This window comes from Mobula hypostoma, chromosome 12, assembly GCF_963921235.1.
Source record: "Mobula hypostoma chromosome 12, sMobHyp1.1, whole genome shotgun sequence".
Lineage (NCBI taxonomy): Eukaryota > Metazoa > Chordata > Chondrichthyes > Myliobatiformes > Myliobatidae > Mobula > Mobula hypostoma.
The window spans coordinates 46,059,366-46,268,620 of NC_086108.1; the positions used below are offsets into that span (position 1 = coordinate 46,059,366).

Genomic DNA, 209,255 nt, shown 5'->3' on the forward strand with positions numbered 1-209,255 from the left:
CAGGCAGCATCTATGGAAAAGAGTAAACAGTCGACGTTTCGGGCCGAGACCCTTCAGCGGGACCCTTCACAAGTGCTGATGAAGGATCTAAGCCTAAGACATTGACTGTTTACTCTTTTCCATTGAGGCTGCCTGGCCTGCTGATTTCCTTCAGCATTTTGTGTGTGTTACTATTTAAACAAAGAATGCTTACTGAAACAATATGTTTACAATATTTCTCAAATTTTACTGCAATATTAAACACACAACACTCCTCTCTTCTTAGCTATAAATCCCAGCTCAATCATCATCATGTGCCGTGCCCAGTTTGAGCTTTGACTGCCATGGCCCACACACTCCTGTTTCGGGTCAAGTGGATCAATTCATTGGTATTCATTTCCAGTTCTCTGGCTGCTGTCTCCATCATCATTTGTCTTTGTCTTCCTCTTGCTTTCTTCCCTTCAATCTTTCCCATAATTACCGTGCATTCTAACTCCTCTTTCCTAATCACATGTCCAATGAAGTTACATTTGCCTTTTCATGATCTCATGCATTATTTCTCTTTTTGTTTGCTCTGTTCATGACATCGTTATTAGATATTTGTTTCATCCATGATATTCTTTGCATCCTCCTCAAAAACCACATCTCTGCTGCTTCAATTCATTTCCTCATGTTACTAGATATTGTCCAACATTCTGAGCCATATAACATAACTGGATAAATGTAAAATTTCAGTACTCTGAGGCAAGTTGTCATGCCTAGTTTAGTATTGGTCAGTATACTCGTCATTCTCATAAAGGTGTCTTTTGCCATCCCTATTCTTCTTTTGATGTCCAAGTTGCACCTGCCATCTGATGTCACCCAGCTTCCTAAGTAGCAAATATTCTGGACTTGTTTTATGCCTTCCCTGATTATTCTCAGCATGCAGATAGGATTCTCCTTCTTTTTGGATATCACCATACATTCTGTCTTTTTGCAATTGATAGATAGACCCATTTTTGCATTTTCTTCAACAATTATATCAATTATGTTTCGTAGTTCTTCCTCCGTACTTGCAATTAACACAGTGTCATCTCCATATCTGAAATTATTGATGTTTTCACTGCCAACTTTGACTCCCAAGATGTCTCTTATTTCTTGTAATATTGTTTCACTGTACACATGAAATAAATCAGGGGGGAAAATATACCCTTGACTCACTTCTCCATCTATTTTTACAGCGGCACTTTGTTCCCAGTACAGATTTCTGATTAGGCGGAGGTCTATTGAATCTAAATCTTGAGCTTTCTGTAATATTTCATCTAACTTATTGTGTTTCACTTTATTAAATGCTTTTGTGTAGTGGATAAAACAAACAAACAAATCTTTTTGCACTTGAATAGCTCATCCTGATAGTATCCTTAACATCAATATTGTGTTTCTTGTACCTTTGTCTTTCACAAAACCATGTTGTTCTTAACCCATTTCAGCTTGTATCTTACTTTAAGCTCTTGGTGATATAACTCATTAAACTTATGGTCCTATGTAATTCACATTCTATTGCTCCAGGTTTCTTAGGAAGAGTGATAAATATTGAATTTTTTCATCTCTTCTGGTATTATTCCAGTCTCATAAAATTCATTGATTAAATCAGTGAGTTTTTCAATTCTATAATCTTCAAGGGTGATAATTTGTTCTATTACTAATTCATCAGGACCTGCTGCCTTTCCTTTCTTCATCTTATTTATTGCATTACGAACTTCAGATTTTAAAATACTTGGATTTTCAATGTTTTTCTTAATTTCTGGTTTTTCTCCTCGATCATCTTCAAACAATTCCTGTATATACTCAGTCCATCTGTTCATAATCTCATCGTTTTCCATGATAATGCTTTCAAACATCCACCTGAAGAACAGGGGAGCTTTTTACCGGTGATATTCTTGATTTGGTGATGTAACCTTTTTGGATCAGTAATAGGGATTCTTTCTATTTGCTTACATTCCTGATTTAACCATTCTTCTTTGGCTTTTTGACATAAGCTTTTAAATTTTTTATCTAAGGACTTATATCCTATAGGATTTGCTTTTTTCCATCTCCGTTCTTCCATTAGATTTTTGACTTCATCTGTCATTCATTTATTCTTTGTACTTTTTTCTTTTTTAGGAATCACTGACTTTGCTGATTCTACTAAAGCATCCTTTAGAGAGTTAAAATTCATTTCTACATGATTGCTATCATCTTCAACGGATTCTTTTTCTAGACTTTGAAATCTATTCCTTACTTCAATTATAAATTTTTGTCTTAAGTTTTCTTTAATTAATTGCAAGTAGTCAAGGGATTGTTCAGATTTTTACTTCTTTAGTTTTTTAAGTTTTACTTTTGCATGACATATTACTGGGTTATGGTCACTATTACAGTCAGCACCTGGATATGTTTTGCATTGAGTCACTGAGTTTCTAAATCTTTGGTTTATTGTAATAAACTCAATACAAAATTATATACTCTACACTATATAAGTAATATACACAATTTCACAGCATAGTAAATTTTAAATTGACCCATTCAGGCCTGAAGATTTAATTGTTATGAAGACTTTCTTACTCTTGTGGGATAATGTCTTTCCTGACAAGGGGGGTCACTCTGCTTGGCAGTGAGACTTGTGGCTGTGAAACAATCTCAGGTTCTGGGGCCTCCTCTGTGGTGGTTTTAGGAGTTGACTCCGGAACTGCAGTAAGTGATTCTGGCAAATCTGAATAACTTTCTTCTGGATGTGTGGATCATAATGTGTGAGTACAGTGCTGATGCCCCTATATCCTTTGCCTTTTGGAAAGCCACCTCGGACTGCTTTATCCATTGTCATTGCTTCCTGATCTGTAGTAATGAGTTTAAGGGGTGGAGCACAGTAGCCAGATTTCACAGGAACCTGTTACAATAACTGACAAATCCTAAAAAGGACTGGAACTACGACACATCTTTTGGTCTTGGGTCCTCTGCCACCCTCTTGAATTTCCTCAGCACCCGGTGCGTCAGTAGTGTGACCACAGTAAGTAGTGCTTGGTTTAAAGAATTCACACCTGTTGTGCATGCCCTGAGCCCATAAACTTCTAATCTTTTTAACAGTGTCTCCCGATTTCAGAGATGTTCCTCATCATCTTCACTGGTAACAATGATGTCGTCCAGGTGACACTGAATGCCTGGTCAGCCTTGCAACACCTGGTCTCTGGCTTTCTGCAAGTGCGCAGGGGCCAATAGAAGCCTATTATAGCAATGAAGCACTTCGTGAGTGTTTATGGTGAGAAACACGTCGGGCTCTTCTTCCATCTCTATCTGCAGGTAGGCTTTCACTAAGTTTACTTTGCTAAAGTATTTTCCTCCACAAAGGATTGTACAGATATTCACCGTCCTGGGCAGAGAGATAAATTTACTTTCAGTACTGGGTTGAAGGTGACTTTAAAATCACCACAGATCCTGACAGGCCCATTCTTCTTTGCTACTGGAACCACTGGCTCATGGGCTCTAATCAACCTTGAAAAGAATTCCTTCAGACTCCATGTGATCTAGCTCACTGGCTACGTCATCATGGATGATATAAGAAAGAGGGCCTTTGTAAAAATCTAGGTGTGGCATTTTCATTTAACACCATTTTACCCTTGATATGTTTGAGTTTTCCAATGCCATCCTTGAACATTGCTGAGGCATCATCCAGTACCTTTCTTAATTTGCCTTCAGTCGACTCTTTTGCAGGGGATGTGGTGGATGGATCTCCAATTGAGTTGCAGTTGTCTCAGACAATCATGACCCCAAAATGCTGCCTCTCCTGTTTTTACCACATTCAAGTCCAATGTGGCTTATTGGTTGTTGTATTTCAGTCTTACAAATGTCATTACCACAGATGTTATCTTTTTTCCAGTATAAATTCTTAGTTGGATATTTGTATGTTTCAATTCAGTATCTTTGAAATGCTATTCAAACTCATTTTGTGGAATGATTGAAACTGCCAAACCAGTGTCCAATTTCATTTAATTAATTTGTCGTTCACTTCTGGGGTAAGCCAAATTGCTTGTCTATTATTAGTTTGTACATTACAAGCTGAAGGCTACCCAATCCTGTGTTACTACCGTCATCATCAGATTTTCCATCAACAGACTGGAGATTAGTGCTCATTCTGAAACTGCAACTTGCCTTTTTATCTTTTTTCTCTTCCCAGTGCAGTCCATTTATTTTTGTCTGCCTGAGATGCCCTTTGTTTGTGTCCTACTGTATTGCATTTTCTGCAAGTTTAGAATTTAAATCTGCATTGATCTGGTGTACATGAGCCCCTACAACAATGGGTAACACAATTTGTTCAGCCAGGCCAGTTTCTGTTTAGATTCTGCAATTGAATTTAAGAAAGTGTAACTCAATTGCGCCCGTCTGCCGTTTCCATTGATACAGTTATTTCAACTGCTGTTATATATAAATTGTACTTCAGTGAGAAGTCGTTTTTGAATGTTTTCTTGTAATGTTCCTGCATTACTTTCACAATATCAGCAAAGCTCATTTTGGCTAGTTTGGTTGGAGCAGATAAATTTTGAAGCAAACTGTTTGCCTTTAAATCCAACACATGCAGCAAAGCTGGCACTTGTTTCACATTGGCTATTCCATTTGCTTTAAAATATTGCTCAATCTGTTCCATATAAAATATATCATTACCTGTTGAGTAATTAAAAACATCAATCTTTCCAATGTAGCCAGCCTTTTCCTGCATTTTTAGGATTATTATCACCCGATGTTCACTGTTTATACCATAGAAACCATAGAAAAACTACAGCACAGAAACAGGCCTTATGGCCCTTCTTGGCTGTGCCGAACTATTTTCTGCCTAGTCCCACTGGCCTGCACATGGACCATATCCCTCCATACACCTCCCATCCATGTATCTGTCCAATTTATTCTTAAATGTTAAAAAAGAACCCGCATTTACCACCTCATCTGGCAGCTCATTCCATACTCCCACCACTCTGTGTGAAGAAGCCCCCCCCTAATGTTCCCTTTAAACTTTTCCCCCCTCACCCTTAACCCATGTCCTCTGCTTTTTTTCTCCCCTTGCCTCAGTGGAAAAAGCCTGCTTGCATTCACTCTATCTATACCCATCATAATTTTATATACCTCTATCAAATCTCCCCTCATTCTTCTACGCTCCAGGGAATAAAGTCCTAACCTATTCAACCTTTCTCTGTAACTGAGTTTCTCAAGTCCTGGCAACGTCCTTGTAAACCTTCTCTGCACTCTTTCAACCTTATTTATATCCTTCCTGTAATTTGGTGACCAAAACTGAACACAATACTCCAGATTCGGCCTCACCAATGCCTTATACAACCTCATCATAACACTCCAGCTCTTATACTCAATACTTTGATTAATAAAGGCCAATGTACCAAAAGCTCTCTTTACGACCCTATCTACTTGTGACGCCACTTTTAGGGAATTTTGTATCTGTATTCCCAGATCCCTCTGTTCTACTGCACTCCTCAGTGCCTTACCATTAACCCTGTATGTTCTACCTTGGTTTGTCCTCCCAATGTGCAATACCTCACACTTGTCTGTATTAAACTCCATCTGCCATTTTTCAGCCCATTTTTCCAGCTGGTCCAAGTCCCTCTGCAGGCTCTGAAAACCTTCCTCACTGTCTACTACACCTCCAATCTTTGTATCATCAGCAAATTTGCTGATCTAATTTACCACATTATCATCCAGATGATTGATATAGATGACAAATAACAATGGACCCAGCACTGATCCCTGTGGCATACCACTAGTCACAGGCCTCCACTCGGAGAAGCAATTCTCTACTACCACTCTTTGGCTTCTTCCATTGAGCCAATGTCTAATCCAGTTTACCACCTCTCCATGTATACCTATTGACTGAATTTTCCTAACTAACCTCCCATGTGGGACCTTGTCAAAGGCCTTACTAAAGTCCATGTAGACAATATCCACTGCCTTCCCTTCATCCACTTTCCTGGTAACCTCCTCGAAAAACTCCAACAGATTGGTCAAACAGGACTTACCACGCACAAAGCCATGTTGACTCTCCCTAATAAGTCCCTGTCTATCCAAATGCTTGTAAATTCTGTCTCTTAGTACTCCCTCCAATAACTTACCTACTGCCGACGTTAAACTTACTGGCCTATAATTTCCCGGATTACTTTTCGATCCCTTTTTAAACAACGGAACAACATGAGCCACTCTCCAATCCTCTGGCACCTCACCCGTAGACAGCAACATTTTAAATATTTCAGCCAGGGCCCCCGCAATTTCAACACTAGTCTCCTATGAGTTTGTCTGTTTTCTGCATTTAAAAAAGAACCTGCCCGTGTCTGTCCCTTCAAAAGAAACATGTGCTGTGCTATTTTTTTTAACTCGGCTGTTTCTCGCTGCACTTTTTAAAAAAACTTAGGCTCATTTTAAACTTCTTCATTGCTACTGTTATGTTTCATAACTCCACAAAATAAAAACTAATCACAAGAAAAAATGGAAGCCCAGGAGAACAGGTCTTAGTTTCATTTTTACTTTAAGTTAGGCACACATGTAAGATGTGATGCCATTCACTTACTGTTACATAGAACTCACAATGAATTGTTTACTACTCCTTCTTCACTTACGACTGTGTACCTGCATTTAACACCAATATCATCGTCAAGTTTGCAGACGACACAAAAGTGATCGGGTTGATCTCCAACAGAGACGAATCAGTGTACAGAGTGGAGGTACAGAACTTAGTGAGCTGGTGCTCAGAAGACAACCTGTCTCTGAATACAGACAAGACTAAGGAGCTAATTATCAATTTTGAAAAGTCACGGGATGACGAGTACGCTCTAGTCTACATTAACGGAGACATAGTGGAGGGAGTGTCCAGTTTCAGGTTTCTGGGTATACATATCTCAGAAGACCTTACATGGTCCACTAACACCACAACGATAGTTAAAGCACAGCGACACTTGTTTTTCCTCAGGACGCTGAAGAAAATTGGTCCATCTGAACAGATGCTGGTGACCTTTTACCGCTGCACCATAGACAGCATCTTAACATACTGCATCACTCTACAGCAGCTGATAGGAAAGCACTTCAGCGGGTCGTCTCTAGCGCACAGAAGATCATCGGGACACAGCTCCCAGCCCTGGAGGACACCTACAGCTCTCGCTGCTTAAGGAAAGCTACAAGCATCTGTAAGGACAATACACACCCATGCAATCATCTGATTGAACTTCTTCCATCTGGCAGACGTTATAAGATTTTCTATGCCCGCACTTCCAGACTGAAAAATAGCTTTATCCCCCAGAACTATAATTGCTCTGAACCAATCGATCAAGTATCATCCATAAATTTGTTATATTGCTACTTTAATACTGGTTTTATGGCTGTCATGGATCTGAGTTGTGCTTTTGTACTGCTGGACATTGCTTGTACTGGCTGGTTACTTGATTTTATTTATTGTTTATTTATTTTATTTGTTGTTTTATAGCATTGAGTATGAGAGTTGCAAACTCATTTTCGCTGTATTGGTGCATGACAAATTGTACTATGCAATGACAATAAAGATATTTCAATTTCAATAAACAAAGAATGCTTACTTAAACTTACTTAAATAAGATTTTTATAATATTACTCAAATGTAATTGAAATATTAAATAGACAACAACTTCTCCTCCCCTGACCTTGTTATTCTGAATTCTCCCCTCTTCCTTTCCAATCCTGATGAAGGGTCTTGGCCGGAAATGTCAAATCTTTATTCCTTTCCATAATGCCACCTGAACTGCTGAGTTCCTCCAACATTTTGTGTGTGTGTTATCAAAAATTCTTGAAATTTTATTTAGACTCAAAATAAGGCTATTGCTCTCAGACGGGGAATGGTATCAACCGATTATCAAAATGCATGGAAATATTGTGGCTACATTAAGGGAGCAATGCAAATCTGCATTTAGATACTTTAAAGATTAAAGATCTAAGGATTAGCTTTATTCATCACATGTACATCGAAACATGCAATAAAATGCATCACTTGTGTCAAGTTAAATCAGCAAGGAATGTTCGGGGCAGCCTGCAAGTGTTGCCACGACACCTCTGCCGGCATAGCATGTTCACTACCCTTAACCGTACATGTTTGGAATGTGGGATGAAACTGGAGGAACCCACGCAGTCCTGGGGAAAATTTACAAACTCGTTACAGACAGTGGCGAGGATCGAACCCCGGTTGAATATACAGCTGGCTCTCTAAAGTGTTGTTCAAACCGCTACAGTACCATATCCAACTGAGTATTTTTATATTCCTGGACTGAATATTTTTAGTCACTCTCCCTTAATTATATTTCACGATTTCCAAGATCTGAGCTGTACCTTCATTGTTTCGGATTTGATTAAGTGGCGATATGAACTGCATTAAATAGAAAGCCAAAGATCATCAAGTAACAATTAGAAAATCTGTTTCTGTGATGTTATTTCAGGACAAATATTGGCCTGTTTACTGGGAATTAAAGCCTTGGTTCTCTTTGTTAGGCTTTGCCATTTCGAACTTCCATCAGGGATGGTTGATTGAAGAAATCGGCCCACCTGAACACAGGAAATCTGGATCAGACCTGACCCAAGGATTTGGATTAAGTTTTGATTCCTAAACAATTCGTAATCAACATGGATAATAGAGTCTACATGGCCCCCAATCAGGTGACCAAAGCACAGATTTGATGTTTCTTTAGCAAGATGGTACCGAAACAATGCTTTGAAATATTGAGAGAAAGAAAGAGAATGAGTCAATAAGGGGAAAACAAAAAGGGAAGGAGCAAAGCTGTCAGTGAGGCCTACATGTGGAGAATTAATGACCAACTTAAGGTCTCCTATGACTGAAAACAATCGCTTTTGATAGCTGAAAATATCATTTAATGATTTAATGAAGTTGTTTGATCAGTAATGTCATTCCCATCATTTGTAATATGTAACAGATTATGAAAAGTTAAAAATCAATATGATGGTTGCTACACCTAATTGCTGACTCAAGATCTAGCCATGCAAATTTAGGGTATTCTACAGAAGGTAATCAACAACTTCATTATTTCTTACTATCATTACAAACAGTGACGGTAATATATTTAAGACTCAGTGTTAGCTGGTGTTAAATAGTGCATCAGGACTCTGGGCATATTTTATAACACTACTGCAATATTAACAAGATTAATCTCAGGCAAAGCCAACAAAGCCCAAAATAGCATAACAGTGTAGTTACTGTCAAAACCAGCTTATTCTAGGTTAATGGCAGTAAGTTCACAACCACAGTCACTTTTCTTATCATAAACAAGAGAAAATCTGCAGATGCTGGAAATCCAAGCAACACACACAAAATGCAGGAGGAACTCAGCAGGCGAGGCAGCACCCATGGAGAAGAGTACAAGCAATGTTTTGGGCCGAGACCCTTCAGCAGGACTTCTCTCGGCCTGAAACGCCGACTGTACTCTTTTCCATAGATGCTGCCTGGCCTGCTGAGTTCCTCCAGCATTTTGTGTGTGTTGCTTTTCCTATCATGTTTTGTAATGGAAATGAATCTGAAGATATTGCAAGTATATCAATCTTAAAGCAAAAGATTTTTTTTGGTCCTACAGCGACAGCTGTACTCAATTACTTTTATCAGAATTGAGATGAATGGGATTTGCATCATCTGATATGCAAATTTTCTTTATAAGGTTCTCCACTATAATGGCACTGAAAGGTACAGCATTAACTTGTAACATACATGCACTCCAGAATTAATGTCCTTTCTCTGTGAAGCAGCGTTACAGAAATATTGCATAAAACAGCTTCAGGATTTAGTGTCTGTAAGAGTCAGTCAGGTACACTTTTTGACAGTATCTTTCTATAGCATTAACAACTTCTGAATATGTGATCTCTGAGGACAAGCTAAGGCGTGATTCTCAATACCAGGATAACTTGCATAATTCGAAGAGCTGAAAGACTTCTCCAGTGAGTGATTTGTAGCTGTGAGGAAGCAGTGTCTAGCTGTTAATAAGTGTCATTACTGTTTTTTATCCTGATTGTGAAGTAATTAAGGAAGTGGCAGTGAATGCAAATCAAAGAGTGGAAGAGATGTCTCTATTCCTGTGGATGCTCAACAGCTCAGTGATATCCTTCTGACCAGCTTGCAGAGCAATGTTCACAGCAGTGCTGCCGTTCTGTTGGGAAAATGAGAGAGACAAGCAGGGTATGAAACACTGAACATGTGGTAAGTAAATCATTTAGCATTTTGTCAAAGGTCAAAGTCCCTGCCAGCATTACGCTCCAGCACTGCTCTTAGAAATGTCACAACACAGAGAACAGGTTCATTTCCTCACCTACCACTCGCCCTACGTGTGAAGTTCATGCCTTCAAATCAAACTGTAGCAGCCAATTATTAAGTGATGCTGAAGCTTATTCCCCAAGGAAGAAAAAAATACAACTGAGGGACCAGTGCTTTTACTACATAGTTTAATTCATATTTAATATAATCCTTCCATTTTGATTCATAAAAATTAAGATCTTCTTTCTCAATGCCTTTATTTGCCTCTCTGGGCAGTTCATTTTTCAAAGAGAAAAGGGAATAATCCTGGTTTGGTCACAGGGTGTGACAAAACAGGTCTGCAGGCACCACAGCAAAGGATGAGGCAGATGGTACTAGGCTCCTCCTCAATCCTGGGAACGTTATCAGAGTCCCATTGTATGGCACTGACAGCCATCTCAGAATTAACAGAGATGCTTGCAATAATCCCTATAATTAGTTTAGACAGCTGGTAACAATCATAACAATCCTCCCCTGGAATAATCTTTCAGTGGCAATTAACATGTTACATTAGAACATTATAAATTATTGCACCTAATTTAGATTCATGAACAATAAAGTCACTTTAAAAAACTACTAATCATCTCTATTCAACAAAGATCTATTTAATGCATTCAAAAGTCTCTAGCAAGTATACCAAAAGGTGAACGATATGTGAAATGTGCTTATGGTGACTTTCTGTACTAATCAAGTTGAGAATGGCAACAGAATATGTTTCTGTTTCAGGCATTATCAAGTACTCTCAGGTCAATGTACCTAAGCACAGTAAAGCCTCTTTTAGTTTGCCTCAGTAACGTCATTCAACACAAACTTTCGACTCACAATTCATTTACCAGCATTTCCCAAGATCCCACACCAGATGTTCCTGTGGCCTTTTTGAAGCGACCAGATTGTGTCATGTTGTACATAATCAGGGGCTGCATGCCTCGACTATGACAGGTGTGGAAACAGGCAATGGGAAAAAATTGTTGAAGAGTGCTCTTCAGGGTCCACAGAATCTTAAGTATGCACTTTGAAGTGAAGTCACTTCTGTGACTTAGATAAGCTGGCTGAGGGGTGAGAGCATGATGGGGATGAGATAGAGAGGCAAAGACTGGAGCACCAGAAGTTCTGTGTTACCCTTGTGAGGCTAGTGGTAAAGCCTTTGGTTTCCTGAATGCAGAAGAGACTACAGCACGAGTATAGAATGCAGTTTGCCACATTGGAAGAAATACAAATAAGTTACTGATTCACCAGGGGCCCAGGACAGGAAAAGGGATGAAACAAAAAGGCAGGTAAACATCTCCAAAGCAGAGAAATGGGCATTGCTGATGACAGAAGAACAAGTCTGTTTGGAGTGAAGAAATGGGGAGGACGGCGCGTTGTGCCTGGTTGATGTTATCAGTAGCATTCTGCTGATAATGCTTGACTAATGCTTGTTTGAGATCGGGACATGCATCATATAGGTGCGATGTCCTAGCAATGAACTAGTTAATGGTGGAAGGCAGCACCCCAAGTCTTTACCTCAGGAGCAGACTGTCTTGTATTCGAGCACTGGGACATTTGGAGTGACAAGAGGACATTACCATCAAAGAACCACATTTAGTGAAAGTGTGTAATAATGTGCCTGAAGAACTCTAACCTATATGGAGTTGGTTGTAGGAAATAACTTTGTGGAGTACTGCAGGTGAGAATCTACAGACTTGTTGAGTTACGGTTGCATGATAGTGGAAACTGAAACTCTTGGAATAGTTTAAATATTGGAAACAGGGCAGACAGCTTTCATGGAACACACACACACAGAGCAGCATCTGCTGTATTTTAATTGTCCTGTATATCCATTATCAAAATGACAAAGAATAATTATTGTTATAGAATCACATCAGAAGAAAATAAGCCTTTCAGCCCGCCAAGTCCACGCATTTACACAATTTTCATTCTACTCTTCCCACATTTCCATCAATTCTCCCAATTCTACTACTCACCTACGGACTAGGGGTAAAGTTCAGTAGCAAATTAACCTATCAATCTGCACGTCTTTAGGATGTGGGAGGCAACCAGAGTACCCACTTCATATGAGGGTAGCCAAATTCCATGCAAACAGCACCAGAGGTCAGGATTGAGCCCAGGTGGCAGGATCTGCCAGGCAGAAGCACTTATTAGTTATACAGTGTTCCTTTAATGTAATCACCCCAAGTTGGAATAAAGTTTTGCAGAAAGTTCCAAAAACACACACTTTATTTGAGCTCCTTAAGGGTAAAATCTTTATATTCTATATATAATGTTCGAGTACACAAATCCACTTGCTCAAACATTACGTGCAAAATATAAAAAGTACAGGATCAGTGTGTTCTTGATGGTTGCTGCCATCTCAGTGGGCTAAAGGTCCTGTTTTGTGCTGTATGACTTTGGCACCACCACTAATAAAAGTGAAATGTTGTGAGTATAGAAACATAGAAAACCTACAGCACAATACAGGCCCTTCAGCCCACAAAGCTGTGCTGAACATGTCCCTACCTTAGCACGACCTAGGCTTTACCCATAGCCCTCTATTTTTCTAAGCTCCATGTACCCATCCAGGAGTCTCTTAAAAGACCCTATTGTTTCTGCCTCCACGGCCGCTGCTGTCAGCCCATCCCACGCACTCACCACTCTGCTTAAAAAACTTACCCCTGACATCTCCTCTGTACCTACTTCCAAGCACCTTAAAACTATGCCCTTTTGTGCTAGCCATTTCAGCCCTGGGGAAAAGCCTCTGACTATCCACACGATCAATGCCTCTCATCATCTTATACACCTCTATCAGGTCACCTCTCATCCTCCGTCGCTCCAAGGAGAAAAGGCCGAGTTCACTCAACCTATTCTCATAAGGCATTCTCCCCAATCCAGACAACATCCTTGTAAATCTCCTCTGCACCCTTTCTATGGTTTCCACGTCCTTCCTATAGTGAGGCGACCAGAATTGAGCACAGTACTCCAGGTGGGGTCTGACCAGGGTCCTATATAGCTGCAACGTTACCTCTCAGCTCTTAAACTCAATCACATGATTGATGGCCAATGCACCATATGCCTTCTTAACCACAGAGTCAACCTGCATAGCAGCTTTGAGTGTCCTATGGACTCAAACCCCAAGATCCCTCTGATCCTCCACACTGCCAAGTGTCTTACCATTAATGCTATATTCTGCCATCATATTTGACCTACCAAAATGAACCACCTCACACTTAGCTGGGTTGAACTTCATCTTCCACTTCTCAGCCCAGTTTTGCATCCTATCAATGTCCCCTTGTAACCTTTGACAGCCCTCCAAACTATCCACAACAACCCCCACCTTTGTGTCATCAACAAATTTACTAACCCATCCCTCCACTTCCTCATCCATGTAATTTATAAAAATCACAAAATGTAGGGGTCCCAGAACAGATCCCTGAGACACACCACTGGTCACCGGCCTCCATGCAGAATATGACCCGTCTACAACCACTCTTTGCCTTCTGTGGGCATGCCAGTTCTGGATCCACAAAGCAATGTCCCCTTGGATCCCATGCCTCCTTACTTTCTCAATAAACCTTGCATGGGGTACCTTGTCAAGTACCTTGCTGAAATTCATATACACTACATTTACTGCTCTACCTTCATCAATGTGTTAAGTCACATCCTCAACAAATTCAATCAGGCTCGTAAGGCATGACCTGCCTTTGACAAAAGCCATGCTGACTATTCCTAATCATACTATGCCTCTCCAAATATTCATAAATCTTGCCTCTCAGGATCTTCTCCATCAACTTACCAACCACTGAAGTAAGACTCACTGGTCTATAATTTCCTGGGCTATCTCTACTCCCTTTCTTGAATAAAGGAACAACATCCACAACCTTCCAATCCTCTGGAACCTCTTCCGTCCCCATTGATGATGCAAAGATCATTGCCAGAGGCTCAGGAATCTCCTCCCTCACTTCCCACAGTAGCCTGGGGTACATCCCGTCCAGTCCCGGTGACTTATCCAACTTAATGCTTTCCAAAAGCTCCAGCACATCCTTTTTCTTAATATCTACATTCTCAAAGCTTTTCAGTACACTGCAAGTCATCCCTACAATCATTAAACAACAGGAATTCTGCAGATGCTGGAAATTCAAGCAACATACATCAAAGTTGCTGGTGAACGCAGCAGGCCAGGCAGCATCTGTAGGAAGAGGTGCAGTCGACGTTTCAGGCCGAGACCCTTCGTCAGGAGTCCTGACGAAGGGTGTCGGCCTGAAACGTCAACTGCACCTCTTCCTATAGATGCTGCCTGGCCTGCTGCGTTCACCAGCAACTTTGATGTGTGTTCCTACAATCATTAAGATCCTTTTCCATAGTGAATACTGAAGCAAAGTATTTATTAAGTACCTCCGCTATTTCCTGCGGTTCCATACACACTTTTCCACTGTCACACTTGACTCTCATTCTCTCATGTCTTATCCTCTTGCTCTTCATATACTTGTAGAATGCCTTGGGGTTTTCCTTGATCCTGTCCGCCAAGGCCTTCTCATGGCCCCTTCTGAATTTCCTAATTTCATTCTTAAGCTCCTTCCTTCTAGCCTTATAATATTCTAGATTCAAATCATTACCTAGTTTTTTGAAACTTTTGTAAGCTCTTCTTTTCTTTTTGACTAGATTTACAACAGCCTTTGTGCACCATGGATCTTGTACCCTACCATCCTTTTCATGTCTCATTGGAATGTACCTACTCAGAACCCCACGCAAATATCCCCTGAACATTTGCCACCTTTCTTCGGTACGTTTCCCTAAGAATATCTGTTTCCAATTTATGCTTTTCCAAGTTCCTGCCTGATAGCCTCATAGTTCCCCTTACTCCAATTAAACGCTTCCCTAACTTGTCTGTTCCTATCCCTCTCCAATGCTGTAGTAAATGAGTTAGAATTGTGATCACTATCTCCAAAATGCTCTCCTACTGGGAGACCTGACACCTGACCAGGTACATTTCCCAATACCAGATCAAGTACAGCATCTCCTCTTGTAGGCTTATCTACATATTGTGTCAAGAAACCTTCCTGAACACACGTAACAAACTCCACCCCACCTAAAGCCCTCACTCCAGGGAGATGCCAATCAATATTTGGGAAATTAAAATCTCCCACCACAACAACCCTGTTATTATTACTCCTTTCCAGAATCTGTCTCCCTATTTGCTCCTCGATGTCCCTGTCACTATTGGGTGGTCTATAAAAACACCCAGTAGAGTTATTGACCCCTCCTTATTCCTAACTTCCACTCACAAAGACTCCGTAGACAACCCCTTTGTGACTTTCTCCTTTTCTGCAGCCGTGACACTATCCCTGATCAACAGTTCCAAGCCCCCACCTCTTTTGCCTCCCTCCCTTCCTAGTATGGAGTGGGTTTGCCCCAACATAACTTGATGAATGACGAGGAGAAACAACCAGAAAATAGAGTAGATAGGGATGAGCAATTGATGAAAATCTGGAAAAGAAGCAAAATGTGAGGTCCAAGATGATGTAAAATTATACTCACTTTATCCGTTAGTTCTGAGTTACATTCGGGCTGAGCCAAAAGGAGTTTAACAATCTCGATGTGTCCATGTTCGCTTGCACACATAAGGGCTGTAGACCCATCGGTGTCCTGGACATTCACATTGGCCCCATTGTTCAGCAGAGCTTTGACCATATCAGTCCTTCCGTAACTGACAGCCAGCATTAGTGCTGTCTGCCCTGTCTGGAAAAAGAAATCACATTCGGTTGTTATTACTTTTAAAAGGTTTATCTTGAGCACGAATTGGAATAGCTACACTACACTAGTGCTTAAGGCCAGATGACAAATATCCCTTGACAAATCTATTCAGTCTCACCTTGGGTCAACAATGTAAATCATGGAACCAAATCCACCTACCCAGGAATGAGAGTAACATAAATTGCTCAGCAATACAGTCTTTCATTAAAATGGCCAATTTAATACAATTCTCTGAATGCAAGGTTACTTTCTTATCAGTGCACCAGACCAGTTTATTTTAATCTCTATCATGATCAGAAGAATTCTGACACATCTTTGTCTCCTGGACAGTTTTTGTATGCAGAAGGAGTTGAGGATGCTGTGGTTTGCATGAGGAGGGAAGTGGCAGTCAGGGATTTATTAAATCTTTTGTCTTTTCCGGAGTTCTTTACTACTTGTTGGCCTGGATTTCTGCCAGATTTTTTCTAACTACCCCAACAAACTATGCAATAGAAGAGGGGAAGGAATGAAGCTAAACTAGTTAATATGCAAGATCTGAGTATGGGCAGGTTTGATAGACTAACTCATTTTTTCACAACTGTCACTTCTATATTCTTGTTTTTTTTATCTTACAGCTAAAGCTAGAGCTTTAAGATGAAGTTCTTCTCATCAGTAACTGTTACCAGTTCTACTGAGTTCCCAACTTGCCAGCAGCCCATGCTTACCATAGCAACAAACTTAGTTTTCTTAAGTCAAAGAATGACAGTGACAGAGTTGCTTCAGGACGTGAGGGAAACAACAGACCCTTGGTGGGTAGTCTGTAAACGTACGCTCAGTGTGAACCAACTAATCTGATTAACTGGTTTTAAGATTTGTGCAACTGAGGAGCAGCATTCAGAAGTTACAAGATAATTCAATACATGTTGTCAGCTGGATACTTTTAAGACTTTTTCCAAACTTTAAAGGTTGAAAGAAAATTCCTTCAGGCTTTTACAAGTCCTATTTGGATGTATGATAAAGATATGGGTGAGTCTGTGAAGGAATCCCACCTGATTCCTGTTCCTTCCCTGTGGGCTACTTATCACTCTACCGACACCTTTCTGCAGCTGAGATTTGGGATTCTGAAGTGTGAAACATCAGACACATGGCCCAAGATTTAGCATGAATCATGCACATTTAAAACCGAGAAGTCAAGGAAATGGGGACTACAAACCACAGGGACTGATTTCACACATGTTTGAGTCCCGGCATCCCCTTTGTAAGAAACAGAGATTTAGCGACATGCTGCAAGATAAAGTTACACCTTATCTCTTGGCAAAAGATTGTACAGAGGATGCCAGAAATAGTTAATTTTCCAGCCTTGAAACAGGATAATTATTCTTTATGAAAGAGGAATTGCCACAATTCTGGTAGCAAATTCACTGCCACCTGGGAAATATCCCTGAAGCCATAAGGTGTGATGCCTACATTACTGTGTAGGAGCTAGAAAATTATAAGACGTAACTTGTAAACTACATTACTATGTAGGAGCTAGAAAATTATAAGACATAACTTGTAAACTACACTACTGTGTAGGAGCTAGAAAGTTATAAGACATAACTTGTAAACTACTTGCACATAAACAGACGGTGCAGGAAATACTCAGCAGGTCAGGCAGCATCAGTGGAGCAAACAGCAGTGCTAAGGTTTCAAGTCAATGACCTTTCATCACGACTGAATATTGTACTTTACTTTGTTCTACTCTGTAAACTTCTGCAGATGTAGTGGTTGAAACAAAACCAAAAGAATCTCTAATAAAGTTTGTACGTCAGACTCATATGCTTAACCCTATTATAAATCAGCCTCCCGGGAGGGTAGGATTGCAGAATTCTGTAAAGTCACTACAGTTATTGAGCTTTTGGGCCAACTGGTCCATGCCAAACAAAATTCCCTTCAAAACTCATCCAATTTGTTCCTTAATCCTCTAAACATTTCCTATCCAGGTACAGTATCTGTCCAAGTATCTTTCAAATGTTATTTATGTATTTGCTTTAACCACTACCTTTAGCACCTTATTTGATATACTGACCACCATTTTGGTGAAAAAGTTGCACTTTTGGGTTCTTATTTAATTTCTCCCTTCTCCCTTTCAATCTTTAGTTCTTGATTCACAAACCATGAGGAAAAAGACCCTGTGTATGCCCCTCTTGATTTTATATACTGTATTTCTATAAGATCACCCCTCATTCTTCTATACTTCAAAAAAAGCAGTCCCAGCCTGCCCAACCTCTTTCCATATGTCAGTCCATCGAGTCCCAGCAACTTGCTCGTAAATCTCTACACTCTTTCCAGCGTAATGGCATCTTTCTTATAGCAAAATGCCTTAAACTGAACCTAATGCTCCAAGTATGGCCTCACCAACAGCTTGTACAACTTTAACATAACATCTAACTTCTAACTCAATGCCCTGACTGATGGAGACCAACATGCCAAAGGCCTTCTTCTCTACCTGTGACACTACTCTCAGGAAACCATATACCTGTTTTCTTAGATCTCTCTGTTTTACAACATTCCCCAAGGCATTACCTTCAACTGTGAATGTCCAACCCTGATTTTTCTTCTCAAAATGCATCACCTCACATGTATCCAAAGTTACACCCCAGAAAGGAGCACTTATTCCTAATCTGCCTCTCTTATACTCTTTGAAATAATGTATGAGTAGTATTTGGGTGCTCTGGGCCTGCACTTGCTGAAGTTTAGAAGGATGAGTGGGCATCAGCAATGGTCAATTAACCAGCTGTTTGGAATCAAATGACCTTGCCTGGTGCCTCAGGGCTGGATGTGTCTGCAGCTGCGACACCCCCCCACCCCGGCACTCCTCTCTGCCACCTGTCCCACACTCCTCCCACGCTGCTCCACATCCTTTGCTCCCACCAGAGTTACCCAAACTTGCTCCATGTTGATAAATAATGTACTGTGCAAAAATCTTAGGCATCCCAACTATATATATGTGCCTATGAGGTTTGCACTGTTCTGTATGAGTTGCCACTTTCTGGGAACAATGGACTCAAACACCAAAATCCCTCTGTTCAACAACATTCCTTAGTGCCTTTCCATTTACTGTATGTCTTACACCTTGACTTGTCAAAATGCATCACTTCACACTAGTCAGATTAATTCCATCTTCTATCATTCCACCTGATTTTCCGTCTAATTTAGGTCCATCCTTACTCTCCACAACACCATCTACCTTTGTGTCATCCATTGATTGAGTCTTTGATGATGAAAAAAAGAGGCTGAGAAGTGAAAAATTTATAGACTAGATCTTAGATGCGAAAGACTGGACATCTCAAGGAATGGCTGGAATAATGAGAATCAAGAGTGTGGAAGAGTGCAGTTACCTCAGCAGGTTGTAAAACTGGGTGGACAATTTTGAAAACGGTGTGGTTGTATGATGGATGAACCTGTTGTGAGTTTGGACATTGGCAGTTGGCACACTGGGTAACCTTCAGTTACTGTGTGTTGGGATAATCAAGTCTACTGGTAATGTAACCATTGAAAGGGGGTTCCAGGGAATGGGTGACCAGGATCGAGATGGATTACATTGCAGAGATGAACATAAGAGGGAGTGTGTCCTTGGAAGCTCACGTTATAAACAAAAATATATAAAGGTAAAGTTGGTCTGATTCATTCTCAGTGACCAGGGAATAAAGTTTGAGGATGGGACAAAACAATGCATTTGATCATCCCAGTATTTAATCGGAGCAACATTTCAGCTCTTCTAGTACTGGATACCGTAGAAACATAGAAAACCTATAGCACAATACAGGCCTTTTGGCCCACAAAGCTGTGCCGAATATGTCCTTACCTTAGAAATTACCTAGGGTTACCCATATACCCATGAAGTTGTCATGTAGTTTAGAAAGAGCAGAGGGATTAAATGAGGTGGGGTATTGAGGTGAAACTTGCATTGTGCTTTCAGATAATGTGGCTGAAGAGTTGGAAGTAGATCAGAAAAAGGAGAAATTAGCAACAGAATAAACTCTTCTTCGGCTTCCAACCGGGTCCATGTATCGATTTTAACTGATGTTTCGACGACAAACTCTATCATCAGGGACGATGCCCAGGCACGTCTAGCCCTGTGGTATTTATACACTCGTCGTCCATCTCTCCTGATTGATTAGTCCTCATCCAATTGGTTTCCACTGACCCACCTGCTTGGATGACTAGCCATTCAGGAGGGGTCGATGACGAGGGTATAAATACCACTGGACTAGACATGCCCAGGCATAATTCCTGATGATGATTGCAGGGTTTGCCATCGAAACAATCAATATCTATGTCTGACTGGAAGCCCGAGAAGAGTTTATTCGTCATATACACCAGGAAAGAACTATATCCTTTTTTAGAATCAGAAGTTGGTAGAATAATAAAGGCTGTGCTGGCTTTCACCAAAAGCATTTGATATACCAAAATTCAGAGCAATTTAGGATGATTCTTTGAAAGGAAACTAAATGAATTCCCTGGCACTGATATTAGAGAGCAGCATGAGAAATTTCTTCTGCTTAATCAGAAGATAGCTATTAATTAAAGCAGAATTCCAGCTCTTTGCACATTGTCTATATGGAACAGAAATTTAAGGTATTGTCCCAAAACTGGATCCATATTCTATAATTATGATTAACTGACAATATCAAAGGTTGTACATTATTAAATGTCTCTGCACTTTACATCTAAATACTGGAATGCATGTTTAACTCTCTACCATTTGTTAAATGTTATTTAGAAATCATAGTTCATTCTGGCAGTGTGGACATTGCTAACATTTATATTGATCAACCTTGGTTGGATTTGTTCAAGTGATAGGCCATCATACTGCAGTCCAAATTGTTAGGCAAATATAATGAAGACAACTGCGATATTTGACCAATAATGTTCAAAGTGTAATGATATACTGTAACTGTGCTACCCAGTGAACCTGGAGCTGATAACTTTCTGTACATCCAGCCAGTGGAGGTCACTCTTTTGGCTTGTGCTGTCAAACCCGAAAGCTTTGGTAACATACCGCAGGGTAGACTATAGATATTACATTTTGCAGCCTAAATAGTCCTCAGCATGGAGAGTAGATGTTTAGTCTATGGGAAAAATTGTGGTTAAAATAGCGCTGCAACATGAATTTTGCTCTAAGTAATGCCAACAGCCAAGAATATTATTCATCCTCTGAGACTCATGGGTGGTAAAGAGAGTTTGATCTCTCATCCTTCATGAACCCACAAGTCATTCTGCTCCACTTTTGTTTTTAAATTTTATTAATAGATCCACGTTCTGGCGTCTGGGGGCACAGGTCACTTTGTATGAACATCATTTCCTATATGCAAGCTGTGTTTTATATAATTTCTCGCATGGGTAAGTTGATTTGATTTGAAGCTTATGGTGGAAAGACATCCATCTCCATCCCCTCTTTATTTGCTCTTGAAGTAGCAAGATCGATGAGTTTGAAGTTTTTGGTAATATTGGCAAACATTTAATAAGTATATTTTGAAGGAAGTATGTTGATGATTTATTGCTACTAAGTCATTGTTGTGCCACAGTTTACTCTTGTTTACACGGCATAGTTATGGAGTGTTGCGTGTGTATATTACCTTGGTTAACACCAATAATCAACAGTATTAGTATATTCAACCACGTAGCAATTCTGTGTTGAATTTAATATGTATTTTACATAGCTTTCTGCAGCTTCACAAGTAAATTCTGATTAAAAATTCTGAAGAAAGCTTTCATCATGGGTGATTTTAGAGAAGGTGTTTCACTCGCTGCATGCACTGTGAGGGCAGTAGAATATACTTACTTAGTAGGCAGCTGTCAATCCCAGGGGATCATGGGTTTGCACCTCTGTTGGACTGTGTCCCCTCCGGGGCGCAAGCCTGGGCAGGAAGATCTGAAGAACCGGCTGTTGCCCATGCAGCGGGTTCCCCGTCTCCACGTCACTGATGTAGTCCAAGGGAAGGGTAAGCACCAGCGTTGTCGCAGAGATTGCCAGTGTGAAGTTGCCAACGACAACATACTACCTTAGGGACCCGGCTCCAGATTTCTTCCTCTGGGTTTACTTCCGAAGCCTTTCCCAAGGGTGGGTATGACCGAAAGGCAGTGAAGGTTTAAAATCAAAGTTACCTTTCTCCTAGGCAGGCAGGTATCCAAGGTTGACGAGCTCCACCTGCCTGAAGTACTTACTTATTCCTCTCAAATATATATCACATTTCTTCATGTTATCATATGCTACCCATGTATCTAACCAATATAATAATCTGTCAGCTTTTTCCTGATGACTTGTCTGGCCTTGAGAGGATAGCCTTAATAGAAGCCGACCATGAATCACAGGTGCAAAGTCAATTGTTCCTCCTAAGCATGCAACACTTGCCACACATCACATATAATGTTACTCATATATTCTGTGACAAAATACTAGTTTTCTTTTAAAAAAACATCGAGTCTGCTTTTGAATTAACATAATTTGCTTCACTGTCTGGATAAGAAACCCATTTCGTAGTGTTAAAGCTGGTTGTGTTTGTGACAAGGCTTCTGACAATTAATTTTGAATTTACCTCTTTTCAGGGTCTAGATAAATTGAAACATCATCGTGATCTATATTTCATGGTTCCTTAAGAATCCCCTAGATCAATAATCTTTTCCCTCTACTTCCCTTTCAATAAAACCTGCCCTATTTGATGTAAGTGCTTGGCTGAGGAGCCAGTAGCGAGAAGCTACCATCCGTGGAATTATGACTGAATGCCTCTAAGTCAGAATCCCACCTAAATGCAGTGATCCCTAGTACCAGGAATCACTGGCTGGCCTTTACAATCAATATCTGCATCTCCTTGATTCTTCCTAACCATTCTCCAGTATCTCCTCCAGTGGTCCGCACATTCTTGTAATGGCAAGTTGACCAGATTTTGCATAGATGATTCCAACTGTGTCTGCACTACTGGTGAATAAAATATAATTATCTTTCTTCAATCTGTGCCCTTTAATACATCTCATGAAATGATCTCATTCACTGAGGACTGTTGTAATTTTAAGTTAAAGTCTGTCCCAAGCCTTTGTGGCCCATCAGGCAGGTGCCTATGCCGGTTTCTGTGGCGTGAAGTGACTGAGAGTACGAGACTCCCCCCCCCCACCCCCGCCCCCGCCAGATAGGACGCCAGTCTATCGCGAGGTTAACCCCCAGCATTTTGCTGGTACCCCATTTTCAGCTGGGTGGACTGGAGCAGTGTGTGGTTAAGTGCGTTGCTCAAAGATACAACACACTGCCTTGGCCTAGACTTGAACCCACGACCTTCAGATCGTGAGCCCAACGCCCTAACCACTTGGCCACACGACTGTTGTAATGGCTGCAACATATTCTCCATCAAAACCCTTCATGCTAATTAAATGTGCCATCCTTTCAGTGAGAGGAAACACCTGGTGCTAATGAAGCGAGTGATGTATCGATTCATTTCGCCACAATCAATTACCTGACTGGCTTGAATATTGACATTTCCCAAATGAAGAAGCTGCATAACCACTGCCACCTCTTCATCCGTTTTAACAGTAGCCAGTGAAGTGAGCATGGTGGCAGTGTATCCTGCCTTGTTCTGATGGTCTACGTTGCAAACACCTGATCAACAACAAGAAATTTCAAGATAACATCAATATGTTCATCAGAAAGTAAAGCAAGCTCCTCTTCTCATCCTCTTAAAAGAGTGCAAACTCGCACAAAATCTGAGGGTTTATTCACAGTGACTGGGTGGCAAAATACACAATATGGTGCTGAATAAGGAGAATGCCTAGTGCCTTTCCTCAGTTTTACTGAACTAATTGGTCTCATTTGGGGCTTACTAGATGACTATTTGAACTACAGGTTTTGTATTGTTCTTGTGGACATCCTATTATTCTCATTTGCACTGCGTCTTTTATATAAAAGGTGAGAATGAGGTCCTTGATTGATTCAATTGTTGGACCAAAGTATTTAAATTACAGCGTTAGCAATATTAATGGGCTTTTAGGTCTCTGTGCCCATTGGCTTTTCAAGGTTGATCTTAACTCCACTTACCTACTCCCTTTTTTCCAAACCTATCAAGGATCTGTTGATCTCAGTTCTGAAGTTTTTCTCGGACCTCACCTCAACAGCATTTTGGGGGGAAAAGTGTCCCAAATTTCTCCTACTCTCTCGAGGGGAATTATTTTTTTTCCTGCAGATGAAACTGCTTCTATACTTCAGCCCTTCAAGATCAAACATCTCTTTGTACCTGTGTCCAGTAGGAGCTTCACGATGTGGAAGTTGGAGTGGGAGATACTGTAATGCAGAGCAGTGTTCAGATTGTCATCTGTTAAGTTCACAATAAAGTGAAGTAGATCTGGTGACATTTCTTGAAGTTCCTGGAGAAAGCATTGAACTCTGTCAGGAGCTGCAGATTTTTGACTGGAAATCTGGAACCATTCCCACTGAACTGTTCTCAAGTTCTGCCTCTGGGGAAATAGAACATTGAACAAAACATATTATAACAACAAAATGTTTTCAGTATTATCAAACACTGACCTTTGCAGATTCCTCCCCTTCTCTCCTGAAGGATTTGAAAATGTGGCTCTCTAGAAAGCAATATAAAGACCACATCTTTCAGTAAGGGGTGTTTTTGCCCTTGAAATGGAAGGTTTTATGTTCATGTCCTGCTAACATGAGGGAATGCTAATGCTGGTGATTGACTTTTTGAAGTAGCATTAAAGTGAGAGCCTGTGTGCTCTTCAGAACTTTCAAGAAATTCCATGACACAATTTGGAAAAAGGCAAGATCTTAGTCAACACTTTATCTGCCAATCAGAAGATTTACAGGCCATTTATATCACTGCTGATTGTGAGGTTTAGTTATGGCAAATAAACTGCCAAATTTACTTTCCTTATGACTCAAAACTACACCACGGACATTACAGATCAAATTCATATTTTGTATTCATTCTTAGGATGCAGCTAAAACATACAAGGTCATACTTCTTGAAAATCATGGCAGTTGCAAGATGGTGATCTAAGAAAACTTCAGAGCATTTTAATAGTCTGCATGTATTTAAGTGACTAGCAAATCAGTCACTTGCCTTCGATAGTCACACTTGCCTGTAACTTAGCAAAATCTTACAATGCAGAATTGGCTCCATACAGACTGGAGCGGGCCAGCGTAAGACAATGCCTTAATGATTAAAATTGACAAATTCTACCCTCAGCATTAGCTTGAGAGATCACACTCAGTTACCACCCCAAACTTACTAAACAACTCCGGAAAAGTAAAAATAATAGCATTTATAATTTATTATAAAATTTGTGAAAATACTTACAAAAAATAAGTTCATTTTAATTGCTTAGAAACAGTAAATGCTGGGGTTTGTGCTCCTTGACTGAATTGCATGCAAAGTACCATCGCAGGCCAGTTCTGAGTGTAACCATCAACTTCTTGTAAATTTGAAATTCAGTCAACACTCTGTGGTTCCAAAGAAGTTGGGGTGGGAAGGGGGAGCAATATCAGAGTTCTAAGCGGAATTTCTGGCTGTTCAATAGGAAATTACAGTTGCCATATTTGGTCAGAGTCACATGTTGTACACATGACTATCTTGTCCATTAAAACAGTTGAAATTCTGCAATAATCCAGCAACACTCATTTTTAAACTGTCATCCAAGTACCATCAAGACTTACTCTATTAGCTTTGCAAGCTACGGTGGGTTTTTTTGATGCCTCAGTATCTGGGCCAATACCACACTGCCAACTAAGAGTTCCACATATATTGTAGCTCCAGGATTTCCATCACACACAAAAAAATATGCTGAACCATTAAGGGGGTCATAAAGAAGGCCTTGGTCAGAAGGGTAGATTTTAGGAGGTGTCCCAAAAGAGAAGGGCAAGGTGGTTTTCAGGGGATGAAATGAATCAGCCAAGGTAATAGTAATACTCAGGTTTAAAGATGTCAAAGGCACTTAACAGTTAGCAATGTCACAGCTCAGCCTAATCCCGTTGTCCTTCAAAATTTACTATTTATATTCTGGATTACTGAGTGGCAAGCAGGAACTGTGAATCCTCTTTCTCCTCCTCATTAATCTCAACACATTAAGTCTGATTTTTATGACATTCCTGCTTGATTATAACTTAGAAACAATCACTTTACACACTTTTGCATTTGTCTTGAGAGAGCTGTCTGTGCCTCAAGTTTCTCCCAGTTGGTTCTTCTGGGGCTAGTGGCAATGGCAAAATAAGTTTGTTGGCCACCAACAGATGAATTCAGCAGATTTATCTCATTTGACAGGGTCTGAATGGATTTGTCACACATAATGTGCATGTCAGGGACTAATGTCATTCAGACCTCTTCAAAATCCAGTACAAAGGTAATAACAACCCAAAATAGGGGTTAAACCTTGAACCTTTGTGGGCCTTATTACCACAGTAGATAATTAACCACAGACTCATCATTTTCAACAGCAATGTTTAATCATTAGTTAAATATTTAATGCATTCTGCTTTGACTCGAGCAATTAAACATAAAGCAGGAAAAATATCGTACCACGCCTTTGTCTTCTGTGGTTCCCAACTCGCTGAGGTGATGCTGCAGGTTTTGACAAGCCAAGTATAAGCTTGGTTTTGATTCATGCCTGAAAGGAGCAAGACAAACTAAACTGCGTTAGTTATAGTGGAATGGGCACAGGATCTGATAACTTTACCCAATCAAACCAGTGTTATGGTCATATATTTGATGTACAGTATGTATACTTACAAGCCTATCTTATTACACATTGGTCAATGTGGGTTACACGTGGGCTAGAATTGGACAGTCTGTAATGGACTCACATACCATAAATTTCCAAAAAGGGATCAGGACCAGAATCATCTGGTTATGATATCAGCATTTTCAAAACATTTTCTGAACATGGGACACCCTCCATTTGAGAATCCTCAATATTTCTCTTTCCCAGGTAAAGGTATTGGGTGGGGCAAATGAAGGTATGTCACCATTCTGCATAAGAGGTTGGTGCAAGTGAGTCAGAAGGATGTTGTCTCTGAAATGTGTAATGTGTTCATGTGACAGTGCATCTGAGGATGCATTCACTCGCTGTGAAGTCATCAAATGTTGAGCAACATTGTATACAGCTCTTTAGGACCTTTCTCCTGACAATGATGTCCTCAACTAGCTCTTTCCAGGACCAGCTCTGGTGTGAAATGACGGGGGACTTTGTATTCAGTGAGTAAAAGGTTTCATTCTATCTCCAGTGCTCTGCTAGAACGTCAGCTTTTCTGTTCTTGTGCATGCCCTGTCATCTCTTGCAGCAAATGCAAGGACCTCTGGGAACGATTCCAAGGCCAACTCAATGAACAGCAGGCAATTTCATCCATATTAGAACTGTTAGGATCTCTTCTTGCAGACCCTTATTTTCTACAGCATGATTTGGACCGCACATTACTCTGTACCCTGTTTTGAAACCTTGTAAGCATATTCTTTAACCTTTCAGTTCTTCAGAAGTAGGCTGGGTGATAATCCTGCATTGCCTAATCCTGTTGTCCTTCAAAATACTGAAGTGCTGGTGGCTTGATGGGTTGTATCTGTAAGTTATAACCCAGCTTACCTTTTAAACAACCCTCTTCCCCCGCTGGGCCCAGACAGATCTCTCTGTTATCAGCAATGCTGTTGGCCTTTTCTGAATCCCTCATCATCATCCAGCCACTCATGGGGCCCCAATCCAAATGAGCAAAGAACATTTTTAAAAAGTTTGACAGGAAAAGAGCGAGAGAAATAGTGAAGTGAAAGAGAACCAATAGGAACAGAAAGAAATGAACCTGTCAGACAGAAAATGTGGGATAGCACAATACTGTGCAAAGATATATATATAGTACTGTAGTAAATTTATGTATTGCACTGTACTTTTGTCACAAAAAGAAAAACAAATTTCATGGCATATGTGAGTGATCTGATTCTGATATGGGTCTCTATTGCGGACTGGGAAGGGGACAGGGAGAGTGGAATCATGGTTAGGAAAATGGGAAGGGAGAGGGGAAGGAGCAGGACACTAGTGAGACATTTCGTAATGGTCAAAAACCAATTTGTCTGAAATCAAATGACCTTGCCTGGTGTCTCAGGGCTGGTTGTTTCTGCACCTGCGCTATCCCCCCACCCCTGGCACTTCTTCTCTGTCACCTGTTCCTCACCCCTCCTGCGGTGCTCCACCCCCGTCGGTCCCAACATCTTTTGCTCCTGCCAGATTTCCAAATTTGCTCTCTGCTCTGCATTGACAAATGCAGTACCGTGCAGAAGTCTTAGGCACTCTAGCCATAAATATGTGCCTCAGAGGACTGCATATAAGGAGAGGAAATGTCTATCAAGCCCCTCGACTATGTTAGCATTCCATAAGCGCATGACTGATCTGTATCCATTCCACCTCTCTTCATGGCTGTGGCAAATGGAAGAATTAGTTGATCTTAATCTAAGATGTCAGTTATACCAACTCTGCAGCTTTTGGGGAAAGGAATTTATGTCTGATGCACACTCTTTCCCATTTTTCAGGTTCCCCATAACTCATCACTGGCCACTTTCTGGGCAGGACTTAATCACTGGTTCAGTGTTATCCTTTTCTCATGGTTAAAACCGATCTAATCGACCATTTTAACTTGCTCATGGCATGGCTGCCAATGGTGAGCTTGCACTTAGGACCAAGTGGTTGTTCCAGGAACAGTCATGTTTGTACAACAACCTACGGCAGATACCATTTATACCCTGCCCAGATTGCTTCGATTTAGAAATGTACTGCAAATTATCCATGTTTCCAAGTGGGGAAGGAAAGAATCCAGTGAAACAGGTGGAGGAACAAAATTTGCAGGTTGTTTGCATGATCTGAACAATTTATGTGCAGATTGTTCTATTACTCAATCTGTAATGCTTCAATAATGTAATATCGGCATGTTATAGGAGTTAACATGCAGGATCAGAACCAGACTGATTCTATTATTGGTCTTTATTCAGCTTCTCCACATCCATCCAGGAAATTGCCTTTCATTCTGATTTTCTCCTGTCGAGAATGCACACCCGCTCACCATTAATTGTGTAACTTGTGCCCCACCCTCTGATCATTTGAATTAATGCTTGGAAACTGAGATTGATTAGCATTTCACACATACATCAGGTAGAACTGAAGTGTGGTAACTCTCTGGGGTTCTGGTTCTATGTCATCCATTTGATCGTAGTGCTTGATAGTTTTGAATCAAATTTCATCATCATAAATGTCAGAACAATTACTGTACCTTTTAGTGCAATGCTGCGTAATAGTGACTGCAGCATGTCTTGCTGATGGCTGGACCTCGTCACATCTCGTTCCCTCTGCATCTTTTGATAATTCTGCTTTCTTGTCAGTATCGTGGATTTGATTTCCTTTCTTGATACCTTCCTTTTCCAAGTCACTGTCTGACCCTCCTTCTGATGAGTTGGAATCTTCGCTTGATGTGGTTTCATAACTTGAAAGCAAAAATCCTTGTTCAAGAATTTTTGCATATCACAGGTCTTGAATGACCAGAAAACATTATTTAACATTATTAAATGCTCACCCGCCATTTACCCCAATAAACTGAAGATATTTTTTGGCTGAAGAACCACTTGATTTGATATTTCCACTGTTCTTTTTCATAATAGATTTAAGAGATGCAGATGGAATCGCAGCTATAGATAAGAAAAAAACATTGCTTGGTTATGGCTGTAGTTGTTTCACAACCAAATTAATAATTTTACTTGGCTGTAAAGGGATCAGACCTGTATCACTGATGCACATTTCCAGCTGGAGGTCAGCCCTGAAGTCCAAAGATTCGGAGGATGATGACACTGGCTCTGCATGATGCACGGTTTTGATTTCTGAAATACAATACAACTACTTCAAGAGAAATTCAAGGATCAAAAACCTTTGATGAGCACTGGTCACATTCATGAACTGCAGTCTGACTTGTAAAAACATATGTTAGGATGTGAAGAGGTTTTTTTTTATATCTCCGCCTCTTCACCTCTCTCCTTCTTCACTTCCCCACTCCTCAGATCTCTCTCATGGTTAATTCAGCCAACTAAATGTGCTGGATTAAAATACTATAATTTTTAATCAACACATATCCCGAGGGAAAAAAAAGAGCAATCTTTAGAGGCACCAAGTTCAATACCCCATTTCTGCTGAATTATTTACCCTATTTAGGGTGGCAGTTAAGGTATTTAACTTTAGTTTTTAACACTCAGCGCATGTAGAAACTTGTCACTTGTATAAGACGTTGCTAATACCTCATTTGGAGCACTGTGTGCATTTCTGGTCACCATGCTATAGGAAAGATAGGCAAGGATGATGCCAGGACTAGGTGGTTTGAGTTATAAGGAGAATCTAGATAGGTTGCGGCTGCTTTCCCTGGAGAGAAGGAGAACAATGGGTGACCTAAAACAGGTTTATAAAACCACGAGGGGCATGGATAAGGTGGATAGCAGAATAGCTGAGTCTAAAACTAGAGAGCGTAGCTATAAGGTGAGATGGGAAAGATCTCAAGCAATGAGGGGCAATTTTTTTCCACAAAGAGGGTGGTGAGTAGATGGAATGAGCTAGCTGTAAAAATGGTAATGGAAGGTAAAATTATAACATTTAAAAGACATTTGGACAGGTTCCTGGGTAGGAAAGGTTCAGATGGATAGGGACCAAATAGTACGAACTGAGCTAGATTCCTAGGCTGGCAAAGATGAGCTAAGTTGAAGCGTCTGTATCCATGCTATATCACTCCAACACTTGAGTTTTCCATTTCCAAATGCTACATTGAGAATGAGGAAAAGACTTAGTTATGATGTCCATTTTTCTTTAAAGAACACATCCATATTTCTTTCTTTTCAGGTGATTAATTTTCCAGTTTTATGTTTGTCCTTCTCAAAACAAAGCTTCCCAGCTCAGCAGAAAGGCCCCTGACCTAAAATGTTGACTCAGTTTCATTCTCCACAGATACTAACCCAGAAAGTCTTTCCAGTATTTTCTGTTTTCAGTTGAGATGTTTCAAAGATAGGATTAGAACTACAAGGCACTTATAACCATATAACCATTACAGCACGGAAACAGGCCATCTCGGCCCTTCTAGTCCGTGCTGAACTCTTACTCTCATCTAGTCCCACCGACCTGCACTCAACCCATAACCCTCCATTTCTTTCCTGTCCATATATCTATCCAATTTAACTTTAAATGACAACATTGAACCTGCCTCAACCACTTCTGCTGGAAGCTCACTCCACACAGCTACCACTCTCTGAGTGAAGAAGTTCCCCCTCAGGTTACCCCTAAACTTTTGCTCTCTCAACTCATGTCCTCTTGTTTGAATCTCCCCCACTCTCAATGGAAAAAGCCTATCCACGTCAACTCTATCTATCCCCCCTCATAATTTTAAATACCTCTATCAAGTCCCCCCTCAACCTTCTACATTCCAAAGAATAAAGACCCAACTTGTTCAACCTTTCTCTGTAACTTAGGAGATGAAACCCAGGTAACATTCTAGTAAATCTCCTTTGTACCCTCTCAATTTTATTGACATCTTTCCTATAATTCGGTGAACAGAACTGTACACAATACTCCAAACTGGCCTCACCAATGCCTTATACAATTTCAATATTACATCCCAACTCCTATACTCAATGCTCTGATTTATAAAGGCCAGCATACCAAAAGCTTTCTTCACCACCCTATCCACATGAGATTCCACCTTCAGGGAACTATGCACCATTATTCCTAGATCCCTCTGTTCTACTGCATTCTTCAATGCCCTACCATTTACCATGTATGTCCTATTTTGATTAGTCCTACCAAAATGTAGCACCTCACATTTATCAGCATTAAACTCCATCTGCCATCTTTCAGCCCACTCTTCTAACTGGCCTAAATCTGTCTGCAAGCTTTGAAAACCGACTTCATTATCCACAACTCCACCTATCTTAGTATAGTCAGTGGCCGCTTTATTAATTACCTTCCATACCTAATAAAGTAGGCACTGAGTGCACTTCTGTGGTCTTCTGCTGCTGTAGCCCAACCACTTCAAGGTCCGACATGTTGTGCATTCAGAGATGCTCTTCTGCGCAGCACCGTTGAAATGCATGGTTATGTGGATTACTGTTGCTTTCCTATCAGCTTGAACCAGTCAGGCTATTCTCCTCCAACTTCTCTTATTAATAAGGCATTTTCACCCACAGAATTGCCATTCACTGGATTTTTTTTTTGCATTGTTCTCTGTAAGCTCTAGAGATTGCTGTGTGTGGAAATCCCAGGGGATCAGTCGATTCTAAGATACCCAAACCACCCCGCTTGGCTCCAACAATCATTCCACGGTCAAAGTCAGTTAGATCACATTTCTTCCTAATTCTGTTGTTTGGCCTGGATGACAACTGAACCTCTTGACAATGTCTGCATGCTTTAAGGCATTTTCAAATATCAGGATGTCTACTTTAATGACAGTCAAAAACACATGTTTTCTCTCACATAGCCTACATATAAACACATATAAATTGACAAGATTGATTTCATGCTGGATAGTCAAATGATAAGAGTTCTCAATCTCAGCAAGTATTGAAAAATTTTGGCTGTTTCCATCGAAAGATAATTATGATTCATTTGTGAGAGGTGTGTAGAATTATGAGAAGACAACAGACAGAGTTCTTGCATTAATGGATATACACTGATACACAGTTATCTCCAAGATATTTAGAGCAGAGAGCAGGAGAAATAAGATATACAATGAGATATGGATTAAGTCAGTTGGAATTTTTGAATGCAGCAGAACATGTATAAATACTTTAATATCTTCGAAACTTTTCCTTCATCCACGTCTCTGAGGGAAAATGAGTACTGGGTACAAATACTTATGATGTGATGTTAAATCAGCGGGCTGTTTCTACCCAGCGCCTCTGCTCACAAGAAATAAATCCATAGACTGGTTCTGTTCCAGCGTTATGATTTCTACATCATTTCATTTAATCTAGCCTGAATTTAAGTCATGTTTTCACAGGTAGAAAGTCATTATGCTAATCCATCTGTGCCCCAGCTGGTAGCAGGTCTGCACTCCTTCACTTTTTCCAGATTCTTTGCCATAACAAATCATTTTGACAGTTTAATTGTCAGCAAGGATACCAGATTGTCAAACTTAAAATAACTAAAGCATGATAAATAGATGCCTTGCTGAAACACAATTCATCTATTTTTCTCCCTGGCTCTGCAAAAATGCAATTTTTGTTAATATTTTCCAAAGTTCAAATTAAATTTTTGTATCAAAGTACATATACGTCACCATATACCATCACGAGATTCATTTTCTTCTGGGCATACACACAGGATAGCAAGTTGCTACAATATACGTAATATCTTTGGTGGCAAAAAGAGCAAAAAAGACTGCAGTTGTTGGAAAAGTTTTAACTGCAACAACAAGTGCTGCAGACACTCATCGGGTCAGGCAGCATCAATGTAGAGAAAAACAGGATCAGCGTTTCAGATTGATAACATCTCATCAGAACGAGGTGATCCTCAGTGACAATCTCTTCTGTTAGATAACATCCTCTCAATACTTCCTTTCCTCATTTGTGTCTGAGATGCATTGTGCCTTGACGTTCTTATGATATTACAAATTAAACAATATACCACAGCAATCTGACATTGCAATTGGATGTCACTAAGTGGAGTAATGACATGAAAACTGGAAGCCTATTTAATACTGAAGAAGGATTTGAGCTGTGAATGAACTGAACTTGGACAATCTTCTCTGTATAAGGTCAGCTCTAGGTGGAGTAAGAATGTGAGGAGAGGTTTCCTTGAATTGTGGAGGATCAGCCGGAACATAGATGATTCACAGCCCAGTGCTAAACAGGTAAAGCCTCCCAACCACTGAGCACATCTACATGAAACACTGTCGCAGAAAAGCAGCATCCACTTTCAAAGATTCTCACCACCCAGGCCATGCTCCTTTCTTGCTGCTGCCATCAGGCAGAAGGTACAAGTACCTCAGGATCTGCACCACCAGGTTCAAGAACAGTTGCTACCCCTCAATCACCAGGCTCTTGAACAAAAGAAGATAATTACATTCATCGATTGAAATGTTACCACAACCAATGATCTCACTTTAAGGATTCTTTATCTTGTTATTTCATGCTCTTGTTATTTATTGCTATCTATTTATAATTCCAGTTCAACAGTTTGTTGTCTTCTGTGCTCTTGCTCTTTCATATCGATCCTGTTTACAGTTACTGTTCTATAGATTTGTTGAGTATGCCTGCTGTAGAAAGAATCTCTGGGTTGTATGTGGTGACATCTATGTATTCTAATAATAAATTTTACTTTGAACTTTGTTATTCTTTGAATATTCCACAATTACATCACTGTCCAAAAATATATTGATTTTAGCCTTGACTATCCAATCTCAGTTGTGCATATGATTAATGAACATGATAATACCAGGAGTCGGAAAAACGGCACCTATCCAGAAATTCAACTTCGGTCACCAGCGTTGACACATTATAATGCAGTAGGAGTCAATAGAACTGAATTTCAAAGGGAGAGAAGAATACATGACGTTTCCATGTTGGAGAAGGGCATAAAGTGCTTTGCAGAGATGGGGTGAATTATAATGACTTTTTAAGAAAAGAAAACCTGCAGGAATTTCTTCTTTGAAATGTTTAATTTACAGTTGTTAAACTGAGAGATGTTAGTGCTGTGGAACGGAATCTATTCCACTGTGAACAAATATTAGCTATATGTAAGTCCTATCAGAACTATAGATAACAAAGTTTGATCTACATTGATGAACAATGGTTCCCTTTGTTCATAGCACAGAGATAAGATAATTTCTTCCCATTATTCTATCCTTGGGATTGCAGCATTTTTACTGGACCAACAGTCTGGACCATTGAGCTGGAGATGAGAGCTTGATCCTTGCCAGAGCATTGGTGGGGAGGGACGAATTTAAAAAAAGTTTTAATAATGAGAACCATGAAACTATAAAACAGATCTCACTTTGTTCAAAATAGAAAGAAACAACCACCATACGAGAAACTGAGATGACACGGGGAGGTAATCACCCCTATGTTACAGGAGGCAGGTAAATGGGTGACTGTCAAGAGAGGGAAATGAAATGGGGGCAGGTAGTACAGAGTACCCCTGTGCTGTTTTCCCCAATATTAAATATACCATTTTGGATACTGTTGAGAGGGACAACATACCAAGGGGTAGCTGTGGCGAATGGGTCACTGGCACTTTGACTAGTGCTGTGGCTCAGAAGGGAAGGGGTGGAAGAAGGGGACTGCATTAGTGATAGGGGTTCCATAGTTAGAGGAGTAGGCATGAGGTTCTGTGCATGCGATTGAGGTCACCTAGATGGTATGTTACCTTCCAGGTGCCAGGATTAAGGAAATCTCAGATCGGATCCGCGACATTCTAAAGAGGGAGGATGAGTAGCCAGGAGTCTAGGTACATACTGGCACCGAAGACATAGGTAGGAAAATTGAGGTGGTTCTGGAGAGAGAATTTCAGGGAGCTAGGTACTGTATAAAGCTGAAAAGCAGGACCTCCAGGGTAGCAATCAAGGTGGGCCAGTGAAGGTAGGAATGGAATGACTTGGCAGATGAATGCATGGGTGAGAAACTGGTGCAGGGGGCAGGGTTTCAGATTTCTGGATCACTTCTGGCGAAGGCATGACCCATGCAAAAGGGGCAGGTTACACCTGAACCTGAGAAGAATCAATATCCATGTGGTTAGGTTTATTAGAGCTGTTGCGGAGGGTTGAAGCTAATTTGGCAGGGGGATAGGATCTGGAGTGATAGGACTGTTGGATTACAAGCAGAGGCAGTGTGCCATGAGATTGTCTGGAAGGACAGGCAGCAGATGATGGGACAAAATTTCAGTCAGTAGGAAACTGCAGTGTAAAGGGGAGACAAAATTTAAAAACACTGACTGATACAGGACTGAAGGTGTTTATTTGAATGCATGCAGTATATGGAATAAGGCAGATGATCTTGCAGCACAGTTAGACATTGACAGGCACGATGTTGTTGGCATCACTGAGTTGTGGCTGAAAGAAGATCATAATTGGGAGCTTAACATCCAAGGGCACACATTGTATCGAAAGGACAGGCAGGTAGATAGAGGGGGTGGGGTGGCTGTGTCAGTAAAACATGAAATCAAATCCTCAGAAAGAGGTATCATATGAAAATGTAGAATCCCAGTAGGTAGAGTTGAGAAATGGTAAGGGTGAAAAGACCCTGATGGGAGTTAAGCAACACACACAAAATGCTGGAGGAACTCAGCAGGCCAGGCAGCAGAAATGGAAAAGAGTACAGACTGCTGAGTTCCTCCAGCATCATATGTGTGTTGCTTGGATTTCTAGCATCTGCAGATTTTCTCTAGTTTCTGATGGGAGTTAAACACAGACGTCTGAACAGTAGCCAGGGTGTGGGCTACAAATTACAATGGGAGATAGAAAAGGGATGTCAAAAGGGCAATGGTATGATATCATAGGAGATTTCACTATGCAGGTACATTGGGAAAAAGGAAACTGGAGCTGTATGTGGATCCTAAGAGAGAAACAATTTGTAGAATGCCTATGAATTGACATTTTAGAGCAGCTTGTGGTTGAGCCCACTAGGGCAAAGGCTATTCTGTAATGGGTGTTGTACATGAAATGGATTTCATTAGGCACATAGAACATAGAAATCTACAGCACATAACAGACCCTTTGGCCCACAATGTTGTGCCGACCATGTAACCTACTCTAGAAACTGCCTAGAATTTCCCTACCACATTGTCCTCAATTTTTCTAAGCTCCATGTACCTATCTAAGAATATCTTAAAAGACCCTATTGTATCCGTCTCTGCCACCGTCACTGGCAGTGGATTCCATGTACTCACCACTCTCTGTGAAAAACTTACCCCTGACATCTCCCTTGTACCTACTTCCAAGCACCTTAAAACTATGTTCCCTCATGTTAGCCACTTCAGCTCTGGGAAAAAGTCTCTGGCTATCCACACGACCAATGCCTCTCATCATCTTGTACACTCTATCAGGTCACCTCTCATCTTCTGTCGCTCCAAGGAAAAAAGGCCAAGTTCACTCAACCCATTCTCATAAGTCAGGTGCTCCAATCTAGGCAACATCTTATAAATCTCCTCTGCACGCTTTCCACAGTATCTACATCCTTCCTGCAGTGAGGTGACCAGAACTGAACACAGTACTCCAAGTGGAATCTAACTATGGTCGTATATAGCTGTAACATTACCTCAGGGCTCTTGAACTCAATGCCGCAGTTGATGATGGCCAACACACCATATGCCTTCTTAACAACACTGTCAACCTGAGCAGCAGCTTTGAGTGTTCTGTGGACACGAACCCCAAGATCTCACTGATCCTCCACACTGCCAAGAGTCTTACATTAATATTATATTCTGTCTTCAAATTTTACCTACTGAAATTAACGACGTCACACTTAAGACAGATTAGGTGAATGGGCAAGAAAGTGGCAAATGAAATACAATGTTGGAAAATGCATAGTTATGGACTTTGGTAGTAGAAATAAATGTGCAGACTATTTTCTAAACGGGAAGAAAATCCAAAAATCTTTATTGTTTATAAGTATCTATCCACCCTAATAAAGAGCTTGCCATAGAGTTATAGAGAAAAACAGCTCAACAGAGGAAAAACAGCTGGAGTTTCTGGGAGTAATTCAGAAGGCACAGGGTAGGTACATTTCCAAGAAGAAGTAGTATTCTAAAGTCAGGCTGATGCAACCGTGGCTGACAAGGGAAGTCAAAACCAACATAAAAGCAAAAGAGAGGGCAGAAAAATAGAGCAAAAGTTAATTGGAAGTTAGAGGATTGGGAAACTTTTAAAATGCAACAGAAGGCAACTAAAAAGGTCATGGGGTGGAGGGAAAATTAAAAATGAAGGTAAGCTAGCCAAAATTATCAAAGAGGTTCCACAAAGATTTTTCAGATACATAAAGAGTAAAAGAGAGGTGAGAGTAGATATTAGACTGCTGGAGAGGTAGAAATGAGGGATAATGAAATGGCAGATGAACTGAATAAGTATTTTACATCAGTCCGTACTATGGAAGACACTAGCAGTATGCTGGAAGTTCAAGAGTGTTGGGGGCAGAAATGAGTGCAGTTGTTATCAGTGGGGATGAGGTGCTTGGGAAGCCTGAACAGTCTGACTAAGTCACCTGGAGCAGATGGACTACACCCAAATTTCTGAAAGAAATAGCTGAAGAGACTGTAGAGGCATTAGTAATGATTTTTCATGAGTTAACAGCTTCTTGAAAATTTCCAGTCCTCCAGAACAATGCTAGTGTCACTTCACTCTTCAAGAAGGGAGGGAGGAAACTATAGGTCAGTTAGCCTGACCTCAGTGGTTGGGAAGATGCTGGAGTCGATTGTTAAGGATGTGGTTTTGGGTACCTAGAGACACATGTAAAATAAGCCACATCAGCATAGTTTCCTTAAGGGAAAATATTGCCTGACAAATCTGTTGGAATTCTTTGAATAAATAACAAGCAGAATAGACAAAAAAAATTGATGGATGTTGTGTACTTGGATTTTCAGAAGACCGTTGACAATGTGCCATGTATGAAGCTGCTTAACATTGCAGGAGCCCATGGTATTACAGGAGAGATACTAGCATGGATAGAGCATTGGCTGATTGGCAGTAGTCAGAGAGTGGGAATAAAGGGAGCCTTCTCTGATTGGCAGCTGGTGAGTAGTGGTATTCCACAGGAGTTGGTGTTGGGACCACTTCTTTTTACATTGTACAGTTCGTCAATAATTTAGATGTTGGAATTGATGGTATTATGGCCAAGTTTGCTGATGATAGGAAGGTAGGTGGAGGAGCAGGTAACTTTGATGAAGCAGGGACTTAGACAGACTAGGAGAGTGGATATGGAATACAGTGCCAGGAAGTGTATGGTCATGCAATTTGATAGTGGGAATAAAGGCCTAGACTATTTTCTAAGCGTGGAGAAAATTGAAAAAAAAATGAGGCACAGAGGGACTTGAGAATCATTGTGCAGAATTTCCTAATGATAATTTGCAGTTTGAGTCAGTGGTGAGGAAGGCAAATGCAATGTTAGCATTTATTTTGAGAGGACTAGAATACAAAAATAAGGGTTTAGTGTTGAGGCTTTATAAAGCACTGGTGAGGCCTCACTTGGAGTATTGTGAGCAGTTTTGGGCCCCTTATTTAAGAAAGGTTGCGCTGACACCTTTTTGGATCAGTAATAGGGATTCTTTCTATTTGATCACATTCCTGGTTTAACCATTCTTCTTTGGCTTTTTGACATAAGCTTTTAACTTTTTTATCTAAGGACTTATATTCGACAGGATTTGCTTTCTTCCGTCTCCTTTCTTCCATTAGATTTTTGATTTAATCTGTCATCCATTTATTCTTCAAGAATATCACTGGTAAAAAGCTCCTCTGTTCTTCAGGTGGATGTTTGAAAGCAAAAGACGGTACCATTATCATGGAAAAAGATGAGATTATGAACAGATGGACTGAGTATATACAGGAATTGTTTGAAGATGATAGAGGCGAAAAACCAGAAATTAAGAAAAACATTGAAGGTCCAAGTATTTTAAAACCTGAAGTTCGTAATGCAATAAATAAGATGAAGGAAAGGCAAGGCAGCAGTTCCTGATGAATTAGTAATAGAACAAATTATCACCCTTGAAGATTATGGAATTGAAAAACTTTATTGATTTAATCAATGACATTTATGAGACTGGAATTATACCAGAAGAGATGAAAAAAATCAGTATTTATCACTCTTCCTAAGAAACCTGGAGCAATAAAATGTGAATTACATAGGACCATAAGTTTATTAAGTCATATCACCAAGATACTTCTAAGAATTTTGATGACAAGAGCTAAAAGTAAGATACAAGCTGAAATAGGTAAAGAACAATGTGGTTTTGTGAAAGACAAAGGTACAAGAAACACAATATTAATGTTAAGGATACTATCAGAACGAGCTATTCAAAAGTGAAAAGGTTTGTTTTGTTTGTTTTATTGACTACACAAAAGCATTTGATAAAGTGAAGCACAATAAGTTATTTGAAATACTACAGAAAACTCTAGATCTAGATTCGGAAGACCTCCGCCTAATCAGAAATCTGTACTGGGAACAAACTGCCACTGTAAGAATAGATGGAGAAGTGAGTCAGTTTACGAAAATCAAGAGAGGTGTTAGACAAGGGTGTGTTTTCTCCCCTGATTTATTTAATGTGCACAGTGAAACAATATTACAAAAAATAAGAGATATCTTAGGAATCAAAATTGGCGGTGAAAAATATCAATAATTTCAGATATGCAGATGAGACTGTGTAAATTGCAAATACGAAGGAAGAACTACAAAACTTAATTGATATAGTTGTTGAAAAAAGTGCAAAAATAAGTCTATCTATCAAGTGCAAAAAGACAGAATGTATGGTGATATCCATAAAGAAGGAGAATCCTATTTGCAGGCTGAGAATAAACGGGGAAGACATAAAACAAGTACAGAACTTTTGCTACTTGGGAAGCTGGGTGACATCAGATGGCAGATGCTACATGGACATCAAAAGAAGAATAGGGATGGCAAAAGACACCTTTACGAGAATGAAGAGTATACTGACCAACACTAAACTAGGCATGACAACCCGCCTCAGAGTACTGAAACGTTACGTTTATCCAGTTATGTTATATGGCTCAGAATGTTGGACAATATCTACTAACATGAGGAAATGAATAGAAACAGCAGAGATGTGGTTTTTGAGGAGGATGCAAAGAATATCATGGATGAAACAAATATCTAACGAGGATGTCATGAACAGAGCAAACACAAAAAGAGAAATAATGTATGAGATCATGAAAAGGCAATGTAACTTCATTGGACTTGTGATTAGGAAAGAGGAGTTAGAATGCACGGTAATTACGGGAAAGATTGAAGGGAAGAAAGCAAGAGGAAGACAAAGACAAATGATGATGGAGACAGCAGCCAGAGAACTGGAAATGAATACCAATGAATTGATCCACTTGACCCGAAACAGGAGTATGTGGGCCATGGCAGTCAAAGCTCAAACTGGGCACAGCACCTGATGATGATGATGATGTGCTGACACTGGAGAAGGTTCACGAGAATGAGAAAGGTTTATTGTATGAGGAGCGATTGATGGCACTGGGCCTGTACTCGCTGAAATTTAGAGGAATGAGGGTGCGGGATCTCACTGAAACGTATTGACTATTGAAGTGCCTAGTTAGTGTAGATGTGGAGAAGATGTGTCCTATTGTGGGGGAATCTAGGACCAGTGGGCACAAATTCAAAATAGAGGGACGTCCATTTAGAACAGAAATGAGAAAGAATTTATTGTGTAAGAGAGTGGTGAATCTGTGGAATACTTTGCCACAGGTAGCTATGGAGGCCAGGTTACTGGGTGTATTTAAGGTGGAAGTTGATAGGTTCTTGATTAGACAGGGCAAGAAAGGTTACGGGGAGAAGGTAGGAGAATGGGGTTGAGAGGGCAATGGATCAGCCATAATGAAATAGTGGAGCAATGTGATGGGCTGAATGGCCTAACTCTTCTCCTATAATCTTATGTCTTATTCTCCAAAATGGCTGACATATGACTCAAAACCTGTCATTTTGGTGACTCCAGGGATAAATAGGGAGGGATAATGAATTTTGTTGTTCTCATTCTGTGTGTTATGCTTACTTTGTTCCCATGACTACATGGCTAGGCATAGCTCAAATACCATCTACAAATTTGCTGATGATACGACCATTGTTGGTAGAATCTCAGCAGGTGACGAGAGGGCGTACTGGAAAAAGATATGCCAACTAGTGGAGTGGTGTCGCAGCAACAACCTGGCACTCAACATTGGCAAGACGAAAGTGGTGATTGTGGACTTCAGCAACGGTAAGTTGAAGGAACACATACCAATCCTCATAGAGGGATCAGAAGTGGAGAGAGTGAGCAATTTCAAGTTCCTGGGTGTCAAGATCTCGGAGGACCTAACTTAGGCCCAACATATCGATGCAGTTATAAAGAAAGCAAGACAGTGGCTATACTTCATTCGGACTTTGAAGAGATTTGGTATGTCAACAAATACACTCAAAAACTTCTATAGATGTACCATGGAGAGTATTCTGACAGGCTGCATTACTGTCTGGTATTGGGGGGTGGGGGGGGGGTGCTACTGCACAGGACCGAAAGAAGCTGCAGAGGTTTGTAAATTTAGTCGGCTCCATCTTGGGACTAGCCTTCAAAGTACCCAGGACATCTTCAAGGAGCGGTGTCTCAGAAAGACAGTGTCCATTATTAAGAACCTCCAGCACCGAGGGTATGCCCTTTTCTCACTGTTACCACCAGGTAGGAGATACAGAAGCCTGAAGGCACACACTCAACGATTCAGGAACAGCTTCTTCCCCTCTGCCATCCGATTTCTAAATGGCCATTGAATCCTTGGACACTACCTCACTTTTAAAAGATATATTATTTCTGTTTTTGCATGATTTTTAATCTATTCAATGTACATATATTGCAATTGATTTACTTATTATTTTTTTCTATATTATGTATTGCATTGAACTTCTGCTGCTTAGTTAACAAATTTCACGACTCATGCTAGTGATAATAAATTCTGATTCTGATTCCATGAATGACCAGATTTCTCTTGTGCTGGCAATTTATAGTTTGATTAACTTCACAACCTGCATGTATGTAATATCGGGGGAAACTGGAGCACTCAGGACTACAGAGAGAAGGTGCAAATTCTGCACAAACTGTATTGGAAGTCAGAACTAAGCCAAGACTGTTGAGAGAATACCTCTAATAGCACTACCCCTATGTTCCCCACAGTCTTACTGGCAGTTTAATGATTACCTTTCTTCCTGCAAAGTTGTCTCTGATTTTGCTGTCTCCAGAAAATCTTGTTCGGAATCTGGAAATGCACTACACAAGGCGTCCATATTGTGCTCTTTAAATAAATATACACTTCTTGATTTGTGCCAGGAGGGTGATGATATTCTTGGACTTTTTCCAAAATGTTTTACATAACAGGCTTGTATTAAAGACTACAGCACATGGATTCAGGGGTAGATTAGCTTTGCTGATAATAAATCACCTAAGAGACATTGAAAAGCAGGGAACAGTCATGAAGAGTGGCTACTCAGATTGGAGAAAGAGGAGATGCCATGTTTCACAAGAAAATAGTACTGAATAGTATTACGCACTTATAATTTTATGCTAATAATTTAGGCAAACAATGGTGCCACATCATCTAACTGCAAGGAGTAGCTAACACTGAGAAAGCAAGTAATATTGGGTAATTTAAACTGAGCAACTACACAGCAAATGAATTTAATTTTAATAAATATGGCATGATACTATTGGAAGGAAAAAAAACGTTCATCTACACTTCTGAAGTAAACTGAATGTTTATAAGTGCAGAGTATTCCAGGGAAACAGAATTATGAAAAGCAGCAGCATAGGATGGCAGAACGAATGAAAACAAAACATCTCTATTTATTCTACGGATATACACGAGAAATCAGAAAAATATATTTGCATGGAATCCAAGTCAAGTTTAATGTCAAGTGCGGTGAGGTACAAAACAAGGATAAACATGCTTGCAGCAGCATCATGGGAATATACTGTGCAGTAGATTCAGACAACACACAGATCATAAATTATACTGCACGTTACACTGATTTGGTCTCAATGTTTTCATAAAGGGTATAAAAACATTGGAAGATATTCAAAGCGCAAGATGATTTATGAGAGCAATTGTGTAAAAGATAATACAGTCTGTGATATTTTCCTTTAGGATAGGGAAGATCGAGAGGCTATGAACAGACTGAATATGGCAGATGTAGAGTGAACGTGACTTCAGGTAACATACACAAAATGCTGGAGGAACTCGTCATGTCAGGCAGCATCCATGGAAATGAACAGGAAACAAAACAAATGGCCATAAATACAATGTTAGTAACAAATTAGCAAGATAGGGAGAGATTTCTTTTCTTAAAGTGAGAGCAATAATGAAGTTGCTATCAAACAACAGTTGTTGAGGCGAAAAGCTGGATGTTTTCTAAAGGAAACCAGATAAGCAACTGAGAAGAAATTAAAGGATATCCAAGAAAGGCTGAGCTGTGTACAACAACAAAAAATACCTAGACGAATGGCCCTTACTATAATAAAACGGGTATATGCATTGTTACATGCCAATGACATTTCACCAGATGCAGTTCTGATTAACGGACATCAGCCTAAAATATTAATTGTTTCTATCATCTCCCTTCAGATTCTGCTGGACTTTGCAACAATTATAACAACAATTATAGTATTTGCAACAATTTCTGTTGATTTTTATATTTCAGATACCTAGCAACTGCAGAATTTGCCATACCATGTCTATTTCTGTTGTATAATTAGAGAACAGCAAAATTAGCCAGACAATAGACATCGATCACATGCAAAATTTCTCTTCCAAACTGTTGTTTACAAACTTGAGTGAATGATAAGTGTACAAAATGTAAAGCATGCAAAATTGACAAGTTTCCACCCCAACCAAGGAACAGAGCGCCAGAAAAACCATCTAATAATCTGTTCTTTCAGGTATAATACAGTCTGGTAGCGTGGGAGGAGGGGGGAGGATATTGGCACAGAAGCGGAAGGGTGGTATGGTAGCTGAGGGATTAGCCTAACGCTTTATAGTGAGAGTGAAAGGGTTTAATTCCTACTGATTTCTGTAAGGAGTTGGTATGTTCTCACCTGATGATGATGATGATGATTTCTGTAAGGAGTTGGTATGTTCTTACCAGAACCACGAGTTTCCCCTGGCTGCCCTGATTACCCCCGACATTCCAAGGATGCACGGGCGAGTAAATTGTGGGCATTCTATGTTGCTGCTGGAACATGGCAACACTTGCAGGCTACCCTCAGCACATCCACAGTCTGTGTTGGTTGTCGATGCAAACAACACATTTCACTCTTTGTTTCAATTTAGATGTGTCAAATAAGGCTAATCTTTATCTCATGCTTCTTCAAACCTGGTATTACACATGAGCCTTTTAATTTTTGAATAATCTCCACTGTTTTTACAGGTTGGCTGAAATTTTGCTGAAATTATTTCAGTTTCATTTTAATTGCCTTACCTTAATTTTAGTCGTCTTATTTTAGGTTAACCAACTTATTTTATTTTAACTGGGTTACAGTTTATTGTTACTTATGCAGTATTTTCCATCACTTTATGTCGACCTGCTTGTTGGGATGCTTATTTAGTAGGCTTAGGTTAAACAACTGCGATGGGACTTACTGGGAGTGGTGAAATCCAGAGCGAATGCTTTATGATGACTCACCAGGCAGAGTATTAGAGATCCCTCCTGGGATCAAGCAATCTGGCAACATACAGCAACAAAGTTCACTCATTAGGAATGGTCAATTGGCAATCATGAACAGGCTCCCATGGAACTAGACCTCATTAAGGAAAGAAGGGCACTGAAAGAGACAACTAGAGCATTTACTTGAACAGTTGATTTGGATGAAAATCTATTATTAGTTATGTAAATCTGTCAGACTGATCTTACCTGGTTCACACTCCTTTTTAGCAGAGTTCCTTTCTGATTGATCAAGCATGGGAAGTGATGGAGTCGATGGCTGAAGAGAATTTATCAGCTGAATGCTGAGGGACCCTATACTCGAACAAAGTTTTTTGAAGTTCTGTGCCAATTCAGGGTAGTTTTGCTCCAAAAAAGACTGCTGTTTGCATAAAAGACCCTCGATTGTTTTAATACTTTGGGCTAATTCAGGCTTTGTTGAAATCATCTGGGATTCAGGCTGAGGGAAGTCATGGAAAGTATCTTGGGATTCATATTTTTCACATCCACTGCCTTGGCATTTGACAGCAACTGGACGTTCTATGTCATTATCCTTCGTGGCATTGCTCCCAGCAGCAGAACCGCTCTGAATGTTCTTCAGACCGTCAGAATCACTCTCAGTGTTGTCGTCACACACGGCACTGCAGTCTTTGTTCACCTTGCTGCTGCTGACATGACACATGCAGCGCAGTGATAAGTCATGGTCAGTCTCAACAGCCTTGCTGCATACGTGGACCGCAGCATCTGTCGCTTTCTCACTTGTTTCAACAACTGCCATAACATCTGCATTACTGACGGCGATGTGATCTGTACAGACCCCTACACTGCGTGTCTCTATTAGATTTGTGTGTGCTGCACTTGCACTGCACTCTTCGCGATGTATTGACCTGGTGACTGGTTGGAGGCCTGGCTCGATATCATGCTTGCACATTTGTTTTGATTCACTTGGTTCAAGGAGTCCAAATTTGAGTTCAGTGATACCTCGATTGCTTTGATTTGTAGGCTGGGTAACTGCACCGGGTACCTCAGTTTGGTCTTGTGTACATTTCCTTTCAAAATGTACAGCTGGATCTTCCAGATTATTTGAGGAGACAATATTTCTATTATCCTTGGGGACTACAGTTTCCTCTGCCAACTTGGGTTCTTGAGTTCCACCTTTAAGCTGATTTTCCTGTACGGTTCCTGGTTCTTTAATGGAAAACTTCTCTGTGCTTGAGTGTGGTACAAATACCAGCCCCATCTCCCCACTGGTAACTTGAATACCCACATCCCTCGTTCTGTGTTCATTGTCTTCTACAGCGCAGGAGTTCTGAAAGGCTTCCTTACGGGTACTGAAATCAACGTTTTCATTTCCACTTACAGTAACGTTTGAAACAAGTTTAATTTGATCATCAAGGTTGGTCACTTTTTCACTTTGGAATTTTTCATCTGAGCTGAGGAACTCAGAGGCTATACTTTTGATCGGGAGTGATGTCCGACCTCCTACTGTTTCTGATCCACCTGGTGTGACCGAAGAACTGCTTTGGTTTCCTGCTGTGACGTAGTTGGTTTTGTCTCCGTTATTATCAAATTTCATCTCTGGGACAGAAGTCTGCGTTGCATTCTGATGAATTTTCAACTGAATACAGAGCTGTTCTTTTTCTTCCTGTAACACACGTACTTGCTGCTTGAGTTCAGTAATGGTCTTTACTTGCTCCTGCATCTCACTGTTTCTACCCTGAACAAGCTTTACTTGCTGCTGTAGCTGACCGACCTCAGTCGACGGCACGTTTAACTGTGGTGCAACTTCAGTGATGGTGTAGTTCTCCCGGATAATTGCATTGCCCAGCGTACTGAAGCCACAATTTTGTGATGGGTCTAATTTTTGCTGGGACGTGGAAAGTCTTTGATGTTGTTCTTCAGAACTCCGCTCCTTGAAATCAACTGGTGCACTGGATGTCCTTAGAAGGGGAGGTTTTATCCAGCTGTGGGGAGTCAGTCCATTCTCCACAAAACTTTCCCTGGCATTAGATAAAGTCTTTCCTGATCTGTAATCATACAGTTTAGGTTGTGATAGTGATGATTCATAGTTACACAGAGAACTTTTAAATAGCTCCTGGATGCTGGCCCCTTTACATCTGTTGTTAGGTGCCTGGGAAGAAGTGATCTTGCATTTGTCCCCATACCTTCCACAAGAATGAGAATCAGCTGAGGAGAATTGAGTATTGGTGATACTGAAATTTCTAGGCAATGTGCTATATTTTGGTTGCTTGGTTTTCTTCTGGATGTAAACCTTCTTGATGGTATTTCCTTTTTCTATGTCATCAACATATTTCAGGAAGTCCAGGTCCAGGTGGAATCCATAAGGGGTTTCCACTGAATATGGGGATTGCTTTGTATTGTCCTTACTGGCACACATCTCAGACAACTTGATGTTGGCTTTAAAAAAAAATAGATTTTAAGAAAACATCTAAATACCAAAAATTTTAAACTTCATATTACGAGCGTGCAAATCCAACTAATTCATTCCATAATGTCAAGTGACAACCTTGAGATAAGCTACCAAAGCAGAATTATGCTCAATTATGCCCTGTCCTCTACAACAGCTGTTTTTCACTAATATTAGTGAAGACAAATGAATTGATAGACCAAGACCATAATGCATAGGAGCAGAATTGGGCCATTTGGCCCATCAAGTCTTCTCTGCCATTCCATCATGGCTGATTTATTACCTCTCTCAACCCCATTCTTCTGCTTCCTACACGTAACCTTTGACACCCTGACTAATCAAGAACCTATCAACCTCCTGTCCTGAAGTCCACAATCATTTCCCTGGTCTTATTGAATTGGGTGAGAGGTTGTTGTTATTACACCACTCAGCCCAGTTTTCAATCTCCCTCCTGTACGCTGATTCATCACCCCATTTGATACAGCCCACACAGTGGTGTCATCAACAAAACTGTATATAGTGTTGGAGCTGTACTTAGCCACACAGTCATAGCAAGTAGAGCAGGGGGCTAAGTACACATCCCTGCGATACCCCTGTGCTGATGGAGATTGTAGAGGAACACACATAAAAGTTGCTGGTGAACGCAGCAGGCCAGGCAGCATCTCTAGGAAGAGGTGCAGTTGACGTTTCAGGCCGAGACCCTTCGTCAGGACTAACTGAAGGAAGAGTGAGTAAGGGATTTGAAAGTTGGAGGGGGAGGGGGAGATCCAAAATGATAGGAGAAGACAGGAGGGGGAGGGATGGAGCCAAGAGCTGGACAGGTGATAGGCAAAAGGGATATGAGAGGATCATGGGACAGGAGGTCCGGGAAGAAAGACGGGGGGGGGGGAACCCAGAGGATGGGCAAGGGGTATATTCAGAGGGACAGAGGGAGAAAAAGGAGAGTGAGAGAAAGAATGTGTGCATAAAAATAAGTAACAGATGGGGTACAAGGGGGAGGTGGGGCATTAGCGGAAGTTAGAGAAGTCGATGTTCATGCCATCAGGTTGGAGGCTACCCAGACGGAATATAAGGTGTTGTTCGTCCAACCTGAGTGTGGCTTCATCTTTACAGTAGAGGAGGCCGTGGATAGACATGTCAGAATGGGAATGGCATGTGGAATTAAAAGGTGTGGCCACTGGGAGATCCTGCTTTCTCTGGCGGACAGAGCATAGGTGTTCAGCAAAGCGGTCTCCCAGTCTGTGTCGGGTCTCGCCAATATATAAAAGGCCACATTGGGAGCACCGGACGCAGTATATCACCCCAGCTGACTCACAGGTGAAGTGTTGCCTCACCTGGAAGGACTGTTTGGGGCCCTGAATGGTGGTAAGGGAGGAAGTGTAAGGGCATGTGTAGCACTTGTTCCGCTTACACGGATAAGTGCCAGGAGGAAGATCAGTGGGGAGGGATGGGGGGGACGAATGGACAAGGGAGTTGCGTAGGGAGCGATCCCTGCGGAATGCAGAGAGGAGGGGGAGGGAAAGATGTGCTTAGTGGTGGGATCCCGTTGGAGGTGGCAGAAGTTACGGAGAATAATATGTTGGACCCGGAGGCTGGTGGGGTGGTAGGTGATTTCCTCACCTACCACCCCACCAGCTTCCGGGTCCAACATATTATTCCTCACCTACCACCCCACCAGCCTCCAGGTCCAACATATTATTCCTCACCTACCACTCCGCCAGCCTCCGGGTCCAACATATTATACCTCACCTAATCCCTTACTCACTCTTCTTTCAGTTTGTCCTGATGAAGGGTCTCGGCCTGAAACGTTGACTGCACCTCTTCCTAGAGATGTTACCTGGCCTGCTGCGTTCACCAGCAACTTTTATGTGTGTTGCTTGAATTTCCAGTATCTGCAGAATTCCTGTTGTTTGCGTTTTGAGATTGTAGAGGAGATGTTTTTGCCAACCGGAACTGACTGGAATCTACAAGTGAGGAAAGCCGGGATCCAATTGCACAAGGGGGTAGCTTCTTCCCCTCTGCTATGAATATCTCCTCAGTCCTGTCTTTTTGCATTACTATTGAATATTTTTAATAAATACTACTTATTGTAATTTAAATTTTATAATACTATATATTACAATGAACTGCTGCTGCAAAACAATGAATTTGACAATGTACGTTGGTGATATTAAACCTGATTCTGAAGAGATGCTTCACTGCTGCTCCCATTCTCTGGCATCCAAATCCCCTCTGGACTCTCAGTGGTAGAGGCAGATACATTGGACGTGGGTGCCAGGGCCGTCCTCTCCCAGCGAGGACCAGGTGGGATGACTCACCCTTGTGCCTTCTTACAGTCATAGAAAACTACAGCACAGAAACACGCCCTTTGGCCCATCGAGTCAATGCTGAACCATTTAAACTGCGTGGTCCCACTGACTTGCAACCGGACCATAACCCTCACTACCACTCCCATCCACGTACCTATCTAAACGTCTCTTAACTGTTGAAATTAAAATCCCATCCACGACTTGCACTGGTTGCTTGTTCTACACTCTCACCACTCTCTGAGTGAAGTTTCCCCTCATATTCCCCTTAAACATCTCATCTTTCACCTTTAACCCATGACTTCTAGTTGTAGTCTCACCCAGCCTCAGTAGAAACAGACTGCCTGCATTTACCCTATCTTTTCCCCTCATAATTTTGTATACCTCTATCAAATCTCACCCAGCCTTCTGTGTTCTGGGGAATTAAGTCCTAAACTGTTCAATCTTCCCTATTAACTAAGGTTCTCCAATCTCTATACTCTTTCAGTATTAATTATATCTTTCCTGTAGGTCGGTAGCCAAAACTGCACACAATACTCTAAATTAGGCCTCACTAATGTCTTATACAACTTCAACACAACATCCCAACTCATGTACTCAATACTTTGATCTATGAAAGCCAATGTGCCAAAGCTTCCTTTATGACCCTATCTACTTGTGACACCACTTTCAATGAATTTTGGACCTGTTTTCCCAGATCCCTTTGTTCTGCCGTACTCTTCAATGCCCTACAGCTCACTGTGTAGAATCTACCCTGGTTAGTCCTCCCAAAGTGCAAGACCTCATTCTTGTCTGCATTAAATTCTATCTGTCATTTTTCAGCCAACTTTTCCATCTGGTCCAGATCGTGCTGTAAGGTTTGAAAGTATTCCTCACTGTCCACTACACTGACAATCTTGGTATCATATGCAGATTTGCTGATCCAGTTAACCATGTTATCATCTGGATCATTGATATAGATGACAAGCAACAACAGACACAGCACCGATCCCTGTGGTACTCCACTAGTCACAGGCCTCCAGTCAGTGAGGCAACCATCGATTACCATTCTCATCCAATTTACTACCTCATCTTGAATGCCAAGTGACTGAACCTTATTGTGCAACCTCCCATGTGGGACCTTACAAATGCCTTCATGAAGTCCATGTAGATAACATCCACAGACTTGCCTTTATCAATATTCCTGGTAACCTCCCAAAACACTCTAAGGTTGGTTAAATATGACCTTCCATGCACAAAGCCTGCTGACTATCCCTAATTGAATTCTGTCTATCTAACTACTCATATCTGGTCCTTTAGAATACCTTCCAGAAACGTTCCCACTACAGGTGTCAGGCTCAATGACCTATAATTTCCTGGTTTATTCTTAGAGCCTTTCTTAAACAATAAAACAACATTAGCTATCCTCCAATCCTCTGGTACCTCACCTGTTGCTAAGGATGATTTAAATATCTCTGCTAGGGCCACTGAAATTTCTGCACTGGCCTCCCACAGGGTCTGAGGGAACACCTTGTCAGGCTCTGGGGATTTATCCACCCAGATTTTCCTCAAGACAGCAAACCCCTCCTCCTCTGTAACCTGTGTAGGGTCCATGACCTTACTGCTGCTTTGCTTCACTTCCATTGACACTGACCGTCTCCCAAGTAAACACAGATGCAAAATTTTAAAAAAATCCATTTAAAATCTCCCCCATCTATTTTGGGTCTGGTACTCTAGTTCCCATATCGTTCAGCTCCAGGGGCAGCATGGTAGCATAGTGGTTAGCACAACATTTTATAATACGTTGCTACCACTGCCAGTCTGGAGTTTGTATGTTGTCCCCATGACCACGTGGGCTTTCCTCTGGGTGCACCAGTTTCCTCCCACAGGCCAAAGATGTACCAGTTGGTAGGTTGATTGGTCATTGCAAATTTTCCCATGACTAAGCTAGGGGTAAATCAGGGGTTACTGGGCAACATGGTTAGAAGGGAAGAAGGGCCTGTACAACACTGTATCTCAATTTTTAAAAATGCCTCCATGCAGAATGAGCAAACCTTACCACTAGGATATTTGTCCCCTCCAGTTTAGGAGCAAACTTTCTCTTCTGCACAGATTCCACCTTCCCTGGGAGAAAGTACAAGGATCCAAAAATTTGAGGCCTTCCCTCCTGCACCAACTCCTTGGCCATGTGTTAAACTGCATGATCTTCATATTTCTGGCCTCACTAGCACGTGACAATCCTGAGTCCTGTCCTTCAACTTAGCACCAAACTCCCTGAATATTTTGCAGAACCTCACTCCTCTTTTTATCTATGTCATTGGTATCTATATGGACCATCACCTCCGGCTGCTCGCCCTCACCCTTAAGAATGCTGCGGACTTAATCCAAGATGTCACGGTCGCTGGCACCCAGGAGACAACATACCATTTGGGAATCTTGTTCTTGTCCATAGAACCTCCTTTAGTTCCCCTAACTAATGAATCCCCTATCACGACAGTTCACCTCTTCTCCCTCCATCCCTCCTGAGCCGCAGAGACAGACTCAGTGCCAGAGACTGAATGCTGTGACTTTTCTCCGCGAAGTCACCCCCCAACAGTATCCAAAGTGATATAGCTGTTGTGAGGGGGATAGCCACAGGGGTGCTCTGCACTAGCTGTTTAACCCCTTTTACCCTTCTGTTCGTCACCCAGTTTTCTGTGTCTTGTACCTTGGGTGTAACTACCTCTTCATATGTTCTACCTATCACCCCTCAACCTCCCGAGTGACCCAGAGGTCATCCAGTTCCAGCTCCAGCTCCTTAACATGGAGTGTTAGAAGCTGCAGCTGGATGCACTTCTTGCAGGTAAAGCTGTCAGGGACACCGAAAGTCTCCCTGCCATCTCACAACCTGCAAGAGGAGCATTCAGCTATTCTGCCTGGCTTCCCTACTGCTCTATCTGTGCAATTATAAAGAAGGAAACAATAAATAAACTGAAAAGATCTACCACAGCTTTGCGCCTTTTCTCACTCAAGCCTCCAAGAGCTAAAGCCTCAAATCCCCATTCTAACACTGTCCACTCCAACAAAGACCACTCCACTTACCTCTGCCTTAGTTTTATTTGCCCTTGCTAATGAATCACGCATGTTCAACTCTACACAATGCCATTATCAAGTAAGAGACAGGAAGTTACTCACCATTAAATGGAGACATTGTCGGATGCGAAACACCAAGCCCTTTCTGGTCTGTACTGACCACCAGAACCTCGTATTCATACAAAAGATCAGCCAACTCAACCCACATCAGGCTCGTGGGCCCGCTTCTTCCAGCAATTTAATTTCACCATCTCCTAATGACCCAGTTCCAAGAAAACACTAAGGTGGATGCCCTGTCATGACGGTTTGAGCTGAAATTGAGATCAACCCATCATTCCATCCCTGCAAATCCTCGCCTCAATTGTCTAGGATCTTGAGAACCAGATCTTCCAGGCCCTACTGCACGAGGCTACTGCAGCCAACACACCTGACAACTGCAGGTATGTGCCAATGGCAATGGGACCACTCCTCACCCATCTGGCCATCCAGGCACAAGGTGGTCTCTGGATTTTCTGCATTGCCAGTTCTGATGGCCCACCATGTTCGCAGATGAATGTCAGTTTGTCACTGCCTACCCTCAATGTGCACAGCCCATCTCCTCCAACAAGGAATCCTCTGGTCTCCCGCGACCCCTGTCAGCCCCTCATCACCTGTGGTCACACATTGCCTTGGATTTCTTCTTGGGTTTGCCACCCTCCACTGGGGCCATGGTGATCATGATGGTGATGGACCAGTTCTCCAAGGCAACCCACTTCTTTGCTCTCCCCAAGCTTCCATCAGCCGCTGATTCACCTGACCTGGTTCTGCATCATGCAGTTCGCCTCCACGGCTCACAATTTTCCAAGGACAGGTGGGCAGCCTTCTGCTCCCTCCTCTTCAGCTCAGTGAGCTTGTCCTCTGGCCATCATCCACAGACCAATGGACAGTTAGAGCCAATCAGCGAGTAGAAAAGCTTCTGCAATGCCTCACCTCCTCAAGTCTTTCCATGTGGAAGAAGCATATGCTCTGGTCCGAACTGTCCCACAATCTACACGCCTCCTCCATCATGGGTATGGCACTCTTTGAAGTACTTCATGGCTACCAACCCCAGTTGCTACCCCCACCCCCTGGAGGAGCCAATGGTGGAGGATCTGTCCACCAAGCTCTGCTTCACTGCTGCCAGAATGCTTGGATGACGATAAGGAAGACTATCCTAGCTGTGAACCGCGCCTATAGCCACTGGTGCTCAGCCAGACTACTCCAACCGAGGGCTGTCCACCCAAGATCTGTCCCTGTGCACTGACTCCTGGAAGCTCTCACCCTGATTCATTGGGGCCTTTAAGACTGCTCATCACATCAACCCAGACACTTACTGTCTCCAGCTGCCACAGTCCTTCAGGATCACACCTATCTTCCACGTGTCCTGCCCCAAGCCTGTTGTCCATGGACCACTCAACCCATATAGGCCTGAACCTCTGGAACCAAAGATGGCGGATGGTGGTCTGGTGTACTTGATACACCAGTTGATGGATTCACACTATCATGGGCAGGGTGTGCAGTCCCTGGTCAGCTGGGAGGGATGGAGCCAAGAGGAGAGATTATGGGTTGCTGGGGCCAGCTGTTTGGGGTGGAGGGCTTCCTGTCAGGCCTTCACATGCAGGCTCCTCCTGGTCTCCACCCAGACAACAGGAACCACCTGCCACTCATTTCCAACTCACTACCTGCAGCCTATTTAAACCCTACTCTCAGCCACAATCCTTGTTCGCTCAGCCTCAACCAGTTGCACCTAGCCTCCAGTTAGCTTGCTGCCTTGCCATGTTAAATATCTGATTTCTCTTGCTTTGTGGCCCATTGTAGCATGTTATTTTGCAGTTTATTAAAGTTATCGCCTACTGATAAAATAATCTCTGTTCTGCACGTGGATCAAGCCTTCTCTATGCTTCATGACACCAGCTTCAGGAAGGGAGTGATGGAATGGAAAGGAAATCAGCGGAAAGATTAAACTGACGGTCACCTTCCATTCCCATCCCTCTGTATGGTTTGTGAGATTTGTGCATTTATTTACCCTGACACCAGTGACACCACTGAAATTAATTTGCATCAAATATTGAAAAATAAATGTTCTGACTTACCTGGATGATCTGGGGATTGTAAAACTTCTGACATTCTGTCTTAGCAGAACGTGGCTTGATTAATTCAGTGAAACTGACTGAGCTGCAAGCAAAAGTAGGCAAACAAAATTAACCTCTTAAATTTTAAAGTATTGGTCTATTTAACTTAGGAAGCCATTGCTTGATATTTTGTACTTCACCAATAACACATCAATGATTCATTGCAAAGTAGTTTTTCACATGTAGTATTCCAGCTGCCTCTTACTCTTTCCCAGTTCAAAAGAAGGATCTTTGACCTAAAATATTAATTCTGCTTCACTTTCCACGGATGCTGACTGACCTGGTGAGTATTTCCAGCACGGCTAATTTTATTTCAGATCTCCAACATTTGCAGTTTGTTGATCTTCACTGTTTGGTATCAGTCTCGGCACAGGAACTAAAGGCGGCCTATATATTATCCATTAATCTTTGTATTAGTGTATCATTTAACATAAGGAAATAGAAACTTGACAGTTATCACTACATGTTTTATTGAAGCAATCCTAAAGACATAAGAGTATCGAATCTCTGAAAGTTTTAATGACTATAATTTGATTCACAGCTCCAAATTCAACAAAATTTGGGTATAACAGAAAAGGATTATGTTATGACAGGGTTACCCAAGCTAAGAGGCAAGGAGAAAGAAATATTATCAAAAGCACTGTCATATAATTATTGTAATAACAATTTAAACGTTCTATGTTGTCCGACCTCTGGGAAGCAAACTCCTAATACTAACAGGCCAGCAAAGGAAAATCAAAATGTCTTCTATGATAGAAATCCAAAACACAAATAAGATGTCTTTTGGGGGGGAAAAATCACTCTACATTTCAGTCTCTAATCTCATGTGAAGGCTGCAGAGGCAAATTTAGCTATTGCAGCCTCTTTTCCATTGACCAAGAACTGATAGATGAAGAGCTGATGCAATTGGAAGAGGAAAGGATAACAATCGAAACTAAATGCAGTAGCGAATGGACCGAACGTAAAGCAACTACATGAGATTTTTGCTGCAATGATTCCAGAAAAGTACGACTTTAATTTTGAAAGGGTATGTAGGTTTAGGGCATATTTGCAGGATGGTTTGAGTGCTTACAAAGAACTGTATGATAGAAAAATGCGCGAGGCTAAGCAGTCAAGCATACTGTCGTTTTTCAAGCCTTCCATGTCAGCCACAGCAGACGACGAACCTCGACCTTTGACATCGAGGCAGGCAGACATAGAAGAAGATGACCTGCCTGCCCTGATGGAAACAGATGATGATGAGATGACACCACAGTGACCCACCACCCAAACCTCCGACGACTCAGCCTAACACACCATCATCAGTGTGCTCGCTGTCTTCCCGATTCCAGTAAGTGATACTACACTGTACATACATTATTTCTACATTATATAGGCTGTGTATTTTTATGTGTTATTTGGTATGATTTGGCAACTCCATAGCTTGAAGGTTACTGGAGAGAGTGTTTCTGCCAAGAGCATTTGCGCCAAGTGTTTCTGCCAAGAGTGCTTGCGTGAGATTTTCGTTACGATGGACAGTGCAATGATTGCAGAGAAGTATTTCTACTTTATATAGGCTGTGTATTTATCATATCATTCCTACTTTTACTATATGTTACTGTTATTTTAAGTTTTAAGTTTTATGTGTTATTTGGCATGATTTGGTAGGTTATTTTTTAGGTCTGCAAACGCTCTCAAATTTTTCCCATATAAATAAATGGCAATTGCTTCTTCACTTTATGACATTCTGGCTTACGAACCGTTTCATTGGAATGCTCTACCTACGGATGGTGGGGAAAACCTGGTTTTGGGGAGGAACTCAGCACGCCATCTAGTGGTGGGGGTGGTGGGGGGGGTGTGGAATGGAATTGTTGAAATCTTTCCTGTGATTTGCTTATGTCTACTGAATAGGTTGAGAAAGCAGTGAGTTTTCTCAAGGAGCTCAAGAAACATTCTCTCTCATTGGATAAGGTCAGTAGAAAATAAGGCTTTGGTAAAAAAAAATTGCTAATAATCAGCTTTAATATTAATCAAATGTGGTCACAGGGAGAAAGGAAGGAACATGTGAGCAAGCTGAAAAAAAGTTTCATTTACTAAAGTTGAACCTTGTTGTCTCTACAACCGTGAATCCTGAGCATTCATCCCTACTTACTCCTTCTTAGCTCGTTCTCTCTGTTCAGCTCATGACTGCTTTCTGTCCTCTACAAGATTTGACAAGATTTACTAAAATGCTACAAAAATAAATTAATGCAATTTATCTGCTGTGACTTTTATGCAACCTTAGAAACCTTGGTTAAGTATATAGCTGTTGCACATTTCCATCAACAGATAAATAAACTGTCTCTGCAGTTTTAGCAAATGGTTTGGAGTCCAGATTTTCAACCATACTGGAAAAAGCTGATCACGGACCATCAGAAATGTGGGCACTTTAAAACTGCTTGTGGTACATTAACCACGATGGAACTTACAAGTCTTACTGTGCATTTGGTGAGTTGGTTGCAGTGACAACTAAATTCAGCTTAATTAAAGGACCAACAGTGTACAACAGAATATACTTCTGGCCCTGTTTATCCATGAATAATTCTGTGCAATTTCTGCTTGTGATTATATTAATCAACACTCAAAGATTAAAAATAAGTGGCAATATTTAAACACAAGGTGGAGTCTTGGTTTCTGATTCAGCTAACAGCATTCACTATGAAGCAGGGTAACTCGAAGCCCACGTGAGCTATAATGATCAGCAGTGATTGTGGGCAGGACATACTGCAGGAAGAACTGGTGGAATATAGGAGCTCAGCTGAAAGAAAACTAAAATAGATTTAGTCTAAAGACGGAGAAGACCAGTGTTAAGAGGTGGAATTTGGGTACTTCTGGTTCTAGAATACTGGGATTGAAAGCTCGGTCTGAAGCTGAATATGCAATGATCTGAACAGCCTTATGCAGTGAGATATGGCAGTAACTGTCAGTTTCAGAATGAAGTTTGTGGCAGGGTTCATAAAAGTTGAGGCAACGGTCAATTCAGTGTTCAGTTGCAAAGTGACAGCTTATCTAAAATTGCACACCAGACATGTATTTTTTCCAGCAGAGCAGCAACAAAGGGTGGAGGTGTTATCAGCCTTTGGTGATCCCATGTCGGAAGATGACATTACCAAGAAATCAGATGGGGAGGAATGAGTCAAGGATAAACGCTGAGAGGTTTCAATGCACAGGTAAAAGCTTTGACTAAGACTTCAGTCATTGCAATTTTCCAAAATACCATAAATACATGTTTGACCTTTGCAACATTTGGTATTTCCAGTCAGCTATTTTCAGCCTCAGATCAGACCACACAGCATGGACACAGGCCGTTAAACACACTGGGACTTCCTTCTTCAGTTGCATTTCTAAGAAAGGAGTGAATAGCATATAGCACAAAACCAGAGAAGATTATGCATGGCTATATAATACAACTGTTCCCATTGTTCTGACAGAATAAGATTGTTTAGTCAGACCAGTTCCTATTATTACCACCATCTTAGTATTAAAACAATTCAGCACATGTTCCAAACCAAAACCATAGAACCAAATGTGGGATCACTTGCCTAAAGAGATAGGAAAATGAGACGATTTGCATTCACTAACCTCTTGGAAGTATCTGTTCAGAAGGAAAACTGTGCAGTCTCTTTCTTAATCCAAGAATTAAGAATCCAAGGACTACAGACCCAACTGTTTTGCCTCTCTTGATAGAGCAACCCCTGCTCCCAATCGCAGAATTAAACCAAGCAGAAATGATTTAGAACATAGAACTTTACAGCTGAAGAACAGGCCACTCGGCCTACCATGTCTGTGCTGACCATGATGCCAATACAAGCTCATCACATCTGGCCTGCACGTGATTTCTATCCCCCCATACTCTGCGTGTCCATGTGCCTATATAAATGCCCTAAAGTGCCACGATAGAGTCTGCTTTCTTGGCAGTACATTCCATGCACCTACTATGTGTGGAAAAGAAACTTACCCTACACATCTCCTTCAAACTTTTCCCCTCTTAACTTAAAGCTATGTCCTCTGGTGTTTGACGTTTCTAATCTGGTAGAAGAAAAGGCTTCTACTTATGTCTCTCAATTTTATAAACCTCTGCCAGGTGTCCTTTTGGCATCTGAAGCTCCACAGAGAACAGTTCAATTTGCCCAATCTCTCCTCAGAGCTATTATTCTCTAACCTTGGCAGCATCTTGTAAATGTCTTCTACATTCACTCCAAAGCCTTCACATGCTACCTGCAATTGGAACTAAGAACTGCACACAATTCTCCAATGCAGCCTAACCAAAGACTTATGCACAAGAGAGTCTGCAGTTGCTGGAAGTCTTGAGCAACACACTCCCCACTTTCTATAGGGATCTCTCTATACACGATTCTCTTGTCCGCTCATCCCTCCCCATTGATCTCCCTCCTGGCACATCCCGGCAAGAGGGGCAAGTGCCGCACCTGCTCCCTTACCGCCTTTCAGGGCCCCAAACAGTCCTTCCAGGTGAGGTGATCTGGGAGTCTGTTGGGGTGACCTACTGTGTCCAGTGCTCCCAGTGAGGCCTGCTCTACATCAGCGAGACCATTTTGTCAAGGACCTTCACTCCATCCACCACAATAGGTGGATCTCCTGCTTCAACTTCTCATTCCAACGTGTCCGTCCATGGCCTCCTCTACTGCCACTCAGGTTAGAAGAGCAACACCTCATATTACATCTGGGTAGCCTTCCACCTGATGGCATAAACATAAATTTCTTTAATCCAGTAATTTCTTTCTCCTTCCACCTCTCTTTTTTCATTCTCCATTCTGGTTATCCTCTCACCACTTCTCTTCTCCTCAGCTGTCCATCACCTTCCCCTGGTGTGCCTCCTCCTTTTCTCTCTTCAATGGTCCACTGTCCTCCCCTATCACATTCCTCTTCAACCCTTCTCCTTTTCCACCTATCACCTCCCAGCTTACTTCATAAAACTCTCCCCTTCGCCTATCATCCATCAACGTGCACTCCCTACCCCCCCTCCAGTCCTCTTATTCTGACTTCTGCCCCTTCCTGTCCAGCCACAAATGGGGTCTTGGCCTGAAACATCGACTGTTCATCCCTCCTCCGTAGTTACTGCCCAACTTGCTGAGTTCCTCCAGCATTCTGTGTGTGTTGTCAAAGATTTCTGCAGCTGCAGCATCACTTCCTGACTCTTACTCTGGGTGCCTTAATCAACAAAAGGCAAGCATGCCATATGCTTTCTTTACTATGTTGTCTACTTACAGTACGTTGCCACTTGCAAGGAGATATGGACTTGAATTTCAAGATTCCACTGTACGTCAATATTTCTAAGGGCCCTGCCATTTATTTGAATTATTTTATTTAAATGCAGTTAAGCCAATTTCAGTTTAATTGTGGTCCATTAACACTGATATTATAGATTCATTATTGAGAATTACGTTCATTCTAATGACATGTTTCTCTTGTAACTCAGTCTTGCTGTAGAGTATAAGTGTCATTATTTGGTTATATGAATGCTGTGGGTAAGACACTGTAGTTAGTAAGAACATTTCTCACTGTTACTACAAATTGTAGAACATTATGGTTAAAAATTAGATCACATAGCTCAATTTTTGGGTACCAAAAGTAAACTTCGTTCCCAAAAGTATGCAAAGAACTTTTACAAAAAGGAAACAGAGCAGGCAGATCATAATATCAATCACTGCAACACTGCATCTAATACCAGTTCTGTCATTTTAGAGCTCAGTGCTGACTAACAATGTATTTTAATCTCCTACAGTGAACATGCGGAATATTGATTTAGTTTGGTTACGGGCCAATTCCTTCTGGTAGTTACTATGAATCTGTAACAGATGTTTAAAGACTTCTTGTTGACTTGTCATCAGCACCAGCTGATTGATTTATGAGAAGGTGTATTCATGCACAGTTGGCCCTCCTTATCCGCGAGTTCCGCATGCGCGAATTCAACCAACTGCGAATCGAGAAAACCCGGAAGTGCTCTTCCAGCACTTGTTGTTCGAACATGTACAGACATTTTTTTCTTGTCATTATTCCCTAAACAATTCAGTATAACAACTATTTTACATAGCATTTACATTGTATTAGGTATTACAAGTAATCTAGAGATGATTTAAAGTATACGGGAGGATGTGCGTAGTTTATCGTGGATCGGGATGAAAAAAAACCAGTAAGTTCTCTTACTAAGTCAGATGGAACAGGTCCATCTGGTATTATTTAGCGTCAGTTAGTCGAACATTTGTCTTAGTATATAGTATATATTTTACCTTTCTATGCATATAAAACACTTAAGAAACATATGTTTCAGCGCCGGGCTCGGGAACAGAAATTCCCGAGTTCGATCCAGTGACAGACCGCTCCCGAGCGCACTCTCCATCCTTGCCAGGTTGATGTGAAGGATCAAAAATCCAAAACCCCAAAACCCAATAATTAAACCACTGGGTTGCTTAGTAATAATTGTAGCTTTCATCAGAGCAGGGCCTTTCTCACTTTATCCTTTAAAATTGTTCTGATTGTTGACCGACTGTAGCCTAACGCTTTTCCAATGACCGATGGCATTTCACCTCTTTCCGATCGCTTTATTATTTCCACTTTATTTTCAATTGTGATCATGATTATTTTTGTGAACAGAAACACTGTGGATTCAGAGCTCCACTGCCAGGTCCTAATGTCCACTGCACTGAGACAGGTTAAATAAGGTCTGGGGTTCCACTGGGTCCTAAGGTCCACTGTATTGAGACAGGTTGAATAACGGACTTGAGCATCTGCGTTTTTTGGTATCCTCGAGGGGTCCCGGAACCAATCCCTCACAGATGAGGAGGGCTGATAGTACACTTCCTTTTAGGAATGGCATTCCTGGGAAAATGAACAGGACTGCGGGCAGAGGGGAGACAAGAAGCAAGACCTACACAAAGCTCTCAGGGAGTTTTCTTATCTGATCCTCAGCAGGAAACAATAAGTGGGATGTCTATGTAGCGAAAGGGCATGTTTGCCAGAATTTGCCACTTGTAGCCGTCACAGCAATCCAGACCAAAATAGAGGGATGACTTTCCAGAGGCTGTCAAGATGAACACGTGTCTGCCCTTGGCTCCTTTTGAGTTGGAATTGAGAGACATCTGCAGCATCACACTGATAGGTTACTGCTTAAAGCAAACCACCATAGTTCCTACTGGAAACACTCGGCAGGTTATCTATGTAAAAGACAGAGTTAATGTTTCAAGTTGAAGTCCTTTCATCAGGAGAGACTAAATATTTCTCCCTGAACAAGTGTTGCCTGACCCAATCACTTCCTGCATTTTTAGGTCTCAGCCTGAAACGTCATCCATCCAGTTGCCTCTGTAGATGCTGCCTGACCTGCTGTGTTCTACTAGCATGTTACGTGTGTTGCTTCAGACTTCCAGCCTCTGGGTTTCCTTTCTTCATTTCAGACTTCCAATAACTGCAGTATTTTTCATTTCCTTCCATCCTGAGACAGGATGGTGGTGTGGTGTTGAAATATGGGAATTTATGGAACAATTCTGGAGATTGGTGTTAAAGATACTTTCTTACTTTCTCCTTTAAAGATACTTTCCACATGGAGCCAAATGGTGTGGCACCACAGATGGAGAAAGACAAGCTACATGAAAGCTTGAGTCGGTGTTCTGGTACAAACAGCCCTTGGCTCAATATGTTACGATTAGACACTTTTAACAGACTATCATCACTTAGACTATATAGGCAGATGAATTCACACGCTCTTGTGGTTGGGAAGGAAAATTAAATAAAAATAGAAAATGTTGGAAACACTCAGGGGGCTGGACAGCATCTGTGGAAAGAGAAATAGTTAAAACATCCTGAAGCTTCATCAGAGCAGCAAGTTAGGAATGTTGTTGCTCGCTTCTACTGTCTGCATGCTGTGGTTTTTCCCATTCCTCTGTGCATAAGGTGTTGGTCTTTTTAATTGTTTGTTTAATTTGGTTCTTTCAGATTTCTTACTGTGTGACTGCTTGTAAACAAACTTATCTCAAGGTTGTGTAATATATACATTTTTTTGATAATAAATATATTTTGAACTTTGAATTGGTCAAACATTGCTTGCTGTCCACAGACTGCAGGTCAGTAACATGATAATCTATTAAGTATGGTCACCCAACTCTGCAAAATGTTCAATAAATTGACTCCAATATTAGTGTTTCATCAGGTTTTAAGCACTACTTAAAAGGAGCAAAGTATCAATTTTGGAATCTTCTTTGAGTTCAATTCCTGCTTCTCTCTGTAAGGAACTTTTACGTTCTCCCTGTGGCCGTGTGGGTTTCCTCCTTGTGCTCCAGTTTCCTCCCACATTCCAGAGATGTATGGTTAGGGTTAGCTAGTTGTGAGTGTGCTATGTCAGTGCCAGAAGCAAGGTGACACTTGCACATCTTGGACAGTGCTGGTCATTGACATAAACAACAAATTTCACTGTATGTTTCGATGTTTATGGGACAAATAAAGCTAAGATTAATCTTATAAATTTGCCATCTTGAGATAAACTGCTTTGTCATAGCTTCCCTTTGTTCTGTATATGGGTTCTTCATACCTCTTTTATATGAATTGATTCCTGAACAATTCGTACCTAGTCTCTGATTTATCTTAACCCTTCTCCATTCAATGTTTTGACTCATACTTCAGAGCTTTGCTCTGAAAACCCAAACCACCTCCCCACCCAAGTTCTTCACCCCGTGCTGAAGAACGGTCACTGACTCGAAATGGTAACTGGTGTCTCTTTCCACAGGTGCTGCTTGACTTGCTGAGTTCCTTCAGTAATTCCATTTCTGTGTCGGATTCCTGCAACTGCGATTTTATTTGTTTTCCCAACTCATGCTACCCCACCACCGCAGCTGGTAAAACTGGCAAGTCTGTCCACATTCACAATCAACACTATTTAAATATGACATCAAGTTTGGGTTATTGAACACATAGATCAATGTGAAAAGGTTAATGTTGTCGTCAACACCACCTCTAGTTGCAATGTTTTTACCTTTACTATTGCAATCTGTGAAAAGACCATCAGCAAATTGACCCATATTTCTGGCAATTTCAAAGTAGCCTTGAAGTAAAAAATCCAGGAGTTCTTTATTACATATTGTGACTTTATTAATCATCATGTGCCCTGTTGTATAACTGGTCGATCATGGTCTTGGCCATGATTGTTCTTGGCAAATCTTACTACAGCAGTGGTTCACCATTGCCTTCTTCTGGGCAGTGTTTTTACAAGACAGGTGACCACAGTCATTATCAATACACTACAGAGACTGACTGCCTGGCGTCAGTAGCTGCATAACCAGGACGCGGTATGCACTAGCTGCTCATACGACCATCTACCACCTGTTTCCATGGCTTCATGTCACCCTGATGGGCGGGGTGGGGTGCTACACCTTGCCCAAGGGTAACCTGTAGGCTAGCGGAGGAAAGGAATGCCATATACCTTCTTTGGTAAAGACATATCTCCACCCAACACCCTTTCATTATATATGTAACTTCATTACATTCAGTGAGTGTTTTTAATAGTTTACTCAGTTATATTTACTGCTTTGCCTTTCTTCTGCTAATCCTAAAAAATAGTACATGGATTGAAATTTTTGAGAACACAAAACTAGGAGTATAAGTATCTCTACCATCTAATAAATTCATGTCATTTGACTGAAAATTCCTCTGTAAAAAATATGAGGTGCTCTCAGTATTTCATCTCCCCAAGTTACCAGTGAATAATTAAGAGTATTTATTTCCTAGTGCATTTCTAGATAAGTGAAAAATTTCACAATGTTTCAGCCTTGTGCTTTCAGCTTATTACCATCAGTAAAAGTCCACAGCACCAGAAAAATCTACAAACCTCACAGCACTTGAAAGTTTATTCTAAAGGTATTCCTCTCATGGCTCTGGAATCAAGAGACTTTTTTCTTCATCGTAACTAAATCAGAATCCTTCACTTATAGATAAACCTATTCCTTCACTATGTTCTCCTATTTATCTACTAGTCAACCTATTACTGAGCCTGACATTATTTCCAATCCTTAAACAGAGCCAACCAGTATATCAGAACAAACAGCTATTTTCCAGCCTTATTCCCACATTTCCTGATTCCATAGTATTTGTTAATCTATTCTGAACAAACACAGTAACTGAGCATCCATAGCCTTCTCGGTAGAGACGTCCAAAGATTCACCACTCTTTGTGTGAGGAGATTTCTCATCTCTGTCCTAAATGGTTTCTCTCCTTTTTGGAGACTCCAACCCTTTGTTTAGCCAAGAGAAAACGTCGTCCTTCCTGTATTCGACCTGTTGAGCCCTGTCACAGTTTTCAGTAAGATCTCTCATTTTACTAAACTTCAAAGAAGACTTTGTTCACTCAGTCGCTCCTCATTTCAAAAACTAAACATCCATTCGACTGATTTATTAATTATGTATTTGGGAATACTTTGAAAGCTCGCATTCATGCAATGAGAAAAAAACCCTAAAAACAAAGAGATTATATTCAATCACTCTTTCAAAGCTAATTAGTCTATGCACTGACCAGGAGAGCAGATGGAGCTGTAGAATCAGCTCCTGTGAATCCTCTCTCGCCCTCCAACCATGTCAGCAGTGCTGAAGAAACTGGGGAGAATGGAATCAGTGTGGATCTGTGATACATAGCTTACCACATAGTGACCCATGCTGAAGGGTGCATGGGTCATGTGAAGCTGTGGTGCCCTTTATTATCACTAGACTTGCAATGTGACTCATAGCCACTGGGTCAGTTGATGCCTCTGCAGAGAAGTCTCCCTTTATAGAGTCAACCTCTGGATAGCAGTGAAAAAACTTTTATTGGAGGAGATACAATGAGGGTAAATGATCAACTGAAATTAACTACGGTTTGTTTAACAGTTCAACAACCTTCTTTCCATCCTTGATCTCACCTTTCAGATAAAGTCTCTCAGCCTGTTTTCACAGATAACTTATCAACTCTGCTTGCACTAGACATCAGTGCTGTCATTCACTCTTCACAGGCAATGCCTGTTCTCCTTTCAATCCTACTTCCTACTGTGTCCAACCCTGAAACAATTTTCTTCTATTTCGTTGACGAAAGCACTTCCAAAATCTCACCACAGTCTGTGTGGACTGGTGATAACATATCCTACTCGTTAACAATCAACACTGGCGCACCTCAGAGGTGTGTGCTTAGCCCACTGCTATACTCTCTACATACACATGACTGTGTGGCTAGGTATAGCTCAAATGCCATCTATAAATTTGCTGATGATACAACCATTGTTGGTAGAATCTCAGGTGGTGACAAGAGGGCGTACAGGAGTGAGATATGCCAACTAGCGGAATGGCATATCCCACAGCAACAACCTGGCACTCAACATCAGTAAGACGAAAGAGCTGATTGTGGACTTCAGGAAGCGTAAGATGAAGGAACACATACCAATCCTCATAGAAGGATCATAAGTGGAGAGAGTGAGCAGTTTCAAGTTCCTGGGTGTCAAGATCTCTGAGGATCTAACCTGGTCCCAACATATCGATGTAGTTATAAAGAAGGCAATACAGTGGCTGTACTTCATTAGGCGTTTGAAGAGATTTGGCATGTCAACAAATACACTCAAAAACTTCTATAGTTGTACTGGGAACAGCTTCTTCCCCTCTGCTATCCGATTCCTAAATAGACATTGAAGCTTTGGACATGACCTCACTTTTTTTAATATACAGTGTTTCTGTTTTTGCATGCTTTTTTAATCTATTCAATATATGTAATTGATTTACTTGCTTATTTATTGTTTTGTTTTATTTATTTATGTATTTATTTTTCTCTCCGCTTGATTATGTATTGCATTGAACTGCCGCTGCTAAGTTAACAAATTTCATGTCACATGCCTGTGATAATGAACCTGATTCTGATTTGGTTACCACTTAGTCCAACTTTCCCCATAGCTGCTCATCTGTGCCGTCTCACACATCCTGATCATCCTTTTGGAATAGATTCCATCTGCATTCCTACACATCAGGAGTGATGACTTGAAATCAAACTGTGGTTCTTCATGGGGGATGAGTTCTGGCTCCCAGAGCTCATCGTTTAGCCGTCTGTTGATACCCCCAGGAAGGTGCTTGGAAGATGAACACCTTCAGGGTGTGGCTCTGCAGCCCGCTGGACAAACTGATTCCATGCCAGTGTCGCCGAATGAGACATCACAAAAGCAAATGTGGCTGTCGGAGGTCTCTGCACTTGGGCAATTGCACTCCCTCACTCTTTCCCTCAATGGTGGGGAAGAGTTTGTGCCATTTCTTGAGTCAGAGAAACTCAGAATAAAAGCAACACGGTAGGCTGTAATATCGTCAGCGTGAGCCCTTTGTTATTGATCCCCTCTCTTGCTGTGGAAGGGGGCAACATCTTTCTGGTGAGAGCGAGAGAGCGAGAGAGTGAGAGAGCGACAAAAAAGGGGGGGGGGGGAAAGAGAGGATGAAATAAAGATAAGCTAGCCAATAATATCAAAGAGAACACCAAGAAAGGATTTTTCAGATATATAAAGGGTAAAAGAGAGCCAGGAGTGGATATTGGATTGCTGGAAAATGATGCTGGAGATGTAGTCATTGGGGACAATAAAACAGCGTATGAACCAAAGTATTTTGAATCAGTCTTCACTGTGGAAGGCACTCGTAGTATGCTAGAAATTCAAGAGTGTCAGATGGCAGAATTGAGTGTAGTTGCTACTACTAAAGTGATGGTGCTTTGGAAACTGAAAGGACTGAAGGCAGAGAAGTCACCTGGACCAGATGGACTACACTTCAGGTTCTGAAAGAGGTAGCTGAAGAGATTATGGAGGCATTAATAGTGATCTTTCAAGAACCACGAGATACTGGAAAATTGCTAATGTCACTCCACTCTAAGAAAGGAAGGAAGCAGAAGGAAGGAAATTATAGGCCAGTCAGCCTGACTTCAGTGGTTGGGAAAATGTTCGAGTCCATTATTAAGGATGAGGTTTCAAGGTATTTGGAGGTGCATGATAAAGTAGGCCAAAGTCAACATGGCTTCCTTAAGGGGAAATCTTGCCTGACAAATCTGTTGGAATTCTTTAAGGAAATACCAGTCAGGATAGACAAAGGAGAGTCAATGGATATTGTTTATTTGGATTTTCAGAAGGCCTTTAACAAGGTGCTGCATATGAGGCTGCTTGACAAGATAAGAGTCCACAGTATTATTGGAAAGGTACCAGCATGGATAGAAGATTGGCTGACTGTCACTCAAAACAAATGGGGCCTATGGTTGGCTGCTGGTGACTAGTGGTGTTCCACAGGAGTCAGCATTGGGACCACTTCTTTTCACATTATGTATCAATGTGAAATGATACATTGATACATGTATTAATGGTTGATGGAATTAATGGCTTAGTGGCCAAGTTTGCAGATGATACAAAGATAAGTGGTGGGGGGGGGGCCAGGTAGTGTTGCAGCAGCAGAGAGGCTGCAGAAGGACTTAGATAGACTGAGCAGATGAGTGAAGAAGTGACAGATGGGATATGGCGTATGGTCATGCACTTTGGTAGAAGGAATAAAGGCGAAGACTGTTTTCTAAATGGCGAGAAAGTTCAAAAATCAGAGGTAAAAGGGGCTTGGGAGTCATAGAAACATAGAAAACCTACAGCACAATACAGGCCCTTTGGCCTATGAAGTTGTGCCGAACATGTCCTTACCTGAGAAATTACCTAGGGTTGCCCATAGCCCTCTATTTTTCTGAGCTTCATATACCTGTCCGGGAGTCTCTTAAAAGATCCTATCGTATCCGCCTTCACCACTGTCGCCAGCAGCCCACTCCACGCACTTACCAGTCTCTGTGTAAAAAACTCATCCCTGATATCTCCTAGTATTCTTGTGCAGGATTTCCTAAAGTTTAATTTGCAGGTTGAGATGGTGGTAAGGAAGGTTAATGCAATGTTAGCATTCATTTCGAGAGGACTAGAATATCTGGAGGCCCTCTGTTGGTCAGGGTTCACCATGGATGCCGTGTTCCAGCTGCAGAATGATGTGGAGAGCAGGCTGTTACCTATGTAGCAGCTTTCCCCTCTCCACGCAGCTGATGAATCCAAAGGAATGGCAGAGACTGATATGGTTTGATACCAGCAGCGTCGCCATTCAGTGTTGAACAACGTAGGGCTGCGTTAGGGACTCCAGCTCTGGATTTTTCCCTCAGGATCTACTCCCAAACCCTTCTCCATGAGTGGATATAGCCACAAGGCAGCGGAGCTTTGATTTCAGAGTTTTCCTTCTCCTAGGTGAGCTGCCAACGACAGCTGACATCTGCTCGAAGCGACTGGCTTTAAGGTGCCAGTAACCCACTCTTGCCCCTTCTCCTGTCAGTAGAAACAGCTCTGGCAGGCTTAGCAGGCCAGGAGCTGAACTTGGTTTTCAGAAGCTATTTGAGACTCACACCATGGGAGCATTTACTAGAATATAAGAGCAAGATACAATGCTGAAGCTAATAAGGCATTGGTCAGACCACACTTGGAGTCAGCTCTTAGGGCTTGTGCGGGAAGCTGGAGAGCATTGGGCTCTGGGTTTTTTAGAGCTCCTGAATTGGTTACTTGTTGTTTAATGACAGTTTTAATTGTTTAGAATTCCTTATGTGTTTTCTTAAGTGACTCACTCTTTGTAATGCAGTCTCCTGGTGCTTTCTGTTTAAACTCGTTAAGTTTATTTTGATAGGCTCCGGGATTCCATATTACTTGTATTATTTAAGTGGATACCCAAATAGTGCTAATCATGGGGTTCTAGTTTTGAGAATGTTATGTCTTGTGGAGTCGCTCAATCAAGTCACTGATGTTCTGTTGGAATTATGAGTTGCCGTCTCTACAATAAAATCTGTCTTTCCTCCACACTTCGGTTCCAACGTTGCCAGCGCACATCATGACATTAGGAACAGTTTGAGCCTCCAATCTGAGAAAAGATGTGTTGTCATTGGAGAGGGTCCAGATGTGGTCCACAAGAATGATTCTGTGAAAGAAAGGGTTAAAGTATGAGGAGCTTTTGATGGCTCTGGGCCTATACTCACTGGAGTTTAGAAGGATCGGGGGTGGTCTCATTGAAATCTATTGAATATTGAAAGGCCTAGACAGAGTGGACATGGAGAGCATGTTTCCTATAGTGGGTAAGTCTAAGACTAGAGGGCACAGACTCCAAATAGAAGGACATCCATTTAAAACAGAGATGAGAAGGAATTTCTTGAGCCAGAGGGTGTCGAATAGGTGGAATTCATTGCCAAAGATGGCTGTGGAGGTCAAGTGACTGGGTATATTTAAAGCCGAGGTTGGTAGGTTTGTCGGGGCATCAAAGGTTGTGGGGAGGAGGCAGAAGAATGGGGTTGAAGGGAATAATAGATCAGCCATGATGGAATAGCAAAGTAGATTTGATGGGCCCAGTGGCCTAATTCTGCTCCTATGTCTTATGGTCCTGGCCCATCTCCGTTATGTACCCAATAGCTGAACACACCAATTCCCTTCCTGACCCCCACATTAGCTGACGTTGCTGCTGTTTCACTCATCTCAGGTGCTTCTGATTTCCTTCAGATTTGCCACCATCTCCCTCTTTTTCAAAAAAACCAACACCCTTGACCATGCTTGATTGGTCATCTGCCCTAATACTGCATGATGTGGACAATGTCAGTAAACAAAAATATCCTAAGGAAAGTTAAAGTATAAGTTGCATTCCTTCCACCTGATCCACAGATGTAAACGGGGACTCATTGAACAACGGTGATTTTTTTGTACTGCAGATGGAAACAAACAGCTGCCTTGCAAAGTGACAGATGATTAAACAAAGAACAGTATGAACTACTTAACCTACTCTACAATCAATCTAACCTTTCCCTCCTACATAACCCAAAACACTCCTCTCTTTCGTCCATGGGTCTATCCAAGAATCTCTTAAATATCAGGCGCTACGACAACACAGGCAGTGCACCCCAGGCATCCACCACTCTGAGTAAAAGAAGAGCCTCACCAATATCTCCCCTAACTTTTGGCCACTCAGCTGAGATGACCTCTGGTATCAGCCACTACCACCCTGGGAAAATGGGACTGGCTGTATCTGTCTGTGCCTCTTATAAATACTGGCCATGTAATGGAAGGAGAAAGATGGAGTGCAAGGTGATTGTCAGTCACCACTTCATGCGATGACTGATGGGGTATTCTGTCACGAAGAACGTGCGGTTACCACTTTGGTTGCAAAACCAGCGTATGACTTAAACTGTGTGAGATGACTAACTCTGCAAAATCTGAGTGAACTTAACTAAGCAGAGAAAGATAGCTGGAGTAGTGAGCAATTAGGAAGGCAAATAAATTGTCATAAAGGGAATGGAGCCTGTAGCTTTGTTACCACTGAACACAAGTCTTGAGAAAGCATTGATAGCATTTAGTGTACAGTTTTGATTTTCTGATTTTGCAAGCAGCCACCACTTGCCTTGGAAGGTGTTTCTGCAAAAGTTCGTTAAATAGATTCTTGGGAAAAGATTCTTGGATATCCTTTTGAAGAACTAGAGTAGAATGAATAATTTCAGTGGTTTAAAAGAATGAGAGGTGATCACACTAAATCATGAGAAACCAAAAGGATGTGACAGAGTGGATGGCATACCCCCTGGTGGCAGATGTCTAGAAGAAATGGAGGATCATGAATCTTTGGAATTCTTCACTTCCATGGAAGATTATGATTTAACTATAAAATTATATTACAACTATAGCTATATATGAACTAATATATTATATTCTAACTATAAAAGGACCTGCAGTGCTATGACGCAAGTGCTGGAAGGTGAGATTAGATTAAGTGGCTGCTGTTTTGACCAGGATGAATGTGATAGATGAAGTAATCCTTTCAGCGTTGTACCTTTCCATTAGATTCCACAACGTTTAATTCAGTTCTGTTATAACCTTATTGAATGGTGGAGTAAAATCTCAATTTTTATGTCTGTTTGATATTAATTCTGCATTTAAATTGTGTGTCAAATGGTTGCTTTGATGCATCTAGTGTGGTTGTAGAAGAATTGAGTACTGGATTCAGTTCGCCATTGGTAACATCAAATAGTGGGAAAGGTTTCAGAGATCAGATGGTCAACCCTGCTCTATTTTATTGTGTTTTATTGTCTCACCATCACTGGTGAAGAGCAGGTCCACCTTCATGTTGAGGTCAGAAAGTAGGCACTTGTAGCCAAATTCGCAATCAGATTGTTGCATGTAAATGAAAAATCATCCAAATTTCTACCACATCCCTGAATTAAATATGTAATCAAAGCAAGTGCGTGCCAAGTTAAATACAAGGGCATCCTGCAGATACCAGGCCACTCTCTGAGGGCAGATAACACTAATTTGCAGTGGGGAAGAGATATTGTTTTTCAGCTCTGGTATAACCCATTGAAAAGTTTGCCTTCTCTTCATAAACTGTTTTAAATGTAGCCCAGGTTTATAAGATAAAAGTTGACTTTGGAACAAATTTGAATGGACTAAATGCAGTTACTAGTTGGAGTGGACCTAATGCACAAAACTCCACCTAATTCGGTAAACTTACTAAGACCACAGGAATGCTATGTGGGAAATTAAACCTTGTTCCAGAAGGGTGTTTCTCTAAAAATACTTTTAAAATACTGTTAAGGCATGAAGAATCCACAATTCAATCTGAGTGAGATGATTTTATTTTTAACACATGACAAAAAAAATCTTGTAGCCATGCTTACAAACAACAAATTATTATTTGTAAGATTTAGCAAATTAGTAATAGCTGAAACTTTGCCCCTAACTGAAGGGCTCATTAACCAGGAGTGGATTACACAGTTTTCCAATAATTGGTTTAATATGTTACTGCAACATATTCCTAAGCTTTAAATGTGCAGTTCTGGTAATCAGAATCAGATCTTTCTTGGAATTAAATTACATGGAATTTGTTGTCTTGCAGCTGCAATTCAGTGAAAAGACAAGAATTACACTGAATTGCAAGATGAATAGTGAAAAGGAAAAGAAATAGTGAGGTAGTGTTCATGGACCATTCAGAAATCTAATGACAGAGGGCAAGAAACTGTTTCTAAGTCGTTGAATGTGGGCCTTCAGGCATATGTACCTCCTTCACAATGAGAAGAGGGAAGGACCCAGAAAGCCAGCACCCTTAATGATGGATACCAACTTCCTGAGGCACTGCCTTGTGAAATGTTCTTGAAGGCAAGGACGGTTGTGCCCATGATGGAGTTGCAAGAGCTTAAAACACTCTGGAGCTTCTTGCGATCCTGGGCATTGGTGCCTCCATATCAGGCTTTGAGATTGTCACTGTTACACCACGCAACCAGCCAAAATACCTCATTCTCATAAGCCTCCCTGTCACTTTCTGAGATTTCACCAATAACCGTGGTGAACTTATAGATAGTGTTTGAGCTGTGCTGACTAACATAGTCATGAGAAAAGAAGATTGAGCCATGGGCTAAGCACACATTCTTGAGCTGTGTCACGATGTTATTATTGAATCTCACTAACAATGGTCTCCCAATAAGGAGTTGAACATCCAGTTCAGAGAGACGTACAGAGGCCCAGGTTTTGAAGCTTGCTGATTAATACTGAGGGGGATGATAGTGTTGAATGCTGACTGTAATTGATAAATAGCAGCCTTACATATGTTTTACTATTGTCTAGATGCTCCAAAGCAGCCTGGAGAGCCAGTAAGATTTCATGTGAAACTGCATCAATAATAACAGTGCCCGAGAAGAGATGGATGAGTTTCCTCAACGACATTGCAAGGTAGCACTCACATCAACTGTGATGAACAGCTTTGACAGGTTGTTCATGACTATAATTAACTGCTGTCTGAGCAAGGCCTAGGACCCGTTGCAATTTGCCTACTGTCACAATAGTCTACAGCCGACACAATCTCACTAGCTCTCTACACCGCTCTGGAGAACCTAGAACACAGATATACATGTCAGGCTGCTGTTTATTGATTACTGCATGGCATTCAACAATATCATCCCCTCAGAACTAATCAACAAGCTTCAAAACCTGAGCCTCTCTACCTCCCTCTGCAACTTGATCCTTTAACTGGAAGAGCACAGTCAGCACAGATCAATAATAGCGTCTCCTCCTCACTGACAATCAACACAGGCATGCCTCCAGGATGCATAATTAGCCCACTGCTCTACTCTCTTTATACTCTTGACTGCATGGCTTAGATACAACTCAAATACCATCCATCAATTTGCTGATGACCCCACTGCAACTGGTAGAATCCCAGATGGTGACGAGGAGGCTTAAGGAAGGTGAGATAGATCAACTGGTTGAGAGGTGTTGCAACAACAACCGTGCACGTTAGCAAGACCAATGAACTGGTTCAGACTTCAAGAAGGGGAATTCAAGAAGACACCCTCCAGTCCCCATTGAGAGAGTCAGTGGCAGAAAGAGGGAGTGGCTTCAAGCTCCTGGGCATCGACATCTCAGAGGATCTATTCTATTGATGCAATCATGAAGGAGTCAGACCAGCATCTCTACTTCAGGTCTCTTGCAAATTTCTACCGATGAACAGTGGAAAGCATTCTGACTGATTGCTTCACAGCCTGGCATGGAGGCTTCTTTGTGCAGGATCACAAGAAGCTGCAGAGGCTGCCAGATCCACCCCAGGCACAATCCTTCTCACGACTGAGAACATCTTCAGGAGGTAGTGTCTCATAAAAGCCGCATCCATCATTAAGGATTCCCACCATCTGGGACACGCCCCCTTCTCATTACAACCATCCGGGAGACTGGGACACACCCCCTTCTCATTACAACCATCAGGGAGACTGGGACACACCCCCTTCTCATTACAACCATCAGGGAGACTGGGACACACCCCCTTCTCATTACAACCATCAGGGAGACTGGGACACACCCCCTTCTCATTACAACCATCGGGGACACTGGCATACGCCCCCTTCTCATTACAACCATCAGGGAGACAGACACACCCACTTCTCATTGCAACCATCTGGTAGACTGGGACATGCCCCCTTCTCATTACAACCATCAGGGAGACTGGGACACACCCCCTTCTCATTACAACCATCAGGGAGACTGGGACACACCCCCTTCTCATTACAACCATCGGGGAGACTGGGACACACCCCCTTCTCATTACAACCATCAGGGAGACAGACACACCCACTTCTCATTGCAACCATCTGGTAGACTGGGACATGCCCCCTTCTCATTACAACCATCAGGGAGACAGGCACACCCTCTTCTCATTATTACCGCCAGGGAGACTGGGACACACCCCCTTCTCATTACAACCATCGGGGACACTGGCATACGCCCCCTTCTCATTACAACCATCAGGGAGACAGGCACACCCTCTTCTCATTACAACCATCAGGGAGACTGGGACACACCCCCTTCTCATTACAACCATCGGGGACACTGGCATACGCCCCCTTCTCATTACAACCATCAGGGAGAAGGTATAGATGCCTGAAAACTCCACTCAAAGACTTAGGAACAGCTTGTTCCGCTCTGCTATCAAAATTCTGAACAGTCCACGAAAACTACCTCTTAATCCTCTTTTGCTTTATTTATTTATCTATTTATTTATTCATCTATCTATCTATTTATTTATCTATTTATTTATTTATTCATTTTTGCAAATTTTAATTTTCCTGCACACTACTGCCAATGCACAACAACAAATTTCACAACATGTCAGTGACGATAAACCTGATACTGATTTATTTTTGGTAATTAACTGCATATCTAACCAATACTTAAGTTCTAGTTTCTTTTTACCTACATTTTTCACTTTATGTCGTGGCTTCACTAATTAGATATCAGCCTAAACTGGCTCATTTAAAAGTTTGAATCTACAGATGCACACAAGAGAACATTTCACAGCCATTAATGGCTTTCTAACTAACTACTACAAACGGAAAGGGAAATTCTGCCAGTAGTACAAAAAGTTAAGCTCACTCATTTGAGTTTAAAACCCAGTCAGGGAAAGCCACTTGCAGTGTCAGATGGAAAATCCACATCACAATTCATTGGGCACTGGGTTTTCTTGGACTCCCCGCAAACCATGCCTGTGGCACAACACATAATACTCTGAGCTCTCCTCCCATCTTCCACTCTATGTGCTAGCCCAGCTACCTGCTGACTATACCTTTACTCACACCATGTTCTGCTCACACCTGAGCCTAAGCCTACTGGCCTACACAGACTCCGAGTTTAACAATACTCGGTTTAAAAGTACTGTTCTTGTATTTCAATCCTTCCATGACCTCTGCACTCATTTCCCTCCGTCTCAACCCTACAAGTCTTCAGTTCTCCTTTTCTGACACTAAATACACCCTGAATTTGAATCATTCTACCACTTTGTGCTGCTTTGATCCTATGCTCTGGTATCAGGGCCAAGACTCTGATGCCATCAAACAGCTTACTCACCACAGAGTAAGAATCACCACTTGTCTAAAGTGTAGAGGGCTCCAGATGACATAGATTTAATTCCAGAATAGTCCTTTTTGCTAAAGAGATTAAACAAAAAGGGAGAGACTGAAAACTTTATATTTAATCAAGATAATTTCGACTGTCGCACTTCATACACTGAAAGAAAACATGCTTTACCTACGACCCAGATTAATATTTTAAAAAATGCTGTGAAAATTCCTTCTTATTATTGACAGTTGGGTAACTAAGATCGAGTTAAAATTATGACTTCATACTCATGAACTGATCAATGTTTTGTTTTTTTTGTCATAAACAATCCAACAGATGAAATGGATAAGTGAAAAGTAACACAACAGTTTGAAAATGACTTTCAGCCTCCCGTCTGTGACTTACAAATGCATTGACATGTCCCACGCATGAGGAGATTTATTTTTACCACTAATTTACATCCAGTATATCATTCTGTGAGCTACTTCCATAACAATGTCTCCCTCAATGCAGACATATCATTCCAGTATCTCTGGCAGGGGAATGCACCAAAGAAGATATGGGTGGGGCTGGGCCTTCCTCCATTCCCAGCTAAATGTTTCCCCAGAGGCCTAATTGTAGGGGTTACATTGGGTGAAAATGCAGGAAGCCATTCTACTTCCATTATAAATTAATGCAGTTCCACACTTCGGGACACAGAATGGAGGACATAATCTCCAGAGAAACAAAAATATTTCAACTCACTGCCTTCATAGCCTGAGGGAGGCTGAGAAATATCCTCTGTAACATTATGATTTAAGCATCTTTTGTTATGAAAATGTTCAAAACAATTTCAATTCTCATTTACTTTAGGAAAGGAATTCATTATACAAGTGCAGCTGAGCATACATATCTCCCACATAGGCATATGAACTCGCATTTATTTTTTCCTGTGCCAGTCATCAAAACTAAACAGATTTGAATTTTTCATATTACATCAAAATCAAGTATCCACAAGTATTTAATCACCACCAGTCTTTGGTTTGCAACAGCCATCCAAAACAACTTAATATTCCTCAGGAAGATATATCCCACCCATCTGCACATTTCGTACACGACCAAGTGACAAGAGTCACATTCAATAAAATGCCTGCAGCAAGGACTCCACCTCTGATGAAAGACAATGTCATGTCACAAGCAGGGGAAGTAATGATTTCTTAAATGTTTCAGCTGGAAGCAATTCTTTAAAAATATGGTGTGTTTCCTTCTCTTCTGGCCCCTGTGTATCATTATCAACTGATCATATCTTCTGAAAGCCTCTGCAAAATTTCCATTATTATTAACCTCTAAACAAAAATTACAATTTGCACTGAAAAGTATGTGACCAGAGAGTCAGGTTTGCAATGGCAGTTACAGATGACCTGCAGCCTTCGACAGGTTGGGGAGGCATCTGTTGCAGACTGAAAACAGCAACGGGGATCAAATTGTGTGGATGAAGGCCATGGAGTAGCCTTAAGTTTGGGTGTGGCTGGAAGGATCATTGGAGTTGTGGTGAGATGAGTTAGAGAAAAGTGTGGAGAAGGGTGAAAGACAAGTAAAGACCAATGTTATAGGGGTCCCTATGTAACACTGCAGCACAAAATCCTCATTGTATCGGGAATGCCCAAAGAGGATTTCATCCAGAATAATGTGATCATTGCTCCAAAAACAGGACTGCATTGGGACTAACATCAGCCTGTACATCAGGAACCCCAGCAGGGTTGCAAGAGTGATTAATGCTTCCCGGAAATGTTTATTCACTTTATGGGATAATGCAAACCACCCCTTCATTATCAGGTTTCATTGTGGGGTGGGAACATCGGTATTTGATAGAAATGCTGAATATAAGTAGCAATACCAAACCTCGATTCATGCTTTAGCTTGACTAGTTATTGGTAGGAAAAGTAACATCCTGATCATTAAGAAGCTCCACAGTTTTTGTGTACAAGAATCTAGAGGCTTAGAGGAGATCTGAGGAAGATTTTTTTCCCACCCAGAGGATGGCTGGAAACTGGAACACACTGCCTGAAAGGATAGTGGAGCCAGAGACTCTCAGAACATACAAGTACTTAGGCACAAGACTTGAAATACGAAGGCATGGAAGGCCATAGGTGTGATTGCACATACGATGGCTGGCATTGTCATGATGGATTGCAAGACCTAGCTCTGTGCTCTATGATACTAATCAGTTCTGGAAGCAGCATGAGGCTGTGCTTGACCCCATATGTTGTGTATTTAATATTTCAGTAATATTTGAGGAATATTGTAAATATATTGTTTGATTAAGCATTCTCTGTTTAAATAATTCATTATGGTTTATGTGTATGTGAATGGTATATGTCATTATGCCCCCATGACACAAGTGTATCTCACTAAAAATAATGAAGCTTACATGTTCTCCTGATCTCCCCAAGCTTTTCATTCAGCAAGTTTAGTGTTTTGGAGATACAAAACACAACAGTGCCAATGAGAACGTTTTAAATCAACCCCAGATGACTACCTACCTGTTGAAGCTCAGCAAGAAGTTAGAGCTTTTAGAAAATGCAGGAAGACATTTGAACTTCCCCCCAAAGAAGCTCAGCATGCTTTCTTCACAAGAGAAAATGGTTGAGTTTAAAAAAGGCATAAATGAACAAATTCACAGGTTCATAAATGGTGAGTATCAAGTGATAGTAATCATAAATTCAAAAAAGGCAGGAATGGCTGGCGACATCGGAAAGACAGATGTGTTTGACTGCACAATGGATACAGAGCAAATTGAACAGTATTTTAAAGCAAACGGAATAGCCAATGAGAAGCGAATACCAGTTCTGCTGTGTGCAATAGTTGCAAAAGTTTACAGGAAGTTTGACTGTTCCCACCAAGCCAGCCAAAACAAGCTTTGCTGAAATCATGAAAGTAATGCAGGAATATTTAGAACCTAAGCCATTGTTGATTGCAGAATTTGGCAGGTTTCATAAGTGGAACCACAAGGGAGGGGAATTGATTTCAGCTTACATTGCTGGATTGAAGAAGATACTTGGGCATTGTCAGTTCAGCGATGGGCTTAATGATACACAGAGAGATCATTTAGTGTGTGGAATCTTTCAAGAAAGCATACAAAAAATGGCTCCTAACCGAAGCAAAACTGCTAGCTAAGAGCTGTTCAAATGGCTGTATCAATGGAAACAGCACCCAGAGACACAAATGAGTTGCAGTCAGGAATGAAAGTGAGCACGAACAAAACTGCAATGTCTAGACAGAAAGCAGCCTGACCAAGCAAATAGTGTTATCGTTGTGCAGGGGCTGACATACATCACAGCAATGCAGGTTTAAAAGCAAAACTTGTAGAAAATGCAATAAAGTAGGACACATACAAAGACAAAAAATAAATGGGCTGTGGGGTGGGGTGGGGGGGGAGGGAGAGGGAGTTTGCAATACCTTTTTGCTATTTTCTGTCAGTTTGACTTTTTAAATAGATTGAGTAAACACCCTTGCACAAAAGTGCCTAGCTTCTCAAAGTCCAACTTTATGTCCCCATCGTGAGAGGTAGAAATGGGCAAGGCCAGCCGACATGGCTCTGGTGAAGCTGTATAGACCAATCCTCTGTACAGTGGATGCAATGGATTGCAGAAGTGTGGATGAACTCCAACTGTACCATTGACTTCAGAGGATGATAGAGACTGGAGGTAATTGGTTGCCTATGCTCTAAGAGCCCAAGTAAGTAAGTTGACTCCAGCCGTCATTTCTTTGGTTGTAACCCACCTAATGTAATGCATGGTCGCCTCTTGTGTGCTATCAGGCTACCCTCACGGTGAAGGAGCAACGCCTTATATTCTGTATGGGTAGCCTCCATCCTGATGACATGAATATCCATTTCTCCTTCCGGTAAATAAAAACTTTCCCTTCTCCCCTCCTCTCATCTCCCCATCACCTCCCCTGATGCCTCTCCTCTTTCCCTTTCTTCTCTGGTCCTCTCTTTTCTCCAGTCAGATTCCTTCTTACCCAGCCCTTTACCTTTCCCACCCACGTGGCTTCACCTAGCACCTTCTAGCTCTTTTCTTTCCTCTCCCTCCATCTTTTTGTTCTGGAGTCTTTCCCCTTCCTTTCCAGTCCTGAAGAAGGGTCTCAGCCCGAAATTGATGCTCCTGACCTGCTGAATTCCTCCAGCATTTTGTGTTTGTTGCTCTGAATTTCCAGTGTCTGAATAATTTCTCGAGTTTATGATTTTTGTCACTGAGAGTTGGCAAGAAATAAGCAGTAAGACAATTCAGAACTATTTTGCTCACCAGGATTTCAAGCATTCAGGCTTGGAGATGCAAGAAATGGCCATGAGTGAAAATGAAACAATTTTACTACTTCAACAAGTTATGAAGGTATTGACAATCATCTTGAATGTAACGATGAAAGTGAAGATTTGGAGGATGCAATCATCTAAAGTATTGTATGAAGACAGCCCATTAGCTGCACTATATCCATTTCTCCTTCCGGTAAATAAAAACTTTCCCTTCTCCTCCCCTCCTCGCATCTGCCCATCACCTCCCCTGATGCCTCTCCTCCTTCCCTTTCTTCTCTGGTCCTCTCTCTTCTCCAGTCAGATTCCTTCTTCTCCAGCCCTTTACCTTTCCCACCCACGTGGCTTCACCTAGCATCTGCCGGACAATGCTGAGGATGTTCTACGAGTCTGTGGTGGCCAGTGCTATCATGTTTGCTGTTGTGTGCTGGGGCAGCAGGCTGAGGGTAGCAGACACCAACAGAATCAACAAACTCATTCGTAAGGCCAGTGATGTCATGGGGATGGAACCGGACTCTCACGGTGGTGTCTGAAAAGAGGATGCTGTCTAAGTTGCATGTCATCTTTGTCAATGTCTCCCATCCACTACATAATGTACTGGGTGGACACAGGAATACATTCAGCCAGAGACTCATTCCACCGAGATGCAGCACAGAGCATCATAGGAAGTCATTCCTGCCTGTGGCCATCAAACTTTACAACTCCTCCCTTGGAGGGTCAGACACCCTGAGCCAATAGGCTGGTCCTGGACTTATTTCATAATTTACTGGCATAATTTACATATTACTATTTAACTATTTATGGTTCTATTACTATTTAATATTTATGGTGCAACTGTAATGAAAACCAATTTCCCCCGGGATCAATAAAGTATGACTATGACTATGACTATGTGTCTGCACTGATTTTGTTCATTCACAGTCAAACAAAAGCACTCAGCAGATGAGTTCCTTCATTATTCACTATTAGGTATACAGCTTTATAGTACCGTAGAGGTATTGGTTGGGTGGCAGGGTGGAGATATGTCTCTACCAAAGGAGGTGTAAGGAATTCTTCCCCTTCACTAGCCTATAGGTCTTTTCTTTCTTTTTAAATCTTTTTATTGAATAAGTATACAGAAAGGTAAGCCATATAGGCACTAATACACTGTTAGAATATAATAAAATTACGGAAGATATTAATACAAAAAAAATACAAACAATGTAACTTAAACATAACATACCAAGGTAACATAATAGTATACTAATTTATATATATATATCAATAGAGAAAAGGAAAAAAAAAACCCCCAAAAAAAACCCACCGTGCAACTAACTAAAAGCAAAGCAAAGCAATGGGCTAACTTGAAACCAAACAGAGTTAAAAAAACTTAAAATCACGTCCTCAATCACGACCTCCATTAAAAACAGTAAAGAAAAACAAGAAGGGTATATATTACATTAAATGAAAATATTGAAGAAAAGATCTCCAGGTCTGTTCAAATTTAAATGAGGAGTCATAAAGATTGCTTCTAACTTTCTCCAAATTCAAGCATAATATCGTCTGAGAAAACCAAAAAAAGGTAGTTGGAGCATTAAGCTCTTTCCAATGTTGTAAGATACATCTATTCGCCATTAAAGTAAGAAATGCAATCATTCTATGGGCTGAAGGGGAGAGATTACTGGAAATTTTAGGTAGTCCAAAGATAGCAGTAATAGGGTGAGGAGAGATATCTATATTTAATACCTTGGAGATAATATTAAAAATGTCTCTCCAAAAAGTTTCCAGAGTAGGGCAAGACCAAAACATATGAGTTAAAGAGGCTATCTGCCCCGGACATCTATCACAAAAAGGATTAATATGAGAATAAAAGCGAGCTAATTTATCTTTGGACATATGTGCTCTATGAACAACTTTAAATTGAATTAGGGAATGTTTAGCACAGATAGAGGAAGTATTGACTAATTGTAAAATCTGCCCCCAGTCATCCACGGAAATGATAAACCCCAATTCCTGTTCCCAATCTACCCTAATCTTATCAAATGGAGCTTTCCTAAATTTCATAATAATATTATAAATCATAGCCGATGCACCTTTCTGACATGGATTAAGGTTAATTATCGAATCTAAAATGTATGTAGGAGGAAGCATTGGAAAGGAAGAAAGTATAGTACTTAGGAAATTTCTAACTTGTAGATATCTAAAAAAATGTATTCTTGATAAATTATATTTATTAGATAATTGTTCAAAAGACGTAAGGGAACCATCTAAAAATAAATCCAAAAACCGTGAAATACCCTTAGTCTTCCAAATTTGAAAAGCACGATCCATAAAAGAGGGAGGAAAAAATATGTTACCTAAAATAGGAATCGCTAACCCAAATTGATTAAGATCAAAAAATTTTCTGAATTGAAACCAAATACGTAAGGTATATTTAACTAACAACAACATACATCAAAGTTGCTGGTGAACGCAGCAGGCCAGGCAGCATCTATAGGAAGAAGCGCAGTCAACGTTTCAGGCCGAGACCCTTCGTCAGGACTAACTGAAGGAAGAGTGAGTAAGGTATATTTAACTATCGGGTTAGACACCTGTTTAAGGCGTTTCAAATCAAAAGGAAGAGAGGAACCTAAAATAGAGCCAAGTGTATAACCCTGAACAGATTGTAATTCCAATGCTACCCATTTAGGAATGGATAGTATATCCTGGTCAAGTAACCAAAATTTCATATGTCGAATATTAATTGCCCAATAATAAAATCTAAAGTTAGGTAATGCTAAGCCTCCATCTCTCTTTGCTTTCTGTAATTGTATTTTACCCAGTCTCGGGTTTTTATTTTGCCAAATAAATGAAGAAATTTTGGAGTCGACTTTATCAAAAAAAGATTTTGGAACAAAGATTGGTAATGCCTGAAATATATATAAAAATTTTGGCAAAAAAAACATCTTAACTGCATTAATACGACCAATCAAAGTTAAATATAAAGGAAACCATTTAGATGAAAGTTGAATAATATGGTCAATTAATGGTAAAAAGTTAATCTTAAATAAATCTTTGTATTTACAAGTAATTTTAATCCCAAGATATGAAAAATAATTATTAATCAATTTAAATGGAAAGTTATGATATAAGGGAAGTTGTTTATTAATCGGGAAAAGTTCACTCTTACTAAGATTTAATTTATAACCTGAAAAAAGACCAAATTGTGCTAATAGCTCTAAAACAGCCGGGATGGATTTTTGGGGATTAGAAATATATAAAAGTAAGTCATCAGCATAGAGTGATATTTTATGGGACTTTAAGCCCCGAATTATCCCAGTAATATTTGGAGATTCTCGAATGGCAATTGCAAGAGGTTCTAATGCAATATCAAATAATAAAGGACTAAGAGGACAACCTTGTCGAGTACCTCGAAAAAGAGGGAAAAAAGGTGAACTTAAAGAGTTAGTACGGACCGAGGCCACAGGAGAATGATATAACAGTTTAATCCAGGATATAAATTTCGAGCTAAAATTAAACATTTCAAGCACCTTAAATAAATAAGGCCATTCTACTCTATGTAGAGAGGATGAAGGGTTGGGCAGAGAAGTGATTGATGGAGTTCAATCCAGAAAAGCATGCAGTGATACACTTTATAAGATCAAACTTGAAGGCAGAGTGCAAGTCCAATGCCAGGATTCTTGGCATTGTGGGGGACCAGAGAAATTTTTGAGTCCAAGTCCATAGATCCCATAAAGTTGCAGCACAAGTTGATAAGTGGTTAAGAAGGTGCACAGTGTGCTGGCCTTCATTGGTCTGGGGATTGAGCTAGTGAGCCACAAGGTAATGTTGCAGATTTATAAAACTCTGGTTAGACCGCACTGGGAATATTGTGTTCAGTTCTGATCCCCATAAGAATGAGACGGAAGTTTTTGAGAGAGTGCAGGAGGAGGCTTACCAGGATGCTTCCTGAATTAGAGAACATGTCTTATGAAGACAGATTGAGCAAGCCAGGGCTTTTCACTTTGGAATGACAGAGGATGAGAGGCAACCTGATAGAGATGTGCAAGATTAGGAAAGGCACAAGTAGAGTGGATAACTAGCACCTTTTACCCAGGGCAGCAATGGCCAATAAAAGAGAACACCCATTTAAGATGACTGGAGGAAAGTTTAGGGGAGATGTGTGATTTTATTTTTACACAAAGTCATTTGTGTCTAGAACACTCTGCTGGGGGTGGTGGTCAAGGCTGATGCAATAGGGACATTTAAAAGGCTCTTAGGCACATGGAAGTAAGAAAAATTGGAGGGCTATGTACTATGTAAGAGGGAAGGGATAGCTTTGTAGGTTGGTACAACACTGAGGGCCAAAACTGTGCTCTACTGTTTTATGTTCTACATTCTTTTTTTCCATTTTAGGCCTTGTCATTTTTTATTGCCCTGTCCTCAAACTTACCAAAATTGATGTACTGATGAAAGGTTGTATTAAATATGGCCATGTGAAACAAAGCAGATTTCATACACTGTGCCAGGGATTTGGAAACTCAATTAGTTTTCACTACATAATCCCATTTCCTCCCCTCCCTGCTTTCTCCCCATTCTGCCAAGCAATTGTTAATTTTTCTATGCCTTTCGAAATGTTCTCTGTGGAACAGTTATGGCCTTTCTAAAAGCAATCAAGAGAAGCACTGGAATAAAACTGCAACAGTATGTAGTGATGATCTAATTAGCTGTATGCACGATTTCTTACTAGCGCATGGCACTGCTCAAGGAGTATTATCCTGTAGGAATACTGTTTTCTGCATGAGTATATTTAATCTGGATAAAAAGGTAATATGCATTGCTTTAATTCACTATAATTGACACTGCTAATAGATGGCAAAGTATTATCATCTCGGTTGAGTTAAATAGACCTAGAAATGTGTTTGCACAATTCCAAACATGGATTGCGCCATTTCAAATTATGTTAACTCAGTAATTCTACACAGACCTGACAGCGTCTTTGCACCTGGCTGGAAACTTACAATATTATTTTTCTGCAAGATTTTCGCTTTTCATGGAACGAAGCTCCCTCAGTGATGTTGCTATGTGCAAAATTCATTTGTAGTGAGACTTTCAACATCACATGCCTTGCAAACAAAATTTCTTATCTGAAGACATGCTTTCTAAACATTCAAAGGTCATTTTGTGCTGGAGATCTGTGACCTCAAATAACTTCAAAAGCAACCTCACATTCTGACTGCTTTGCCAGTCACTTTCAGTCTCAGGACCATTCCAGGCTGCTGCTGCTGATTTCTGCCATATTCCACCATTTGCTGCATTCTACTCCATTATGGAGCCATCAAAACTCCAAATTCAAGAATCTATACACTTTTCCTTCAGCGCAGAGGAACAGACAGAGCAGAGGTAGATATTTTCTAGCAAAGCAAGCTTCCTAAACTGCAACTGCACACAAACCGCACTCAAGTATTGTTTATTCCTTACGGAACTCTCCCTCCCCATCTAATGCAAGAAGAGCCTGGCTGTAGCCTAGAAGGGTCTCTCTGAGCCCCTTGCTCAAGCAATTTGCTGATTGTTGGCACTACTCTTAATCAGCTCGCTCTAGTCCAACTGAACTGGATGCACTGGAGCTTATGGAAAGCATCAAGTTGGATAAGTCACCGGGACCGGATGAGATAAACACCAGGCTGCTGTGGGGGGCGAGGAAGGAGATTCATGAACCTCTAGCAATGATCTTTGCACCATCGATGGGGACGGGAGAGGTTTTGGAGGATTGGAGTGTTGCAGATGTTGTTCCCTTATTCAAGTAAAGGAGTAGAGATAGCCCAGGAAATTATAGACCAGTGAGTCTTACTTCAGTGGTTGGTAGGTTGATGGAAAAGATCCTGAGAGGCAGGATTTATGAACATTTGGAGAGGCATAATATGATTAGAAATAGTCAGCATGGCTTTGTCAAAGGCAGGTCGTGCCTTACAAGCCTGACTGAATTTTTTGAGGATGTGACTAAACATACTGATGAAGGTAGAGCAGTAGATGTAGTGTATATGGATTTCAGTAAGGAATTTGAGAAGGTACCCCATGCAAGGTTTATTGAGAAAGTAGGAGGCATGGGATCCAAGGGGACCTTGCTTTGTGGATCCAGAACTGGCTTGCCCACAGGAGGCAAAGAGTGGTTGCAGACAGGTCATATTCTGCATGGAAGTTGGTGACCAGTGGTGTGCCTCAGGGGTATGTCTGGGACCCCTTCTCTTTGTGATTTTTATAAATTACCTGGATGAGGAAGTGGAGGGATGGGTGAGTAAATTTGCTGATGACACACAGGTTGGAGGTGTTGTGGATAGTGTGGAGGGCTGTCAGAGGTTACAGTGGGAAATCAATAGGATGCAAAACTGGGCTGAGAAGTGGCAGATGGATTTCAACCCAGATAAGTGTGAGGTGGTTCATTTTGGTAGGTCAAATACCATGGCAGAATATAGTATTAATGGAAAGACTCTTGGCAGTGTGGAGGATCAGAGGGATCTTGGGGTCTGAGTCCATAGGACACTCAAAGCTGCTGCGCAAGTTGACTGTGTGGTTTAGAAGGCATACGATGCATTGGCCTTTATCAAGCGTAGGATTGAAATTAAGAGCTGAGAAGTAATGTTACAGCTATACAGGACCCTGGTCAGACCGCACTTGGAGTATTATGCTCAGTTCTGGTCACCTCACTACAGGAAAGATGTAGAAACTATAGAAAAGGTGCAGAGGAGATTTACAAGGATGTTGACTGGATTGGGGAGCATGTCTTATGAGAATAGGTTGAGTGAACTTAGCCTTTTCTCCTTGGAGCAATGGAGGATGAGAGGTGATCTGATAGAGGTGTATAAGATGATGAGAGGCATTGATCGTGTGAATAGTCAAAGGTTTTTTCCCAGGGCTGAAATGGCTAACACGAGAGGGCACAGTTTTAAGGTGTTTGGAAGTAAGTACTGTACAGAGGAAATGTCAGTTGTTTGTTTGTTTTTATGCAGAGAGTGGCAAGTACGTGGAATGGGCTGCAGGCAACGGTGGTGGAGGCAGATACGATAGTCTTTTCTAAGAGTCTCCTGGATAGGTACCTGGAGCTCAGAAAAATAGAGGACTATAGGTAACCCTAGGTAATTTCTAAAGTAAGTACATGTTTGGCACAGCATCGTGGGCCTAAGGGCCTGTATTATGTTGTAAGTTTTCTATGTTTCCATGAACTTTGGGGACACTTTACACCCTGTATCATTATGGTATCTATTCAGGAGGTAGAGACACCAATTATAGCTGGAAGTGTGCTTTCCCTTGAGTTACAGCATCTCCCTACCAGAGCAGCTCCTGAGATCAACCACACTTAGAATCTAAATGATTGCAACCATGAGAACTTGTAGGAGATCAGTGGAATGGTACACGCAGAAAATAACAACATGGATGTTGAAGCCATGTGTCTATTTATTGTCTGTATTGTGCATCCTCACTCTGGGTTAAGGTAATTTGTCAAGTGGGTTTGGGTGGCAGTAGAAATAAATGAATATAGTCACCTGTTCACCCGCATGGGTAGGGGTGAGTAGGAAGCACATACTTTTTATTGACCCCTCGTCTTTCTTCGAATTTGATCCAGTTATGCTTGTCTCGGTTGTTTTTGTTTTACATGAATTACCGAAGGGTCGAATGATTTTATTGCTGGTTTGTAATAAAGGATTAAACATACTTTTTTTGACTTGGTATTCAGTGAGTTGGAAGCGCATCGTACAGTGGGATACTTCCTCACTCAGCCTCTCAGCGATTTTTAGTTTGTTTTCAGGTAATCGCTAGAATGGCATTACACCACCGCCACAACAGCCACATTTCCATGCATGGACAGTCTCTGTCTTCGCGAGACAGCTGCTGCAATAGGCTGGCACTCAGCACTCCTTTAACGCCATTAACATAGAGCAAAGGAGTTTCAAGGCAATACAACTGAAATTGTATCCTTTTTAATTTTCTTGTGCAATTTGTGCTGAATCATAAAGAACATTTTTCTGACAATCTGGATGTTTAATTTATGATCCTATTAACCTCGATAACAACACCATTAACAGTTAGGAAAATATACACTTGAGAAATTCAATTTCTTAACAACATTTTATCTCCTCGTGTTTCCTCTTCATTGGTCATGGCACCACTCTAATGATCAATCCTTAGACAGTGAAACTCAGCAGGCTACCTGCCTGCTGAGCAAATCACAGCCAGACCCAATCAAACCTTCATCCAAATTCTCTCCTGGCAAATTACTCTCCCCTTAATTCAGCTGCATTGAAGGTTCTTGAGATTTGCATTCGAGGTCTTTCTTCTTGAAAAACAAAAGACGAAGTGCTAACTGCTAAAGAATATTTAGCTGTTCGTCAACTGAATGGCACTGATGTATCATGGGATACTACCCCCAGCTACAGACACAATCACAATTCAGTTAACCGTATCAGCTCACAGAAAAAGATCGAGCTCAAGCATTAGTTATGATAGGCTCTGCGGTACTTTCATGAAGGTATTTGAAGTTACACATGACAATTCAATTAATAGATGTAATGGTGTTTTTGTTAATGCTCACTGATATTTAAATTTTACATTGCACAGTAGAAATTTTAAGTACTAAAAATATTAATGCCTTATTTTTTCTCATGTATCATCTTGATGGGAGATGAAATAAGGACAGGAGATATGTGGTTTTTTTTATGGCCACTGCTGGGTGATAACTGGAAAACCCAAAGTCCTGTCACTGTGTCACCTCTAGGGATACACATTACTGCACAAAATATGGATCATTGTGATATTTTCTGTTACAAGTTTTTCAAAGCAGCTTCCAATGGAACACAGGCCCCACATTACAAACGTGATGTAGTATCTATTGGGCATAAATGATTAAACACATTCTGTGCATCCCCATATTCTATAGAATAAAAAAAAATCCCTCAAAAACATACAAGATAATAATCTGGAGATCCAAACTGACTACTCTTCATAATCTACCAGACAAATTCAACACAATTTTAAAATAAAATCACCTATTCAAAATTCACCCACCCTCTCGAATTATCATCATGTGGAATGACGATCTGTTGTGTTACTACAGTTTCTTCTTTATGACTACGTTTTAAACTCATTTGATACAAACTTGCTATGAATTGGAATTCAGAAATGAATTATGCTTATGAATCTAACTAACCTTTGCTCCCAACACTTGATAGTAAGCTGCAAATGCTGCACATGTATTTTTCACCGCAAAATACATCACTTGTTGCACACAGAGATAAATGAGTACCAGATGTACTGTCAGAAGTCAGCTACCTACATTCAGGTTAACCAGACTGATTTTCCTGCTTTACATTCCAACATCAACACTTTTCTATTGTACAGCTCTTTCCAGAATTGTGCCAATGCCCAGGACTTGTCTTTAGTATGCGAAATACAGATGCACAGACTCACAAAGTGCAGTTTTGAAGGTGCCAACCACCATTTACTGCCCTGTGCAAGTAAGTATACACAGGAAGCATCACCCATTTAAAACTTCAAGTTGCTAGGCAAAAAGAACTAATGACGAAAGTGAATCAATTATGCTATTGTGCACTTCAGAGTTTAAGGATGAATTACTTAAGTTATTTTAAGAATTCAAAATAAAGAAGCACACATTTCTGACCAATTCAAAGAACTCCCCTGGAGAGAATGTTACTTTGCCACATACAGCATTCTTTTTATAAATTGGAGCATGGGAATGTTATAGTTTACTGAAACTGTTTGTCAAAGATCTGGTCCCCAAATTTTACCGGAATTATTTATTATGCATATCCAAATTACATAAAATTACTCTGCAATGAAAGTAACTGCGTATCGAACCCTTCATTATTTTACTCAGATTCCTCTCCAACCTGAAGATCCTGGCTGAGATTTTTTTTCTCACAACATTGGGGAAAGTGGGACAGTGCAACCGAAAACAGGCTTAACCTGTAGCAAAGCAAAGCTGGATCCATTGTGGGCAGAAAATTCAACAACTGATTTTCCATTGGGTTTTTCCATTAACAATATAAACAAGATTCTAACACAAAACTCCTCTAAATGATGTCAATAATACTGTCGAGGCCGGTGGGTATCTTCAATGTGATTTTCAACTTTTCTGAACTCTGTTTATTTACTATAAATTGCAAGTTAATGGACCATAGATGTCACAAAGATCACAGGTGGGTACATGAAAATTGTTGGAGGTGGCATACAAGGGACTCTCACATAAGACCTACTGCATCCAAAGTTTCTAGGGACACAAGCCCTATAGCTAGATGCGCTTGAGGGCAATGCTACCCACCAGGATACTTCTTGTTGGCCTTACAATTGTACAGAACAGAATGAGTCCTCTGCCAGACATCAAGTACTAAACACTTCTCCCAGTACTTCAGTCTGTAGCCTTCTTTGCCATGACTTTTCAAGTGTTCATCTAAATACTTCTTAAATGTTGTGAGGGTACCAGCTTGCAGTCAAGAAATTTGTTCCACATTCCAATCAAAAAAAATCTTCCTCAAATCCACTCAGTTTTTTTTTTACCCTTTACCTTAAGCTGATTCCATATGGTTTAAGACACCTCTGCCAGGGGCAAACCTACTCATTACCTACCCTAAGCCCTTTATAATGTGTTTTTTTAAATAAATGCACCCTAGTGTGGTCCTGCTTTACAAAGGAAGCAAACCCAGCCTGTGCAACACACACAAAATGCTGGAGGAACTCAGCAAGCCAGGCAGCATCTGTGGAAAAAAGGTACAGTCGACATTTCGGGCGGAAACCTTTCCAGCCTATCCAGTTTTTCCTCACGGTCAGAATGTTCCACCCAGGCAACATCTTGGTTTTGCTCTCTGACAATATTGCTCGCTGTTTCATTTGGCAGATCACCCTACCTTCACACTCCAAGGAGAGGACCTTCACTCCGTAGGAGCAGGGGAGAGGAGACACCACAATTTGCCATTATTGCAATCTTCCCCAAAATGCACCTGTTCAGCAGACAATACTGATTCAGATTTTAACTCTTTTCAGAAACCTCCCCGTAACCTGGTGCACGATGATGTGGTACCCGAGCATGTCCCTATGGCCCCCTTAAAGAACATGTCTTGCTCTCATTCATGCAGTATATCTGAAATACCAGTAAAAAAATCACTGCTTAGGTGGTGTGTTCCTTTTAAGAGCTGGTTCAACAGCATCATCCAAGAACGTTTCCTCAGCGGGGTCACAGAGCAAGACTAAAATGGAGCCAGATGCAAGATTTGCCATGGGGCAACACGATAGCATGCACTGAGCCTGACACAATGCATCTTTGCATGGAGAAATCCAACAAAGCTGTCCTGAGTAGCTAGTATTAAAGGATTGCATTTCTGATGGGATATGTATAAACAGAGTCAACATTATCATAGCTGCACCTATCAAAGAGCAACATTGGAGAATATATATATATATATATATATATATATATATATAAAATAAATAACAGATTTCACTATAGGATCTGCTCCAGGATTACCTTATGATGTCAGCTGTCAGTGACGGCACACTTTGTCCGTTAAAAGAAAAACTTGAAATTATATACTGCTGTTCGTAACCTCATGGAATGTTTTACAAAGATTACAGTTTAACTATGATGAGAATGCAGCTGGTTCTCTGATTTTCACTTTGTTAACCTGGCATGGATTCTTTCCTTACCAATCTTTAATTGCCCCAATAAAATTTAAATATCTTTTCTTATGTGATTTCTAAGCCACTTCAGAAGGCATTGAGAATCAATCAACCATATAATTGATTGGAGCCACGTACAACTTAATCTAAGCTTGTGACCGATTCCCTCCCTTCACAGAAGTTGATTTTTTAAATGAGATCAGCACATTTTTTAATTGAATTTTCTTACCTTGCTGCAGTAACTTGCCAACGAGCTAGTAGGGACTTCAAGTTCATTTATTGAATATCATATACAAGCACTTTGCATTGTGTGGTTGCTAGTGTTCACTTTTCCAAATGGCATACTTTGAAGTCTTGGGAGCTTACCCCTTCTCTGATCTACTTTCATATTCTTCAGCTTCCTTTTTCCCTACCGCCCCAACCCCCATCCTTCCTAATACATACACCCCTTTCTCAGCTAAGCTATGAAAATAAAGTGTGCAAAAAAAAATCATCTGCCAAAGGTCTCATGGCAGAATCGTGCAATCAGTTTCCCACAGCTATCAGCCGCCCCCCCAATTGTTTAAACAATGGTTTATTCAAACATCTATGAATTTCCTATCTGATAATTAAAGTCTATTTAAGTATGAGCTTAGTGGAAAGTAGTTAAATTCAGCCCAGGAGCCACCATTCAGGCTCACACAAATCAGAAAAGTATCAAGTTTAGTTCTTTGCCTGCTCCACTTAACTGGTGTCCGTTGTTGAGACAGCAAGTGAGCTTTGCAATAATTTCAGGACATGGAGAAATAGATAAAATATTAGCTCAGAGTCATGTTCAGTTATCATCCAACATGGCTAGGCTGAATGGAAACTGAAGCAAAAAATATAGATTACCAAGTGATCTGGCAGTGTTTTGTGTATGAGAAAGTATTGATAAACAACATACTAGACCAAGATGACACGAAGCAAGCCAGAGGCCTGGGTGAAGAGATGGCAGATGAAACTTAAAGCAACGATGAAGAAAAAAACACATTTTGGTATGAAGAATAAGGCACAACATTACGTTCAAGATGATCAAGTTTCCAGGGTGAAGGATCTCAAATCCTTACAGAAAGTTTGAGAAAGAAAGATCATGGATTTCAAATAATTGAGAAAGAGACACGATGGGAAGTTTTGGTTCTGGAACGTTCACTTTTGAGGAAACTCAAAATCAGATTCAATTTTGGAAACAGCATCAAGATCATAGGGAAATAGCCAGTCTAAAGCAAGGTAAGAATCTACACTTGCCAAAAGAAAGCAGGTACTTGATAGACTGAACGACATCATTCCGTATTGAAATACTTATATCTTTAAGAACTGGACTGGAAAGTGCAAATGGACAGAGCTAACTCAGCTGCGATGCCAAAGAAGTTGCTTCTCAGATTTTGCACATGGAGAGTCAGCCAGCGGGCAGGGAATCAGGAGCTTATTGGTGTTTACGCTCCAATTATCTCTTCTGGACAGGAGGAAGCAAAAACATCTTCTCAAGCTCACACGGAGCCCGAAATTATAGGGCATAGATTATAGAGGGGAGAAAGATTCAAAGGGCAAGCCTTTCCAATGCAGAGGATGCTGGGTTCACGGAACAAGCTGCCAAAGAAAGCTGTACAGGCAGATGAAATCAGTGTTTAAAGTTCAAAATGACCGAAAGCAACCAAATGGGTGTAACCTCGGTCACCATGGACGAGTTAGGCCAAAGGGCTCATTTCCATGCTGTTATTATGTACAGAAAAATAAAAGTTACTCATTCAAAAAATGGCATTTTAGGTTCATCGCACGTATGGAGTCATTGGACTTTCTGCCCAGCTCATAGATATCGTAACTATCGCCAACAAATCTCATTCTGTGATACCTTGTCTTCAGCCTAGAAATTATACTCACAGTATCCTACTGTAGCAGTGCACAGAAAGATGTGAATTTATGATGCTAACTTCTGGTTAAATAACGCTTTATTTTTAGGCTCAAGAACAGCATTTTCAGATCAGTCTTATTTGAGATTCAGACAGCCCAGGGGAGGAGAGTACAGGTGCAACACAAGAAAGCAATCATCCACAGCTCCAAAGCCTAATGACACAATTCTACAAAATTAGAAAACACATGAGCCTAACTGTCAAGAAAAACAATGTACACGAGAAAGGCAGATTATTTTCCAAACAACAGTTACACAACTACCAATGCAGTACATTCTCAGGGAGAACCATGCAGTGTTAATGTCATTTGGTAAATGCAAGGAGTTATGTTGAATATTCAATGCCTTGTTAAATGCACCTGTTGTGGTGAAACTGTACAACAGAGAGAGAGAAAGTGAGAAAGTGAAAATATGGGAGCAGGAAGACAGTTAGGATCACCTTTAATATTTGATGTTATTAGATTAGATTAGATTAAATTCAATTAGATTCAACTTTATTGTCATTGTGCCGAGTACAGATACAAGCCAATGAAATGCATTTAGCATCTGACCAGAAATGCAAAGAATAGTGTTATTTACAAAATAACTGCGAATAAAAAAAGTTCTACAGCACACAAATATAAAAGTACTGAGACAGTACAATATGGATGCAATACTGCTTAGCGCTGTGATGTGAGGTTCAGCAGGGTCACAGCCTCAGGGAAGAAGCTCCTCCTGTGCCTGCTGGTGCGGGAGCGGAGGCTCCTGTAGCGCCTACTGGATGGGAGGAGAGTAAAAAGTCCATGGTTAGGGTGAGATGCATCCCTGATAATGCTTTTCGCCCTGCCCAGGCAGCATCTATAGTAGATGTTCTCAATAGTGGGCAATTGGGTGCCGATAATATTCAGTTATTATTCAGCAAGTCCTGTGAAAAAGTACATGTCGACACGGGCTGTTAGTGATGCCTAGATTCACCAACCCACCCTAAGGTATGTTAGCGCTCACATGTCACATATATAGCAAATATATTTGAATGTACTGTAACATGATGCAAGATCCCTAGTTTGGCAGCCGTTCATGGATTCTGCTAAAGTTACTATTCTTTAGATTTGTCAAGTATGCCCACAAGAAAATTAATCTCAGGATTGTACATGATGACGTCGGTGTAATTTGATAATAAAATTTACTTTGGACTTTGGATCAAGGTAAAGTAAACAATTTGCAATTGTGGACACATCATCTTCAGGAAGTGAAGTGAGCAGAGAAAATGTTAGAGAAAATATAGATACTTTTCTTCAAATAAATTCTGATGACCAATGGACTGATTATTTACTTTCAAGCTGTCCGGGCTGTCCATACATACGATCTCTTGTGTTGTGTTTGCTCGCCTATAACTACAGATAAGAATCAAAGCAGGAGATAGGACAAAATCAGAACTCAAAATAAGTAAAACATGCAATTACAAAAATCTCAAAACCAATCAGCACATATCAAAGCACAACTATTTAACTGGTTTACCCAAGAACATTTGAGATGCTGATAGGAACAATGACCAATCAGTGAAAGTCAGCTTAGATTGGTTGTCAGCTGACCAATAGGCATTGGATGTTTCGGCTTGCTGTAACACCTCCTTCTTGAAGATGACTACCTGTAGCAATTGAACCAGGGGTTGATTTGAATTGGAACAATGGGCTTACACTGGCGATTAGTACCTCTTGGTGGTTGCAGGCCATCACTTATCAGTGGTGGTTGTTTTGGATGGGGAAAATTGAACTCTTCCAGGAGGAGATGACGGTCTTGTTCTGTGTTTGAAAATCTGTCCGACAAATTTGTTGCGTCTTTGGGAGCACTAGGCCACAAGTGGTAGATGTGGTGATGCCTGCGATGTCTATCTATGATAACTTCGTAGGGCATTTGACAATCTGACCTGGTACCCAGGAATTTTGCCCATTGCAAAACTGTCTGGCCCACAATGCAGCTCCAGGCTTTAATGATTTCACCTCTCGCTGCCTTTGTGCACCTGGCCATCTGCTGTCTTGGATGTTGGATGTTGGATTGCATCCAGCCCTGTGCACAGTTCTCTTCCCAAAAGTGCTTCAGTTGTAGACTTCCCCTTGAGGCCTGGATGTGGTGTAATTCAGTTTGTCTGCAGAGATGTATTGAGAGTCTCGACTGATGCTGCTTCCCCTTTTGATTTCAGAAATGACTGTTTGAAGGTATCCACATACCCTCTCTGCTTGACCATTGGACTGTGGATGATACGGGTGAGCGGATGTGAATAATTCCACTGTTCTGGCAGAATGCAGCAGAGTGCTGTGAACGGAATTAAACGACATTGTCTTAAACAATAATTTCTGGCATCCCAAGGCAGCTGTTGAATGGTAGCCTCTGCCATTGTTGAATTCATTGATAATACTTCAGGCCAATTGGAATAGGTGTCAACCAGGACAAGGTCGACTGGGCCAGTGAAGTAAAAATGAACTCAATTCCAAGGTCTGGTAGCCTGCGGCTACGGTTGTAGATTGGCTCGACTTGGATTCTTTGGTGCTGAGTTCACTGCTTGCATACGGATGCGCCCAGCCAGTGCACAGTTTCTTGTCAGAGTTTTCATTTGTTGACCACAGAGGAATTATTTCAGTACTTTTGGTTGAGGTGTTCATAGAATCACTATTTTGTTTCCAAACATTAGGCAGGAGTCCACAGTTGACAGTAATGTATAACTTTGTTCAAAAGGTTCGACTTCTTCCTCAACCTTGACTAGTCATCCGTCAATGAGGTATCTGGACATACACCGAAGAGGATCTACAACGGTTTCTGCTCTGATCTTGTCAACTGTGACAAGGATGAGGTCCAGGCATTGGCATAATTTTGTCTGACCCATGCCTATCACAGTGATACTGTTGAAATAAGCAACAACATCATCAATGCCACTCACTGAGTCCATAAGCTGTTGGAAAAATGAAGCAGCCACTTTTACCCCAAGTATTTTGGAAATACTTTAAATATTTTGTCCCTTCTACCTGGAGATAGGTTTCAGCCAAACCCAACTTTGCAAAGTAGTGACCACCGTTCAATTTTGCAAGTCGATCTGCTGGTACCAGTAATGGGTGTGGCTGTGTCTCCAGAGAGACATTAAGTCCAGTTGGAAAGTCTGCACGCAACCTCACTACTGTTGACTTTCTTGACAATGACTATTGGAGCTGCCCATCGTGAACAGTTGACAGCTTTGCTGCAGGTGATCTAGCTCTTGCTCCACGACTGGTAAGCCTGCATACAGTGCTAGTCTTTTGGAACAGAAGATTGGCTTTAGGTGTGGATGGAGATGGAGTTCTGCTTGCACTCCGGTGCAGCAACCTAAACCTTCTTGACACACTGCTGCATAGCACTGGTGCAGATGTATCCACTTACTGATGGTGGTGTGGCATCGACTGACATGATTTGAAGGGTGAATGTCTTCATACGGATCTCATCCAGAGATGAAGCTTGTCCATCCGGTCAATACCGAGCCCATTCCGACCTGGCTGGTCCGTTAGGTAACACACACTATTGACTTGGTTACGGTTCAGCTTCACCATGCAGTGCAGTTTGCCAATCAGCTGGAGTGTTCACCCGATGCACTGTGGGTGGTGTGAGGAGTTGATCTGACTGGTGGGACCCAAGTGCCCGCCACATCCATTTGGAGATAATGGTAGTGTCTGACGCCATTTGGAGTTGTAGCTGGACCAAAAGATTGTTGATAAATCCATTGATGTATCATCTCCTGGGAGCAAAGACAACTTTGAATGTGACCATTAATTCCTTGTAGATTTTGATGGCTTTTGAAACTTCTTGTCCTTGTGTTTCACTAGCTGAGAAGAGAGTGAAGGATAGCAAAAGCCCTCGTGATCATGCATTGGCATTTCTTGTATTGGCAGTTCCTTGTGTGATGCCACATACCACAGTTCTAACAAGCTGTGCCTGGCTGATTGGAGATATGCTGAGTGATGACGGCTGGGCCACTGGAAACTGCATTGACATGGTTCTGTTTGGTCAGGTTGGAATCATGTTTCAGGTTGATCAAATGCTGACATCCTTCAGTGACAGCTTGTACATAAGAACATAAGAAATAGGAGCAGGAGTAGGCCGTCTGGCCCATTGAGCCTGCCCCGCCATTCAATAAGATCATGGCTGATCTGTCCGTAAACTCACCTCCATCTACCTGCCTTTTCCCCATAACCCTTAATTCCCTTACTATGTAAAAACCTATCTAGCTGTTTCTTAAATATATTTAGTGAAGAAGCCTTAACTGCTTCCCTGAGCAGAGAATTCCACAGATTCACCACTCTCTGGGAAAAACAGTTTCTCCTCATCTCCGTCCTAATCCTTCTCCCCTGAATCTTGAGGCAATGTCCTCTAGCTCTAGTCTCACCTACCAATGGAAACAACTTTCCTACTTCTATCTTATCTATCCCTTTCAAAATTTTGTATGTTTTTATAAGATGCCCTCTCATTCTTCAGAACTCCAGAGAGTAGGTGACTCAATCTCTCCTCATAGGTTAACCCCTTCATCCCTGGAGTCATATCCAGTCTGGCCAGGAGCCTGAAGTCTACAAATAAACATCAGACATTCGGACTGTGATTCAGTCATGTTACCCAGTTTGAACTTTTCATATTCGCGATTGATGACATGGTCATATGTGATGAAGCCATCGGTATTGTGTTTAACAAGTTTTAGGCAATGCTCGCAAACGTTGAAGAGAGATGACTGCTCTCCAAAATGCCTGTTAGCTGTTGGATAGTTTCGTCAAACGGTAGGCACGCGGTTTTTAAAGGCAGACTGAAGTTGAAATAATGCTCATGTTCAGCAGTACCCTACTTTTGCAGCAAACTGTGTTTCCAGGAGTCATGTTTACTGGCGAACTTGACCCAGAATATATCTTCATAATGCTTAAATGCTGCTTGCGGAGCTGCATTGAACTGAAAGTTGATCATGGACACAACAACTGACTCACATGAGTTCTGCTCAGTGTTTGCTACCGACGTCATTTGCACTCACTGATAACCTGCGGGTCACGAATTGAGCTTGCAGCAAGACTTCCACTGGAGGGCTTCCGGTAGAGCTCATGGAGTGAAGTCGTGTTCTTGACTCGCTCCATTACCTCTGAGCTTTATCCTATGATCAGCTACATTTAAGCTAACTTTTAAGGCACCGATTCTTACAATACCTTGCAGCGGATTGCTATTATATATTTGGATGTTTTTAAGGTCCGCTATGTCTAAGAATGGGAAAGATGGCAAACCTCTAGTTAGACTGAAAGCTACCGACCCCCTCCGATTGAACCAGCGGTAACTATGCAAGTTATATCGGATCTGATTCATGTGGAAATTTCAACTAAACTGCAGAAAATCATCGATGAAATTGATAAAATGAAAACATCTATCACGGAACATCAGACTGCTATATCTAATCTCCAAGTATCCACGCAACAGAATGAACTCAAGATGGGGAAAATTGAAGAAACAATTAGTACAATGAAGAAAAAACTTGACTTTCTTACCTTTAAAAATTCTGATTTAGAATGCAGAATGAGATGTCAAAATATAAGGATTCTTGGTCTTCGTGAAGCTGCCGAATCTGATGACTCTATAAAGTTTTTCTCTCAACTTTTAAAAGATTCATTTCCCACCTTATTTCCTGATCAACCACCACTATTGGATCAGGCTCACAGAGTCCCATTATATTTGCCTTAGTCAGATAAACCTCGGCAAGTTATTTTACGATTTCTTTATTTTCAAGACAAGGAGAAGCTGCTTCGCTTTGCTCGACCTAAAGGGTATATTGATTTCTCGGATCTCCGTTTTCGATTGGTGGAGGATTTTAGTAAACAGGTTCGTGATCAACGTGTCAGTTACAGATCTGTGATGTCGGAATTCTGCAAGATAGATTTAAAACCAGTGTTGCTTTATCCCGCACGTTTAAGGATTCGATTGTCTGATGGGTCTTCCCGTTTTTTCGACTCTCCGTTGGAAGCCCAGAGTTACCTGGATCAACATTTACCTTCAACATCCTAATCACACTATTAAATCATTTCTGTTTGATTGGAGGCTGTTAATCTGTTGGATTTAATTTCTTTCTTTTGCTCTATATGAGGGCAGAAATGTTTTTTTTTCCGGTTTAATTAATATGGCTGCCAAACTTTTTTTTAACTGCGCCATTCCTTTCTTCTTCCCTGGGGATTCTGGGTGGCCATTCCCACAGCATCATTTTACGCACATTCCTGGAGGCCTTAAACTTTGTAGTTTTTGTAGTTTTTTTTGGCTAGTCTATGCTGATATTTCATTTTCTTGTTTAATTATACGGTCTGTTGTAGGTTAACAGTTTTCTTTATATATACCTGTTTTTTCTTTGTATTATATCATTTTCATTTTAATCGGTGTACTTTTTTTAACTCTTCTACTGTTTTATAACTTTAGCTGATCTTTTTATATATACAATTTTTTTAATGAGCGTCTATCGGAAGTCATGGGGGTAGATCTAGTGCTCGCTTCTTTCTGGCTAGTCTATCTTAGATTTAGCTTTGGGGTTACAGGGCGGAGGGTTGGGGGGGCTTCACTTCTTAGTTTTTCTATCTTCTTGGGCTACTTATATTATTGAAGTATTTGTCGCGTCCTCTTTCTCGCTATCTCATGTTTATTCTGTTCCCTTTCCAGGTTCGTTGGTCGAACCTATTGTCAATCCTCCTTTATTTGAGGGTTGACTTTAGGGATTATGGAGTCTACTATTAATTTTGTCTCTTGGAATACTAACAGTCTTCATCATCCAATTAAAAGGAAAAAAATCTTTAAAGTATTCCGGAGACTTAAAGCAGATATTCTATTTTTACAAGAGACCCATGTGCGGAGGGGAGACAGATTACATTTTTTTAAGTTCTGGAAGGGTCAGCACTTCCATTCGAATTCCAACGCCAACATTCGGAGATTTTCTATTTTTGTAGATCCCTCAATCACTCTTGTGCAACACGATATTATCTCTGATCCGAATGATAGATTTCTATTGGTTAGTGGTTTACTCTTTAATAAAAAGGTAGTTTTGGTTAACGTCTATGCTCCAAACCTGGACTGTCCGGAATTTTATAAATCATTATTTAATTTGTTCCCGAATTTGAATGAGTTTTCACTAATCTGGGGCAGAGATCTTAATACTTGTTTATCCCATTATTGGACCGTTCGGCTCCTATATGGACTCTACCCAATAAATCAGCAACCTTGATTAATTCATTTCTCTCAGATTCCGGGTCGACGGACATTTGGCGATTTTTGCATCCCCAGGAAAAAGACTTCTCTTTTTTTCACATGTTCATCATTCCTATTCAAGAATTGATTATTTTTTATTGACTCTCATCTTATTTCTTCAGTGGTTAAATGACTCTATAGCCATTTCGGATCGTGCTCCACTTAAGCTTTCTATTAAAATATTGGCCAATACACAAAATAATAGACAATGGCGTTTTAATTCGCTATTACTTCAGGACTTGGATTTTGTTAACTTTATGAATGAACAGATTGATCTCTTTTTTACAATCAACTGTACAAAGGATATATCCATGAACACCCTTTGGGATACTTTTAAAGCTTATATTCGTGGCCAGATCATCTCGTACTCTACTGTTTTGAGAAGAAGATTGAAGGAGGAGGAGCTGGTTCTTGTGGACAAGATTAAGGAAATTGATAAGAAATATGCTACAGCTCCCTCTGAGAAGTTGTATAAACAAAGAACTGAACTTCAAATAGAACACAGTTTATTACTTCCGTCCTCTATTGCAAATCAGTTAATGAAAACAAGAAGCAAATTTTATATACATAGCGACAAAGTTGGTAAACTGTTGGCTAATCAGTTGAAGGCTAACTCTACTAAATTTCAAATTAATCAGATTTATAATCAAAAAGATCAACTGACATTTGATCAAGCTGAGATTAATCAATCCTTTTTTGACTTTTATTCCTCTTTATATCAATCAGGGTCTCCACGAGATTCTAAACATATGTGTGACTTTTTAGATAACCCAGATTTCCCCAAAATTTCACACGATATATGTTCTATGTTAGACACTTCCTTTACCACTGATGAGATTAAGAATGTTATTTTTTCTATGAACCCGGGGAAAGCTCCTGGTCCTGATGGGTTTACCATGGAATTTAAAAAATTTTTTGCATCCTCATTAATCCCTTGGCTATTCAGGGTTCTGGAGGCCTCATTAAAACTTAGTAAACTACCCGAATCCTTTTATAGCGCATCGATCTCTTTAATATTAAAGAAGGATAAAGACCCCGCTCAATGTGCATCTTATAGACCAATATCCTTGTTAAATGTTGACGCTAAAATTTTTTCTAAATTATTAGCAAACAGACTAGAAAAAGCACTTCCTTATATTATCTCGGAAGACCAAATGGGTTTTATTAAAAATCGTTATTCTTTTTATAATATTCGTACACTTTTAAACATTATTTATACCCCGTCACAAAATGATCCTGAATGCATCATTTCCCTAGACGCTGAAAAAGCCTTTGACAGGGTCGAATGGCCTTACTTATTTAAGGTGCTTGAAATGTTTAACTTCAGCCCGAAATTTATATCCTGGATCAGATTGTTATATCATTCTCCTATGGCCTCAGTTCGTACTAACTCTTTAAATTCACCCTTTTTTCCTCTTTTTCGAGCTACCAGACAAGGTTGTCCTCTTAGTCCTTTATTATTTGATATAGCATTAGAACCTCTTGCAATTGCTATTCAAGAATCTCCTAACATTATTGGTATAACTCGTGGTTTAAAGTCTCATAAAGTATCACTTTATGCTGATGACTTACTTTTATATATTTCTAATCCTCAAAAATCTATTCCTGCAGCTTTAGATTTATTAGCACAATTTAGTCTTTTTTCAGGTTATAAGTTAAATCTCAATAAGAATGAATTTTTCCCAGTTAATAAGCAAGTTCCCTTATATCAGAACCTGCCGTTTAAATTGGCTAATAATCATTTTTCATATCTTGGGATTAAAATTACCTGCAAAAACATAAGGATTTATTTAAGCCTAATTTCCTACCCTTAATTGACCACATTACACAACTTTCATTTAAATGGTCTCCATTTTATCTAACTTTGATTGGTCATATTAATGCTGTTAAGATGTTTATTCTGCCAAAATTTTTATATATATTTTAGGCATTACCGATTTTTGTTCCAAAATCCTTTTTTGACAAAGTTGACTCTAAAATTTCTTCATTTATTTGACAAAATAAAAACCCAAGACTGGGTAGAATACATCTACAGAAAGCTAAGAGAGATGGAGGTTTGGCATTACCTAATTTTAGATTCTATTATTGGGCAATTAATATTCGACACATGAAACTTTGGTTACTTGACCAAGATACACTATCCATTCCTAAATGGGTACTATTGGAATTACAATCTGCTCAAGGTTATGCACTTGACTCCATTTTAGGTTCTTCTCTTCCTTTCGATTTGAAACGCCATAAACAGGTTTGTAATCCGATAGTTAAACATACCTTACGCATTTGGTTTCAATTCCGAAAATTTTTCGATCTAAATCAATTTGGACTAGCGATTCCTATTTTAAGCAACATATGCTTTCCCCCCTCTTCTACGGACCGTGCCTTTTAAATTTTGAAGACCATTGGTATATCATGGTTTTTGGATTTATTTTCAGATGGCTCCCTTACGTCTTTTGAACAATTATCTAACAAATATAACTTATCAAGAATACATTTCTTTAGATATCTCCAAGTTAGAAATTTCCTAAGTACCATACTTTCTTCCTTTCCGGCGTTACCCCCTACATATATTTTAGATACCAGAATTAACCTTAACCCGTGTCAGAAAGGTGTAACGGCTATTATTTATAATACTATCATGAAATTTAGGACAGCTCCATTCGATAAGATTAGGTCCGAATGGGAAAAGGAATTGGGCTTCACTATTTTGGCGGATGACTGGGCGTATATTTTACAACTAGTCAATACTTCCTCTATCTGTTCCCAACATTCCCTAATTCAATTTAAAGTTGTTCATAGAGCACGTATGTCTAAAGATAAATTAGCTCGTTTTTATTCTCATATTAACCCTCTTTGTGATAGATGTCATGGGGAGATAGCTACCTTAACTCATATGTTTTGGTCCTGTCCTACTCTGGAAACTTTTTGGAAAGAAATTTTTAATATTATCTCAAAGGTATTGAATACAGATATTTCTCCCCATCCTATTACTGCTATCTTTGGATTACCTAAAACTTCCAGTAATCTTTCCCCTTCAGCCCGTAGAATGATTGCATTTCTTACTATAATGGCGAAAAGATGTATTTTACAACATTGGAAGGAGATTAATGCCCCAACTACCTTTTTTTGGTTTTCTCAAACGATACTATGTTTAAATTTGAACAGACCTGGAGATCTTTAATTCAACATTTTCATTTAATGTAACTTTTTTTTTCTCTTTGACCATATTTACATTCCCTTCTTGGTTTTTAACTGTTATTAATGGAGGTCGGGTTTAAGGACGTGATTGTTTAAGTTGTTTATGTCTACTTGGCACCTAGTTAGCCCATTGCTTTGTTTTGCTTTTTAGGTTAGTTGCACGGTGGGTTTTTAAAAATTTTTTTTGGGGGGTTTTTTCTTCTCTTTATTGATATATATGGAAAATTAGTATACTACTATATTACCTCATTATTTTATAACTAAACTGCACTGTTTGTACTTTTTTTATGTATTAATATCTCTTGTAAATTTATATCGCAACAGTGTATTAGTTTCTATATGTTTTACCTTTTGTGTACTAATTCAATAAAAAGATTTAAAAAGAAAGAAAGAAAGACTTCCGCTGAAATTAGCATGTTGGTATAATACAGCATCCTATAGCTAATTTCTTGTGTTCGCTCGCCTATAACTACTGATGACACCCGAAACCAGCAGATAGGATAAAGCTGAAATACAAAATAACCCTTTATTCAGAAACACCACACAACTACAAAAATTGCAAAACTAAGCAGTACATCCCAAAGCACGACAATTTAAATGGTTTACTCAAGAATATTCGAAGTGTTGATCGGAACAATGATCAAACAACCTGGGATTGGTTGTCATGATCAATAGGCATTGATTAGATTAGATTATGAGAACACTCAGTCCTCTTTTATTGTCATTTAGAAATGCATAAATGCATTAAGAAATGATACAATGTTTCTCCAGAGTGATATCACAGAAAACAAGACAGACCAAAGACTAACACTGGCAGAACCACATAATTATAACAGATAGTTACAGCAGTACAAAGCAATACCATACTTTGATGAAGAACAAACCATGGACATGGTAAAAATAGTCTCAAAGTCCCGAGTCGATTAACTCCCAAGTCCCTGATAGCAGGCGGCAAAAGGGAGAAACTCCCTGCCATGAACCTCCAGGCACCGTCAACTTGCCGATACCTTGGAAGCAGCCGACCACAGCCGACACTGAGTCCATCCGTCCGAAAATTCGAGCTTCCGACCAGCCTTTCCGATACAGCCTCCCAAACGCCATCCTCTGCCGAGCGCCTTCGACCTCTCCCCGGCCACTGAAACAAGCAAAGCCGAGGATTCGGGGCCTTCTGCTCCGGAGATTCCGGTTACCACACAGTAGCAGCGGCAGCGAAGCGGGTATTTCAGAAGTTTTCCAGATGTTCCTCCGTACTCTCACGTCCATCTCCATCAAATCAGAATTGTGCACGGTCCCCTACTTGACAGATAACAGATATTCATCACCGAAGTGGCCGCGCGCGCTGCCGTCGCACCGCCATCTTCTCCCCCCTCCCGGGGAGATGCCTTGCTGTAACATCTTTTTAATTTATAACATATAAAATATTTACGGCCTGTTCATTTATGGTGGTGGCCTTTTTTCCCAGCTGGGTTGCATCTTAACACAGATTACAGACCGGAATAAAGACTACCGTGCTTTGAGTGGTGAATAAAATCTGACTTAATCCTGTTTCTTTAAGGTCAAAGTTGAGTTGATTGAATTGTCGTAGATACAAAAACACCTATGCAAAAGAGCAATGAAGAACTTACTTGCAGCAGCATAACAGACACATTGTATCAGATACACAGCATTCAAAGAAAAACATAAACATATATCTTACACTATTTTTACAAGAAAGAACACAATTAGAACAAAAGAAAGTCCATTATAGTGCAAAGTGATCAGAGAGGTCACAGGGTTGCAGTACTGAGTTAATGGTTAGAGTTGTGTACATTGGTTCGAGGACTGAATGGTTGAAGGGAAGTTGCTATTCTTGAAACTTCTTCTTATCCAAGAGTTGTGATTTAAAGTTCAGAACATTCAGTTGTGACTGAGATGGTAGCATCCCCACCTCAAGCCTTAAGGCTTATGTCCTGCTCCAGAGGCTCGAGGAGATATAGACGGCAACTCCACTGCAAGACGGATAAAAAGTGATGATCAGATTGAAATAGGATAGTGCAGGGAACAGTGAATATCCAAAGATAGGTCAGGAGATGATGAATAATTATCTAAAATTACCAGTAGAAAAGAAGAAACAAGAACTGTGAATGGTTAAAACGTGAGATACAAAGGCTGGAATTGCTGAAAATCATGTTGAGTCCAGAAGAACAATATAGCTGAGATATTTATGTACAGTTTTGTTGGAGAAGTACAGAAGATTGTCTGGAATTAAAGTGACTGGAGACTACGGTTCCACTGGCAGGCAAAGGGAAATGAGGAGAAAACAGTCATGCTGTTCTGTATTTAGTTTCTGCACATGGAAGAAACCTACTGTGAGCCCTGAGTGCCTTACACCTGCGAAACATTGCCGAGTATAATGATAATTGCTAGAGATTATTCTTCAGTTATGAAATTATGAAGAGCAGATATTAATAAAAATAAGGACACAAGTGACTTCTGCCCTTTCTGCCTGGAGGGGGAGGAGCACAAGCTGATAGGTCATAAGACATAGAAGCAGAATTAGGCCATTTAGCCCATTGAGTCTGCTCCGCCATTCAATGGTGGCTGATCCTTTTTTCCCCTCTTCAGCCCACTCTCCGACCTACTCCCCACAAGCTTTGATGCCGTGTCCAATCAAGAACCTGTCAAGCTCTGCCTTAAATACACCCAATGACCTGGCCCCCACAGCTGCCTCTGGCAATAAATTCTACAAATTAACCACTACAGGCGAGTCCAAGTGAGGGGAAGGATAGGTGGGTGGGCATCTACGAAATAGTACAGACCCATTAATTGCAATCTCATTTCTGAAACCCGGATTTCTTTGAGAATCTAGTTTCTGGCTGTAGCCGAGGAAAGATGCATTGCACGACCTTTGATGTCATCGGCAGTACAAAAGATGCCCAACTAACGCCAGCCGTGTGAAAGTGAATTGTGCTAGGAGAAGGTATGTCAATGCCCAGATGGCTGCTACCCGATGCCAGGGGAAAAAAAATCACTCATACGATCTGACAGGCATAGCATGGGCTCCTATGAGAAAAAATGTGCAAAATATGGGGTGTTGTAGTAGTACAGCTCAAGACACTGTAATTAAGAGTTCAGTCCCAGCATCATCTGTAAGGAGTTTCTGTACATCGTCCTTGTGGAATCTGTGGGTTTTCTCTGGATCCTCGAGTTTCCTCCTACCCTCCAAGACATGGCAGGTAGGTTAATTGTTCATTGTAAATTGTCCTGTGATTAGGTTCAAAATACATTTATTATCAAAGTACGTGTAAACTTAGGGTTAAATTGGGGTTGTTGAAGGTTGCTGGATGGTGTGGCTCGAAGGGATGGAAGGGAGTTTTCTGCCCTGTACCTCTAAATAACAATAGGTTCAGTTTCTACTGAGCAATCATGATTTAACAGGGTTGTAATGGAACAGAACGGCTGTAACACAGACTGACCACCTGGCAGCTAGGCCGGTTCTGTGATGATGTTACACCATTTGTGACCCCTGCAGATTCTGAGTGGAAACCGGGAAACTTGGGGTCGACTACAGGCCAGTGCGAGGAGTTACAATTTTTAAGCACAGGACTTTGAAAATAAAGCAACCATTTCAGTGCTGAAAGTGAAGTGGCTAGGGATGAACATACTCTCAACATTCTGACACTCTGAATCAATTCTGCAAATGTGCACTAAAACACAGAATTGTCACATTTAAACCCATCAGCCAACTACCTGCTCATCCATCTTCTATATGCCCATGTCCTTTTGATATTGAAGCCATAAATGAGACAACCATTCTGCTTAATGAGCTATAACCACCACTGAAACTACAACTAATGAGAAACTAACTTTGAATCCAATTTAGATCCACGGTTGAATACCTGACTTCACATCAAACATTTCATAGCTAAATGTGCTTCTTATAATTAGCTCTGTGTACTTAGAAGCTTCAGGAGCACAAGCTGATCATTCTCCCTAGACCTGCACAGAAAAGCTTTGCTGGGAGCGTACCCAGGGTTGCCCTCATCATGATAACAAACTTCATGTATGATTGTATCAGATGGTGTGTAATTCCAAAGTATGTGGCCACCAAGTGTCACTATATGCTGGGGTTCTACCTGTTCGTGTTGTAGTGGAAAACAGGCCTGGCCCCTCTGAAGTGCACCACCCCAGTCAGCTGCATGTTGCCACACTATTCTGTGGAAGAGTACTTCCAAGTAAATGTCTTCGACCACAAGTCCATCAGGCAGTGGACAGTGCAGAACATACGGCAGGACAGGGTTACCATGGATTCTGTAGGTTAGTTCCCTGGTCAATACCATCTGGCAGATAACCTCATCGCCCGCTTTGACCAACAAGCACTGAGGTCTCACTTGGCTGGCAGTGAGAGATGTCCCTAACAGTCAAAGCTTTTCTCAACAGAGAATATATTACTCCCAAAGGACTTTGCCCTCGGGACAGCAGTGGTAGGGAGGAAACAGTCAAACAATTCTTTGTAGATAGTAGATCTTACGAGAAAATGTGGAGACGGATACAAGAGATTGTGTCCTAGTTCAGCTACATAACAGTCCAAATGTCTCAGTGTGTCCAATACACACCGAGACGGACATCAAGTGATGCTGGAGGGTCATCAACTCACTGAAGGACACCCTCTGCTGTACCCAGTCCTTGACGGTATTCCAACACAGTGAGCTATCTGTAAAGGAATACAACCAACTAGCGCATTCTCGACACCAGGAGTATGTGTCGACGTATGCATTGAAGCTTGGTGCAGCCAATGCAATGTCTCTGTGGGGAAGGACCACAGTTTAGGGTCCTTGCACTACCACACAGAGGGCAGAGTTGGGTGGTGAAACCCTCTCGAACAAAGAAAGGAAGAGCACCTCAGGGAGCCATGTGAGAGGCAATGGTGGTGCTCGTTATTTTATTTTTAAAAAGGGTTTACACTGAATGTTACAACCATATTTTTTCTTTTCCCAGTTTCTTTGTATGTATTTCAATCATGAATTTTTTTTGAAATAATAAGAGCTTTGCTGGCTGGCAGCAATCTGCAGCACCTCAGGAAGGTTACACCGTGAATCAAACACTCTTTGGCAAACTACAGGCGCTCCCACAAACAGAATGAGATTAGGAGACAGTGTAAGCTGTCTCAGTCAGAAAACTGGGAATGGACAAAGGAGGAAGAATGTGTGGAACAGTGTTTTAGAAGCTTCACTAAATTGAGGAAGTAGAATTCAGACAAGCAACAACCGATGTCGAATTAATAAAATACAGAAAGTAGAAAACATCTAATAGTGTTTGGGAGCTATTGTAGGTCTGAGAGTGTTTTTATTTTTGTCTTGTACAGAATTATAGCAGTGTCAACCACACAACAGTTTCTAATGTAACCCAGATGAAGATATTCCCATCTGTATATTTAAATACTCTAATCAAATAATTAATTTGCATTAGTTTTTACAGCTGAGGATATGCAAATCTACCTGATATCCCCTGGAAATTGGTAACAATTCAAAGAATAGAATTCAGGAGCTAATGTAAGCAAGGAAAGATAACACTTGACAACAATTTTTTTCAGAAGTGTTGCTTCCTCAGAATTGTTTTTGTTTATGATAGAGTGCTTGAAGCTGAACACAAGTATAATTTCAGCCTACTTGTATCATGTAAGAATTTAACTTTATTTGAATAAAATGCATTTAATTGCAAAACAGTGCTGATGCTTTGCAATAGTTCAACTAAGCTAAAAATGTTTTGTTGACGATTTTCATTTGTATTCAGTGTCTGAGGCAGCTCGCGAAGCGTCCAACAATAACCTGCCAGCCAGCATTGATGGATTCCAGTTGCCTTGAAACCGTTTTTCCATGACCACAATGTCCTGGTGAAACCTTTCATCATGCTCGTCACTGGCAACTTCAAGATCTGCAGGGAAGAAATCTAAATGGGAACGCAGAAGATGTATCTTTAGTGACATGGAAAAGAGTTTTGACCAGCGGCCAATCTGGACATCGGAGCTTTGAGAGGAGGGGACCACCGCCCAAGGATAAAAGGTAGCAGCGGATCAGGACAGCGAAAAAGATTTGATTAGCAAGAGTAAATTAAAGAAAGGCAGGGACAGGGGCAGCAGCCATCGTCATAGTGGCCAGAGTTGTTGTAGTCAAGACGGCGATCTTGAGGCTTTAGCTCTTTGAGGCCTCAGTGAAGAAAGCCTTCAGTCAGAGAGAGCAAAGCTCAAGTTTTTTTTCATTCTCTTTTTTATATCCGCTCAGCTAGGACATTCGAGATTCCTGACAGGGTGGTTGAATGCTCCTCTGGGAAGGCAGGGGGACCTCCAGTGTCCCTGGCGACTACAACTCTGAGAAGTGCATCCAGCTGCAGCTTCTAACAAACCGCATTACCGAGTTGGAGTTGGAGCTGGATAAACTCCGGATCATTCGGGAGACTGGGTGGGGGTGGGGGTGATAGATAGGACAAATAGAGAGAGGTAGTTACACCCAAGGTGCAGGACGCAGGAAACTGGGTGACAGTCAGGAAGGCGAGGGGTTAAATGCAGAGTATCCTTGTGGCCACCCCCCCCTCAACAACAGGTATATCACTTTGGATATGCTCGGGGAGGGGACTACCTAATAGTGGAAAGTCACAGTGGTCAAGTCTCTCGCACTGGGTCTGCCTCTGTGATGCAGAAGGGAAGGGGGAAGGAAAACCACACTGTGTTGATAAGGAATTCATTAGGGGAATGGACAGGAGGTTCTGTGAGTGACAACGGGATTCCCGGATGGTATGTTTCCTCCTGGGTGCCAGGGTCCGGGATGAGTCCGCGGCATTCTTAACTGGGAGGGTGAACAGCCAGAAGTCGTGGGCCATGTAGCTACCAATGACATGGGTAGGATGAGTGACAGGGTTCTACACAGGGAATTCAGAAAGTTAGGTGCTAAGTTAAAGGGCAGGACCTCCAGGGTTGTAATCTCAGGATTGCCACCCGTGCCACATGCTAGTAAGGCCAGAACGAGGAAGATTACAGAGTTTAATATGTGGCTAAACAGTTGGTGTATGAGGGAGGGCATAAGATTGTTGAATCATTGGGCTCTCTTCCAGAGAAGGTGGGATCTGCACAAAGGGACAGCTTACACCTAACTGGAGGGGGACTAATATTTTAGAGGGAAGGTTTCTTAATGCTGCATGGTGGAGTTGAAGGAGGATGGGAACCAGAGTGGCAGAACAGTTAGTGGAGAGGTTGTGGTGGCAGATGTTGGTAAGATCTCAGACAAAGTTAGGAATCAAAAACTTGAGAATGCACGACTGGTATCCCGCACTGCATATATTTCAATGCAAGTAGTATCGCAGGAAAGGCGGACGATAGTGCTGAAGATGAGCTAGCTGGTTTACAAACAGAGGCAATATGTAGTGAGGAGAGGCTGTTGATAGGGCAAAATTGCAGTCAATGGGATGAGTTGCAACGTAAGAGGCGGACAAAATTGAAGGTGGTGAATACAGGACTGAAGGTGTTGTATTTGAATGTGCGCAGTATACGGGAGAAGGTAGTTGATGCAGTTTCAGGTCGACAGGCGTGATGTTGTAGGCATTGCTGAATCATGGCTGAGAAAAGATTATAGCTGGAAGCTTAATATCCAAGGATAAACATTGTATCAAAAGAGCAGGCAAGAAGGCAGAGGGGACGGCATTGCTCTGTTGATAAAAAAACAAAATCAAATCATTAGAAAGAGGTGACATAGGGTCAGAAGGTATTGAATCATTGTGAATAGAGCTAAGGATCTGCAAGGGTCAAAAAAACCCTGGTGGGAGTTGTATACAGACCCCCAAACAGTATTAAGGATGTGGCCTACAAATTAGAGCGGGAGATAGAAAATTCAAGACAAGACGACAATGTTACAACGGTCATGGGGGACTTCCACATGCAGGTAGATTGGGAAAAGGAGGTTGGTGCTGAGTTTCAGGAGGGGGAATTTCTAGAGAGCCTATGACATGGCTTTGTAGAGCAGCTCGTGGTTGAGCTCACTATTCTGGACTGGGTGTTGTGCGATGAACAAGAATTGATTAGAGACCTCAAGGTAAAAGAACCCTAAAGGGGAAAGTGATCATAATATGATCAAATTCATCATGTATATTTGAGAAAGTGAAGCTAAAGTCAGATGTATCAGTATTGCAGTGGAGTAAAGGGAATTACAGAGGCAAGAGAGAGAAATTGGCTAGAGTTGATTGGAAAATGACTCGGGCAGGGATGACGGCAGAGCAGCAATGGATGGAATTTCTGGAAGCAATTCAGAAGGCACAGGATATATACATCCCAAAAAAAGAAATATTCTAAAAGAAAGATGGCACAAATGTGGCTAACAAGAGAAGTCAAAGCCAACATAAAAGCCAAAGAGAGGGCATATAATAGAGCAAAAAATAGTAGGAAGTTAGAGGATTGGGAAACTTTTAAAAACCAACAGAAGGCAACTAAAAAAATCATTAAGGTAAAGATGGAATATGAAAGTAAGCTAGCTAATAATATTAAAAACGATACCAAAAGTTTCTGCAGATACACAAAATGTAAAAGGGTGGCGAGATTGGGTATCGGATTGTTAGAAAATGATGCTAGAGAGGTAGCAATAGGGGACAACAAAATGATGGAGAAAGTGAATCAGCATTTTGCGCCAGTCTTCACTATGGAAGACACTAACAGTATGCTAGGTGTTAGGGGCCATGAAGTGTGTGAAGTTACCGTGACTAGAGAGAAGGTATTTGGGAAATTGAAAGGTCTGAAGGTAGATAAATCATCTGAACCAGTTGGTGTGTACCTTGGACTTCTGAAAGAGGTGGCTGAAGAGATTGTGGAGACATTACTAATGATCTTTCAAGAACCACTAATTCTGGAATGGTTCTGGAAGACTGGAAAATTACAAATGTCACTCCACTCTTCAAGAAGGGAGGGATGCAGAAGAAAGGAAACTATAGGCCGGTTAGTCTGACCTCAGTGGTTGAGAAGATGTTGGAGTCAATTATTAAGGATGAGGTCTTAGGATACTTAGAGGCACAAGTTAAATTAGGCCATAGTCAGCATGGTTTCCTCAAGGGAAAATCTTGCCTGACAAATCTGTTCTTTGAAGAAATATCAGGCAGGGTAGACAAAGGAGAGTGGTTTGATGTTGTATACTTGGATTTTCAGAAGGCCTTTGACAAGGTGACATACATGAGGCTGCTTAACAAGCTACAAGCCCACGATATTACAAGAAATATTCTAGCATGGATGAAGCAGTGGCTGATTGGCAGGAGGCAAAGAGTGGGAATAAACTGAGCCTTTTCTGGCTGGCTGCCAGTGACTAGTGATGTTCCACAGTGGTCTGTGTTGGGACCAATTCTTTTTATGCTACGTATATGTCAATGACTGGATGATGGAATTGATAGCTTTGTTGCAAAGTTTGCAGACAATATGAAGATAGGTGGAAGGGAAGATAGTTTTGAGGAAGGGAAAGGCTACTGAAGGAGTTAGACAGATCAGGAGAATGAGCAAAGAAATGGCAGATGGAATATAGTGTTAGGAAGTGTATGGTCATGCACTTTGATAAAAGAAATGAAAGGGTTGACTATTTTTTTAAATGGAGAGAAAAATTTGAAAAAAAAATGGATGCTCTCTCCTTCCTGTACTCCAATTCATCTTTATTTGAGATACTAATTGAGTGGAGTTGGAGGCCAGAGTGCACCCCTGGAGCATAGTTGTGGGGGAGGTATTGTTGCCATCCTTACTGATTGCAGTCTGTGGGTCAGGATGTTAAATATCTAGTTACAGAGGGAGGTATCAACTGCTAATCTCTGAGTTTAGTGATGAGGTTGCTTCGAATTATAGTAGTGCAGATGGCACTATAGTCAATAAAACAGCAACCTAACAGAGGGTAGGTTTCAACTGTTCAGATGCTCCTGCAATGAATGTAGAGCCAAGGAGATGGCATCTACTGTAGACCTGTTTCAGTGGTAGGTGAATTGCAGTGAGTCAAGGTTGTCTGGGAAGCTGGAGTCAATGTGTGCCATGACTAGCCTCAAGCATTTCATGATACTCGGTGTCAAAGCTACAGGGCAGTAATCATAAAGACATGTTACCTTGTATTTTCTTAGGTCGTAGGTTGAAATTGGATTCTGAAAGCATGTGGGAACCCTAGGCAGAAGCAGGGAGACATGAAAAATGTTTGCAAATACCCTTCCTAGCTGATTTGGACAGAATCTTCTGCTTGTATTACAAAATATTAATAGGATTAGTTTAATGGTTTTTAGGATAATGACAAGAGTTGATAGGAGACCCAAGGAGAAATTCTTGTGGGAAATGTCTAATCAAAGGGATATTGGATGTAGACTACAGAGAAGTTAGCAAACTTCTCTACATACGTAGTGTTAAAAGTGTGGAACAACCTTTATTGGATACATGTATTAACAGCTATAGAATTATGATGGGTAGATATGAACAATAATTGTATGCCAAAACTGGCTCAAAGACTGAATGATCTACTGATATTCCTGTGCTGTTTGTGCTGATATCACAGCAGAACGGCCAAGAGTTCTGCAACTTTACAAACATCTTCTGAATGGATTCAGTACCGGGAACCTTAAAACATATTGCCATGACTAATTAATAAATTTACTTTTTAAAAACCACACCAATAAAAACCTTGTAAAAGAACTGTTTTTTTTAAAATAAGATTCATCTTCTGAAGTGCTTCCTTGAAGGTGCCATCTTTCTGGTGCATTCCAGGTATGAAGACTACTGGACTGGAAGACATCAAACCTAGTCCCAGTCAGCATCCAAAAGGACCACTGATAAACAAAACCTGCCCACAGGCACCAGGGTCCACACGGTGAAGCTAACTGAAGATCGGTGCCTTGGCTTTGACCAGCAGGGATTGAAGAAAGGGGAACTGTGTACTCTTTTCAGCACACCTTTTAAGTTTCACATGTCTTACATCCTACAACACAGGCAGGTCGCTTGCTACAGAAGCACAGTAAATCCATGGAAAATCCGAGATTGGAAAAGGGCAGGACTGTGCTGGAGAAGATCTAAGACAGAGGAAGAGGAGCTCAGAGGAAGAATACCTCAGCCTCCTGAACTCAAAAGGAGGTACGAAAAGTTTGAAACGTAGCATTCCTGGCATTGAATTGACCTGGAGGGAAGCTCTTTGCCAATAGTTCAACAATAGGAATGTCGAACAAATATGAGCAGACAACTGCCTCAACGCCATTAGAACCCAATGTGCTGGACAGGAGCCTGCCAGCTTCAGGCATAGCTGTGTCAGCTGCTTATTAAAGCATGTAAAAGATCAAGGAGAATTTGACCTTCCATCTACTTAACTTCAATGTGGATCAGAGCTCATGGAATATGAAATAATATACAGTACAATCCACCATTATGTATTGACTGATTGTCCTCCTAACACAGGTTAAGAGCAAAGTAGAAAAGACACATGCATTTCAACTATTTGAAAATTGTCACTTAATTATATAGATGTATAATGGAATTTATAAATCAAAGCAGTAGAATAGTCACAAGCACAAGAGATTCTGCAAATGCTGAAATCTCGAGCAACACTCACAAAATGCTGGAGGAACTCAGCAGTTAAGGCAGCGTCTATGGAGGGAAATAAACAGACAACATTTCAGGCCAAGATCCTTCATCAGGACTGGAAAGGAAGCAGACTAACACTCCACATCCTCCTTTAGAGCAGTCCTTTTTGTAGTGTGATGGTAAAAATAAAAGTCAACCGGTTTTGCAAGCCCAGCAAAATGTAAGAGGTTTCATTCCCTTCTTACCTCCCTCTCCATTGCAGAACTGCTCAGCTCTGAACCATTTTTGGCAGTTTGCCAAAAGACACATTCGCATTCTCTTAAAAAATGTATTCTACTGTCAAACTATCTTTGCTGCAGTCAGGTGGAACGGAAGATAAAAAAAAGGAGAATCGAACAGGAATGTCATAATCTAAATCCTGCTGACTATTATTCCACAAGGCATTTTCTACTCTGCCCCTCTGGATTTCTGCTAACCAGTAGGGAATCTAAACCATCTGTCTCCAAAGTCAAAGATTAAGATATACCACAGAAGAAATGCCATGTCTTCAGCACACTTTCCTTTAACCGCAATGGATTCTTCTTTGAAGCTGCTTGTAATTCAAAACAAAACTCTCATTACATTGCTGTTTGCAATTGAACAGCTTCTTTTGAAGAAATTTAAAGGCACTTTGAAATGCAAGTTACTTATCGCAGTTAAATGGTACAATGTTTTCCACAAAGTTTCTCATCCTAAACAGCGCCACACCCAAAATCTAAATCCCTATTCCCTTTCTGATGCTCAAAGATATTTCCACTGGTGTTTGCATGTTCATTTGTGTGGGGTCATGCCAGCCCTTATCTTCAAAGTGTGACACTTTGCAGTAGGAAAAATCAAAGCCATTGTAAAACAAAATCTTTGAGTAGAAGTTTAATATTATTTAATGTATCATTCCCTTGATTTTGCATTGACCTGCTGAGAATCATTGAGTTTACTGAAGAACATTATGAAATGGGGGCCCTGGAGTTACCAGCTTCTATGTAATCATCAAGAGTACAATGTGGAGCATCCATACAGGAAGTCACAAAGGAAACCTGGTACCCACGACCTTGACTTGTTCATTTGGATTGAAAGTAGTTTCCCATGGACATAAGGAGTAGAATCAGAATCAGGTTTGTTATCACTGGCATATGTCATGAAATTTGTTTTTGCTACAGCAGCACACAGCAAGACATAAAAAATGACTATGTTAAAATAAGAATAAAATAAATGGTGCAAAAGATGAACAGCGGGTAGTGTTCATCGACCATTCATTAATCTGATGGCAGAGAGGAAGAAGCTGTTCCAAAGCATTGAGTGTGTGCCTTCAGGATCCTGCACATCCTTGATGATGGTAATAATGAGATGAAGGCGTGAAAACAGTAATACTTTACAGGGGTAGGTAGTGCTGAGGAAGCAATGTGATTGCAGCAGGACTTAGACAAATTGGAAGAATGAGCAAAAAAGTGGCAGATGGAATACACTGTTGGGAAATGTACGATAATTCATTTCGGTAAGAGAATGATAGTGCAGACTATTAGGTAAATGGGGAGAAGGTTCAAACATCAGAGGTGAAGAGGGACTTGAGAGTCCTCATGAAAAACTTCCAGAAGGTTAATTTACAGGTTGAGTCTGTGGTAAAGGCAGCAAATGCAATGTTTGCATTCATTTCAAGGAAAATAGCAAGGAGATAATGCTAAGCCTTTATAAGACACTAGTCAAGCCACATTTGGAGTATTATCAACAGTTCTGGGCCCCAGATCTCAGAAAGGATGTGTTGTCACTGGAGACCATCCAGAGGAGGCTCACAAGTATGATTCTGGGAATGAAGGGGATAACAAACAAGGTACGTTTAGCAGTTTTGGGCCTGCACTCATTGGAATTTAGAAGAATGCGGCGGGGGGGCAGGGTGGAATTCTCATTGAATCCTACCGGATATTGAAAGGACTAGCTAGGGTGGATGTGGAGAGGATGTTTCCTATAGTGGGGATATCCAGAACTAGAGGGCACAGCCTCAAAATTGAGGGGTGATCTTTTAGGTCAGAGGTAAGGAGGAATTTTTTTAGTCAGAGAGTAGTAAATCTGTGGTATGATCTGTCACAGGCTGTGGTGGAGGCCAGGTCCGTGGGTATATTTAAGGTGGAAGTTGATCGTTTTCTGATCGGTCAGGGCATCAAAGGATATGACGAGAGGTGTATGAGGTCGAGTGGGATCTGGGATCAGCCATAATGAAATGCTGGAGCAGATTCAATGGGCTGGATGGCTGGATGGCCTAATTCTGCTCCTATGTCTTATGGAAATGTAGTCAGTAATTTGCTTTTGTCTTTCTTTCCCTCCCATCTCTCCCAAAGCAGTCGATTGCTCAGGTACACTTTCACAGGTGCTTCCAGATGGGCATTCTTTACATCCTGACTGGTCTGTGAACATTGGTATGTCACTGTAGATGCTACCCATTCCGTGGCTTCAAAACTGAAAATCTCAGCAACAGTTGATGGAAAACGACCTTCCTTTATTTACTGAGTATGCCCACAAGAAAATGAATCTCAGGATTGTATATGCTGACAACTGCACTTTGATAATAAATTTACTTTGAACTCAACAACTTTTTAGCCTTTCTTATCTGATTGTTGGCCCACCCTCATTTACACACTTTAACAAGGCACAGATAAGATACTGAAACTGAAATTATTTTAATTATTCATGACTTCTTATGCTGTGAATTAATAAATCTTGTACTGTTAGCTTCTAATCATGTTGTATCAAGGGTTAAACTGGACTCCACTCTTGCCTTGACATTAATCTTCAAGCCAATAGATGGCTCAGTTTCTGGGCTGTGGTTCAACAAAAAGATGGGGAAATGTAAATCAGCCGAGCTCCAGGGAGATTACAGCTGTTCCTATCTGCATTTTACAAAGACTTCGTATTGTATTGTATGATGGCAATACTGTATTCAATTTAGCGTGATATGAGAAACGATTTCATCTTTATTACTTTGAAATGCAATCCCAAGATTTAAGAGGGATCTGGAGCTAAAAAGTGGATGTTTTGTTTTGCCGGTGGTAGGGATCCCTCTGGGAGGGACAACCCAGAGTTATCACATTGAAGTTGGAAAGAGGTCAACTGTTGCATAACACCCCTCTCGACAGCAGAAGCAGATGTGGAAGATTAAGGAAATTGTCTGAATAAAGTACAAAGCAATTTATCACTTCAATTTATCAGATTCTTTTTCTCTGAAGATCTTCCCTATTTTCAAATGTTGATCTCTGGTAATTGTTGAAAAGCAGAACGATATCCCTTTTTAATGTGCATGCATTCAAGACAGCAAGATACAGATGAAATTATTGGCTTTTATGTTTGCTTCAATGTATTAATTTCAGGAAAAAAAAACATGTAGATAAATGTAGCTGACAACACTGATCCTGTTTTCTATCATGTGTTCACTGCACAAAGCACTGGAGATCTGGAACTCCCACTCAAGTCATTGTAGAGGCTTGGTTAAAAGAATGTTCAAAACACAGACTGGTAGATCACTATTGTATAAATGCATGAAGGAATATGCATCAAAGTTGGGTAAAAAGAATTGAAGGACGTTAAGTATAGGCCCTTCAAACCATTAAATAACAACACAGCTGATCTCTTTGGTCTTAACTACATTTTCCTGTCAATTTCCACCATTCTGGATTCCAAAACCATATTACTTAGTTACAGTCACTCGGCATCTACGGTCCTCTGGGCTGTAGCATTTATGACATGCTGCTCTGTACTCTGAAGTTCTCATCTGTTTGACGCCCACTTTGAACTCCCCCTGAATCTGTGCACTGATCCTTCTCTCAAAAATTCCCTGGCCATGGATTCCTGAAATTCTGTGCAGTAACTCGCTGGAAGAACATGCTGATCCTCACCATTCGTTGGAATCATTCCTTGGTAAAATGGTGAAACGTTCAGATGCAGCAGCCTCTCTGGGTCCAACCAAAGGTGCTACTGTCTCTTTTTAAAGTCTATTTATTTTTTACAATCAAGGCACTTTTGAACATTAAGAACATCAGGAACTGCGGGTCTACCCCATCAGCGGGGTGCGTGTTAGCGGGGGAGCTGCACGGTGTGGACTGTGTTATTGCCTGCTACAGAAAGGCAACACGGTTGGTTTACGAAGGTGGTGTACCATCTAACAGCAAGTGATTGTCTTGGACTTTCTTCTTGTGATCTGAAGACCCCGTTGGGCATTGGTAATGCAGAATACTGCAAGTACTGTTCGCTGATTATTAGTGAGACTGACGGTGAGGAAGCTGCGTGGCCTTGGTTGGAGCACGGACCATGCCTCGTGCCTCAGTGTCACCTGTTGCAGTTGCCCAGAGGTGGTTTGAGCGGTGTCCATGCTGGATTGAGGTCTGGTTCCTCCCACCAGTGCTTCCCTCCAGAGTTCGCTCAGAGGAAGTCAAACTGGGTTGCGTTCATCTGCAGGCTGCTACGTGCTTGTTCTTGCTGACAACATCCATGAACCATCAATCTACATGATGGCACTCAGGGACTTGGGTTATATTATATATATTTTTGTGTGGCTGTACCTTTACTGCTATCTTATATGTGTGATATGTTCTTTGTGCTGTGTATGACTGTTGGTACTGTGTTTTGCACATTGGTTCCAAAGGAATCCTGTTTCATTTGGTTGTACTCAGACTGTATGGTTGAATGACAAGCTTGAACTTGAACCTGGCCATAGATACTGATCCCAGATATTTACTATGGAATCATTCTCTGATCTTTGAAACTGAATCCTGACTTTCTTTCTGGAGATGTTCCCTGAAGTTGTAAACCAATGGACGGCTGATACTTTATCTCTCAGTGTTGTGGCTTAAACCTGCTGATGTCGGTCCTCCAGTAGTTTGCACCAAGTTTGAGGATCAGCTTGGAGGACATTTTGCTGATCTGAGCCCATTTATAAAAAGTGATCCAAAACAAAGGTCCAGGATAGATCCAATCCCAGGTGCAGACTGGAGTCAAGCAAACAGCACCAACCCTCTTGTCAATCTACTATACTGCAATCCTGAACTTCAGCTCCCCCAAGCTTGCATGTGGAGCGAAGTCACTCGATAAGATGAACAGGAACTGTTCACCCTTTATCATCTGCACTCGAAAACCAAGATCACTCCATCCTCAGTCATTGAACTAGAATACGCAGGTGATGGTTGTGTATTTATACAGAGGGCAAACTTCAAGATGTTGTAAATTCCTCTACCAAAGCACCTGACAGGATGGGCCTTACAATAAGCACACGAGACACAATGCAAAACAGCATCCCTACAATCGAGCTCCATAACCAAACCCTGAAGAATGTGGATCACTTCCCACTTTTCAGGAAGTGCTGCTCAGTGACGGCAAACATCAATAACTAATAAGCTTCATCATTACTTCCTACTGACCAAGGAAAAGTATTTAAATAGCATGATCACAAACCTAACCTCAAGCTCATGGAGAAAGGAGAGCAGTGATCTCCCTCTTCCCAGGTACTCTGTGAAGATGGAAAGCCTACAGTAGAAAGTAGAAGTACCAATAATGCTACCATCACAAAATCAAAATCAATTGTCAGGATAGGTGAACCAACTTTAGCGCTCTTTCCCAGACCAGCATCCTGACATTTGAGGCCTTGGTCACATCTCACAGCTTTGGTGGATGTGCAGATTACTCACATGCCTATCAGCAGAGTCCCCCAAAGAAGTTTCATTTGTTGGAGCCTCACAGGACGAGGTCTCCAGGATGACAAAAACTACTTCAAATGTTCTCAAAGATTCTGTAAAATGAAAAAGTTACATCCGCACGAATTCACAAAAAATCCCAACATTCAAAATTGAGGTACATGCAGGAAGGTACAGAGCACCCTGCGTCACTACAATGGGAACATATTGACTAGAACATAGAATACTACAGCATGTCCGGGCCTTTCGGCCCATGATGTTATGCTGACCTTATAACCTATTCTAAGATCAATCTATCCTTCCCCCTCCCACATAGTCCTCCATTTTCTAACATCCATGTGCCTATTTAAATTTCCTTGATGTATCTGCCTCTACAAACAGCCCTTCGGCATGTTCCAAACACTCACCACTCCGTGTGAAAAACCTACCTCTGACATCACCCTATACTTTCCTCCAATCACCTTAAAATTATGCCTGCTCGTATTAGCCTTTACACCCTGGGGTTAAAAAAACCCTGGCTGTCTACTTGATCTATGCCTCTTACCATCTTGTACACCTCTACCAAGTCACTTCTGATCCTCTATCATTCCAAAGAGAAAGCCTAGTTCACTCAACCTTTCTTCATAAGACATGCTCTCAAATACAGGCAGCATCCTGGTGCGCATTTCATCTGTCGCATCTCTAAAGCTTCCACATCCTTCCTACAATGAGATGAACAAATCTGCACACCATACTCCAAGTGTGATGTAACCAGAGTTTAATAGAGCTGTAAAATTATCTTGATCTCAATCCCCTGACTAATGACAGCCAACACACCATACGCCTTCTTAACTACCCTATCAACTTGTGTAGCAACTTTGAGAAAGTTACTGGCATGGATCCTAATATTCCTCCATTCCTTCACACTCCTAAGAACCCTACATTAACCCTGTACTCTGTGTTCAAGTTATGATTTTCCAAAGTGTATCACTTCACACTTCTCCAACTTGAAATCCATCTGCCACTTCTCAGCTCAGCTCTGCATCCAGTCAGTGTCGTGTTGTAACTTGTGACAACCTTCTACACTATCCACAACACTACCAACCTTCATGTCACCTGCAAACTTACCAACCCATCCTTCCACTCATCCAAGTCAGTTATATATTAAATAAGAACACAGAAAGCAGGAGTCCCTGAACAGTTCCCTGCAGAACACCACCAGTCACCAAACTCCAGGCAGAATATGTTCCATCTACAACCACCCTCTGCCTTCTATGGGCAAGCCAATTCTAAATCCACACAGCCAAGTTTCCTTGGATCCTAAATCTCTGGACTTCTGACTGAAATCCATATACACCACATCCACCACCCTACCTTCATCAATTTGTTTTGTCACTTCCTCAAAGATTGCAATCAGGCTTGTGAGGCAGGACCTGCCCTTCACGAAGTCATGCTGAGCAAAGGGAACAAGCCATTCACCTGCCAGCCAGGCCAGCATTCAAACGCCTTGTGGCAGAGTCTGCAAACCAGTGTGGGACTCATCAGTCACCACAAATCTGGAGTGGAAGCAAACCACCTTAACCGAGGACTGTCTAAGATTTCCAGCATCTTGTTTTTTCATCCATCACATTAAATCACTTTAAAAGCAAGACTCTTGTCCTAATTTATGGGCAACATTATGTTGCTCTTTTGAAACAAAGTCCATCATCAGTTTGTAGAGTTCATACTTTAAACTAGAGAACAAGTACCAGATTCACATTGTCAGAATCCAAACTTAAAATCTTACCTTTGTTATGGTGAAGTTTGTACAAACAAATATTCACATGGACAGTGATACAGACACCATGCGAGATGTAGTGCGAGTCTTACAATGCTGGAATTTGTATTGAAGTGCAGTATTTAACTACATGTCAACACTAATTGTTGAAAGTAATTTACATTCAGCCAAACAACACAAAATATACCATTTGTATCTAATGCAGACTGACTTAATTGTCTGGTTACTCTCATTTCACTATGTACTAGTGGTGCATATTTAGGCTTGATCCAAAACAACCATGGAATTAGTTGCCTACTATTCAAAAAATATCCCCCATAGGTACATCTCTTTGCAGGGTTGCTTCATGTAACTGTGAACAAATTCTGCTTCAAGACAACTGGATTGGTCATTAATTCGACTTCAGAGTCACTGGCCTCTGCTTCAAACAGGCAAATTGTGAGAATTTGTTTAAACAACTTATTCATAAGTTGCAGTAACAATTACATGGGCTAATATTATTTACTAACTGTTACTGCAATGTTCAGTACCATATTTTACTCATGTATGAAATACTTAAAGAAATCTATCCTTTCTCAACGGTTGAAAAGCATTAAGTGCATCACCCAAGCTGCAGACATGTTTCAAGTTTCGACAATAAGCTTGACCAAAATCACTACTATTTAAATGTGATGAATAATTTAAAGACCCCCACACCCATACGAAGCAGCAAGTTGCCTTACCTTCAAAAGTTCCAGTATTTATTTCCTACACTAGAGAAGTCAGTTATGTGAAAACTCAAGTAAAATGTTCTTAATCTAAACAGTATAGTTTCAATTATTCTACTGATGCAATCAGGAGGTTGGATGCCTCTCCATAAGGGTCTGTTCATGTACGCCAAAGTCAACAGGATAAGTCTGGTTAGTTTGCAGCTATTTGTCCATGAAAAAAATGTCTTAAGAACACACCCCCAGTGAACACAGACACTGCTTGCCAGTTTTAGCATTCATCACAGATCATTTACTCCTTAACTATTACGATACCAGGCATTGTTCAATGATATTGATTAACAGCACACTCTTCCTTCAGCTCTTTACCAAAGAATCAAGTTAGATTTAACTTCTTGCAATGCACTTGCATTTAACTTACTAACTGTAAAATGAAACAGCATTCCTTGAGGGTTTGTCTACACATTATGAAAACCAAATGTGGGTTTAAGACCTAAAGGAACGAGTGCTGTTTCAAAGACAAGTTCAAGTATTCTTCGCTGTTCAAAACAAGTTCACCAAATCGAAGCCAAGTTTAGCTTTATTGTACAAAGTGGAAAGCTTTGAACTCAACTGGTTACATTGACCTTGACAGCGCTCCTAGGGTAAATAAAAGATAAAATTTAATAATGAGCATTAGCAAGTAATGATATTAAACATAAAGTGATTATCATAATCCAACAGTGCTTGGAATCATGCCAACTGTATTCTGACTAGTGATTAATTGTTTGATTTATGGACAGAGCAAGAAGATTTGTTTTGATTCAGTGCTTTTCACGTGCCTTTCAGCATGCCCTGTGGCTCTTTGTTTTCAATGGAGTGTCTCTAAAATTGTGTCAAAGTTATGATGTGACAAATGTGATGAGCTATTTGCAGATAGTAAGCTCCCATAAACAACATTTTATAGAATAGGACACCCAGTTGAGTTTCTACATGGGCACAATTCTTGTTCATAAGTCTTTCTATTTTCACAATATTGAACATGCTCTTTTGTCAACAATTTTCAGCTTAACTTCTGTTGCAGTTACTTCCCACACAACTTTCTTTTACTAGCTGTCACTTTGTCGTTGCACATTATGGCTGATTTTTCTGACTCTTATCAACCAAGGAACTTCAGTTCAAGGCATTTCGCAATAACACCTTTGAAAACTCTTATCTCAAACTTTATTTCCCATTCTTTCCAGAAAAATGCTAATTTGGCTGAGATACGATTCATATTACCTACTGCACTCTACAGCGAAGACAAGCTACCAATGCACACAGCAAAAATGAGACAAGGTAGTTTCCCTGCCCATGTGTTTCACATTCTCCCGTGGCTGTTTCTTTATTAATGCAACAGTAAGGGAAACATTCAAGTTTCAGAAGACATTTGTGGACAGAAACTTCTCAATACGGAAGAATGGTGTTGTCCTGGGATGAGGCATTGAAGGAAACTTCCAAGTAGTTCCAGACTCCAATCTGCTTTAGTTGGCATATCATTAATGAGGTGGCCTAATTGAATTGCTGCCTTATAGTGATCCCATGATATTAAATCAGTAATGATAATAGGAAGTGGTCAGAATCTCTGCTGTATTGAAGTAGTTGGTCACCATCTGGCATTTGGGTGGCAGGAATGTTGTCGGACAGTTACCAGCCCCTGCCTGGATGTAGTCTTGGTCCTACAGCATGCTCACTTTCTGAGCAGTTATCAGCTGAGCATTCTGCAATCATTAGTGATCATCCCCACTTTTGACCTTCTAATAGAATAAGAACAGGACTGAAATTAAGGAAAGCTTTTAAACATACGGCAGGACATAATTAACCGAGGCTCACTGAGGCAGAGTGATTAAGTAATTGTGATTGTTATAGGAGACTTGAAAGACAAGCTTGTATCCTGAAATTAACACGTATCTGAAGTCACTGGAACCCTTGCAAAACACAGAAGGAAAAGCAACGGTGAAAGCTGCAATAGTACTGTCAGCTTAATTGCATGATTATGTGAGCAGTCCTCTTTGTCTTAAAGATGTTCAGACAATGACAAGGAAAGCACCCAGTAACAATATATATTAAATTGATAATTATTCCTGTTGTTACTACCATGGAAATCAAACTGAAGTGAAGCTAAAGAAGGAACAGGAGGCGGTTCAGGCATTAAAGCCTACAGCCTGGCAATAAGGAATTTAAATTAACAATCAGGTTTGATGCTTCAATATTAGTGGAAAACATGTTTGACAAAATGGAAGATATTAACACCTCCCTCACAGTATGGTAAAAACCAAAAAAAACGTAGGAGTCGTTCAGAAGGTCGTTGAAGGGTTATTGGCCTGAAATACGACTCTGGTTTTCTCTCCATAAATGCTGAGCATTCCCAGGATTTTCTGATTTTACCAGATTTCGAGCAGCTGGAGGATTTTGTTTACTTTAATTTGCATGTAATTGCTGATTTGGTACAAGGCCATAACAAAGGGATCAATGAGGAGCCAAATAGCAGCACTATCTGAGAGGAAGCTCAACTCACTCAAGAAGCTTGAGCAAACCACCTACTTTGGGGAAGCAGCCTCGTAAGTGTTACCCTGACTATAACGGCGCCATTGTGTGTGTGAAATGCATATGGATTAGCACAATGTGATGCAGTTTTAACAAACTGGAACAAAACGTATTAAAGAGCAAGGAGTGTTGGCCGACCATGCCTACTTTCACCTGTTTTATTTTTCACATACAACTTCAGTTCATTCGGATGAGATTATATTCTCCTGTCTCAATGTGGGTTTCTGGTGCCAACAAGAAGCATGCATTTTGGAGGCACTTTGGTCAACAATTAAGCAGCTGTTTCCTGCATCTGGCCCCTTCAGAGGGCAGGCAACCAGGAGTGCATCCAGACCAGGCAACAGGCATATAACAGAGAAACTGAATATATCTATTCACCTAAGAAAAATCTATACAGTACCTATCATGACTTTAGAATGATTCAAAACACTTTACAGCTAATGAAGTTATTAATGTAAGAAACTTTGAAGCCACTTTGCAAACAGACCTTGATGAAGATCGAGTAATCTTGAGGCACTGTACTCACATATTCACAGAGCTTTCAGGTGTTCAGGCATTTACCCAAATAGTAAAATCTATCCTCATCAGAAGGAAGTTAGCTAGCACTGAACATGGGCATGTGTAAGATTAACCCACATCTGCTCAACGTTTTGCAGGCTACATGTTAATTTAGTGTTCCCCGCTGTTTTAAATGGAAGCTATGCGCAGCCAACCATAGCCACAGAGTTCATTGGTTGCAGGCAGATCAGCAGGGGCCAAAAATCACAGATGACTGGTGTTACTTAAAGGTAGCCTGCACTTCTTAAAGGCAAGGTGTTTTTATCCTCGATAAAAAGAGGCGAGATATTTTTTCCTAGACTTTTGAGATTTAGCTGACAATGCAGTTAGTCTTAGACACAGAAGAAAAGAAATTCTAGTCTTCCTGACTTGTGGACAGCAGACAGAGATAAAGTTGCATTCGAGGTTAGTGTTGGGGCCATCACCTAGACATAACATCTCCCATTTTTTTTCAGGAGATGGTGACACACTCTAGGAGGCAGCATGTAAGAACTGAAGAAGGATATTTGCAGGTTTAACCATGAGGCAGGTGAAAGTATTGCCCTCATGGAGAAGTGTGCTGCCGACAGGGAGGAGACATTGATATGGATTTCTACATTTCCTTCCCTTTTTCATCATGCTTCTCTCTCACCTTACAAGATACAGTTGGCCAGTTGGTCCAAGCGCATATTTCTCAACTTTATCCATCAACTCCAGTTTTGTCACTTTTGAACTGCAACTTTGTCAAAGGGGGAAGAAGAGGAAGTTGACAGCAGAGGCTTTAACCAATCATACACATCCATCACAGGTCAAGCTCTTCCACTACTGAGCACATTTACAAGAAGCGCTGTCAAGGGAAACCAGCATCCATCATCAAGGACCCCTGTCATCGAGGCCACGCTCTCTTCTCACTGCTGCCATCAGGAGTTAAGTACAGGAGCCTCAAGTCCCACACCACCAGGTTCAGGAACAGTTATTACCCCTCAACCATCAGGTTCTTGAAATAGAGGGGTTAACATCAATCACCTCAACAAATGGAGTTACTATTAAGGACTCTACAACTCATTTCATGACATTTATTGCTTATTTGGTTATTGTTTTCCTTGCCTTTTTATATTTGCACCATTTGTTATTGTTTTCTACATTGGTTGCTTGCTGTCACAGTCATGTGCAGTTGTTGATTGATTCTATTATGTTTTTCTTATTTACCGTGTATGCCTGCAAGAAGATGAATCTCAGGGTAGTATATGGTGACATATGTGTACGTTTACTTTTGAGCTCAGAGGTGGGTGATGCTATCCTTTAGAGGTTAGGATGTTGGGGAGGCCCACACCTGATGAGATACCAGGGAGAGGTACAGGGTCCAGCTCGTGGGGAGAACTTAGCTCCCAGGCAGGTGAGGTCTCAATAATTCTACAGCAGGAACAGCAGGTCAAAGAAAGCTGCAAAAGAGTATGCATTGCCTGGGATGGTGGTGGAGGCAAATATTAGAAGGGCAGTCAAGATGCTCGTATATAGGCACATGAATATGCAGGAAATGGAAAGCTGTAGACTTTGTGTAGGCAGAAGGACATTTCGTTACTAATTTAATTAGTTCTGCACATTGTAGACCAAAGGGCCTGTTCCTGTTCTATGTTCTGTTATTAATAGCACAAATTGTTCATGCTCCATGAACTGAGTTTCCAACAAACACTGACATTTACCATTAAGTGCATCTTTTAAAGTAGTCACCAAGATCTTTGATATTTTTATATAATTCAAGTCTAAAGCTACTGATATTTCAAACACCATTTCCCTATGACAGTTCAAAAATATTGTGAATATTGTGCAACTGGTAAATGTACAGGCTGGCTTAGATCAGGAATCCTCTATAACCATATAACCATTACAGCACGGAAACAGGCCATATCGGCCCTTCTAGTCCATGCTGAACTCTTACTCTCACATAGTCCCACTGACCTGCACTCAGCTCATAACCCTCCATTCCTTTCCTGTCCATATAGCTGTCCAATTTAACTTTAAATGACAACATCGAACCTGCCTCAACCTCTTCTGCTGGAAGCTCATTCCACACAGCTACCACTCTCTGAGTAAAGAAGTTCCCCCTCATGTTACCCCTAAACTTTTGCCCCTTAACTCTCAACTCATGCCCTCTTGTTTGAATCTCCCCCACTCTCAATGGAAAAAGCCTATCCACGTCAACTCTATCTATCCCCCTCATAATTTTAAACACCTCTATCAAGTCCCCCCTCAACCTTCTACACTCCAAAGAATAAAGACCCAACTTGTTCAACCTTTCTCTGTAACTCAGGTGATGAAACCCAGGTAACATTTTAGTAAATCTTCTCTGTACTCTGTCTATTTTGTTGACATCTTTCCTATAATTCGGTGAGCAAAACTGTACACAATACTCTAAATTTGGCCTCACCAATGCCTTGTACAATTTCAGCATTACATCCCAACTCCTATACTCAATTGTCTGATTTATAAAGGCCAGCATACTGAAAACTTTCTTCACCACCCTATCCACATGAGGTTCCACCTTCAGGGAACTATGCACCATTATTCCTAGATCCCTCTGTTCTACTGCATTCTTCAATGCCCTACCATTTACCATGTATGTCCTATTTTGATTAATCCTACCAAAATGTAGCACCTCACATTTATTAGCATTAAACTCCATCTGCCATCTTTCAGCCCACTCTTCTAACTCGCCTAAATCTCTCTGCAAGCTTTGAAACCTACTTCATTATCCACAATTCCACCTATCTTGGTATCATCTGCATACTTCCTCATCCAATTTACCACCCCATCATCCAGATCATTAATGTATATGACAAACAACATTGGACCCAGCACAGATCCCTGAGGCACACCACTAGTCGCCGGCCTCCAATCTGACAAAAAGTTATCCACCACCACTCTCTGGTTCTCCTATCCAGCTACTGCTGAATCCATTTTACTACTTCAATATTAATACCTAACGATTGAACCTTCTGAACCAACCTTCCATGTGGGACCTTATCAAAGGCCTTACTGAAGTCCACATAGACAACATCCACCACTTTACCCTCGTCAACTTTCCTAGTAACCTCTTCAAAACATTCAATAAGATCTGTCAAACATGACCTTCCACGCACAAATCCATGTTGACTGTTCCTAATCAGACCCTGTCTATCCAGATAATTATATATACCATCTCTAAGAATACTTTCCATTAATTTACCCACAACTGACGTCAAACTCACAGGCTGATAATTGCTAGGTTTACTCTTTGAACCCTTTTTAAACAATGGAACCACATGAGCAATACGCCAATCCTCCAGCACCATCCCTGTTTCTAATGACATTTGAAATATTTCTGTCAGAGCCCCTGTGCACCACTATGATTGGTGAGTTTAGCTATGTTTTTGTCTAAAATTTGCACACAGGATTTGGCTGGTGCTGACAAGACCAGTATGGTCAGGGGGCTCCACTCCTAAACTGCTGAGGCCCGAGTGGTGCAGGTACCCGTAGGACTGATGGATAGGGCGTCCTAGGAATTCGATGCAAAGACAAATAAAGAGCAATATATTTTAAGTCTATTCAATAAAGAGATCTTGATCAGTCAGTAGGAACAGTCACCTAGTTTCAGCATGTTCCTAAGAGTTTGTGATGTATAAAGAAGGACTCTTGAAGGTCCCCTGGGTGATGCTATGATGGGGCAGTGTGCTAGTGGAGAGGGAGTAAATCTTGCCTTATTTTCCACTTTTGATCATTATTGATGGCAGAACTAAAGAAAAGAATATATGAGGCCAAGAACTTTCATTGTAGAGTGAAAATACGCAACAGTAATCTGTAGTCCTTCCATAAATGTATCTTCAAATTAACTTAAATAATTTTGGTTGTGATCGTAAGACAAGAAATGACTTAGTGATGAATTTTTAAGGGCACTCACTAATGCTGTTAGTTCCAGGAACAGAGACAGAACACATTTCACAAATTTCAGATGCACTGAAAGGCATTTCTGATGAAGTCACCCTGACAAGGTGCTACAGATCAGGCTGTGCAGTGTACATCTCCTCACAGAACCACCAAAATGCATTTGACTGCTTTTGAACCAGTTTGGATCCAGAGATAGTCATCCGGCTTTGAAAAAAATATGCTACATTCTGAAAAAAACAGCAAGTTTTCTTTCGAACAACAAAGCTCATCTATAATTGATAGGCGGATTCATGAAAACTTGATCTGATGTGGCTAAACATAGAACGAAAGACTTCCTATCTGAATTTGATGACTCCATATGGGTTCCATTGACTGGCCTGGACTTTCCTTACGTTAGTAAGAACCTGCCCATCAGAATTAGAGTCAGGTTTATTGTCACTGGCATGTGTTGTGAAATTTGACCACCACTGACCTGCTTCCTCCTGGGGGTTTTGTGGGTGGATTAGAAGGAGCAGTATTATTGTCTGTGAGCTGTCAGCAAAGGAGAAACAAAAAAACACAGGCTCTTAAATATGAGACATATTGCAGAGAACAGAACATTTCTGAAGGACCTGCAAGAAGATTCCCAGATATAGGTATACAAAACTGAGGGGTATAGATAGGGGAAATGCAAGCAGGCTTTTTCCACTGACATTGGGTGAGACAAGAACCAGTTGAACGAGCGGCCAGCCAAAGTGCAATTTCAATGTCAGCTTTTACAAGACCAAGGGGAGATCTGAAAGAGGATTATAGGATTATGGGAGGCATAGATAGAGTAGACAGACAGTATCTTTTACCCCAGTGTTGAAATGTATACTACCTGAGTGCATGCATTTAAGGTGAGAGGGGCAAGTTTTTACTCAGAGAGTGGGGGGGTGGGTGCCTGAAATGTGTTGCCTGGGGTAGTGGCAGAGGCAGACATTTAGATAGGCATTTGAATATGAAGAAAATGGAAGGATATGGACATTGTGTAGGCAGAAGAGATTAGTTTAGTTGGCCATTTGATTATTAATGGTTCAGCACAGTATTGCGGGCCAAAGGGCCTGTTTCTGTGCTGAACTGTTCTATGTTTTAAATTTGGATAGGTACATGGATGGGAGGAGTTTGGAGACTATGGTCTGGGACTAGGTAGAATAATAGTTCAGCATGGACTAGATGGGCCAAAGGGCCTGTTTCTGTGCTGTAGTGTTCTATGACTCTATTTAGACATATTGCTGAAGGTTATATAGAAATAAAGACACAAGTTAAAATAAAACATAGTCTACAAATCATGTTTATATGGATGGTGTATTGCTTTGCTTTGTTACAGTAAAGTTTCATGGAAATGAGTTGTAACGCTGGGCATGCAGGTGGTGACAGAATGGGAATGTGAACAAGAACTAATATGAGAGGCAATGGGAAACTCAGGTCTCTCCATAGACTGATGCAGGATCAGCCCTTCATTCTCCATTTGGACACATTGAAGCCTACTGAACTAAATAACAAAGGCCACAATTTCTGATAATTCACTTTCCCTGTCAACAGGCCATTCCTGCTGCAAGTCATTCCGACCTGCTACTTGCAACACTTCACACTGCTTTGGCACCCCCGAACAGCTCCATTAACACTCATCCCACAGCATTCTTGCCTCAACCATCTGCAGATATTCATCCCTCCCCCTCAACCATCACCGATCACCTTCTTTACAACTTAAAATTCAGTTGTTTTTCTCTCCATCCCAGTTCTGATTGACCAGTCCTCTTTCCAAAGATGCTGTTTGACTTGCTGAGTGTTTCCAGCAGTTTCTAGTTTTGTTTCAGATTTCCAGCATCTGCAGTATTTTAGTTTTCATATCCTTACTTCCCCCATTTACTAGCTGCGGCACCAGGAAACCAAGATTCAGAGCAAGACGCAGATATCCAAAACTAGAGAATAAAACTAATTAAGCACCCCAAAGCAGCTTAATTGTGTCCACTATTATTTGTAGAATTTGGGTGCAGTGCTCTTTGTGTTCTTGCTGAAGATCTGCTCACACTGTGTTCCTAGTGACACATTACGCTCTTGTATTCAGACTAATTGAGAAATATTATTCTAGTGCTGGGAGTACAGCACGACCATTAGTGGATAATCCCAGAGTTATTGCAGGGCCAAGAAGTTTTGGTGTCACTCATTTTTCCAACTCATTGTTTTGGACTCCAGCAGGTAAAGTCAAAGCAACATATCCCCTTTGGTTGCTTGAATAATAGTCGAGGCACTTGTATGCTATGAAGAAAACTACATACAAATACAATAAATATTACTGACATAGCATGATATATCATTAATAAGTTACCACGAAAAGACAATGTTCGAAGTTCAAAGTGAATTTATTATCAGAGTACATACATGTTGCCACATATAACCCTGAGATTCTTTTCCTGCAGGCACCCTCAGCAAATCTATAAATTAGTAACTATAACTGGATCAATGGAAGCTCAAGTAGTGCCTAGAAGACTACAAATATAAATAGATATAAATAATTAACAAGAGCATGAAATAACAAGATAAAATGTCCTTCAAATGAGATCATTGGTGGTGGGAACACCTCAATAGATGAATGTAGTTATCCTCTTTGTTCAAGACCCTGAAAGCTGAGGGGTAGTAACTGTTCCTAAACCTGGTGTTGTGAGTCCTGAGGCTTGTGTACCTTCTACCTGATGGCAGCAGTGAGAAAAGAGCATGGCCTGGGTGGTGAGGGTCTTTGATGGTTGACGCTGCTTTTCTACAGCAACGTTTCATGTAGATGTACACAATGGTTGGGAGGGCTTTAGCTGTGATGAATCCACCTCCTTTTGTAGGATTTCGTGTTCAAAGGCATTGGTGTTCCCATAGCAGATGCAGCCAGTCAGTACACTCTCCACTGCATATCTATAGAAGTTAGTCAAAATTTTTCATGTCATGACAAATTTTCATAGACTCCTGAGGAAGTAGAGACACTGTCATGCTGTCTTTGCAATTACCTTTATATGATGGGTCCAGAACAGGCCCTCTGTGATAATAACACGCAGGAATTTAAAGTTACTGAGCCTCTCCACCTCTGATCCACCGATGTGGACTGTTTCATGGAAACTTCTGGTTTCCCTTTCCTGAAGTCTACAATCAGTTCTTTGGTTTTGCTGACCTTGAGTGAAAGGTGGTTGTTCTGACACCACTCAGCCAAATTTTCAGTCTCCCTCCTGTTTGCTGATTCATCACCACCTTTGATACAGCCCACAACAATCATGTCCTCAGCAAACTTGTACATGGTGTTAGAGCTGTACCTAGCCACACAGTCATAGGAGTAAAGTGAGTAGATCAGGGGGCTAAGCACACATCCCTGTGGTGCACCTGTGCTGATGAAGATTGTGGAGGAGACGTTTTTGTCAATCCAAACTGACCAGGGTCTGCAAGTCAGGAAATCAAAGATCCAATTGCACATGGAGGTATAACTGCTCTTGGAGTTTACTGGTTAGTTTTGAGGGGCTGATGGTATTGAATGCTGAGCTGTATTCGATAGAGAGCATCCAGATGTATGCATCTTTGCTGTCCAGATGTTCCAGATTTGTGTGAAGGGCAATGAGGTTTCATCTGATGTGGACCTGTTGCTCCGGTAGGCAAATTGGAGCAGATCCAAGTCACCATTCAGACAGGAGCTGATATGTTTCATCACCAGCCTCTCGAAACAACTCATCACTGTGGATGTAGGTGCCACTGGGCGATGGTCATTGAGACAGCTACCACACGCTTTTTGGGCACTCGTATGATTGAAGCCTACTCAATGCAGGTGTGTACCACACACTGCTAAAGTGAGAGGTAGAAGATCTCCACGAACACACCAGCCAGCTGGTCTGCACAGGTCTTCAATATTCGACCAGGTGCCCCATCCAGACCAGATGCTTCAATATTCGACCAGGTACCCCGTCCAGACCAGTACCCCCATGTCTCCTTCAGATACTGAGACCAAAGGATCATTGGGAGATGTGGGGGTGCTCAATGGTTCCTCCATGTTCTGGTGGTCAAAGTGAGCATAGAGGCATTGAGCTCATCTGGAAGTGAAGCTCTTGATTTAACTTTGTGGAGGTTATGGCATTCAAACCCTGCCACAGCTGTCAAGCATCCCTCGTTGATTCCAGTCTCATCTGGAATCTCCACTTCACCTGTGAGATGATTTTCTGAAGATCATACCTGCACCTCTTGTAGCATTATTGACCTCCTGTCTTGAATGCCTCTGATCTGGCTCACAGCAAGGTTCAGATTTCGTGGTTCACCCAGACCTTCTGACTGGGGAAGCTTCTGAACGATTTCATAGGGACACACTCATCTACAGCTGTTTTAATAAAGTCTGTCACGTCCCTGATGTAGCGTTTGAACACGGCCCTGTCCACTAACTCAAAGCAATCCTAGGATTGTTTTAGATGAAACATTATAATGTAATTGCCACTGGATTTGAAAGGATAAATTCACATAAATTTGTTGGAAAGAATGTTTACTCATATTTATGGAAAGTGAAGTGTTTGATAATTCAAGTAAAAAGAACTAGATGTTGTAATTAGTCTATATTTCAAAGCATGGAGTTTGCAGAATATACAAATCATATTTAAATTTTACAAGAAAAAAGATAGCTCAGAACTCCAAAGAATACAATAGTATTATTACAACGAAGACAAGAAGCCTAGAAGCAGAAGATATGTAATCTGGTACATATTTATATCTGCAAACTGCATAAATTAATTATAGTTTTAACATTAACATCATGTATAATTCAGTGATTTCATTTCATAATCAAATTTCTCATATCCCCCAGCAATAGACAATGATATGTTTAATAGCAAGTAAACAATTCTTGTAAATAGGTTAGCTTGGTTATAGTTCAATACTTTTACTGAGCTCTGGTATTTTAAATATGACTACTTGCATAAAATTAATAATTTTCATTGTTTTGTGCTTTATAAAATGGAAGACTTATTCCCAATTTCACCACTTTGCCAATGATCCACAATTACCCTTTATTTGTAAAATGAACCTCAACATTTCAAGACTTCTTGACAACAATTCAGCAATTGTGGGAGGCTATTCAGAAAATGGTTTCGTAGGATGTTGAAAAGTATGAAGCTTTTTGGCAGAAGACCCTCACGGCTTTCTTTTTAAACAAAATCAACAGAAGATGCCTTTGTTGACCTGAGTGACTGTTTGGTATTTAATATTCTAACTTGCTGAGAACTGCAATATTAACCCTGAAGATTGCGATCTTGTTGTCTACTCCAAGGATGGAGTAAATTAGGAATTGGTCTTTGCTTTGAGGTTGTCTGGTGTGTTGGAAAAATAGGAGTGGCCATGGAACGATACACTGCTATGGAAGACAGTGAGCAAGTGTGGACACAAGGGAAGAGTTGAAAAACAGGAAGAATTATCCCTGTTCATGAATATCCAAATAGCATATCATTCTAAAAAGTCCATGAACTCATCACTACCTCACTGCTCCTCATTTGCATAATTTGTTTTTTTGGAACTCATAGTAATTATTATGCCTTGCACTGTACAGCTGCCACAAAATAACATCTTTCAAGACAAATATCCATGATAATGATAAACCTGATTCTGATTTGCTCTTAACTTCTTTTGTGATGTTGCATGGCATTGTAGAATGAAAGGAAATATTTAAAAAGAAAGAGTTATACTTTATAAAAACTGGAAGAATATAATAGTCTCTGTGTTTCATTTAAAGCATTACTCCCACTCTAGTTCCCATCTGTCTGTAGGCCAGCAATGCAATGGAGAAAGCAGAGTGCTCCAATTCCCCAGGTGAAGTTAGAGCACTTTTTCCATTTGCCACCCACCATCATAAAATCATGACATTTTACGGTGGTTGAAGATAACAATCAACTTTTGATTAACATTTCACTAAAAATGAGCAGATTCCTGAACATGACAGTTTTTAAAGTTAAATTTCAAAAGTCAATAAGCTCTTAATAACAACTAGTACCACTTACTGCACAGACAACAGCTGATTAGCAGAACGAAAAACCAGAGACAGATCAAAAATGGCTCAGAAATAAAAGTAAGTGTCAGCAGGGACAGGAAATGGATAATGTGATTAAGCTATCCAGAAACTGCTAGAAAACATGAATACATAATCAGAGATTGAAAAAAACTGGAGAAGATTCTTACTTGAAGCTATTAAAAGTAGCAACTACTTGTTTGAGATTTAAATATAAAGATGACTTCATTTAAAACCTCATCAAATTCAAAACAATCTCGGAAATACTTTCTAAACCAGAACAAGAGCAAAGGTTCAGATATTTTGAAAGGATGGATGAGAGCAAATGTATTTTCTAACCCAGTGCAAGTTGTTTTAAGTCAGTTGCAAATTTGATGGAACATGGAAGTAAACAAAACAGTGGAGGGTGAGGATGGGAGATGGAGGGTGAGGAATCAGGGGAGTGAAGGATGACCACTGGGATCTGACTGTGTGGAGTTAAGCTGGCTAGGTCAAATGGAAACCCAGCAACAAATATATGTATATCAGGGATTCTACCCTTTATAAGACAGTGATGATTACTTGGAATTACCCAGGCATGAGAAAGGAGTTTGCCAGAATTGATTGGAAAAGAACACAGGCAGGGATGATGGCAGAGCAGCAATGACAATTTGGAATTAATGCAGAAGGCACAGGATATATAATTCCCAAAAAGGAAGAAGTATTCTAAAGGAAAGATGACACAACCGTGGCTAACAAGAGAAGTCAAAGCCAGCATAAAAGCCAAAGAGAGGGCATAAAGTAGAGCAAAAAATTAGTGGGAAGTTAAAGGATTGGAGGATTGGAAGCTTTTAAAAACTGACAGAAGGCAACTAAAAACATCATTAAGAAGGTAAAGAGGGAATAAGAAAGTAAGCGAGCCAATAATATTAAAGAGGATACTAGAAGTTTCTTCAGGTACATAAAGTGTAAAGGAGAGGTGAGGGTGGATATCGGAACCCTGGAAAATGATGCTGGAGAGGTAGTAATGGCGGGAAGGGTGGGGGGGGGGAACAAGGAAATGGCAGATAAACTGAATAAGTATTTTGCATCAGCTTTCACTGTGGAAAACACTAGAAGTTTGGTGGAAGTTCCATGTGTCAGTGATCATGAATGTGTAAAGTTATTATAACCAGGGAGAACGTTCTTGGGAAACTGAAAGCTCTGAAGGTAGATAAATCACCTGGACCAGATGGGGTATACCCCAGGGTTCTGAAGGAGGTGGCTGAAGAGATTATGGAGGCACTAGTAATGATTTTTCAAGAATCACCAAATTCTGGAATGGTTCTCGAAGACTGGAAAATTACAAATGTCACTCCACTCTTCAAGAAGGGAGAGAGGCAGAGGAAAGGAAACTATAGGCCAGTTAGTCTCACCTCAGTGGTTGTGAAGATGTTGGGGAGTTGTTTATTAAGGATGAGGTCTCAGGATACTTGGAGGCACAAGATAAAGTAGGCCATAGTCAGCATGGTTTCCGCAAGGGAAATTTTTGCCTGAAATTTTTGAAGAAATGCAAGCAGGGTAGACAAAGGAGAATTGGTTGATGCCGTGTACTTGGATTTTCAGAAGGCCTTTGACAAGGTGTCATGCATGAGGCTGCTTAACAAGCTGTGAGCCCATGATATTACAGGGAAGTTTCTAGCATGGAGAAAGCAGTAGCTGATTGGCAGGAAGCAAAGAGTGGGAACAATGGGAGCCTTATCTGGCTGGCTGCCAGTGACTAGTGTTGTTCTACAGGGGTCTGTGTTGGGACCAATTCTTTTCACATTGTATGTCAATGATTTGGATGATGGAAATCATGGCTTTACTGCAATGTTTGTAGACAATATGAAGAGAGGTGGAGGGGCAGGTGGTTTTGAGGTAGAAAGGCTGCAGAAAGACCAATTAGGAGAATGGACAAAGAAGTGGCAGATGGAATACAATGTCAGGAAGTGTATGGTCATGCATTTTGTTAGAAGAAATGAAAGGGTAAACTATTTTCTAAATGGAGAGAAAAAACAAAAAAACTGAGGTGCAAAGGGACTTGGCAATTCTTGTGCAGAATTCACCGAAGATTAATTTTGGTGAGGAAGGCCAATGCAATGTTAGCATTCACTTCATCATCATCAGGTGCCATGCCCAGTTTGAGCTTTGACGGCCATGGCCCACACACTCCTGTTTCGGGTCAAGTGGATCAATTCATTGGTATTCATTTCCAGTCCTCTGGCTGCTGTCTCCATCATCATTTGTCTTTGTCTTCGTCTTGCTTTCTTCCCTTCAATCTTTCCCATAATTACCATGTATTCTAACTCCTCTTTCCTAATCACATGTCCAATGAAGTTACTTTGCCTTTTCATGATCTCATGCATTATTTCTCTTTTTGTGTTTGCTTTGTTCATGACATCCTCATTAGATATTCGTTTCATCCATGATATTCTTTGCATACTCCTCAAAAACCATATCTCTGCTTCTACAGTTTGTTTCCTCGTATTACTAGATATTGTCCAACATTCTGAGCCATATAACATAACTGGATAAATGTAACGTTTCAGTTCTCTGAGTTGGGTTGTCATGCCTAGTTAAGTATTGGTCAGTATACTCTTCATTCTCGTAAAGGTGTCTTTTGCCATCCCTATTCTTCTTTTGATGTCCAAGTCGCACCTGCCATCTTATGTCACCCAGCTTCCTAAGTAGCAAAAGTTCTGTACTTGTTTTATGTCTTCCCCGTTTATTCTCAGCCTGCAGATAGGATTCTCCTTCTTTTTGGATATCACCATACATTCTGTCTTTTTGCAATTGATAGATAGACCCATTTTTGCACTTTCTTCAACAATTACATCAATTAAGTTTTGTAGTTCTTCCTCCATACTTGCAATTCAAGCATTCACTTCAAGAGGAATAAAATATAAAAGCAAGGATGTAAAGTTGAGTCTTTATAAAGCACTGGTGAGGCATCACTTTGAGTATTGTGAGTAGATTTGGGGCCCTTACCTTAGAAAGGATGTGCTGAAACTGGAGAGGGTTCAAAGGAGATTCATGAAAATGGTTCCAGGATTGAATGGCTTGTCATATGGAGAGTGTTTGATGGTTCTGGGCCTGTATTCACTGAAATTCAGGGAATGTGGGGTGACCTCATTGAAACCTATTGAATTGTGAAAGGCCTTGATGGAGTGGATGTGGAGAGGATGTTTCCTATGGTGGGAAGGTCTGGGACCAGAGGACACAGCCTGAGAATAGAGGTCTCTCCTTTTAGAATGGAGATGAGGAGGAATTTCTTTAGCCAGAGAGCAGTGAATCTGTGGAATTCGTTGCTACAGGCAGCTGTGGAGGCCAAGTCTTTATCTATATTTAAGGCAGAGGTTGATAGATTCTTGATTGGTCAAGGCATAAAGGGATATGGGGAGAAGACACGAGGCTGGGGCTGAGAAGAAAATGGGATCAGCCATGATGAAATGGCGGAGCAGACTCGATAGTCAAATGGCCTAATTCTGCTCCTATATGGTCGTATGGTCTTACTTTAGAAAGCAAACTTTTGCAGAGAAACAGCCTATCAACACAACTTCATTGTACGTACAACATTGCAGGGTAGTATATCTGAGTAAACATGAACAATGATCACAATCCAGTGCTCTTGGGTTGAGGTTTATTTCTATTATTTTCTGCATGCAAAAAGAAACATGTTTGTATTGAGTGAGGAAAGCTTTGTCCCATCTGATTGCTCCTGTAGACTACCAATATCTGAGAGACATCAGCCAGAAAGACTAAACATTTCAGGAAACAAAGAGAAGGAAGTCATGAACAAAAAAGATTCTGATCCTGGACTCAAAAGATAACACCCCCTTTCTGACATTTAAATACATTTGCAAAAATTCAAAGGTACAGCTGACATAATGTGACTCACCTCCAGATTCAACCATGTGGTAAACAAATCACCAACTAACTACCCTTCTTACCTACAGCTGTACTGCTAGGAAAACCCATGGGATGATTCTGAACTATGCTTAGCAATAACAGGAGGAAGTCATACCGAAGTAGCTTATGTGCTAAGACCCAGATCATACATATTAAATTTTTTAATAATTCAGAATTGTATATTCCTGAAATTTACCAGGAAGCATTAAATCTTTATTGCAGTACCAAGCTAAAAATGAGTAGCACACAGCCATTACTGTACAAAAATGTAGGATTTTAGTGAAAAACAGTAAATGAGGAATTTGACTGAGTTTGGTTTACCTGCCAAGCAGGAACATATCCATCTCTGGATGTTAATATTACAGACGTACAGTACTTGTCTGGTACTCTATTCAATTACTAAATCCAGTTACTGGGGCAACTCTACCCTGGGGATTCTGTGGTTTACACTTAACACAGCAACAGCTCTGAAATAACGAAGGGCAATTGGATTTCTGTCAGAACTTGTTTCTTCTGTAAAACTGAGATCCTGGCAGCAGATATAATGGGCATTATTTTATGAGGTTGGAACTCAGCTAACCAGGATGAATATATTTTCCAATATTGGACTAACTCACTGAGGTGTGGAACATTTTGATTGTATTTCAAGATATTGTGTCAATGTGCAAGTGAGAGGAAAGTATTTACAATAAGAAATTCCAACTCACAAAACCCACCAGAGAATCTAAAATTAAAACCATTGTGTTTAAGTATGGTATTGAGGGCACCAGTCTACCAATTTATTGCTTAATGTTGTTCATGGGAAATCTAATGTAGAAGCAGTTCCTTCACACATCGTTTCAAAAATATAACCTGAGCTCACAGTTGTCAGAAATCTGCTGCTGTACAAGAACATTCTCATCTTAAATACATCTTAACCAGTCACTAAGTTTGGCTGCATTCCTGCCTGAAGGCATGATTCTGGAATGACCCTGTGGGGAGTAACACTTCCATCTTCCTCTCAAAGGGAATGCATGACAGTGTTTCCTCAAGATGGAGTAAACAGTCCTTGCCTCTCTGCTAGACCACCATGGTGGTCAGAATCATTCTGATTTTTGATATGTAGCCAAAAGGTGGAGGTGGTCCTACCCAACGTTCAAACCAGCATCAGCAACAGCACCCCTAGACTCTGTGAGGGAGTGCAAACCCTGATGTTTGCCTTAACAACAAAGGAAGTTTCCAGTGATTTCTTTATCGAAAAGTTCTAAAAATGTTTCCCCAGAGAAAGGCTACAACCTACATCTTTAGGTGTTTGGGGATAGATTTATTGATTCACTCTGGCAGTTTCTGCTGCACCTTCACCTTGATCCTACCAATTTTCACAGGTTCATGGGACTAGTTCAGTAGCAGACACATCGCAACGCTGAGAAATGAATGTATTTCCAAATTGTTTATTGGGTTCAACATTATATGCAACAAAAATCACAAACTGCTTACACAGGGAAAGAGGCTATTTGGCCCATCAAGCCTCTACTAGTTTCACACAAGAGCAATACAGCATATCCCCTATAGCCTGGAAAGCACTTTTCTTCCAGATACTTATCATCTCCCTTCCAAATGATAAAACTGAATCTGCCTCCAGTCAAACCACAAAAGCACATTTCAGACCTAATCACTCACTTCATAAAAATGTTTCTTCCCATCTCAGTATTGGCTGTTTCATCCATCACCTTCATTCCAGGTCTACTGATTCTCGACAACTCCACCAACAGCAATAGTTTCTCTCCACCTACTCTGCTACACACTTTAACATCTCCATCAGATCCATGCATACATAACTTTGATGGTCCCTTCAGCTCTGTTTATGGAATGCACATTTATGTAAAATGGGAAAAGATATTTTTCAATGCCTGCAATGCACATAAAGTACATCTTGCAAATTCCCACAAGTAAAGTCTGCAGAAGACAAATGTCTCCCTAATCCTGAAGAGACTCAAAAAATCTACGCTGCAACATCAACCCAAAGCAAACTTTGCAACCTACGTTAGGTAATGATACAAATTACTTAAGACCATAAGACATAGGAGCAGAATTAGGCCATTCAGCCCATCAAGTCTGCTCCACCATTTCATCATGGATGATCCTGGATCCCATTCAACCCCATACAGCTGCCTTCTCGCCAAATCAGGAAACGATCAACTTCTGCCTTAAATATACCCACAGACTTGGCCTCTACCATAGTCTGTGGCAGAGCATTCCACAGGTTCACTACTGTTGACTAAAAAAAATCCTCCTTACATCTGTCCTAAAAGATCATCCTCGATTTTGAGGCTGTGCCCTCTAGTTCTGGATATCCCCACCATAGGAAACATCCTCTCCACATCCACCCTATCTAGTCCTTTCAACATTCGGTAGGTTTCAATGAGATTCCCCCACATGAGTATGGGTCCAAAGCTGCCAAACGCTCCTCATATGTTAACCCCTTCATTACCGGAATCATCCTCATGAACCTCCTCTGGACTCTCTCTAATGACAATACATCCTTTCTGAGATATGGGGCCCAAAACTGTTGACAATACTCAAAGTGCAGCCTGACTAGCATCTTTTAAAGCCTCAGCATTATCTCCTTGCTTTTATATTCCCCTTGAAATAAATGCAAACATTGCATTTGCCTTCTGTACCACAGACTTAACCTGTAAATTAACCTTCTGAGAGTCTTGTACAAAGTCCCTCTGCACCTCTGATGTTTGAAACTTCTCCCCATTTAGATAATGATCCACACTATTACCAAAATGCACGATAATACATTTCCCAACACTATATTCCATCTGCCACTTTCCATTTTGTCTAAGTCCTGTTGCAATCACGTTGCTTCCTCGGCACTACCTACCCCTCCACCTATCTTCATATCATCTGCAAACCTTGCCACAAAGCCATCAATTCCATCATCCAAGTTATTGACAATGTGAAAAGTAGCAGTCCCAATACTGACCCCTGAGGAACACCACGAGTCAACAGCAGCTAACCAGAAAAGGCTCCTTTTATTCCCACTCACTGCCTCCTGCCTGTCAGCCATTCCTTTATCCATGCCAGTATCTTTCCTGTAACGCCATAGGGTTTATATCTTGTTAAACAGGCTCCTGTGTGGCACCTTATCAAACGTCTGCTGAAAATCCAAGTAAGTGACATCCACTGCCTTCCTTTATCCACCCTGTTTGTTACTTCTTCGATTTGTCAGGCAAGACTTCCCTTTTCAGAAACCATGCTGACTTTAACTTAATTTATCATTAGTCTCCAAGTACCCTGAAAGCTCATCCTTAATAATAGACTCCAACACTTTCCCAACCACTGAGGTTAGGCTAACTGGCCTACAATGTATAAATTACTTCATTGTTTTTAATTTATTGAGATACAGTGCAGAATAGACCCTTCTGCCGCTTTGAGCCGTGTTGCCCAGCAATCCCCGATTTAACCTAATCGTGGGACAAATTACAGTGACCAATTAACCAATCAACTGCTACGTTCTTGGACTGTGGGAGAAAACTGAAGCACCCAGAGGAAACCCGTGCGGACACAGGGAGAACGTACAAACTCCTTACGGACAGTGGCAGGGATGACAACTCCATGTAGGTCAGACTAGATTATTGAATAATTATTGAGTAAATTAAGTATTTACATTCACAGTGCTCCCTTTGGAAGTTTTCATTTTTTACTGTTTTACAACATTGAATCATTGTGGATTTAATTTAGTTATTTTTGACACTGATCAACAGAAGAAGTCTCTTTAGTGTCAAAGTGAACTAAATTAACTACAAATATAAAACACAAAATAATTGATTGCATAAGTATTTACCCCTCTTTAATATGACACACCAAATTATCCTTGGTGCAACCAATTGGTTTCAGAAGTCATATATTTAATTAAATGGAGATCACTGGGTGTAGTCAGGGTGTTTCAACTGATTGCGGTAAAGATACACTTGTATCTGGAAGGACCACTGCTGGTGAGTCAGTATCCTGGCAAAAACTACACCATGAAGACAAAAGAACACACCAAGCAACTTTGCAAAAAGGTTCTTGAAAAGCACAAGTCAAGAGACGGATACAAGAAGATTTCCAAGTCACTGAATATCCACAAGAAATGGAAAGAATATTGGACAACTGTAAATCTAACTAGAGCAGGCCGTCCTCAAAAACTGAGTGACCGCAAGAAGGAGACCAGTGAGGGAGGCCACCAGGAGACTCATGACAACTCTGGAGGGGTTACAAGCTTCAGTGGCTGAGATGGGAGAGACTGTGCAAACAACTGTTGCCTGGCTGCTTCACCAGTCCCAGCTTTATGGGAGAGTGGCAAAGAGAAAGCCACTGTTGAAAAAAACTCACATGAAATCTCAGCTAGAGTTTGCCAGAGGGCAGGAACTTGCAGGCACAAATTGGGAACAGATGTTCTCAGGGAAATGTATGGCAGAAATGTGGCAAATGTTCAGGGGATATTTGTGTGGCATTCTGCATAGGTACGTTTCAATGAGACAGGGAAAGGATGATACGGTACAGGAACCGTGGTGTACAAAGGCTGTTGAAAATCTAGTCAAGAAGAAAAGAAAAGCTTACAAAAGGTTAAAAAAAACTAGGTAATGATAGAGATCTAAAAGATTATAAGGCTAGCAGGAAGGAGTTTAAGAATGAAATTAGGAGAGCCAGAAGGGGCCATGAGAAGGTCTTGGTGAGCAGGATTAAAGAAAACCCCAAGGCATTCTACAAGTATGTGATGAGCAAGAGGATAAAACGTGAAAGAATAGGACCAATCGTGACAGTGGAAAAGTGTGTATGGAACCAGAAGAGATAGCAGAGATACTTAATGAATACTTTGCTTCAGTATTCACTATGGAAAAGGATCTTGGCGACTGTGGGGATGACTTACAGCAGATTGAAAAGATTGATCATATAGACATTGAGAAAGAGGATGTGCTGGAGCTTTTGGAAAGCAGCAAGTTGGATAAGTCTCCGGGACCAGATCAGATGTACCCCAGGCTACTGTGGGAGGCGAGGGAAGAGATTGCTGAGCCTCTGGCAATGGTTTTTGCATCATCAATGGGGATGAAGAGTTCTAGAGGTTTGGAGGGTTGCTGATATTGTTCCCTTATTCAAGAAAGGGAGTAGAGATAGCCCAGGAAATTATAGACCAGTGAGTCTTACTTCAGTGGTTGGTAGGTTGATGGAAAAGATCCTGAGAAGCAGGATTTATGAACATTTGGAGAGGCATAATATGATTAGGAATAGTCAGCATGGCTTTATCAAAGGCAGGTCGTGCCTTATGAGCCTGGTTGAATTTTTTGAGGATGTGACTAAACACATTGATGAAGGTAGAGCAGTAAATGTAGTGCATATGGATTTCAGCCAGGCATTTGACAAGGTACCCCATGCAAGGCTTATTGACAAAGTAAGGAGACATGGGATCTAAGGGGACATTGTTTTGTGGATCCAGAATTGGCTTGCTTACAGAAGGCAAAGAGTGGTTGTAGACAGGTCATATTCTGCATGGAGGCTGGTGACCAGTGGTGTGCCTCAGGGATCTGTTCTGGGACCCCTTCACTTCGTGATTTTTATAAATGACCTGGATGAGGAAGTGGAGGGATGGGTTAGTAAATTTGCTGATGACACAAAGGTTGTGGGTGTTGTGGATAGTGTGGGGGGCTGTCAGAGGTTACAGTGGGACATCGATAGGATGCAAAACTGGGCTGAGAAGTGGCAGATGGAGTTCAACCCAGATAAGTGTGAAGTGGTTCATTTTGGTAGGTCAAATATGATGGCAGAATATAGTATTAATGGTAAGACTCTTGGCAGTGTGGAGGATCAGAGGGATCTTGGGGTCCAAGTCCATAGGACACTCAAAGCTGCTGCACAGGTTGACTCTGTGGTTAAGAAGGCATACAGTGCATTGGCCTTCATCAGCTGTGAAATTGAGTTTAAGAGCCAAGAGGTAATGTTGCAGCTATATAGGACCCTGGTCAGACCCCACTTGGAGTACTGTGCTCAATTCTGGTCACCTCACTACAGGAAGGATGTGGAAATTTTAGAAAGGGTGCAGAGGAGATTTACAAGGACGTTTCCTGGATTGGGGTGCATACTTTATGAGAATAGGTTGAGTGAAATCAGCCTTTTCTCCTTGGATTGGTGGAGGATGAGAGGTGACCTGACAGAGGTGTATAAGATGATGAGAGGCATTGATTGTGTGGAGGCTTTTTCCCAGGGCTAAAATGGCTAGCATGAGAAGGCACAGGTTTAAGGTGCTGGAGAGTAGGTACAGAGGAGATGTCAGGGGTAAGCTTCTTCCACAGAGAGTGGTGAGTGCGTAGAATGGGCTGCCGGCAACGGTGATGGAGGCAGATACGATGGGGTCTTTTAAAAGACTCATGGATAGGTACAAGGATCTTAGAAAAATAGAGGGCTATGGGTAACCTTAGTAAGTACATGTTCAGCACAGCATTGTGGGCCGAAAGGCCTGTATTATGCTGTAGATGTTCTATGATTCGATGTTTCTATGTTAGAGACTCTGAAGTCAGCTGGAAAAAGGTTCTATGGTCTGATGAAACCAGAATTGAGCTTTTTAGCCATCAGACCAAAAGCTATGTTTGGGCATAATCCAAACACTGCACATCATCAAAAACACACCATTCCTACCAGGCTCTGGTGATGCTTCACTGCAGCAAGCCTTGGAAGGTTTGTGAAGGTAGAGGGTAAAAAGAATGCAGCACAATACAGGAATTTCCTGGAGGAAAACCAGATGCAGTTTGCAAGAGAACTGCGACTTCAGAGAAGTTTTGTTTTCCAGCAAGACAATGACCCCAAGCATAAAGCCAAAGCTACACAGGAATGGCTTAAAAATGACAAAATTAATGCCCTGCAGTGGCCAAGCCAGTTTCTAGACCTCAATCCAATTGAGAATTTGTGGCTGGACTTGAAAAGGATTGTTTATTCACGATCCCCATGCAGTCTGACAGTGCTTGAGCAGTTTTGTAAAGAAGAATGAGGTAAAATTGCAGTGTCCAGGTGTGCAAAGCTGATAGAGACCTATCCACACAGACTCAAGGCTATAATTGCTGCTAAAGGTGCATCTACTAAACACTGATTTGAAAGGGGTGAATAATGATGCAGTCAATTATTTTGTGTTTATATTTGTAATGAATTTTTATCACTTTGTAAAGATGTTTTCACTTTGACACAAAAGAGTATTATTCTGTTGATCAGTATCAAAAAATAAATCCACTGTGATTCAGTGCTGTAAAACAATAAAACATGAAAACTTTTAAGGGGGGCGTTGAATACTTTTTAAAGGCACAGTATCTTTTTAATCCTCTCAGGTCCTTGCAGAAACATCAGCCAACAAAATAACAGCTGTTTTCTCGGTAGCTGAATGCACCTTTTATTCTGTAAAATAAACAAAACGAAGTCGTATGATCTGCAGTCATACTTGAGGATTGCTCCTTATGCCTTTTACAACTGGCATCACAGTTAAATAACTAATTTTCATTCTGATAATATTTTTGATCAGAAATATAATAACAGCACACCCCTTTTAATAATAAACTGCAGAAGACAGGGTTTTAGGATGGTGCTGCCTAATGCATGCAACAGCTCACTGGTAGTTCAAAAGATTAAGAAATTCAACTTAAAGCATGATTAACAACATCTTTTCTGAAGTAAATTGTGGTATACTATCACCGCAAACAATGAAGAAGCAAGAGGAGGTGAAGCTGATTCGAAGGATGGGCCGTGCGGGTGCACCGCAAAGCTGAAACGCAACACGTTCAAGACGAGGTCACAGTCAGAGTCGGCGTCGCTGTTGGAGTTGAAGTAAGTGATCTGGAGAGGAGTCAATGTGGAAAATTCTCAATGCCCGTCCACCTAACCTAGGTGCAAGGTTCTGTGGGCAAAAATGTGTTCTTAATGAGAGAGGTCAGAGGAGAGAGGCCAGATTGGTTCAAACTAACAGGAAGGCGAAAGTAACTCAAATAACCATACGTTCCAACAGATTCATGTAAAGGAACATCTTTGAAAGCACAATACATCGAACCTTGAGGTGGTTGGGCAACAGCAGTAGAAGACCATGAACATACACTCAGTGAATACTTTATTACAGTTAAGGAGATACTGTACTTACACACGACAATAACCTTGACATGAGTGCAATAGTGTCGCTGGTGCGGAGAGACTGTGTCTGAGTTAGCTTACAATAAAGACTATTCAATGTATCCCACTAAATGATGGGTGCAGCTTGGAGCCATGCAAGAGTTCCTAACTGCACCTTTGATTTGAAGGAAGTGATTGGAATGAAGGAGAAGATATTCAGCACAATAATTGGTTCAACCATGTGCAATTAAGCATTGGTGGTGAGGAATTGGTTGTCTCCCTGTTCAAGGAAGAAGAGGTGGTGGAGAGGAAAGGTGGCTCCAGACTAGGTTCATAGCACTGCATGGAGGAGCAGCAAGGGTTCAAGGATTATAGCCATTACAGACTCGATGGTGAAGGAAAAAGGCAGGTAGACAGAAGGCTATGACAGTAGGAAAGTACAGGATGAGTGTTGCCTAACAAACACAAATGCTGGAGGAACTCAACCTGTCATATAGCATCTATGGAGGGGAATAAACAGTTGATGATTCATGCCAACCTTCATCAAGATTGGAAAGGAAAGTGACAGAATTCAGAGAGGGGCAGAAGTCTGGCTTCTGACCCCTTCCTTTCCAGTACGTGTGTGTTACTCAACATTGCAAAATCTCTTGTGTTCATGCGTGTTGCCTCCCTGGTTCCAGGATCATTGATGTCACAGAATGGCTGCAGGTGAGCTGCCAAAGGTCAGAGCCCACATTGGTACAAATGACATGGGCAAACAGAGATGCAGTTCTGCAACATGAAGTTAGGGAGTTAGATTGGAGCTGAAAGAGCAGGGCTCCTAAAATTGCAATTGCTGGATTCTTCATGTGCCATGTGTCAGTGAGAATAGGAATATGGGGTGAGGTCAGATGAACATTTGGCTACAAGAACAATGTAGACAGAAGGGCTTTAGATTTCTCAATCATCAGAGCCCCTGCTTGGAAGTGTGGGACATCCACAAGTTGGACAGTTTGCATCTGAACTGAAATACCTCCAAACATCTTGCAAGGATGTTTTCCAGTGCTTTTGGGGGATGATTTAAACTAATCTGTCAGAGAAATGAGTAGATGTACATTAAGGGGAAGGGGTGATGGGGTGGGAGGTGCTGTCAAATATAGAAAAAAACAGTCAGTTTTATAGGCAGGGCCAGATAAGGATGTGATAAGGCACATGGAAGAAATATTAAATTAAATTGCATCAATTTTAAGGAGTCAATTTCAAAGGAGTCTGACCAATAATAAGAACATAAGAAATAGGAGCAGGAGTGGGCCATCTGGCCCATCGAGCCTGCCCCGCCATTCAATAAGATCATGGCTGATCTGTCTGTAAACTCAGCTCCATCTGCCTGCCTTTTCCCCATAACCCTTAATTCCCTCACCATGTAAAAACCTATCTAACTGTTTCTTAAATATATTTAGTGAGGAAGCCTCAACTGCTTCCCTGGGCAGAGAATACCACAGATTCACCACTGTCTGAGAAAAACAATTTCTCCTCATCTCTGTCCTAAATCTTCTCCCCTGAATCTTGAGGCAATGTCTCCTAGTTCTAGTCTCACCTACCAATGGAAACAACTTTCCTACTTCTATCTTATCTATCCCTTTCAAAATTTTGTATGTTTCGATAAGATTCCCTCTCATTCTTCTGAACTCCAGAGAGTATAGTCCCAGGCGACTCAATCTCTCCTCGTAGGTTAACCCCTTCATCCCTGGAATCAACCTGGTGAACCTCCTCCGCACTGCCTCCAAAGCCAGTATATCCTTCCGCAAGTATGGAGACCAGAACTGCACACGGTACTCCAGATGCGGTCTCACCAGTACCCTGTATAGTTGCAGCATGACCTCCCTGCTCTTGAATTCAATCCCTCTAGCAATGACGGCCAACATTCTGTTTGCCTTCTTAATAACCTGTTGTACCTGCAAGCCAACTTTTTGTGATTCATGAACAAGCACTCCCAAGTCCCTCTGCACAACAGAATGCTGCAATCTTTCACCATTTAAATAATAATCTGCTCTTCTATTATTCCTTCCAAAATGGATGATCTCGCATTTACCAACGTTGTATTCAGCACCCGCTCCTGGCTGTACTGTAGCCAATCAGACCACTTCATCTTCACCTGCCCAGAAAAAGCCAGCACTCACCAGTAGGACAAGGAGTACTGGTGAGCGTAACCCCTGTCCGGCCCTCCTCGATCCACTCACTCTCATACCTGCTTCTCTGGAGTGGGGCGTCCAACGGCGAGCCGTCTCCATCTTGGTCGATTCTGGTGTGGAGGGGTGTTTTATTGATTCCGGCTTGGTTACCCAGTGGGGATTACTCACGTCTGCTCTCCAGTCACCATTGGTAGCCAACGCCTTGAACGGTCAGAGACTGGCTAACATCACCCATGTCACAGCCCCGGTGAGTCTCAGTTTATCCAGCAACCATCATGAACAGCTAACCCTTTATGTTATTGACTCTCCTCAAGCTCCCATTGCCCAGGGCCAACCCTGGTTAGTCAGACACAATCCCCGCATTGACTGGCTCAGTCTCAAGATTGTAGGCTGGAGCCCATTCTGTCACTCCCACTACCTCCGCCATGCTCAGATCCTCTTGTCTCCAAGCCCAGATTCCCCCGAGAAATTTCCGGACCTTAGTGCCATCCCTCCTGAATACAAGGACCTCAAGGCTGTGTTCAGCAAGTCCCGGGCCACTTCCCTACCGCCTCATCGTCCATATGATTGCACCATTGACCTCTTGCCTGGCACACCTCCCCCAAGGGGCCGCCTGTATTCCCTGTCGGTACCTGAAGCAGAAGCCATGAGTAAGTACATTCAAGAATCTCTGGCTGCAGGCATCATCCGGCTGTCTTCCTCCCCTGCTGGTGCCAGTTTTTTCTTTGTTGAAAAGAAGGACGGCTCTTTGCATCCATGCATTGATTACCAGGGACTGAATGAAGTCACTGTTAAGAACCGTTACCCTCTTCCGCTCATGACCTTGGCATTTGAACTACTGCAAGGAGCCTCAGTTTTCACCAAGCTTGATCTCCGTAATGCCTACCACCTTGTCCTCATCCACAAAGGGGACGAGTGGAAGACAGCCTTCAACACCGCCTCAGGCCATTAAGAGATCACGCCATTCAGTCTCACCATTGTCCCCGCCGTCTTCCAAGCCCTGGTAAATGACGTTCTCAGGGACATGCTGAACCAATTTGTTTTTGTGTATCGCGACAACATTTTGATTTTTTTCCAAGTCCCTTGCTGAACATATAGGTCATGTACGCAGAGTTCTCCAGCGCCCTCTGGAGAACCAGCTCTTCATGAAGTCTGAGAAATGTGAGTTTCAACGCAATACTGTCTCCTTCCTGGGTTATGTAATTTCAGGCAGTTCCATTCAGATGGACCAACAGAAGGTCAAGGTGGTGGCTGAATGGCCCCAACCTTCGACTCGTCGGAAATTGCAACGCTTCTTGGGCTTCGCTAACTTCTATCGCTGCTTCATCAGAAATTACAGTTCACTGGCTGCGCCACTCACTGCTCTTACCTCATCTGCTGTCAGACTCTCCTGGTCCCCGATGCTGAAAAAGCATTCTCTGACCTGAAGGAACGTTTCACCTCTGCCCCCATCCTGATTTAACCCGACACCGACCGGCAGTTCATTGTGGAGGTGGATGCGTCTGACATTGGCAAAGGAGCTGTTCTCTGTGAGCGCTCAGCCAAGGATGAGAAGGTACACCCCTGCGCCTTCTTCTCTCACCACCTCACTCCCACGGACTGGAATTACGATGTCGGAAACTGGGAGCTGCTGGCTGTGAACCTAGATCTGGAGGAGTAGGGCATTGGCTGAGGGAGCCAAGGTGCTATTCTTAGTCTGGACTGATCACGTTTTTCTCAAGATTCTCTGTCCTTCCACTCTGATTCCAAGAATGGAAAACCTGATGCCCTCTCCCAAAGATTTCCCTCCTCTGGGACCCCTGAGGTACCCAATGTCATCCTCCCTGCTCACTGTCTCGTGGGTGCAGCGCAATGGGACATTGAATCCATTGTACAAGCTGCTCAACAGAGCGAGGCAGCCCCTAGTCAATGCCCCACTAACCGTGTTTATGTTCCCAGCTCTGTCCACTCACAGGTATTGCAGTGGGGGCATTCTTCCCAGTTATCCTGTCACCCTGGAACCAAGTGTACTCGGGCCTTCATCAGTTGGCGGTTCTGGTGGTCCTCCGTGGGAGATGACATCCACAACTTCGTCTCAGCCTGCTTGGACTGTGCTCAAGGCAAGAACTCTAACCAATCACCAGCTGGTCTGTTACAACCCCTTTCTATCCCCAAGAGACCCTGGAGCCACATTGCCCTGGATTTTGTCACCGGTCTTCCCCATCAGATGGTAACACCACCATTCTCACAGTAGTTGATTGTTTCTCCAAGTCTGTACACTTCATTCCTTTACCTAAACTCCCCTCAGCCAAAGAAACAGCCAAATTACTAGTACTGCATGTTTTTACTTTTGTCATTGCTAAAGTCATCAGCCCTGCTGCTGTCCGTCTCAAGCTCTCCTCCACTCTCCGCCACATTCATCCCACCTTTCATGTGTCCCCCATCAAGCCTTTCATGACCCACCCCCTGTGTCCTGTCCCAAACCCCGCCTCCCCCACAGGTCATCGATGGGTTAGAGGCCTTCATGGTGCGTCAACTGCTGGACGTTCTTGCCGGGGCCGTGGCCTCCAGTACCTTGTGGACTGGGAGGGCTACAGTCCTGAGGAGACGAGCTGGGTCCCCGCCCGTAACATTGCCAGCACCCAGCTCTACCTGCAGTGACGCCAGGAGGTGTCCGTGGTGGGGGTGGGGGTGGCTACTGTCAGTACCTCCAGTGGAACTTTTTGTGTGTTTTCCCCCTAACCGTCAGCCTGTGGTTTTGTACTGCCATGTGCTCTGTTTGTTTTCATGCCCCATGTGCTCCTGGCCCCGCTCCTGCTCTACTGTATTACTGAGTACTCCACCTCTCACCTGTTTCTCATGATTACCTGTTTTGCTGCCACCTCTGTCTCATTGTGCTCCACCTATCATCTGCCTCTCTGTTTATTGCTCAGTGTATTTTAGTCCTGTGTTTTCACCTGTTTGTTGCCATTAAACTGCACAAGATGGGGGTTAGTGGGAGAGTTTTTAATTGGGTTAAAGATTTTTTGTTTGGTAGAAAAATTCACGTTTGGATTGGATCAGAATTATCAAATCAGTACACAGTGGGAAATGGCACACCTCAAGGTAGTGTGATTAGCCCGTTACTTTTCATCATTATGATCAATGATGTCTTCACAAAGGTACCAGTGTTTGCGGATGATGGGGCCTTGTGGAAAAGAGGCAAGAACATGGAGCATATAATCAGGAAACTACAAGAAACAATTGATGAAGTGGTGGAGTGGGGTTATGATTGGGGATGTAGATTTTCAGTAGAAAAAACTCAAACTGTATATTTTACCAGGAAAAGAATTGAGGTAGGGAAGAAGTTAAGGATGTATGGGATTGAATTAGAAAGGGTTGGATCATTTAAATTTCTGGGAGTTATATTTGATTCACGATTAACATGGGCAGACCATATCAGGAAAGTTGAGAAATGTGGAAAAGTAATAAATGTGATGAAATGTTTGACTGGCAGGGAATGGGGAGCAAGTTGTTCAGTGTTGAAGAGAATGTACGTGGCTTTAGTGAGATCTGTATTGGATTATGGAAATATAGCATATGCATCAGCAGCTAGGTCTCTTATAAGGAAACTGGATGTGATTCAGTGTCAGGCTTCGAGAGTGTGCAGTGGGGCTCTTAAAATGTCACCAGTGTCAGCCCTACGGGTAGAAATGGGAATAATGCCTTTGGAACTAAGAATGATGTAATTGATGGCAAACTACTGGGCTAATTTGCAGGGGCACAATGATTCTCACCCTACTAAAGGAGTGTTGCAGGAGCGCTGGGAAAATGGGAGGTTTCAGAGGGATACCTTTAGTCGGGTAGGGAATGATATTGCTAAAGAATGTGGAGTGTTTGATCTATGGATAAGTCCTTCAGTAGTTTATCCGGTTGTAGCTCCATGGAAGCTTGTATGGCCTGACATAGACTGGCATTTGTTAGAGGCAAAAAGGAAAGGAAGATATAAAACTGATTTGGTCAGTGCATTTAACCGTCATGTGATGGAAAAGTATAGTGATTACACTCACATTTATACGGATGGTGAGAAGGAACCTGAAACAGGAGTGACAGGGTTTGGGGTGGTTATACCAGCAAAAGAAATTGGAATCAGCAGAAGAACATCTAATAAGTTAGGAGTGTTTACAGTGGAGATGCTGGCAGTGTTGGTTGCGTTGCAATGGGTGCAGAAAGCCAGCCAAGCCAAAGCATTGATATGTTCAGATTCATCCTCAGTTCTAGCAAGTTTAAGGTCTTTTCACATAAACAATCGGCAAAATGTACTTTATGAAGTCCTTCAGTTAGTTGCAAGAATTGCAAAGCAGGGAGGTCAGGTAAAATTTCTATGGGTTCCAGCACGTGTAGGGGTGAAGAGGAATGAGAGGGTGGGTGAGTTGGCAAAGAGGGTGTTAAAGAAAAAAAGCATAGAAATGCACATTAGTATCAGTAAAGCAGAGGTTAAGTGTGTAATCTGGGAAAAAAATCAACCAAATGTGGCAAGAAAGATGGGACAGGGAGGGGAAAGAGAGGCATTTATATCATATACAAAAGAGTGTTGCAGTTACTAGGGTAGGTAATGGAAACAGAAGAGAGGAAATTGTGTGGACTAGGTTAAGGCTGGGGCATTGTGCATTAAATAAAACATTGAAAATGATAGGGAAACACCAGACAGGATTGTGTGAGGAATGTCAGGAAGAGGAGTCAGTAGAACATGTAGTTCTGAGTTGCAGGAAGTATGGGATACAGAGAGAGATGATGAGAAATAAATTAAGGGAGTTGGGGATGCAGGAATTCACATTAAAAGGGTTGCTGGGCATGGGTGAGAGAACACAGGTTAGGGTATTTTTAGCTTTCTTAAGGGGTACAGGGGTTTTTTATAGGATATGATGGATAAACAGGAATAGGATACTAGGATAGCCAAAGATGGGAGGATAAAGTATAGGTTAGGGTGTGTGTGTGTGTGTGTGTGTGTGTGTGTGTGTGTGTGTGTGTGTGTGTGTGTGTGCGCGCGCGCGCGTGTGTAAAGGGATTTAGAATGTAAGTCTATTGCACATTCTGGAGCAGAAGGTGGCGGTAATGCACCATTAAGCTGGGTGCCAACCGCCGTAAAACAAGACACAGACAGACAGACTGTTTGTTGCCAGATTGTGCCAGTGAGTTTTCCTGAGCCTTTCCAGCATTTGTATCTGAACTCTGTCTGTCCAAATATTGACTCTGCCTATTTCCCGATTCTGATTCTTGAATTTCTCTGGAATTTTTGATCTCCGCCTGAACTTTGACGCCGACTTTGTTGCCCCTTTGGATTTGCTACTCAGTAAATATCACACTGTGCACAGTATTGCGATTGGGTCCCTGCTTCAGCGCCCTGACACAGAAACCCTACAGGTCCCATTTTAGCACATGATCTGGGACAAAACACTATAGCACTATTTTCAAAGCATTTTTATTCTGTGATCAACTGGGTACCACTACCGGATGCAGTATATGTGATCCTGTATTTTACTCTTTAATGAAAAGACCATTCAGGCTCAAATAAAAAAACAGTTTTAAAGGTATCATCTACTCTCTCTGGAATATTAATTACAAAGCCTGATCTGAGGATGTTAAATCCGATGATGGATGACAGTTGTCTGTTTAAACAAAATGTCTCACCTAGGAAATATTTACCTGGCACTGCATTTTGGTTTGACTCAGTTTCAATGAAATCTCATTCCTCAAGGAAAACGGTAGGTTTATCGTGAATCCCACAACATGAGTGGCTTTGCAGTTGAAACGTTTGTGCATCTGATTAAATAAAAGCTAAAGCTGCCCAGACATAATACTGGATGGAGGTGTAGTAAGCAACAAGCTGAAGATATGAGCAGCCTGCAGAATAGCAACATGGACAGATAGGGCCCAAACAATACCTTTACTGGAGAAGAGGCAATGTAAACAAAATGGAGCGATTATTTAAAAAGGCTACATGAATAAAAAGAGATCCGGAAAGTTGACAAGCCAAAGAGTTGAAGCAGCATTAACATGCAAAAAAGGAGCTAAATATGTAAATACAAATACAGGAATGCAGAAAGAGCAGAGGACTGAATTAACTAGTTACTCTACCAAGGAACTGATGCAGGCACAATGAGATGCTTTTCTATGCCATATAATTCTCTGTTATAATTTACATTCCATCAACAGTCTGAATTCAGTACAATCAATCCAACATTATTTTTAAACTGCTGGATGAAACTGGTGGAAGCAATTATCTGTTGCTGTTATCATTCTGCCAACAATATATATGGCTAATGAATGGGATCATTCAAAATGTGTTTATAGATTCAATCTTAAATCGCCTCAGAGCAATCACAGTACAGCTCTGGGAGGGATAGCCACAGGAAATGGTTATTTTGAGATAACAAGCACTGGAATTTACTTATTCCTGCTGTGGTAATGACCATGCCAGATATAATTCCTCGTGAGCAGACTATCCAATAATATTTTGGCATTCTGTCATCCATGCAATGCTTTTCTCCTGTTGGCAGGCCCGAATTGTTGGCTACCACAGCTCCTTTAAGCTGTGTGTATGTGTGTTAAATCTGTCACAGTATAGGGGTGAGTAGGGGCAATTATTTTCCAAGTGTAAGAATATTTGGCACCAAGAAGAAATAATTGAGGTCCACAGGCTTACATTTCAATCTCAGGCACCTCAGGCACAGATCCAATCAGGAAGAGGAGAGGGAGCAGCAGAAGGTGGCAGTGTTCAGAAACACTAACGAGTTTCAATGGGCCAGACGGAGATCTTCAGCAAAATGGACAATAGACGTCTCAAAGCAGCAGGCCACTTAAGAACATAAGAAAAAGCAGCACAGGAGGTCATTAGATCCTCTGAGCTGTTCAGTAAGTTTGTAGCTAATCTATCATTTCAGCATCATTTTTCTCCATTTCCCTACGACTTCTGATTCCCTTAATGCCCAAAAATCTTAGGATACAGTAGTGATGACTATGCAATAAGATTTTCAAATTAAAGATAGCGAGACAATCCAGGTCAGTAAAGATAGAGTGGAAAGTGCCTAGAACTTGATGCAGAATGGGATACAAGCAGTGAGGTTTGTAATGAACTGAGAAGGCTGAGAGCTAGTGAGGCATACAGAGTAATTGAATTATAATGTTCAATTTCATATTCTCTGAACCAGGAGGACAGACTGTTTCTGTAATGAATTATCTTTGAAAAGTGTCACACATAGCACTGGGTAAAACAAATCCCAAGAGCTCCAATTTGAAATACACTAATTGACAACTGGAATAATATTCCTGCAGCAAAATCAAAGATGGAATACATATAATATTTTGTTCTGCTTCAAACAACACTGTGAAATGAAGTAAGCTGGGAATTCCAATGTAAAGAAGCCTAAATACTAGAGATGCATAGAAAATAAATATCAAAAAAAGGCAGATCCTATCCTTAGGGTAGCTAAATTGGCCAAAGTCAGCCAGGAAAGCAATGAATGGGATTTCAGCTAACTTATAAATTAATGTTAGTGCCAGATGTTGAGAGAGTTACATTAATGAGGGATTACTTGTGTAAGCTACATTGGGATAAACAAAAACCCGGTGACCAATCAGCATTAGGAGTGAGACTGAAAATCTGGCTGAGTGGTGCCACATCAACAATCTCTCACAGCAAGACCAAGGAGATGATTACTGACTTCAGGAGGAGGAAACCAGAGGTCCATGAGACAGTCCTCATTAGGGAGTCAGAAGTGGAGAGAGTCAACAATACTTCGGTGCTATCATTTCAGAGGACCTGTCCTAGACCCAGCACATATGTGCGATTACGAAGAAAGCACGGCAGCACCTCTACTTCCATAGAAGTATGGGAAGATTTGGTATGGCATCTAAATCTTGGAGAAACTTCTATAGATGTGTCGTAGAGAGTATATTGACTGGCTGCATCACAGCAATGCTCTTGAACAGAAAATCCCACCAAGAGAAGTGGATACGGCCCATTCTATCATGCATAAAGCTATGTTCACCATTGAGCACATCTGTATAGAACTCGGTCACAAGAAAGCAGCATCCATCATTGAATTGAATTGACTGTGATTCTTACATCCTTCACGTACATGAGGAGTAAAAATCTTTACGTTACGTCTCCGTCTAAATGTGCAATGTGCAATCATAGTAATTTATAATAAATAGAACAGTCAATGTAACATAGAAATACACTCAGATCAGCGTGAATTAATCAGGCTGATGGCCTGGTGGAAGAAGCTGTCCCGGCCCTGGCTTTTATGCTGTGGTACCATTTTCCAGATGGTAGCAGCTGGAATAGATTGTGGTTGTGGTGACTCGGGTTTCCAATGATCCTTCAGGCCCCCACCACCCAGGGCATACGGTCATCTTGCTAATGTCATCAAGAAGGTGGTACAAGAGCCTCAGGACTCACACCACCAAGTTCAGGAACAGTTATTACGCTTCAACCATCAGGCTCATGAATCCGAGGTGATAACTTCACTGAATTTCACTTGCCCCATTATTGAACTGCTCCCACAAGCTGTGGACTCACTCTTAAGGACTCATCTCATGTTCTCGATATTTATTGCTTATTTATTTATTATTATTACTTTTTTTCCTTTTGTATTTGCAGTTTGTAGTTATTTGCACATTGGTTGTCTGCCTGTTTTGTGCAATCTTTCATTGATTCTATTATGGTTCTTGGATCTACTGGGTATGCCTGCAGGGGAATAAATCTTAGCGTTCAATATGTGCTAGATAACAAATTTACTTTGAACTTTGAAATTTTGAGCTTTGTATTGAATGTTTTAATTAGTGTTGAAGGGCAAAGAATCCTTGTATACCCCCAGCTGAGAAATGAAAATTCAAGGTAAAGTGAAATTTAAATAGCTCAGTAGGGATGCCCAATCTGAAACAAATCCCGAAATATAAGTAAGACTGCGATCAAAATAACTAGACAATTATTAGAAGACAGATAACTAAAGGTGGTATTAGCCATACCATGTGAAATTCAAGAGAAGAACAGCGAACAATTGCAAGAGAAAGCATAGGACTCTTTTTCAATTATGTCATATAGCACATTGATGATTTGTAGAATTCGAAAATGATGACGATCAAAAATAAAGACTTTACTGAACGGCTAAGTATAATACCTGGAACACTTCTTATTCTTGAAATTGAGGTCAGAGTTCCAATATCATGTAATTGGCATGTGTTTACTTTGACTTACCTGAAGTAACTTCATGCTTTTTAGGATCGCTTCACACTCAGAGTGTGGAGGACTGGATGCATCTTCCTCAGAGAGCTCAAGGAAACTGTGTAAGCCACCAGCTCATTTGTTCAACAGTTTATTGAGCTCTGTTTCAGCTCCCATGAATTGGAAACCAAATCACTTTATCCCAGTGCTTTAAGAAATAAAATAAAATTGGCCTTGACGTACTTAGACCGATAACTTTATCTTCAGTAGCTGGGATATTGCTGGAAGCCTTTAAATAAGACACTCTAGATACAGATTGTCAATTATTTGGGATATTCAGAATGACTCTTAGAAAAAGATCAGTCAAGTTTTCATTTTCTCCTAAAAATTGCTTTGACAGTTATTCAGAGTCTTGCACTGCAATGCAAGAATTATTGAAGTGATGCATTACAAGTCAGTACAGAAGAGGTGGTGGGGCAGAGTTATATCTGATCTCAAGTGAATTCATATGTAAACGATTTCTCTTAATAGACGTGCAGTTTTGTTCATTAAAACAAAGACAATTATACAGGAAAGTTTGAATGGATATAAATGAAAATAAATTTGATACTTAATCATCACTTATTAGGAAACTGTATCTCAAAGGGTCTTGGACTTTATTGGCAGATCAAGAATGTAAGAAGTAGAATGCAAGGAAGGCCACTCAGCCCTTTAAACCTTTTCCAGCATTCAGAAAAGTAAGAAGTCCATTTTCCTGCCTGTTTCCCACAACCCTCAGCTCCCCGGTGACCAAGAATTTGCAATATAATTTGCAGCTTGAACCTTGTATCCAGAAAATATAGTGGGTTAGTGTGTCTCCATTGGCCCTGTACACTCACTATCTTAGGCCTTCTGGACAGAAAGGAACAATATGGTCCTAGAGGTAACTGGGATGGGCCTTTACACATCATATGCTGGAGATGGGAGCTGCCTCTTGCATCTTTCTACAATAAAACTTACCGGGACAAGTAAGTGAGGTGACTGCAAATACCAAGAAGATACAGTATAGCTAGGGCTTGGCCTCAGTCCCCCGTCCCCCAATCCTCCTTGTGAAAGACAATTTCCACAGGTGCTATGGAAAAGACAATCAATTCTGCCATTTCTTGAAAGATACATAAAAATGAAATTAAAATCCTAATGGTGCCATCATGCCATCTGCTGGTAACTGACAGAATTGATCACATTAACAGCACAGTATTTTGTTATCAGAGAAAGTAAAGTTCTTGGCTTCAGGGACTGACGAGGCTGTGAGGAGCTGAGGAAATCATTCAGTGGCAAAGGATAGAGTATGGGACAGGGTGACACCATATGGAAGGTAAAGGGGTTGTGTGCAGGAGATGGAGTGAGTGAGAGCAGGCAGAGGACAAATTCAAATTCGAGCTTGAGTACACGTACACTCACAAATCAGATTCAAATCACTGACATATGACGTGAGATTTATGGTTTTGTGGTAGCTGTACAATGCAAAGAGTTAAAAAATCTATAAATTATAAAAATACATAAGTAATGCAAAAAAAGAATAAAGAGATATTGTTCATGGGTTCATGAACCATTGAGAAATCTGATGGTGGAGGGCAAGGAGTTGTTCCTAAATCTTTAAGTGTCTGTATGTTTTTAGACTTTCAGATGGTAGTAACGAGAACAGGGCACGGCCGGATGGTGAGGAAGATCGTGCCCATTATAGAGCCGAGTCTATTACTCTCTGCATCCTCTTGCAGTCCTGCATTGGAGGCTCCAAACCAGGCAGTGATGCAACCAGTCAAAATGCCCTCCACTGTATATCTGCAGAAATGTACGAGGTCCTTACCAATCTCCTCATACTCCAATTAAGTAGAGCTGCTGCTGTACCTCCTTTACAATGGCATCAATGTGCTGAGCCCGGGAAGCATCCTCGAGAGATATTGACATCCAGGAATTTGAAACTGCTCATCCTTTCCACCGCTGACACTTCAATGAAGTCCAGTCTGTTCCCCTGACTTCCCCTTCCTGAAGTGTACAATCACTTCCTTGGTCTTGCTGATATCGAATGCAAGGCTGAGTTGTAACACTGCTCAACTCGCTGATCTATCTCCTTCGGATAAGCCTTATCACCATTTAAGATTCTATCAGCAACAATGGTGTCATCGGCAAATTTGTAGATAGCGCTTGGACTGTGCCTAGTCACGTAGTCATGAGTGTAGAAAGAGTAGAGCAGAGGACCAAGCATGCATCCTTGATCATGAGGTGGAGATGTTATTACCAATCCACATTATCCACGTGCTCTCCAAATAAGGAAAACTTACATGCAGCAGCATCATAGGCACATAAGCAGTATTCACAAGGAAAACACAAATATGCACAATTTTTACAAGAACACAATTAGAACAAAAAATATTTTCATGCAAAGTGGTCATGGTATTGCTAAGCTTTAGTTATTAGGGCTTTGCCAGTTGGTTCAAAAATTCAATGGAATGCAGAATTATGTGGATTTGTTATATGGACCCTTGGGAAAATAATACTGAGGTGCAGTATATAACTGTGAGTCATTTCAACAAAAATAATATTCATAATGACTTGACAGGAGCTATATTTTGCCAACCATCCTCTCCCTTTTTTCTTGCTCCTCTCTATTGGATCCACTCCAAGGCCTGGCAGCTCTTCTAGACTGTAGAAACATAGGTTATTCTGTAAGGCATGTTTATGACTAAGTCATTCTATCTTTGAAAATCCAAAGTTCAAAGTAAATTTATTATCAAACTACTTACATATATGTCACTATATACAACCCGGAGATTAATTTTCTTGCAGGTGTTCACAGTGAATGCAAAGAAACCCAGTAGTATCAATGAAAGACCACACCCAACGAGATGGACAAACAACCAATGTGCAAAAAGACAACAAACTCTGCAAGTACAAAAAGAAAAAAAACTATAAATAAACAATAAATATTGAGAACATAAGATGAAGAATCGTTGAAATTGAGTCTATAGGTTGTGCTCTGTTCAGAGTTGGGGTGAGTGAAGTTGAGTGAAGTTATGCCCTCTAGTTTTAAGAACCTGATGGTTGAAGGGTAATAGCTATTCCTAACTGGTGGTATGGGTCCTGAGGCTCCTGTACCTCCTTTGTGATGGCAGCAGCAAAACAAGAGCATGGCCTGGATGGTGGTGGTCTTTGACTAGGGACACTGCTTTCCTGCAACAGCCCTCCATGTAGATGTGCTCAATGGCAGAGAGGACATCACACACAATGGACTAGGTTGCAATACACTACCTTTTTGTCAGCTTTTCCATTCAAAGATATTAATGTTTTCATATCAGACCATGATGCAACCAGTCAATATACTTCCCACTGCTCATCGACAAAGTTTGTCAAAGTTTCAGATGACATGCCAAATCTACGCAAACTTCTAAGAAAGCAGAGTGCTGCCATGCTTTCTTTATAATGACACTTAGTTGCCAGACCCAGGACAGATTCTCTGAGATGATAACATCAAGGAATTTAAAGTTGATGACTCTCAGTACTTCTGATCCCTTGATGAGGACTGGCTCATGGATTGCCAGTTTCTTCCTCCTCCTGTAGTCAATAATTAGCTCCTTGATCTTGCTGATTTTGAGTGAGAGGTTGTGGCACCAGTCAGCCAGATTATCAGTCTCCCTCCTATATGCTGATCTGTCACCATCTTTGATTTGGCCAGCGACTGTGGTGTCATCAGCAAACTTATTAATAAGTTTTGAAGGGATAATAGTATCGAATGCTGAATATGTAAAACCTTTAGATTGGAGAGACTGTGCGACGACCTGGGCAACCTTTCAACATGCCCATTATTCACTTTGAGACCACTGGTGAAAAACTTGACACAGTACATTTTCGCATACCAAATCATTACCTGCTCGGGTATCAAGGGCTACAGTAACAACAGGGAGTTCTCTCTGTCCAATGCCAGTTCAAATACTTGTCTTTCTAATAAAAAGACAATGGAGGAAAGGCTGGTTTTCATGATAGGCTGAGCTGTGTCCACAACTCCCTATAGGTTCTTGTGGTCACGTGCAGGACCCTTGGCATACGATGTATCCAGAAGGGATGCTTTCCATGATGCAATGATAAAAACTGGTAAGGGTCAATAGGGACATGCCAAATTACTTTAGTCTCCAGAGGCATTGGCGAGCTTTCTTGATACACTTTTGCTACCAGGGAGGCTCACACGTGGTCCTGTTGCTTTTACAGCACTTACAGGAAGTTTGCAATTTCCAGCCCAAGCTGGAAGAATTTAGCAGCATATGTGGAAAGAAATGGACATGTTGGGTCAGACCATTCATCTGGATTGAAGGAGTATAAAAAGGTGGAAGGAAGGCGGGGGAGCAAGAGCTGGCCGGTGATAGGTACTGCAGGTCAAGGTGAAGGGGTGATAAGTGGATGAAAGAGGGAAGAGAGTGGATATGTTGTCAGAAGCTGGGCGGTGATAGGTGGAAGTGTTCAGGGGCTGAAGATGATGGAGTCTGAGAAGGCTGGAGCATAGTGTAAAGGCAGAGGGGAACCAGTGCAAAGAGTATGTGGGTGATAGGCAGATGGAGGAGGTGGGGAAGGAGAATGGGGGGGCAGCTGGATCATGAGGAGAGCAAAAAGAAAAAGAAGGGAAAAGGGACAGTAGGGCTGCCAGTAGTTTGAAAATTCAAAGTTCATGCTGCAGGTTTGGAGACATTCCAGCCCAAGATGTTTTTCATTAGTACACCCTCCTTCCCATTTTCAACTGTCAGGAAACTCCTTGAATTTTAGTGACAGATTTTTATTCTATTTAATGTTGTTTCTCATTTCCTGCTTTAGAAATGAAAAGTCCAATTATAAATATCACTTGAGATCTGAGCTTAAACTAGAATCCAATAAGTGGTTTTGACTTTACTCACTAGAAAAGCTAAATATAATAATAATGAAAGATTACTTTCAGTGAAAATGTGTAATCTTATCTTCCCTTTGGCAGGAACCTATGTTTTTTTTTTGCTTTGGTTTTGAGAGAGTTTATGAATTTTCTCTTCTGAAAACCTTTTGAACTACAGTCTTTACTGGCTAGAATGTATTATGTATCAAAAGTTTCCATAATTTTGCTCACATTCTATGATAGCTAATGTGTCCTTCAGAAAAAAAATGCTTTTCTTTTGGCCCGTGTAATAGTCAAGCAGATTTCAAAACAGAATATACCAAGTTAAATATACTGTACCTGAAAGTTGAACAAACAGATATAGAAATAATGTGGCAAGGGGATTGAGAAATGTTTCACCAGCTGATGATAAATCTGGGAAGGTGGAATTGCTTAAATATGTTACAAAAATTTAAAAAGGGTATAGGGATGTAGACTGAGTCATCAGGTGACATTGCATAAAATAGGCTATTTGACGCACTGAGTCTGCACTTACCCCAAAACACCCATTTACATTAATCCTATGTAATTCTCCACAAATTCCTTTCAGTTCTTCCTAAATTCTACCAAACACCTGCAGACTCAGACGTTTCACAGTGGCCATTTAAACTACCAACTCATCTCATCGGAATACTTTGAGCACCGGGAAGAAAATAATGCCGTTATCGGGAAAAAATACAAATTTCACTCAGCACTGGAGTCACTATGTCGCTCTTAAGCAAATCCTTAGGTGGCACGACCAATATTTGCTTAATTTCATTCCTGTGATACCTTTGGGACCTATTATATAAGTGCATCTTAGCTTGGTTTGACAACTGCTCTGTGCTATGCAGACAAAACCAGCAGTAAGTGGTAAGCACCACTCAGTCCATCAAAGGCTCATCAATTCCTTGCATCCAGACCATTTACATATTACACTGCCTCAGCAAGTCTAATATTATTATCAAGAGTACCCGCCACTCTGACCATTCCTTTCTTTTCTTCTGTCTTCTAGGAAAAGATACGGAATCTCAAAAACCTGGACTTAACAACAGCTTTGACCACACCACTGCAGCACACACAAAATGCTGGAGGAACTCAGCAGGCCAGGCAGCATCTATGGAAAAGAGTAAAGAGTTGACATTTTGGGCTGAGTCCCCTCATCAGGACTGGAAAGAAAGGTGAGAAGTCAGACCAAGAATCTGGGGCAGGCAATGGAAGAAGTACAAGGTGGTACGTGATAGGTGAAAACGGGAGATGGGGAGGGGGTGAAGTAAAGAGCTGGGAAGTTGTTTGGTGAAAGAGATACAGTGCTGGAGGAGTGGGAATCTGACAGAAGAGGACAAAAGGCCATGGAAGAAAGGGAAGGTGGAGGAGCACCAGAGGGATATGATAGGCAGGTCAGGAGAAAAAGTGAGGGAGGGAAACAGGAACGAGAATGGTGAAGGAGGGGGGGCAATACTGGAAGTTCAAGAAATCGATGTTCGTGCTATCAGGTTGGAGGCTACCCAGAGAGAAGGTAAGGTGTTGTTCCTCCATCCTGAGTGTGGTCTCATTGCGGCAGTAGAGAGGCCATGGACTGACATGTCAGCATGGATATGGGAAGTAGAATTGAAATGGTGGCTACCAGGAGAACCTGCTTTTTCTGGTGGACAGAGTGTAGGTGCTCAACAAAGCGGTCTCTCATCCACGTCAGGTTTTACTGATATCCAGGAGGCCACACCAGGAGTATCAGATACAGAGATAACCCCAACAGACTCACAAGTGAAGTGTCACCTCACCTGGAAGGACTGTTTGAGGTGCTGAATGGTGTAGGGATAGGTGTGGCACTTGTTCTGCTTGCAAAGGTAAGTGCCAAGAGGAGGATCAGTGGGGAGGGAAGAGCATTTAAGGCAGAGATAAGGAAGTGTAAAGAGGTGTATTTAAGGCAGAGATAGTGTATTTAAGGCAGAAGTTGATAGGTATCTGAGTAGCCAGGGCATTAAAGGTTATGGTGAGAAGGCGGGGGAGTGGGACTAAATGGGAGAATGGATCAGCTCATGATAAAATGGCGGAGCAGACACGATGGGCCGAATGGCTGACTTCTGCTCCTTTGTCTTATGGTCTTATAGTCTAGCAGACAAGGAATTCGCATGGGGAGTGATCCCTGTGGAAAGCAGACAGTGGTGGGGGAGGGGGAGGGAAAGATGTGCTTGGTGGTGGTATCCCGTTAGAGATGGTGGAAGTTACAGAGAATTATGTGCTGGACGCGGAGGCTAGTGTGGTGGTAGGTGAGGACAAGAGGAATCCTATTCCTGGTGTGGGAATGGAAGGAGGGGGTGAGGGCAGATGTGTGTGAAATGGGAGAGATGCAGTTGAGGGCAGCATTGATGGTGGAAGAAGGAAAGCCCTTTCTTGGGAGATGGATGACATCTCATTAGTTCTGGAATGAAAAATTTCATTGTCAGAGTGTATGCAGTGGAGACGGAGGAACTGAGAGAAACGGATGGCATTTTTACAAGTGACACAGTGGGAAGAGGTATCATCCAGGTAGCTGCGAGAATCAGTGGATGTATAAAAGTTATCAGTAGATAGACTGTCTCTAAAAGTAGAGACAGAGAGATTGAGAAAGGGGAGGGAGGTTTTGGAAATGGACCAAGTAAATTTGAGGACAGGATGGAAGTTGGACACAAAGTTAATGAAGTCGACAGGCTCTGCATGGTTGCAGGAAGCAGCAGCAATACAGTCATCAGTACTGTACCCCTTTCCTGTCTTCCATGGTCTTCTCCCCTCTCTTATCAGATTCCCCCTCCTTCAGCTCTTTATCTCTTTCACCAATCAAATTCTGAGCTCTTTACTTCACACCCCTCCCCATCTCCTGGTTTCACCAATCACCTACCACCTTGTACTTCTTCCTCCCCTTCCCCCACCTTCTTACTCCAACTTCTCATCTTTTTTTTCCTCAGTCCTGATGAAGGATATCAGCCCAAAATATCATCAATAGTCGTTTCCATAGATGCTGCCTGGACTGCTGAGTTCCTTCAGCGTTTTGTGTGCATTGCTTTGGATTTCCAGCATCGGCAGATATTCTCATGTTTGTTATTCTACCCCACCACTATCAGACATCTAAACCAAATGCCTCTTTTTCATTCCTTTCATAGTGATGCTGCCACACTGTCAGGATTACTTTGTCATTAATTAGAAGCAACTAGCTTTTCCCTTTTGCTTTGACCACACCACCCATCCTGTCCTGCTCCCAACCCAGATCCATCACCTTCCCCATTAGCCCAATGCCTAATCTCCACTCTGGGTTCAGCTTGATTGTGCGTCCGTCTCCACCTTCACTCAATTGTGTATGTCTAATTGCCATTTTTGATTGGTTTATTATTGTCATGTTCTCAGAAACAGTGATACATTTTTGTGTGCCTGCCAACCAAGTAGATCATGCCATACACAAGTACATCGAAGGGGTAAAAAGAAAACAGGTTAAAATGTTACAGTTACAGAAAAAATGCAGTGCAGACAAACAAGTATACTAACTCTGAAAACATTGCTGCTGAAACCAAAAGAAAAAAAAATTGTGGAGTTTTTGTATAATTCTGGTCCTTCATGGAATTGGTTAGGACCAACCTCTCAAAGTGTGCAGAATGAGCCATGAAAGGAATCAATAGTTTTTTTTTAAATTAACACATGACAAACACTTGCAAAACAAACACTCATAGCCTAAAACCTATATATGTAACTGATGTAAATAAAGTATGATTGAGAGTTTTTGTGCTTTTTGGACAAATGTTTTTGGACTAGAATTTGCTGGGCCAGGGGCAAGCCACCTAAACTCACTGCTGACCCACCAAAAGTTTACCTTTTGCTGATCCACTGACATCAACTTTCTGCACTAAGCTGCTTCAGTTTTAAATTCTGAAGTTCAGCACTGCAGCAGAATGTGGTCACACGTTGGGCTTGTGCAAGCCTATCCTACAGTAAAACCTGAATAACTTTGACAGCTGATTGAACCATTTCTCCCAACATTTGGAAACATTTAGAAAAATACTCAAAATCAATGTAATAGTTTTTTGAAAAGATACACAAAATTAAAACACATAAAAACTAAAAAACAACTACAGACATATAACTCTACATTAATTGTACACTCAGTAGCCACTTTATTAGGTGCAGAGATGCTCTTCTGTATACAACTGTTTTTTGGTAATTTGAGTTACTGTCATTGTCCTGTCAGCTTGAACTGGTCTGGTCATTCTCCTCTGACTTCTCATTAATAGGGTATTTTCACCCACAGTACTGCAACTCAAAGGATGTTCTTTTTGGTTTTTACACCATTCTTCGTAAACTCTAGAGACTTGTACGTGAAAATCGCAGGAGATCAACAGTTTCTAAGATACTCAAACCACCTTGTCTGACACCAACAGTCAAAGTCACTTAGATCATTTCTAAGAGATCCTAGAATTTCTTAGTGAAATGATCACATTTCTTCTCCATTCTGTGTCAAAGCACTCACTGCAGTTTTTAAAAAATCTGCTCTTGTACCTGATGAAAAACAGTGAAATTTTGTACAATTGTTGAGAAAGTGCAATTTAAAATGAAGGATATTCTGTAACATGGCCTTAAATATTCTAGCTAAGGATGCAGTTGACAAGAAATAGGCTAGTGCTTTAAAGTGCAATTAGATGAGAATGTGAATTGTTATTTTGATTTCACAAATCATTATGACCATTTTATGAATAGATTATATAAATGAAGTTAATATTAATAAAATAAAGTGAAAGCATGAAGAGCAGAAATGGGTACAATTCAACTAACTTTAATAATGAAAAATAGATAAAGTGGTCTGTCTGCCAATAGCTAAGAGCTACTTCACTAGAGACACTGAAGCAAATTCAATATATAATTCATCTCTCGCCGGAAGAAAATCAGAGAAATCTCTTCCTACAAGCATTAGAGCTTTCTAATATTCTACTACCACTCGTATAGCTGGGGGCAATTAAAAAATATCAGAGACATCACAGATTCCTCTTTTGTTTTTTTTAAGAATCAGGGATAAATGTCATCCAGTCCAGGCAATAAATCCATTTCCAAAGGTAATAACCATCCTCTTTAACTGTATTTATCCCATCTAATATTTCACTTGTCTTATTTAACTACATCAATGGCCTCAACCCCTTCTTTTAAGAAGCAAGTCTCAAAATATTCATTAAGTTTCCTAAGCAGATCCTCTGTCTTCATAAGCGACTTAGCTTGTATTGCCTCTGAAAGGCCTTACGCATTCTTGGTTATCCTTTGCACTTAATGTAATAAATGTATTTGGATATTCTTCAAAGTTCAAAGTACATTTACTATCAAAGTATGCGTGCAGTATACAATTCTGAGATCCGTTGTCGCCAGACAGTCATGAAACAAAGAAAACCATGCAAGCAGTTCAAAGAGAAAAAATCAACACCCCACGTGCAAAAAAAATCGAGCAAATGGCAACAAGAACATCAAATCCTCACGCACAAAAAATAAATCACGCAAACAGCAACAAAAACATCAACATCCCCCCCACATGCAAAAAAAGTCACGCAAATGGCAACAAGAAAGAAAGAATGAAAACACAGAATATCAAAACATAAAATTGAAAGAGTCCAACTGAGCTGCAGTTCAATCCGTAAACTGCAGACCCGAAATTTCAGTACCATGCTCCGACAGCATCAAAGGAGAGAAAGAGATAATTCCTCTGACAGCAGCCAGCAAGATGCTGGTGAATAACGCTGAACACTCACTTGACTTCCACACTTGCCTTAAAGTTTCAAACTTCCTTGACTCTTTAATCAGTGAGAAATGGGGTCAATCATGGGCTCAAGCTCCACCTCTTGGCCTCGAGGTCACTCTCCTCCTGGAACTGTCTTGGAGACAGGAAAGCACCAGATCACTGAATTGGCCCGAAAACACACCATCAAACTGTAGATCACAGTACCAGAAACACACCATTTAAAAGAAAAAGAATAAAAGAAGTGAAAGAAACGGTTTCATGGACTAACTGGAAGATGTTACCTGAGGCAGTGTTGTTCCCTGGCACCATTTTGACCCAAAGATTAATTTATACTGCTGCACTTTACTGTACAATCCCTTTACTATGTACTTTGACTGTACACCCAGTGGCCACTTTATTAGGTACACCTGTACACCCGCTTGTTAATGCTAATATGTAATCAGCCAATCCTGTGGGAGAGCTTCAATGCATAAATGTCACAACCAAGGATTCGGCAATTGTACTCGTGAATATGCACATGTTATCTAATTATTATTTCATTGCGATAGTATTTAACTCCATTCATTCCGTCATAGTATTTGTTGAGACTTGGAACACAGCAAGGTTTCGCTGCCTGTTTGCATTCGGCCTTGCCTGGGAAATTGGACTGTCCAGTCAACTGACTCTGAAGACTAGCGGTATTCGTTTTATATTTAGTTGTTCTTTTCAGCTGCAGTGTAGGCTTCGTTTTCCATTTGAGAGTTCTAGTTAATGGCCCTGTTTGGCCTAGCGTTTATTGTTTTCTTTTCCCTTTAACACTGTTCGCATTAAAGTCTGTGAACTATCAACCCGTGTCAGTGTCTCTCACTCCACACTTGGGCCATATCTACACCGTTGTGACAATAAAAGCACGCAGACATGGTCAAGAGGTTCAGTTGTTCAGACCAAAACATCAGCATGGCGAAGAAATGTGATCTAAGTGACTTTAACTGGAATGATTGTTGGTGTCAGACAGAGTGGTTTTAGTATCTCAGAAACTGCTGATCTATGGAATTTTCATGCATGACAGTCCCTGGAGTTTACAGAAAATTATGCAAAAAACATTAAAAAAAATTTCAGTGGAAGAGGAGGTCAAAGAATGGTCAGACTGGTTCAAGCAGACAGGAATGTGACAGTAACTCAAAATGGCCACACATTACAACATTTGTATGCAGAAGAACATCTCTGAATGCACAACACATCAAACCTTGAAGTGGATGAGCGATGGCAGTAGAAGAACACACCAGTTTCCACTCCTGTGGCCACTTTATTAGGCACTGGAGGCACCAAATGAAGTGGCCACTGACTATATTTGTCAATATATTTTCATGCCCTCTTTTCTCAACTAATTTTCCTTTCCATACTCTTCCATATTGTCTGATATTCTAAGCTCTCAGTGTCTGACGCAAGTCCCTTTCTGCCATATCTTACCCCCAGGTTTCTGCATTTGGCAGTCCCATCTTTCTCCCTGTCCGAACATTTCTCTTTACTCCCTTGAAACTATTCAATATCACCCATTGCTCCAAGATTAAGATAAATTTAATAATGAGATAGGAAGCCATTCAGTCCATCACATCCACAATGGCCTAATTAGGCTCATTGCTTTCTCCTTACTTCACCCTAATTCTGACATAAAATTCTGCATACAAAATGCTGGAGGAACTCAGAAGATCGGGCAATATCCATGGAGGAGAATAAACAGTCGACGCTTTGGGCTGAGATCAGGTCTCTCTAGGTCCACAGTTTCTGCCTACTTCTTCCCCACTGAGCTCAATTCCATTTTGTCCCACTTGGGTCAGTCTCTTCCTAATAACATCTGTGACACTTCCTCATTCTCTCTATCACTTCTATAATTTTAAGTTCTTTGGCCCTGATCATCTTATTTTCACTATGGACATCATCCTGTATATGTCTATCCCTCATCAGGAAGGCCTCAAGACTCTTCACTTCTTTCTGGGCCAAACAACCTAACCAGTTCCCCTCCATCACCGTCCTCTTATGTCTGGCAGAACTGATACATAGTCTAAAGAATTTCACTTCCAGCTCCTCCCATTGAGTCCTAATGAAAGGCCTGAAATGCCAGTTTATTCCCCTCCACAGGTGCTGTGTTCCTCCAGCATTTTGTATGTGTTATTCAAGATTTCCAGCATCTGCAGAATCTCTTGCTTGCTTCCTTCTACTCCATCATTTATTTTCTTGTGAGATCTGCCCCTTTGATTCTTTCTCGTCATTAACCTATATCACGGTGTAACTATACATTGTAAGATTGTAGAAGGAAAAGGCAACACCCAGATAAAAGCTACAGAGAATATACAAATTGTACCCAGTAAACACTTGGTGTCTGGACTGAACCTGTGTATCTGTTTCAAAACACTTCAGTTAAATAATATAATAAGGAAGGAGACCTTATTTTCATTTAGAACCTCTGATCCTAGGTTATCTTTATCCTTATCAATACCTGAAACATTGGTGCAAGGTGTAAAATTTGTCAAACTACAGACGTGGGAGTCAGAATTGTGTAAATAGGGTGAAAGTGCAGACTGTACAAAAGCCTTAGCAACATATATCTAGCTAGGGTGCTCAAGATTTTTGCACAGTACTATATTTGTCAATGTGGAGCAGAGAGTAAGTTTGTAAAATTGGCAGGAGCAAAGGACATTGGGAATGGTGAGGGTGAGGTACTGCGGGAGAGGTGTGTGACAGGTGGCAGAGAAGGAGTGCCGGGAGGAGCCATGGGTGCAGACACATCCAGCCTTGAGACACCAAGCAAGGATATTTGATTCCAAACTATTGGTTTATTGATCACTACAGAACGTCTCTTTGATGCTTCCTTCTCTCTCCCCTCTCCCTTCCCTTTTTCCCCAGCCATGATCCCTCTCTCCCTGCCCCCTTCCTATTCTCAGTCTACAATAGAGAGCCATATCAGAATTAGGTCTATCATCACTCACCTATGTCATGAAATTTGTTTTTTTTTTGCAGCAATACAGTGCAATACATAAAATTACTGCAATGCTATGCAAAAGTTTTAGGCACCCTAGGTATATATATGTGCTTTAAGACTTTTGTACAATACTGTATGTGACATATTCCTGATAAGAATATCAATTATTATCAGATTTTAGCCTTCAGAGGTGTCTTGGATCAATTAACAAAAATGTACAAGAACTACAAAATAAAAATTCTTTTTGTTGTACTTATGTCCTCATTAACTTTTTGACTAATGTGAATACTTAAGCCACATATGTACTGTATATTTTAGCATCAAGATCTCTTCATTAAAATATATTTCTTTCCAGTAATTCAGCGGCACCAGTAAATTACTTCCTGCTATTTCAGCTTTGCTGTCAGAAATACTGGAAACAATAGAATCACTGGAAACTTGAGAACTGCTCATTTACGAGAAGGCTGAATTCAAAGGATGGGACTTTTCACCTCCAGCCACACCAATCCCGGAGACGCCAGTGTTACTTACATTTTAATTTTTTTCAAATCTCAAATAGCAATTTTAAAATATCAATATTAACTATGTAGTAAAGTTGTAGTATTAATTATTCCTGTATTATTAAATAGTGCAATGATAATTTTAGTCAATATTGTTAAAAATGAAAATTAAATATTGCCTTTGGCATGACAGTATTAAATACACATCAGGACTAAAATTCCTTTGACAAATTAATCTATCAAATATTCAATAGAAACGCCAAAACACCATGACCAGGGAGTTCTACCACCCACCTCAATAAACTCTAATATATCAGAACCCAGTCACTGTTGCAGACTTCAGATTAGTTTTCCAGTCCTTGAACCATGGAGAGTATCTGGCCCAGATGGTGACCCTGGCTGAGTCTTAGGTCCTGCACATACCAGCTGCCAGACGTATTTGCAGACATTTTAAAACTCTTTCTATTTCAATATGCGGTTTCCACCTGCATTAAGAGGACTACTATCATGCTGGCACCTAAGAAAAACAAGGCAATGTGCCTGAATGACTACTGCCCAGTGGCTCTAATATACACCAGCATAAAGAGCTTTATGAAACTGGTCATGGCACACATCCACTCCAGCCTTAATTCACTGAAACAGGTCCACAAAGGTTTCCATCTCCCTGGCCCTACATTTCTGGAGCATCTGGACAGTAAGGATGCCTATAATAAACTATTATCTATTGACCACTGCTCTGCCTTCAATACTATAATTCCAAGCAAACTCATCTCTAACCTCCTAGACCAGGGACTCAATGCCTTCCTTTGCAATTGGGTCCTTATCTTCCTGACCAAACCAGACTGTAATCAGTAAGGACAGACAGCAATACCTGTACTAAAATTATCCTCAACACTAATGAGTCACAAGGGGGTGTCCTCAGCCTCCTACTTTACTCCCAATACACTCATTAATTCATGGCCAGGTTCTGCTCCAGCTCCATCTAGAAATCTGCAGATAGCATCATCTTAGTGGGCTGAATCTCAAATAATGAGGAGTTGGAGTACAAAAAGAGTCCAGTGACACGGTGTCATCACAATAAAAGATGTGGTCACTGAATTCAGAAAGAGGGGCAGTGCACAGACTCCTGTTTACATCAACGGTGCTAAGGTCAGGAGGGTTGAAAGATTCAAGTTCCTAGGAGTGGATATTGCCTATAGCCTGTCCTAGTCTAACCATGTAGGTGCCACCTCCAAGAAAGCTCACCAGTGGCGTACTTCTTCAAGAGGCTGAAGAAATTTGGCACGTCTCCTTTGACTCTAACCAATTTTTATCAATGCAGCAGAAAGCATCCTAATCGAATGAATCACAGTTTGGTTTGGTAGTTACTCTGTTGGGACCACAAGAAAATGCAGAGTTGTGGACAGCATCATCACGTCATAGAAAGCAGCTTCCCCTCCATGGACACTGTCTATACTTCTTGCTGCCTTGATAAAGCAGCCAACAAAATCAAATAATTCATCCAGCCCAGACATCCTCTCTTCTTCTCTCTCCCATCCTACAGGTGATACAAAAGCCTGAAAGCATATGGAACCAGGATGAAGGGCAGCTTCTGTCCTACTGTTGTAAGACGATTGAACAGTCCCCTAGTACAATAATATGGACTCTTGACCTCACAATCTACCTTGCACCTCCACTGAACTTCTCTGTAACTGTAACATCTCATCAGTATTTCAAGCATCTGCAGACTTACTCATGTTTATAATTTGTAACATGTTATTGCTTTTTCCTTTGTATTACCTTAATGTACTTAGACTTTGAAAATATCTGTATGGATGGCTTGCAAAACAAAGTTTTTTTACTGCATCTTGGTACATCTGACAACAATATGCATACCAATTACCAATACCAAATAAAACTTGACAGCTGGTGTGCTAGCCACACTCAAGAATTTTATTTCACCACCTCACCACACCGTGGCAGCTGGATGTTCATTTATTCCCTTTGATCCATAGGAAGCTGCCATTCCTGAGACTTTGGTGATGTTTCATGATGCTTTCTTCCAACTCTTCAAGCACTGTAACATTAACTGCCTTGCTGATATGCCTGTTAAATCGAGAAAATAACTCTCTAGAAATGACACATTTGGTCATTTTCATGGCTCATACAGGGTCCATTTTCAATGTCATAATTTCAACAACTATAAAAATGAAAGTGGTTCTCTAGTGAAAACAAATTTGTTAAAATGTATTGTATAAAAGGGTCTTTCCAAAAGTAATGCAAAGAATTATCTTTCACATCTTATTTAAGTAAACACACCACTAATAACAAGGAACTATATTTTCACCACTCACAATGAATGAGGCATGACTCAAAACGTAGACCCACAATAGGAAATACGTTTTCATCACCTTGAATACAATTAACTCCGATTTCCTGTTTTTGTGCAGCTTAGAGGGTGAAAGCAAAGTTGGGCACCAAAAAAAAAGTGTCAATTGTATAACTATTGTTATATAATCAATCCCTGTAGATACTGTGAAACTGTTGGAGTCGATATGAGCAGTAAATGGACAGAAGTGTATGTGCAAACATATCAGGAAACCAAATAATCCAAAACTGAACTGATTAGGAAATCATAATTCAAATGTCAGGGATGGTCCATCATCTGCCTTGAATGGATGTTCACATCTGCCAATCATGTTCTTAGAGGGGCTAATATTAGCAATCTTTTCAACCCAATAGCATATCTCTTTAACAAACCATAGCTACCAGAAGTCCTTTTCAAGTGGCCAGTGTTTTTTTCTTTATAATTTTCCATACAATATAGGTTGACGTTATCTAAAATGCATGGGCGAATTGCTGCCATTGATGAGTGAATAACTCTTGCCTCTGAGCTGCATAGTAATTTGCCTTTAGTCATATCTGCATAGACAGTATAGTCACTGTATAGCTGTGTGCTTGCACATGGAATGGCCCTCTGGAGTAAGAAGTGTATTAGGGATAGTGGGCACAGAACAGGATGAAGAATGGGTTTACAGAAGTGTGCTGAGTGTCAGTATCCGTTGGCGAATGTGTTATTGGTTTCTTGCCTTTGGACCAAGACCCTTGTCAATTCCATGAATTAGTTGAGCAATACACACATAATGCTGGAGGAACTCAGCAGGTTGGGCACATCCATCTTATGAGTTAGTTGGTGTGCAGCAGCCACCCAGCATAAGAAGAAATCTTGGGCGTTATAGAAACATAGAAACATAGAAAATAGGTGCAGGAGTAGGCCCTTCAGCCCTTCGAGCCTGCACCGCCATTTATTATGATCATGGCTGATCATCCAACTCAGAACCCCGCCCCAGCCTTCCCTCCATACCCCCTGATCCCCGTAGCCACAAGGGCCATATCTAACTCCCTCTTAAATATAGCCAATGAACTGGCCTCCAGTTTCCTGTGGTAGAGAATTCCACAGATTCACCACTCTCTGTGTGAAGAAGTTTTTCCTAATCTCGGTCCTAAAAAGCTTCCCCTCTATCCTCAAATTGTGGCCCCTCGTTCTGGACTTCCCCAACATCGGGAACAATCTTCCTGCATCTAGCCTGTCCAATCCCTTTAGGATCTTATACGTTTCAATCAGATCCCCCCTCAATCTTCTAAATTCCAACGAGTACAAGCCCAATTCACCCAGTCTTCCTTCATATAAAAGTCCCGCCATCCCAGGAATCAATCTGGTGAACCTTCTTTGTACTCCCTCTATGGCAAAGATGTCTTTCCTCAGATTAGGGGACCAAAACTGCACACAATACTCCAGGTGTTATGTCCACTTTCTAAAACTAAAGTGATATTATGTTACCGAGGGACAGGTCCTGACGAGGAACCCGATCATCCTCCCAGCATTCCACACCCATCCCTTTTACAACCTTGCTGAAGTTCTGCATGAAGAGATCTGTCTGGATGGCATACAAACAAAAACTTTTCACTGTACCTCAGAGCACATAACAAAAATAAACCAATACCAATGCCATTGATCTGCCTACTCGCTCCACCATTTTCCAAGCGCAAAACCCCATTACAAACTGATCACCTCTTCACGTACCCTTCAACCTTCCCTACCTCCTCTCCAACACCCTGACTTACCATATTCCATCCCTTCTCCACCGCCAAATCCTCCTCTGCACACCATCAATGATATTGTATCTGTTAAATAGGGACCATGGACAATTCTGATTTGATGGAGAATGGACGTGAAAGTATAGAGGAACATCTGGAGAAATTTCTGAAACACCCGTTCGCTGCTGTCGTTACTGCGTGGTCGTGAATCTTTCGGAGGGTAGGCCTCAAATTCCCCGGCCTTGCCTGCTGGTGGCGACCAAGGTTGAGGTCGGATCATTCGGACAGAGATGGCGCTCAGTACTCGGTGTGGGAGAGCTGATCAGAGCTCGAAGTTTTCGTATGACTCAGAGTCGGACAGTGGTCGGCATGGCAGGGAGAATTCTTCCTTCTCCCGTCTGAGTGAGATGTGGGACATTTGAGAGACTTTGAATTTTACTGTGCTCATGGACTTCTGCATCAAGTTATGGTATTGTTGCACTGTTGTTAACTATATGTTATAATTATGTGGTTTTGTCAGTTTTTTCAGTCTTGGTCTGTCCTGTGTTTTGTGATATCACACCGGAGGAAATATTGTATCATTTCTTAATGCATGCATTACTAAACGGCAATAAAAGAGGACTACGTGTCTTCATAATCTAATCAACTATATCCCTTTCTAGAGATTATCTACTCCCATCTTCACTGTTTCTCTGCATCTCCCCTTTCCTCTATCATTGCCCTATTTTGCCCCATTTCTCTGAAACCCACTCCACATGGTTCTCCTCCCATTACTCCTTCCTCCATCTAATCTTCTCCATCGTCAGCCTGTTCAATGCATTTCAATGCCTCTTGATTTGTCTTCTCCTTTATTCCCTTGAAGATTGGCTCATTTCATAAAGAGTAGGTCTAGTAAGTCTAAAACATGCACTTAAACTTCCATAATTAAACACAAGGGGGCATTCACAGACAGCCAGCAGCAGAACTGTTCTTCATGTGGGTTTTGTTCCGTTAACAGGAAAGTGCTCATTTGGTATTCATTCAAATACTGCAGTACAATATGTGAGGAGTTGATATTAAAACATCTGCCAAACTGATTAACTACACAAATTTCTGGAAACTACCGGCTGTAAAAATGCTTTTTGAATAAAATTTCCCTATCGGTTTCTTCATAAGTAGTATTTTTTTCCTTCTGTATTACCAGAATCTATCAAAAGACTGTTGCAAACTATCTAATTGAAGGGAAGTGAACGTTTCCACTGGCTGTTACATTGTGAATACTGCAATATTTTGATCATTTTTTTGAAGACAGATGTTAGTTTTACAATTATGGTTTTAATAGAGCTTCTGAGGTCAAACAATACTATATTTGAACTGAATTCAAACAGCAGCAGTTTAACCTCACTAAATGCATTCTAAGCATTGGATTTCTCTTTCAAGATGTTTTGCCTTCAAAAACTGCAGAAGTGTTATCATAAATGAAAATACATAGCTCACCTTACTGTTACCATTTCAGTTGCACTCACCGTTAGAAAAGTTTTGTTATTATTCAAGCTGTTGTGGTGTTTTAACGTTTACCAGATGAGCTGTGCTAGTGGCTCTTCAGTCTACAAAGCCTCCAAAATGTGTGGAAGTGTTTGTTTGTTCTCAGGACATGTGCAACACTGGCAAAACCTGCACCTCATTCCTATCTCCAATTACTTTTAAGAAGCTGGTGATTCACTTGGCAAAGGTGTTCCATCAGTGTCGTTCAATAATTTTAGTCCAGCAACTATGACTTAATTGTAGGTCAGTATGCTACATGGAGGGAGACTAAGCTGTCATGTTCCTGGTGATCTGCTGTCCTTGTTCGTACAATGTACCTTTCAATGTGGCATTCCCGTGACCTTCTCCTATTGTTGGCTGTTTAATTGTTCACTACCACTAACAAGTGGATGTAGGTAGGATTGCAAATTTGTGCTGACCTATTGCTTATAAGGTTGCTTAGCTGCCTACAATATATTACCACAAAAGTTAAGCATTAATACATAGCTTTTTTATGCTGGCACCATATTTCTTATTCCACCTGATACTACTCCCAGCATGCCCTCACGGCCATAGAGACATACAGCACAGAAACAGGCCCTAGGGTCTATTGAATCCATGGCAAACATTGAGCACCAAGCAACAATCTAACCCCAATTTTATTCTTCCCACGTTCCTATCAATTCTTTCTAGATCCTACCATTCATGTAAACCCCAGTGGTGATTAAACATCCAACCAGGATATTATAGATGTGGGAAGAAATCAGAGGAAACTCACTTGGTGACTGGGAGAACCTGCAAACTCCACACAGGCAATGCCAAAGGCCAGGATGGAACCTAGGTCGCTGTAGCTGTGAAGCAGCACTGCTGCTAACTGTGCCACAGTGCTATCCAATAATCAGGTTTGGCCTCTAGTGTAAATAGTCAGATCAGAGTGAACAACATGCTTGGTAATGAGCTTTCAAATTATAGTAGAAAACATACTGAAACTTTTGGCATCCCATGGTTGCTCAATTTTGAACTATTAAATCATTTCCATATCTATCCCCATTAATGTGGTGGTTGTATCTTGCACAATAGATTCGAAGATATTTTTAATGTGAAGACATTTTTATTATTAGAATCTTTCTACAGTCATTTCATTCAATACCATTATGAACAGAGGCCTTGGAATCAGATTAGATGGAACAAAGTTGACCCACTCATGTTGTTTCTTTCACAACTTCCAGCAGATCTATTCCTCAGGATACACACAGCTAAGTACTTGGGAATTCTGTGTGATGGCTGATGAATCCCCAAATCAGACTATATTCCAGCCCTTGCTATTCTCACTGCTCCCGACACTGTTCAAAAGAGACAGAGATACTGATTCATTGGCTAACAGAGCACAGTAGGTTGATTCAGTAGTATGTTTCTATGACTATGCTGGACGATGCCATGAGTCCAGTAAATAATTAGGATTTGGTTCCATTCGCTCAACTACATACTATTGTGCCACTATGTTGGCTACATCAGTCCTGCCAGTAGAACAAAGTGTTTCTGGAGATAGTGATGGAGGAATTGGGACAATGAACAATATTGTGATATAGTTGCTTGACTACCCCATGAGATAGTTCCTATAGTATTAACATATCCTCAGATGTTAGAGAGGAGCTGTTTGAAGATTCAGCTTGGCTGTGCATCCCTTTGTTGTGCCTGTGAGTCATGATTCCATTTTCAATAATTTCCTCTATTTTAATGGCTGGTACAATTGACAATGGCTCAATAATCACATTATTGTGAATCTGATGTCATGCATTTTTTTCTTAAGCTCATTAGTTTTTATATCCTAGTAATTATTAGATTACCATAGTCATCATATTATGATTAAATAATTTTAATTTGAAATGTGTTTAATGAACTGAACTTAAATGTCTCAGCCACTCCACTATTCAACAATTCCCTGAGCTTTGTAATTTCAGTGGAGCACCTTGATACAAATATTTCACCTAATTAAATACAAACATATGAAGAGCACAAGCAGGAATCCATACCTGTGACAAACACTAGCATTACACATTGCCTCAACCAGAAAAGATTATAAGGCTTATGATCAATTATTTCATAGCCATGTTGAACTTAATGACATTCCCATACAAATATATTTGAGAAAAAAATTCACAAGATATCATTTATGAGGTAAAGAAACTCAAAGTGTATTATACTCTTTCTGCTGAATGCCAATGTGTACAAAGTCTCTTAGCACCATCACAGCTCAATCAAATTCTATAAATAAATTGAACTCGTCAAGAAACAGAAACTACTTGAACAAGGTTTTACATTGATCTTGATGGAGAATAATGCAAGAGATTCTTCTTTTTTATTTGGTATCATCTGACCAAGTAACTTCATAGTTCTTGTACACACTCTTCAACTTTTCCACAGAAACAGAGTGATCTGCTTTCCCAAAACCCTGAAAGAGAGGGGGCATGAAGATTAATTATATTCACTTTCATTGTACACAACACTTTAAATCTAGCTAAGTTCCTGCTCAAGCAATAAAGTAAATACAGATATTGTGTGAGTTCAGGATTAGGTACCGACATTGAAACCTCCATAAACAGGTAACAGGATGGCCGCCAGGTAACACAAGCCCAGATGTTGCTTTCTGAAGAGGACAGCAAAGAGGAAAAAAACAGCTAAATCTAAAATCCCTTGAACTCTACTCTGGTATTCATAGATCAGGTTTATGAATGTCAGAGTTGATTTCAACATGTGGAGATGTCCTAAGAAATTTCATAGTTGAACTGAGACAGTGAATTAATGAATGGGCTATTCACATGATTATATTAAAGATGATTCACAGAGTGTAATTGGTACTTTGTATGTAACCTCGATTTGGTACTTCATTCCAATTGACATTTCAAATTGGCATGATGCAGGAGTATAAATTGCTTAATATTATAGTTCCATGTACCACAACCTTAGCAAGATTTACAGCCTTTTGTGAAATAACTTTAGAATAAGTAGTAACTTGCACCTGACAAAATTATTTCTTAATCCAGCAAAGTTGTTCAGTGTCATACTGAAACTGCCAACACAAGAAACTAAAGGTAACAGGGCGACCTGCAACTTCAGGCATTGGTAATTTCAATCCCTAGGTACAAGATGACTGGAGAATGTGAAAGCCATGATTAGTATGGAGATACTGTGACATCTGCTGTTTCATCACAGGGAAAATATTCTCAAAGTCAAGCCCTCAGTGCCTCTTTTGACTAGCTATTCACATTACCATTGATGGAGAGCAAGGAGCACCTTATCTGTCATGTACACAGCAAGCCATAACAACAAGGCAAAATGATACAGAATTCAACAAGGTACACTGCAGATCTGCAGCCCAGAGGGAATAAGGGTCTACAAGGCCAGTCAAACCCACTGATTTGTCAACTCAAAACTTGAGGTGTAAGAGTACCTGATACTTTCCTGTATATTCTTGCTGTTGTATAATTGCTTGGTTTCCAATGATTCCCTCAATGCTCTCTAGTTCAGAATATCTGTAACAGCACAGTATGTAGCTGTGGCTTTTCTCAATTGAGCCTTTGTTACAGTCATACCAAACTTCAGAGATCTCTCAGCATATACTCCTAGGCAATGGAAATATGCCAGTTTGCAAAATTTGGCAATTGCTGTTTATATGTAGTCCCTGGGAGCAGTGCCATATAGCCACCAGATGACTTTTGACAAAGATCACTTCATTACTTTTTAATAGCACAAACCAGGAGCTGCACTCCCCGTTTAACTGAAGACAAGAACAGTATTGGCAAATGAAAAGCTCTCTTGTATATTGAGGCCAGTTCTTTACTTTTCCTCCTCAGGTAAATGTGGCACTAATGCCTACCTAAAGGCAAATACACTGTGCAAGCTTTTTTGAAGGTAAGTAGCCAACTGTTTTGCATTCTTTCCAAGCTTGAAAGGAGCAAAACTCGAAAACTTCATATAGATCACAACATTGTCTACAGGATTCCTGAGCTGCCTGAGTTCCTTTGACACTTGCAGAACTGCATTACTGTATGATAATGCTGTCACTCAACAGTGAAAGGATTGAAGCCACTGGCCTTGCTGAATAATCTACTAGACAGACCATTCTCTGTGACTGTCCAACAGCTGCTCATTTTTACTAATCACCTGTCAAACTGCCAATAGATTAAAAGCAACACACATAAAGTGGAGGAACTCAGCAGATCAGATAGTATCTCTGAAGAGAAACAGACAGTGACTGTTTTGGGTCGAGACCCTTCATCGAGACTGTTTCGCCAACAGCAATTAGACAATATGCAATGAACGTGCATGTCACTGTTCTCAGCCTTGCTCTCCTAACCTTACTTCCCGATATGTCACAATGCCTATTCTTGGTAATGGGATATCATTTTATTAAGCGACCCTGCCTTCCACTTCACTTCAGGAGTTACAATAATGCTCACCGTGGAGAGGCCAAATACTCGGATTTTCTTCTCTTTGGGGTTGTGTTGAATCTTTCCTCCTCCTAGACATTTGCACTCCAGTTCCAGCTTCTCCATTTCAGAACATAACTTTTCAAAGATGTGATCTGTATTAAATTGAGAACATAGTTAACAGCCCATCTAATGCCACCATTTTCATCAAGTAAACCAGCTGTTTTGTAGAAATATTTTTTGAACTAAAATTGCATGCAGGTGTCACACAGCCATACAGGGTGGAAAAAAGGCCCTTTTGGCCCAACTCAACCATGCTGACTACATTACCCAGACAGCTAGACCCACCTGCTAGAGTTTGGCTGAATGTTCTCTAAACCTTTTCTATCCATGTGTTTACCTACATGGTTTTTAGATGTCATTGATGTGCTTATCTCAACCATTATTTCTGGCAGCTCATTCCAAACATGCACCACTCTTTGTGTGCAGAAGCTGCTCCTGATGTCCCTTTTAAGTCATTCACCTTTGATCTTAAACCTATATATGCTCTCTTACAATTAACATCCTTTCTCTGGGGGGGGGGGGGAGAAAGAATATGTGCCTTCACCTTGTCTGTGCCACTCATTATTTTACATAACTCCATCAGATCACTCCTCAACCTCCTACAGAGTTGATTATAACAGGACCTGCAGCTCTTTTCCTAATATCTTGGTGAGATTCATATTCATTGAGGATTGAAATGTCACTGCCAACACACCTCCAAAAACTTACAAGATATTGTACAACCAGTTCATAGCTTTTTTTAAAATCCAGTTGTGCAATTCACATTATGCTTCCTGGCCTTTCACTGGGAGGTTAGGTACAGTTATTCTTAAATCATATAATCTGTGTAATGATTGATTTGTTTAAATCTCTTACTTTTTTAGTTACTTAAAGAAATCTGGATGTTAAAGGAATCAAAGACAATGGGTGTAGAGCAGGAAAATGAAGTTTGAGGAAGCAGGCTCAAGGGGTTGAATATTGTATCCTGCTAAATGGTAACACCTAGACATCAAATCCACACACAAGGGCAGTGCTATTGTAGTCTGGCAGACTGACCTCTACCTTGATCCTACCATGAACACCAGCTATCATCTCCTGCCCGCTCAGATCAGAACACATCAAATCTCCCTGCCATAGCTGCCAATCTGATAGTGCCCTAAGCCTGTGATTCCTACTTCTATCTCTTACCTGAGATCCAAAACCAGATCTGTCTTAGTAGACCCATTGTTTCTGCCCTCATAGCTTGATTCTATCCTGCATCCCCTCATCCAGTCCTTTTCCATTTACATACGGGACATCTCAAAAGCCCTCCATCATCTTGACAACTTCCAATTCTCTGCCCCCACCATCTCATTTTCACTATAGATGACCAGTCTTTATGCACGCCCACTCACTAAATGGAAAATTTTAAAGTCAACTGCTTCTTTCTACAACAAAGTCCACCAGTTCCCCTCCACCAATGCTCTCGTTCATTTGGCAGAACTTTTTCTTACCTTGAACAACTTCTCCTTTGACTCCTCTCACGTCCTAGAAATCAAGGGTATTGCCATGGGCACATGCACAGGCCAGTGCTATGCCTGCCTTTTCAATACCTACATGGAACAGTCCTTGTTCCAAACTTTCTCCGACATCACTCTTCAACTCTTTTCCATTACAACTTCTGATTCTTCTCTCCCTTTTCTAGATCTCACTGTCTCAGGAGAGAAATTACCCACTGATATTTACTATAAATCCCCTTAGGTACTTACACTATGCCTCTTCCCATCCTGTCTATTGTAGACATGCTATCCTTTTCTCCTATTTTCTTCACCTCCATCGCCTCCCCAGGGTATCTGTGATGTCCTCCTTTATCAGGATGTGTGGCTTCCCTTCTGGTATGGTTGGTACAGCCCTCTATTTTCTTCTATTTTACATCTCCTCTATTTCTCATACTTCAACTCTCATCCAAACAGAGTAAACAAAGAATTCCTGCGTCATCATTTTTCATCCTAATGTGTCTCCACATCAGTCTCTCTTACTTTGTCATTTCCACCAAATGCAATGAGATCCCACACCAGCCACATCTTCTCCTCACCACCCCTTTCTGCTTTCTCCAGGGATCACTCCTTCTATTAGTCCCTGGTACGCTCATCCTCCCCACCTACACCTTCCTGCCTCCTGGCACTTTCTCATGCAATCACAGGAGGTGTAACACTTGTCCTTACATCTCCTCCCTCACCACCATTCAGGGACCTAAACCACCTTTCCAGATCAGGGGAAAAAATCACGTTAAGAGTTCAAGGTAAATTTATTATCAAAGTACATATATGTCATCACACATAACCTAGAGATTCATTTACCTTGCAGGCATACTCAATAAATCCAATGACTATAATAAAATCAATGAAATAATGCACCAACAGGGTGGACAACCGGTGTTGAAAAGACAACACACTCTGCAAATACATACAAAGAGAAAGAATGAATGAATGAATGAATGAATGAATGAATAAGCAAGCAATAAATATCAAGAACATGAGATGAAGAGTCCTTGAAAGTGAGTCCATAGGTTGTGGGAACAGTTCAGTGATAGGGAAAGCGAAGATGAGTGAAGTTATTGCCCTCTGGTTCAAGATCCTGATAGTTGAGGGATAATAACTGATCCTCAACCTGGTGGAATGAGTCCCGAGGTTCCTGATGGGAGTTGCAAGAAGAGAGTATGACCTGGGTGGGAAGGTTCCCTGATGATGGATGCTGCTTTCCTGTAATATCGCTCCATATACATGTTCTCAATGGTGGGGAGGGCTTTACCCTTGATGGACTGGGCTGTATCCATTACTTTTTGCAGGATTTTCCATTCAAGAGCATTGGTGCTTCCATACCAGGCTGTGACACAGCCAGTCAATATACTCTCCACCACACATCTACAGAGGTTTGTCAGTGTTTTTTAGATGTCATGCTGAATCTTCACTAACTTCTAAGGAAGTAGAGGAGCTCAAATCTTCATCTCGTCTAACTGCATCCCTTTGTCCTAATGTGCCCGCCATTACATCAGTGAGACCAGAGGGAGAGTGGGCATCTGTTTAGCAGAGCACACTGTCCTCAGCAGCGATTTTAATTCCCATCCTTGGCCTTCTCCACTGGCAAAGTGGAGCTCAACATGAACTAGAGGAACAACACTTCATATTCTCCCTGGGTAATCTACAACCCAATGATATGAACACTGAGCTTTCCAATTTCTCCTTTGTATTTTCTCCCCTTTTACCCCCATCTCTTCCAATCTTGCTCTTGCCCTCCTATTTTTATTCCATTTTACATGCCCCTACATCATCTTTGTTCCTCCCCCCCACAACTTCTCCCTCCTGGCTCCATCCTCCACTACAGATATACCTCATCAACAGGTTTTACACCCAAGGTGTCACTAATGTGTATAATACAGCAACAGTGGGAGGGGTAACATTGACAAAACAACTGAAGACATTGCTGTAGGCATTCGGCTGGTCACTTGCATGCAAAATGAGACAGATTTAATGTTTCAGGCCCAGGACTCTTCATCAGTTCCAATGAAGGGTTTTCATCGAGAAATGTTGTGATTTTTCCTTTTACAGGTGATGCTTAATCTGCTGAATCATTCCACGTTTTCAGACAGTGGAAGTAATTTCTTGATGAAGTCAATCCCAAGAAGGAGGCATCCATGATATGGACAGTGCAGCCAAAGTCAACAAAGATATCAGCAAATCTCCTTTCCCAGCAACTGCACAACTAGCCTCACGCACTGTTCTACCTAAAGTAGTTCCATCATCAAAGTGGGACATATTAGTGCTGAGTAGCCATCCTATTCATCAAACCTTCCACTTACCACCAATGGTAAGTAGACGCAATGTGACAAGACAAACATTCACACTCTATTATTATGCATTCTTTCAGCTAAACTAAGTGAAGAGTCTGAGCAGAACTAAGAGTCATGTCGAGTACAGGTAAGATCTTTCAACTTTAATCTTCAGAACTGGTGTATCAGCATGCAGACTAGGGCAGCAGTATGCTCATCCTGTAGGTTGTGGCAGATTATTTTTATTTTACTTTATTGTCGCTGTGATGAAAGAGGGTTACAAAAGTACACATAGACTAAGATGTTAACTGTCCTGTGCTAGCACCAGTGGGATCAACAGTTGATTTGCCACCTGGCTTCAGGAGAGAGAGATAAGTAAGACAATGGAGCAGCATTTGGAAATGTTAATGAAGAGACGAGAGTTTAACGGAAGGAGACACGGGTCTGAGTATTGTCAAGACCAGCTCCTTTTGAACCCTGAACTGTTTGAAGTGTGATGGACAGGCGATACCTCAGCAGGGGGATAAAAAGGGGCAGGTTCGCTAAGACAACACACATGACACCACAAGGTAACGAGACCCTGGAAGCGGTGCGCCCCCACAAGTCGGTGTGAGTTTTGGAGGACTGCTCGCGGGACCAGCCATAGACGCACAGGGTGGAAAGATACGGTCGGCGGGAACCTGGTGTGTGTCCGCCCTTGCCTGGGTGCCGGGTTCACCGCTGAAGAACGATCGTGTCTGGAACGGAGGGGTCACAGTAGGTGACGTCAGAAGACATTACAAAGGGCTCGCCCGAAAGCTAACTGCGAGGAATATCGAAGGTCTGTTTGGAACCCGATTTGCATATTCATTCGTTCTCTCTCTCTCTCTCTCCAACGGCACGACAGCGGTTACTGCGAACTGAACTAAACTGAACCCTGTCACTTGTGATTGAACATTTTACCCCTAGACTGCGATAGAGCTGATTGACCCTATTATCCTAGTTCTGTGTACATGTGCGTTTATTCATTGCTAACCTGTTGCATTTATATCCTTACTATTAGAGTACTGTGTTGCTTATTTCTTTAATAAAACTTTCTTAGTTCCAGTAATCCAGACTCCAACTGAGTAGTCCATTTCTGCTGGTTTGGCAACCCAGTTACGGTGTATGTAACATCGCCAAACAATTGATACTAGAGTGTACAGTCACAGCGATATTTGATACAGTGCTTCGCACTCCCTGGAGTACAAATTGATAGTAAATAGTAAAAATTTAAATTACAAGTCATAGATAGAAAATAGAAAAGGGAAAGTAAGCTAGTGCAAAAAAAACCAAGAGGCAGGTCCAGATATTGGGAGGGTACGGCCCAGATCCGGGTCAGGATCCATTAGGCAGACTTCCAGTGTTAGGGACTGCATTAAGGAGGTGGAGCTGGAGCACTTAAGATCATCCAGGATACTGGGAACATCAGATGAGTTCCAGTGAAATGGTCACACCTAAGTTGCAGGTGACAGGCAGGTGATGACCATCAGGAAAGGCAAAGGGTAGGCAAACAATGCAGGATTCTCCTGTGGCCACTTTGCTGGAAAACGAATACAAATGTACAATTTCCATATTAAGTGCTTATATCTTTGTATCCTATTTCACTTCTTGTGATATACTTCTGTGGCATTATATTAAACAGTTTCTGTTGTGCTGTTTGATTGAATCCTCTGCTCATCACAGAATCATGAAGCACAGAAACAGGCCCTCTGGGTCCACCTTGTCCGTGCTAACTGTGTTGCTTGGCTGCACTAATCCTGCTTGCTAGCATTAGTTCTGCAATCCCTTTATACCTTGCCTATCCAATTAACGGTTCAAATGTATCTTAAACATTCCGATTGCATCTGCCTCTACTATTTTTCTGGCAGTTCATTCCAGATAATCTATCCCTTGTAAAAAATTTACTTCTCAGATCACCTTTAGATTTCTCCTCTCTCAGGTTAAACTTATGTCCTTTAGTTCGACTCCCTATCTTGGGAAAAAGAATCCATCTATCACATTATTTTTAGTGGACTTCACCATGAAGCCCACTAATAAAGTTGGAAAAATATGGTCTGATACAGCCACAGATGCTAGGAGACTGCTTTGATTCCACTGATTGGAACATCTTTAAAACTAGTATTGACAGCTTTAATAAATACTGTATACTAACACGGTTACTTCCTATATCCCCACTAAAACAATCAGCAGCTTCAGTAATAATGAACCCTGGTTTTATGCAGAGCTAAGACTGTTGTATCTGGAGAAGCAGCAGGCCTTCAGATGTGGAGATAAAAGTGAGTTCAAAGAGGCCAAGCTGGCTGTATTAGTTCCACATTGAAACAAGTATGTTCGATCCTTTATTACGAAAGCAGCAATAGATGGTCAAATTTATCGATATTGGTGAAGCTAGCATAGTGATAGTGAAATTAACGATTTTACCGACATAAGTGAAATAAATGGTCAACAAAAAACATCCAAATCATGCCAAGCCTCTATCTAACTAAACTAATGGCACAAAAGGTGAATACGGGACTATACCTGTTTACTTCTACCACATCCAACCCCAAGTGACAAATTAACGTAACCCATAATAAAATACACAACACAAAATATAATACAGGCAGACAATAGATACATGGCTCCTACATCCCAGCTGCTAATTACTACACTATAATAATTACAACTACATACTACAAAAATTAGGAAACATGAAATCATCATGGATAATCATCTTATCATTTACGCAAATATCCTCTTTCTTTCCTCTTCAAGCCTAACCATGTAACAGTCATCTAGAATCAGAATCAGATTCAGGTTTATTGTCACTGGCATGTGTCGTGAAATTTGTTAACTTTGCAGCAGCAGTACAATGTGATACATGATAATATAGGAAAAAAAATCACTTACAGTAAATATGTATATTAAATAGCAAGTTTAAAAATAGGGCAAAAAAGAAAAAAATACATAAAAAAAGAAAAAAATGTGAGGCAGTATTCATGGGTTAAATGCCCATTTAGGAATCGGATGGCAGAGGGAAAGAAGCTGTTCCTGAATTGCCAAGTGCATGCCTTCAGCTTTCTGTACATCCTGCCCGCCAGTAACAGTAAGAAAAAGGGTGATAGGGCTCCTTAACGATGGGCGCTGCCTTCCTGTAAGCACTGCTCCTTGAAGGTGACTTGGATACTATGGTCGCTAGTACCCAAGATGGAGCTGACTAATTTTACAACCTTCTGTAGCTTCTTTTGGTCCTGTGCAGAAGCCCTCCAACACCCCCACCCACCCCCAGTAATGCAGCCTGTCAGGATGCTCTCCATGGTACATCTATAGAACAACTCAAATGTTTTAGGTGACAAACCAAATCTTTTCAAACTCCTAATAAAATATAACTGCTGTCTTGTCCTATTTACAGCTGCATTGATATGTTGGGACAAGGTTAGATCCTCAGAGAACTTGACACCCAGGAACTTGAAATTGCTCACTCTCTCCACTTCTGATTCCTCTGTGAGGATTAGTTTGTGTTCCTTTGTCTTACCCTTCCTAAAATCCACAATCAGCTCTTTCATCTTACTGACGTTGAGTGCAAGGTTGTTGCTGCTACACCATTCCACAAGCTGGTAATATCTTGCTCCTGTACACCCTCCCATCGCCATCTGAGATTTTACCAACAATGGTTTTATCAGCAGCAAATTTATAGATGGTATTTGAGTTATACTTAGCCACACAGTCACGGGTATAGCAGTGGTAGAACAGTGGGCAAAGCACACAACCCTGAGGAGCACCAGTGTTGATTGTCAGCGAGGAGATATTATCATCAGGTCATCCAGTTAGGAACTCAAGGATCCAGTTGAGGAGGGAGGTACAGAGGCCCAGGTTCTGCAGCTTATCAATCAGGACTGTGGAAATGATGGTGTTAATTGCTGAGCTATAGTCAACAAACAGCATCCTGACACAGGGTTTGTATTGACCAGGTGATCCAAGGCCATGTGAAGAACCATTGAGATTGTGTCTGCCTTGGATCTATTGTGACAGTAGGCAAATTGCAGTGGGCCCAGTTTCTTGCTGAGGCAGGAGTTGATTCTAACCTCTCAAAGCATTTCATCACTGTAGACATGAGTGCTTCTGTATGATAGTCATAAAGGGATTGCAGAACTAATGCTAGCAAGCAGGATTAGTGCAGCCAAGCAACACAGCCAACTTGGCATCTCAACTCATGCTCAGCTCCAACTACGTTTGTCGCATTATCAGAGCATGGTTCATGAACCTGTCCTCATCTTTCTATAAAGTGTCGAAGTGCATTAACAAAGGAATCTGTCCAAAGAAGGTGCCACTTCAATGTGAACATCTTGCACAGCTAGACAAGTAAATATGACCACATGTTTCTTTATCATAGTCCCTCTGCTCTTCACCTCAAAAGGTCTAAAGTAGTCCACTCCTACACATGTAAATGGAGGATCATCTGGAAAGAGGCCAATCTGCCCTGTGCTGGCACTCTGGAGCTGCATTGACTTAGAAACGGTTCTTTTTATAGCTGCATTAGCACAGGGAATCCAGTATTTTTGGCACCAGCTAGATAACATGTAGTTACCGCCACCACATCCCACCTCTTGATGTACATACCTCAGAAGGATGTCTAACTGACTAAGCCATGCACCAACTCTCAAGAAACAATCTTCAAGTACTAGATTGAGCTTGAAAATCTGGCTGTTCCTTTTCATACTTTCTCCCCTTTGCAAACTTTAGAATTCATCTGGAAGTCATTTTGTCAAAACTCAATTATCTCCATTTCAGCCTTTCTGAGCTCGTCATTGAGAGACAAACTCAGCTGATCTGACCTTTGGCCCTTTCAATCTCTCTCTCCAAAGAATGCCTTTGCTGTTCTTCATCCAAGTCAGACTGAGCAAGAGCAATGTTCAATTGCTTCCTCTTCTGACTAAGAAACAAGAGCAGGTTCTTAAATCTAAGAATCCAGACCACTGTTTCCTCAAATGCGTCCAAGATGAGAGGTGATTATATACGTTCCTGCATCCTTCTCATCTTCAATCTGCACAGCATTTATTGTAGCACTTGTCTTGACTTCTGGAGTATCCAGTAGTTCTCCAGAATAATCAGGCCATGCACTTTCAAGCTGAAGAAGATATTGAGGTCCTGACTCCCATGTTTCATTATTCAGGAATGCTTTCACCTTCAAACTTCTAGAAGCCACATCTGCCGGGTTGATTAAAGTGTTTACATACCTGCAGTGAGATGTCTGTGAGACCTTAAGAACTTCTGAAACTTTGTTTGTAACAAAGGTTCGGAACCTGGAAGTTTCATTCTTAAACAAGAGAACATCTAGCAGATGCTAGAAATCTGAGCAATACGCACAAAATGCTGGAGGAACTCAGCAGTCCAGGCAACATCTGTGGAAGAAAGTACAGTGGGCATTTATACTTCAGTACAGAAGTACTATGAGTCATGAAGCTGCATGTGCAACTCCACAATGTATCCATACAGCTTGCCATCGAAGCAGCAGTGAGCTCCATACAAGGAATAGAAACTGACCTCATTGGAGTGACCCTAGATTTTCCCATGATAAAAGCACCGTGTACCTGACAGCGTGTGCTGTGCGACTATAGGTAGGTCACTGCTCCGTAGCCATCTTTGCTTGCTTCTGTAAGGTAGTATAACTGTACAGCAATAACATCTCCAAAATTCAGGGGCTTCAAATATCTCACAATCTTGAAGTCTTCCAAATGTCAGAGTTCTTCCAGCCAGCTTTTCCACTCTTAAGAAACTGATGTAGGGATAGTGTCATCCCAGCCAAGCTTTCTTAGATAGATCTTGTAGGATCTCTTAGCAGATAGCACCGCTGGACACAAGATTCCTATAGGATCATAGATGGTTTTAACTGTAGAGAGGATCCCCCTTCTGGTGAGTGGTTTATCTGGATCATGATCTTAAGCTTGGAAGTATCAGACTGAATGCACCAGTGCACACTGGAGAAGGCCATCAAAGCTGTCAAATAAATATATTTGGTCTCAGTGGAAAAAGGGCAGAGGTGCTATTGAGAGGGAGAGGGATTACAGTGGAATTATAGAGGCATGAGAGGAGCTGGCCAAAGCTGACTGAAAGGAGGCACTAGCAGAGTTATCAGCAAAACAGCAGTGGCTGTAGGTTCTGGGAGATATTTCGGAAGGCACAGGATGGATACATCCCAAAGAAAGAGTACTCTAAAGGAAGGATGATGCAACTGTAGCTGACAAAAGAAGTCAAAAAATAACATAAAAGCAAAAGAAAGGGAATATAATAGAGCAAAAATTAGTGGTAAATTAGAAGATTAGGAAGGTTTTAAAAAAATCAACATAAGGCAACTAAAAATGCCATGGGGGGAAAAGACGAAGTATGAAGGTAAGCTGGCCTATAGTAAAGAGAATACCAAAGGATTTTTCAGATATATAATGTGCAAAGGGAGGTAAGAATAGGTATCTGACCACTAGAAAATGATGCTGGGGTGGTAATAATAGGGCACAACGAAATGGCAGATGAACTAAGTAAGTATTTTGCATTCATCTTCTCAGTGGAAGACACTAGTAGTATGCCAGAAGTTTGAGAGTGTCAGGGGGCAGAAGTGAATGCAATTGCTTAGGAAGCTGAAAAGTCTGAAAGCAGATAAGTCACCTGGACTAGATGGACTATACCCCAGGGTTCTGAAAAGGTAGCTGACGATATTGTGGACGGTTTAAGGCAATGATCTTTTAAGAATCACTAGATTCTGACTGGTTCCAGAGGACTGGAAAATTACAAAGATCACTCCACTCTTCAAGAAGGGAGGGAGGCAGCAGAAAGGAAATTATAGACCAGTTAGCCTGACCTCAGTGGTTGGGAAGATGTTGGAGTCCACTAAGCACGAGATTTTGGGATACTTAGAAGCACATGACAAAATAGGCAAAAGTCAGCATGTTTCCTTAAGGGAAAATCTTGTCTAACAAATCCATTGGAATTATTTGAGGAAATAACAAGCAGGATAGACAAAGGAGAATTTGAGGATGTTGCATATTTGGATTTTCAGAAGACCTTTAATAAGGTACCGCACATGAGGCTGCTTAATAAGAGCCCATGGTATTACAGGAAAGATACTAGCATGGATAGAACATTGGCTGACTGGCAGGAGGCAAAGAGTGGAAATAAAGGGAGCCTTTTCTCATTGGCTGCCGGTGACTAGTGGTGTTCCTTAAACACTGCACTAATAGCTGTCTAAAATTTTCACATACGTGTTCAATCAGTTTCTTAGACTATGCACAGTTCCAGAATATTTCAAGAAATCTGTTATTATTCTAGTCTCCAAAACAAAAATCAAAGATCACTGGACCTAATGACCATGGGCCAGTTGCAGTCACTTATTTCTAAATAAAATAAATTTTAAAAAACATCAGTCGTAATGAAGACTTTTGAAAGGCTGGTCATGTCACTTCTCAAATCCATAATTCAAAAATTTTCTAGATCTGCTGCAATTTCCTGCAGAGCCAACAGATCTGTTGATGATGCAGTTAACATCAGTCTGGACTTCATACTACAGTACCTCTACTCCCCTGGAACGCATGTCAGGATCCTCTTTGTTGATCTTAGTTCAGCCTTCAAAACCATCATCACTGAGCTTCTGCAAGAGAAACTCTGTAAACTTAACGTATCAGATCCCATATGCAGATGGATCACAAACATCTTCTCTGACAGGAGGCAGGAAGTGAGATGAACAAGCATATCTCTACATCCCACTCACTCAATGATGGTGTTCTCTTCTTTCCACTATTGTCTGTATACACCAATGACAGCTTCTCCAGTGATCCATCAGTTAAACTGAAAAAACCTGTGGCCAATATCACTGTCATTGGACTAATCACCAGAGGCGTCAAATCCAAGTACCACTTGAGGTACACAAGTGTCCTGGTGTAATCACGACAACTTAGAGATGAATGCCCTCAAAACAGTGGAGACACAATTGCCTTCCGGAGAAATGTGACCCCTCTCCACCCACTCATCATACTCAACTCTACAGTTAGCACCATTTCAATATTCAAGTTCCTGGGCACATTGACTTCCCAGGACATCAAGTGGGAGAACCGTATCTCCTTCATTAACAAAAAAAAAGCTTAGCATTGAACATATTTCTTCCCTGGAACATAATGGAGCAAAATCCACACTACTCTCATTGAGAGTATCCCAGGGTATCCTCACATCAGCCATTATCGTCTGGTTTGGTGCGGCAGTCTCTCACAATGCATAAAAACTACAGTGATCTGTCAGGTCAGTAGAAAACGTCATTGGCTGCAGTATATCATCACTGCAGGGTTGTATGTGTCCAAGACAAAGAAGCGGGCAGGGAATGTGATCCTCGATACTACCCATTCTGCAAACTGCCTTTTCCAAAAACTCCCTTCTAGAAAGTGCTATAAGCTATTAGAATGAATACTTTCTGCCATCTTAAAAGTTTGTTTCCCCAGATCAATCATTCTAGTTAGCTCACCCTCTCACTGCAATGCACTGTAAACACTTAAAACACTTTTTTATAAATCTGATACATTGTAAATGCATGCTGATATTTATGTATACATGCATACTTTGTTCCATATATGTACTTTAACCTAGCTTATAAAGAATAAAGAATATAAAAGTAATTGTTAAATATTGTTTTTTGTGGCATGTGGTACCAACATACCACAGCAAATACCCAATACATATAGTATATATGTTGAATAAAGCTGATCCTTGATTCGTAACTTATGGGGTAGATAGTAATTTTATTAACTCCTATAAAATCAGAATCAGGTTTATCATGACTGACATATGCTGTGAAATTCATTGTTTTGTGGCAGCACCACAGTGGAATACATAAAAAAAAATTACTATACGTTACAATAAAAAATAAAATAAATAAATAATGCAGAAGCGGAATAGTGACATCGTGTTCATGAACTATTCAAAAATCTGACTGCCATCCATTCCAGGCAACATCCTGGCAAATCTCCTCTGCACTGTCTATTGACAGCACATCCTTCCAGTCGTGTGGTGACCAGAATTGTGCACAATATTCCAAATGGAGTCTAACCAATGTTTTGTACAGCTGTAACTCTTATACTTGTACCTCAACTTGTGAGTGCAAGCATATCAAAAAATCTATCCTTTAACCAACTCCAAGATCAATCCAATCCTTCCTCCACATAGCCCTCCAAAGTCCTCCTTCTTTCATCCAAATGCTTTATCCAAGAGTCTCTTAAATGTCCCTAATATATCTGCTTCTACCACCATCTGTGGCAGTGCATTCCACACACCCAGCACTCTCTCTGTAAAAAACCTGCCTCTGACATTCCTCCCAACAAGTTAAAATCGTGCCCCCTCAAATTCCCCTGGGAAGAAAATCTGTAGCTGTCCATTTGATCTATACCTATCATCTTGCACACCTCTATCAAATCTCTTTCTCTTCCTCTTGTTTTCCAAAGAAAATAGCCCTAGCTTGCTCAATCTATCTTCATATATCATGCTCTCTAATCCAGGCATTATCCTAGTGAATCTCCTCTGCACCTTCTCTAAAACTTCCACATCCTTCCTATGAGACAAACAGAACTGAACACAATTTTCAAAGTGTAATCTAAGCAGAGTTCTATAGAGCTACAACATAACCTCATAGCTGTCAAACTCAATCCCCTGACTAATGAAGGCTAATATACCAAACAACTCCCTAACCACACTATTTATTTTCAATTATCAATCTATCTGTCCTTTTGCAAAGAAATCTAAGTTTTAGAACACAACTACTTTACACAATATAGATTTAGTCTGACACCGCCCCCCCCCCCCCATGTTTAAAGTTCCTATACTTAAGCCGGTGCTCTGGGCTTGTAAAACCAGTGAGGTTATAGGCTCCTGCATAAGCAATGCATATCAAGTGAACTAGATCTCCTGCCAGGTTGAAATCCTAACCCTGACGCAGAGGGACTCTAGTCCTCAGGCAATGCTGTATTTGGTCACTCCATACCCAAGGGGGCGGATCCACTTTGCACTCTACAATTAATTGAACCTTCAAAGGCAATGACACAAAACAAACAGGGTCCCGTTGATGTGTGTAAAATTCAAACAGAACCACTGCAGCCACTCTCAGCAGAGGAGGCGTATGCACTGCCTGTTGCAGGCCTCAGTTCCCGGGCCCACTTACTGTGAAACTCGGCGCTCTTGGTGCCCCGCACGATGTCCTTGTGCTCCGAGCCGTCTCTGCGGCTCAGCCGCACCAAGATGTATTTGAACACCCCGTCAGGGTCGATTTCCACGTCCGCGACGCCGGCTAAGGTGGTCATGGCCCTGCGGTATTGCAGCGTACCGGGTGAAGGGACGGCTAAGCGACGGGCTATCGGGCGCACCATGCGCCAGACGGAAGACAGCGCCAGCATTGCGCGGGGAGCAGGCGGGACTTCGCTGGGAGAGGGCGCTTGGACACCAATGCTGTCCTGCCAACTGGAGGTGTGGTCACTGTAGGCAAATAAAAACACCTTGGATCTTGAGAAATTAACATCAATCGGGGACCCCACCCCCGAGAAGACAGTTGTTGAGTTAAAATTAGAAAATTGTGAATGCAGTATTGAACAGTAGAGCACAGTCCGGGCCCTTTGCCCCACAATGTTGTTCCGATCTATGTAAACATAATCCATGATCAATCTAACCCCATTTACAGAGTCCATAACTCGCCATTTTTCTTAGATTCTGTGCCAGGAGTCTTCTGAAATGCCCTTATTGTATCACCCCCTCCATTCCCCGTGTAAATAACCTATCACTGACATATCCCCTAAACTTTCCTCCTCTCAGTTTACAATGATGTCCCCTGGTATTAGCCATTACTACCTGAGATAAAGGTGCTGGCTGCCAACCCTGTGTCTCTTAATCATCTTGCACACCTCTATCAAGTCACCTGTCATCTTCCTTTGCCTCAAAAAGACCCAGCTCAAGCTACCTTACATGCTCTCTAATCTAGACAGATCCTGATATATCTTCTCTGCACTTTCTCCTCCACATCTTTCGCAAAATGAGGTGAACAGAACTGAACACAATACTCAAAGTGTGATCTATGCAAAGTTTTATAGCGCTGCATCATTACCTCATGGCTCTTGAACTCAATCTCCAAGTAAAGAAGGCCAGAACACTACACACCTTTTTAACCTTCCTAACAACACCCAACCACCGTACCAAATCCCACTTTGAGGGATCTGTGGGCTTGGACCTCAGGATCCTTTTGTTCCTCCACACTGCTAAGAATTCTGCCTTTAAACTTGTATCCATCTTCATATTTGGATGTGTTGCCCAGCTCTATAAAATGTTTTATTTCAGCACTTCAATGTTTTATGTCTAATTTTCAACTGCCTCTGGAAAGCAGCCAGCATAATCAAGGATCCCACCCACCCAGGTTATTCCCTCTTCTTCTACCCTGCTGGGCAGAAATACAAAAGCTAAAATGCACAGACCACCAGAATCAAGGTCAGCTTCTACCCCAGTGTTTTCAGACTTTTGAATGGACCTCTCACATGCAAAAGGTGAATTCCTGATCTCCCAGTTTACCTTATCTTGGGTCTTAGACTTTATTTGTTTACCTATAATGCACTTTCTCTGTAGCTGCTACATTATATTCTGCATACTGTTTTATTATTACGACCTCAATGTACTTAAGGCATAATCTGCATAGTTAGCACATAAATAAAAGTTTTCCAATGTATCTCGGTGCAAATGATAAGAATAACCAATTCTGAATGCAGTTGCATGTACCAGAAGTAAGTTTACCGTGATAGATTGGGGAGCCTCACATGAAAGGAACATTTAAGAAACAAATTCAGATACTGAAACAGCTTATACATTCCTTCTGGAGCAGAAATACGGAAGGAAAAATGCTGCCATACAAAAGAAGGTGAGGATTGTGTGAGAACTGAAGAAGAAACAGACACTTATCAGGCATAGGAGCCAGCCTGAGAATTTGAAGCTGTTATGAATTCAGCAAACAAAGACCAAGACTTTGATTAAAAGAGGAAGTGCAGAGTATGAGAGTAAATTTGTGAGGAACTTAAAATAGAACCAGAAAAGGTGCAAGCATGTGAAAAGAAAAAGGCTAAAGAAGACTAATGTAATCCCTTACAGTCAGAAATGGGAAAATTTACAATGAGGAAGAGGGACTTGGAAAGCAATTAAACAAATACTTTCATCAAAGTTGCTGGTGAATGCAGCAGGCCAGGCAGCATCTCTAGGAAGAGCTACAGTCGATGTTTCGGAGCGGGACAGAGGGAGAAAAAGATGGCATGAACATTGACTTCTCAAACTTCCGCTAACGCCCCACCTCCCCCTCGTACCCCATCCGATATTTATTTATATACACACATTCTTTTTCTCTCTCTCCTTTTTCTCCCTCTGTCCCTCTCACTATATCCCTTGCCCATGCTCTGGGTTTTCCCCCCTCCCCCTTTTCTTTCTCCCTGGGCCTCCTGTCCCATGATCCTCTCATATCCCTTTTGCCAATCACCTGTCCAGCTCTTGGCTCCATCCCTCCCCCTCCTGTCTTCTCCTATCATTTTGGATCTCCCCCTCCCCCTCCCACTTTCAAATCTCTTACTATCTCTTCTTTCAGTTAGTCCTGAGGAAGGGTCTCAGCCCAAAACGTCGACTATACCTCTTCCTAGAGATGCTGCCTGGCCTGCTGCGTTCACCAGCAACTTTGATGTGTTGCTTGAATTTCCAGCATCTGCAGAATTCCTCGTGTTTGCGTAAACAAATACTTCGTTTCAGTCCTCAAGTAATGTGACAAGAATACATATAGATTAAGATGTAGCTGTCCTGTGCTGGCACCAGTGGGATCAGCAGTTGGTCTGCCACCTGTCTTCAGGAGAGAGAGATAAGGAAAACAATGGAGCAGCATTTGGAGATGTTAATGAAGGGACGGGAGAGAGAGCTGTCATGAGCGGCTCCCCCTTTGAACCCTGAACTGTTTGAAGTGATGGACAGGCGATACCCCAGCAGGGGGATAAAAAGGGACAGGTTCGCTAAGGCAGGACACACGACACCCGAGGTAACGAGACCCTGGAAGCGGTGCATCTCTCACAAGTCGGTGGGAAGTTTTGGAAGGCCAGTTGCGGGACCAGGCCATAGACACACAGGGTGGAAAGGCACGATCGGCGGGAACCTGGTGTGTGTCCACCCTTGCCTGGGTGCCGGGTTCACTGCAGAGAAACGATCGTATCTGGAAACAGAGGGGTCACAGTCGGTGACCTCGGATGACATCACAAAGGACTCGCCCGAAAGCTGTCTGCGAAGGTCTGTGTGGAAGCGGTTTTGAATATTCATTCGTTTTGCTCTCTCTCTCCTCCCCCCCACTGTCCATCGCCACGGCAGCGATTACTGCGAACTGAACTGAACGAAATTGAACTGAACTTTGCGTCACTTTGAAACTGGTCATTTACCCCTAGACAACGATAGAGTTTGATTGATCCTGTTATCTTAATTCTGTGTACATGTATGTTTATCATTGCTGAACTGTTGCATTCATTATCCTTTTGATTAGAGTACTGTGTTGCTTGTTTCTTTAATAAAACTTTCTTAGTTCTAGTAATCCAGACTCCAACTGAGTGATCCATTTCTGCTGGTTTGGCAACCCAGTTACAGGGTACGTAACAGTAAGAAAAGGCAAATAATTTCCTGAATTGTGAGGAAAACAAGAAGGTCATGAAAAGGAGAAATTAAAGAAAATAATTAGTAGAATGATAATGCAGGAGAAATAAAATGGACAGTCAGTAAAACTTCGCTGATCATCTGCATTTCACAATTCTAAAATAGTGGAAACTTTGGTTGTCATCTAGTGGAGGGTAGCAAATGTAATCCCACAATTTAAAAAGCAACAGAGATAAACACACACACACACACCCTGATCAGTAGTTGGGAAAATATCTATGTTAAGCTTACTGAAGATGTAACATAAAATTAGCAGGAAAACCTGGAAAATGTTACCTCAACGGTGAGGGATTGAGTAATCTGGGAAACCTAATTCATGATTCAATTAAGGTTACAATTGTTACAGCAAATAATTGGGAATACTTACACATTATTGTTTATTGGAAATCAAATACAGAAGGAAGAAGGTCATGCTTTAGTTTTATAGGATTTTTATAAGGTCACATCAGGTCACTACTGAAAATGGTTTTGCTCTTTTCACTTAAAGAAGGAGTCAGATAGAGAATTAAAGTGGCCTTATTTCTTCACTTTGATTCACTTTGGCCGACCTGTCTGTGGGCATCTGCATCATTACAAAAAAAGTCCAGGGTAAGCGTTAGGAAAAAAATCAACTTCTGGTATCAGTTAAGTTGCAGGTGTTTGGACTTAATATTAACTCCTCCGTTTTAGATATGTTCTTTTTATCAAACGTTCGTTCAAGGGATGTAGGCTTATAGGCTGATCCAGCATTTAATTGCCTATTGTTTGTTTACTATCTACAAAGTGTGCTAAAATGAATAGAAGGTGTTAACTCCAAACCCTTAGCTGTTGATATATTTGTTCAGTGGTTTCTCAGTAATGGCACCTTTGACAAGGCAACGCTCTGTGGTGATGCTTACTGGATGAAGAATAGTAGAATCTGCAGGCATGCCAGCGGCTGCTCCATCAGTGTCACATCTCTACATAACAAAGGGTAAGAAAACATTTGAACTTTGCCAGTATGTTCAGAATAACTTACAACAATAGTTTTTTAAAAATACGTATAATAATAATAATTACTAACCATAACAATTGTTTTCAACCTGAATTGTAGTACATTTCCCACTTCACGATGCTGTATGTGGGTGTTGATATCCTAGTGCAAAGTCAATGGTCTGAGTCAGTGTCCCCTGTGACTTATCTCTGGCTACTACCTTTGCTTGTGATTATGAAGAGAATCCTTACTTGCCCTAGGTGGGCCAACTTCACACAGCTACCCAGGGCCAATGGAAGGATAACTGTCTGTGGGGCATGCTGTTTGGAGGTACTGGTGGGCAGAGACTTGAATCTCACATGAAGAAGGATACTGATGTCCAGAACCTACAGGTGAGGGAACCTCTCAGGAGAGGGCAACAGTCTGCTGGCAGTCAGACCAGAACAGGCATGAATTGGCAGGTTCCCCATCTTAACTCATTGCCATGGAGTCAGCTCTCAGTCCCGCCTGAACAGGACTTCCTCAAGCTGTGCAGTGGTGTCAGGGGATGGCCTATCCAGTCGTCGCCCCTTGGAGGGTGTGTGGAGTGAGGACACCATGCTGATTTATTTGCTGGGATGATGACAATCCCATCACACAGGCCCCACAGGTTCAGGTGCTGTTCTGATGTGCATACACTGATAGAATCCACACAGTCTTTCTACTTACATATGTGCAGTTTCATCTGGTTGCAGATGGATCTTAGGGAAGAGGAAAATGAGCTGGCTACATGGGCCCAGAGTTACCCTACCACTGAGCACGATTATGACTAATTTGATTTTGGCCTCAAGTCTACTTTTCTACTTTTTCCCCATAGCCCCGATCCTTTATAGCTACCTCAGCCCTGACTGAGTCTTCAAACCTCCTTGGTGTAGTGAATTCCAAAAAATAAATTGCTCCTCATCACCAACTTAAAATGGGTGTCTCCTTATTCTGAAAATGGCTCCCTGACTGAGTATTCCTCGAGAAGGAAAATATCCCCTTGGCATTTATTGTGTCAATCACTTACAAACTTACATTTTAATGCTCATTTACATTTTTCTGAACTCCAATCAGTCCAAAGCTAATCTGCTCAGTCTCTCATTTTAAGACAGCCCCCCATCTCAAAGTGTGCTGATCAGGTCCCGATTGAGCTCGTTTCAGAGTGTAAGTCACCTGGACATTGTTTTAAATGTCTTTTTCGCTGCTCATTATGAATCTTATGTGGATTTGCAAGGATGTATCTCATTTTAAACACTGTGTCTCAAAGCTGGCTGAAAGCTTTGGAGATTAGTTCAATATTTTCAAATAGTGACAGAGATAAGCAGGTTGGATATGAAGAAGTACACCTTCAAATGTTCACTGCTCGGGACAGTTGTCACTAAACAAATTTACCAACTAAACAAGTTCAACAACGTTTGTTGTTGGCTCAGTGAAAGGTGGTGACGAATCAGCTTACAGAAGGGAGATTGAAATTCTGGCTGAAGGGTGCCACAACAGCAATATCTCATTCAACTCCAGCAAAATGAAAGGGCTGATTGTCGACTGCACGAGGAACAAGCCAGAGGTCCATGAGCCAGTCCTCATTAGGGGAATGGAGGTGGAAAGGGTCAGTAACTTCAAATTCTTTGGTGTTATGTCAGCTGATCTGTCCTGGGGCCAGCACAGAGGTGTCCTCACAAAGAAGGCACAACAGTACCTCTACTTTCTTACAAGTTTGCATAGATTCAGCATGTCACCTAAAACCTTGACAGACTTCTATAGATGCACAGTGGAGAGTATCCTGACTGATTGCACCCTAGCCTGGTATGGAAACACCGATGTCCAGGAATGGAAAAGTCTGGAGAAAGTGGTGGATACAGCCTTGTCCATCACAGGAGAAGCCCTCTCCACCACATGGATGGTGCACTACCACAAGAAAACAGCATACATCATCAAGGACTTACATTATCCAGGCCATGCTTTCTTCTTGCTACTGCCATCAGGAGCCTTTGGTCCAACACCACCAGGTTTAGGAACAGTTATTCAGGCTCCTGAACCGGTGTAGGTAACTTCAGTCATCTCAACTTTGAACTGATTCCATAACCTCCAGATTCACTTTCAAGCACTCCATAGCTCATGTTTTCAGTATTATTTATTTGGCAACTTCCTCTTCTTTTGCACATTGGTTGTTTGTCAGTCTTTGTTTATGTCTAATTTTTTTCATAAATTCTATTGTATTTCTTTATTTACCTGTAAATGCCTCCAAGAATGAATTTTAATGTACTTGGATAATAAATCTACTTTGACTTTATTGCTAAACTGGCATAGTTAGATATTTAATTGTACTCATATTTTTAATAAGATTATTCCAAGTTCACTGGGTGAAATAATTCAAACATAATTTCTGGTAAATGCTTTCCCGTGTCCATCAAGGCTTCAAAAGACTTTTGCCTGAACCTGGCAAAGAATGCTTTTTTTTTATACAGCTGTTTTCTTGCCTTAGGTCATTCAAAACTGTGACTTTTTCCTTCCTATTCTGAATTTATAATTGTTTGATGCTGTTCTGTTCCACATTTGAGTTCAACTATGCCAATAATCAGAATTTGGAGGAAGAAAATGTTTATCTTTCGTAGAATTAGAAACTTGAATCGGAGCTGATTCTGAGTACTCTTGATACTTATTCCCCACTGATCCCTGTTCTTGGTCAGTGATTGGAAGTGTAATCTGATGGGAATATTCTTCAGTTTTTACTTTTTTGATTTTGTATTTTGGTTTGACTTACTGGAAGTAGGTTCACAGATTTTTATTTTTCCAGAATATTCCACAATTATATTTTGTTTATCATCTGAAACTCAGATCTTAGTAGTAAAAAAGTGGAAGCAATAAATCAAACACAAATTGATCAAACAGGAAGTTTTTCCTCAGGTAATATTTTCATATAGGGATTTATTATAACAATTGGATAAACTTTCAACAAGTATTTATTCACCTTTCTTGTGCCCATTTTGTATGAGAGCTTTATTTTTCTAGGTTATTGTGGTTGCCATTAAATTAATTATGATAGGGACTGCATGCAATATGTCAAATGCAGATACAAGTCCTTTTAGGAAAGGAAAGTCAAGCAAGGACACATCAGAAGCATCTGTAGTGGAAAAGATCAGTGGTTCAAGTTCCTGGATAGCAACATCTCAGAGAACCTATTCTGAGCACAGCATATAGATACAACTGTAAAGAAGACCTTCCAATATCTCTACTTTCTTGGAGTTTAAGGATATTCAGCATGTCTTTGAAAACTCTGGTGCATTCTTGATGATGTACAGTAGAGAGCATTCTGACTGGCTCCATCATGGCCAGGTATGGAGACTCCAATTCACGGAAATGCAAGAGGCTACAGAAAGTAAAGGACTCAGCCAGTGGGTTAAAACTCTTCTTATCATTGAAGGCATCTACAAGAGACGACATCTCAGGAAGCTGGCATCCATCTTCGTGGACCGCATCATCTGGACCATGCCCTCCCTCATCTTTATGGTGCCAAAAGGCCAGAGGTACAAGAGCCTGAAGGTGCATACCTGAAAGTTCAACAACTACTTCTTCCCGACTTCCATCAGGCTCTTGAACTGACCTGAAAAACTCTAAACCTTACCTAGAATATTTATTTTTCTTCTCAATTTGAATGAGTGTCATTATGTTTATTTCTGTCGTATATGTACAGTATAATGTATTTTAATTCAAGCTTATGCTAACTTATGTTTGTCACATTTGTAATCTACTAGGCTGCTACTACAGAAAGCTAATTTTTATGGCATTTATAGATTGTGTATGTGTGCCTGTGACAATAAACAAAGTTGAAAGATGCATCTATTTTAATCTGCTGTGTCAGACAAGGAAAATCTGATATTAATGCATAATTTGTGGCTGAAACCTTGAGCTGAGTTAGGTCTGTTATGTGTAATGTCTTCAAGCAGCAGGGGTACAGAGAAATAAACAATGATACCAATGTTTGTACTGGGCAGAAGATATTGATCATACACTACAGATGTAAGAGGGAAAACTGAAAGTCTTTGTAAGCCTCTAGACACAATGTTAATTTTGAATTTCAACATGAGAAGCAATATGTGAACAAGGATGAACATCTACAAACGTTTTAGATGGTCAAGCCATTTACCAAAAGAATGCAATTATTATCCTTTTCTTATGATCTCATCTAATTATATCAAGATCATCTTGGCTAAGTTGCTCACAGAAATAGGTTGACAGGCGTGAATCCTTGACCCTGCTCAGTCAGATGAAGCTAAAGAGTACACATAACTAAACTGTGCCCTGGCAAATCGAACTCTAAAGCAAGGTGAGAGTTATCAGTTTATCAGTTTTGGGTAGTTAAGAAAGCTTATGGGGTGTTAGCTTTCATAGGTCGAGGGATAGAGTTTAAGAGTCGCGATGTAATGATGCAGCTCTATAAAACTCTGGTTAGGCCACACTTGGAGTATTGTGTCCAGTTCTGGTCACCTCACTATAGGAAGGATGTGGAAGCATTGGGAAGGGTACAGAGGAGATTTACCAGGATGCTGCCTGGTTTAGAGAGTATGCATTATCATCAGAGATTAAGGGAGCTAGGGCTTTACTCTTTGGAGAGAAGGAGGATGAGAGGAGACATGATAGAGGTGTACAAGATAATAAGAGGAATAGATAGAGTGGATAGCCAGCGCCTCTTCCCCAGGGCACCACTGCTCAATACAAGAGGACATGGCTTTAAGGTAAGGGGTGGGAAGTTCAAGGGGGATATTAGAGGAAGGTTTTTTATTCAGAGAGTGGTTGGTGCGTGGAATGCACTGCCTGAGTCAGTGGTGGAGGCAGATACACTAGTGAAGTTTAAGAGACTACTAGACAGGTATATGGAGGAATCTAAGGTGGGGGCTTATATGGGAGGCAGGGTTTGAGTGTCGGCACAACATTGTGGGCTGAAGGGCCTGTACTGTGCTGTACTATTCTATGTTCTATGTTCTATGTTCTAAACAATTTGATTTTTCCCAGATACAGTACAAATTCAGGGGGCATTTATAAGTTAAAAAAAAGATGACCAGAACCTTAATTATATGAGATTGACCTAAAGACTCTCACTTGTTAATGAGAATGAGCACCATTAAGAAGCTGAATAATGATGTTACAGACTATTATAGCTCAGTGTTTGCTGGGAAGCTACATCAGCTCCTGTAGAGCAATGAATAACTGAATTGCTGAATCAATAAGAAGGCAACATCCAATATACCTAAGGAAAATACATGTCCAATCTTAATCTGTTTCTTTCTTCCAGACTCTCTTCAAACTGATGAAACGGAAAACAAATACGTAGGTCTGTGATATATAGAGTTAATTGG

The 209,255-nt window shown here is 41.1% G+C and overlaps 2 protein-coding genes across 8 annotated transcripts; both read right to left on the reverse strand.

Annotated features, from left to right (window-relative positions):
- Positions 1 to 6,487: 6,487 nt before the first annotated feature.
- Positions 6,488 to 127,993, reverse strand: LOC134354761 (KN motif and ankyrin repeat domain-containing protein 1-like). 7 transcript variants are annotated; one of them, XM_063063982.1, is made up of 11 exons: positions 124,803 to 124,985; positions 55,311 to 55,392; positions 45,625 to 47,832; positions 29,785 to 29,883; positions 29,583 to 29,694; positions 29,283 to 29,492; positions 26,557 to 26,644; positions 24,268 to 24,487; positions 23,494 to 23,636; positions 15,809 to 16,009; positions 6,488 to 10,154 (listed from the first exon to the last, which is right to left on the reverse strand). In XM_063063982.1, exons 2-11 carry the CDS (start codon positions 55,342 to 55,344, stop codon positions 10,053 to 10,055), a joined length of 3,417 nt encoding a protein of 1,138 aa, XP_062920052.1. In that variant the 5' UTR covers positions 55,345 to 55,392; positions 124,803 to 124,985; the 3' UTR covers positions 6,488 to 10,052. The 7 variants fall into 7 exon arrangements, with proteins under 7 accessions (XP_062920052.1, XP_062920050.1, XP_062920049.1 ...); XM_063063980.1 differs by lacking the exons at positions 6,488 to 10,154; positions 124,803 to 124,985 and adding exons at positions 12,269 to 12,415; positions 127,879 to 127,993; XM_063063979.1 differs by lacking the exons at positions 6,488 to 10,154; positions 124,803 to 124,985 and adding exons at positions 12,269 to 12,415; positions 127,840 to 127,866.
- A 54,029-nt stretch (positions 127,994 to 182,022) lies between these two features.
- On the reverse strand, positions 182,023 to 199,651 carry si:dkey-51e6.1. The gene is made up of 3 exons (XM_063064933.1): positions 199,387 to 199,651; positions 185,378 to 185,502; positions 182,023 to 183,369 (listed from the first exon to the last, which is right to left on the reverse strand). The coding sequence occupies exons 1-3, from the start codon at positions 199,616 to 199,618 to the stop codon at positions 183,277 to 183,279; spliced, it is 450 nt and encodes a 149-aa protein (XP_062921003.1). The 5' UTR covers positions 199,619 to 199,651; the 3' UTR covers positions 182,023 to 183,276.
- Positions 199,652 to 209,255: the final 9,604 nt, after the last annotated feature.

What these genes read in the sequence shown, in the direction of transcription:
- LOC134354761 (XM_063063980.1), bottom strand. Translation starts at nt 55,344, where the DNA reads ATGTCAGAAGTTTTACAATCCCCAGATCATCCAG. An exon ending in TAAAAAGGAGTGTGAACCAG is followed by an intron (nt 29,884 to 45,624) that starts GTAAGATCAGTC and finishes ATTGTATTTCAG; the next exon opens with AAATCAAAACCGTGCATCAT. An exon ending in TTTATTGGGGTAAATGGCGG is followed by an intron (nt 29,493 to 29,582) that starts GTGAGCATTTAA and finishes TTTGCTTTCAAG; the next exon opens with TTATGAAACCACATCAAGCG.
- si:dkey-51e6.1 (XM_063064933.1), bottom strand. Translation starts at nt 199,618, where the DNA reads ATGCTGGCGCTGTCTTCCGTCTGGCGCATGGTGCGCCCGATAGCCCGT. An exon ending in CAAGAGCGCCGAGTTTCACA is followed by an intron (nt 185,503 to 199,386) that starts GTAAGTGGGCCC and finishes AATTTAATACAG; the next exon opens with ATCACATCTTTGAAAAGTTA. An exon ending in GAGTATTTGGCCTCTCCACG is followed by an intron (nt 183,370 to 185,377) that starts GTGAGCATTATT and finishes CCTCTCTTTCAG; the next exon opens with GGTTTTGGGAAAGCAGATCA.